This window comes from Anguilla rostrata, chromosome 11, assembly GCF_018555375.3.
Source record: "Anguilla rostrata isolate EN2019 chromosome 11, ASM1855537v3, whole genome shotgun sequence".
In the NCBI taxonomy this organism is placed as follows: Eukaryota; Metazoa; Chordata; class Actinopteri; order Anguilliformes; family Anguillidae; genus Anguilla; species Anguilla rostrata.
This window is the reverse complement of record NC_057943.1, coordinates 24,854,274-25,098,163: the sequence shown is the minus strand read 5'-3', so window position 1 is coordinate 25,098,163 and position 243,890 is coordinate 24,854,274. Positions and strand designations below refer to the sequence as shown.

The 243,890-nt window shown below is 44.7% G+C and overlaps 11 protein-coding genes and 2 long non-coding RNA genes across 29 annotated transcripts in view; 9 read left to right on the top strand and 4 right to left on the bottom strand.

Moving 5' to 3' along the window:
* Positions 1-1,972: 1,972 nt before the first annotated feature.
* Positions 1,973-10,877, bottom strand: zgc:158263 (ceramide kinase family protein). Its single transcript, XM_064298953.1, has 14 exons — positions 10,767-10,877; positions 10,187-10,374; positions 8,936-9,031; positions 8,518-8,655; positions 7,870-7,998; positions 6,929-6,992; positions 6,017-6,162; positions 5,629-5,703; positions 5,328-5,480; positions 4,942-5,047; positions 4,129-4,241; positions 3,408-3,604; positions 2,721-3,055; positions 1,973-2,252 (listed from the first exon to the last, which is right to left on the bottom strand). Exons 1-14 carry the CDS (start codon positions 10,781-10,783, stop codon positions 2,138-2,140), a joined length of 1,872 nt encoding a protein of 623 aa, XP_064155023.1. The 5' UTR covers positions 10,784-10,877; the 3' UTR covers positions 1,973-2,137.
* A 5,871-nt stretch (positions 10,878-16,748) lies between these two features.
* Positions 16,749-20,602, top strand: naa10 (N-alpha-acetyltransferase 10, NatA catalytic subuni). Its single transcript, XM_064298938.1, has 8 exons — positions 16,749-16,916; positions 17,751-17,849; positions 17,968-18,026; positions 18,139-18,184; positions 18,649-18,764; positions 19,516-19,560; positions 19,803-19,887; positions 20,013-20,602. The coding sequence occupies exons 1-8, from the start codon at positions 16,896-16,898 to the stop codon at positions 20,214-20,216; spliced, it is 675 nt and encodes a 224-aa protein (XP_064155008.1). The 5' UTR covers positions 16,749-16,895; the 3' UTR covers positions 20,217-20,602.
* A 2,067-nt stretch (positions 20,603-22,669) lies between these two features.
* ssr4 (signal sequence receptor, delta) lies at positions 22,670-25,569 on the top strand. Of its 3 annotated transcripts, none has more exons than XR_010324097.1 (7): positions 22,670-22,872; positions 23,449-23,567; positions 23,796-23,870; positions 24,178-24,267; positions 24,489-24,554; positions 24,696-24,867; positions 24,924-25,569. XR_010324097.1 is itself a non-coding variant. In XM_064298940.1 (7 exons), exons 1-6 carry the CDS (start codon positions 22,824-22,826, stop codon positions 24,798-24,800), a joined length of 504 nt encoding a protein of 167 aa, XP_064155010.1. In that variant the 5' UTR covers positions 22,670-22,823; the 3' UTR covers positions 24,801-24,847; positions 24,924-25,569. The 3 variants fall into 3 exon arrangements, 2 of the variants coding, with proteins under 2 accessions (XP_064155010.1, XP_064155009.1); XM_064298940.1 differs by having other exon boundaries at positions 24,696-24,847; XM_064298939.1 differs by having other exon boundaries at positions 22,671-22,872; positions 24,696-25,569.
* Positions 25,570-33,825: 8,256 nt separating this feature from the next.
* On the bottom strand, positions 33,826-56,970 carry LOC135234375 (vasopressin V2 receptor-like). 2 transcript variants are annotated; one of them, XM_064298930.1, is made up of 6 exons: positions 56,521-56,970; positions 44,018-44,394; positions 43,349-43,594; positions 42,522-42,668; positions 39,912-40,593; positions 33,826-35,125 (listed from the first exon to the last, which is right to left on the bottom strand). In XM_064298930.1, the coding sequence occupies exons 2-6, from the start codon at positions 44,390-44,392 to the stop codon at positions 34,914-34,916; spliced, it is 1,662 nt and encodes a 553-aa protein (XP_064155000.1). In that variant the 5' UTR covers positions 44,393-44,394; positions 56,521-56,970; the 3' UTR covers positions 33,826-34,913. The 2 variants fall into 2 exon arrangements, with proteins under 2 accessions (XP_064155000.1, XP_064154999.1); XM_064298929.1 differs by lacking the exon at positions 56,521-56,970 and adding an exon at positions 53,039-53,262.
* Positions 52,152-86,984, top strand: LOC135234380 (uncharacterized). Its single transcript, XR_010324098.1, has 3 exons — positions 52,152-52,398; positions 62,763-62,938; positions 85,583-86,984. It is a non-coding gene; the product is annotated as an uncharacterized LOC135234380 (long non-coding RNA).
* On the bottom strand, positions 80,709-90,059 carry idh3g (isocitrate dehydrogenase (NAD(+)) 3 non-catalytic subunit gamma). 3 transcript variants are annotated; one of them, XM_064298932.1, is made up of 14 exons: positions 89,902-90,059; positions 89,377-89,418; positions 88,889-88,900; positions 88,323-88,420; positions 87,667-87,782; positions 87,199-87,259; positions 86,639-86,771; positions 86,352-86,485; positions 85,760-85,862; positions 84,733-84,879; positions 83,633-83,727; positions 82,540-82,600; positions 82,018-82,135; positions 80,709-81,607 (listed from the first exon to the last, which is right to left on the bottom strand). In XM_064298932.1, exons 1-13 carry the CDS (start codon positions 89,971-89,973, stop codon positions 82,031-82,033), a joined length of 1,179 nt encoding a protein of 392 aa, XP_064155002.1. In that variant the 5' UTR covers positions 89,974-90,059; the 3' UTR covers positions 80,709-81,607; positions 82,018-82,030. The 3 variants fall into 3 exon arrangements, with proteins under 3 accessions (XP_064155002.1, XP_064155003.1, XP_064155001.1); XM_064298933.1 differs by lacking the exon at positions 88,889-88,900; XM_064298931.1 differs by lacking the exons at positions 89,377-89,418; positions 89,902-90,059 and having other exon boundaries at positions 88,889-89,074.
* A 2,740-nt stretch (positions 90,060-92,799) lies between these two features.
* On the top strand, positions 92,800-101,871 carry LOC135234377 (protein FAM3A-like). 3 transcript variants are annotated; one of them, XM_064298936.1, is made up of 10 exons: positions 92,800-93,014; positions 94,164-94,231; positions 94,811-94,921; positions 95,275-95,298; positions 95,668-95,791; positions 96,152-96,210; positions 97,127-97,177; positions 97,402-97,486; positions 98,106-98,232; positions 98,569-98,916. In XM_064298936.1, the coding sequence occupies exons 2-10, from the start codon at positions 94,219-94,221 to the stop codon at positions 98,593-98,595; spliced, it is 621 nt and encodes a 206-aa protein (XP_064155006.1). In that variant the 5' UTR covers positions 92,800-93,014; positions 94,164-94,218; the 3' UTR covers positions 98,596-98,916. The 3 variants fall into 3 exon arrangements, with proteins under 3 accessions (XP_064155006.1, XP_064155004.1, XP_064155005.1); XM_064298934.1 differs by lacking the exon at positions 98,569-98,916 and adding an exon at positions 98,925-101,871 and having other exon boundaries at positions 92,805-93,014; XM_064298935.1 differs by lacking the exons at positions 92,800-93,014; positions 98,569-98,916 and adding exons at positions 93,192-93,214; positions 98,925-101,871.
* Positions 101,872-105,818: 3,947 nt separating this feature from the next.
* Positions 105,819-161,536, top strand: wnk3 (WNK lysine deficient protein kinase 3). Of its 8 annotated transcripts, none has more exons than XM_064298918.1 (21): positions 105,819-106,426; positions 122,476-123,686; positions 138,966-139,138; positions 140,062-140,282; positions 141,245-141,402; positions 141,564-141,652; positions 141,928-142,147; positions 143,301-143,598; positions 144,498-144,634; positions 144,857-145,066; positions 146,202-149,681; positions 150,292-150,335; positions 151,231-151,393; positions 151,835-151,951; positions 152,069-152,170; positions 152,587-152,635; positions 153,007-153,165; positions 153,294-156,460; positions 156,799-157,048; positions 159,844-159,929; positions 160,304-161,536. In XM_064298918.1, the coding sequence occupies exons 2-21, from the start codon at positions 122,868-122,870 to the stop codon at positions 160,646-160,648; spliced, it is 10,287 nt and encodes a 3,428-aa protein (XP_064154988.1). In that variant the 5' UTR covers positions 105,819-106,426; positions 122,476-122,867; the 3' UTR covers positions 160,649-161,536. The 8 variants fall into 8 exon arrangements, with proteins under 8 accessions (XP_064154988.1, XP_064154991.1, XP_064154990.1 ...); XM_064298921.1 differs by having other exon boundaries at positions 144,495-144,634; positions 146,202-149,345; XM_064298920.1 differs by having other exon boundaries at positions 144,495-144,634; positions 156,799-156,907; positions 159,847-159,929.
* LOC135234374 (uncharacterized) lies at positions 123,448-134,865 on the bottom strand. Of its 2 annotated transcripts, none has more exons than XR_010324096.1 (3): positions 134,423-134,842; positions 125,789-125,857; positions 123,448-123,655 (listed from the first exon to the last, which is right to left on the bottom strand). It is a non-coding gene; the product is annotated as an uncharacterized LOC135234374 (long non-coding RNA). The 2 variants fall into 2 exon arrangements; XR_010324095.1 differs by lacking the exons at positions 123,448-123,655; positions 125,789-125,857 and adding exons at positions 126,855-127,090; positions 127,271-127,381 and having other exon boundaries at positions 134,423-134,865.
* LOC135235069 (serine/threonine-protein kinase WNK3-like) lies at positions 160,860-165,826 on the top strand. Its single transcript, XM_064300267.1, has 5 exons — positions 160,860-160,865; positions 161,720-161,942; positions 162,290-162,385; positions 162,474-162,655; positions 162,855-165,826. Exons 1-5 carry the CDS (start codon positions 160,860-160,862, stop codon positions 163,383-163,385), a joined length of 1,038 nt encoding a protein of 345 aa, XP_064156337.1. The 3' UTR covers positions 163,386-165,826.
* A 2,273-nt stretch (positions 165,827-168,099) lies between these two features.
* On the top strand, positions 168,100-190,980 carry fam120c (family with sequence similarity 120 member C). Its single transcript, XM_064298927.1, is given in 16 exon segments — positions 168,100-169,711; positions 170,095-170,341; positions 170,434-170,516; positions 176,915-177,043; positions 178,117-178,222; positions 178,504-178,577; positions 178,872-179,137; positions 179,396-179,636; positions 180,343-180,514; positions 180,819-181,068; positions 181,151-181,265; positions 181,690-181,919; positions 182,575-182,807; positions 183,095-183,227; positions 183,735-183,798; positions 184,790-190,980. Coding segments are annotated over 16 exon segments (3,156 nt in total). The 5' UTR covers positions 168,100-169,189; the 3' UTR covers positions 185,081-190,980.
* Positions 190,981-192,659: 1,679 nt separating this feature from the next.
* Positions 192,660-208,770, top strand: phf8 (PHD finger protein 8). Of its 2 annotated transcripts, XM_064298925.1 has the most exons (23): positions 192,660-192,978; positions 194,332-194,449; positions 194,590-194,946; positions 195,150-195,235; positions 195,367-195,490; positions 195,848-196,008; positions 196,100-196,241; positions 196,577-196,763; positions 197,098-197,260; positions 197,501-197,588; positions 198,076-198,182; positions 198,477-198,568; positions 198,921-199,010; positions 199,155-199,445; positions 199,627-199,718; positions 199,955-200,145; positions 201,881-201,966; positions 202,354-202,472; positions 203,057-203,373; positions 203,508-203,603; positions 203,693-203,802; positions 204,449-204,806; positions 205,050-208,770. In XM_064298925.1, the coding sequence occupies exons 3-23, from the start codon at positions 194,849-194,851 to the stop codon at positions 205,136-205,138; spliced, it is 3,087 nt and encodes a 1,028-aa protein (XP_064154995.1). In that variant the 5' UTR covers positions 192,660-192,978; positions 194,332-194,449; positions 194,590-194,848; the 3' UTR covers positions 205,139-208,770. The 2 variants fall into 2 exon arrangements, with proteins under 2 accessions (XP_064154995.1, XP_064154994.1); XM_064298924.1 differs by lacking the exon at positions 194,332-194,449.
* A 22,954-nt stretch (positions 208,771-231,724) lies between these two features.
* huwe1 (HECT, UBA and WWE domain containing E3 ubiquitin protein ligase 1) overlaps positions 231,725-243,890 on the top strand; it is a 44,495-nt gene continuing 32,329 nt past the window's right edge. Inside the window, 25 exon segments of the mRNA XM_064298926.1 lie at positions 231,725-231,800; positions 232,685-232,783; positions 233,176-233,400; positions 233,816-233,968; positions 234,453-234,515; positions 234,663-234,740; positions 234,897-234,944; positions 235,334-235,502; positions 236,512-236,612; positions 237,079-237,229; positions 238,436-238,563; positions 238,892-239,032; positions 239,121-239,226; positions 239,388-239,495; positions 239,842-239,943; positions 240,097-240,177; positions 240,442-240,548; positions 240,672-240,849; positions 241,273-241,364; positions 241,460-241,659; positions 241,771-241,828; positions 242,401-242,577; positions 242,855-243,100; positions 243,261-243,394; positions 243,705-243,817. Coding sequence (XP_064154996.1) covers positions 231,756-231,800; positions 232,685-232,783; positions 233,176-233,400; positions 233,816-233,968; positions 234,453-234,515; positions 234,663-234,740; positions 234,897-234,944; positions 235,334-235,502; positions 236,512-236,612; positions 237,079-237,229; positions 238,436-238,563; positions 238,892-239,032; positions 239,121-239,226; positions 239,388-239,495; positions 239,842-239,943; positions 240,097-240,177; positions 240,442-240,548; positions 240,672-240,849; positions 241,273-241,364; positions 241,460-241,659; positions 241,771-241,828; positions 242,401-242,577; positions 242,855-243,100; positions 243,261-243,394; positions 243,705-243,817 — 3,103 coding nt within the window. The 5' untranslated portion in view covers positions 231,725-231,755.

Here is a 243,890-nt window from a genome sequence, read left to right as displayed (position 1 = left end):
GAAACTTCTGGAAATATCGAAAATATCTTTCAGTGCACAGAAAAACTGTCTGGAGACCCATTGAATACATAGACAAAAAGTAAAATAATATATATTTTTTTAAATCCAGAAAGTGAACTATCCCTTTAACTGGTATTCAGGGTGACTTTGCTGCATAGTTTCTCTAGAACGCTGTGTTTACTGAGGTAGATCAGGTTCAGGACTGTGACCAAGGGTACAACAGTAATGCCCCACCTGGGTCTGAACCTGCAACCTCCTGGTTTTGTAAACCATTATATAGGTTTCATTCCATATATTTAGCGTTGGTTTTTCCTTGTGCTTCATTCCTATTTGTTTACAAAAGTGCATTCCTTTGTCAGAGTAGGTTCCCAGATTCTTGACCAATCAGATGGTCAGCTTCTGTGTCCTCTCTACGTCCTAGCAACTGGTGGTTCCTATTGGTAAAAAGCATTTCCAACACTATTTAAGAGTTTGAATATTCATGATGCTGTGTACTTAAACAACACCCACTGTAGCACTGTCTTTGGCCACACCCTTGATGAATATTCATAAGATGTTCCAAATTGGAATATTTCCACATCAGTGGTAGAGAGACTGTCATTTTAGATGAAGCAGAGTGTCTAATTGGTCTGTATCTGTGGTAGTGCTTTGGAGAGTCAGAGGGCCCCCAGGGTTGTTACCATGGTAACAAGTACAATGTAACGCTAGTCACAGTGATGTATAACATACTGGAGGCTGTAATGAGACAATGTACTATAGTATATTTGGTGTTTGTTTGTAAGTTAATATAGTGTATGATTTGTGTCCCACTATACACTTTAGGATATTAATATTAGCTACTATTCTACAATGTGCTCAGCTGCATTGGTGTGTGCTGTTGAAGTAGGAATATCACATTTCATGTGACTGTTACTGTATACTCTGGTATCGCTCCTCAAAAGGCTTGTTTGTGTTTACATGGAAATGCAGGGAACAACATGGAAAGAACAAATATTCATTTGTGTGAGTCCATTTTATAGGGCTGGATGTAGTTCGAAGGTAAGGTGGGTCGAGAAGGCAAAACTAAAGTGTTTTTAATCACTTCAAATTTTCAGTGCAAATTTAAAATAATTTTTTAAAAAGTGATTCACTTGAAAAGATGCCAGCCAATCGGAGAGCTGATCCAGCCCACCGCTTTTCTGAAAAGGGCACGTGCGTTAATCGCAGCCTGTCCTGCCCTGCGCCGCCCGCTTAACACAGTGTCTGGTGCTCTCGCTCACAGGTACCCTGTGTAGCTGCGGGAATGTCTCTGCGCTCCTGGGACACGCCCCCTCCCCACAGGCTCACCGGGTGGGGAGGAAGGGGGGGGGGAGGGGGGAGGGGTCAAACTCGTGCTCCATACACAGGTTAGAAAAGCCTTGACCAAAGTGACTACACTCAGTACCATGTCTGATTTTTATAATTCCACTTTTTGTTTTCCAGATTTTGGGGTTTTCGATTTCTATTGGGGTTTTAGATTTCTATTGGGGTTTTCTTTTTGGTTTTACTGGATTTCTTTGTAGCTTCTGTTGAACTGTGATCACAATGTTTTCAGGAGATGGAGCTACTGTTCTGCAGCAGCTCAAATCATCTTCTTTTTTCAATAAAGCACTGCTTTCTGCCTCTGCTCAATGTGTGGTCTCTGAGTGTGTGGTTGTGTGCATGCGTCTCTACTCCAGTAAAACTGTGAGGACTTTTTTCCCTGTAGGGACCACCCCTCCCCCCACAGTATGAGAGACTCCTAAGTAAGGCAGCACCTCTCATCACAAGATGCTGGCAAGAAACTAATAATAGTTGGGCTCTGACTATTTCCTGTTTATGCAGCGTCTTTGTAAACACCGTTTTCAGTGTAGAAGAGACGAGTGATAAACTTGAAGAGCTGAAATCGTCCTTTTGGAGTTGTAATAATTATAAATCTGAAATGTCTAAAACATGGCCTTAAACAACAGTGATCTGGAGTTAAGAATCTTTATTGAAAGAATGTAATGGACATAAGACATAATAAAATGTAACACCTGTTGTGCACTTTGACCTAACTCCGCCCACCTTCTGCTCTGCCTCTAGCCAGCGAGGTGTCGCCCAGGCCAGCCTTTTAAGAATGGGCGGCTTGACATGTCCGTCAGGTGTGCAGAACACATCTTCCCTTGCACTTCCTGCTTCCTGCTCGGCAGTTGCGGGTTCCCGCCCCGTCCTCGATTCCCCGGGCGAACAGACGCACCAGCTGGCCGTGCACCCTGGGAAGAGGCAGTGGGCGGGGGTTAGTTAAAATGACAGGGTAACGCTGATGTCTCTGACACGGGAACGGAAAAAGGCACAGTCGACCACAAGGTGAGGAGCTGAGCAGCTAAGCTGCTTTTCAATAATTGCATGTTTTAAGCGTACTGTGTGAGCTATGAATGAAGACGCATGCTCAGGGACTCAGGGAATGCTGGTTGGATCGTCTTCCTAAAGACACAGTTAATCTGAATTTAATGGTTCCCTTATCTCCCTTCTGTCGCCACTGTGAAAGTATAGCTGTATGTATCCGTATAGAGATGAAGAGAAAGGAAATGGAGATTAAAATGGATGACACTGCCTCCCTTGTGATAAGACTAGAACTGCTACTGGTGTGCATATTAAAGGAGACTCATACAGGCACAGAAACAGATGTGGATAGACAGGAAGTTAGAGATGGCAGAGAGGGAGAGAGAGAGGCTGCTCACCTGCACAGGATGTCTGTGTACGGAAGGATCTCTCCATCACAGTTCCACACAGAGACCGAGGGAGCCCTGCTGCAGCACGGCCCACAAAGGAAGTCCCTCTTCTTTTTCTTCCTGTAGTCTCCCATCCCTCGTTCCTCTCCCCTCTCCGCGAGGTGCTGCTGGGAGACGCTCCTCCGCGTCGGCCTGTCCCTCTCGCCCTCCAGCTCCACCTTGCCCTCCTCCGTCCCCTTCTCTCCTTCCTCCACCTTCTCCTCTTCGTCGCTCTCCACCTCTCCAGGGGGGAGAGAGAAGCGCACCGCCCGCACGCGGTGGACCTCCACAAAGGGCAGGTCGAACTTCGGAAAATGGAGAACATCGGGATGAATTTACATGGCCAGGTATTCACCTAAATAATTCTAATTTAGAAATACTAGTGCCACAATCTGGGATTTAAACCAGCAACCTCTTCTTATTAGTCCAGTTATCTAACATTAGTCCTCACTTCCTTAAGTTAAAATGATCTTCTGAAATGGGAACCTGCATTAATGGCAGGTCACAGAGAGCACTGCTGTCCTGCCCTGCCCCATGCCCCTCTAAGGTGCTGTACCAGAACATACCTTAGGATCCCTCTAAGGTACGTTCTGGTGCAGCACACCCGCTTCCTGCTTCCTGTTTGCAGAGAGAACGGTGACAGCAGCAGTGTCTCACCTGGTCCTCCGTGTTGGTGTGCCGGTGCAGGTACTTGAGGAACCCCATGGCATGGGTGTCCCGCACCAGGATGAGGTCGCCTGTCCCGTCGGCCAGGTGAGCAGCGGGGGAGAGGCCCAGCGGGCTGCGGGGGCAGGAGCTGGACATGCAGGTGAGGGAGACGCACCTGAACCTGCCCTCTAGGCTCACCCAGTCACCTGGGCAGGGAACATCAGGAATGGGAGGAGACAAGAGGGGAGGGACAGTGGGAGGGGCATTGAGAATAGAAGGGATGGGGAAGGGGTTACAGCACATTAATACCCAAAAGTCCAGGCCTGAGGAAGTGCTGCATTTTTATCTACTCTTATGTTCTTATATTCATGTGTTGTTTGGGCTTCATATTTAATTGATAGGCTTTACACTCACTTTCAAGGATAATTTTTGAAGCTGTCAAGATCTGTGAATGATCATTTACTGTTTTATTATTTTGATTTAAAACCCCAACCTCACTGACAAGTGAAGCAGTGAGAGGACATGCTTTGGAATACAGAATGCCGTTTGGGTTTTCATACGTGTTGGGTATGCCAAGATACAATAAATATTTTTGCGATGAGTACATCTAAGCACTCTGCCAAATCCTGACACTTCAACAACCGTGAATTTCATGCACTGAAATGCAAGCACTTTTGAGATCTCCAAAGACCCACGGCTGCCCTGTCTGAAGACGTGGACAGTGTCTCACCATCTGATAGGCTGCTGTCCTGGCTGTACTGAGAGGTGGAGTAGGAGCTGGCGTTGGAGCTGGCATCTGATTGGGGGAAGAGCCTCTCTGTGCTCTCGGAACACACCCGGCACCTGGAATCGACGAAGGTCAGCACATACATACTAATGTTGGCTGAATTATTTGCATTTCTGCAGCTGGATGTTCAGGTGAAGAGCTCTATTGTTCAAGGATACAACGGCACTGCCCCTCCTAGACTTAGAACCCATACCCTCTGTGTTACAAGCCTGGTAACTTAAGACACACTTAAGAGGCCTTAACCTCTAAGAAACACCGCCACCATGAAACACACACACACGTGAACACCCAAACACACGTCACATGCATCACCTGTTTACAGACACCTCCCTTTCATTTCTGTCCTAAAATGTGCATGTGCCCATGCATGAGTGCTGTGTGTGTGTTTGTGTCTCTAGTAGTGCCTTTGCATGACTGTGTGTGTGTGTGTGTGTGTGTGTATGCGTTTCAGTTTTGTGGCGAGGCACATATAGGCCGATTTTATCACCACAAGGGGGACCCTTGAACAGAAGCATCTCCACGCATGCTCCTTCAGAACAAAGGTAGGGTTTGTTCCATGTAGCTGACATTTCCCATACACAAAACAGGCCTACTGCTGATCTCCTGAGACCATCTGGCTTACATGCTCTGGTTATTTTTCTACAACTGTGGCGTAGAGGGGAGGAGGATATTACGTTATGGTGCATTATAATCATGTTAGAATAATGTTATCGCGTTAGCATAATGTTCCAGTAATGGTAATTTGTTGCTATTCACCCGGAGAGGCAGCGCGTGTTGTCCCGAGGGCTGGAGTATTGGGGGTCTGCAGGCAGGAACTGAACCACCCCAGAATAACTCCGGTTGCTCAGATACATCATACAGCCTGGGGAGAGAAGAGGGGTGGTATGGATTGTAAAAGAGCTTATTGTGTATTTACTGAAATAACAGATTTACACAGTTTTATTGTTGAGATTCATTTCCACCATTTCCCCCGCTCACTGATTGCTCTCTCCCCCCACCAGGATGGATCTCTGCCCTGGTGTTCACCCTCAGTGCGGTTCTGGTACCGTGTGGACTGAACCAGGTGTTCAGAACCTAACCCTGGCAGACGCGCCGTGCTTTGGGAACCACGTTCAGGTACAACCGCTAGCCAACTCACAGACCTGAGTAATCGTATCTGAGAGGCCCCATCCAGCGATGTCTCTCGCTCTCCGCCAGCACGTCACCGTAGAAACCGTAGCCCACCATGGAGACGGAGTAGCGAACTAGCGAGTTGAGGTGATGGACGGAACACACATCCAATGGCTGGGAGTCTCCTGAAAGAGGGGCGGGACAGCGGCAGTTTGAATTTTCAGTATAAATCTCCAGAAGAGTCTACTGTATGCGGACGTGTGTAAGAGTGTTGCGGTGTTGGGATAACTGCATTAATGCCACAGGGGATGGTTCTTCAGTGCGATTACTCACCGATAATGATATGGAGAGTAGAGGTAACGGGATCGTTCACACCCACAGTGGCAAAGCACACACAGTCTGTTGAGCCTGCAGCACGCACACATACACACAAGGCACTGGTATTACAAACTACCATTTTCTCTGAAATCACATGAAGAAAAGACAAAGCATTTTAAACAAAAGCAGATGATTAAAACACAATCACAACGATAATGCCACTGATAATTACCGTAACAATCATGCATATGACAATGTTCATAATTCACAGTTAGCAGACGGTCTAAACCAACTACTGGATCATTCAGATGGTAATGATAGTGCGGATGGTAATTCTTGTGATAATGAAACGGATCATCATTCCCATAATGATAATGTGACGGTGCTGCTGCTGGCCTCTCACCGGCTGGAATGATGCCGATGTGGAGGTTGCAGGGCTGCAGGGTCACGGTGGGGTCGTGTTCCGATAGGCCCGCCTCCTGCTGTGTCCGCCCAATCACACCGTGAAGAAGCTCACTGAACATTCCGTCCCCGCCCACACACACCACCCTGAGATGATGAAGATTGAGATGAAGGGGAGCGAGAGACAGAGAGAGAGAGGGGGGAGAGAGAGAGAGAGAGAGAGAGGAGGAATGATGGAGAGAGTGAAAGTAGAGTAGTAATTATTGTGTATTTAATTCATGATAACTAATGATTTACCTAATGATGATGTCATTAAACTGTGATATGAAGAGGCTATGGAGCTCTGTCCCTGCTAAACTGCACCAGCTGGACGGCTGAAGTGTGAACAGAAGGAGCAGCTGGCTGCAGACATTTAGGAGTATTAAGAGGACACGTGTGCGAGTCTGTTCTCTGTCAAACTGACAACTCAAGTTACAGTGATGGAACAGGCGCAAGACTACGACCAGCCATGCCAAATAAGGACAAAATCAACACCAGGATTAAAAAGACAAGTTACACTACAAAAGCCCTGAAGCCCCCGAGTGCGACAGCTGGGCTGTTTTAGTTTCAAATTGAAATGAAGAAAGACCTGGTGGAACAGAGCAGAGGTCAGAGGTCAGATTGGGAACCTGCCTGGCCAGTGTTGTGTAAAGCAGCCGATGTAAATGGCAGTGTGGTGTAGGGAAATCAGCTGTGGCTAAGACTTCCTACCTGCTGGCTGACATGCAGAGACGTGACGGCTTTAATAGAGCATTGCTGTGTGTGAGCCGGGCCACTCGGACACCCTCTCTGACCGAGGAGGGGCCTCGACTCGTTACCGACCTTTCCAGTGTGTGTGTGTGTGTGTGTCTGTCTGTGTCTCTCTCCTCCTTACCCATCGAACCCGGTTAGCTCCTTCTTCAGGATGTGGTCTCTGGCCTGGTTAGCTCGCTCCGTCACTGTGCAGAGGGGGGAAGGGAAGTTTCTCACAGAGCTTCTTACTGATTCCCAAGTCATTATTGACAGGAGCGACCGAACGGTCACTATGGCAGCATGACATATCTTGGTAAATGATTACAGGTTCAGTGACCCAGTCTTTAAGATAAATATATATGTAGAACAGCTAAGTGGCTCAGTCTGTAAAGGGACCGGTTACACACACCTTATAACATAAAAGGTGTTTGTGTATTTCTGGGTTATGTCTGTGGTGTGCAGTGGGCTTGGTTCTGGTGTGCAGGGTGGGATTAAGTGTGTCAGTGCTCCTCAGGTAACCACAGCATGAGAGCTCCCTAGCAACTCACCAGCTTACCACAGGCAACCACTTATGGTCAGTGAGGCATACACAGGACACACAGTATAAACAGTATGTGGATGTTAAATAGTCACTGACTCTCCTGTAGTACTGTGTGTCCAGTGCGATGTAAAATAGTCAAAGGCTTTCCTGTAGTACTGTGTGTCCTATAGGGTGTAAAATAGTCACTGGCTTTCCTGTAGTACTGTGTGTCCTATAGGGTGTAAAATAGTCACTGGCTTTCCTGTAGTACTGTGTGTCCTATAGGGTGTAAAATAGTCACTGGCTTTCCTGTAGTACTGTGTGGACAGTAGGGTATGAAATAGTCACTGGGTCAAAGGTGAGTCCATCAGAGGGGTGCACACACATCAAAGGCAGTGCTCTTGGTGTGCGGCTATTGGCGGCACAGCGGAGAGGTGGGAGATATGGCTTAACCCAAAATGTGAGGTGAATGGGGGTGCGGAACAAGCGGGTGCACAACAATTTGAGTCTGGTGATTCGATGATGTCAGGATTTTTCAAATCGCGTTTTTATATATTTCTCACCCACGACATGAGCACTGATCCCAGCCAGCTCCAGGAGGGGGGAGACCAGGGTGCGATAGATCTGCACACCCCTCTTCTTCCCTCCAAACGGGTTAATGAACACCAGAAGCCGCTGGGGCCGCGAGCCACCTGAGAGACAGAGAGACAAAAGAGAGCAGAGATGAAGAGAGAGAGAGCAGAGAGAGGGAGTGAGAGAGAGAGCGGAGAGAGGAAGGGAGAGAGGAGATCAAGATGGAGAGAACGTGGGCGATGATGAGAAATTGGTAGCACACAGCAGGAACGGGTGGGTTATGACACCCAGAAAACAAGAGATATCATGCAGGGTGAAGTCCCACACCCTACTCTGCTTCTACATACGTTTACCATTCAAATATTTTTGTATAATAAACATCTGTAGGTGTGACCTTGTGTGGGCTACCATGTGCCGCACACAGGGACAAATGACTGCACGCAGGGACCATGGGTGGGACCAGGGACCATGGGCAGGCCCAGGGACTGTGGGTGGGACCAGGGACCATGGGCAGGCCCAGGGACTGTGGGTGGGACCAGGGACCATGGGCTGGCCCAGGGACTGTGGGTGGGACCAGGGACCATGGGCAGGCCCAGGGACCATGGGCAGGCCCAGGGACTGTGGACAGGCGTACTCACTCTTCTCCCTGAGCGCGGCTCTCAGCTTTGTGACCCAGTGGTCCCTCAGGTCTCGGCTGCTGCAGGTGAACTGGGTCCGGCCCACTGTCCACAGCCTCGCAGAACCGCCCCCGTGGCGACCACGCTTCACAGAAAACACTGAGCGCAGAGGAGGAGAGATTAACCAGTAGGAGGGGGGAATGAGATGCTGGCTGTGACTCAGATTGAGATGCTGGCTGTGATTCAGATTGAGATGCTGGCTGTGACTCAGATTGAGATGCTGGCTGTGACTCAGATTGAGATGCTGGCTGTGACTCAGATTGAGATGCTGGCTGTGACTCAGATTGAGATGCTGGCTGTGACTCAGATTGAGATGCTGGCTGTGACTCAGATTGAGATGCTGGCTGTGACTCAGATGGAGATGCTGGCTGTAACTCACCAGTAAAATGTAGCTCTGACTCCTCCACTTTCTTTTGTGGCTGAATCTCAGCTTTCCCCTCCTCCACACCAATCAACTCTGATACAGGAACTGAAACTAAACAGTCAAAAGCACTTCTCAGTCTATTTCAGCACTGGCATCAACATTGCATAATAGGCACAAATGCGGGAATAACCATGACACTGCCTTTATCAGCCTTTAAAGAATGCTATCGATAACTGGTTAAAGCTCATGACAACCTGGCTCTATATATAGTCCTGTACTGAAATATAGTGCATGTATGTTCGGATGGAGGAGCATTGGGTTGGGCGCATGTGTTTGTGTGTGCTGTAACACGCTGGGTGTGCCTTTCCTGTCTTTTTTTAAATGTTTGTCAGTCATGTCTGGGCTGTATGACATGTCGGTGAAGTACAACAGGTTCTATCGCAGGTTCCCCTCCTGCAATGGTATGACAGAAATGTTGCTGGCTATGTGGAGCATCTAAGGCCCCAACCCCCATGAAAAAGGTATGTTTATTCAAGATTTTTCACCAAGTGCACAAACTTCACCAGGGCTGTCAGTACTGTGATCAAACATTTATTTTTTCTGTTGAGAAATGTTTCCATTGAACAATTTCTATAGAAAAACTGAGTTCACTACATTTACATTGTTTTCTCTCTGTCAGACAGGTTGGATCAGTTATTCAGCTGGCTCTATGGCACACATACATTAACACTAATATATACGCATGTCTTTTCGTTTCGTTGTGAAACAAACTGTAAAATAAGACATGCGGTAAAGTGATGCAGCCGTCCTTAATTTAGCAGTGACTGCATGTCACGATCTCTCAGTTTTTATCTACGTGAGGCATGAACTGTGAAAAGGTGAATGACCCTTCGTTCAAGTGATCCATAAGGCCATTGTCGCATAGGCACAATACATTTTGGTGTGGTAATTTTTCTCATGTACAGCCTGTTGAACTACGTGACCACAATAGAGACCGCACGTGAAATTTTAGGGAAAAAAAGAAATGAAGGAATATATTATTACATTGAAAGGGGTAACAGGAAGACTTGTAAAGTGAATCACGAAAAATATAGCTATGCATTTTGGAGAAAGGAAAAGTGTGAGACAAACACGTGCGTATAAACAAACGTGTGTATAAACGGATTGCAACGAAAACAAATCTTGGAAAGTGCAAACAATCATAAATATGGATTGAATGTATGAAGCTACACTGGGGAAAAATATATAGCCTGCGTCTTGTCTCACCAGTTTTTTTATCCCGGTTTTGCTTGTCAAGCTGGGTCCAACTGAAATGAAGTCCATTCAGAATCACTCGGTACCGTTTCTTTCCAACCCGCAGGACTGACTCCACCCACAGAGGGTCCATTTCCGAACCGTCCCACAAAGAGTCAAAAGGTCTTCGGATTTGACGTTCGCTTGCTCCCTCTCCCAATCTTTGAGGGATATAGTCTTACAAGCATTATGTTCTGTAACCTATACTGCTATAATCATAAAACAATTTCGCAACATTTTCAGGAAACAAAAACAATTTAAGTCTACGTACTACACGGCTCAAAAATTGTCGCGTTTCACTTGATACAACGCAAATAACTCATAAAACAACGCTGTAAAATAAAACATCAATTGTCAACTTGATTAGCTGAGTTTCTCTACTGTATGCTATTCTATTGATAAGATTGTATGAAGATAATAAACGCAGACCGAAAAGTCATGGACCTGATCTCGTGATCTAGTTTTTTGCCTACCTCACTGTACCTTTCGCTCACCTGTTTAAACACCTGTTTCGGCTGATCTAAAAATACAATTGTTTCCGACTTTCGCTCACCTGCCTGGTATTTGCATATCCTGGACGGTAATGTTGGGTTCTGATTGGGTAAGAAGGTTTCACATGGCCTACTTTGCGCTCTGATTGTTCTGTTTTTCTCCTAACCGGTGTCGTTTGCATGCGTGGGTGGTGCCCAGTCGAGTGCACGTGCTATGATTGGTTAATTCAGTTTGCTTTTGCGCTGTTGGAGATGGCACGAGGAAAATCACAAAGAAAAGGGCGTCATTGTGGAAAAACAAAGGGACGCACAGCCAGGGTCTGGTTGGAAAAAAATACAAGTGAAAAATCCAAGACGATTTTCCGGGACCACAGATGTCTGTGGGCTCGGGCACACTAGAATTACTACTTTACAGAGTTCTTTCTGGACGTTTTGATATCAGGCAAGTTTTAGTGTGGGTTTCATGAGTTATCAGGACATTCAGGGGTTAGTGGTCTAAAACAGGAAAATACATTTTAAGAGGTAACTCCAAAGCAGCTTTTACAGTAACATTATGTTTTCAGAGGATATATAAGCAATTAACATCCTATCATGCTCCGTGGCATATATAAAAAGGTTGGGTAAGATCTGTTGACCTCAATTTAGGATCAAGATGGCAAGAGGAGAAGATCTGAGAGACTTTGAAAGAGGGTTCGTTTTTGCGGCATGGATGGCAGAAGTTTCTGTTACAAAGACTGTTCAATAGGGACAGTGACTGAAGTAACATCTGCATTTAGATCTATTGTAAAGGCATCAGTAAACTGGGTCAGAAATTGTGGTCGAACACACATTCAACAATCATGGTGCTTGTGGATTATTGTGATATGTAAAGAAAAACAGAAGAGCAACTGTTCCTCAGGTGACTGTGAATATCAATGCAGGATGTGATCAGACTGTCAGCAAGAACAGTCTGTCAACAACTACATAGAAAAGGTTGAAGTGCATAAACACCTAATTTCAAATGCACATTTGAGAGTTCAGTGGTGCAAAAACCAGAGTGGTCTTTTCCAGGATGACAATGCCCCCATCCACAGGGCACAAGGGGTCACTGAATGGTTAGATGAGTATGAAAATGATGTGAATCATATACTGTGGCCTTTGCAGTCATCAGATCTCAACCCAATTGAACACCTATGTAAGATTTTGGACCAACGTATTAGACAGCACTCTCCATCATCAAAACACCAAATGAGGGAAAATATCTTTTGGAAGAATGGTGTTCCATCCCTCCAGTAGAGTTCCAGAGATTTGAAGAATCTATGCCAAGGTGCATTGAAGCTGTTCTGGCAGCTCGTGGTGCCCCAACACTCTTATGTTGGGTTTTCCTTTGATTTGTCGCCCGTCTGTATGATACACTTAATTTAACTCCACAATTCTACACAATTCACAATTATAAACATACAAATCACTTTATAGATAAGTATATATCATGTAGGTTGTCATGTAGCATGATGATGGAACCCACCCACATTTGGACCCGCCCCTTCAAACTAAAGTTATGCCCTTGCTGTAAATACCTAAAGTATTATTAAAACACGTAATTGTCTAAACCAATTGAAAATGTATACTAAAATTGTCTGGCAGATGTGTAGACTTAGATTTAGCTGAAATATGTATTTCACTCTGCCAACCAACTTCTGTTAATTTAGGGGGGGTTAGTCAGACAGGTTATCTTTCAAAATATATGTGGTATTGGGATGGCAGGTATGCCATCCCGCCAAGTTACGCCTTGGCGGGGGCATGCCCCCATACCTATACAGCACCGAGAGTTTGGCACTTTTCAGGGTTCCCCACAGAAATAACCACAACAGCCACAGACACTCAGCCCTTAAAAACATTAAATTCTGTACATTCTGACCCCATTTCAACAGACAGAATTCATAAACAACTTCACATGTCCACACAATAAAGCCCCAAACTAAGGGGATTTTGCGTTTTCTCCTTCTTCTTCTTCTTCTTCTTCTTCTTCTTCTTCTTCTTCTCATTCTTATTTTTCCTGCCGCCTATCCCACTAACAACATGTCTCCCCATTGGACATTTCACTAACACCAGCCAAATCTGCCCTACACGACCCAATCAAAAACGCGCATACACACGCAAAATACCCATACATTTGTATTCTGAAACATTTCCCGTTTAAACAGCTAGTCCACCTGTGGCCTAGTGGGTAAGGTTACAGTCTTGGGAACATGGGGTCGGAGGTTCAAGCCCAGCTTAGAACACATTTCTTTAACCTGCTTCAACCCTCACTAATAATTGTCTACTAGCCTACTTATCAATTATTGCTTTTGCACCATATTTACCCGCCGTTCACCGTTCAGTTATTAACCGGCTACAATATTGCTAAGCCACATGGATTCAACGGGAGCTCTTCTGTGCTTACTGGCCTGTGTTCTTTAAAACCACCGGCAGGTTTGCTAATGATATTTCACGCATTGCATAGCTATGGCATTAGCTAACGAAGTCACGGCAAATGTATTCCTTTCATTAAAAAGTTACACCAGTTCACCACTGTGCCATTTCTATTAACTATATTTCTTCACTTGGCTACCGTACAAAACTTTCATATAAGCAAACGCCACGCTTCTATTTCTACATTCATGTTACCTCGCTCTGTTCTCTATCTATAGCCACATACGCTACAAACAATTACTACTTGTGTACATTCTGCAACTCCGCAATTTGAACAGCTAATCCATCCGTGGCCTAGTGGGTAAGGTTACAGGCTTGATAACACTGGGTCGTATGTTCAAGCCCAGCTTGAAACACGTTTCTTTAACCTGCTTCGATCCTCACTAATAATTGTCTACTACTTCTTAATTATTGCTTTTGCACCATTTCTACCCGCCGTTCACCGTTCAGTTATTAACCGGCTACAATATTGCTAAGATATATGCATTATGACTTACCGTCTGTACGTTGGGTTATTGACCAGCTACAATATTGCTAAGCCACATGGATTCAACGGGAGCTCTTCTGTGCTTACTGGCCTGTGTTCTTTAAAACCACCGGCAGGTTTGCTAATGATATTTCACGCATTGCATAGCTATGGCGTTAGCTAACGAAGTCACACACTGGTAAACCTCACTCACTCACGGCCACCCATATGCATTTCATGACGCAAATGTATTACTTTTATTTAAAAGTTACACCAGTTCACCACTGTGCCATTTCTACTAACTATATTTCTTCACTTGGCTACCGTACAAAACCTTAATATCAGCAAACGCCACGTTTCTACATTCCTGTTACCTCGCCCTGTTCTCTATCTACCCACATACGCTACAAACAATTAGTACTTATGTATATTCCGCAACTCCGCAGGTTGAACAGCTAATCCGTCTGTGGCCTAGTGGGTAAGGTTACAGGCTTGGGAACACTGGGTCGTATGTTCAAGCCCAGCTTGGAACCCGTTTCTTTAACTTGCTTCGACCCTCACTAATAATTGTCTACTACTTCTTAATTATTGCTTTTGCACCATATCTACCCGCCGTTCACCGTTCAGTTATTAACCGGCTACAATATTGCTAAGATATATGCATTATGACTTACCGTCTGTACGTTCAGTTATTGACCGGCTACAATATTGCTAAGCCATATGGATTCAACTGAAGCTCTTCTGTGCTTACTGGCTTGTGTTCTTCTTTAAAACTACCGGCAGGTTCGCTAATGATATTTCACGCATTGCATAGCTATGGCATTAGCTAACGAAGTCACAGACTGGTAAACCTCACTCACTCACGGCCACCCATATGCATTTCATGACGCAAATGTATTCCTTTTATTTAAAAGTTACACCGGTTCACCACTGTGCCATTTCTACTAACTATATTTCTTCACTTGGCTACTGTACAAAACCTTAATATCAGCAAACGCCACGTTTCTACATCCATGTTATCTCGCCCTGTTCTCTATCTAGCCACATAGGCTACACATAATTACTACGTATGTACGTTCTGCAACTCGCATTAAAACATTACATTTAAAATCATGATTCACTCATAAGTATAACTACTAGCACTGAACATGAGAAAAACACATTCGTGCAATAGATTACATTACAGGTAAATAATGTGTGCAATGTTATTTGACCCTCCACTTCAACAACCAATGTTCAATACCGACTGTTATATATACCATTTGATAAGGAATATAAGCTCGCTCATGGTCACTCCATTTACTTCGCACTATACTCCGTGATCATGTCAACCTTCACCTACATGCCCATTCTGCTAAAAACATATTGTTTCAACTACGGAATTTCGTAATTTCATTTTAATTTCTCCCACACTGTTGTTATTCTCTCATATGCAAAGCCTGCTGGGACATATGCGTCTGCTCCTATTCTCCACTATCATGTTTTCCGGTTCTAGTTTAGCAAAACGGCGAAGAGGATTCCTACCTGCAGATTAGCCTATCAAAATGCCTTATAAACCTTACAAACACTAAAAGTGCATCTCCACGAAATAACAGACAATGGAGCAGGACAGAAGGATAAACCTTACAAACACTAATAGTGCATCTCCACGAAATAACAGACAACGGAGCAGGACAGAAGGCTACACAAGTTGCGACCTAGGGAGTTATAATTCTACGGGGGTGTTGATTATTTTGTCAGTCAAGGCTCGTTGGATGGACGTCAAATCCGTGAGTACATACCATATTCCATCTGCGTTTCTGATGCGTTTACGCTTACGCCATTGCATCCTTTCTCACAGACACTGTTTTACATATATAGCAAACCGAAACTGCTGAACGGTACACGCTCATCAGACTGTACAGATTCACACAACGATAGCCATAATCCACAACCGTTTCTTGCAGGGTCGCATTTCTCACTCTCATAATAAAACGCTTTGCAAAAAGAACTGATATCTCATAAAAACACGTTTTCAACGTACAAAAATGCCAAGTTACTAAAAGTATTGATATCAAAATGACGCCAAGTTACGATACTACAAACAATATAGGCTATCTTGCCTCACCGAAATGACATAAGATGTATCTCAAAGCAATGCTACCCAATATTTCCTCAGTTCTTTCAAGTCACTTGGCCCTGTGTTTTCTAATCTTACCATTTCACAATATCATGCAAACTTTCTGTCAGATCAAAGAGACAAATATTTCGAATTGCCTCATGGAACACATTGAACATTGTACATTGAAATTAATGTATAAATTCATTAATGTACAGAACTGCTGCTGAGCAACGACAGGAAGCACATTTCTCCAGAAAACATGTTTATACTTGCTTCTGAACTGAATTTGAGTACATGTGCAAGTTATTGTATATTTGCTACGTACAATAAATACTGCATGTAAAACACATATTGTACATACATACATAGAGAACTTCTTTATCCGCATGGGGACATTTCCCTGGCAGCATCTTACATTCACATTCACGAACACACTTGTACCAAGAAACATACTATCATTCACGCAACAGAAAGCCTGGGCAGCGAAATACATAGGCCTACATACCAATACAAATTGGACATACACACACCTATTCAATCAATCTTGACTGTGAGAGAGCCATCCACACATATATTTGGCCTGTTCATGTAGTGCATGCTTATACACAGGGCCAAGTGACTTGAAAGAACTGAGGAAATATTGGGTAGCATTGCTTTGAGATACATCTTATGTCATTTCGGTGAGGCAAGATAGCCTATATTGTTTGTAGTATCGTAACTTGGCGTCATTTTGATATCAATACTTTTTAGTAACTTGGCATTTTTGTACGTTGAAAACGTGTTTTTTATGAGATTTACTTTACTTCATCCAGTGCTGAAGATTTATTATTCCGACCTAGAAAATACCTCTGAAATACTTAGAATTACGTAGCACGGCTCCGCCTCTGCTAACATATAACTGGGTATCTTTCACATTCGTCAAAATATAATCTAGTATTTTATTGGATATTGAAGCGTGGACTTGTCTCTGAGTGGCCACTCGGTCTTAGTTTTCCCCTTTTGCATTGGTCAAAATTACTGAGGCAGGGTTCCTGTTTCTTACCATTTCCGGTTTAGCACGCGAGACAAGAGCGAGCAACGTTTTTGTAGTAATTTAGGTTGGCAAAGTATTTGGATAAATTTGTTGATTGTGTAACTCTTCTAAAACAGCGGAAACCTGTAGACGGAGGCAAAATGAATATTCGCAACGCCAGGGTGAGTATTCGCAACGCCTGACCCTAACCGTGTCGCAAAGGAAAGCCGGTCATCAGGCGTTCGCAAAAATGATCCCTGGCTAGCTAGCTAACGTTAGACATTACATTACAAGCATTTACCAGACGCTCTATCCAGAACGACGTACACAACTTTTACACACAGTATTTACATTGCATCCATTTATACACCTGGATATATCCTGAAGCAATGCATGTTAAGTACCTTGCTCAGAGGTACAAAAATGGACAATATTGACTTTGAATGAAGAACCAAGCCCCTGGCACCGCCAAACCGTGCTGTATTAAACGAAATGGGTGGTGATAGTAGTAGTCGGGTTCGTGCATGTTTTTCTATACTTTCACTTGCTATAGATATAGCTAATTATATTTTGCAAACTAGCTAGCCAACCCGCTATCTATTAGAAATCTCTGAGTTAAGTTACGCACCTTGCAGTTCACTTGATGTTATTTTTAGTTAACATGCTTGTAGTACTGTACCGCAGAAGAGCGCCTCCTACTGGCTGGTCTAGCTGCCTTACATTGGCTAAGCAATTTATCAAAGTGGTCTGTTAACTGGTGGATGCAATATTCTTGATAGATGTCTACATTGCGTTCTATTGCTGCCTGTAAAGTTGCTTGCTACCCAGGTAGTTTTGCCACCATATTCCCAATGGCGATGTACGTCTGGTTGGTTAGCTATGATACCGTGTACTGACTACTGTCAGGAAATTCTTGCAGACTTTCTCACACTTAGACAACGTCACCATAAGTATAATGTAGACCAGAATATGTAGCAGTCTTGAGCTGTCTGTGTGCAATATTCACTCTCTTTCAGCCTGAAGATCTGATGAACATGCAGCACTGCAACCTGCTGTGTCTTCCGGAGAATTACCAGATGAAGTATTACTTCTACCATGGCCTGTCCTGGCCCCAGGTCTGTGTCTAGCTGGTTGAGTTGTACTTTTTTGTTATTCATGATGCTGACGGTTTCTAGCTGTTTGAGAAGTGCCATTTCCTGTTAGTTTTCAAGTCTCCCTCTTTTTCCCTTTCAGCTCTCCTACATAGCTGAAGACGAGAACGGAAAAATAGTGGGATATGTTTTGGCCAAAATGTAAGTGTGCACACTCATTACTCTATCTCAGATTTTCTCCTTGCTTGTCTGTGAGACTGCTTGTCTTTTGGTTGTGTTGAATCTCCCTTCCCCTTTCTCAATCTCATTACAGGGAGGAAGACCCAGATGATGTCCCACATGGACACATCACATCTCTGGTGAGAGTCACTTCTCTCTCTCTCTCTCTCTCTCTCTGCTGGCATTTTGGAGAATTGAATTTATCTCGTCAAACATTGTAGAGATGACGGTGTCACTTATATACTGGGAATTATTTTCAGTTTTTGAGGATTTGGTGGGGTTTTTTCCCAGCAAAATATATTTTTCCTTTCTAGTGTATGGTGAGCAACATGTATTTTACTTTGTTTTATGCAATAATGTTTGTTAAAGCTCCAATCTACAATCAGTTCACGCACACTCCTCTCATAGTGTCTCCGCAGTCACTTCAGAGTGTCCCCCTCTGCAGAGTACATCACTCTGCCTCCACAGTAGAGTCCACCACTCAACAGACATGGCAGAGTATAACTGTAGTCCTTGCAGGCTGGACCACTGTAGTTCTATAAGAGTGAAAAACTTGTCAGTCAGAGCGGACTGCATAACTGGGTCATTGTCCTGTTGCCTGCAGGCGGTGAAACGGTCTCACAGGCGTCTGGGTTTGGCCCAGAAACTGATGGACCAGGCCAGTCGAGCAATGATTGAAAATTTCAACGCAAAATACGTGTCTCTGCACGTCCGCAAAAGGTACCGCGTGAAGCCTGTGGCGGGTCTGCCATTTTGAGTGTGTGTCTGTATTTGTGTTGCCGTCTGTTTTACATCTCAGGCAACTTGCACAACTGCATTTTCAGATATGAAAGTTTCTTTGCAAGTACCTAAAAACTTTAGATGGAAAATAAAATCAAAGACATGGAAATTCTAATGTGATGTCTGGTTATACCAATAAAATAGAATTTAGCTTTTTTAACCACCAAATTTTCCACAGGTTGTTGTGGGCCGTCAACAAATATTTGCAAAATTTGATGTAGGTTTCACCAAATTTCTTAACATTGTGATCTTACAATGACCTGTCATTTCTGAATATAGCAGTTTGTGCCTTAATTGTCTTGTAGAACATTCAAGGAATTCAGAACTTAATGTCAGTACAGTTTTCATTGTAGAATTCTGCATCAGACTAAAAAACAATGTATTTCACAGACTTTTTAAAATATACTGTAGTGTAGGGAGAACTAAACATGCCAAAATGAAATAATTATATCAGTAAATATGGAATTATAGAAATAAATCATATAAAAATAATATGTAATATATACACCATATATAATTTGTATTACTTATTCCATATTTATATTATTTCATTTTGGCACATTTAGTCCTCCATAGTAGCGTACTGTTAAACAGTACATTAAGTGTACTGAATTTTGTTCTTGGGTTTTGTTGTATGTTGTAATTTGTGTCATTTAGATCAGTTTTGTTTTTTTCTTTTTCCCTCACATAGTAACCGAGCAGCGCTGCATCTTTACTCGAACACGCTGAAGTTTCAGTGAGTATAACCGTTTCAGAGTTCCCATCAATAAGGCTGTTTTAGAGTATTAGAATTTAAGTTAGTGAATGTTTTCAAATTCCTGTGTGAGTTCAAAATCCTTTGGATTTATGAGTGCAAGTGTTTTATAATTCCAGTGATAATGAAAGAGTGAAAATTTGATAGTGTGTAATTACTGAACTGATTAATGAATGTTGATCTCTCTGCCTCAAAATGCCGCTCTCCGTGTATTGTCCCTGCAGGATAAGTGAAGTTGAGCCCAAGTACTATGCTGATGGGGAGGATGCCTACGCCATGAAGAGAGACCTAGCCCACATGGCTGATGAGGCAAGCCGCCCCCATTAGTTTCCATGGCAACCGTCACCCTTTGTGATTGATGGCAGCAAGCTCTGTGGCCATACCTTTACTTATGAGTTTTAATGGACTGTTTTGTTGCTTTGTTCCTCTCACAGTTAAGGAGGCCGGGCGCACGAGTTTGGGGTCCGGACACGCCCCCAGCTCAGGGACTCTCCGCCGCGGGGCATTCGGGGAAGCTTGAGGAGCAAGAGCAGGAAAGGGAGGGAGAGAGGGACAGCGGAGGGGAGAGCAAAGAGATGAGTGAAGTCAGCGAGGCCACAGAGAGCACAGACATCAAAGACTCCTCCTCTGATTCATAATACGTTCTCCCGTCATCCCTGACTCCGCCTCCTACTCAAACTACTGTCTCTATATCAGCCATTCATTTTCTCTTATTGCGCACTGACCAGTGCACTCCTCTCAGTCTGCTTCTTCCCATTCTGATCCTTTCTCATTCCCCCGCATCCCTACTGATCCCCCCCCTCCCCTACAGTTAGAGACATGTAATATATTTCTCCCCTGACAAGGCAGGGGATGGAGAGGTCACCTTCAAACATCTGACTCCCTTACAGTATATGAACCTGTCCCATATGAATAAAATCACTTTGGACTTTTATCTTCTTATTTCAAATTTGCCATACACACTTATCTGCAAATAACATTTGACATTTGACCGTTAAATAAATATTAAAGTTATTAAAATATTTTTTAAAGTATATTTTATTTTTGTTTGGCTGTATGCCCAGGCAAGCACTTTCATGGTTGAAAGTAGTAATGAAGGTTATGAATTGGTTGCAGAGTTGCTTTAAATTGCAGAACGACCAACATCAGGTCAGAATGTTCCACATGCAGAAATGCTTGGAGGAGTGTGTGTTTTAAGCGTACGCAAGGCAGTGGTTTTAACATGAGTACACTTTGTGTAAATCACAAATGAGACAATAAACCACAATGTACATATTCTTTAGCAATAACAAGTTCTGCACCTGAACTCGTAAGGAATCAGTAAGTGTCCAAATCTACGATCAGATTTCCCCTGTCCATATCCTAATCTTACCTGTCATGATCTAAAAGGCAAAACTGACAGTTTTTGAATCTGGTGCTGACACTGGTATGTCTTGGCTATAATCTTGAAAATACATATCATACCTCTGAGATCATTAATGCGTATTTGGCATTGATCAGTTTCTCCTGTTCTGAAACCCCAAATTATCAAATCTGACAAGCCAGCAAACCTATTGAAGCACATTATCAGAACAAAGTGGTTGTTCATAGCTGCTCCGAACGAACGTGTTTCAGTGATGAAGGTTACTCCAGGAAGGTAGACCTTGGAATAAAGAAGAAATTGCCTATTCTGTGGTCTTTTGTCTTTTTCACGTTTTAAAACAATCAGGAATTCTAAGGACCAGTTTTCTTCAGAAGAAAATTAAAATAAATTGCTGCATAAGAGCATGAAAATCCCAAGCAAACATTTCAAATCCATCATCCATCCCACTTATTCCTGGTCGGGGGGGGCTGGAGCCTATCCCAGCATGCACTGAGCAAGAGACAGGAATATATCCAGTCCATCACAGGGCACACACACCATTCAATCACATACTCTTACATAGGGGAACCTGCACATACACAGAAACTCCGCGCAATAAAGGCCCTGACCTGGATTTGAACCCGGGGCCTTCCTGCTGTGAAATGACAGTGCTGTCCACTCTGCCACACAAATGTTTTAAATATACAGTTAAATATTTTTCATGGGAATGTTAGCCATGGGGACGTTTGACAGCCGCTTTTTAAACCACAAGCGTTAGGGTGGGTGAGTGTAGGAAAAGCTCTTTCCTGGTTTATTATTATTTTTTATGATCATACCTTTCAGACCGACATAAATTTGATCACATTAAATATGAGTCCTGTAATCAATCCAGGGTTAGATATGGAGTACCACAAGGCTCTCTGCTCTTCTTTATACTGGGCGTGCTCGATTAGGGGCTCCTGGTCGGTAAGTAAAGTAGCGGATGGGTGGAGTGTTCACTTGATTTAATTCATGCCCTCCCAGCAGGAGGCTAGTAACCTGCCCGCTCTGATGCAGCAGTGATATCGAAACAAGACCACAAGGTGACGAATAACAACCTCATGGCTATGTACAATGAAATTGCAAACTATATCACAATATGAGTTTCAGCCTATATTATTTAACTGGCTACTTAAAGAATGAAGAACCCCCATCGGTCTGTAAAGACCATCTCTAGGACTGCTTTTTGCATTTGAGGAATATTACTAAAATTAGAAAAATCCTGTGACTACATGATGCAGAAAAACTAGTCCACACTTCTGATATTTCAAGATTAGATTATTGTAATGCTGTTTTGTCTGGATGTGCAAATTCCCATCTGAAAGGTCTTGAATTGATTCAAAATTCTGCTGATCTTATTCTTACCAGAGTAAGGCGATTTGACCACATCAATCCAGTTTTAGCTTCTCTCCACGGACTACCAGGTAAATAGCTTATAAGATACTTCCCCTTTCTTTTAAAGCTTAATGGGCTAGCCTCTGTGTGTCTGAATTATGTCATTTTGTTCCTCTAATCCCTTATGAACATTCCACTCACAGGGAGTAGAATTCTTTATTATTCCCAGAGTAGCTAAAAGAAGCATAGGTGATTTTCCTTTTCCTATCTTGCTCCTTATCTATGGAACCAGGAGTTTTGTCCCTATTGGTGTTCCGTACGTACTCGTGCTGCTCGCCGATGACGTGTCCTACTGCTCTCGCGGACGATACAATCCCAGAGTGCAGTTCGCGTGGAGAGCTGAGGTGGCCCTTTTCGAAGGAAGACGGAAGAGTGAAGTTGTGGTTCTCCGGCATCCAGCAAAGAAAAATCAAAGGCACTTGGTTGCTTTCATTGAAAAGTGTAAAAATATTTCGGACAAGAAAAGAAGATGAATCGCGTCGTTGCATTTCTGCTTCTTTGTGTTGGCCTTTGTGCAGGTAAATACTTGTGTGTTTCAACGTATCGTAGCATCAGACTAGCTTTCTTGTGAGCGTTACTACAGTGGCAGTAACATCTATTTGTTCTTTTTAATATTGTACTGTCTTGGCTGACATTAGACATGTTTATGAAAGATTGTTTTGTCTTTGAATATGTACTTAGTTTGTTTATCGCCAAATAAGCGTGTTGAAAGGTAAAGGTAAATGTGTGCCATTCACTTACCCATCGCACACTATATCATTAGCATTGGCTTGCAAAGTAGCATTTCTTAAACGAATGGTCTGTGAAGTACACACACCTTCTGGTCCTTCAGCTGTACTATAAAATGCATTCGTCAGTTAACCTGAGGAAATGATAATATTTGTGCAGACGTGTGTTCTAGGTTAAGATTAAGTAAAAATGAGGGAACCTCTTAGCTAGTGCTAACGCTATCAGCCTTATCACATGGGGGGCAAAGTTTCAACGCACTGTGAGGAATGCAGCGATATTCGAAAGGTAAAGGTATTGAGGTATAGGTTGAAAGGTGTGTAGTGTTTGGGTTCACAGTTTTCAATTGTATCCTATAATATTTGTAGCGGAGAGCTGCACAGATCCTGTCATCACCCCGTCCTCCTACACCACCACGGATGCTGTCATTTCCTCGGAGTCCGTCTTCATTGTGGAGCTCAGCCTAGCCTGTGCTAATGGGGCCCAGGTAATGTATGCAAACACGAGTGCTCACACTGCGTGCACAACTAATATTTATTTTTATTCAGACAGTATCTTAAGTGTGCCAGCATTTCTCCCTTTCAGTTTGATTCAGTTGAAGATTCACATTAGGATGTGTAAAGCAAACACCTTTTTCCAAACAGTTTTCAATTTATAATTTACCCATGACTTTTACGAAGCCTTAGCTAACCATGGCACCCTCTTTTGCAACCAGAGTGTGGCTTTGTATGCGGACGTCAATGGAAAACAGTTTCCTGTGACTAGAGGCCAGGATGTGGGGAAGTACCAGGTCAGTCTGTCTGTCTGTCCAGGCATCTTATGCCCCAGATTCAGGCCTGGGTTAAATACTTTTCTGTGCTCTATTAATCTTCCATCGTGTAACTGAGCCTGCCAGTATGACCAGAAGGTGAGGTTTGCACTTTTTGAGAGTATTCCATTGGTTCCAATACACCAGACAAGATCAGTAAAGCGGAGAAAAGTATTTGAATCCAAAACAAATACATATTTGACCCAGGTCTGACCAGTATCCATTTCATCATGTTGTGGTCAAAGCCTGCATTGCATCTTTACACATTCCATTTTAACCTTGCCCCCAGGTGTCCTGGAGTGTCCCCCACAAACAGGCCAGCTCTGGAACATACCAAGTCAAGTTCTTTGATGAGGAATCTTACAGTGCTCTTCGCAAGGTGGGTGAATGAAAGGGTGCATACGTGCGTGTCATGCATTTCTTGGTAATAAAAACCAGTGGCAGTAAATTTGTGTGTATGTGTGTGTGTGTGTGTGTCTCTGTGCTTATGTTGTAGTTTTTGGTAATATACAGTACACCTGTGGCAGTAAGTGTGTGTCGCGCGCGCACACAAGCGCTTTAGTGTCAGACAACTGTTATAATCATGTTTTTCCCCCTCAGGCCCAAAGGAACAATGAGGATGTGGACTCCATCAAACCTCTCTTCTCTGTCAATGTGGATCACAGGGTGAGAAATGAAATGCAATGAGTAATACTGACTCTAATTCACTCACTCACTCGTACACGCTCATTTTCTCTCACTCGCACACACACACACGTACACACACGTGCCTGATTGTGAGGCTCTGTGGTGATTGGCTCTTCTCAGGGTGCGTGGAACGGTCCCTGGGTCTCCACTGAGGTTCTGGCTGCAGTCATCGGCATCCTGGTCTACTACCTCGCCTTCAGCGCCAAGAGCACCATTCAGGCGTGACCGTGACGACCGCACCCTGACCAGCTCGCATAGACCCAGACGCCCACCTTACATGACCGCACCCTGTCTGCACGGACCGCACCCTGTCCGCAGTGACCAGCTCGCACAGACCCAGACGCCCACCTTACATGACCGCACCCTGTCCGCACGGACCGCACCCTGTCCGCAGTGACCAGCTCGCACAGACCCTGAAGCCCACCTTACATGACCGCACAGACCACACCCTGTCCGCAGTGACCGGATTTTGCAGACCCAGACTTATACACTTATACACCCTGACCGCAACTTGACCAGCTCACACAGATTCCGACATGTTTTCAGCGAGCGATTGAAAATCTGGTCATGTACGGCAGTGGCATTCACAGTAATGCCAACCCTACCTGTAGGTTTTTCTTGTACCCAAACGTCAGCCAGGGGTTTCAGCTGCGGCTTTAGACCACAAAAACCTAGTGCAGCTGGAGTAGATGTTTCATAGCCTTGTGGTTAGAAGTCCAGGTTTGAAGTGGCCCACTAACTGGGGAAAAAGAAATAACTGATTCATGAAAGACTTGTATGCATTAAGATGTCAGGACAGTGAGCATGTGCCAGCCTCCACAATGGGACTGATATTTAAAAGTATTTGGGATTTAAGCCCCCCCCCCAGCTACGCTGCGGTTTATTTATACTGAGTCACAGACCGAGATTGAGAGGAGAGTACTGGAAGAGGGGTGTGGAGGGGGTGGGTGGGGGGGATAAAATAAAATCAATAAAATAATTTTTTTAATGAAAATATTTGACTCTGTGTTTGAATTGGTCCGAGATTAACCTACCGACGCCAGAAGTCCTTGTGACCTGAGCTGTGTGGATTGCAGTATCCCTGACTGAACACATGGTGGTAGTAGTGCGCCGTATGCTGAACATGTTAAAATCGTCCAGTCCACTCTTTCTACCAAAGCAGTGTCCCTCCATTCTGCTCATATGGGAATCTCATAATGGAACAAAAAGGAACACACTTCAAAGGCATACAGAAAGTACAGGTTCATGGTAACAGTGAGCAGACGTGAAGCTAAGAGCAGTTGGAATGATCTGATTAAGGCATTGAGTTCACCGCTCTGGCAGAAGCCGGTCCCTTCTGTTCTGGCATGTTCTGTGTTTGTGACTTGGGCCAGAAGGGGCTGCTTAACAGATCATGTGAAACACTATTTTTTTTTGTTTGCCAAAGCTCAGGTTTTGTCCACGAAGGCTTGGGAAACAATTGTGCTTTTTATTTTTTTTTGAGCATTAAAATGTTCACAGCCTATCGAATGAGGACAATAAGCTAAAGTATGTTGCCCAAAGCACAGCTTACATTTGAGTTGTGAATATTCTGAGCTGTTTTGTAACTAGTGGTGGTTTTGTTTTAAAAAAAAAAAAAAAGATTATTATAATTTTTTTTAAAGAGCACACCATCCCCAGGGGGGTCCTGGACGTGAATGCCTGATATTTTTATCCGGGTGCTCTTCGTTCTGAGTCCCACAAAGGCATTTGGAAGATTCTGTACTGAATGTGGACAGGACACATCCTTTGAGTGCTGTTATGACAGCCTGCAGCTCAGACAAATTAATGCTCTTAATATTCATACACTTCCTCAAAAATGTCTTTCTGTATGGAGTTGACATTGGGGAAGGTTGGTTTCTTCTGTACTGAACAGAAACAACATTGGCTGTCCTAGGCCAGACTGTCTGTCGGTCTGTCTGTGTGTGGCCAGTGGTGCTCTTGTGAGACAAAGAGGGCAATCCCTGGAATATTAAATCCATCCCTGGAATTTTACACTCTGGAAAGTTTCCCTGGTGTCTGCTCCCGCAAGTCCTTTAAGACTAATGGACCCACTCACGTCCTCATTAATCATTTAAAGAGCAGCTTTCATTTTTCTCCATCTATATCATCTTTCTCCTTCTCTCAGTCTGCTTACCCCTTCCCTCTCTCTCAAAAATCTATTCATTTCTTTTCCCCTTTCTTGCATGTCCTGTTTTCTCTCCCTCTGTTTTTTTCCCTGTCATCTCACAGTTTTTTTTTTTCTGGCGTAAACACAACTGGCAAAGAACGACTAACCTAACCTCAGGGGGATTCAGTTTCAACAATTCCAGTTGATCTCCCTCCCTCTCCCTGTTCCTTGTTCTTCTTCCTCTCCCTGTCCCTTGTTCTTCCTCCCCTCCTCTTCTTCCTCTCCCTGTCCTTCATTCTCCCTCTCTCTGCTTGCTGTTTCACCCCCCCCCCCCCCACTGCCATTTATATTTTCTCATGTAAATTCAAAACACCTGGTTGGCATGGTAACAGCAGTGTATCTCTAGTAAGTAATTGTTTTTCAGTGTACAAATCTTGCATTGTCAAAAAATATACTGGGATGAAGAATAGTGCCCCCCAGTGGAGAACAATTGAGACTCGTGGGAGCACCGTCATCCCCAGTGCCTTTTATATAATGCAATGTGTGAGAATCTGTCCCCAGAAATACTTTGCGCAGCTGTTCGCCGTGATGGCTAATATGATTCTGCTGTTTGAGCACTGATACCTTTATATAACAAGGAATTTGTTGTGTTGACGGACTGAGCAGTTTGGCTGTACATCCTGCTCGAGCTGGTTTGTCAACATGGTGTCGCGTTGTTCTGCTATTAATAATAGCAAAAATGGCCACGAACTGTGGAAAAGAGGGGGGGGCGATTCAGTGTTTTTCGGTGCATTTCTTGTCAATCGCATAAGTAGGCGTGCATGAAATGCTCAGAGCCACACTGCATTGTACTGGGAGGGGGGCCTCTGTGTGGTTTACACAGCCACCAGTCTGATCGTCTTTATTGCTGAGCTGTCCCTGACCCAATTCTCTTTTTAAAGGTGGAAGTGCACCCTCCCCCTCAGGCCGTGCCCTGGAACACTACGAACAAAGGGAGTTCCGCTCATCTGAAACGCGCGTGAAGGTCAGGTGATGTGCAGCCCCCGCCCATTTGTCAGCTGCAGGTAAATGATTTGACCTCTGGAAGACGAGGAAGCACAGTGTGAAAGTCCTCCTTTTCGGTGGTTGTGTTACGCTGCGGCTGCCGTCTGCTGATTCAGTTAAAGGCATACTATGCAGGACTTTAAACTTGAAAATATTATAAAGTAACCATGCTAAGGGCGTATCTATGGTACTCTGCCAATCTCTGTCTTCATGAACCTTCACCAAATTTGTGCTCCTTTACATGCATTTGTTATTCTAAAAAGTGTTCTGGACGTTTCTGGGCATGGCGCTCTTTTCCGTGTGGGGAGGGGTGGGTGTGGCTACAGAGCGTGTGTTTTGAGATCAGATTCCAATGGAGTTTTTGTTGCTATAGCTAGCTAGCTAGCTGCTGTAACGGCCCAGATACAGTGAAGCCAATAGGGCTCGTTCAAGAACTAGAGTTACTGTAACCTTGGAATTGCTTTTCCTCTGTGGTGTCAGCTGAAGTTCACCAAGGGGATGAAAAACGATACAGAACTGGCTTGTTTTCTGTTGGACCTATAAGTAATGCTACCTCTAACTATGCAGCTAGGGTTGCCAGACGTCCGGTTTTTGACGAGATGTGCTGTTTTCAAATTATTTGTTCATGCCCAGTTTGTGGTCTCAACCAGACAATAGCCTAATATTTGGTCCTAGTAATCGATGGGAGAGTTTTACTGGTAGTGTCTAATGAATTTGTGTGTCTGTGACTTGGTCGGGTACTCTGGGGCGAGTGGGCGGGGCTGAAGACCGAGGAGGAGACTACTTTCATTTTAAACACAGGCTAAAAAGCATGCACAGTTTGCCTTTAAATAGTTGAGCCTGGAGCTTTTTTAAGCACCCAACCTGTTCAACCAGACTCTTCACCATAGTTTTCAGACAAAGGTTACACAAGCTCACAGACAAAAGCATGCACGCACATGCGCACAAATACACACACACACACCTCGCCCAGATCTTGTTTTGGGTTACTGATGTAGGATTTAGAATAGGATAAGAGCGATTACATGTGCAGTATATATACACAAGTATATTACATTTCCAAAAGTATGTGGACACCCCTTCTAATTAGTGGTTTTGTCTATTTCAGGCTTACCTTGAACCCATTGCTAACAGGTGCATAAAATCAAGCATACAGCCATGCAATCTCCATGGACTAACATTGGCGGTAGAATAGGATATGAGAGCTCCGTGAATTTCAATGTGGCACTGACATAGGATGCCACCTTTCAAAAAGTCAGTTTGTCAAATTTCTGCCCTGCTAGAGCTGCCCCAGTCAACTGTATATGCTGTTCGTGTGGAGTGGAAACGTATATGAGCAACAACAGCTCAGTCGCGAAGCAGTAGGCCACACAAGCTCACAGAACAGCACCACAGAGTGCGTGTAGCATGTGAACATCATCTGTCCTTGGCTGCTGCAACATTCACTACAGAGTTCCAAACCACCTCTGGAGGTACTACCTCTTGGTGGGGAAGAACTTGACTGGCCTGCACAGAGCCTTGACCTCTCAAACACCTTTGGGATGAATTGGAATGCAGACTGCAAGCCAGGCCTTACGCCTAACATCAGTGCCCTGCTTCACTAATGCTCTTGTGGCTGAATGTAAGCAAATCCCCACAGTCGTGTTACAAAATCTACTGGAAAGCCTTCCCGGAAGAGCTGGAGGCTGTTACAGCAGCAAAGGGGTTCAAACTCCACATTAATGCCCATGGTTTTGGAATGAGATGTTCAACAAGTACATATGGGTGTGATGTTCTGGTGTCCACACACTTTTGGAAATGTAGTGTATATGCAGCACTTCCTCCTTTGGGTCCCTGTAATATAATTACTGTTTAATTCATTTTCACTCCCCTGTCCTCCACCCTGCATTTAATCTGCAGTTCATTAACTCTCTGAAATCTCTCAGAGAAACAAAAACACTACAAACGCACTGATGGGCATTTCACAGTAAAGAGGAGTTTAAAAGGAAAAACCTACCTCTCCCAATCCACCTATACACACGCTCACTCACTCGCTCAGACTGACAAAAACACACAAACGGGCGTACAGAACGCACACGTGTGCACACAAGTAGTGTCAATAGACCTCCCCCTGGTTCTGGGCACAGGTTGGAGCCCGCTCTGTGGTTGGAGCGAGCGCTAACCTGTACAGAGACAGGCGAGGGAAAAGCAGAGAGGTCCCGGATTCAGAAAACACATTTTACAACCTGCCGGAATCGGCATATGGCCTGCAGTTTCGGCGCAGACAGACATATTGCTGAGAAAATGAAGAAAGACTATGCAAAGTTCACAATAACAAGTCACTGCTGTGGTTTCTAGACAAACATTTATTATTTTTAATGTTATATATATATATATATATATATTTATATGACTTTGGAATAAAATTGCACTTTATAATTTAATACCCATATACTGTACATAAGTACATGGCAAGCGATAGCTCATATAAAAATATTGAATGTGTTTTCTTTTCTTTTTTTTGTTTGGTTTTGTTTTCCCTGCCTCCCTGAGGGCAGATCAAATCAATCCTAAGCCATGTCAACACCTATAAATATCCTATAAGAAACACAAGGCAGCATTATTCACCCCGGATATTAGTTTTAGTCATTCTGAATTTACCTTTTAAGTTACCACAAAATGCGATGACATGGAGAGCAGCTTGTACTTGTATGCCCTGTAACCTGTTACTTATTTGTGTCACCAGATATCTAAAAGGTTTTGTAGTAGATTGAATCTGCTTTGTGTGTTCGCGAGAGTTTTGCAGCTTTGTGGTACTTTTAAAGTTTTTACCCTGTAATGTGTTGTTTTCTTTTTCAGAAATGTCTATGTCCTGGCTGAGACAGTGAAATATAACTTAGACTTTTGGAACTTCATTTAAACTTTCTAGAATAGTGCATCCCTGCATAACAGTGCTATTCATTACCACACCTCAAATACTATCATCACATTTTAAAAAAGTTATTTGACATGCTGTCAAATATAAGTTTTGAAAGGTTACCGTTACCTTGTTTTTATATTAAGCAGTAAAGAATACGACTGTTTATACAGTCAACATTTTACTGTGTATTTTTCACTTATATGCGTGGAATGTATTTGTATGTACACTGTACTTTTTTAGCTTTTTGACTGTCGTAATTAAATAGCGTAATTTATAGTTTTATATTAAGTTAATCTTTGTTTTTATGCGCTGTAAACGTGCATGTCTATTACAGCTGTTTTTTTTCTGGTCACTGGACATTATATACTTTCTTTAACATTATGCATAAATACAATGCCATTTATTTGATAATGTCTGCTTTTTCCAGAGCATAATTCCTTAATCTTATATTTAAGATCCTTGGTAAGTTTTGTACAAATTCCCATGGACATGAGTATTGTAAATTGTAACAAAAATCCTTTGCAAGCAGTCACACCAGATGGTGCTTCTCCTGACACCTGTCTGGCCTGCCAACATACCTGTCGGCTGTGTTTCACATCTGACATCTTTCAGTCACGCCAGAATATCTGTCCGTCAGGCTACCACACCTGTCCTTCACAGGCTACTACGTACAGTTAGTTAGCTCATGAACAGCGTTCCATCCCTGCAGTGATGATCCCCAAGGTCATTTTAAGAAAGAGCACATGGTCAGATGTATTCCATCTCCGATAATGGAGCGATTTCATTGTCACTGCGAAAGCGGGTAATTTCCATTCCGCTCTTACTGCTATCATTATGCTAATAGCATATGTTTGTATTGTCTTGTTTATAGTTACCCTTTCGGCAATAGGCCAATTCCGATCATTTCTGGGCAGTGCCCACCATTATCATTATGGTGCTCAGCGTGATGGGAATTTTGCCACATGGTTTGTTCATTCTGAATATCTGTTGTTTAAACTGCAGATTTATTCCACGTAGTAAAATTCTTTCTCACTGGTCCGCAGTGGAAATCCTACTCTGGAATCCCAGAAATTCTTGGACATTTTTTATAGGGGCTTACGCTTCTGGTTCAGTTCGTGTCCCCCCTGTCCAAGCTCTCTCTGTCCCGCCCGCCTGGGTCCGGAACTCACTTCAGACGTCAGTGTAATTCTTTTTTTACCCCTGCTGCGCCTGGACTTCACGGGGTCTGTGTGATCTGGTGAATGCGTCCCGACAGACGGCGGTTCTCAGCGTGCTCTCGCGCTAAACTCCCTCTGCGCTCACAGGCCACTGGCTCCTCGCAGCGCGGGCGCGGGCGGCCCAGTTTCACTGTCCTTCGCACGTTCGGAGCTTCGTGCCTCGGCTTGCCTCCCGTGTTCCGACTTAACGGTTTCTGGTGCTTGGCGCGTGTCTTCGCTTTGCTTACTTTGCTTTGCTTTCCATCTGGAACGCGTGTCAAAAACAGTCGCGAATGCTTTGCCGTTTCACAGAATACGCAATGATGAGAACAGGCGATTCAGCCCGTCTGGTTACTGTAGTAGGCCTATAAACTGGTCAAGACCAAAATTAGTCTCTGTTATAAAACAAATATGTAAAATCTTAAAAATAATTAAATACTTTATATTTTGTACATCCACAGCGCTTCTTTTTCACTTGTGGTAAAGATTTACACTTGCAGTGAAAGTCGTCTATGACTGAGGAGGCGGGGTATGGAAGTATATCCACGGCAGAATTCATATGAAAATGCAAATTGTCAATTACAGTTTGTTTTCACTCGATGTACGCAAAAACTATGGCGTAATTGAAATGAAATTGCAAAATCCCACTCCCCGTTTTCATTTTCAAGTTATTGTACACACTTTTTAGCTGCGACCGCAGCTCTATAGCTCTGTCTGTTGGTCAGTCGGTTGGTCAGTTGGTCCAAGTGTCCCACAAAGAGTGTCCCACCCCACTAAGCATGGCTCAACAGTTTTACTGCCATCCAGGAGGGCTGGCGATGTGGCATGACGATGGTCATAACCCCTGAAGGTCAGAGCCTTGGTAAGTTTCATGGCCAAGAAGAGGCAGGTGGTGGAGGGGTGGCGATGGGCGTGGCCTATCACAAAAAGGTGCATAACTCCCGAATGGATTCACAGATTTGCACAAGATTTTGTGGAAAGGTTGGTCATGAGCCAAAGAAGAGGTCACGTGTTTGTGTGAGGGTGTATGCGTGGATGCATGCACACATGGATGCATGCGCGTGTGCGGTCGCAGCTGTTGCGGATTCGTGCTTGTTAAAATTTAGATCGCCCTATATGACACAACCCTGTCACATTTTAAATGAAAATGAAAAACCACATTTGAAATATCAGTTTCTTATTGAAACCGCCTTATCTACGCTAAAAATTAAATAATTAAATTGGCCATTTATCATTTCAATTTCATGTTTTTGTGGCACAAGGGTGACATAAATCAAATACAATGGCATTGCTTCTGTTTACATTATCATTTTCGCAGGGTTTTTGCGTGACTATGCGAAAATGCAATCTCCTATGCGTTTTAATTTTCAAAGTCAAAAGACCTGTCAGTCAAACTTTGTAGGCGGGGTCTGAAGAAAGGGGCATTACAGTCCCGTCTGTTGTAATAACTGTCACTCTAGATACTGGCTGGCTACAACTGCTAAATTACACTAAATTACCAGCCAGAATTGCCATGAAGCCTGTTGAGAATACACCAGACAATGGTCACTCGATATACATTTAAAAGAAAATAAGCCAAACAGTCATTCTTTAGAAAAGAATATTTGACTAACCTTAACTTAATTGTAACCTTAACGCAACCATTTTGAACATTGTTTTGAAATAAATCAATTAATTTACATTTCTTTTAAATGAACTGTAAGACAATATTATCATTGGTTGGATGGCACCTGTGGTGGGAGCCAGTATTTATTGCCGTTTAAAATTTGTCGCTAGCTTTAGTGATCCACTGAATGTGGGTATAGAGCCTAGCTATTGTAGCCCTAAACTAGCTAGCTAGCCACCTCTACTGTATCATTAAAAGACATTTCTTTCTCGCTCATTGCTGCTCCACGCCAGCTCATCAACCTTGGTAATCTTGGCTGTATTAGTAATCTAGGCATTAAGCAACATCCAGGTTAAAACAAACTGACATCTACATGATTTTTTAAATGATGGTTTTATTTAATTATACATCAAACAAAACATTATACCAAACAATCCACCATCTTTGGTCGGCTAGGTCTCGTCCCGATTGCTCTGATTTCCTCTGATTCAAGATGACATTTACATCACCAAGCTTTCTGCAGAATTCCTTGTGTTGGCTAGCGAGAGCTCAATGACTTAAATGTCTGTTGTGTAGTTTTGTAACAATATCGTAATTCAGAAAGAGGTTTTGTATTTGTTTGCTTGTGAGAAGATATGATTTTGAAAGTTTTCCTGCATTGGAAATCCCATTGTTTCAAACCACTTCCTAGGTCCAGTCACTTTTTTTGCAGTGGGCGGGACCTTCTCTGTACCAGCTGTTAAGTTAGTTAACATTAGGCTACATGGCTCATTGTAAGGTCGTTGACCCCGTTTCCTTTCTAGTTCTTGTGTAGTTCTGTGATCCATTACCACACTCAGAGAGCTAGTAAATATCGCTAGCTGGCCCGCTACTGCTGTGTGGCCAAAATCTTTACCACTGTGTAAGAGGGACTTCTTTGTTGGGTTTGAACCGCCCCTGTAATACCCCCCCCCCCCCCCCGTCCTGACTGACAGGTCATTTGACTTTGAAAATTAAAATGAATGGATGGATTGCATTTTCACTTTGAATTTTGGCCGGGTTTTTGCGCACATTGAATGCAAACGAAATGTAATGAGCGATTTTCATTTTCTTTTGAAATTTGGCGCGAATATGCTTCCATAGGGGAGTGGGTGTGCTGTGTGGGCTCTGTACAGGGAGGATCATTTTTCCAGCCTGAGGAAGAGGAAGAGTGAGAAGAACACAGCTCCCGTAGTTGTGCTTTTATTCAGATACGACCGTAGTACTGAGGACTATGCACGCAAATGAACTGTAGGCGGTGTCCTCCTTGGGGCGCTTGCAGCAAGCAAACACAGTTCTCCTCTGGTCACCCTTCAGTTCAGCTTCTGATCCTGCGGTTTTTTACTGAGGGGACGCCGGAGTCTGTGGCTCCTTTCTGCAGCCTATTCGGTCTGAGCAGGGCGTCTGGGGGTATGGTGGAATCTTTCACAGGCACGTCCACCCGAGCTCAGTATATATTGTTCTTGGTGGCAGTGGTGGAGGTGTGTGTGCTGGTGGAGTCGTTGGCGATGGACCCCCTGCGCAGTTCGCGGGAGTTGGAGCAGCACGGCAACAGGGCTTTCAGGTCGCGGGACACACTGTTGGAGAAGGCTGTGTAGATCCAGGGATTGGTGCACGAGTTGAGGTTGGCCAGCAGCATCAGGATGGTGAAGGCCGCACCTGAGGAGCAGGGAGAAGGACAAAATCAGCTCCTTGCCAGCATGGAGTCACAGCACTACAGCACTGTGGTCACAGGGACAGGAAATTATGTCACTGATGTCAGTGACATAATTACACAGGAATTTCTGTTTTTATTTGCTATTTATTTCTCTTTTTTAAAATTAGTCTCAGTTTCAGTCCATTTGAGTTATTATGTTATTCAGTTTGGTGAGTTACTGTGAACCAGATCTGCACACCCCATACAGGCACACAGTCAGAAACATGCTCCGCAACTGTGGAAAAGAACAAGTATGCAGTGTCTCCAGAAAGTATGCAGTGTCTTTTCTCCACCTGTTGATTATTTCTCATTTTGCAGTTTTGCAAAGCCAAAATAAAATGTATGTTGATGTTTCTTTCCAATACAAGTAACTTGATAATGTTAAAATCAACAAATGTTACTGAAATGACAGATCAGATCAGTCACGCCATCATGAAGACCAAGGAACTGCACATGGAACTTCAAGATGAAGTTGCTTGGAGGCAAAAAGCTGGAGAAAAATATAAACAAATGACAAAGCTTTGAACCTTCGTAGGGGCACCATTAATTGTAACAAAATGGAAAAAGTATTGCACAACCCGAGACACTACAAAGATCAAGCCATCCCACAAAAACTGGACAAGGAGGGCAGCTGTAGGAGAGGGGATCAAGAGGCCAGAAACACTGACAGGGTTGCAGAGTTCACCGGCTGAAATGGGAGAAACTGTCTGGCTATCAGCTATCTCTTCAGCACGTGACAGATTTAGCCTCTTTGGGGGTGTAGCTAGTTTAGTCATGCCTGGGGTTTGCCAGAAGCCATGTGACAGACCCTGAGACCTCCTGGAAGAAGCACACAGCAAAGCTGCAAAGAAACGGCTTAAAAATAAGAAGGTCAGTATTCTGGAACAGCCCGCCCAAACTCCAGAGTTAATCCCATTGAGAATCTGTGGTGTGACCTGAAAATTGCCATCCACCGATGGTTTCCGTAAACCCTGCCAGTGCTGGAGCAAAACTGCATGGAGGAATGGGCACAGATTCCAAGATCTAATTGCGCAAAGCCAATACAGACATTCTCATGAAGACCCAGAGCTGTAACTGAGGCCCGAGGCCTGTCTACAAAGTATTACTCTGGGGGGTGAATGATTTATAAATTAGAAATAATTTCTTTTTTTAATGCTGAATAAATCAGGCTTTTTTGCATCATAAATCTGTTTCATGTGTTCTGTTGGTTAGGAGGATAATGCACAAAAATGTAAAGGTGTAACAGGACACCAAAATTTTAAAGGGGGGCAGGGGTGGGTGAATACTTTCTGAAGGCACTGTATCTGGTAAACCCACGAGAGCACCCTGCAAAGTCCACACAGTCAGGGCCTGTCCTGATTCCCACTCTGTGGATCTCTTACTATCATCTGACACTTTGTCCACTATTCACTGAATAAATTGACATAGGCAATAGGGCCTGAATCCCTTTAGTGCAAGAGGAAGTGCGTTGCTCACTACCCACGACTCTCGTAGTTGTCTGAGTCTCTCTGGCAGACATGGCCAAGAGTATGTTTGCTTTATTTTGCGATGATCTCATACCTCGCCCCCCTTTGCTCCCTCCCATGCTCTGCCCCCCTCCAGATTCCCACCCCTGTCAATCAGCGGTGAGCTGGTGGCTGGGGGTCCCTGCCCCCAGCTGCCACTGGGCAGATGGCCCTGGACAGTGTTTACCTCGCTGTTCCAGTCCTTTAAAAGGACAGGCACAACAAAACGTCATTACATAACCGAGCGCCAAACACCAGGAACATCTGTTTAAACAGCCGAGGCCAGCCCCTCATACAGTTAAATACTTATTAAAGATGTCGAGGAAAGCTCCAGAGAGAGGTGGAACTCCGGAGGTAAATTCCATGTCCTGATTGCTCTCTCACATGTCAGGGAATGTAGAGCAGCCCAGCTGGTCTCTCAGGGAGTTGGTGTGCTAAGCCTTTTCTTATACGCACTTCAAATGAAAGGTTTAATTAAAAACCAACTGGTGTAATGTGATCCAGCCTCTTTGTTATAAGGAAATTAAACTATGTGAAATGTGCAAAGGTATGCAGTGGTGAGACGGTTAAATTTGCAACTACTAATTTATGGACAAGCTTGGGTCCTTGTGTTACTGGGGGCGTCTAGCATAAACTTGTGTCATTGAATCACTTTGAAATAACTGATTCAATGACACATTTACTTACATGACCACTTATGAAAAACTTTTGAAGATGGCCGATATGATGCAAATTCTCTTGATCTCTTAATATCCAGACACACAATAACAAAGCCGAGAGGAGGGAGGGCTGGCTGAAGAGCTGGTGTGTGTGTGTGTGTGTGCGTGTGCGTGTGCGTGTGTGTGTTTGAGCTCCTGCCACTGGCAGCTGCGTGGATTAAATATCAGCCTTTGGCAGGAGGCTGAGCGGCAGGAGGACCAGCAGGCTCCTGGGCGTTAGCAGGGTCCAGGGGGAGGGGGCGAGGTCATTAAAACAGGCTCCGCCACCATTACCGCTGCACCGCGACGCGCGTCGCACTTTACGTACGGGCACGCCAGCCATCTCTGACACCCGCAGGGTGACCCTGTCCTGCCTGTGGGCACGAGAACTGGGCACAGGGAGGGCACAGGTATACGGAGCCCACCTGCTGTGGGACCGCGTGGTGCAGAGGCTAGAGAACGGGGCGTGTAGCCAGATGGCTGCCAGTTCAAATATTAAGTAGCTCTGTAGGAGCCTCTTCATCTGAGAGGATACTGTATCTGTGAACAATGTGTAAATACCCAGCTGTGTAAATGAAGGGCACAGCGAAATGAAATGAAGTGCGCTGGAGGACGAGGGTGTGGCACTTGCTAACAAAACAAATCATGTAATTCTTTCTCTGAGAACATCTCACTGAATATGCTGTGCCCTCCATAATGTTTGGGACAGAGAAATTTTTTCCTGATTTGGCTCTACAATCGTAGATTTTCAATCAAACAATTCACAGGTGGCAGGTTTTCAGCTTTATTAAAGTGTATTGTTATACATTTTGGTTTCACCATGTAGAAATTACAGCACTTTTATGCCTCGCCATTTCAGGGCACCATAATATTTGGGACATATTAATGTTATGTAAATGAAAGTAGTCATGCTGAGTACTTTGTTGCATATCCTTTGCAAGGACTGCTTGAAGTCTGCGACCCAGAGGCATCACCAGGTGCTGAGTATCTTCTCTCGCGATGCCCTGCCAGGCATGTACTGCAGCCATAAGCTCCTGCTGTTTTGAGGGCTAGTTGCCTTAAGTTTTCTCTTCATTGTGCAAGTGAAATGCATGTTTAATTGGTTTCAGACTGGGTGACTGACTTGGCCAGTCAAGAATTTAGCAGTTTTTGGCTTTGAAAAACTTAATTGTTGCTTTAGTACCATATTTGGGATCATTGTTTTGCTGTAGGATGAAGCATCCAGCAAAACAATCTAATGAGTTTAGAGACATTTACTTAAACTTAAGCAGATGTTTCTGGACACTTAAGAATTAATTCAGCTGCTGCTATCAGCAGTTACATCATCAATGAAGACAAGTGAGCCAGTACTTGTGGCAGCTATACATGCCCAAACCCTAACACCCCCACCACCATGTTCACAGATGAGGTGGTATGCTTTTGGTCTTGGGCAGTTCCTTTTGGACTCCACACTTTGCTCTTGCCATCATTTTTGATACAAATGAATCTTTCATTTGTCCACAAGATTGTTTTCCAGAACCCTGTAGGCTCTTTTAGGTATTTCTTAGCAAATTAACCTGCTCATCCTGTTTTTGCAGCTAACTACTCATTTGCATCTTGCATTGTAGCCTCTGTAGTTCTGTTTGTGAAGTCTTCTGTAGACGGAAGTAATGGCATATCCACACCTTTCTGTGTGGAGTTTGCATGTTCTCCTCCTACCCATGGGAATCTTCCCCGGGAACTCCTGTTTCCTCCCACAGTTCAAAGACATGCAGGTTAGGTTAATTGGAGAGTCTAAATTGCCTCTTGGTATGAATGTGTGAGTGAATGTTGGGTGGGCCCTGTGATGGACTGGCAAACTGTCAATGGTGTAGTCCTGCCTCACGCCCAATGCATGCTGAGATGGGCTCCAGCACCCCCCATGACCCTGATCAGGAATAAGTGGGTAAAGATATGGATGGATAGATGGACTGTAGAGGTCTTCCTTGGCCTACCGGACCCTTTGTGATTACCATGCTCTCTAGTGCTCTCTTTCTTTTTGACATTTGATTTTGGTAAGCCTAAGGTTTGGCCATGTCTCTGACTGTTTTTTTCTCAGCCTCATAACGGCTTTCTTGACTTCCATTGGCACAACTCTGGTCCTCATGTTGACAAACTCTAATAACAAACTCCAAAGGCAATCAAAAGCCTAGAATCAAAACTGCATACTAAAAGCTCTCTCATACCTGCAGTAAGGAATCTAATGAACACACCTGACTAATCAGAAACACCTGTGAAGCCATTTGTCCCAAACTTCATGGTGCTCTGAAATGGGGGTTAAAAAGTGCTGTAATTTCAATGTGGTGAAACCAAAATGTATAAAAATACCCTTTAATAAAAGCTGAGAATCTGCCCTTTAACCAAATTTTTGTGAATTTTTGAAATTGCAAATATAAAACTGTGAAGTATAGAGCAAAATCAAGAAAAAATATTTCTTTGTCCCAGACATCATGCAGGGCCCTGTAGGTATATGGTGGGTGTTACTGAATTGTCTGTGATATTTTGAGAAGATGAATAGGGAAACGGACCTTCCTTGGGTGCGTTGGTGTCCCAGGCGCCCCACAGCTGGACGATGAAGTAGGGCGACCAGCACACGGTGTAGACGAGCACGATCACCAGCGTCATCCGCGCCGTCTTGGATACAGCCCGGGACACGCTCGAGGGGGGCAGGGGCACTGGGAGTGGGGCGGCGGGGGGAGGGAACAGATCGGGGGGGGACCCATCGGAGATGACATCATCGGGGGCGAAGGGAGGGTGTTCGCCCGTGGGGGGAAGTGAGGTAGTCTGTCCCGGGGGGTGCAGAGAAGAGTCTGCGGCTGGGGGCACCCTCGGCACGGGGGCGGGCGCGCCCACAGAGGAGCCATTTTCAGAACTGGTGGGGTTCAGGGTTATCAGTTCGGAGGGGTCGCAGGAAGCGGGGCAGTACGAGGAGGCGTGGGGCCAGTAACTGGGCGAGTTCGAGGGGTGGGCGTGGAAGGACCCGTTGCCGCGGGAGCGGGAACCAGGGCTGCCGCCTTTCGAAGAGTGGCTGCCTCTCCCCTCTCTTCGTCCGCCTCCTCCTCCTCCCCCCCTCCCCCTCTCCCTTTCTTTATCTGCCTCCTTCCCCACACAGTGGAACCGGAAGAGTACGGAGTTCTTCCTGAGTTCCGCTGACACCCGCCTCTCTGACTTCAGGTAGATGTTGTTGTGGATTTCTCTGAATATTCGTACCTAAAGATACATGAAGGACAGAAGGACAGAGAGATAAAGCAGACTCAGTCCCCACCATGACCACCAAGTTTAGCCCGCGCAACAGCGGTGTAAAGTGACACAGAACAGAGTGCTTGCGCTTGTATCAGCATATTGGCCCTCCTGTGACGGAAAAAAATTTGCTGCCCCCTGTTCTCGTTTTACATGGCACCAAAATTAAAGTCTTGCTCTGTGACGATGACTTTTTCTGCACAGAGGAAAGACTATAGCAGGACCTGGCTGGATCAGTGCAGTTAGCCGTGGGTTCTGGCAGTCAAGTTGTGAAGTTGTGGAAAGTACAGACGCCCGAACAGACATAAGAGAACACTGAACCCGATTGCATTTGGAAAATAAAATTTATACTGAAACTGAACTAGAAAAGGACAGAAGCAGACCATTTTAAGCCAGAATATAGTTTTTTTTAAAAACAAGGTTTTAAGTTACAGCAGCAATTTACAATTAACTATGAGAATTATGGTCACGTAACAGAAATGTTTTTCCTAAAATAGAGCAGCTCTCTGGAATTTTCAAGTTGGCCCAATGCTGAAGCACCTCCTGTTTTACTGAAGATAGCAGTGTTACTCTAGCATCCCAATGAAATAAACTCGATCTACCACCGCCACCAGCATACCACCACTACTTAATCTCCCCAACAACCATTTGGGGAATAATCTCCCCAAACCAGTTATCATTCATGTGTTCTCTTGTTTTGTTTTGTCAAATTAGAAATGTGTGTTTCATAAGGGTTTGGATGAGGCAAACATTATGTCATGCCAATAAAATCAGTGTGAATTTGACTTGGACACTGGTGTGACAGTTGGAACGTCATGTGTCACCAGTGAGGTCACACAGCAGTTTCAAATTGCCAGACCCTTTCCCCCCCTCCCCCAGCTGGTCAGGATGAAACAGTGCCTGTCCAGGCCCTTAACAGTAGGGGTGCAAATCCTAGAGAGCTCAGTGAATCGTGCCCCCCTCGCCACATCATTATACAGGAATAAGCCTCTTTAGAGCGACAGGGATCACATGGCCAAAGACAGACACACAAATGAGCAGCATTTAAAGCACATGCTGTTCCCCTCTTTTGTGGACTACAGCTATGTTAAGGCTGTCTGAGAAGGGCATAAAATATGATCAAAGAGCTATCTGCTTTACATTTACAGCTCTCTCAGTTCTGGTGTTGGATGCTGTACTCTCTCAGTTCTGGTGTTGGATGCTGTACTCTCTCAGTTCTGGTGTTGTATGCTGTACTCTCTCAGTTCTGGTGTTGGATGCTGTACTCTCTCAGTTCTGGTGTTGGATGCTGTACTCTCTCAGTTCTGGTGTTGTATGCTGTACTCTCTCAGTTCTGGTGTTGTATGCTGTACTCTCTCAGTTCTGGTGTTGTATGCTGTATCTCTCATTGGTGTTGGATGCTGTACCTCTCAGTTCTGTGTTGGATGCTGTACTTCTCTTAGTTCTGGTGTTGTATGCTGTACTCTCTCAGTTCTGGTGTTGTATGCTGTACTCTCTCAGTTCTGGTGTTGGATGCTGTACTCTCTCAGTTCTGGTGTTGGATGCTGTACTCTCTCAGTTCTGGTGTTGGATGCTGTACTCTGTAAGTTTTGGTGCTGGATGCTGTACTCTCTCAGTTCTGGTGCTGGATGCTGTACTCTCTCAGTTCTGGTGTTGGATGCAGTACTCTGTAAGTTCTGGTGCTGGATGCTGTACTCTCTCAGTTCTGGTGCTGGATGCTGTACTCTCTCAGTTCTGGTGTTGGATGCTGTACTCTCTCAGTTCTGGTGCTGGATGCAGTACTCTCTCAGTTCTGGTGCTGGATGCAGTACTCTCTCAGTTCTGGTGCTGGATGCTGTACTCTCTCAGTTCTGGTGTTGGATGCAGTACTCTGTAAGTTCTGGTGCTGGATGCAGTACCTGACAGATGGTAATGACGAGAGCTGGCAGTATGAACACTGCCAGGGTCACCCATGTGACATAAGCCTTGAGCCCCCAGGGCTCGACGAATTTAGCCCAGCACTGAAACACCCCCGGATACACCTCTACCCTGGAAAAGATGAAGACCTGGGGGAGAGGGGGCAGTGGTCACGTAAGTAAATGAGCGACTGATTCATTTATTTCCAAGTGTAACATCTGTGTGACAAAATAAGTTTGTGCTCAACATAAACTGTCTGTAAATTTATAGCTGCTAATATAACCATCCAGTCACTACATATTACACTTTATGTCATTAACGTGGAAAGGTTAGAATGTTCAGAAAAGTTACCATGTGCAGATTCAGTGTAATGCAGCCAAATGTCTTTGTCATAATGTCATTATAAGAAACAGATGGGTTCCATTACACCAATTCCTTTTATTTTAAATAAAAACTTTTCATTTGAAGCGTATAAACTTTATGTATCTGACACTACAATGTTAAAATTGTTATATTAAAAGCAAATTGATTGTGGACAGATCATTAATCACACGAAAGACAGTTTGCACTTTAAATGATAGTTTTCCTAGTTCAGAAGCCTCCACTGTAAGGCTGTGCCTATGGGGATCTATTCAGATAGCTGCACAGTGTGCACATTTACACTCTATGATCTATATACAGCACTGGTTGCATCAGCGTAATCCCCTGCATCCACTATCACCTGATCCAGATCGGATGGAGATCTGAGCTGACGCCTCGTGCCCCAGTGAGGAGTGAAGTGGCAGCAGAAGCACACCCTGGTGGGGGTGTGCCTGGCAGGCGTGCTCACCTGTGGGACACTGAGCAGGAGGGACAGCCCCCAAGCCACCATGATGGGGACGTTCCAGCGTGACATGGCGCCGCCGCGGTACGCCTGCAGGGGGCAGCAGATGGCGTAATGGCGGTCCACCGTCATGGCCACGATCATGTAGGAGGAGGCGAACATGCCCACCACCTGCAGGTACTTGACCAAGCGGCACAGGGCATCTGGACCCTGGAACCACAACGTTATGTCCCAGACCAGCTGGGGCAGCACCTGTGGGGGGTGGGGGTGGAGTCATGAAACATCACCGATTAGGAGTGTTGATCTAGGATGCTAAGTTCTACCTTTTCGCTCATAATTAATTAAGTTAGGTTATTTACAGAGGTGGAAAGGGCAGGGCTCAGAAAGTAAAAGTCATGCCATGCGTTTCTCCACCCGTGAAGTCAGCCAGCTGATTTTATCTTTAATTAGTTCTACATCCTGACTGCAGAATTATGCTAATTAGCTAATTCAGGTGATTGGAACAAAATACTGGAGTGGACTTTTATATTCTTAACTTGTATTTTCCACCTCTGTTTATTTACAGACGAAACCTGATCAGAGATTAGCACTCTTACTGATGCTTTATGACTATGGGACGAAGTGTATGAAGAGAAAGGGGTAGCTAGGGTGGGGGGAGTTACACTTTCGGGTTACCTGGAAGAAGGCCACCACCAGGTCGGCCACGCACAGGTTGATCATGAACAGGTGCATGGGGGCGTGGTGCTTCCTCCGCCGCAGTAAGACCCACAGGACCAGCCCATTCCCCAGGGTCGTCAGTGCCAAGATCAGGCCAAGAATCGCAAACTCTGCCTGTGCCAGCACCTCGTCCCTCTGTGGCACAGTTGGTATGGGCACGGAGCCCCCTGAAATGGTCCCATTTTCAGGGACTGTCCAAGAACGGGCACCTTCCCCGCGGCCATGGCTGGAGTTGGTGTAGTCTTGGAAAAGGGAGGAACTGTTGCCTCCCCCTGCCGCTGGAGTGGAGTGGCTTAGACCGCCCCAGTCCGTTTCCCAGGAGACAGTTGCCATGCCTGTGTGAATGATAATATTTTCAAAAGCATAATTAAGTTTTTGTAAAGAGGAGCATATCTGTGTAAAACAACTGTTCAAATGTTGCTATCTCCTTGCCTGAGCCAGTGTGTCACAACCTCTCAACACAATGAAGCTAATGAACGCACAGTTATACCAGTATGGATATTGATCCTTTGTCACAAATTATAATTATTTTTAGACAATCCCCCATTGGTTTTTAATCAGTTTATCTCCCTCTCTCTCCCTCCTTCACTCCCCCTTCTCTCTGTCTTTCCCACAGTTTGACGTGGGAATGGCCCATTGGTCTGTGGGTTTCATGCTCTCAGCCTGTCAAGAGAAAGACGGAGAGATAGAGAAAAACAGAGCGAGACTTTTTTTTAAGTGAGGGGAGCAATGGGAAAGTAAACCGGATTAAAATCATGAATAGACTGATATTTAAGGCACCATTCTGTAGTGCATGGATAAGCCCCACAGTCTCGGATCAAATCTGGTCAGTGCTAGTGGCTACTGTGGCCGGTAGCTCCACAGAGGGACATGCAACTGGTGATTTAAATGCCTGGGGTACGGGAGCATTCAATCAGTTAGGGGTCCTAGTTTCACCGCTCTCTGGCAGCCTCCGATTGGTTAATTGGTTGCCTGATGGCTGTATGACGTAAGCTGCATATGAAAGGCCTTCCTCCAACTCATCTCTGTGCAAGCTTCACTGTAGGCTGCGGTGTGAACCCGTTTGCTCCTCACAAATGCAAATCCTTGTTTATTTACTTTTTCATACTTTGCCCAGGCAGATCAGAGCACCCTCTCTCTCACCCCTCCGCTCCTCGTGTCCACCCTGTGCTCCCTCTTTCCCCCTCCCCTCGTTCCCTTCCTTTCTTCCTGTCTGCCACTTCCTCTCTCACACCAATCGCTGCTTTTCCCGGTCTTAATAAAACCTGTGTTTATTTTCCCTCTTTTGCAAATAAACATAATGAAAGTAAATATAATTGAAAATGACAAAACTGACAGTCAGAGGAACGAGACCGTGGGACAGAGAAGCCGAGCTGGACAAATATACAGAGAAGGAGGGGTAGAGAGAGAGGAGGAGAGCAACGATGGAGAGATGGAGAGTGATGATGGAGGGATGGGGGGAGATGAGAGAGCTGGGACTGGATCCGCACTGCAGAGAGCAGATCGCACAGGGGCGGTGAAGAGAAGATGGTGGCACGGGCGTGTGTTTGGAGAGAAACAACTCCTCCTCATGCAAAACCTCATACGCTTAGCTCACCACAGTGGCCACTTAGTTGATCTGAATATTTCATACGTCAGATTACTGATTTAGACCGGGTTTCAGCCGAAGCATATACAGTAAAGCTTACAAAATCTAACTCTGCCATGTTAGATGCTGTAATTTAAGATGCTCATTAATCTTACAAAACAAGCAGAAGCAGGTTCATCCAAGTTCAGGGGCTATCACTGCAACATGAGCCTCTGCATACGTTGCATACTTGTGGCCATCGGTTGAGAAGAGATGCTATGATCTCCATATCACATTGTTACAGCAGTGTAGTCATCTGCACCCGCTGTCAGCTCATCCCGGTGATGTGGGGATCAGTTTTCTTGATGAATGTAATTGCTCAGATAATAGGCTTAGCTGCACCTGAGCATGGGCATGCCCACTAGAGCTCCATGAGTTTCTGGGCTTCATTGTCTGAGCGTTGTGACTGGAGTCACTGTTGGGATAGGACCTTATGTCAGCTGACTTAAACCATCCAATCAGCAGGTGATACAAATGCACACCTAAAGGAGCGCTAATTGTTTGACTGTCAGCCATTTTCTTTCTGATGTAAGAAGCTAGACAGGATAATTTACCTTTGCTTGGCATTGGTTAAATTAATTTCCTGCCCTAGAATTACATGATGTTGATTCATTTTGAAACATAAAATGCAATATAGTTGTATAATGATATATACAACACATTGCATACTATATGTGTAATGCAGTTTTGAATTAATCATTTGTAATATATGTGAAATAAATGTATGTATAACACATACACATGCACTTTTTGACCCTCATCTCGTTTATTATACATTATGTATGATATGTGTCTCTGTGTATACAGTGCCGTAAAAAAGTATTTGCCCCCTTCCCGATTTTCTCTATTATTGCATGTTTTAGATCTTTAGACAAAATGTAATATTAGACAACGGGAACCTGATTGAACACAAAACTAATTTTTAAATAATTATTTCATTTATTTAATGAAAAAAGTTATCGAACACCCAAATCACCCCCTTAAACTTAATAATTCCTTTAGCAGAAATAACAGCAACCAAACTCTTCCTATAATTTGATATCTGCCTTGCACATTGCTGAGGAGGGCGCCATGGTGGTGCAGTGGGTAGCACTGTCACGGCAAGAAGGTCCTGGTTTCAAATTCCAGCCTGGGCTTTTCTGTGTGGAGTTTGCATGTTGTCCCCGTGTCCGCGTCGGTTTCCTCCGGGTGCTCCGGTTTCCTCCCACAGTCTAAAGACATGCAGGTAGGCTAATTGAAGATTCTAAATTGCCCATAGGTATGAGTGTGTAAGTCAATGGTGTGTGTGCAGGATAGAATGCCGACATGTCCAGGGTGTATTCCTGCCTCTTGCCCCATGCACACTGGGATTGGGTCCAGCACCCCCCCCCCCCCCCCCCCGGGTATAGATAACGGATGGATGGACATTGCAGCGGAGGAATTTAGGCCCACTTTTTCGCAGAACTGCTTTAATTCAGACAAGTTGGTTGGTTTACGAGCATGAGCGGCTTGATTCAAGTCCTGCCACGACATCTATATTGGGTTCAGTTCAGGACTTTGAAACTCCAAAACATTCATTTTGGTTTTCAGCCATTCAGATGTGGACTTGCTTTTGTTTTTTCGATCATTGCATAACCCAATTACGCTTCAGCTCATGGACAGATGACCGGACATTCTCCTTAAGAATGTGCTTGCACTTAAGAATAGCCTTGTACAGAATTGTGAGTTCAGTTTATCAGGTTCGAAGCCCACTGACGATGGCAGCTCCTGGGGGGAAAGTTTAAATCTACATGTAGAAAATTTATGATCATTACATTACAGGCATTTAGCAGATGCTCTTATCCAGAGAGACTTACACGTTCCACATACAGTAGCATTTACATTGCATCCATTTATACAGCTGGATATATACTGAAGCAATGCAGGTTAAGTACCTTGCTCTAGCGTACAACGGCAGTGTGTCCTACTCAGGAATAAAACCTGTGACCTTTAGGTTACAAGACCAGTTCCTTGCCCATTGTACTACACTACCACCCATAACAAATAATAGACCTGATTTCAGGTTCCTCTGTGTATTTTTTTTGGAAATGTTCTATTATCACAAGTCAGGGAAGCAGCAGCTACTGTTACACATTGGCAAAGGGCACGAGAGGACGAGGCTGGGTGGGGAAAGCAATACTGGCAATCTGGGTATCAGGTGTCACTTCCGACTGAACCTCTGCTCAGACCCGCTTCCTGGCAAAAGCCTCTGATTCGCTTTGGTTTCAGGACGGCCCCTCTGATTCGCTCTGGTGTTCAGGACGGCCCCCTCTGATTCGCTCCAGTATTCAGGACGGCCCCTCTGATTCGCTGTGGTATTCAGGACGGCCCCCTCTGATTTGCTCTGGTTTCAGGACAGCCCCCTCTGATTTGCAGTTGTTTCAGATCAGCTCCCCATGCCAGATGGAGAAATGGGGGGTAAATTTGGATGCCATCTTGTTTTAAAGCGGCACTGGATTCCACCAGGACTGTGAATCCCATCAAGGATAAACAGAATTAAAAAACTGTTTTGTACTGCTTCTATATTCAGATGCTCCCTGTGACCACAATGGGATGGGGAACAGGGCAGGAGAGAGAGAGAAAGAGAGAGGGGGAGAGAGGGGGAGGGAGAGAGGGCATATGAGGACAGAGAACATGAAAGAGATATACACAGGAGGAGAGAGAGAAGCGGGGCACAGGAGGAGAAAACGGGTTCAGAGAGGGAGCGGGGTTTGCAGGGGGCATCAGAAGCTGTATCTTCTGAAGAGTCACGTTTACAGGCAGCCAGAAACTAAAATGGGGTGAACGGCCTGTTCTTCTGCATGAACTGCCCGAAGCTGTCCTGAGCTTTATCAGAGGTGATAATAAAGTTCTGCTTTTGTGGCCGCAGAGGAACACAGTGCTCCAGGCTATGCGATCTGCTGAGAGTGTTGTGCAACAGGAAGGGACACCAAAATGCTTGCAATGATATCTAAATCACTACTGATACCACTAAATGTGTGCAGCTCCCCCACATCTGACCTCTGACCTCTAACCTCCTACTGTCTTGTTGCAATCTAAGTGTATTTGTTGGAATTACGTCAGCTCTCACTCATTTTTTCCCTCCCTCTCTCACCTCTTAACAGTGACAGAGCCAAAACAAACTTGGTTTGTCTAAAAGAGAAAATAAACTTCTACAAGGTAACGATTTAATATAATGTTATCAATAACTTGAAAATCTCTGTGCCCGTTTCACCACTGATCTGCAACAATTTTTCACTTGTCAGATACAGCAACATGCTTCAACCCAGTACATTTCTGTATCAGTCAGTTTAGCCTTCTTAATTTTCTTCTGTTCTGTGTTTCTTTTGTGCATCTGTGTGCATCCAGGCATGTGGGTGCGTGTGTGCATGCGTGTGTGAGCACACGTGCGCAAATGCATGTTTCTGTATCTTAGTATGGCATATAAATGAGGTCTTTTTATGCCTGATCTCGCCTGTCTTTCCCAGAGTATTTTTGGCCGCTCTTGTGATAGTGCAGTGAAGATATGATCTGTGTTCCCTCCAAACTCTCTTTTGAATCATTACCCCTAACATGCTCTCCATGTGATGCTGGCCAACTCAAAAAAATAAGATAAACATTTTGTCTAATTTTAACATTTATATAGTTTCAGGGAGAGATGTGATAAGTAGGGAAGCTGTAAAATCTTGTCAAATACAGTCGATATATAATTGTTTATTTGTATATGCCAAAGCCACGTTTCCATGGTTTTCTGCGAATGTAGAACCGAAACTTGTGCTGGTCTGTTGTGCGGAGCGCGATTGTTTGGTGTCTAAAACTAGAGGCAGAATGCACAGGCATTACACTGCTGTGCAGAGCTGAGGCTGAAGGTCTCTGAACCGGCACCACGATACGTATGCCACATTACCTGCAGCCAGAGCTGCAGCGCCCGTCACTCACTGTGACATCACAATGCAGCCGGCACCTCACATTGGCTACCGCAATCCCGGGCTGAACTTTTCAAAAACACAAGCTCTTTCCAATGAGCTTAACTGTAAGAGGAAGATTGGAAACCTAATTTTCCACCAGGTTTTGCAATATAACCCTAACCTACTGCTGTTTAGGAACCAGAGAAAGAAAGAGGTATTGTTCTCATTTCTACTGAACCAGCCAAGATCTGGGCTTTCACAAGCCAGTTATTAATATTCATGACTGGAGATCATTGCTTTTGTCTGTAGACTTTGCATAAATGGCTTTCATTGTGGAAAAACAGTTTACACAGGATGTCACACTTTCATAATCTAGATTTCTGATATTCACTCATGAGATGCAGCTCTTAGGATAAAACAGATAAGAGTTTTCCACACAAATTAGATTTTTTCTTTTTGGATTACCAAGCGCAGCACACTTACAGATTCTTGACAAGTTACCATAAGCGCTGATTTAAAGAGGAGAATTTTTGTATGGGTAAGGGTGTGCATCATTGCGTGTGTATGAGCCAATGGTCAGCTTGTGTTTTGTCAGAGTCTACGCCATTGAAATTGAAAAAAATAGAGAGCTTAATTGAAATAAGCTCTCTATTTTTCTTAGAGACATTCTAATCATGTAATCACAATACCCTGGTCTTGGGTACCACATCAATGATGTGTTTTCTTTATTACTCAGCACTTAATAGATCAATGAGAGCAGTTGATCATGCAGTTACTGTAACTCACTTCATCTGGTTTCTTGAGTCTGAATTTGGGGTGAAAATGTAAACCAGGAGACATTGCAAATCTGCAGGACCATGGTAGCAAGTCCGTGATACAGGTCAATAAGACCAAGGTAGTAGCTCCCTGATACAGGTCAATAAGACCAGGCCAGCAGATCCCTGAGACAGGATCATAAGAATAATTTCCAAGTGTGAACTCCACTGAAGGGGTATGAAGGACCAAGCGAGGCTGGGCTGGGTTGGGTTGGGCCCATCAGGACCGGTAATGAAACACATCAGGAAGGACTACAGAGGTCACGGTCCTCTCCTCCCTCCTCCTCCTCTTCCTTCCTCTTCCCTTTTCTCTCATCTCTCTCCACAAATTAGTTTCAGAGGAACCTCTAGTTGTTTCTACAAATAAACTGAATCATGGACATTCATGTCAACAGCTCTATTCTGTTCTTTGTGGAGAATAAACCGTGTTTTTTTGCTTTGCTTTACCTCTCTCTCACCATGTTCTGTTCCCACTCTTAATTCTTGGTTAATAAGTCTCTCTCTCCTCCTCGGCCTCTCTTTTAATCACTGAATCTATCTGTGTGTCTATGATAAGCCTTCCCCATCACTATTCCTCTTCTTTTTATCTCTCTCACTCATGCTCAGTCTCCCCCCCCCCCAGATATCTTGTGATTATATTTTGATCGTCACTTGTACATGTGGCGGAACTCTGACAATAAAGGTGGTTTTAAATCTCTAAATTTATCTCCCTCCCCCCTATCTCTTGTCACCCTGTATGCTGTAATGAGACAGCTGTTTTTCATTTTATTTTACTACAAGGACCACTGCAATAAATTGCACACAGAGAGAACAAACAAAACAACAAAATCTCTTCAAAAAGCAAAACATTAAACATGACTAATTAAACACAAAGCTTTTATATCACTTCCAGTTTCACTGGACACCATTCTAAACATTCAGACAACATTTAAGGACCCATACTCCTCACTGGTGGTAATTATAGACACACACACACAAAAAAAGCAGCGACAGCTTACAACATTTTTTAATTAAACACATGCATAAAACAATTGCATTTCAGTAATCTGTGTTAGGAACCCAACATGTTTTCTTGGAATAACCCGGTTTGGTGAGGTACATTTAATCCCTGGGACACCACACCCAAAAATCACCTAAAATGATTCTAACAATGGCTGCCATTCATTTTTTCAAGTGTTTTCATTGTGACTTTACCAGCCCATTTCATTATAGTTGGAGAGTAGGGCGTTTTCACTGTGTAGGTTCAGAGTTATTTTCTGACTAGTGTGGTTTTCGGTCTATACCCATTTCCTATAGAGAAATAACCACATTTTGACTTCTCACCAGCGACCAGCTTTATTTGTTCTCTGTTCATGTACCACAGTTAAGACAACAAGCCAACTGACAAACAAGATACTCGTTTCCCACTCTGCCTGGGGACAGTCTAGTTTTTTAGCGCTTTGAGCTGAGCTGGGAAGGTAACTCGAATAAATCCATGAAAAAGGATGGAGCAACAGCAACAACAAAAAAAGACGAATAATAAAAGTCCAGAACCGGGGGGTGATAAGTCGACCGAAAATCAGACCTTTCATAACTCAAATTAATTTGTTTTCTTATTATATCGTTTCATCTGAACTAAATTAATGTTTACATCACAGCTGAAAATAACACATCGTCGCTGCAAGCAAAAACTACATAAAACAAATAAAAAACAATTTTCGCGCGCGCTTCCTAAAGTGATTAACTTCTTTCTCTCCCTGCAGTAAACTCTTAAAAGCATCCAAAAATATATAGGGTCTGCACAATACCAGAAAACCGTATTTATATCGGTTGCCGTTTTCCAAAGTAAGCCATTAGGCTAAATGTTAATTAGAATGAACACCGGTCTTTACACGCGCACACCTATATATCCATTATTCAGTCCGCAGCTGAGCTTTAGATCTCAGGGCGTGGGGGCGGTCTTTTCCACGGGTCTGATGGACCGGAACCACAGCTGATGCAGGTCCACGTTCGGTAAATATTTTTATATTTTACTTCACAAATGCGAGGGAAATTGCCCGGTGAAATCCAAACAAACAGAGCCGGGGAAATAAGGGTCCTGTCGTATTCCCAGCTTTTGTTCTGATCGGAATGAAAACCTTCTATCGCGCACCGGAAGCCCAATATGACTTTCTAAACTCTAAACATAATTTATATTTAATTATCTTAATTACATTTGTATTGAATTTATATGAATATGTGTTAAAGTGGAGTAGTTCGCAGTTACTGAATAATATATCGGCCACTCTCAAAGAGAACAGCTTGGACAGTTTAACCCATGAAGTTATGTTTCTCCGATCACTACGCTTGAACTTTTTCTGAATCTGACTTAAAAAACACGGTAAATGCAAATCGCACGTCTGCACACACTGCAAACCCGCATTTCACACGCATAAAACACTCAAACCCACATTTTCAAGGCATGCACACCATTTTCAAACCGTAGTTGTCTACTTTTGATCACCGTTTGAGTTACCTGAACACTTGGTACTTTACTGCGTACCAGTAGCCTACATACGCGAATTCTTTCAAACTTGCAAAGTTCATACAGGAAATGTATACGTTATCAAAGGCTTTTATCCACATGTGTAGGTGTATTCGGTGGCAAACTCACAGTGCTGGCTGTTCCCGGCTGTATCGACTGATTAATGACCTTCCTGTTGTCTTTTATTTTCTCTTTCTGGTTTACTCCTCCAATAGACACCCTTGTCCATGGTACATACCTCACATTTTTACACATTAGTCAGCTTGAAATTTTAGTGCAGGTATTCAGGTTAAATACCTTTGCTCAAGGCTACAACAGCAGTGCCCCGCCTCAAAATATCTGGGTTACAATAGCCAGCTCCTCCCACCTCCTTTGCTTTAATTTCCTTATTATTTTCCATTCCTTTAACATTTTTGTATCTTGGTGTATTTTTGTCTCTTTTCCAACAACCCAGTATTGAAATCACATCACTCTTGCTGTGCACCGATGCTGCATTGAAAAGGAATGGAGGACAATTCATTTTTGGAATTTGTTGCCATTGTGGAATTAAACAGACTCATTTTCTTTAAAATAATGCTTTTGTGTGGCTCATTCTGTTGAGGCACTGTTCCAATATGTGGGTGGGTCACACAGTCTGATATTGAATATGGTCTGTGCTGACACTGACTGTGGCCAGATACCCCGCAAGCAACGCATGTACGCTTGTAGCGTCACCCTGGGAGAGAGCCATTCAGTCCACATCAATGACCGTCTGCCAGTTCGCTAGTGACCCTGGCTGGTCATTCAGGCGGTCGCTGTTGCTCAAGCTGCACGTGAGCTCAAGTCTGTGCAAGCTCAACTAGTGGACTGCGGTGTGAAGGAGCTGCAGCTTGACATCGAGTGTTTGGCAGGAGAAACATGCTTTCTGTGCTCTCCTTAATTGGTAGCAGAGGTTGCAGCAATGGAAAAAAAGGAAAATAGTGTATTCCATTAATGTTTATCTTACTGAGCTAAAGACCAGGGTCCCCGGAAAGAGGAACAAATCATACTGTAGCACTGTCACTAGGGGGTGCTGTCACACTCTGTAGCCTCTTTCTTCAGCTACACGACACTTGTATTTGTGTAGTATCCGTTTGTTTTTACATGCACTGCAAAACAAGACAAATTAAGTCAACAAAGCCCAATCCAGTCCATTCAGAAGAATTTTGAAAAGAAATAAAGATCTGGACTCTGTTGACACGGAAAAGCTGGGAGAAGCAGCTCTAGTTTTGTCTGGGAATACAGTTCACAGGTCACAGCTGAATATGTATTTGACATGATGGGGCATTGAACTCAACTGGGTGTTTGGGAAACCCGGTTCATGGCTACCCTAGGTTCAGAGGGAGATGAACCACATTGTTCTTGGTCACAGTGACATTGTTGTGTTTTCATTATGTTAAAAGCGGATGTCCTGAATGTTAGTTAAAAAGGATGTTTCTTGTCTTGGTTTTCTGTGTTTGTGTTTTTGCTGTTTACTGTCGCGTTGGTTTATTCCCTTCAGTCTTTCTTCTGTTTCTATTCTGAGATTTAAATTTAGCCGCATTTCCACCATTGATCATTGTTACAGCCAGAAATATGATAGCCACGTTTATTATGTATTTATTTGGCTGAAGCTCCTACCAGGGAACCATGGCTAGATTCGCACAGCGCATGACATGATGCCGTAAGAACAGCGAGGACACAGGCGGGGTGCAGAACAGCCCGCCGCGCAACGGCAATAAAGCGTGAGGCTGCACACAGCGCTACAGCGTGAGCGTGTAACTCAAGCCGCGATGCATTTATACAGCGCGCTCACAGTGGCCATAAGAAACAAACAGGGAAAGGCGTGGAGCAGCGTATAGACCAGCGGAAAAGCGTGCTTTAATCCTGAACAGGAAACAGCTGCTCCGCCCGTGAGCGGTGAACTTTAGCATTTACCTTGATTTCTCTTGGCTACAGAAAGCGTGCCGAGTGACAGACGTGGAGAGCTTTCACAGGTCAGCGGGAGTGCGGATCAGAAAACCCGCATGCATGAGGGGGTCGTTATTTCTGGCAACAAAAAAGCATTTGCAAAGTGCTACTAATGCTGCTACTAATAATTATCATAATCATAGTCATTTTTATTATTAGTGATATTATTATTATTATTATTATTATTGTTATTTCCCCTGCTGACATATTGATATTGATAGGTTATTTTTAAAAATCCAAATTAAGTAGGAATTTGTGCCTGGACCAGGCTGAATTGGACCTGCTGGAATCATATACATGTGTGTACCTGTGTATGTTGGACTTGCATACATGTGTACATGTGACTGTCTCCAGACAAAAGGTCAAATGGCTCTTTTAGAGTTAATGTTTAGAAGCTGTGACCACAAAATCCAATACAGGCACTATGAGATGTCTCCTAGCAACTTTAACCAGGTACATGGTTGTACTGAACATGAAGTTAATGTGTAGTGATTAGCAAGTTTTTTTAGCAGGTGATTAGCAAAATAATCATTTAAGTGGAAAGATATAAACGTATGTTAAATGAAGCCAAGTGCCAAAGTGGTGCAACTAATGTGCTTGTACAGTACAATGCGTGTGTGTGTGTGTATATATGTATGTATTTTTATAAATAAAATGTACACATATACATACATATATATGAATGTTATACTCAAGTGTAATACAGGAAATGAATCAACCATACACTAATATAAATACGGTGAAATGTATCAGGGTTAACTTAATGCATGTTCAACCTACTACACAGTGAAAGAGCAGTGGAAACATGCAAGAGAAATTCCACAATGGAAGGTATTGAAAGGATCATTTCCATGTTCCCGGTGCATATATCCGTTCCCAAGTGTGTGCGAGTATGTGTGCAGTGGCCATAGTATAGAGGCTCTCTCCTTCCTCTCCTTTCTCTCCTTCTCTGTGTGAAGCGCGTTGCTGGTCATAACCTCTGTGGCAGTAATAGGTGCTGTCACCATGATTTTTCTGTGGAGTTTGGCCATCTCTCTTTCAAATATTTCTCAGTGCTTGCTTCTGTCCCATTTCTCTGAAACACTGTTTTTTATTTTTTGTAAAAATAACAGGGAGTTGGGGCCAATCACAATGACCTGTAGCTGTATCTTAAGCTTGGAATTTAGACCTTTTGACTGTAATCCACTGAAGTCTGATGAGAACTGAAATGTCCGCTCTGATTGGGATAATAGGCCATGGTCTAAGCCATACAAACCCCGTGTTTAAGCCTTTACCCGATTGCTGGAGTTGGCATTGGTGAGAATCATATTCTTAGCTTTATTTAAAATCTGAGAACTTCATGTTTGCTCATTATCAACTGAAAGTTTCATTACTACGTTAAATTCTGAAATGTCAAATTCCTGCTGTGAGTGTCATGCTTTAAAAGTCTTGTGCTATGACTAAAAGTTTCACACATTATTTCACAATATGATTTGCTTGGGGTTTTAACATTTTGTTTACAATACTATAGCAACTGCATATGACACCTGGACATGACACGCGTCAGCGATTCTGTGGTTCAGACAATGTGCACGTTCCCATTAATGTGAAAAAAATAGTAACCCAGACTTTATTTCAAATGTTTTTCCGGTGGCAGTACTTACTCTGATATTGACTTGTCCAATGCGGTGGCTGTTATGCTGAATTATCCAGACAGCTGGTATAATCCATAATGTCTTGCTTTTCTCCCAGCGCCATTCCCGTTGGCAGTGTTAGCCTGCGCCAGAGTGTGTTACATGGTGGCTGTCCCAGTGCCCAGCTGTTCTCCTTTGGCCGCTGTGTGACGGCGGGACGGTGACACAGCGGCCTGTGCCGTTTTTGGAGGTGAAATCTGGGACTGGGTGCTTTACGGCCTCCGCTGCGCTCGTCCTTCCACGGGGAGGGGGTTGTTTTGCGGTGCCGTCCTCTGTCCGCGCGCGTGTGCGTGGGGGAGTAATCCAGGGGAAGTGTCCGTGACTCTCTCAGCTCATCTCTCTGCACCTCGGCCAGGCTGGTATATCAGAGTTGTGTGGACTCTCACAGTCTCACCGCCTCTCTCCACCCCCCTAGCCCCTCCCCCAGGTTTGCTGTCCCATGTCCTTTAGGATCGGGGGCGGAGTCAGGCGCTCCAGGAGGGAGAGGGAGGGATGTGGATTGGGAAGGGGTAGAGGGGAGGAATGTTCAAGCAGACAGGGCTCAACTTTGTCACTGAAATTAAGAGAGGGAGGGAGAGAGAGAGAGAGAGAGAGAGAGGGAGAGCGAGAGCGAGACTGAAAGAGAGACAGAGACAGAGAACAGCCTGCAAGGTCATGCAATAGAGGCAGAGACCCTTGGGATGTTCAAATCTAGGTTTCCTGCAGTGCTGGATGGAGTATTGGTAAATGATGAGCCTACATGGGCGGAATGGCCTGTTCTGGTCATTATGTATTTTTATTTGAGTGTACTTGTGTTGTGAGAGAACATAAAAGAGAGTGAGAAAGGACATGGAAAAAATGCTAATATACACCTTGTTCATTAACATGAGAACTGCACTGAGGAGGAGAGGGAGAATAATTGGTGGGGGGAGGGGGTCATATTGCCTGTGTGTCTCTGCCTGTGTGTGTCTCTGTGTGTCTGTGCCTGTGTGTGTGTCTCTGTGTGTCTGCGCTTATGTTTCCACTGATGTGCTGGTGATAGGGGTAGGTCTGAACATTCAGTATCTTTCATCCCTCAGTTATTCTTTCACACCTTCTTTTCACCCCCTCCCTGAGCATGTTTTCATTTCATATTTGTTTGACTGTTTACACAGATGCACAGAAGTGTGCCGGGCAGATGGAACTCGTGAAGCGCTCATTAGTGACGTGTGATTGGTTGCTTCTTTCAAGACCCCGGTTTCATTGGCTCCGATTAACTGCCTGTCATATTTTTTTTTTTTAACCCGCTTAAGTACATGACCCTTTTGGCATGTCAAAAATGTGAAGTAGAGTTCCGGGTTGCCAGGTTTAGTGCTGTGGCTGACACATCTGTCCATTAGACGTCGGGAAAGGATCCCAGTGGTCAGAGCCCACAGTAAATGTGTTGTAAACGGTGTAAAAGAAAAAACAGGTGGGGGGAAAAAAGGCAAATCCGTTCACGTCATCAGTCTTCTTCTCCTGAAACACGTCCTTTCACTCTGTCTGTTTCTCCCTCTGAAATGAGCCCCAGGGCCTCTGTAACTGACACAGAGTGCTCTGTCTCCTCTTAATCACTTCTTCATGTTTATCCATCGAATTACCAATGGATGCATTTAGCCTGATTGAATTAGCTGATTCTCCTCAGACTGTAAACATTCCATAGACTGTAATTAAAACTGAACCTGACATGGAGGCACATGTGGACTCTGGTGTCATTCCTGTGATGAAGCAGTGAGACTGTGCTGGCCCTTCTGACCGAGGCGGTGTATCTGAGTGATGATGTCGCAGGCCGCCAGCGTCAAGGGACTGTCCTTACTTGATGATGTCACACTGGAATTCTGTGTGGTGGATGTGTTTAGTTATGCATACTTACATTCTGCGTACTTTGAATTACATTCTTCGGAGCATACTGGCTAGAATTTACACAGTATGTAAGAGTGCATGTTAGGTTAAGTTTTGACTTTGCAGTTGATGACAATTTTGACATAACTGGAGAAACAAAAGTACGATATGCGTACTTGTTCGGTCTCTGGCATAAATATGCATAAATACTTATTATCTGGATCCCTCCAGCAATTTGAAATAGTGAATTCAAACTAACTCGCTATCTAATTACAATAAGTGAGCAAGCCAATGCTGGTTGAATTCTTTCCTACCTTGATTCAGTAGCTAATGTTAGTTTGCTCATCTACTGTAACCAGATATAATGGATTCTATAGATATCATACATTGATAATATTCAGTAATTTTCAAGATATATATTAGAAATATATAATTAAAACAACAGATTTGTTCATTGACTGATTACTTGTTGTTGATTATTGTTCTTGAAGTTGCTGTTGCATTGGTTATGTTTGTGAATGCATTCCACCATTCTAATGAGAACGCAAATATGTACAATAGAATGCAGCCTCGCACTCTTTCTCTCCGCTCTACCAATACCAGAGTATGTTTTTCTATATCCCTATCTATCTCTGTATTCAATTAAATTCAAGATTGCGTTATTGGCATGACATATTGGCAAGAATGTACTGCCAAAGCTTTGCATACAGAAACAAACACATTAAACTATTTCTTTAAGCGATAAACATTTTCTCTCGTTCTCTGTTCTTACACCCAGGCTCACAGGCATTGTAAACAAAAACACTGGAACAGGAATAACAGGAGAGGCTGTAATTTAAGCACAAGATGCAAGGAAGGCATAGAAGGAGGAAATGATATGTATCTTCTGCCTGGAAACAAGTTGGACGGGACAGAGGACAGGAAAAGAGGAGGAGGAGGTAGAGGAGGAAGAGCAAGAAAGCATATAAAATTGTCTGTGAAAGCCAATGGCTACAATGCCTGTGACATACTGCCACCAAACCTATGCTGTGTGTCGAACTGACAACCCCTCTTAACCCTTTGAGAAATAGGTTTTTGGAGTGTTCTTTTATTCAAAAATTTAAGTCAGTCTTATAGAACTCCATTGCTTTCACTTACAGAGTGATAGTAGTGATTGTTACATCAGCATTAGAATATTCAGTTTTAATCGCATAATTGTGATTTTATACCCTGAAGGGTTAAATTTGCACCATAATGGGTTGTGTAATACAACCCCATGGCCATAGGTACTAATGTGTGAGCTTTGGTGAATAGAGATAATTATATGCGCACTTATCACACGTTAGCTACATACAATCAGATTAATATCACAGTGTGTGGACAGCTGAGAATGCAGGCGGGTGAAGTTTAGGTCCCTGTTTCCACAGAAGGGAATCTGATCCTCTGTCAGGGGAGAGTGGGGTGAGTGTCATTGAAGATGAAAGACAGTTCCCAGGGAAGCGCTCTGAAGAGTCCTCCTTGTGTCTCTTTATTCTCATCTCCAGTATGTGAGGGCGGTGCTGCTCATTTTAGCCCTGGACCCATAAACCCGAGAAATGTGAACTTTTCCAGAAGAGTTCTCCGTCTAATTAGAGAGGGTCTCCTAGCGTACACATCAGCCATGTTTCGAGATTATCAGTAATCTCTCATAATATTGTTTTAATTTAAAGCAAGACCATTATTGCCGCGGAGATAATGATTCTCATAATGTCTTTAATGAAGATAATAATGGCGATTTGCTCTCCCCGCTCTAATGTAATCCTGGTGTTTATGTCATGCTCTGCCCAGTCCTGTGTGTGTCCACGGTTATGTGAAAGCGGATTTATGCTTATGTGCGATTAAGTGGATTCCATGCAGTGTATAGTTTTTTTTTTTTGGAGAGCATGAGAGCACAACGTGTGTGTGTGCCTGGTACAATGTGTGTGTGTGTGTGTGTGTGTGTGTGTTAATAATCATAACGTGTGTGTGTGTGCCTGGTACAATGTGTGTGTGTGTGTTAATGATCACAATGTGTTGTGTGTGTGCGTCTGGTACAATGTGTATGTGGTTATTTTTGCAGTGTAAGTCAGACGTTTGCGTGTTTACCTCCCAGATGAGGCCACTGCTATTATACCCTTGAGCGAAAGGAGTTTAGCATGCATTTTCCAGAATATGTATACCTCAATGAAGGGATCGTGTTTAAAGCATATACTGCGTCTGAGTCGTGGGGGATGAAGCAAATGCATTAATGATGACAGCAACAATAAGCAGGGCTGGCGCACAGCCACCGGGCCCTTCAGCTTGAAAGAGCCGGTGAGGCTGAGCTGTAATCAAGGGTGCTTTTGGAGACGCTCCCTGACAGGATGAATGGGTTTGGCAACAGACATTATTGTGTGTGCCAGGGGGCCGAGAGCTAAGAGAACCAGTTTCTGCACATCCACAGTCACCCCCTGATGCGTGTGGCATATGGAGCGATTGGGTGATTGAGTGGGTGAGCGAGCGAGCGAGCTAGAAAGGTAGCTCTCACCCATGAACAGTCCTGACAAATGAGGCAGACAGATGAGTAAATAAATGGCGTCAAGTCTACGTGTGGAAAAATACGCCTTGGATGTGGCTTAATGTGACCTTTGATCTGAAGGTCAAAACAAGACCAGCGGGAAGCCTTTCGGCTGACTTTGAGATAATGACCGACATGACAGACACACACAAAAAAACAGAAAGACTGGGAAAAAGAAGGGGACCAAATCAATACTCTTTCATCCTTTCTGTCGATAGTCCTGGGGAATAAAGCAGGGCCTCACCGGAACCTTACTAGCACCACCTGTGAGGCAGGTGACGTGTGGCCAGATGTCTTTGAGTGGCTTTGCTCATACCTAACTGCTATACTGCCTTAATGGGACCGTGTGTGTGTTGTGTGTGTGTGCACACTGTGCAAGCCTAACTGGTCAGGCCTTTAATTAAGGTTATTAACTTCATAAGGGGAAAGTAGGGGGCAGATACTGTCAGACAGAGGGGTACCAAAGGGTAGGGGAGTGATAGATGGCTTTGTTATGAACCATGTCTGAACCTCATGACAGTCTGGAAGACATAGAGAGAGATAGATGGATGAATAGATAGAAGAGGAGAGGTAGCTGGAGGACTGAACATCAGAGAGAGGGGGAATCAGACTCACATTGTGGTTTCATACTTGAACTCACACACACACACACACACACATACACACCCCCACACACACACACACACACACACACACACATACACGTGCTCACACAGTTAGTCACACACATTTACAGCGATCTCATTAGACTCTTTTAATATTGAAACTGACAGTGGAATATTAAGTTATATACCAAGCCACCGTGAATCAGACAAATTGGACACTTACTTGGACTTGAAAGATGACCAGGAGATTTCAGCAGCTATTTAATTTCCTTAGCTGTCATGCATGTACCCTACACATTACTTGCCTGTTCACTGCTAAAGACCGCTCTTCCATAGATCACAATGCATTCTGTTTGGTTTCTATAAGGTATTTAGACACAAAGTTATTCTCTTCAAGGGACAGTTTATTATGGAGGAAATTACCAGGTCAGGGCTCATCCCCTCACTCACTCTAATCCGCACCCTGGGCCAGGAGGAGGGATGCCAGAGAAGAGAGAGGAAAGGGGGAGATTTGGGGGATTTTCTGTCCTGCTGGAAAATGGGACTGTTTGGAACTAAAGCAGGCATGTATGTCTTCATGCGTCTGTGATGTGTGTGTATATGCATGTGTGAGTCAGCGTGTTGACAGAGGCTCAGATAATTATGACGGCGAAAAATGCTATTTATTTATTCGGGTAGCTGGAAAACATGGAAACTTGCATGAATGGCAACAGTGTCAAAGTGGTGCAGAGGGAAAGAAAGAGAGAAACTGGGAGGGGAAGAAGCAGAGAGAAGGAGGGAGGGAAAGAGGGAGAGGCCTGAAAGGTGTTCTCTGTGGGAGAGGAATACTGAGATAAATAAGAGAGACAGTCGAGGTATGTGGATTTATGTCAGGGTGTCATAGGAGTGATTGAACACATCTGTGTGTGTGTGTGTGTGTGTGTGTGTGTGGAGATTCTTAGAGAACGGAACTGAGAAAATTTTGATATTCTTTGGTTATGCTGGATGAATACATTGCACCTTGTATCAACAAACCTTCATGATTAATACACTGCCTGATGCAGTGCATACCTATAACTCATATGCTGGGAATTACAGGAAATATATTTTAATCGCCAATAAAATACTTTCCTTTTAATTTAATTTGAAACCATTGCTGAGCAGTGAAATAGTTATATTTAGAGAGCTGAACCTGCAGCTGTTTTTTTGGTAACTTCCTGCATATTGTGTTCCAGCCCTCGGAGATCGGATGGCAGGACGGGGGTTCATGCGCAGGCAGACGGGGGTTCATGCGCAGGCAGACGGGGGTTCATGCGCAGGCAGACGGGGGTTCATGCGCAGGCAGACGGGTGGTCAGAAAGCAGGAAGAGCAGAGACGTGGAGAAGATGAGGCACATTCTCATCACTGTCGGTAAGGTTGAGGAGCTTGTTTTATTCTCGCCGATAACAACGTCGGACCCATTACGTTAATGTATATTTACATTGCATTCAATAAGCAGGCTGTCTCATCCAGAGATACTTGGAATGTAAAAGCCCATAGGAGGACCCATGGGAGTAGTAACCAGTTCCGGGTCTGGCCAACAACATTCCCAGACTGTTGAGTGCATGTACATCATCACTAGAGCACTAAACGCAAGATACAGATACACAAACGTACAGAATAACAGGCCATTAAAATGTGAAACAATCCCATAAAAACCTGAATGAATTACATAAAATGTGCTACATAAGAATTGAAAAATATAAAAATTGAAGTTGGCCTGTCATTCTGCTGTCCTGAACCCTGTGGGTGACAATCCTGACTGGGAGAAGCAACCATCCAGGGAGGCAGTTGCCCCAGGTTTGAGATCTGAAAGGAGAGATCTGCTTGGGGTGTAAGGTTTGAAGATGTGATGGACCTGCACCCTCTGATTTCTGTGATGTTAAGCAGCGTGATGCAAACCACAAGAAAATGTTATGCATCCACAGAGTCATTACCCATAATCCATCTCTTCAGTGCTGAGTGCAGAACAGGGACATTTTAAAACTGTAGTATTGAACCCACAATCTCCTGGTGTAAGGGCAGACCCTGTACCCACATGGCAGCTAAATCTAAAATGATATGTATGCTCTAAGCCATTTGCTTTTTAATACTACTACGGCATTTAACTTTATGTTGTACAGTTATGAATCGACTGCTACTATCAGCTGTGACCCCCGATGACTGGACATCGGTGCTGTCCGTGGCCGAAACCTGTATGTATGCGCTTGCTCTGATTAGGAGCATCTGCTAAACACCCGAGTGTGAAGCGTATACATGTAGGCGTCAGACACAAACTCCCAAGACCTCAGCGGCGTACAAAACCATCACAGCTTCTCTGACCTCGCATGTGGGCGAGAGGGGGGGGGGATTATTTTCACTCTGCCAGCTTTGCACAGGTGTGTTTTTCAAACTATTCAAACTCTATGGAGTGTGTTATGAAAGCAAACTGAATGCTCTAATTTGGTTGAATGAGCGTGGCTATGCTATACTTGCGCTGGTAATTCTTATTGCACGCTTGTTTGCGTTGAAGGAAGTTGGCTGCGGTGTTCACCTTTTCGAGAGGACTCCCCTGAGCCAAATTTGAAAGGAATAATGTTGAAGATGAGCCTTGGCTCTGCACGCGTGTACAAAGTGTCCAGTGCAATATTTGCACTGGCATCAGCATTATCTGCGCCCTTTCAAATAAGTGGTTAAATAAATAAATACGGGTGAGGTCGAGTGCTATGGGAGGGCGCAGTGGCACAAGGAAACTGTGTTTAATAAGAGTGAGGAGGTCACAGACGTCTGCCACTTCACACAGGCTGATTCCACTGAGCGGACGTGTGGGAAAGGGAGAGCGAGGGTCCCCCAGAACCGTTTCTCATTGTAACAAAGTGAGAATGAGGGGGAGGGCAGGGGCGGGAGAGGAGGAAGAGAGATACGGAGGGGGTTCGAGAGAGAACGGAGAGGTCGAGGGCGAGTGGAGTTTGGGTGGTAGAAAGGCAAGACTGACCGGGGGGTGGGGCCGGGGGGGGGGGGGTGTGTGATGAGGTGGTGATGTTCCAGAGCAAAGGCAGGGTGGACGTGGGTGTCTCGAGTTACGCTTCATGCAGCATTAAATATGTCACTCTGCACAATGTGCGTGTGCGGTGTCAGGTTAGACCTTCGCACACCCCTGTCAGTAGAGTAAGGAGAACAGGACCTGTGTGTGTATCTGTGTGCGAGTGAGGGAGTGCATGTGCACATGTGGACGTGCATTCACCTCTGTGTGTAATGATTGCGTAATGATTGCGTAATGAGTGTGTAAGAGTGTGTAATGAGCAATGGTCTTCATCTGCTTTCATCACTCATCACGTCGTCAGTATTTGTGTGTGTGCGTGCGTGTGTGTGCGTGTGCGTGTGTGCATGTGCATGTGTGTGTGTGAGAGACAGAGACAGAAAACAGCTTGCAAGGTCATGTAATAGAGGCAGAGACCCTTGGGATGTTCAAATCTAGGCTTCTTGTATTTTTGTGTTGTATTTATATTTTTAATGGTGTTTATCTGATTTCATCACTCTGCATAAATTATTAGGAAACTGCGATCCGCAGCTTAAGGAAGAGCACCACCCCCCCACCCGTCCCCACCCCCCCAACCACAGTACACATGCATGCTGACATTACAGAGGACAAACTGTCCTTAAGGTGGTCATTAGTCTTTTATTTTTCTGTTCAAAGATTTGTTCTTCTTTAGTTTTATAACATATTCCATCATAGCCGGCGGCATTGTCTGCTGCTCATGCACACCTCAAACCATACATCATAATGACCCTGCACAAACGAGGAAATGCACACACCCCAACCCTACTCACTTTGTAAGGATGCTACACAAATACAAGCATGTAAACATACACACCCCAACCCTACTTGCTTTGTAAGGATGCTACACAAATGAGGAGTAGACACACACCTCAAACTGTTCTGACCTTGCCGGGTTACTGCACAAGTGAGGGAGGTATATGACAGTCTCAAGTGAGCGAAACAAACATGCAGGTGCTGTATCTGATAGTCACGAGTGAGTGGAATAAAAACACAGGCGTCTGACAGTCGCAGTGAGTGGAATAAAAACACAGGCGTCTGACAGTCACAGTGAGTGCCCTTCTGGTTGGTTTACTCCACTGGGATAGTGGTTGGGTGGTCATGTGATTTGGCGATTACAGATCTGGGTTTGTTCCCCCAAGAGCTGCTGAGGGAACTTTGTCTAATGTCTGATTCTCAGGTGTGTTGCTGCGGTTGTGCCTTTGAGAGGGATACGGAACTTCCCTAGTGGGATATTAGGCTGTATAAATGAATAATGTGACAAGCTTAAGCTGTTTCAGTCTCCCTAAATAAAAGCATCTGTGAGGCATTTAAACCATGTAAATAATACCAGCACAGCTCGCCGCTTCTCACGCAGTCCGCAGCTTGTCCTTTGTACTGATCTGAGTACAGTGGGTTATGTGACAATTAAGGTATGACAGGAAAATAGTAATTGGCCTTTGGCAATGACAATTTCCAGCTTGCACCAGCTATACTGATCTGGATACAGTGGACTATATCACATTTCAGAGTTTTCCAGTGTCATCAGCACATTCAGAACGATGACCAAAAAAAAGAAACGCGCACTGTCTGACATGGAGGTCACACGATCTCTTCTCTCTGAGCAGGTATTTTCTTCGCTAAAATCTTGCCAGAATCCAGTGACCCATGCTGACGGAATAATTTATTAATGGTAAACGGCAGTTTAGAAGCCTTAAATGTGTTTTAATAATTGAGGGAAGGAAAGAGACGGGGTGTGAAATGAAGGAGGGTTTTCGAGTCATCGTTCTATTGTTTTTCTGTCTTTAGGAGACAGGGATGGGTGGTGTTGTCTTTATATTACACGACAGAATATGAGAAGGAAGGAAGGCAGACCGAGCGAAAGAGAGAAATCGAGAGAGTGGGAGGGGAAGTGAGAAAGAGAGAGGACAGGAGGGAACACAGTGACCCCCCCCCCCCACCATTCCTATCGTCACATACCCCCCCCTCCACCAGCTGAGGCAGAGGCATGTAGCCGTAACACCCACCAATGCCCAGAGGCCTGAAAAAGAACCATGCAAACAAACACAAACCACTGGAATCAATCAAATTGTAGCACAAGGAAAGGAGGCGTGAAGCCAGCACAGAGCTCTCACCCTGTGCAAACACTGCGCCGCGTCCTGGCGCGCCGCCCCGCCGTCTGCTGCCGAATCCCGGCTGTGCCACTCTCTCACCGGCGGCCCCGTGGCGTGACTGGCGACCGGCGCGACCTCGTGACCGGCGGAGCGACCGAACCCCCGCAATATCGGAGGGGCCCCCGCCGCCGCCTGCAGGGTCCCGGCGCGGGGCCGCTCAGCTGGCGCACTGTGGAGTGAGGGGACGCGGCAGCTGGGGGTCCCTGCTCCGGAGTCGGGCACGCTACTCTGCGCTCGCCCCAAAACGACGGAGAGCGCTGCGGTCAGGGGACGGGCTTATGAACATAACTGGGGGTTGCAAACGGGTAGGAAATTAAAATTTGGGATAGATGTTCTTTTAAAGCGGGTAATGGATGCTCATTCGCGCGTGCGATGCACAGTAAAGCCGTTTCTGGGTAGGGATGACGTAGGAAGCGGAGGCCGTCTCCAGCAAAGGTCTTCTTTCTGCTGTTATTTCATTCACACCTCAGCTGTAGGATTAATTTTCACATTCCGCTCATGCTGTGAAGGGTGCATTTGAGTAGGCCTTGTGCAGGAATTGGAATATATCACCGTATTAAACCGCAGTACAATGACACAACCCTTTGGTATCAAGGAATTACAGAACACACACACACGCAAACACACACTCACTCACGTGCTCAGAAAAATAAGGAGGGAGGGAGGGGAAAAACGGGACAGAGAAAACACAGATTAGAGATTTTGATGTGCTACAGGAGAGAGGGACAGAGGGAGGGCTGCAGGGAGAGAGAGGGAGATGGATGGAAGTGAGGAAAGTCATAGAAGAGGAATTTGAGAAATGAGCGGGAATGAAAGGACGGACTGGGCCGCCTCCTCGAGCCCCAGGGAGAATAACAGCCGCTCGCTTACCACGGGTTATGACACACACACACACACACACACACACATGCGTGCGCACAAAGACACACACACACTTGCATGCACACAAGTTAACAGCAAAGCATTCATACTGTATATATAGCACACACCAACCACAGAGACTGGCCCATTGCATGGAGGCACCTGTTGCTTTAAATGCTCATATTTATATGAACCTGCTGTTTTATAAGAGCACTGAGAGGCCGTGACATTTCCCCGCCATCAGCACACATGGACCCATCACTAATGACCACTCCAGGCTAATATAACACACCTGTCCACATCCCTGCACTCACCTCCAGCTCAGCCCGGAAAAAGATCTTGACATTTTACACACACCTCGATGCAGTCATCAGACCACAATATTCTGAGGTGGCGTGGCATGGTACTGTTAGTAGGCTACTATTACGATATGATTAATGACACAGCAGTTCCTGTGACTGTATACATAGGTTGACGTAACCATTTAAGGATTTATGTAGTGCTTGTGACTGTGTTATGTAACCCATAAAACTTTACTTCCTTTAAGCGATAAGGCACGAGAGGCAGTCTATATGTGTTCACGATACAGCAGGGCCTTGAGCGCTGTATTGCTTTTATAAAACGGTTACAACATATAGAAAAGAAACTATTAAAGATGGCACATAGTATACTGTTTGCAAACAGGCTGTTTGAACAACTGTTACTGCATCGGATTTACAATCGCTGTGGATCGTGGTCTCGAAACAACCCGTTTTTTAATTTTGAGTAAGACTTTTTAGGGAGAGCACTGCGTTGCTGTAAGCATGGGACGGACTAAAGTGGGGCGTAGACACATTGGATGAAACTCACATGTAATGGAGGGATAGCGGAGGATTTCCTTGATTTCGTATTTCTTGGCGGGGGACACATCTGTAGAGCGGTAAACGTGGCCTGCGGCATTATGCTTTCCAGAGCCCCCCCCCCCCCCAATCCCTACCTAGCTCTTTCCTGGACGGGGGACAAAGGTCATCACTGTCAAGTTAACAACAGCCTGTCAAACCAAAAAAAAATTTGTTTCTTGTTTGTTTCTTTCTAAACTCTCAGAACATACCATGTCAGTCTTCCAGAGGATTCTCTTCCATCTTAGACATGCATTCCCCCTCTCTCTCAGCTGTCTTCACTGTAACATCTGGTCTCCGGCCAGCAGGGTCTGTTTTACTCTAACATATCGTTTGCATATGGCACTGTGTCAATCTCAGGTCCGCCTCTCTCCTCCCTCCTCTTCCTCTCTGAAGTTTGTTTCTGTCACTCTCTCCACCCATTTCTCTCTCTCTCAAATTCTAATTCATAGAGCTTGACAAAAATTTGCATCTGTATTGCCAAAGCATGGCAAGGAACATGTGAGACATCAGGTCAAGAGTAATGACAAAATAATGTGATTGTATATATACATATACACACACACAGATATATATGCATGCACATAAACAGTAATAACAATAACATATTACACAATAACAGCCAAGATAACAACAGTGTGTTTATTCTAAGTATGTGTGAATGTCTGTGTGTGTGTGTGTGTGTGTGTGTGTGTGTGTGCATTTGTATGCACATCTGTGTGTTTGTGTATATGTCACTGACAAAAATTGTCATATTTTTGTCATTTTAGAAGAAAGTGTACCTCAGTTTCAACCTCGCCTGTCATACAGTGATCACATATTCTTATAATCTTTTTGTAGCCAGGAATTCTTATGCCTGCTTTTTCAATGGCTATGTTGTGGTCACTGAAGCTGTAGTTGGTAAGGACTCATCTCTGCTTCATATCCTGGACAGTAACAAGATATTCAAGCTAATTTGTGTTCTCGTTTTGGGGCCAGGTAGCAATTAAGCTTGTTTTGCGTTTTGGTTTGGCTGTTCTAATGCTCCAGATAAATCATTTTATTTTGTTTAACAGTTTGGTTTATTCTGATTTGTGTTTGTGAAGCAGTGCCGGTCTGAGATATGTTATTGTTAGTTGTGAGATGATTAGTTTGTCTCAGTACAATCTGACTTGTGGACTCTTTTCAGGATTCAGCTCTTGGGCTTGAAGTGCATGAAACTGCTGCTTTGTTTTGGGACTTGGTTTGAGATGCATCCAGAATTTGAGTGCCCTTTTTTGTATGTTTATAAGCCAATGGAAATTTGACTAATTCGGCCCCGAACACATTGTTTGGTGTTTTTCTTTGGATGTTTAGAATTATTCTGCAGAATTCTGTATGCAGGGCTTCATTTGGATCTTTCTAGTGTAGTTGTGCTGACTGAGTGGACCACATACTTCACTTCCGTATGGAGCAATTGGCAGGATTACACTGTTAAATATTTTTGACCAAATTCTAATTGGAATATTAATTTGGTAGAATTTTTTTCTGATTGGATAGAAGGCTCTTCAGGCCTGTTCTTTCCAAGAATTCACTGCCAAACCAAAGTTTCCAAACCAAAGCATTGATTTTCAGTTCTAGGTAATCATAAAACAGTGTGTTCTAGGGTGGTGTTTCCTAGAATGCACATGTGTCTTGTCCTTTTTTGGAAGATCATCATTTATATTTTTTAAGGTTTACAGCCAGGGCCCAGTTCTGGCACTACTGCTCTAGCAGATCCAGATGCTGTTGTAGCCCCTGTGGGTGGCAGCAGCACCAGGTTATCAGCATAGCAGAGGAATTTAACTTCCATCTTGTTTAGTGTTTGGCCAGGGGCTATAGACTGTTCCCTTAACACCGCTAACTGTTTTAATGGATATTAAATAGAGCGGGGGACAAGTTACATCCCTGCCTAATACCTTGCCCTTGAGTGAAGAGATGAGTTCTTTTATTTTTACTCCATATTTATTATTTGTTTTCATTAATTATGTCATAGGCTTTACCCCTACACTACTTTGGAGAATCTTATAATATTAACCTTCTTGCTAAATCTAATAAAATGCTTTTAAAAAATTTTTTTTTTTTAAAAAGCATGCTAAATGTTTTTTGTTGTTTTGTTGGTGTACATGATTAATTAGGTGTGTAGGGTGTAAATATATGATCACTAGAGCAGCCATTTTGTCTGTTACTCAAGACATTGTGTTTGGAAAGGAAGGCGGGCAGTAAAAGTCTGCAGATAACAGTTCCCAGATTACTGCTTACACAAATGCTTTGATAGTTATTAGGGCATCTCTCTCTCTCTCTCTCTCTCTAATGAGACAACTCTTGAATTTATCTGTTTCTCTCACCACTCCGTCCTCCCAAAAGGTGCATACTTCAGGCACGCAGGCAGTGTGTGAGGAGTTGATTAAAACGAGGCCCGTCTGTTGCAACGGTTACACATCTGTAACTCCTGAGAGAGGGAGAAAGCATAAAAAGCTCATTATTAAACAGACATACAGCCAGACTGGTCTGTTCTGCTGGATTTGTAGAAAAATCTGTTTTCATTAAATGCACTTTAGTAATGGTGCACCTGCACCTGGAAGGAGTGGGGGGGGGGGGTGATTGTATAGGAGAGCAGAGGAAAATGAGGAAGCGAGGGAGGTGACACACAGGAGAAAAAATATTTGGCAATATTTGGGAAAAGCAGTCACACAATGAGTGACCAAATGTGAATATGAAAAGCGTGACTTGATGCTGCCTGTGTGACAGGAATAGTGTCATTATGACACGTCAATAGAACCAGTGCTTAGAGCTACAGACTGCCGAGCAGGGGGTAGCCCTCTCCTACGCATCATATTAATTACACTCACTTAGCAGACACTCTTGTCCAGAACCAGTTAGAAATGTGGAGAACATCAGTGTTAGTTCCAAGAATACAAAACAAGTGATGTCACCAAAAAGGCACAGATGGCCCATTTATAATCAAGTGTATATTTAGCCGAATAAACCAACAATTACTATTGTAAACAAAAGTAAATTCCACTACACGGCTAAACTGTGTTTACACGGCGAATGCTATAACATTATTATTCCAAAGGAACAACCAGACAGAAAGAGGATAGTTAAAGAGGGTCAGGGGATCCACGAGGGTAGGTAATCTGAAGGGGGGGTTGGTGGAACGTCGGAGAACGGACAGGGATTCTAAGTGCAGGCATACCGAAGGGTGGGCGGGGGGGTACACAATAGAGAGGTCTGGCTGGTACACAGTGGTGTGTGCTGGGCAGCAGTGTAAAAATAATGGTTAGGGAACTGAGCTTGTAACTCAGAGGTTGTGGGTTTGATTCCCAGCCAGGACACTGGCGTTGTACCGTTGCGCAAAGTCCTAAACCTGAATTTCTAAATTTAAATATCCAGCTGTGCAAATGGACATAAAAAAGCCATCTGTGTTAGTCGCTCTCGATGAGAGTGTCTGCTGAATGCCTGACTATTTATAGGGTAGGGTCTGATAACATTGTTTAGGTACAACGGCACAGTCCCTTTAGCTGCCCAGTGGGCTACCACCAGGGTTTTGGATTTGATGCGAGTCGATGTCGTTAGCCTGTGGAGGGAGTGCTTTGGCTCCTCCCCTGGCACTCACCCACCCCCCCCCCCCACCCCTCTGAGCGTATTAATGAGCGGGCACTTCCAATCGCAGCAAACCCAACAGCTGCCTAAAAATATCAATCAGGCCCTGACAGCCTTTTGGCAACAAAAGAGATGGAGATGGAGAGAGTGTGTGTGTGAGAGAGAGAGAGAGAGAGAGAGAGAAAGATAGAGAGGGAGTTGAAGTGAGAAGGGGAGAATCTGATGGAGGGAGAAGGACAGTAATAATAGAAAGAAAGAAAGAAAAACAGAGAGAGGGGGGCAGATTTGGCAGGGCTGTGTGTTTTGGAGCAGAGAGAAGAAGGGGGCTCTGCACTGACATCACGGCTATGCTATGTGGGTTTTTGTGTACAGAACGCACATTTGCTTGATGCTTCACAGCCCCACTCGTACCCAGACCTGTAGAGGGGGAAAGGGCAGGAGAGGCAGAGGGAGAGAAATTCCTTTGGATTTCCAGCTGAAGCAGACCTTTCCGTTATTGGCCCCGTCCCCCGTCTCTGTTCATCGCATCATTTTTGCGGGCAGACACAGCCCCAAGCTTATGAGTCATTCCTTATGCACATGATCCCCTGGTATTTGAACCTGCAACCCTCTGGCTGCAAGGCCTCAAATGCCGGTCGGTCTACAGTCTGACATGAGCGTAACTCTGGCGGGACTCGCGGCTGCTTGGTGCTGGATGGCGCTGCGCAACGTGGGCCTCCAGAGTAACGATTTGTCGTAAAAAGTAGAGAGCAAAAGGCCGCTCTGTACGCCAGTGGTAAACACGGAGTGCGGGGGCCTCGTTCATGATGGGGGCGGAGCCTCAGTGGGGGAGGGGGAGGGGCCTCTGAGGGCAGGACCTCTGTATGAGCCTGTGATGTAAGAACGATCACGACTGTGCTCATTGGCTGACCCCGCACAGCGAATTAGCACCCAGCTCCAGCCCTAAGCAAGGCATCCGCTCCGTCTGTAAGAACAGTGCTCGGGGCTGGATTTACGCAGGTGGAATCAATTTGCCCATACGCCACATATGAGGAAATGGCGTACTAGGAACTGAACACACACACACACACAAGTGTGTGTACAACCGTACGCATGCACACACATCCACCTTTCACACTCGCATACATTACACACATTCTCACACACACATACACACACACGAGTGCATGCACACATTGAAATGCACACGTGCATGCATATGCATTCACACACGTGCATGTACACTCACAGAGTCTCCATTTACACACTCACACACATTACACACATTCTGGCACACACAGGCACGCGCGTACACGCACACATATTCAGATGCATATGCATGCACACACGTGTGCATGTACACACACGGATCCAACATTCACACTCACATTACACACATTCATAGACACGCAGTATAGACATACGCATGCACACACGCACACCACGCGCATGCCATGCACACACACATTTTCCCGGAGGGGGCCACAAATTCCTCCCGGGGATCATACAGGCTCATAATATGGACATATAAGGATATGATGTATGTCTCATAGAGCAGTGTTTTTCGACCGGTGTGCTGCGGCACCCTACTGTGCTGTGCGAGTTTACCAGGTGTGCCGTCAAAAACTTGCACATTCCACCACAATTGAACATGTGTGTGACATTTGGGAACACTTTAGTGCTTAATGGGAAAGTGGTGTGCCGTCGCAGGAAAAAAGTTGAGAATCGCTATTGTGGAGCATTGTTATTTAACGTATGCTTGTGACTGAAAACTTCATGCCATGTGTGAGCTTAGCCTGAATGCCAGCATGGTCTGTTTAGAACCCTTCCACTAACAACCTGCCTCAACATGCTGCCTCAACATGTGTGTGTGTATGTGTGTCTTTCTGTCCTTTATTAGCTTCATTCCTTTTCTGTGGTTCTTCCAGCAGCCTTCTCTACATCTTTTCTTTCGACCGCTCTGACCTTCTTTCCCCTCGCGCTTTCTTTTCATCCCTCCATTGACCAGCCGGGTCCTTCTCTCCTCTACTATAAACAGCTCTGTCCCTCTTGCTTTCCTTTTTTAAACCGATGCCTTCGTGGATCGTTCCTATGCAGATCTTTGCTCCCTCATTGAAACCATTTTTCATTGTTCCTTTTCGCAGGGCAGGAAGCCTGCTGTAAACGGTTTTTAAGTCAGGCCAAAGCTAGTTTGTATCGTTGTGTACATTTTATTAACTTTCTGCCTGATGACAGTTACTAAAGGCCAAATAATGATTAAACAAACAAAGGATCATATACATTGATGTAAGTAATTTTATAAAAAAAATTTTACAATGTTAATTAATTTCCTATTTAAATTCTAATCTAATATAATTCAGACCTTGTAAATATATGTTCAGTGGTTTAAATTTGTATTTGTTTTTTTAGCTTAGGATATATTTAGAAATGTATTTCAACCAATAAAGTGCACTGGATTTTAATTCAATTGAGAAAGGGAGGGAGGTAGTGAGAGAGCGAGGCAAGATTAGAGACCGTGAGAGAGGGAAAAGATAAAAGGGAAAGAGAGGGAACAGCGAAGACATTTATTTGTTTTAATGTTGCTCCTATTATTTACCAACTTTTCATTAGGTTTAAACAGACCCTGATATTCTTAATACAATATCTATGTGGATTATCCCCATTAACATGTTATTATCTTATCTGTTTTGCAGTCAGTTTGTTTTAACCACTCTCTTTGTGCAATACTTTACAATGGATAACCACACCAGTAAAGAATATTTGAAATGATGTGGAAAGGAGGGGAGAAAGACATTGTACGGGAAATTAAAACTTATAAAAAGAGGGGAAGGCTGGAGAGGGTTAACTGCGTTACAGGGAAAGATATGGAAATGGGAAGAAAGTGACGGAGAGGCAAAAAGGCAATGAGGGGGAGAGAAAGAGAGAGGGGGAAAGAGATTAATACAAAAGAGGATGGATAAATATAAAGACAGTCTGCATAGCAAGAGGTGGACTGAGGTTAAAATTCTGGCAGGACCAATCATACATCTGTTTCTCAAACCCCTATACTTTACTGCAGGGCACTGATTTATATGCGGAACCCCCACCCAGGGGAATAGCAGTGTTTTAACCTACCAACCACATTCACTGCCCAAACGGTACTGTTTCACTGGAGCAGTTCAATGTGGTGCCAATCCCAGCAAAGACTGGTATAAACTAAACCAGATTCCCATTACAGGCCCGAAACATCTGCCTCTGCTATCCCAATATTCTCTGCTTCTGTTGCCTCTACATTCCCATAATCTCTGCATCTGTTACCCCCCATACCCCCATATTCCCATATCCTCTGCTTCTGTCAGCCCCACAGTCTCTCATTATGATTCTGTCGCTCCCATATTTACATACTTCTGTTATGAATGCAATATATTGACAAATACATTCACTGAATGCAGTGCTGGAATGCACAGAGTGAGAAAAAAAGCATTGGTTTCTCTGACATAATTTTGTTTGAATATTTTGACGGATGGAAATCAGTTTTGAACCCTTGGTCTAGAAACAAGAATATATTTGGTGTAAACAATAAATGAAGTCTGTGATGTGCTGCCTTCAGAGCAAAATAATGCAGTCTGCTTTAAAAATGGAACTGTCCTTGCTCATGGCTCGGAATTTTATAGTTTTGTCCGGTACAGTGTTCCAAAGAACAAGAGAGAACATTAACATTACATCACCAGTACCTGAAGGAGAGGGAGAGAGACAGAGTGATTGATTAGTTTTATCTGGATTCGTTCAGCATGCATGAGCTGTGCAGCGCTACGGGGGAACACACATGCTAAACCGCAGCTTGAAATAGCAAAGGAGATGACCTCGTAGAACGCAGACTTAAGAGAATAAACAGCGAAAAGAGGGGATGGAGGGGGTGCACACACAAATACAGCCAGGAAAGATTGAGAGAGTTAGACTTGCATATAAACACTTCATATGCATGTGCACGTGTGTGTTTGAACATTTATGTTTCTTTTTTAAAAATGTATGTTACATAATTGCCGTGGCAGCTCTCAATTTGTCGTGGCTGATTAGGCCACGTGGAACCCCTGGTACTGAGGGACAGGAAGAGGCTGTTGAAGAAAGAGAGAAGGAATGGGGAAAATTGTAGAGAATGAGAGATGCATGGTATCATGGGAAAGAGTAAAGGATGGGAGAGAAGGGCATCGGGGAAGAAACTGAAAGGCAGTTAGAGACAGGACCGAAAAGAAGAACAGGAAGTTGGCCTTTCAAGAAGGAAGTGGTTTTTCAGAGAAGGGCATGGGTTTTTTTTTTCAACAGACTGGGGGATGTGATATTTTGACAGCAAGGACAAATGTAGTGAAAATGTTGTACTGCTTTGAGTCACCCCCGCGGCCGGCTGCATTTGGGCTCAAGTTCCAGCCAAATCGTACGTGATTTAAGCAACCTGCTTGGCTCGGCGAACTTGGCGAAGAGGTGGATTTTGGGTGATGGCCCAGACACAGGCCACTGTCCCGCCCAGTGGGGCTTAGCTGAACACTAATCTGCTTTGCACATGCAAACCGAGATGAAATCTTAGCCCTTGAGTCATCGGGCTTCAAAAACGGCCTGTAAGAAAAAAGTGTGAGGTACAGACTGACAGAGATTTGGAAGAACAGTTAAGGGTGGCACTCGGAGGGACAAAGGAAAATGAAAAAACCAGTGGGGAAGCGAGAGATAGGACACAGATAATGAAACTGCCAAGTGAATCTCCTGGGACCAACATCTGAAAGAAAATAAAAAAGCAGGAGCATAGCTGAGCCAGCTGATGGTGTGAGGAGAAAATTGTTGAGAGAAGCAGTGACAGAAAGCAGAATTTGCTCTGAGATCATTTCCAGCACGCTTTCCACCATCCATCTCTCGCCACCTCCCATTACCTCCCCGCAGTCCCCCCATCCCCTCGCCCCCCTCCCCCGTGTCTGCCGTAAGGCTCTCACACAGACTTCCCTGTTTCACTCCATGCCACTGTCTGCACTGACAGACAGAAATCAAGCAGCAAATTGCTTTTAGGCCCTAAACAAACCGCCACATTTCCCAGCTGAAATCAACAGCTTCCTGGCCTGGCAACGGATTCCAGCACCTCCCCATAGCACCCCCCCCCCCCCCCCCCATGAGAATGACTGTAGGCAGCTTCAGCGCATTTCACCATTCTCCCAGTTCAGCTTTCCCTGAAGGGATCTGCGCGTATTGTGTCTGCCAGCGAAGCGTAGCCAGAGTAATACCAGTGGAAGAGGAGGTCAGAAGCAGCTTTAGCACAGCTTTGTAGCATTTCTTTCGTCTGTATTTGTGGCACGGCGTGGTGTTTATACGAGTAAATATGCCCTAGAGTGTTATATACATATGATCTTATGCAAATTACATTGTTATACCACTGCTTGTTCCATTCTGTATCAAATGGAGAGCAGCAGATATGCTGTAAGACACTTCAAGCAACTCCAAAGTAGCTTTTACAGTGACCACATGCCTCCAGGGTTTCAAGGTGTGTCAACTATTCTTCTCTCAAAGGATTACATTGAATCATAGTTTTGATTTGATAAGATGATTCCTATAGGCCTAGCATATGCAGCCTGAGCCTGTCACACCCAGGGAAAGAATGAAATGTATTTTTGTTTATAATTATAAATAAATGCAATAAAATCAAAGAGTGTATATGTACAGCCTCTGGGAACATGGTACCACTGTACAAGCTGGTTTGGAGTTACATGGAGTGCATTTTCTTACTTTAGAACATAAACCCCCAATGCCCTTATACCACCCATAGTAAAGCCAGGAAGTCATCCGAAATTTCTGAAAATATCCAAAATAGCCTTCATCTCATACAAAAACTGTGTAGGCCAACTGAGAACATGCACAAAAGCTGAAATAATATCGTAAACCCCAGGAAGTGAACTATCCCTTTAACCTTTATTTCACAGGGATGTAGATTCTACTGAGGGCATATTAATACAGAGCTGGAACTTATTAAAAGACCACCTCATATTTTCTGAAGAAAGATCAGGGTTTGATTGTTAAATATTGATTGTTGATATCCTTCCTAAGCAAAGACACTGCTATTTTCATTATTTATTTGTGGGTATAAACGTGTCAGTTTTCATTATTCAATCTATAACAACACCATATTTGTAGTGTTTTTACTCGGTATCATTTTCTGCAAATAAATGTTCTGAATGACAGTATTTATGTTTGGAATTAGAATCAAATGTGGTCAATAGTTCATGAAAAAAAACACCAGAAGTTAGACTTTACTCAGACACGTAAACCGTGAGACTGATAATTTGACGTGGTCTCAATTTTTCCAAGGCTGTATACAAAAGGCTGAAAAATTTACTTAAGGCAGACATATCTTTTCCAAAGCAAGTTCAGACTTAGGGCGGTTCTTAAAATATCCCAACTACCGCCATGCAGGAGAATCATATATGAGAAAAAATAAGAGGGAAAACAAATACAAGGACATGGAACATCCACTAAAGCATTTGATAAGGACATTTTTGAATGGTAAGGGCTAGTCCTTGTATCTTGTAAGTAATTTTGTGATATATATATATATATATATATATATATATATATATATATATATATAGATAGGCCATAAAAGCCATAGTCCTATCAATAAAAAGATTTCTACTTCAGAATTTATGAACAGAAATGATCTTACTGAAGAATGAAACAAAGTACAGCTGCGTAAGAAATGTGGCCCATTCAGAAACCCAGTGGAGAGTGCAGGATACGCGAAGGGCACCGGTGTGGACGCATCACTGAGGGACGCGCTGTGCTGCTTCTACGTGCCGCTCCGCACCGCGGTGCAGATGAGTCTAAAAGCATCCCGCCAGCTGTTCGTCACTGCGAGAGTGCTCAATCTTCCTCCCGCTCCTCTGGCGTTCGGAGCACAACTATCGGCTGCTCGCTCGTCCCAAGAGAGCTCCCTGTGCAAACATTTTTTCCACTTTCACTTCCATTTATTTTTGTTTTTTTTAGACGTTTTGACCTTTCAGAACATTCCTGAGTGATCCCAAAAACGGCACGTTTTCCTTTTCCGTTGAGACCGTGCTCGCATAGGGTTTAGGGAAACGTTTTCCAATTTGCTGTTCATTCAGTTTGTTTAAGAAGTTATTGAAAGTAGCTCTTTACATTATCCTGGCTTTAACCTGTGCACTTACGCTGTAATTCGGTAAGTGGCAGGCCAACTACACCTGTAAACACAAGTTACCAGTTTATGTAATTGCATTTGGCATCAGTGTAACTCTACCCCATGCTAAAGAATTTAAAATCAGTGCGGTTTCAGTGCCCCCCAGTGGTAACCTAATTATTTCCAGCGCTCAAAATCGGGGAGTTCCCCTTCAGCTCTCATTAGCCCAGCTTAAGTCTTGATACAGCCATTTTTGTAAGGCTATTTAAATCAAAATACACAACTAAAATATGACATAAAAGTATGTACTCTTTCTACAGAAGGAAGTGCAGCAGTTAGTTGGTCTGATATATTCAACAGCCCAACCAAAGCTGAGCAGGTGAAATAGTTTTATTTACAGAGCCAAATTAGGTTCTTTCAAGATTATTTTACATTGTGTGACCCAAATTGGGAAACACTATAGAACTTCTTTTAATAGGGTAGTGTAGGACGTGTAGTGTGTGACACTGCCTCTTGTCCGGCATGTATGTGTTTGGCGTCTCCAGTCCCACCCAAATATGGAATGTCCCAATTTGTGAACTATGTGTAAGCGTGCTCATACACACCCCCTGTTGCCGGCTTGGGAGAATGAAGACAACTTGTAGTTCTCCAAAACATGTGGCGTCAGCCAGCTGTTTCTTTTCACACAACAGCCACAAGCAGCGTGTGTGCCGAGTGGGGGTGGAGGAGACCCAATCATGCGCAGGGAGCTAGCCACGCGTGCCCGGACAGGAGTTGCTTGAGCAATGAACACAGCTACCCCTGCTGACTGAATCCCTCCCATATCCCTTGAGCGACGGGAAAACATTTGTGCCCCGCCCCTACAGGGCTGCCAGCCACAGTCTGCACGGTCACGAGCCGGAACTGACCTGAGACCGTGGTTTTACCAAGTGAGCTGCCCATCAGCCCCCTGCATGTGTGTTTGTGTGTGTGCGTGTAAGCTATTGAGTGTGCGTATAAGCTCACATTAATGCCAGCCTCCAAAGTATGGTGAAATACACTTTAATGAACTGTTTATCCTGTGTACATTCATGAATAAATACAAGAAGAGAAGCAAAGACTGTGCAGATCCCAGTACTGCCTCGGCTTGTTTGCCATGGCAACCCCTTAGTCGCATTCGCAGCCTTGCTGTAGATTTCAGCTGCAGCCTCAGAAAAAGATGCGCAACGGCGCAGCTTAACACCTCAGGCTGGGGACGCTGCGCTGACCTGGAGCAGGTCACTGCTAGAGCGATACAGCTGCAGTCACAGAACCGCAACACAGGCCACACAGAGATGCTGTTTTTAGCCCAATCTGAACAGATGGGGTGACGCGTGGAGGAAAAACAAACATTCAACAATGTCAATGTTTAACAAATGCTTTATAAACACCAGGGCCTAAAGCGAAGCGCTGGTCCTTTTTCTTTAATATCGAAGTATTGACACAAAAGTAACGCGACAAACAATCATTAACCAGTAACTTTAATCGGATGTTTTATAACGGCCGAAGAACCCTCCGGAACAAAACCCCAGAACCAGAACGCACGGAAGCTGGGCTAGAAAAACATGACCCGCTTCTGCTGTCAGTACAGTATATTAAAGCCATTTCTGCAAAGCACATATAACACGCACACTGTAGAACAACGAACACACGCATATGCTGCATTTCTGGTAAATGTGAGACAAAGGCCAGAAAATACGGAAAGTTCACACGGCTGTAACTGTTCGATATGAATTTGACATTAAGAGTACAGTATTTATTTGTCTACTCCAATAAATAGACCATTTTGGTACATTTAAGACATACAAAGAAGTGCGATTGCACTGCAAGTTTTGTTCTCTTTTGTAGCAAAGGTGAGAGCAGCAGTTTCAATGACAGCACATTTTAAAAGTAGATCCGGGAATGCACTTGATTACTTTGAAACCCAAGCAGTTGTACAGTATAGTCGTTTTTTTAAATAAGGATGGTAGAGTGAGGACTCCTCTCCCCCTCAAATGGGTGGCGCCATCATGGTCTGACAGTGATTCACTGATTTGAACCAATCACAGAAATTGATTGCCAAGAATGGTCTTTTGATTGGTTCGCGAGTCAGTGAAGGACAGGTCAGGTAACCCCACCCATGGGGCTCAGGAGAACTCGCTCTAGCATCTCGAGGTTAGTGAAACAGGACAGTGACGTGTTGAGGAGCGAGGTGACGTGTGCAGGTCTGCGCAGACGTGTCGCCCCCTGCTGTTCAGGGACTGGTGGGCAGGCGAGGCGGTGTGAAGGAGAAGCTCTGCTTAGCACAGAGAGGCGTGTGCGCAGGCACAAGCGCGCGGAACTGTGGAGAGGTCCTCCAGAGAACACCACGGCCTGGCTTCCGTCCTAGAGAGAGGAGGAGCAGTGAGTGCATCATTCACACTGAGATCTGCTCTAAACGCCTTTTTAGCAACGTGACAGTTCTCCCCCCAACATCCGGTGCTGCTGCTGAACATGTACAGGACTGCCTCATCTCTGAGTATCACTACAGGGGCCAAGGTCCTTTCAGTGGTGCAGAGGATTACCAGTGTGCTGTGTTCAGTAGAGCGGAGGGTTACCAATGTGCTGTGTTCAGTGGTGCAGGGGATTACCAATGTGCTGTGTTCAGTAGTGTGGAGGATTACCAATGTGCTGTGTTCAGTAGTGTGGAGGATTACCAATGTGCTGTGTTCAGTAGTGTGGAGGATTACCAATGTGCTGTGTTCAGTAGTGTGGAGGATTACCAGTGTGCTGTGTTCAGTAGAGCGGAGGGTTACCTGTGCACCGTGTTCAGTGGTGTTCAGAGGTGAGGGGGCCACCACGTTCAATTATCTTCATGATGGTCTGGACCACCTCAGAGGTTGTGCCCTGACCCCCAATGTCTGCCGTGTGCAGCTAAATAGTGAGAGAGAGAGGCGGAGGAACCACAGTCAATTAAAAAAAAATTAACTATAAAGCAGATTTGACAGGTAAACTATCAAAGTGCATGCCACACAAAATGTGACAGCCAATTGATAGATTCATGCACTAAGCAGCAATAAGAAGGTGCAATTACAATATCTATGGTACTTGACAGACTGAGGGCAGAGAGACTTCACTATGACCAGCTCAAACTGGTGATTCAACCAAAATGCTTTGCCCAATTTGGGCTTTGTGAGCACCAAGAAATATGATTGGAAATTCCAAACCAGGAAGAAAAGGGGGTGAAATAATTTTAAAGAGAGGAACATCCAGAGGGAATGAAGCTAATAAAGGTTTTGTTGAGTTAAATATTTTTTAAAATGTATATTTTACTGTACCCGAGTCTCATTCATGGTGGTGAGGACAGCGCTTCTGATCATGGTCGCATAAGCATGCAGTCTGTGAAAGACAGAAACCATAGAAACAGCAGGTGAATCCAAACGTGCTGACAAAGCCAAAACACTGACCTGTTTCTTTACTGTGCTAGAAAGGGTAATGTGGGCTGTGCTCTCAGTGCAAAAGCATTCTGTGCTACCAAAGTCAACAGGCCCATCCAAATGTGCTTAATTAAGGCTAATGCTAGTTATATAAATGAGCTAATAACAAGGATAATGCAAGGAAGAAGGAAAACTTCATTTCAGTAGTGGCTACATCAATACAATCACAATTACAGTGCAATCCCTGTAAGACAAGGTTCAGGGTGCATGTGAACATGGTGTTATTATGAACTGAATATTATTCCATCAACTGTCCACTGTACATGAACATTAGATTATTGCTCAATCCACACAATAGCAATGGCAGAGTAATAAATTTGGCTGATACCCACTAAAGCTGGTCTGAGGTGGTCAAGTGTGAGACAATATTGTGCATGCATGTACATGCAAAACTCGTTTGAATGATTCGTGCTCAAGAGCCAAACAGCTTAGGAGATTGCAGAACTGACTTTGCTTGTATGGACTGTGTGTGTGTTCAGTGAGCTTGTATGGACTGTGTGAGAGTGTTCAGTGAGCTTGTATGGATTGTGTGTGAGTGTTCAGTGAGCTTGTGTGGATTGTGTGTGAGTGTTCAGTGAGCTTGTGTGGATTGTGTGTGAGTGTTCAGTGAGCTTGTGTGAAGATTCATTGATTCAGCACCGTTTTCAGTGAGTCGGTTCAGTGAGTCATTGGCTCAGCGGATCAGTGTGTGAATTCAGTGATTCCACGTGTTGATTCAGTAAGTCAGTGCATGCAGTCCATGACTGGGCACCATTTGGAATGGCCGTCTGACAATGTGCCGTGCCCTGCCCTGCTACTTTACAGCACAAATAAAGGAGAAAGCCACCATCTTTCCCTCTTTTTTCCCCGTCAGTCTTGTTTGCTTTGCTCGGTGCTTTGAGCTATATGACGCAGTGGAATCGGTGTTTAATTCCCAGACTAAACAGGAAGTTACTTTAGGTGGTCCAGCATCAGGCAGCCAGCCAGAATCATGGCCGTGGGGTTGGCAATGTTCCTCTCGGCGATGCTCTTCCCAGTGTTCCTTGTTGCCTGAAAGAGAGATATACTGCCAGGTTCTGTCATCGCCAACTTTCTCATTTTTCCATAAGACCTAAAGTTATCCAAGTTCACAAACAAAATGGTGCTTTGGGAGGAAATGCTTCCTCCAAAGGTATTAAAACATAGCCCACAATTTATGCCTCTATAACATGTCCAAAAACAAAGCGCATAAAGCATAAAGATTAATGTCCCTCTTTCCAGCCCCAAATCTAGCAACATCTGTCAACGGCAGGGATGCACAACTAGGGCCGGACCATTTCAGGATTTTGTGCCAACTTCTGCTCTAAATTATTTAACTCACTGAATCGCATTGTGATCTGACATTTGTATCAGTACCAGCTGCAGCCAGGATCTTAAAGATTTTGCTGTGCTAAAGTACAGGTGTGAACAAGTGTGCACAGATCTGTCAGTAAAGTAAAACTAAGGTAACTGGTTGAAACAAAAACCAGCATGCAGACCCACCCTACCTAGGATCAGAGTTGTGCACCCCTGGTCTATAGGAAATTGTTTCTGTCAACTTCCGTCTTCAGGAAGTGGTTTGTCATCTTATATCTCCAGGAAGTGGTTTCTGGAACGCGTTCTGGTGACTTTCCAAGCACGTAAGATCTAAAGATGGTGCCATACTATGGCGACTCGCTATGAGCTGCTCTCGCCTCTGTTGTATAATGTTATCCTGTGTATGTAATGTTATTGTGCATCCCTTGTGTTAAGGCAAAGAGAGCCAGAGCGCAGGTATTTCATTGTATTTTTAGTACACATGACAATAAAGTTCAACTTGAACTTGAGCTGGCAGGGGTGTCACGTTGAGGCTAAATCATATGGAACCTTCACTCCTCTGTGATCCTTCCATCCTCTTCTCCAGCTCTGCATTATCTCATCACAGACTGCACCCAGTGTGGGTGGGCGGAGCCTCGCGATTCATCACACACCCAATCCAGATCATCCCTGAGCCCCCCACGCCCCCTCCCCCCTCTCCTTGGCCGCCCGTCCACTCACCGTTTCAAAGACGGCATAGGCCCGGCCGTAGTTGGCCCCTGGAACAAGCCCGGGCCCGCCCACCAGCCCGGCGCACACGTTGCTCACCACGTTGCCATACAGGTTGGGCATCAACATCACATCGAACTGCTGGGGCTTGGACACCAGCTGGGAAACAGCCAATCAGAGAGAGGAAGAGCGACTTTCGGTCACATGCCATTCCTTCGCATACCATTCTGTCACGTCTCCACAAGCCTCTCTGCCCATCTGTGCCACTGAACAGACAGCCACATTGTTTTTGATGCAAGCGATACCCTTAACAAAAGTTACAGAACTTTACAGATTTCCATGTAAACAAGTCATGACAAGTTCACTGTACAAGAATACTCAACTTAACCCTATGAAGAGTAGGTTTTTTCAAAATTCTAACTCTGTTTTCTAGAACTCCATTGCTCTCACTGACCAGTAGTGACTGTTACATCAACATTAGAATGTTCTGTTAAGAATTTTCCTTCACATATTTGTAATGTTGCACCTTAAGGCTGCAATCGCACAGGATGCGCTTTGTGGGCTTGACGTGACGCATACTGCCTATCTTCATTTTATGAAGATGACCCTGAAAAAGGAACTAGAGATGTCCTTTCTGCCATTGCTAGGCAACCGCACATCGCTCCTGTTAATCACTGGCGTGGTGTCTTTAACGGCAGTAGATAACTAATTTCACCTGAAAATAACTTACCATCTACATCGATCATGGCACTAATTTGTCACCACTTACTTAGTCATGGCAGCCACCATTTGTGAAATCGTACACCTTTGGGGGGGCAGAAGCTGCAATGACTAACTTCTCTTCCATCTTCTTTGTTTCCAGTGGACGCTAACAGCAGAATAAAGGCCCGCCTCTATTTTCATGCGATTGGACAGCAGAGAAAAGAATGACTTTTTCCTTGGAATGCATCGAAACAGGGTTTTTTTTTATTTTTATTTTTTAAGCTCCGTGATCACCTATCTATTAGAGTCCCCCGGGTGTCCTGCAGCAGTCTGTTACCTGCATGGTGGTGTTGTCCACGATCATGCTGTCGAATGTGATGTCGGGGTACCCGGACGCTACCTCCTTACAGCACTGCAGGAACAAGCCATCACCCAACTTCCTGTGTGGGGGGGATTGCAGAGTTTGAGTTACGCCGCAGATGAACTATTCTGCAGTCACACTAAACTACAGATCTAAAACTAATGTTAGGGACACGGTGCCTGCTGGTTTTTCTGTGAGTTTCAGCACTTCAATCCTCAATCTAAGTCACTGGTATGCTAAAGGGTCCACACTCCTTGTTCCCAAGACTTGATTTGGCTGCGAATTGAAAGGAAATCACAAAAACTTGTACATACTGAAGCCCTCCAGAACAGAGTTTGATGTCATTGAAGAGACTGAGAAACACACATCCTGAACGACTAACACAACTGGGATTTGTGAACAGAAGGTTGCTAGTTCCAGCATCAGGCATGTTACTGCTTTTGTAGGGTTAGGCAGGTTGTCTTCAGCTGACATGCAGCTAGATACCAGTACAATAGTGTGTATTGGAAGTGGGTCCAGGCAAAGGCTTATGCAAAGCTGAGGAGTTGATGTGAAGATGTTGACTCACATGATGTTGGCCTTGTGAACAGCAGTGACTCTTTTTCGACCTTTCTCTCTGGCCAACTGGAATGCGTATTCAGCGATCCTCAGGGAGTTCACTCGAGTGATGATTTTCAGACACTCCACCACTCCTGACACACTCTGAATGTGGGCCACACACAGAACTGTACATTATAAACATACGTATACACACATGCTCTCACATACACACATATCATGTATGCACAGATCAAATGGCATTCAGCCTGAGAAACACATGCATGCACGTGCACACACATGCGCACACACACACACCTCATGCTCCAGGCTGCTGTACTCTCCCTCTGTGTTCTCTCGAATGATGATAATGTCAATGTTCTTGTGTCGGGTCTGGACTCCAGGGAGGGACTGACAGTGCATCACGTTGGCATACAGATCCAGACTTGTACTGAAAAACATTGAGGAGAGAAACACAGACAGAGATAAACTCACAATGACCGTTCCAACTGACCAAGCCCAACAGAGTGTTGCAAATGTCCGTCTGGATTCAATGAGTCGGTGTGTCAGTGTTTGGATTGACTATTTTGATATGATTCAAAATGTAAATACTTGTAAAGCGATACATTTCCGCATGCAAACAAGGGCTTCTAGAGGGAAATTACCACTATGGTGTCATTTATTCATTTAATTCATCTTCAGTCACAAAATGCCTAATTTCTTTAACTCTGACACAGTATTTCCATGTACTTCCAGGGAGAGCTGAAACTTGCTGTGACATGTGCTGTGCGAGTTAAAGGCTAAGGACAGTGTAACTGATTGACCATTCCTCCTGTACACAGGTTAGCAGGTATGGTAACACAAGCGCAGGTGCTGACCGTAGCAGGCTGTTCCTGGACTTGTGGGAGGGGGGCATGCTGTGGTTGGTCTCTATGTTGCCTGCAGAGAATCAACACTTAATTAGGGTGGGGTTATACATATACATGTATGTGTTATATTTATATACGTATGAATATAGTTAAATGCAACACTAGTGGGACAGTGACAATTTCTTTTTTTGGCTCTGCACTCCAGCACATTGGATTTGAAATAAAACTATGACTAGGTTAAAGTGCCGACTGTTTAATTTGAGGGTACTTACATCCATATCAGGTGTAACTTAACTGCATATATAAACACAATAAAGGCAAGAGATAATAACACTAAAGCACACATAGTAACACTGTAGATAATCCAATATACAGCACCACTGCTGAGAGAATGCATGACCAGCTACAAATCTGTCCATGGCCTGTACATGCAGTATTAAGTCACGCACACGCGCGCGCACACACACAAACACCGACCCTTGAGCGCGACTCCGTTGCGTCTGATGGCGGTGATGGCGTTGTTGATGTCATCCTCGCTGTCCAACCCCGAGTTCACGTTAACCACCTCAAAGTCCACAGGGACACAACTGAACCTGCGGCACAGAATCCCGACACGCTTTTACGGGGACTCGCGAGCGAAAACGCATGCGCGCCCCACCCTGCCCCACACAAACGCCAGACACAGCACAACCCAGAACTGCTTCATTACTGCAGAACTGCTTCAGAATCTGCAGTGTGACTCATACAGTAAGTCAGGGCTATTCAGCTGGCGGGCCAGGGGCCAAATACGGCCGGCTACAGATACACTCACAGCCCTCTGATCATGGAAAGGAAAAAATATATATTGGCTATATTACCCAGTCTGCATATCTTAGATCCAATCCCATTGGATCTAAGATAGTAAGTAATAGCTCAGCATATAAGAAGGCATCTACTTTGTTTTCACAAACGTACAGCACATCTTAGTCATGAATGTCGTTAAATAATATATGAAAACATCTGATCCACTTGCACCAATTTTAAAGAAAATCTGGCCTCTGGAAGAGGTGCCTGAAGAATGCAGTTGTAAATGGAGTCTAGCACTCTGAAATGTGTGTGCATGCATGTGATGAGTGGTCATAAACTGAACCGACCTGAACAACTCCCGAACGTGATTCACCAGCTCTGGTCCAATCCCATCTCCTGGTATGAGGGTCACCGTGTGGCGGCCCCCGTACTTGGCAGGGGGAGGCTGGAAAGACAGGTCTCCGATTAATGACGCGCTGTGTTTCTATTGAAACTAGGTTCTCCACCTCACTTTTACCTTCCATCCAACATTCATAATTGAACTCCATTTGCTGACAACTAAAATAACTGCACTGCTAAGTCCTGCTATCTGGCCAATACTTCCTTTGTGTTCAAGCTCACAGCTGCTAAGACCTGTGCAGATAATGCAGGCTAATCTTAACAACAGTCAAAAGATGGAAGATGAAAATAAAGTGGAGAGTATTCAGCATTGTTGTCTTGATTTTAACTCACACTAAATGCACAATCTATTACATCAGTTTATCATGTGTTTATTTGTATATGGATTTACGAGAAAGTGAGGAAGTGTGCCAATAAGTGACAGATTAATAATGTGGGTATCGCTGGGCAAAACCCTGTGAACACAATTTAACCGTTTGAATGTGCGCAGGCGTGCTACTGTTGCGGTACTTACGATAATCTGTCCCTGGACAAGGAAGAAAAGAAAGATCAGGCAAAGGAAAAGAACAACCATTAATAAGAGAGTGAAACACCCAAAGTACAAAATAAGTTTTATGGGGGAGGAAATAAACTTGTACATAATATATTCATTCCCAGAGAGAGACAGCAGACCCAACCCAACAAAAGGCCTGGCACACATCAGAAATAATGAGTGTACCTGTAGTATGGAGCCATTCCCTACCACCCCTCCACACCCATTTAATACAAAGACAGAGAAGTTCAGTTAAGAATGACAACAGGAGCCCAAGGCCAAATAAGAATATTTGTTTAAGAGGAAGGAAAAACTTAAATAACCAGGAGGATCTTTTAAACATTTTGGTCAGTACAAAAAATGTTAAACATACACTTTTGACTATTTGGTTAACCTTAGCAAAGGTTTACTTGAACCTAATAGTAGCAATTTGATGTTCAAGGATAACATATTTCTATGCTGTCACTCACAGTGTACGTAAACTTCTCTCGACTGTGGCCTGTCCCGAATGCCTGAGGTGAGAGAACAGGATGAAATGAGGAATGTACTGATGCATTGCTACAGAAAATTGCATATTCAAAGAAACGAGGGTAAACGTCCACGCCTTACCTAGAAAACTGACAATTCGTAATCAATAAAGGTATCACTATTGCAAACTGATAGCTAACTGATAAATGTCTACGCATTTTCGCCTGTAATCGCACTCAATTAATTTCGAGAGTTCAACATTAAGTTAATAACTGCAGGCTTCCGCTCAGGAGCTCATTCATTCGAACAGTTTCTAAACAGTAGATAGCTAACAACTTCATACAGCTCGCTTGTTACACATACATTTTAGCCTGCCTCGCTAGTCCGACAGCGAGCTAACGTTACGTTGACCTTGTGTGCTTATCGTGGACTATACTGCAGTATTTATTAACGTTCAATACAGCAAAAACTCTCCACCAAGCATTGGAAATGATGATCAAATGAAACTTAAACGTAGCACGTCTTACAATCGCTGGATTTAAAAAGCGTCCGTTCCATACTTTTCTGGAAAGTGACAGCGTTTTGCGAACAGCAGCCATGTTAGCTAGTGCAGTTTGCAGGGTTAAGATCGCTGAGATGGGCGTGCGTGATTTCAAGAAGGGGTCGGGGGAGTAAATCTCGCTTCAGGATAGGCATGATAACACAGCGCTCTCTATAGACGGGAGATAACCATGCTTGAACTCAGGTAATGAACCATGCTTTCTTTTGTAATGATCACTTTTTATGCTTCGCTTCCGGTATAATCAGTTAATTATAGTCTCGACGACGAATATGCAATATATTTATAGTTGTCAAGCACCTTTCCCAGGATTCTTCTTCTTCTTGCTAAATATTCACCCGTTTTCCTTGCTTAAAAAAATTGGCAGGCATGTCCAATATGACTGCCAATTTATTATTCATGACATGAACATAACTGACACCCACCTGCAAAATTTCAACATTATTAAGAATTATTTCATGTACATGCGCCAAATGTCTTCCACATGTCTACTTCCTCATGCTGAACAAATCATGCTGAACAAAATTTGTTATTATAAATTATTAAATTATTAAATAATTTCATAGAACCCATAGTGTTTGCCATATTGGATTTTCTGCCATTCTGAAGCTTTTGTAAGACAAAATTTTTTGTACTTCCCCTACAATCTTTGTCCAATTCTCAAAAAATTTGACATGCATGATTTACTGCCCATCCCTGTATTAAGTTGCGAAATTTCATTTTTAAATGTCCAAAGATTACTGCAGGACTGTACTTTCAATTTAGCAGTAATGGCTGACCATGCCCAAAATATGGTTATGGCCACAATTTACAGTGATGCAAAGATAATTCAGGGGTTGATAAATAGCCATAGTGTGGATGACCATGCCCAGGCTCACAGTGTAAGGAGCAAAATACTACTTTACATAGGCTCCAAAAGGCCAAATGATCCAAACTTAGACAGGAACCCACAGAAAGCTACCCTCAAACAGTCCCGAGAAGTACATCTCTCTCAGTCCAGGATTCTTAAAGATAATCAAATATGAATATGCAAAAATATGCTACCAAGTGTTTCCTAAATTGTTTCAAGTAACTTGGCCCTGTGTGTACAAGCATACAGTAAACTCCCCGCCCCCACACACACACTTTCTGTTGTGTGAATGCTTGTATGGTTCTTGGAAAATGTCTGTTTATGAATATGAATGTTACATGTTGCCAGGGAAATGTCCCCATGGGGATAATTAAGTATTGCACAGAATGTACAGTAAGTTGCAAATATACAAGAGCTTGTACATTTTGTAAAATGAACTTGACAACAAAGTATAAACATACCCTTTCTGGAGGAATATCCTTTCTTTAGGTATTGACTAGCAGTTTCATACATTCATTTAATTGTCTTGCATGATACAGTTTTTGTTATTTATCACTTTGATGTGACACAAAGTTTGAATGATGACATTGTCTTCAGATGGTAAGATTAAAAAACACAAAGCCAAGTTACTTGAAACAATTTAGGAAACATTGGGTAACATTGCTTTGGAATACAGCTTGTTTAATTTGTGTGAGCTAAGATAGCCAATATTGTTTCATGTAACTTGGCGCAATTTTGATATTGATACTTTTAATGGCAGGCCTAGATTTTAATTAATGACTTATAGACAGTTCTTTGTTGGCTATGTGTGAGTAACTCAGCATGTTTTTCATCAGATATCATTTCTTTTTGTACTGTGTTTGTTATGAGTAAATGATAATAGTAATTCATACATAAATGTAGGCTATGACAGACATGCATAAACATAAATGCATGCAAACACACAGCCTACATTCTGAAAGAAACACACAGGCATGGATTCAATAATTTTTTCTTTACCATGAATGACAAATAAATGAGTGTATGTCATATTTTTAAGTGGAAGTGTTTTTAATGGTCTATTGTACATGACAGACTAACTAATTGTTAGTATGTCAGTAGAGGATCTATAGGGTTAACTAACATTAATTTAGAAATGTGGTGTTGCAGGGTAGCTACAGTAGCCTATTTTAAAAAATAGTTATCAGTACAGGCACAGTGGTGAATGTGAATCGTTTTGACTTAAAGAAAATTGATATAGGCTACCTGGCGTGAAGCAGTCATTATCTTGCGGCAGTTTCTATAGCCTATGACTGGTAACGATACTGACCACACCAAATTGTAAGGCAGATGTTGCTGCTTAATTTTGGAGGCGTCTGTATTAACATTAAATACTTGGTCTGTCGTGTTGTTAGCGAGGTAACTAACGTTAAACTCGGTGAAAAAATGCTGAAGTGGAACTGTCTAAAGTGTGGGTGTATTTTATTTAGATTTCGGAAATATAAATGAGTTTCCCACAATGATTTTCAGATGCAAAACAAAAGTTTAAATGTTTTATTTTAAATGTTTTAAATGTTTTATTTAGCCAGCAAGCCAGTGTAATAAATTAGAGGTTTGCTTGAGTTCTTATAAGTCCATTTTGTGTGTATTCAATGTTTTTATTGGCTGATGCACCTGACTGTCCAATGGGGAGACATATTCTTTGTGGGCCTGGAGCATTTCTGATGATGTAATTGGGCAGGAAGAAGGAGGAAAAAATGCAAAATCTCCTAAGTTTCAGGCTTTATTGTGTGGACTTGTGAAGTTGTTTGCGAATTCTGTCTGTTGAAATGGGATCAGAAGGTACGGAAATAGATGTTTTTAAGGGCTGAGAGTCTGTGGTCATTGTGTTTTTTTTCCGCAGGGAACCCTGAGAAGTCCCAAACTCTCTGTGCTGTATAGGTATTGGGCATGCCGCCCATAGATACACAGCCCCACCAAGCAGAAACTGGGAGGGATGTCATGCATGCCATCCTAATAGTCACAGCCCAAACCGGAAGTTGAAATCAGTGACATAGCCTGTTCTCAACGGAGCTAACGTTAATACGTTTGCGTAACACGTAGCCACCTCGCTGAGGTGCTGAGCAATAGCTTCAAAAAGCAAATTTGAAATTGTATCTCGAGATATGTCATGGGTAGCGTTGTAGCGCAGAAGAACAACCTGTCTTTCTAGAGCAAACAGATTTTGTTCGTGTTTGCGGAATAACTCTCAGGTGGGTGGCTAAATTTCAGGCAATGTTGACGTAAATTGTTTCCGTTTCTAGCGATCACTAGTTGGTTACCTAGCCCACTGCGCATCTGTCTAGGGAGATTCGCCGTTGGTTTATTTAGCTACCTAGCTAGCTAGCTGAGCTTCATTGCATCATTTTAAGTGCGTGCTTCATTCATGACAACGGTCATCAGCATGGCTAAGGTTAGCTAGTTAGTTATGTCTTTCTAGCATTAGCCCTAACGATTTGGACAGCTAGCTAGCTCTCTATTTTCTGTCTGACTCGTGACTTACGTTACCGGGCTAATTGCCTAACCAGTCCAGTTATAGTGATTACACGCCATCTAAACCCGTTTGCAGAGTTGATTGCATTCTGCGGAAGGTTTAATTAAGCTGACTAGCTGGCAAGCTCATTTACAAAAAATAAAGCAGACACTAATTGTCGAGCTATGTTGTTCTTTCTAGAAAGTTATGAAAGTCACACGAGCATGCAAACATCATCATCATGTAGGCTCTAACTGTTGTTCGTTCGTATTGTGTAGCGAAATGTCATTGCTCAGGCTAGTCTTACGTCGGCTATTGTTTTAGGCATTCGGCATTTAGGCGATGGTCAGGAAAGTCCGGGGATTTAGGCCTTAGGCTAAGCGCAAACTTCGATTTGGGGGACCGTCGCTCCCCTATTTAACGAGCGACGCTAGCGGATACTTTGCTGCTCATAAAAGTGACAGTTTTAAACAGTTTGTTTGAAAGTCAGTTCCTGACAGGCTAACATAAAAAGGAAAAGATGAAAACAAATCAAACTAGTGTTAATCATAGCACTCAAGTTTGTTGAGATGATGAAGGAAAAACAATGAAGATTATTTGAAGTGGAATCTTCCATCTTGAACATTTGTATGTGTGTGTGTGTGTGTTGGCTCTCAAGAGACCACTGGCAACTCCTGCACTGGGCCTCTCAGACCCCCCCGCAGGGGTATATTTTAGAATACAAGCACCAAATTCACATAATTCTTGGTCTAAATTTGTCCAATCATGGTAGGAGCTCTCCATTTGTGCCAAAATAATTGTGGGAAAGGTCAGGGAAAGACTGAGTGGTTTTGAGTTAATACACAGAATTGTGCATATGCGAGCAACCATTGTCTGTTTCTCTGTACAGGATTTAATCCACGGGTCTTTGTGGTGACACATCAGGGATTGAAACAGCATCGATAATGAGGCTGGCAGGTGAGTTCACAAAAATAAATACAATTGAATCACAGTTTGTCTATGATGTGAATGCCCCCTGCATTATATTGCCAGATAACCTTTCTTCTTTTGCCCTGAAGATCTGTCTGAACTATATCACTAACCTCCATAGCCTTCACGACAAATGGACATGGCTGAGTCACTGTGGGTCCTCAAGGAATATCCAGCAAAAATGTGCCCCACTGTCCTGATCAAATCCTGACCGTGCAAATGTTATTTAAATTAACACTAAAGGCCCATGGTTTAGCTGGAGTGATTTAGCCCGTTTGTGTGTGCCCCTGGCAGGCCACGGTTGGGATTACATTACATTACATTACATTCATTTGGCAGACGCTTTTATCCAAAGCGACGTACAAAAAAGTGCATTTCATGGTCGTAGACAACTGGGATTGCTGTACCTGTTTGTGTGTGCCCCTGGCAGGCCACAGTTGGGAGTTGCTGTACCTGTTTGTGTGTGCCCCTGGCAGGCCATGGTTGGGATTGCTGTACCTGTTTGTGTGTGCCCCTGGCAGGCCACAGTTGGGAGTTGCTGTACCTGTTTGTGTGTGCCCCTGGCAGGTCCTCTGCGTGCTGCTGTGGTCCTGCTGCTGCTGGGACTCACCTGGTTGTTAGCCAGCACTATCCTGAAAGGAGACGGCACCTCTTTACTGGCCCGCTTCTTCTTCCGAGGTAGAGAAGATGGCGGCCGTGTACCTGCTCTGCCGCTCTTTACTACAGTCAAGCTGTGCTCAGTGTTGTGAGATTGAACTTAACTGAATTGAGTGTAAACAAGGTAGTGCTGTTCAGCTGAATTGAACTGACTGTCACAGAGGCCCTGTGTTTAAACAGAGCTGAATTGGATGTAAATGAGGTCTTGCGGTTGAATTGAGTGTTAATTAAGTCCTACAGTTAAACTGAACTGAATTGGATGTAAAAGAGGTCCTACAGTTAAACTGAACTGAATTGGATGTAAAAATTGGTGTAAACTAGGTGCTGTGGTTTTCAGCGCTCTAACAGCCTGCTGATGTTTCTTCTCTCTTCAGGAGGAAGCGAGGAGCCAACAGCAGGTAGGCCTCGGCTCTCACAGTTAGGCTTTTCTCAAAATGTCAAGATGGTATATCATAACTTAGGCCTACTCCTTTACAATCCACATACCGGTGAAACTGGATAATGCTTTTAAAAAATCATTACACTGTGTTACGCTCAAATATTCAAATGCAAAGACTAAGCATTCGTAACTTTACTTTGTTTATAGTATATTTTCTGGGAGCACATTGAACATCAAATGCTTTTATTTTTTATGTTCTTGGCTGGCATTGTTTGATTTCTCAAGTTACTTTTGACAATAAACAGTGGTTGTACTCCACTGTGATACCTGTTTTGGCATCCTAGCATCCTCACATGCCCGTCGGCGCTGTCTCTGTCCCCTCCCCCAGAGCCCAAACCTCACAAGTACAAATGTGGCCTCTCGGCGCCCTGTCCGCAGAAGCACCTGGCCTTCCGCCTCGTCTCCGGAGCCGCCAACGTCATCGGCCCCAAGATCTGTCTGGAGGACAAAATGTGAGGGCCCTCTCCTCTCCTTCCTCCAACTCCCATCTCTCCACCCATCCTTTTCCCCTCTTCCTTTACCCCTCCTCGTTTCATTCTCCAGTTTTAATGCTTTCTGTTCATTACAGTTTCTGCTGATGTAGCAGGCCCAAACAAGTCTTGTCTGAATGAAGAGGAATCAAGCGCCTGTTTGTCCATTATTATCTTTTAGCTGTTTTATCCTTGCTTCCGTTTCTCCTCTCTGAGGTGAGCTCTTTAGGAATCAGCGTTCATCACTTTTTAACCTTGTCTTTCTCTTCCTTTGTCTCTCTCTTTCTTTCTCTCCCCCCGTCTGTCTCCCTCTGTCCTTCCCTTTTTTTCCCACTCTCACAGCCTCGTGAGCAGTGTGAAGAACAACGTTGGCAGAGGGCTGAACATCGCGTTAGTAAACGGTAATTCCCCAGTTTCACAGCAGAGCAGCAGGATCTCTGCTTTTGAGATTTGCATGCTGGGAATTTGCATGCTGATTAATTTCATATCCTTAACTTCAGATTGTAGGCAAGTGTGATTTCAGTGCTAGTTTGTACTTGGCAGGATTGTTTGTTTGTTTGCTGAACAGGTTACCCTACAGGGTTGGAGTCCTGATCTATGTGGTCGCTTCTGGCACTACGATCTTTACTTCACTCTAGTGTGTTTCTTTTGCACCTCTGCACCTTGAACTAATGCACTTGTTGTACGTTGCTCTGGATAAGAGCGTCTGCTAAATGCCTGTAATGTAATGTAATGTTTTCTGCGATTGATTGACAACCTGTCCAAGGTGTAGTCCTGCCTGTCACCCAGTGCATACTGGGAGAGGCTCCGGCACCCCCCTGCGACCCTGACCAGGATAAGCGGGTGTAGCTAATGGATGAATAAAAAATCTAATGATTGTACTTGAATAGCAAACGTGGCTTGTAAAGAAGAAAACATTTTTAGTATTTTATGTCAGGTTCATTTGTGGAAATACACATTTGGTTTCAACTCAGTCGGAAAAAAACAGTGCTTTGTCCTTATGTTTTTGTTCAGCGGTGACTGAAATTTAGAGGGAAAAAAAACTAGAAATATTGCACGAGAATTGACACAATGTTAGCTGACTTAAGGACAAAGCAGGGTGCTGTGATTGGACGCCCTCATTCTCTTATGCAGTGAGCTGCAGTGTTTCAGATTATTGCTCTCTGTAGCTTGTACAGTGTGTGCTGCTCTATAGTGCTTCGCGTATGCTGTTTGTAGTCTAGCACTCTCTGGAGTATTGAGTGTCGCTAGCAGATCGTATTTCTTGGTAGCGTATTTCTCGGTACTGAGGTGCTGTTGTGTGTTTCTGTTTTTCAGGCGTATCAGGAGAGTTGCTGGAAATTAAATCGTTTGACATGTGGGCTGGAGGTAGGTGGGGCTTGCGTTGAAGCTGCAGCGAGTATGCAAGTGATTTCAAGTGGCAGCAATAACAGCGAGCTCATTGCAATTGTTTGTATTTGGGGTGTTGCTCATAGTACACGGTGCATGACTAAAGCGCTATGCAAACACGACATTGCTTTGCGCTGATGCTTGTTCGTATGTCCTGTCTGGGTGCAGTGTGTGTGCGTGTGTTAACACTTTCCTGCTCTCAGATGTTGCAGACCTGCTGAAGTTCCTCCGGCCGCTCCACGAGGGAACGCTGGTCTTTGTGGCCTCTTTCGATGATCCTGCCACTAAGTAAGACCCCGCACTGTTCCTCTCTTCCTCTCTCTCTCTCTGCCACTAAATAAGACCCCGTACAGTGTCTCTCTCTCTCTCTCTGCCACTAAGTAACTCTCCACTCTGTCCCACTCTCTCTCTTTCTGCCCTTTGGTGTGTAGGTGTAGAAAGAATACTCCTAATGCTCAGCACTTTTTATAAGATTCTCTTTCCTGCCACCTTTGAGGTGTGGAATGTTGTCCTGGAGGGACTTCGCAGCTATTGAACTGCCTAATTAATTTAGACTTTGGTTGAAGCAGCCTAGCTTCCCCCCTCAGGCCTGAGTAAGGGAATTTGTGAATTGGATTAGCATGACTAGTCTTGGGCGTGGCAGCATGGCTATACAACTCTTCTCTTTATGACTTTTGTACCCCTCTGTTCCTTCCCCGATTTTTCTGAAATCCTGCAGCATCGTACTACTGATGTAATTCTGGCTCTCTCTCCCTCTTCTCCTCAATACGTGTTCATGTTTATCATTCTCACGTGCTCCCTCCTCTTTTACTCTCCCTGCTCTCCCTTTCTCTCTGCCCACATGCCACCCTTCTCTCTCCCCCTCCCTCCCTCCCTGCATCTGTCTCTCCCTCTCTCTCCATCGCAGGTTGAATGACGAAGCGCGTGCTCTCTTCGGGGAGCTGGGCAGCACTGCAGTGAAGGAGCTGGGGTTCAGGGACAGCTGGGTGTTTGTGGGAGCCAAAGGCATTGAGAACAAAAGCCCGTTCGAGCAGGTAGACCCCCAACCGTGATGTAATGATCACTTATTATTAATCACAGTAATTGCTTTCACGTTTATTAATACACAATTGGATAATTACTACTGTTCATAATGTGGAGTTTAATGGAGTTTAATACTTGCTGTTGTAGTTGATGGTATGCAGCTTTATTGTTGCTGGCATGGGTTATAATCAAGGGAACAAATAGTTCTTTTACAGATTAGGATGTGATTTCAAGCATTAAACGGCAGAACTCTGAAAAGTATGTTCTTGTTATCAATAAGTGGTTGGCTTCCTTCTTTTAATGTGACGGCACTATTGTTATTTTTGCCTTTTCCTTCTTGCTGCCAGGGCCCTTTTCTTACAGCTGTTCTCTAGAAGAGGCAAATGGTGCTGAAACCCCTGTTCAGGAGTCTCTGGCATAACCAGGCCATCTGTTATTTCTTTATTCTCACTTGCACTGCACTTAGATGTGGTTATGAGTTTCCATTTCCCCCCTGATCATTAGCTGACCTTAATAATACATTATACCATTCTAAATGGTAGCATAATTTTCCTTGAAGCAAGGAGTAAGAAGCGGTCTTGAGTAATGCTTAGTTTGCATCAATGTGGACAACTGCACAAGCGAAACGATTAAAGAGGATTGAACTCCCTCTCTCTATGCTTTCCTCTCTCTCTCTTTCTCTCTCTCTCTCTCAATTCCTCAGAGGATGAAGAACAGTAAGAGCACCAATAAGTACGAGGGCTGGCCCGAGTCTCTGGAGATGGACGGCTGCATTCCCCTCCGAGCAGCTCAGGACAGCTAGCCTCCTCCGGGGATGGGCAGACGCACGGATAGACCGATTAGGAACTGCCTTGACGACCAACAGTTTTGGCAAGGTCCATCTTTGAAGATCACTTCTCCCTGGGGGGGACCTGCTTTTGCCGAAATGCACAAGCAACGGTGGGGAACCTTTTTAAAAACGAGGAGAAAAAAAAAAGACTTTTTGGTTAAACACTTCCATTCAAGTTATATATATATATATATAAATGGGTTGGGGGGGGGTTCATAGGCTCTGGCTGTACTGTACAGAATATAGGTTACTGTGTGCATATACTGGTGTGAGGGAGAGCATCACTCACATTCTGGGCTGGGCTGAACATTTGAGGAAATACTGCCGCAGCGGTGGGGGTGGGGTGGGGGGGGGGGTAATTGCGGTAATGGCGGTAATGGCAATCGCAGGGATCGGTAACGCTCGTTAGCTGAAGACCCTAATGAAGCCGTAATGAAGGACGCACAGGTGGAGAGGCTTTGGCATGTACATCAAAGGTGTTTCGCCCTCAAATGTACTGATGCCCCTGTGCCCGGCTCCCCCTGATCTGAACTGTGCTGAATGGCACAGGGGAGGGTTTCCCCTGCACACAGGCTGTTCTGCTCAGGGCAGCGGGAGTGCAGTGTGGTAGCGGGTCAGTTTAACTCATGGCCTGTGAACAGGTGGCTGGTCGGAATACCTCATGGATCAGTGCTGTTAGCTAAGCTACTTAACCCCAATTGCTTCAGTCAAAAAATCTGCTTGGTAAATGGATAGATGATATTTAAAGTGTAAGTTTAGCAAACTAAGCTCCACAAAAAGGGCGCCTAGCACACGCATAAATGGCAATAAGAGATCTGAAGGACTGGATTGAAGCAAGCAAACTTGAATAATTTCCAATGAAGAGATTTTGAAGGAAGATCGAGTCAAAGTGCATTAAAAGGGGCCCGACTGCTCCTATCCCAACTTGCCTTATCCGTTGTTATCCATTTTAATTGTTACGGAACACATCGGTTTGCAGATATGGAGGGCTCTATTTTTGCAATTTTTTACACAGTTTAGCAGTTTTTGTTTTAAGGTTTCTTTGCAAAAACCACCACCATCAAACGACAAACCCCACACAGACTTCCCCCTCCTGACAGTCACTGACATGCATAATAATAAAAATCATAATAGACGCACACTTGTTCTGGTACATTCCGTATCATCGCTGCGTATTTATCACAATGAAACCCAGGGTTTTATTTCTGTTTCTGTTAAAAAGTTTGCTGTTTTGTCTTGTTGAATGTTTTTTTAAATTTGTTATTGGTGTGGTAAATGTGCGATTGCGCTTTTAAAAAAATCTTTTACATTGTCTGCGCATCTTTGAAGTTTGTCTGGATTTCAGCATGGCAATAATGAAGGAAATGAGAAGGGTATAGGATGTTATTTTTGAAGCGTTTCTACAGAACAGCAGGTGTATTCTCTGAGACCACGGGGACTGGGGGACTCATGAATAGAACCCCCCCCAGTCTGAATTCACCCGGTTGCAATTCTTGAGGGGGGATTTACACATTGTTTTAAGGAGCAGCACCGTGAAATAGCAAACCACACGTGTGCTGCTCCTCGTGGCCATTGACAGGCATAACAGAATCTCACCCGTACGCGGCAAGGGGCAGCTGGACCAGTGTGGAGGTGGTGGTGGTGTTCCTGAGGGGGCGGAGCTGCGGGCTCTGGGAGGGGTCTGTTGATCCTGTGCATACAATGGAAGGATGGGAGCCCTTCCTGCCTTTGGGAGGAGCCCAAGAGCACAGAGGAAAGCCACATGTTGAGCTGGACTTGTGATCCGCCTTTTCCTCCTCCCGCATAAGATTGCGTTTTGAAGTTTGCATGTGCAGCTGAAGGCAGTTGCCTCTGTGCTCTGGCAAGTGTGTACCTGAGTGCACCTTCATAGTGCTGAGAGGAAGTGACATCACAGGCTCTTCCTCACTGTCTCTTGCGGTGATCCAAGACCACAGCTGCCTCCAGGTCAGTTTTACAGGGGATAGCGGTGTTGTGAGGTCAGAACCAACTCTGGTCTCACCACCACCCCCTCCCTTACAGCAGTCTTCATCTGCCTGTGGGGGGCGACACTGCGTCTCTATGCACCTCCGATACCTTGTCATGTGTGACCAGCGTGTTAGCCTGTTTGATACAGTGTTGTTGTTGTTTGACAATCAGAAATAGATCCTACTGCTAAAGCTGTTGTATGGTCCAGTTGAAAGGTTGCGTTGTCACAAGGATTCACTCTAATAATAACTCTGAAAGATGTCAGACAGCCAGTCTTCCTTTGCAGTTGTGCTCATGTTCCTGGTTCCTTTGTCTCATGCAAAGTCATGCACTTATTTTGCTGAAATCATCATGATGGTAGACTGGTGTTGGTGTTGTTTTATTGTTAATGTGCTCCAAATAGTTATTCCCCAAATTCAGGAACTAGGACATCAGCTGATTGGTGGAATTCCAGAGAAACGTTTACCTGCCCTTTTTACTGTGAAATTATTTAAAATTGTATGATAACCAATAAGAACTATATTAACACATGCTTTGTATTTGTTTTTTGAATGAACCGTACCAAGAACATTTGTCTGCTGCTACAAATAAAGCAACTAAATTGGTTGTTAGACCCTCAGACAGACTTGTAAATATGTTCACAATTAACTTATAAACTTGCTTTTTTAAAGAAAGGTACAGTTACAAATTTCAACACAGGAGAAAGGATTAGGTACATCGCAAATGCGCATTTCAGTTTCCGGTGGCCTCAATCACTTCCATGCTTTGATAACAAATTAAATTTTACATGTGGGTACAAGATATTTCCTAATAAATTTTCACTTTCTGTACAATATCCTTAAAGCTGTTCTGGTGTTTTGTACTGTGACTGTCGCCACGAGCCCTCTTTCGCCTTCTGTCGCGTAGCCCTGGGCAGTAGAGAGAGATGTCTTCAGTGTGCGAATCTGCTGCTGGTGTGATGTGTGTGTGCAGTTTAGCCTTCTGTCTAGTTGTGCCTGCACCCCTTTTATGCATGTGCAACTTTGTGTGTGTGTGTGTGTGTGTGTGTGTTAATCTGTATACAAGCTTCTTTCCATGTGTACTATCTGTGTGGGTCTGTGAAAGGGGAAAAACTAGTTGGCTACATCCTGGTCATTCCACAAAATTGAGGTAGTAGCAATAAGGCATAAGCTCATTTGAAATCATATATATATAGAGTTTTCAACAAAGGATTTAAGATTTTATGGTCAGGTGAAGTAAAACGGGAATGGTTATGCATGGTGTTATGGCTGGTGCAAATCAAATACTGCCTTGGCTCTTGTTCACTCATTGTTCATACCTCAACCATTGACCTCTGGCTCCCGTATCTTCTGCCTCACAATGGTATCACATGTAAACCACTATTATTTCTGACTGGCTATTACAAATAGCATTACTTTTCTATTAATGTGTTTGCCATAGCAAATGTGTTGAATACCTTGCCAGGCCAGGTATTGAAATGTTAATGTATATTTAATAGTGTCATGATTTCAAGCTCTGAGGCAATACAATGAAAAGCATTTCCATCTGAACTTGCAATTGTGTATTTAACTTGTGTGTCTATTTTCTTTGTCATTATCACCCAGTTCCCGTAAGGTCTTTACTCACAGCAGTTCACATGTTATTTGCTCAGCAGACATGCTTATCTTTGTCAAACCAATAAAATAGCCTTGTGCACTACTGTGTTTCTTCAATGCAGAGGTGCTGGTTGCTGCAAGAATTGAACTGTAAGAAAAATACACTGGGCTTGAGTGAAAACAAACTCATTAATGTCTCAGTGTGAGCAAACTGGACTCACCTTATAATTATAGCCTTTAATTATAGTTAATATGTAACAGAAAGTATAAACAACTTAAACAGGGGAATGACACATTTTGGCAGTCCTTTGATGTTGAAGGGAGGTTCACAGTATGAATCTGTCAGGTTGTTCTGGAGGCAAAAGGGGGTTCTACATAAGTGCCAACTGAGTGTGTGTGCTTGTGTATATGTATATTAACAGTTGTCTTAATTCTTTATTATTTTTAATGATTTTTTAAATGGAATTTCGGTTTAATTGGTCAGCAAACTAGAAAACGCAAAGTGACCCTGTGCACAAGCACCATGGACAGCGGCATATGGCAAAATGAGCAGCAGGTGGCGCCAAAAACACTCAAATGATAAATGTAACCAGTGCCAGGAGTACACAGTTATTAACAAGCAAGTTAGAATACTATTCATTTAATTTTTAAATGCCAGGTTTTAAGGTTTTTTAAATTACTATTTTTAAACTTTGTAATTCGTAAGTTAAAGTGGAAAGAAATGGAAAAATGACTCATGCCCATTTATTAACTTTAATGTGCACATGTTTTTATCTTGCCATTCAAAAAGTGTATTCTGTCATTCTTAGAAAAGAAAGTGTACTGCTTTAAAGAGAAATGTCAAATACCATATCAGAACTTAAAAAAAAAAATTAATTATGTACTTCAAAACTACTTTGAGGAATATATATGACAAAAGGACTTCTGCTTACACCTGGTGAATAAATGTTAAATAGAACCCCACCCTGTAAGCTTCTGATGTACAATTATTGCTAGCAGCACATGTGTTTTTATTCTAGCTTACCCAACTGAATTTTTAATCAAAGCCCCAACAGGGCCAGTTTCACAGAACTAACATTCTCCATTGACCCAGACTGAATCTTGAAGTTTTGAATGGAAATACCCTATATGTACACAGACGGGTGATAAATTGAAGGGAAAACCTGAATAAATGAGTGGAGAAACATTACGAATGCAGTTGCTTCCATACAGGTGTACTGCATGATACAATTTAGCAATTAACATCCTTGACCTTGATTTTGGATTGAGATGGCAAGAGGAAAAGATGATTTTGAAAGAGGGTTCATTATTGGGGCACAGATGGCAGGAGCTTCAGTCACAAAGACTGCTCAACTGGCTTGTTTTTCAATAGGAACAGTGACTAAAGTGACATCTGCATTTAGATCTATGGGAAAGACATCAGTAAATAAGGTTGTAAATTGTGATCAAAAGCACATATTCGATGACTGATGCCCGTGCATTAGTGTGATATGTAAGGAAAAACAGAAGAGCAACTCAGGTGACTGAGAATGTCAATGCAGGATGTGATCAGACTGTCAGCAAGATCATTCCATCTTGAAAGGGATATTATATAGGGTTGCAGTGTATAAACCCCTCATTACAAAGACAAATGCACATTTGAGAGTTCAGGGATGCAAAACCATAGGCACTAGTCTATAGACATGTGGAAAAAGTGATATGGTCAGATGAGTCATCCTTCACCATATTCTTGAGAAAGTGGGCAAGTGCATGTATGGTGTACACCAAGAGAACGGTACAGACCTGAATGCTTGACCCTCTGTTATGCTGTGGGGGGCATTTTCCTGGCATGGTTTGGGTCCACTTGTTCCCTTAGGGAAGGGTCACTGCAAATCAATACAAAGCTATTCTGAGTGATCACCTTTATCCTCTGATGAAATATTTCTTTCCTGATGGGAGTGGTCTTTTCCAGGATGACAATGCCCCCATCCACAGGGCACGAGGGGTTACTGAATTGTTTTATGAGTATGGAAATGATGTAAGTCACATGCTATGGCCTTTGCAGTCACCAGATCTCAACCCAGTTGAACACCTGTGGGAGATTTTGGACCAACGTATTAGACAGCATTCTCCACCACCATCTTCCAAACACCAAATGAGGTAACGTCTTTTGGAGAAATGGTGTTTCATCCCTCCAGGGGAGTTCCAGAGACTTATAGAATCTATGCCAAGGTGCATTGAAGCTGGTCTGGTGGCTTGTGGTGGCCCAACACTTTACTAAGATACTTCATGTTGGTTTTTCCTTTAATTTGTCACCTGTCTGTATATAAAATAATAATTATAATAAGGTGTAAATGGGGAATTTGTATGCCTGGGTTTTTATTTCTTTATTACAAGTAAAAATTATTTCATTTCACTACATTATTTTTAGATCATTATGAAACGTTTACCTTATTAAAATCCTGTTTACATAGTGTATATAAGACTAGGTAACTAATGAAGTTGTTAAAGGTAAGGACCATGCTAAAATGAACCTATAACACCACATCAGCTTCCTACTCCTTATCAGGCACTTAGTGTGCTGCACATTCCTCAGCAAGACGAATCTTCAATGTTTCAAGACCATGGGCACAGCAGTTATTGATCTGAAGTTACTTGACCGTTTTCTGGGGCTGTACTTGTGTTTGTGTTAAGGGTTGGAGCAAAAGTGCTCAGTACTCAGATTACTTGTATTATGTCTTTCAGGACCATTTGCATACCCTGTAAGTCATTAAATTACAATTCGTTTATTTCTTCACATCTATAACAGCTAAATGGTTCTCAGATGGTAAGGGGAAACTTTAACACCCACCAAGAAATATACATGTAATGTGATATAGTTTCATCCGTTTAATTGGCGAATAGGTTGGGTTATACTCTGATGTGCTCAGATTAAGAACTGATCATAATAAATGATAACTGCTGTAATTTGGCATTGGAGCTGAGTTCTAATCACGAATTAGCCATACATAATAATTCAAACGCTTTGATTTTATTTAGATATTGATGTTTTAACCTTTATCTAGATCCCAAAGCATTTTTGCGGTAAATTCGTATAGCTAACGTGTGTAACATTAAGCCTACATTAAAACAGGGTAAAGTGCAACCAATGTGCACGGGCGTGCGCGCCCGCCCAGAGAAAAAACTGTCACGGTCAACGGTGACGAGCACGAGCGCGAGCATAGGCGCGAGAGGATACTGTATGTTTCAACGGCTGTCACACAGAAATAGAGAGACCATCGGCGCATCCACAACACACAAGATATATTGACCCCACTAACGCACGGTTAGCCGTGTTATTAATAGTAAATTATACACAAATTGATATTCAAAAAATATATTTGCGAATGGGAATTAAACAACGGCAAAAACAACCGGCAATTATGTTTCATCACAACAGGGTTATGGAGACCCACGTTCGCTGTATTGACTGAGAATCGACGCTGGAGTGGGGATTTAGCTAACTAGCTGGCTAGCTGCTAGTAACGTCGTTAGCTAGCTACCGTTAGCTCAAAACGCCGAAATGATTCGAAAGACATGGACATAAGCTATTCATAAAACGTATATTTTTATATAGAAGATATTTTTCAACAACATTATCAGAGCATGGGATAATATGCGATAAATGGAGCAAGGGTAAAACTGAATTAAAAAAATATTTATTGCTAGCCTACTTGTCGAGTTTAACGTTAGCTATTACAGACGAACCCCGGTAAACGAGATCAGAGTAACGTTCGTTAAATCACAAAAAGGATGACACGAAGATGCTGCACCTTGGTGAGTTTCCCTGTTGTTTAAAATTTAATCACCAATAACTCACCTGACATGTTTGCATATACCGCTTTTCTGTTATGATATGAAATATAACGAATAACTTGCAAGACATCAAGTTACTTGATTTGTGGGAAGTTATTTCAGTAACGACGTTAGCGAGCTAACCGTTCGCTGGTTTTAATGGTGACACTGACAGCTATGTTGTTAGCCGAGCTAGGTACATAGATAATTCTCACTTTGCAGTCTGGTGTTGTTTTTATTTTGTGCTCTAGTTCACTGATTAACTAAATGTCTTTTGTTGTTGTGGTGTAATTGAAATGTATGTTTTATTAATCAACTAAGGTTATCGCTAGCCACCTTCACTGCGCGCGGGCGTGTTTGTGTTTGTGTTTGTATGTGACAGATCATGCTTGTTCGTGATTTCTAATTTGGCATAGCATGGCTAGCGAGACAACTGACAGGGCTACGAAACCCGGTTGTGAGCCGCCTGCTAACGTTACATTAGCATCATACACTTGAGCTTGATACTGGAGTACTGCATTGCCGTCATACAGACAGTAGACAGTAGCCGGATATCACAATGAAATGAGAGACGAAAAGATAAATGTTGAATTAACTGCATTTTCTGCGGTCAATGATCTAGCTATCATGTATATACCCCTAACACTTCCGTTTATAACATACCTTTTTTAACTAGAGACATCGATGGAGGGGGTGTGTATGTGTGTTGGGGTGCGTCGAATACGATGTTAGTGCGAGCGACAGTAATGTGCTACAATCGGCGTATTGCTGGTATGTCTGAATTATAATGAGAAAGGGAGCGTGTGGTGTTGTACATCGCCAATATTGAGTAGTCAGCAGCTTACACTCACATGGAGAAACAGGAGAGAAGCAGGGTTGGTACGACACAGAAAACATTGGTGTCAGACGACGGCGTGCCTATCTGGCGGCTGGGGTAGTTGTCGAGAAACAGAAAGGAAATGGGCGAAACCTGTCACAATAACAATTACTTTATGTCAGTGTTTTTTAATGGTAGAATATCGGGACGGAGGGGGTCGAATATTTAAAAGAACATAGACGGTTATAAACCCTTGGTTGTAGAGAGACTGCATATATGTAAAACTTAAATGAGTGTCATTGTATTGGCACTGTCCGTCTATCATTGCATGCAAGAACTGAAAGTGTAATGTCTGCTACCTCTGTTGAAATTCAGATTATAATGTGTGGCATGATTCGTAACCCGCCTCTCAGGTGCTAAAACAATATCCTCATGTAGAACTGGGGAAATAGGTACATTTGCATAAACAGAAATGCACACCATTTTTGGTCACGTGTTTAATTTGGCTTCTGTTCCATGTAATCAAAATATGCTTTGTCCTTTAGGTATTGAATTTCAGTATGTATCGTTTTGCATGTGTCATTTAAGTAATACTTTTAAACGATTTTACTTTGGTTTTAGTAATTGCAATATTAATGTGTGGAAATGTCATGCCATAATGTTTGCATGAGTTAATGTTTAAAATGGACAAGTAGCATTTTGATTGAATCGGTACTGAATAATGTTTGTCTTTCTGTATTCAGGTATCAGTGTACATGTTGTTCACATCTGCTTTCTGCCTCAGAGCTGTAAATGTTGTGGTTCCCGTGCTCAGCTCAGCCTTTTGATTTGCAGATCGTTTGTTCTAATGATTGATCTAACATTGTTATCCATCATTCTCAGTTTGTGTACAAGTGTTTTACCTCTCTGTTTTCTGACTGTGTGAGTTTATGGATATCATTTTACAGACCTTTTATTTGAGCAGTCCACATGCTTTCTCTGTGTTTTTCTCATTGCACCTATCCCTGCTTTTCCGTTGCCCAGTACTTGTGAATACCTGTATTTGTGTGTATCCAAATTTGTCCATTCATGTAGTTAGTTGAGGAATTCAGTGAAATTCAGCTAATATTTGTAAGTCCAGATGGGTAAAATGTAGTTCTGTATGTTTCTACTTCTGTTTTTTTTTTGCCCATTCAGCATTCGTGGCTCCTTACTTGGTCAGTAATGTTCCAGCTTTGTCTGCCGCATTCTTTCTCTTTTTCCTGCACAAAGATTATGATGAAGTAGTCTTAGCTTTAGATTGCAATGTAACTGGTAGGTCTTATAGTTAAACACAGTTTACCAAATTTGTTTTATAAACAGCCAATGGGAACTCTTATATTGGTCTGTAGCATCAGTTTGTGTTACTGTGGACAGAAGTCCAATAGGACTGGAATACAAGATCACCTCTCTGTTCTGCAAATGTTTAAATCTTAAAAATGTTTGCATTCAGATGTTTAAATGTGAAAAACTATTATTTTCAGATTTCAGATACTGCTCTTTATAGACACAATCGTTTCTTGTATTTTATGATCCCATGTAAGCACCATTTTATCATCTTGAATGAATATTAAATTCATTGAATATGTGTATTCTTCAGTAGTCCTGCAAGTTTGCCCACAAGTACATGCTGTGGGAAAGCTCTGTTTTTTCCCATGGGCATTTATGGGCTGGAGTCAGAAAAGCACAATCTAAGGATCCGTTGAAAGCGCAGTTCTGTCTCTCTACAAAACAGAGAGGGCCTGTCCTGGCCTATATCGTGTGTTACATCTGCAAGTGGCTCAGAACAGAATACTGGTGTAACATGATAGCCATTGTTGAAATAAATGCTGTAGAATCTGTCATTCTAAACCACGTACAGCCTTGGGGAGAGGAAGAAGGAGTGAGAAAGAAATTGAGAGAAAGAGAGAAAGATTCGAAGAAGCAGAGATGGAAGGAATGAGAGACCGATAGAGGACATCACAACAGCATACATTGTACACATGGATGTAGATATATTTTAACCGTATTGTCACATGCACTTCACCGAGGCACAAATGAGTATGAGCACATTACTTTAACATAGAAAGGGGGTGGAGACGTATACAGATCAATAGGAAGGGAGACAGTTTTAAAAGCAAACACTCATGGGTCACAGCATTCTGACACAAGTGAGAATCAGTCACGTTGCTGATTATCCCAGGAGAGAGTTTGATCAGTTCGGTTTACATACAATGCATTCACGTCATTAGAGGGAAGCCGTTTGTTTAAAAAGCTGACATCATACATAAAATATGGCTACTAAGCTATGGCTGAAACCAAATATCGAGGGAAAGTGGTTGATGATAAATCAATAATGGAATAGCACAGGTCAACAATACTCAATGTGCTGAAGTTCAGATAACTCCTGCTCAATGTATTTAATAATTGGGATGGCAGGTATGCCATTTGCCAAGTTACGCACCAAGAGTTTGGCACGTTTCAAGTTTCCCTACAGAAATAACCATAATGACCACAGACTCTCAGCCCTTGAGAATATTACCTTCTGACCTCATATAAACATGCAGAATTCAGAACTTCACCCGTCCACACAATAAAGCCCCAGACTTTTATTTTTATTTTACATTTTTTTTTCATTTTTACTGCTGATTTTGTCAATACAAATGCTTCAGTTCCACAGTCAATAATTAGCCCCATTGGACATTTAGCTACATCTGCCAGTAGCAACATCTGATGAAAGTCGTCTGATGAAAGCAGCCAGCTGACTGTTTGAAAATTAAGATTGACACTGCAGTCCCCCAATTTAGAAATGGTTACTAGATGAATCTGCAACATCATTGTAGCTGATTAGCTCCATGTTATAAGGCTTCTTCTGGATGTGTTGTTGGGGAACTTGCAAAACAGACACGTTATCTGAATGTCTGCGGGAGGGGGGTGTAATGTTTATTCCATTCTCAAAGCCGAAGACAAACTTGGGAAAGTGTCTATTGTGGATAAAACTTTGTTGGCAACCACACGCGCAATTTAATGTCAATACCGTAATAACAGACACGTATGCATTTGCTGGAAGATAAGCAATAATTCTGCCTATTAATAACAACAGGTAATATAGTCTAGTCTATTTCCTAGTTAGAGTGATCCAAGTTATCAAGTCAAATCAAAGTTATTTGTGAAATGCACAGTTAACAATACAGCAAATAGGCAGTTGTTAGCTGGCAATGAAGTGCACAATGGCATACTATGCAGGATTTTTTTAGCCTTGCTGTTTTGTGTTGAAAGAAGTCCTGGTTATTTTATAATATTTTCAAGGTAAAACTGTTGCATAGTATGCCTTTAATGTCCCAGTGAACAAATTTGGTCGAAATGTTGGTGAAGTTCCGTCTAAGCATTCAGGTGAAAACCTGGCTACACGTGGTTGAAAAATGAACATTTTCTAGCTGACTAGGACATAGCCAGACTATGTTTGAGTAAAACCTGAGCTATATTGGAGTTAACCTAGTCCATTTATTTTAAAACATCTTTCAACCTAGATTTCCTCCCCTCTAGATGTTTAGATTTTGTTCACTAGTTAGCGTCATAGTAAAAAATATAAGGAATAATAAACTAAAATAAGAGAAAAATAAGACAAGATGGATAAGAAAATAGAGATTCAGAATAGGTTGGTAGATATTGCACATAATTAGGTTATGTAGGTTAATTAGGTTGTTGTTTGTTGTAACTTAAGCCTCATTTGGATATCAATACTTTTAACCTAAATACTTTTACATACTTTTATGCGTGAATAACTTGGCATCTTTTTACATTGAAAACGTTTTTGTTGAGATAAATAATAACTCTCTAGAGGAAATACGTTAGCCCTTGTTCATCCTGATTGGAAAGTTGTGCTCCTTGGACAGATGCAGCCTGCACTAAGACAGAGGCCAGGAGATGGTTGCATGTGAGCTATATGAGCTTGATTCTCTCCAAACTGTGTGACTCATTCACACATGCTCCTCCACCATTGACCAGTAAATGTTGGCATTATGTTTTTGCTGTCATATAAACAGTTTCATGGCATTTTTGTCCTCCCTTCCCTCAGGGCCTACTTCTCGCTTTCACACCTAGTTTCTGGCCCTTATGGTGCCATTCTGCGCTCCGGATCTGTTACAATTGCAACGCTTTATTTGCGGTGCCACTCCCAGTATTGCCAGTGCACTACAATATGTCAAGCGCAGATGTCATGAAAAAGCGAAAAAGGACCAAAACATCACTTGCAGTAGGACAGAGTGTCTCTGGTGTCTGTTTGTCATTCAAGGTCAGAATCCAAGCCCGCTGGCGCGATCGCACCGAAGCAACATAACAGTAAAGACGAACATTAGAAGTCATAGAGTGCATCAGTTCAAGCTTACGTAACGTAGCAGTGCTGTCATCATGGCTCATTTCATAGCGGACAGTGACGAGATGCATGTGTCCAGTGTTCCTGCTGCCCTGTGGAGGTAGACTATACAGCGCCCCGGGCTTTCCCTGTAAATAACCAGGTCAGATTCACAGTTGGACATTAACAGTGAGCTTTTTTAAGGGCTATACGTGTGATATTGGTTTAGTGAGTCCTTGTACATTTAATATTTTTCTGTGCACAGTGGTTTCCATTGGCAACTGCAAGAGCAGTTAGTTGTACCTGTTGACTGTTAGTGAGAAAAAGTGCTGAGGTTTCAAAGTGATTGCCTTGGGGCTCTGTTCCATAAGCAATGTCACTGCTGTGCAGGTGCACATTGTTACGTAACTGAATACTAGACTGCTGGTTGGTCTGAGTGTGAGTTTACCCCTGGTGCAGGATCAGGGTAGGGCATAATTTCTGTAATTTTGTAAGAAGTGAACCCTGGTGAAGTATTTTGTTTGGTTCATGCACGTCCACTCTTTCCGCTGTTTGAGACTTAGCTTAGTGACTTCAGCCTTTTTCTCTCAGCAAGCAGGAATCGCAGGGTAGCAGCATTTGATATCTGCCTCAAATGGCAGCAGTATCCCTTTAATGCCCTGCATTAGGTCTACAGTGGGAGCACGCTAATCTCTCTGTCCAACTTCCCTTCAGTATGGCTGGAATCTGTGCTCACATGATTAATCAGGAGGGGCTAACAAGCCGGGCTTTAACGAGCTTACCGGAGCGCTTCTCTCCCCATTTCCCTCCGGCTCTGTGGGTGTGTGCCAGAGGACAGTTTCTCACTGTCCCAGACCGCCCCCCGCCCAGCCCCCCCCCCATCATTATCAGCAGCTTATTTAGCACTCATCTCTTCACACACCCATTCATACTTTACAAGAGCGTACATTTCGCTGAGCAGTTTGAGTAGCTTAATAGATCCGGGCAATGAAATGGCACCAGAAACTGTGGACTCGACAGTTGTTCCCGGCATTAAAAACAACAGTGTCTTCTGCGCTGCGTCGCCGTGCAGAAAAACCAGTGCTGCTGCAGCGGCGACGGAACTGAGAGGCGTATCTCATTCAGCCTTCTCATCCCCTTCCCCTCCATAGCTGTCTCATCTCTGTCTCTCTCATTACTCTCCCACTGTCCCCTGGCCTAACTAGACCCTTTCAGTTCAGGCAGAAATTTAGCTGTAGTCATTACTTTTCACACAAACACTGGCACATATTTTATCAGGGAACCCCCCTCCTGTGCACACACGCATGGACACACACACACACGAACACACTCCCTTTCTGCACACACCCCCCCCTCCTGCCTCGCTCTCTTTATCTCTCGCTCTCTTGCTTTCTCTTTCTCTATTTGTCTCTCACACATTTTTCCCACCCTCCCTGTCAGCACCCCCCCTCCATATTTCTTTCTCTTCTCCTGCCCACCCCTGAGTCTCAGACCTTGACCCCCCCACACCCCCCGCCCTTTCCTCTCCCCCATTATGAACGCGTTTTATACCCGCACCCCCATCTCTCCCCCAAACAGTCTGTCTGTGGTTTCCCGTCCCTCCGCCCCTTGGCTCTCCCTTTGTCTGCCCCAATAAATGTGCAGAGCCCGTTCAGTACCAGGGGATTAATGTGTGTATGGCTGTGAAGAGGGGGATAAAAGAGTGAGGGAGAGCGGCAGACAGAGAGAGAGGGCCACTGGGTGCTGCAGCGTGTTTGTTGTGTTTGGGGTTTAATGAGTGTGTGAGAGAGAGACAGAAATTGTCTGTGAGTGTGTGAGTGACAGAGTGAGCGAGAAAAGTTTTACATTTTTTGAGAAAGTGAAATTTTCTGTGTGTTTGAAAGGGTGAAAATGGGATATTTTGCGCACGTGAGGGTGTGTGTGAAATCCTGATGTATGAACTGCGTGTTGATGTGTGTTCAAATGTGTAGCCTATTAGTTTGAAAGTGAAGCCATAATTGACTCTGTGCATCATTTTATCAGGGTTTCCACTGATAAAATGAAGTAGCCTATTAGCTAATTGAGCACCACAATGATTTGGATTAACATTTTTACGGTATTCTCAAATCTGCTCATTTTTTCACAATGGGAAATTCTCATGACTAACTAATAACCCTGGTAGATGTAGCTAACACTTGTTTTGGCCCCTTGCTGTATTCTAACGTTTATGGATTTCTTGACATTAGTTTTGACATTTTGGTTTTCTCATTCAACCTGTCTTTTAAGCCCTCTTAATTAAGACCCATCATTATAAATAATGTTTAAAATATTATACAAACAAAGAAAATGGAACAGTAAGACAGTACCATTGGCTAAACTGAATACCTGTTCATAATGTGTTTCACTGAAACTCATGAGGAAGTTAGAACCTAACTGCTGCACTTTTTTTTCTCTGCCTGCTCCTGTGCTGCTGTGCTGTATGAATATTTTATAGCTGTCAATCAATGCAACATTTTCCCCAAATTTAATTTTTTTGAAGTGATCATACAGTGCTGTGAAAAAAGTATTTGCCCCCTTCCTGATTTCCTGTATTACTGCATATAGCTATGACAAGCTGAATGGTTTCAGATCATTAGCCCCTTCTCCCAGATCCAGATCTGGTCAAGCCTTGCCCAAGTATGTTGACCAAAAGTATGTAGACACCCCTTCTAATTAGTGGGTTCGGCTACTTTAGCCACACCCATTGCTAACAGGTTCATAAATGTAGCCATGCAGTCTCCATAGACAGGCATTGGCGGTTGAATGGGTTGCACTTAAGAGCTCAGTGACTTTCAACGTGGCACTGTGTCATAGGAAGTCAGTTTGTCACATTTCGGACCTGCTAGGACTGCTCCGGTCAACTGTTATGAGGTGGAAACATCTAGAAGCAACAACAGCTCAGCCGCGAAGCGGTAGGCTACACAAGCTTGAAGAACGCGACAGCCGAGTGCTGAAGCCTGTAAAGCATTAAAATTGTCTGTCATCAGTTGCAACACTCACTACCAAGTTCCAGACTGCCTCTGGAGCAACGTCAGAACAATAACTGTTTGTCGGGAGCTTCATGAAATGAGTTTCCATGACAGAGCAGCTGCATACAAGGCTAAGATCACCATGCGCAATGCCTAGCTTGGCTGGAGTGGTGCAAAGTATACCACCATTGGACTCTAGAGCAGTGTAAATGCGTTGTCTGGAGTGATGAATCGTGCTTCACTGTCTGGCAGTCTGACGGACGAATCTGGGTTTGGTGAAAGCCAGAAGAACACTACCTACCCGCATGCATAGTGCCAACTGTAAAGTTTGGTGGAGGAGGAATAATGGTCTGGGCCTGGTGAACCATGTTTAGAACTATATGCAGTGAGCTACATAATGCTTGGGATATTTCTTTTTGATTTGGCTCTGTATTCCACAATTTTTGATTTTTATTTTATCAATTCACACGTTGTTAATGTTCAAATTTTCAATTCACACGTTGTTAAAGTGCAGATTTTCATCTTTTAATAAAGAGTGTTTGTATACATTTTGGTTTCACCATGTAGAAATTACAGCACTTTTAATACATGGTCCCCCCATTTCATGGCACCATAATGTTTGGAACAAGTGGATTCACAGCTGTTTCTGATTTGTCAGGTGTGTTGAATTGCTTCCTTGGTGCAGGTTTAAGAGAGCTTTTCAGTATCTAGTCTTTATTCTAGGTTTTTGATTGCCCTTGGGGCCTGTTATTGGCATTTGTCAACATGAGTACCAGAGTCCTAATTAAAGTCAAGGAAGCCATTATGAGGCTGAAAAATAGGACAAAAATAGTCAGGGACATAGGCCAAACCTTGGGCTTACCAAAATCAACAGTTTGGAACATCATTGAGAGCAAAGAGACCACTGGTGAGTTCTGTAATCAGAAAGGACCTCGTAGGCTAAGGAAGACCTCTACATTTGATGACAGAACATTCTCACCAAAATGAAGAAAAACCCCCAAACACTTGTCTGACAGATAAGAAACACTCTTCAGGGGGCAGGCTTGGATGTTTCAGTAACCACAGTCCGCAGAAGTCTTCAGAAACCTGAGAATAGAGGCTACACCGCAAGATGCAGACCACTAGTTTGCTGCAAAAACAAGACGGCCAGGCTACAGTGTGCTAAAAAGTACCTAAAAGAGCCTGCAGAGTTCTAGAAAAAGGTCAGTTGCATCAACTGTATCAGAGTGATGACAAAAGCAAAGTGTGGAGGCCGAAAGTAACTGCCCAGGATCAAAGGCCCCCCCCCCCCATCTGTAAAACATGGGGGTGTTTGGCTTGCACAGATACTAGATCACTTGTCTTCATTGATGATGTAACTGCTGATGACAGCAGCAGAATGAATTCTGAAGTGTACAGAAGCATCTTATCTGCTCAAGTTCAAACATTTGCTTTTGGATGGAGCTTTTTCCTACAGCAAGACAATGATTCCAAACATACTGCTAAAGCAACAAAGTTTTTCAAAGCTAAAAACTGTAAAATTCTTGACTGGCCAAGTCATTCACCTGATATGAATCTAATTGAATATGCGTTTCATATGCTGAAGAGAAAACCTAAGGCAACTAGCCCCTGAAACAAGCAGGAACTGAAGATGGTTGCAGTACAGGCCTGGGTTTCAGACTTCAAGCAATCATTACATGCAAAGGATATGCAACAAAGTATTAAACATGACTAATTTACATAACATTAATATGTCCCAAATATTATGGTGTCCTGAAATGGGGGGCTGTATATAAAAAGTGTTGTAATTTCTACATGGTGGAACTCACATGTATAAAATACCCTTATTAAATACAAGCTGAGAATATGCACTTCTGAATTGTCGATTACAAATCGACAATAGTGGAGTACAGAGCCAAATCAAGAAAATGTATGTCTTTGTCTCAAACATTATGAAGCACACTGAATGTACATAGCAGGGATTTAAAATTAAAGTCTGGATTGTTTGATATATTAGCCTAACCGATAAAGAATAAGCTGTACAGTATGTAATGTTCGGTCATTTTCACTGAACTGTGTTCTAGAACTCTGCTACTTGGCCTGTGTGAAGAGAACTGTGTAGATGTTCTGTAGATACCTTACCCAATGTCTGAAGTGTGTGTATGCCTGTGTGTATGCCAGTGTGTGTATGTTGTTTATGTAAGGCTGCGTGTGTGTGTATGACTGAGCAAGTGTGTGTAAGCCTATGGATTTATGTAAGGTTGTGTGTGTGTGAGAAACTGTGTGTACATATGGGATAATGAGATTGTGTATATGAGAGAGAGAGAGGGAAAGATAGAAAGGCAGAATGAAGGAAGGAGTTTGATGTTCTGTAATTGCTCTGTCCGGTATGTACTGTAGTTCTGTGAATCCTCCTTGCCCTAAAGGCACAGGCAGATAAGAGCATGTTTTTCAGGAATGTTTACCTTCTTTCTCACGACTTTTCTCTGTTTCTTACACTTTTCTGCACATTTTAGTGTGCAGCTCAAATTTAATATTTCTGTGATCGACAAACATTAATGGAAACTTTGTGATTGCCAAACATTAATTGAAACTTTCACTTTTTTTTCACTTTTTGCCTGCTTTTTATGTGCTGTTGCACCTGTGCCTTAGTCTCATGGCTCTCATCCAATGCAATTATCCTTGGGAGATATTTTGCATTCACAATACAAACTCATTGTGACCAAAACAGTGTGCATGTGCACATGTTGCACATGAGGGCACGCGCACAAGTGTGTGAGCGTGCATGTGTGTCTCTTTAAGTACAGACATGGAGCTCTGTCTAGCAGGAATGTCACTCAACTGGATTCCCAAATTCCTCTCCCCTTTCCACTCCTCTCCTTTAATGATTATCCATCTTGCTTTTCTACCTTCCTTCCTTTCTGTTTCTCTCTCCTTCCCTCCCTCTGTGTTTGTTCTTCTCTGTGTGCTCTGTTTCTCTTTCCCACTGCTTCCCACTTTCTGTCTGCCTCTCAGTCTTGGTCTCTCTCAGTTCTCCCCACATACATAGTATGTTATGGGTACATAGACGTAGTAGATGAAAAATGATAAAACTTAATGAATGATGAATGAAATCCGAAATAAAGCTTGTGCTGTGCTTACAGTATGTGTTGCACAAACTGGCCGTTCACTGACAGACGATTGTAATTTCTGAAAATACAGCATATATCTACTGCTTGTCGTCCCCGAATGGCAATTTTGAATATATCAGTGGTTCGCACACATAGTCTTCACCTGGGCAGACTGTCCAGGTGTACAGTATTTGGAGACCCATTTTAGCAATAAAACAAAGCCTGATGTCTTAAAGCCCATCTCTGGTTCAGATTACTGAATATAAGAGAACTGGCAACTATACAGTTCCAATTCTGAAATATATTATAGAGAGAGATATTATAGAAGATAACATTTCTTCTTCAAGCAGATGTGCATTCAACAAGGCAAACTTTCTCAAACATATTCAGACTTTCTTCTGTTGGCTTATGCTCCCTGTGAATGTTTGCTAACAGACTGGAAAGCCCTGGCTCAGAATAGGGCTTAGCTGATGACTTTGCGTGACAGCGCCTGCGGACAGTCTGGCTTTACTGCCACCATCTTCTCCCTATATTTAGCTACATTTAGAATGTAAAGTTATGGTCTTCAAGGAGACCACCACAATGCATTCAGATGTAGCCTATAAAAATATGAGACATGACAAAAAGAAAAAACAGTAGAAATATTTATTAAAGGGTTACATTTTGTAAGTGCTGGGATTTGGGGGAAATATTGCTTATAGCTACTGGATTAACACATCGTAAGTGGGTCATTCTACAGCAACAGTGCTATTTGGAATTGAAATTTCTTGAAATGCATTTCATTATTGTCACCCATAACGTAGTACAATATTAATTTACCTTTTAACTTAATGAATCGACACAAATGCCATCTTAATGTATTTAAATTGTTTTTGTACATTCACTCAAAGAATGCACCATACTTTTTGTCCGTGGTGTTACTTGTACCTTCAACAACATTAAAATTCTTTTCAGAATTTTATTTCTTCGAGCAATCCTCACATATAGGCAAAACAGTGTAGTTCAATGATAATACAGTAGAATCCACTTCATTGCATAACATATTTTTGCATAATTTGGGTATTTACATTGAATTGCAAATTCTGAGCCATTTCCCGTTCATTCCATTGTAAAGAAATCACATAATCATTATCACACGTTTAGGATATTTTAATAGGATTAAGTCCTATTACATCACATAACGATCTACAAATATACATTAAAAGTCAGCAGATGTAGCATAAATAAACCAACAATTGCCCTATAAAGTCACAAAACAGCTAAAATGTTTGGGGCCTGTATCACAAGGCTGGATTGCTTAGGTAGCTGAATAAGTGCACTGAGTAAAACCTGGAACCCTCCCAAATATGGAACATTGATGAAGTAAAAAGTTGTTCTGGGTTTTACTCCGTTCTGTTATCCAGCTAACTCAGTAATCCTGCTTTGTGATACAGGCCCCCGATTACCAGGAAACAAAACTTCCCAGAGTCACTCGTTGAAGTGACTTTTAGCTAAGATTTCTGAATTGTTGCAATTGCACAATTTAATTTAATTTTTGCTTATATATAAGAAATGAGTACATTAAGTCCCTTAAGCACTTTATAATGTCAGGCACTGTTATGGAAGCACTTCTGTTGAAATGGTGTTTGAATGGTTTTTTTTATTACTCATCATGTTTACACACAAGGACGCACACTGAATGATGGTAACAATAAATAAAAATATGTAATTTGATAACATTTAAAAAACCTGAATCCACAAATATTTGTAAAATCTGAAAATGAAAAAAAAAAAAAAAAGGCATTTGAGAGAAGTAAAGGCGATTTTATGAGGCCCTATACATTGCACATTGTACCAGCATTTTTAAACATTGAAGTTTACGGTATGTTCCTAAGGTAATAATTATTACTCTAAGAACTGGGTTTTTATCTTTTCAAAGGTGATTCATTTTGATGCTTTTCACAATGGCTGTTGGCTTAAGTCTGACAGTATGGCTCCAGCAGTGTAAGGTTGAGGCCCTGTTGAGTAGGTGAAAGCAGGAAGATAACATTAGTGTTGAGAGGGAGTTTTATTTTTTTGTCCGGCAGTTTTTGGCTCTGTTCTCTCTGTCTCTGTCTCTCACTTCCTCACTCTCTTTGTCTTGCTGTGTCACGTCCCTTTCTCATCCACTTCATGCTGTATTGCACTGCCTGTTAGGCACAGGCGCTTAGGCACAGGGTCAGTAAAAGGAACTGACACAATGGATATGATTTAGTGTGTGTGTGCGTATGTGTATGTGTATCTTTTACTGCGTAACTATGTTTAGATTGTGGGTGTTGTAAGGTATGCATGTGTGTGTTTCACGTATGTGTAGTGCATCGGTGTTGTAAGGCATGTGCGTGTGTTATGCAAGGTGTATTTGTGTTTGTTCATGGCACTGTGCAGTAATCAGTCTGCAGTCAGCCATGAATGAGTTACTCCGCTGTATAATTAGTGATTTCCAATCCCTGCCAGTGTCTGCGCTGACTGGGTTCCCCTGCCTGCGTGTGAGAGAGAGTAGGGGTACGGGGGAGGGGGTGGGGGAGGCGAGAACACAGGGGGACAGAGACACAGGGAAAGGGAGAAACAGAAGAGCCGTGTGCAGTGGAGGCCCCACTCACACCCCTGTCCCATCAACAGAGGCAGTGCGGAGCGGTGAAAACTCACATACAGCCGATGAGTAAATCACCGGTGATAAATAAATCACCAATAATCATCAAGCGCTGAATCCTTTGTGACTGTGTGGGCAATGAGTGGGAGCGCTGCTGACCACGATTAATATGAGAATTCAACTCCTTTATTTCCCCCAGTGCATAGCTGTGGCATTCAACCCCGCCCGGCCCCTGGCTTATGAATTAAACATGATGAAATGGCCCGTATTGCCTCATGAATTATTAATCATAATGACCCTGTATTGGCTAATGGGCCCTGCGAATGCACACCAATCTTGCATATTTTTTGTGTGATCACAAAAACACGCATCTTATCAGATGCAATTCAGCACCTTTGGCTGTGTGTAATCCTGCCAGTCGGGTCATTCTGAGAAGTGCTTCCTGGAGTCTCTCGATGGTTGCCAGTACTGCACATTTGTAGATCTGTGGACGTGATCCCTCGGCAGAACTGGGATAATCTCCCCACAGCATTTACGCACTTACTGAGGATCACTGAACATGCCCAAATTCCTTGAGTGATTTGCGTTTGGGACTAGAGAGTTTCTGCCCCTGTTCGTTTCGCCACAACCTCTTATCATCACTGTTGATCAGTGCCTTGATCTTTAAAAAAAAAAAAATTCCATCATAAGAACAGAAATGGCTTGTTACAGCACTGTTGTTTCCAGCCGAAGCTGTTTTTGTGTGCTGTGGCCAGACCCGCAGAGTGAAGCTGTGGAACGGAAACAACGCTTTTGGTGCAATGTGGAACGCGCCTACACATTTTCACCTCAGACCACTGCATTGTCTCAAAGGCCCTGGTGTGGAAATGACAGCAGAATCGATGCACGCATGCGACTTACTAAACAGGTCATGTCTGTTTGCAGAAATGTTTATTGTGTGATGCAGAAAAAAAATTATGGAAATGTCTTGCATTATTTAGATAAAATTTGGGCAAATAGGAAATGAGTGAATTCATATGATGATAAATGTAGATGCATGCATACTAACATTAAGGTAATTATCCAAAAAATCTTTTGACTGTGAGATGGACATTATCGATCTAATTGGGCTAAATATTACATTGAGGGTACAGGGTAGTAGCACACGGAAAAGGCTTCTTGGCAGTGGAGTTGTTTTGTGATCAGTCTTGTGTAACATCCCAGTGAGCAAAAGCCCAAATCTAGATGTCTAGATAGGTGGAAATCTAGGTTGAGAGACGTTTTGACCTAAAACGGACTAGGTTATATCCGGTTAGCTTTAATTTAGCTCAGGTTTTACCTTGATGTAGCCTGGCTAGAAAGATTTCACTTTTCAACCAAATATAGCCGGGTGTTCAATCAGAACATATAGATGTTTTAGCTGCATAGCTGCATTTTCAATTGCCAAGCATTTGATTATCTATTAGCTGCACTCCTTTTCGTACACCACGTTGGTTATTATTTGTTCAAAAAGCATATTTTGTATGCTTTTGGCAGCATACATCACAAAGGATTGTAATTAAATGATACGCGCACCTTAGGCAGCCGCCTATTAGAATTGCGAAGGAGTAACAAGGGCGTTCCCCAAGCACCAACTGCCAGCTAAACAGGCGGCGTACAGACTTCTCCACATAGACATTTTCAATTGAAATTCTTTGGGTAGCAACAAAGATATAACAATTTTCTGATGGAATTTAAATTAGTCTGTTTATTACTCAAACTGCCATTCACTCTGTTTTAATTTCCTAGATGCTCATAGTTGCCTTTTAAAGAGTCAGCGTTTTAACTGCTTTATTTAGGTGATGTTTTAGCTTGTGAATTGTCATGTGGTACCTTCTGAACCCAGCGTTAGAGGCATGCTACCTCGAGCTGTCTCCCGCTGAGAGGCTGCTGAACTTCTCTTCCCCTTTCACCATGTAGGTCATGTTGCGTGGCACATGGTGTGCGTTGCGTGTCGCGTGTTTGCAGATGTGTCTCTGATGTTAGGATCGAATCTCTCCTCAGTGTCATGAGGGTCAGCCCTCTGTGCAAGTCTGTCAACCTAACCATCACAGTTTATGTACTGAAAAGACCGCATTTTCTGGAACATGCTTTATTTTCCATGTGCTTTTTTGGTACAGAATATTGATGTGCTGCTGTTGTTTTTCTCTGTTTTTTTTAGGGTTTGCCCGAAAATATTCCCCTCATTCTGTGAAGAAGTGAAGACGAGGAAGGGCAGCTTTGCACACATAGATTTGGGAACATCCCTCCTCTGAATACATGTACATATTTATTTTTAAATTATTTGTAGGTATTTATTGAGTTTTCTGCCCTAAGAGGGTGAGAAAGGGCACAAGCGAGCTGGAGATGGAGAGAAGGAAAGACAGGACACAATAGCACTAGAGTAAAACAGAGGCTCCTCCAGCTGGAAGAAAGGCAGCAGGAAGGAGGGACAAAAGAAGAAGGGGAAAGGTGACCACCGGAAGAGAAAGAGACGGGGACCGACGGAGAACGAGTGCGAAGGAGGGCGAGAAGGAGGGAAGGGTGGGGGAGGAGTGGGACAGAACCGTCCCCATGGCTACTGACCCCGGAGAGCCCACGGCCACAGAGGACTCCTCTGAGAAACCTGATGGAGAGACGGAGAGGGAGGCGGGATCAGCGAGAGAGGGCGGGGCTGGCAGACAGGCTGGGAGGGAGGCAGGGACTGCGCGAGAGAGCGGGGGAGGCAGACAGAGAGAGGAGGGGGCGGAGCCAAAGGGCGATGCAGACGGAGAGGGGAAAGAAGGGGCGGAGCAAGATGGGGGAGCAGGCCGAGAACGGGAGAGGACCCGCAGCACCCCGTACGACTTCCCTTCCTCCCGGACGGAGAAGAGGAAAGGGGGAGGGGAGACGGGCGAGGAGCAGGGAGGGGTGACACCCGTGGGGCCGCTGTCCGCCTCCACGCCGTCCTCCCCCGCCGCCCAGGGCCACCGGCCCAGGAGGGAGAACAAGCGCTTCTTCCGCAAGAGCGTGGAGCTGTGCGAGGAAGAGGACGAGGTGGAGGACACGCAGGGGGCGCCGATGAGCGCCCCTGCCGCGGGTCTCAGAAGCTCCGACTCGGTGTTTGCCGTAGGCGGCGCCGGGCAGCAGGCGGCCGACGCCCCCACCGCGGCCTCCGAGGGTATCGCCGCCCAGGACGCGGGCAAGAGCGCCCCCGCCTCCTCCAGCCCCGCACACAGAGGCAGGGAGCGGGACCGCGAGCAGGAGGAGGAGGCGGAGATGAAGGCGGTGGCCACATCCCCTGGCGGCCGCTTCCTCAAGTTCGACATCGAGCTGGGAAGGGGAGCCTTCAAGACCGTCTACAAGGGACTGGACACGGACACCTGGGTGGAGGTGGCATGGTGTGAGCTGCAGGTGAGCGCGCCCTTTCCCTCCAGATCTGTGCTCAGACAACAAAGCTCAGGAGAAATTAGGCAACTGCATTTATAACCTGAAGATTGCAGGTTCAAGTCCTGAGTGGCAAGATGCTAAACCTTAGCTCATCCATTAATTATCTGGTTGTATTAATGTATAATGCGTAAAGTCTGAGGTGCAGCACATGTGGTTTGAAATAGCTGCAGTCCCACAGTCCAAGAGTGCATGCATTAGGTATACAGTCAACACTCATCTGTATCTGCATCTCTGTTCAACCAACAAAGCTGCTTGTATCAGTATTCGGATAAAAAACCAGAAGTTGCAAAGCTTAAACTGGAAGTTGTGGGAAAGAGAGAACATTCCGGTTTTCTTGTCTTTATGCACAAGTGTTTTAAAAGGACATTACATGATTTAAACATTGACTTATCATTAACCATGAAGTGTAATAACATATCATTTTTTTTAAGGCTGTACACAAAAATAATAACCTGTTCTACATGATTTGGCATTGTATACAAGTACATTTTAGTACATTTAAAGGTCTGTCTGAGCAACACTAGTCCTAACTCAAGCTTCACCAAATAAATCTCTGCCAACCACAACTATTTCATCTTCCATTGAGTCCATTGATAACAATCTGAAAAAACCCATTATGCCAAGCAAGCTACCACTGGTGTCCCTCACATATGTTTCCTCCCACACATTATGTTGTTCGGGATGTAGATGATTCAAAACGAGTAATAGATGACTAAAAAAAATACTGACTTTAGAGTAGCTAACCCCTGCTGATTTTATTTTTGGTGATAATCGAATAGTGAAATATGTGAGTGTAACTAAAGTAACTAAACAGACTTGTGCAGTATCTCTGTCCCTCTACAGCTGACCCACCCTTTAGCCCCTGCTAGAGTAGAACCTTGGAGACATCTGGCAGTCGGAGGGTTGCCGGTTCAAACCCCGCCCTGGGCATGTCGAAGTGTCCTTGAGCAAGACACCTAACCCCTAACTCCTAACTGCTCTGGCGAATGAGAGGCATCAATTGTAAAGCGCTTTGGATAAAAGCGCTATATAAATGCAGTCCATTTACCATTTACCATTTACCATTTACCATTTACCATCAAGGTTGAGACTGGAAAATGAAGTCAAATTACACATTGATTTTAGACCTGTTTGTAGTTGACAGGTGCTAGAAAAAGTTGCTACTTTTATTGGTAGCAGTGCAGTACAAACTGTAGACTGTTAAATAATATGTCATATGGAGTAATTTCACATAGATTGTAGCCTATCACTTAAAAAAGGAAAGCACTATAAGGATATTACACACTGGGGAAACAGGGCCATATTCACTCAGAGTAGGAGTGCTGATCTAGGATCAGTTTTCCCCTGGTCCACAACCTAACCTTATGCAGACAGAACTGATTCCAGATCAGCACTGTCATTTTAATATTCTTTAAGAATATGGGCCTGAGAGTTCAAAGCAAGTTAATGATGGCATGGCCTCTGAAGGCAAGGCCTCAGCAGCAGTCTGCAGACAAAGGTAGCTTCTGACAACCCAGCCCAACTTACACTGCTTCACGCACTCTTAATAAATGCATCTGTCAATGTGTCGAGAAGTGCATTAAAATTTGTGTTTTACTGAGTGCAAAAAAATTACTGTTATTTTCTTTCCATTATGCTTCTCCTTCAGAGCTGATCTTAGATGCACTCAACATGCAATTATAGAGGGAGGTATTCCCAGTTTTTTATCATTGAACTGTGTCTGGTTTCTGAGCCACTTTCTGAACATTATACTCGCTTATTTGTGGAAATCACAAGTTATTTTCTGTAGTAACATGGTTTTCACCAACAAATGAAAAAAGAGAACATTTTCCAAATATAATTGGTCAGCTTCAGGAAGAAAAAAATATCGCAATACAATTATCTGTACACATCCAAATAGTGTATTTGTAAGAGTAATGTTAGCAGCTGGTTGGGTTGTCCTGTCAGTTGTAATGCAGATTTGCCCATCTCACTTGCTTTCTGTGGGTAGCTTTAAGACCAGCTTGTGCATAGGCATGCGTTCGCGTGGACTGTGTAAATATGAAATTGAGTTGGAATGGCGTTACCTGGGAGACTACGGCAGTAAATGGCGAAATGTCTCTGTGTTATTCATTGTGAGGCGGAAGAACTGTGTCCTAGGCAGGGATGAAAAGAGAAGAGAAATCACTCTGTCGCCACTCTCAAAGGAAGAATTGCATCTCGCTGACCTGCGGGTCAGAGAGGGAGAGTGAGAGGAGGGCGGGTGGGGGCAAGATCTAAAGAGGTTGAGGAAAGAGCTCAGTTTAAACAGTCATGGATAAACAATCCTTTTTTGTGCAAGATCTGGCTGTTTTCAATGCTATCTGGATTCATATTTGGCGACCCCTGAACAGGTTGTCGATCACTCCCTTGTTACTTAGAAAAGAACATTTTCATGGGCATAGCGGCACCCAGTTAATTAACTAACAATGTGAGCTGGTTAACTGTGAGGTTTAGGGTAAAAGCTGAAACACTGGAGCCAAATGGGGAGGTAAATGTTTAATGTGCGTTTAGCCTACAGCACGAAGCAGCGCGGTATCGAGTGGCTCACAGTGGTGGAGAACGTGTCCTGTTGGAAAGGTGTTGTGTTTCACCTCAGAGCGGCGGTTAGCTCTGTTCCGGTTGTTATTGAATCAGGCTTCCTGAGTTAGGGGTACCAGCAGAATCAAGAAGGGGCAACAGGTGGAGAGAAAGAAGGAGGTAGAAAGAGAAAGGAGGAGGGAAAAGGAAGAGTGAAGTGTGCAGGGAGCCGATCAAAGCAAAGTCACCGAAGACCGCAGAGATCAGGACAGACCGGTCCAATGATTAGTCTGTGATTTTGTGGTATCAGTGAGTCATTGTCTGCATATGATCAGAAATCATGAAGACTCCCTCACCATCCCTGCACTGCTGAATGCATTCTGGTCAGTAAAATGGCAGTTTGATGGATACATATATATATATATACACAGTGAGCTCTGTAATGTTAGGGACAAAGACATATTTTTTTCTTGATTTGGCTCTGTACTCTACAATTTCAGATTTGTACTCAAACAATTCACATGTGGTTAACAGTTTCTCGGCTGTTATTTAATGATATTTTTTATACATTTTGGTTTTTCCATGTAGTAATTACATCACATTTTATACATCATTCCCCCATTTCAAGAAGCCATAATGTTTGAGACAAATGGTTTCACAGGTGTTCCTGAATAGTCAGGCGTGTTCAGTTGCTTCCTTAGTGCTGGTATAAGAGAGCTTTCAGTATCTAGTCTTGATCCTAGGCTTTTGATTGCCTTTGGAATCTGCTATTGGCGTTTGTCAACAAGAGGACCAGAATTGTGCCAATGAATTAGGAAGCCATTATGAAGCTGTGAAATAATAAGAAAAAAAACTGACAGACACATAGGCCATACCCTATGCTTACCAAAATCAACTAGTTGGTTGGTAAACATCATTAAGAAGAAAGAGAGCACTGATGACCTCAATAATAACAAAGGGCCTGGTTGGCCAAGGATGACCTCTACAGTTGATGATAAAAGAATTCTTACCAAAATGATGAAAACCCCCCAATCATCTGTCCAACAGATAAGAAACACTCTTCAGGAGGTGGGCGTGGATGTGCCAGGGACTCCTGTCCTCAAAAGACGTCACACACAGAACTACACTGCAAGATCAAATCACTAGTTAGCCAGAAAAACAGGACGGCCCGGTTACAGTTTGCTAAGAAATACATTAAAGAGCCTGCAGTGTTGTTGTGGAAAAGGTCTTGTGGACATACTGTATGAAACCAAGATTCAGTTGTATCAGAGTGATAGCAAGAGCAAAGTGTGGAGGCCAAAAGGAACTGCCCTAGATCCAAAGCACCCCCCCCAGTTTTGAAACTTTGTGAGGGGGTGTTATGGTTTGGGCATGTATGGATGCCTCGGGTACTGGCTCACTTCAGTCTTCAGTGATGATGTAGCAGCAGCTCAGTGAATTCTGAAGTGCACATAAGCATCTTATCTGCGCAATTCAACCAAATGCCTCCAAACTCATTGGACGGCACTTCATCCAGCAGCAACACAATGGGCCTTGTTCACAAAATGAACATTTCTATGAGCATTTTGGAATTCATAATTTATTTCTTATCTGAATTTTGATCTTTGGTAAAATTAAAATCTATAACAAGTGTTAAGGCATACATACAGTATACTGTAAGATTTTTCTATTTTGAATGCTTTATTATGCATGCCAGTCATTTTAAATATTACAAACCTCACAGTAATAACAACATTTTTATCAATACAATTATTATATTCATATTATATGAATAATAGTTTCGTTTTTCAAGAACTCTCATTTTTATTTTTAGTTCAGTTTACCATATTTTTTCTCTCACATAGTTTTTGTCTTTGCTTTAGTTTACGATAATAACATTGTTGGACACGCATGTAATTGATTTTGTTTATTGATAAAAGTGATTGATGATGATTGATATTGATATATAGCCAAACCCATCATTTAGCAATGGCGTATCTGTTACTTTTTGATTACTTTACTAATCGTGCCTTGGAGAGAGAGTGCATCTTTCGGGACCATGCATATGGGGTGCATATACATTGTGGAGAGCAAGGAACGGCTGATGTTTGCACACGACCCTGGAGGCAGCATGCCTTACATGGGATTGCTACGGTGTTTCCTTATGTAAATGAACATGAACTGGCAACCGCACACAGACTTCAAGCAGTCATTGCATGCAAAGGATATACCACAAAGTACTAAATATGACTACTTCCATTAACATGGCAGTAGTATGTCCCAAATATTATGCCCTGAAATGGGGGACTAGGTATAAGAAGTTGTCATTTCTACATGGTGAAACCAAATTGTAAAATACCCACATGTGAATTGTCGATTACAAATCTACAATAGTGGAGTACAGTGCTAAATCAAGAAATAAATGTCTTGTTCCGCACATTACAGACGTCACTATATATTTGAAGTCCACTCATTTACAGTTTTGCAGGATATTGTGTTCCAATTCCATTAGTGGAGGCACAGAGTAGAGAGAAAGAAGAGGGAGAGGGTATGCCTTCCTCGCGTTACATCACTCAGGAAGATTTATCAGCTTGTTTGCGTGGCGGTGTTCCGCCTAGATGCCTCCCCGGTCATGTGTCTGGTTTGGCGTTAATCCCTCACAACAGCCTGGGCTAATCCCTGTGTGACAGGGCAAGAGGCGGGCGAGTCGGCCCCGCCCACCCCCACGTCCACCATTAAACCTGCACCGGCCCTCCAGGCTTCGGCCCCGCTCTGGAGACAGGACAGCACCTACGCTCGGCGCGCTCAGGGGAAATACGGCGATAACCGCGAGCCGGGACAGCCGTTAGCTCTCCTGCAGGGGCCTTTCTCTGCAGAGTGTGCCCCTGGCTGCGGAGTGCCTTCACGCGCTGCAGCTCGGGCCTCTCTCAGGCAGAGGAAAGCAATGGATCCGCAGAGAGCCGTCTGTGCCAATTCCCAAAGCTGCAAGCACGAACGCGTCTGACTCTTTCCGAGTCGCTGCGCCCACAGAAAGAAAGTGTAGCGCCCGCGCATGATGTCATCCAGATCTTTCTCAAAGTGCTGACATTCACCTCATTCAAAATCGAAACGTTGGTAATAGAATTGTGGTGCCTAAGTGTGCGGTTTTCTTTTTGACTTTTACAGACATTCACCTCATTGCCATTTTGTCTAGTAGATCAGAGGTATTTTTATTGCATTTTTGGGGGGTGGTCAGGTGACGTTTATGCAATTTTTTTTGTTTTCCAAGCGAGTTTTAAGTGCCCGCTTTTTTAAATTACAGTGGATATAATCCTCCTTGTCAGTTCATTCCATAAACATATGACATTAATTTATGGCTCTTTGTTAGCCCTAGTTCTGTACTGATGCATGCAGGAGACTGTGAGAGCCTGCACTCCACAACATCAACCCTTTTATGGAGAGAGAGAGACAGGGAGAGGGAGAGAAAGAGTGAGCGCAGGAGAGAAAGAGAGGAAGAGGTAGAGAGAGGGGGGAGGGAGAGAGAGGGAGAAAGAGCAGCAGTATCTTTAAACATTCGAGGCCGGCCATGACATGGGGAACAACTCCCAAAAAGAAGCGAGCTAAACAATAACAGCATTTAAAAGACGGGAAGCACTGCGACCACCAGAACACACAGTGTCAGAGGGACAGCACCCCTCCCAGTAGGTGATGGCAGATACTGTCATCACACATACACATGCACTCTCACACGCACAATGGAGATTAGCTGCATTAGTGCAGGGTGAGAGAGTGGGAAACTGAAGCCAAAAGTGAGTGCTGTTGTCTCGTCCCTCTCTCCTCCTCTCATCCTGTTCCCTCTGTTCCCCTCCGCCGTGCTTTAGCTCTGAAGGAACCATTAGCCTTTTTAATCAGTCGCTTGTACAGCGTCTGCTGAGATCCTACTTTCCTCTGCAGTAGAGGCAGGTGGGGCTATTGTGTACCCCCATAACCTAGCAGGCCCTGTGTGTGATTATGGGAATGTGTGCAAGTGTGTGCGAGCATGAGTGTGCATGTGCGTATGTCAGTGTGCATGTCAGCAAGGGTGTGTGTCTGTGTGTGTATGAGAGAGTGTGAGTGTGCATGTTTGTGCCAGCGTACGCATCTGGGGGTCTGTGTGTGAAGGAACTGGGTGTGTATATGTGTCAGAGAGAATGTCAGTGTATGTGTCGGTGTGTGCACGTGTTTGTGTGTGTGTGTTGGTGCGTGCGCTCGTGTTTTGCGTGTCTGTGTGTGTGTGTGTGTTGTATATGTGTGTGTGTGCGCGTGTGTGTGAGTGTCACTGTCTGTGTGTCTGAGTGAGCGTTCAAGCAGAGATGGGAAGTTAATTACAGTGGGTGTCTGCCACAATCCCCAGAACTCACAGCACAACTGGAGCAGAAACACAGCTGACTGATTACAGAGAACTCACAGACAGAGGGGAACATACCCAACACAGACACTATGACACAGAGAGAACATGCCCAACACAGATACCGTGGCACAGAGAGAACATACCCAACACAGGCACTATGACACAGAGAGAACATGCCCAACACAGATACCATGGCACAGAGAGAACATACCCAACACAGGCACTATGACACAGAGAGAACATGCCCAACACAGATACCATGGCACAGAGAGAACATACCCAACACAGACACTATGGCTCAGAGAGAATGTACCCAACACAGACACTATGGCACAGAGAGAACATGCCCATGACAAACACTATGGCACAGAGAGAATATACCCAACACAGACACTATGGCACAGAGAGAACATGCCCATGACAAACACTATGGCACAGAGAGAACATGCCCAACACAGACACTATGACTCAGAGAGAATATACCCAACACAGGCACTATGGACAGAGAGAACATGCCCAACACAGGCACTATGAAACAGAGAGAATATGCACAACACAGGCCATCTACTGGACTAGGACGAGAACATACCCAACACAGCACTATGGACAGAGAGAACATGCCCAACACAGGCACTATGAAACAGAGAGAACATGCCCAACACAGACACTATGACACAGAGAGGGGAACATACCCAGCACAGACACTATGGCACAGAGAGAACATGCCCAGCACAGACACTATGGCACAGAGAGAACATGCCCAACACAGGCACTATGACACAGAGAGGGGAACATACCCAATACATGCACTATGGCACAGAGCACACAGGTAAGTCATATTGCTTGCAGTGGCTGCACTACCATTGTTACCAGTACACACAGAGGAGAAAACCTGAATCCTGAATAAGCCCCTTGTACTATTGTTTTCACTGAGAAGGTTACAAAGCAGAATTTAAGAAGTCTCAAGGGGCAATAATGCATTCCTCATGACAAAGGGGGCTGGATTCAAATTCAAACTGAGGCCTCAAGCCAGAATGGTATTAGGTTTAGGCCAAGTGCGTAACATCTCAAATCCGGGTTTGCTTCAACAGAATGTTGCTGGACTAACAAGTATACATTTGATTTAATCTCATCAAAGGTCAGAATCATAATATTTAGCTAGAAATATGAAAAACATGGCATGCGCTTCAAAGCCTTAGTCAGAGTTGAAGAGAAGTGGCTTTGCAGTTAGATTGAGGTGAGGCCTATAGTTTCTGTGCCTTGAGAAAAGAACGTGCACACAATATAGACTGGACGGAGTGATAGAGTGGAAAAACTGATAGAGTGGACTGTCACAGAGTGGAAAGACTGATAGAGTGGGCAGTCACGGAGTGGAAATACGGATAGAGTGGGCAATCACAGAGTGGAAAGACTGATAGAGTGGACAGAGTCACAGAGTGGACTTTATCTTGCTCAAGAGAAGCCTGGCAGTGGACAGTGCAGGGAAGGACTCCAGTCTCACACAAGCCCTGAGCTAAGCAGTCTGTACAACAGTCACGCTGAGGCGTATGTCAGGCTCATGCTTAAGCCATTTCCGGGTATGGCTAAGCTGTCTTGCAAAAGTTTGCAACTTAACATGTAATGGTAGTCTACACGCCTACATGACCTGTAGTTCCTTAGTTTTAGTGTGCAGAGATTATTATGGAATGTGAGCATTTGTATTGAGATTATCATTGTTATTACAAATATGTAGGCCTAAGGAGATTTCGTGTTTGGTGCTAAAATGCTAATCAAGCCCTTTAGGGTTGTCTCCAGCCACCTGTGTGCGTAATTTTCCTGTTTGTTTGTCTTGGTCTGGATCCTCGCACACATAATAAAGCTAAACCCAATAGTATTCATAGGAACTCCCATGGGGCTATTTACAATGCCTTGTTACCTTTAATAATCCGCTCACATCCTGTCCCCACGCAGGTCTCCCAGAGACCATTTCCCCCCAAAACGCCGCAGCTATTGGTTTTACAGTTTTTCCCTTGGTGCATAAAGGGAGAAAAAGAAAATGTCAACAACCCATCTGAGTGAATTACGGGGTTCACTTGATACGCGCGGCGCGCCGCTACAGGTTTCATGACACATCAGTGGGAAAACAGGACCCGACGCTGCTGTGCGCAAGCAGCTGAGCGGCAGCGTGCAGCCGGCTGCAGGAACGCCCTCACGCTCGCCCGTCTGCAGCGCTGCAGCCCTGCAGCCCGCGTGCACAGGGGCGCATGCAGCGCAAGACTACGGAAGCTGCTGCATTTGATCCATTCACCAGACATTTTTTTTTGTTGACAAATTTGAGGCTTGTAGGTTGTTTTGTCTTATTGTCAGCATGAAATCAGGAGCTCATCACGGTGGTGAGCCTGTCAGTGAGCTGTTTCCATTCAAATTTTACGCAAATGTTATGCAGATTATTGAGAATTTGACTATCTAAAAATGCGATTCAGGTGCGTTTCCATGAAGTCATTTTCAGTGAATAAACAATCTGTGACCACACGGCGAGACACGATGATGTGATCAAACATATCCAAAATGGAGAGGGGTTTTCAGGAACTCCTTGCCATCGGGGATGTAATAACTCATTTATGCAAGCTGTCCCTGGCTATATTTTTTTATTCCGGATGGCGGCGAATTTGATAACGCAAATGGCAGTATTTTAATGTCAGAGGCGATGGCCATTCAACCACGACGAGGTGCCATACAAATGGGAATGTAAAACTGTTCTGGGAAGTCATGGAGCTCTGGAATTTTACGAACAGTCTTTGCGTGAATTATGTTCAACCTCCTGTGCAGCTTGATCGGGTCATTTGTTGGAAAACACAAGCTCATGCCCTGCGGCATCATTTATTCCTAAATTCTGTTCCCATCGCTCTTTTGATTAATCACTTCATTGAAAACTTTTTTATGATATTTGGGATTTTTTTTTAAGGATTTGCCATTTACATTCAGCTTTTCTTATTTGAAACTTCAAATGTGCAAATGGCTCGATAGAAACGTGGCTGTAAACGTGTATGGGCATGTCTGATATGCAAACTATCAGCAGGATCTAGAACATTTAGGAGACTTTCAGCATAGTGTAGTTTTTTTAACACTGGAATGTCAGTGGCCTCTGCAGACATATTTGCTGGGTGTGTGGATATATTTCAGTGAATATTTCAGTTACATGTTGACATATGGAGACTGCCAAACAACAATATAACAATATATTACTAATTTTTTTTAGGGTGATGGAAAATATTGAAAAAATAATTTAATTAAATATATTAAACATATTGAAGACAGTATATGGGCCAGCATACGTATTGTTGTCTACAAATATTGCAGTATTTTCTCAGGAAAGGCACTGGGGTGAAATATAGGTTATTTATATTTTTTGTCAGTCCACATAATTATATAATATTGCAGTAAATTTTATTTCTGTAAGGATTAAAAGCAATGTGTAATGATTATTGCAGTTGTTGTAGGAACGTTAATGGCAGTAAATTAGTAACAGGAGAGGCAGTAGTTGTGGTTTCAGCACAGTTATGTTGTTTGTAGAGGCAGTGATCACATCTATACTGCTACACAGCAACTCTACAGACACATTATCTTTCTCTCACACACACATTATCGCACTCTCTCGCACTCACGTGTACCCAAGTCCAAGTCAAAAAACAACTTCAAACTTATAATACAATATCAAAATTGGATCATGTCAAGAAATTTACTTTTAAATCTGCCTATAGCACACATCTATCTGTCTTTCTCTTTCAATTTGATTATTGAAACAACAAACCAAAACACTTTCCAAAGCACATACCGTTGCCAGCCAGATCCCTCCGTTCTGCTACCTCAGGACGCCTAGCACCTCCCCCTCTTCGCACCTGCACTTCCAGAACACGTCTCCTGTCTGTTCTGGCCCCACGGTGGTGGAATGACTTCCCTGTGGAGGTCAGAACAGCTGAGACACTGACCCATTTCAAACGACGACTGAAGACTCACCTCTTCAGGCTGCACCTCTCCCCACCCCTCCCTACCCCCCTGTAAATGACTGTAAGCTTAGGGTTGTAACTAGGCAGCTGTTTCGTAGGTGACTTAGGTGCATAAACTGTCTTAACTACTGCTTGTATTTTTTCCATAGACTGCGTTGTTGCCGTTCTCGTTGTTAGTGTTAATCAGTTTAACCTTCAGGGTCCAAGTTGAACTATGCGGTTGTTCCCTGCACTTGGACCGGTACTTCTCTCTAGGGGTTTCGTCATACTTGTTCCTGGTTATGGTTATACACTTTGTTGTGTGTCGCTCTGGATAAGAGCGTCTGCCAAATGCCTGTAATGTAATATAATGTAATGTAATACGTGGAATCATTAATATAATATTACACAGAAATAATGTGATCTCTCTGCTCTCTCTCTCTCTTTCTCTGTCTCTCTCTCTCTCTCTCTCTCTCTCTCTCTGGTGTGTGGAGCATTATTGTTTGTATGTACAGTAAAAGGTTGGCTCTGGGGATGCAGAATCAAATGAAATGAAATGCTGTAACAGAAGACGGTGTTTGGTATTGAGCGGTGGAGAGGGCTGGGCTGAGAGGGCTAGGCTAAGCTAGGCTAAGGCCGAAGCCCATTCGCACTCAGACCCGCTCTCCCACTCAGCCGCACGGCAGGCGGTAAGCCGAGACGCGGTTCCCCCACGCCGCGCCCCTCGTCCCCGTGCGGCCCACGCGACCCCGCAGCTCAACCCCAACAGGTTGGAGGTCCAAAAGCGTCCCAGAGTCCACGGGGTCAGGCTGGGTCAGGCCCTGAGTTATGGGCCTACGCAAGCCCGCCGCTGTACGGCTCTCCTGCCGTCACACACCTCTGGGATCACCAGTCCTGATTGGCTCCCCCTTCTGAACCACTCGCCAAGTGCCAGAACACCGACCGCCATCAGTGATGTAATACAAATATTTCCTTTATATGTTACAATAGCCTCTCTTCAAATCTAAGTCATGCTTTGAAAACACAAGGCATCATTTTGCACTTTGTGTGACATTAACAAGCAGATGATATATGTGTGTGCATGAGCTGGAATGACACACACACACACACACACTCAGCAGCAGTAGTAAGTGTGCAGCAGATATATTGCGGTGTTGAGTGACTAGTTTATTCACTCTCTCGCTGGACGGAGAAAGACTCCCACTGCCATTCTCTCCGGACACTGGCTCACACAATGATATTCTTTCATGGCCACCCCCTCCCTTTATCGCTCTCCCTCTCTTTCTCTCTTTGTGACCCCCTCTCTCTTTCTTTCTCTTTTTGTTTCTATCCGTGTCTGCCCCCCTCCTCGCCGCTCTCTCTCTCCTTTCTCTATCTGTCTCTGTGCTTTCTCCCTCTTCTGCTCCTCTCATAGCACTCTGCTGAGTGAATTAAAACTGCACTATACGTATCAGTCTGAATTACATGCTGTTGATGATCAGGCTGATATTGTGTACAAATACGTATACTAGCAGCAGTATCTGCAAATCATCTTTACCAGGATAAAGATATAACACTTGATGACCTGTCTGTATACAGCATTAATATGTTTAAAGGTCAGATACGAATGTCCTGCTGTAATGAGACTATCCTCAGATCGCAGACGATGATGGTTTAATTTGAGGGGGTAACAGTGATAATTTGTAGCTGAGCATCTGTTTTTCGGCCTCAGCGGGGGTGTGTGGGGGTGGACGGGTGTGTGTGGTTGGGGGCGGGGATGTGTGTGTGTGTGTGTGTGTGGTTGGGGGTGGGGATGTATGTGTGTGTTTGTGTCTGGGCGAATGTGACATGACAGATAATTATCGTAACGAACGCTGCTGACCTGGAGTGACCCAGGGGGTGAGCGAGACGGTGAGGGACAGAGCCGATTGGAGGGAGGAGCCAGACTGACTGGGGGGGGTGTCTCCTGTCCCTGACCAGTCATAGTGCTTTTCATGCTTCAACTTGAATTTCCTAAAGCAAAAGGGGGAGGGGATGGGGGAAGACACGCAGAGATGGGAGGGGGGAGGGGAGGAGTGGTGGCCCCCACAGCAACTTCCAAAAAAGGACAGGGGAGAAGAGAGCTGAACTTGAATAGAGGGAGGAACTGGGAACAGATGAATGGGGAATAGGGAAAGGGGAAGTGTAGTCATATAGATAAAAATCACCATGGAGATTTAAAAAATTACGTAACCTACTGAACATAAATAGAAAAAAAACTGCGCAGCACAATATAGTGGATATGAATGACTGAGAGGATGGTAAATAGACAGGAATTGCCTCACTATTATTCTTATAGGCCTGTACAGGAGTTTTAGCCTAAATGACAAAGACAGGGGTGACTATGTGTTACTATACTGCAGTATGACCAATCTCTGAGTGCAGTATGGACTCATTACTGACCTGAGTGTAGTATGGGCTTGTTACCAAAAAACATGGAACAGATACAGCTCCTCTGATTTTGGTGTTAGCTATACTATGACACATATAGAATCAGCGTACATGACAAAGAAAGGTTTATAACGTCATAAATGTGAATCCTCCACTGATTTGTCAGCTTATATGCTTTATCCCATGAAATGGCTGAAAGGGGCAAAAAAGTGAAAACAGTGGAAAAGGCAGCATTATCTGCGTGCGTTTGTCTTTGAAATGTAAGACAGCAGATCAAATTAACCTCATAAGATAGCTGTCATAAATTAATAATGATATTGTATGAGCATAATATGGAAATGAACCCATATTCCTCCTGAGTTGGACTGATCTTATTGGCCAGGCCACCTGCTCTCTGCCAGTGAGCTAATTCTGCAGAGTGTGCTGTAATAGGGGAATCTTCCTGGGCTGAACAGGAGTAGATGTTTCTCACTCAGTCAGAAGGGGGGCGTTGTCTAGACCAGCGGCACTGTCTGTATCCCCTTAGTGCCATCTGGTGGTTGCCTGTATGTACTGTTATTGAAGGTGCTGTCATGGTTGCACTTTACTGCAGCGTTGATGTTGCAGTTGACATGTCCTACACAGATGACTCAGGTATAACACAGTATTTATAGACAAGTTATGCAAATGGTTGCCTGTAAAAGCCATTTACATTTCCCCGCACTTTAAATGTCAGTTATTTTTTTTGAACGAGCCCATTACATTTAATCAAGTAATTTGTCTTTCAGTTAAGTTGTCGTGCTTGGTATAGCTGCTGCCTCTCCTAATGTGATGACATACACCCACAGAACTGTGCTTACAGCCGTGTTCTGAGCCCTTCGCTGTGTTCCTCTGCCTCCTCCGGCCTCGCCCCACAGTCAGAGCTGTGCAGGGACGCTCCATAGTTTATTTATAGAGGTGGGCCACTCCAGTGCTCCAGCATTTTAACAATAGGAGTGTGGCATGCCCTGCTGTTAAAGCGCTTCCTATTGTTTAAAGCGCAGAACGAATGCATGCACTTGTCTTATCTTTATTACTGCAGTAAAAATGATACTCAACTTATTATTCAAGCATTTGTGCCTCATAAACAATTATTAAACAAGTATTTCCATGATTATTCATCTAAAGTTCACTTGACCATGATTCCTTCTTTACCTTGTATATATGTGTAACTATTTTGGGGGGTCATGAGTATGGTTCTGTTCTGAGGGATGTTTCTGTGCTGTATCACGCAACAGGGGATATCTCCTGTTCCTGTGATTGTACTGCTATCATCTGGGAGCTAGCCGTGTTTGATAGTCCTACTGATTCCAAGTACTGCTTGGTTGCTGGCCTATGTAAAAAGTACTTTTTAATCAAGTCCTTGTAGCTGCCAAGTGAAATAACAAATGAGTTAGAATGAACTACTTACCGTAGATAAGCATGCCAGTGTTTGCTGGATTTTTGAATTGATAGTCTTAGCTAATGTTAACTAGCTAGCTATGATGGCTTGCAAGTGAAGGATAATCTGTGGTTATTTTAATGCAGTTATTGCCATTGTCACTTGAAGTACAGTTCCATATTTATTAAATGCATCCTGTAAAACAGTGCAATTATGCTTACTAACCAGATATTGGTTACTTTTCTAAGGATTACATCTGTAAACAAATTTCTCTGGTTTTGCAATTGGTAACTAATGGAAATATTGGGTGTTATGCTTAGTGCAGCCATCTCTGGGAACAAAGCACATACAAGTGTGCACCAGTGCATACTTGGCATTCTGGGTCCTTTCAAGAATGGAAGTACACATCTGGGGATTATAGTGTGTACTTGCTTTTAGCGTACTTGCAGTTCAGGAACGCAGTTGTGACAGAGCTATATTTCTCTTCCCTCCTCAGGCCCCGGGCCCATGCTCAGAGTTGTGTTTCTCTCTCCTCCTCAGGCCCCGGGCCCATGCTCAGAGTTGTGTTTCTCTCTCCTCCTCAGGACCGCAAGCTGACCAAGGCGGAGCAGCAGCGCTTTAAGGAGGAGGCGGAGATGCTGAAGGGCCTGCAGCACCCCAACATCGTGCGCTTCTACGACTCCTGGGAGTCCGTCCTGAGGGGCAAGAAGTGCATCGTCCTGGTGACCGAGCTCATGACCTCCGGCACCCTCAAAACGTTAGTGAGGCCCGCTGCTCTAACCCTGCTGCTCTAGCCGTCCCGATAACCTGTCCTAGGGGATCCTAACCATGCTGACATTATTACTCATTTTCATATTCATTTTGACTTTCAGTGGTCTCAGCTTTCAGGCAGACCTGGTTAATCCAAAAGTAGTTATTTAGTCAAATAGTTCAGTAACAGGACAGCGCCGTGAAAAAACAGGTCATTGTCTTGCTGCATATTCCAATCACGCTTAAGCTGTAGCTCACGGACAGATGACCGGACGTTCTCCTTAAGAATTTTCTGTTGCAGAGCAGTATTCATGGTTCCATCAATAATGGCAAGTCGTCCAGGTCCTGAGGCAGCAAAGCATCCCCACACCGTCACACTACCATCACCGTGTTTGACTGTTGGTATGATGTTCTTACTGTGAAATGCTGCATTTGCTTTACGCCAGGCATAATGGGACCAGTGTCATCCAAAAAGTTCCACTTTGACTCATCTGCCCACAGAACGTTATCCCACAAGGCTTTATCGCGTCCGGCTGCTTTTTTGCAAATGTGAGACTAGCATTGATGTTTTTCTTGGTTAGCAATGGTTTCCACCTTGCTACTCCCACATGAATCCCATTTTTGCCCACTTTCTTTCTTATTGTGGAGTCCTGTGTTTACCCTTTGTCTAATATTACATTTTGTCTGAAGATCTGAGGCCATTCAGTGTGACAAATATGTAATAATAGAGGAAATCAGGAAGAGGGCAAATATTTTTTCATGGTGCTGTAGTTACTAAACAATGGAAGAATAGTTTCCAGTTGTTTTCCCAGTTTTAATTGAATTGGTAGCTCTTTTGCAGTGAATTGGCAGTTTTTTATTGCGAGTGAATACTTCAGCATTGGGCGTTAGGGGTGCCCCTGTGACTCCTGCTCTGTGCCTGTGGTGCAGGTACCTGAAGCGCTTTAAAGTGATGAAGCCCAAAGTGCTGCGCAGCTGGTGCAGGCAGATCCTGAAGGGGCTGCAGTTCCTGCACACGCGCACCCCGCCCATCGTGCACCGCGACCTCAAGTGCGACAACATCTTCATCACCGGCCCCACCGGCTCCGTCAAGATCGGGGACCTGGGGCTGGCCACGCTCATGCGCACGTCCTTCGCCAAGAGCGTCATCGGTACTGCCGCCGCCGCTGCCGCTCCCCACCGGATCTTCTGCTGCTGCTTCCCCCTCCCTCCCTCTCCCAAACTTACTCCCTTTACTCTCCCCATCCCCTCCACTCCCTCCCAACCTTACTCCTCTTACTCACCCTGTCTCCTCCCACCTCCCAACCTTACTCCTGTCCCATATTTACTCTGTGCTTTTATTATAGTGGATAGAACATGTGTGAAGCCTTTAACAATGATATTCTGAAATGGTCTATTATGAAATTGGCGAAAATAATAATTGGTATCTATCGGTGGCTTAACAGTCCTTTTAGCAATCATTTCACCATCCAGATCCAACCAGAACATTTTTCAGTTACCTGGTAAAGGAACAGATACAGCCAAGATGATCCCTGCTCCCCCTGCTGGTGGTGAATATGATTACACCCTGCAAAAGAGGGGGAGCAGCTGAGTCAGCTTACAGAACGGAATACTTGTGATTCTGTGATGCTATAATTAATATTATACTAGATAATACACCATTTAATTAACTATTTAATGAACTATTGTTCATTAAATATGGGTCATGCCAATTTTCCTTCAGCTCAATGCTTAGCACAGGGAACATACAGGGATGAAAATAGTATTCTGATTAGGGGCTACAAGATTAAAACAAAACCTCAGACAACCATAAAGTCCTTCACTAAACACCTTCTGGACACTATCAGCTACATCCTAATGTCCAAATCTCTGATCCGTCCATCACTCAGGTTTGCAGCTGCAGAGGGGACAAATAATTGTTATAGGAGTCTTCCCTTGTCTGTGGAAGCCTTAGTTCTTCTGCCCGAGGACACATTCTGAAATGATGAGGGAAGTGAGTGTGAGGGGTCGTCCGCAGTTAGGAGGGCTGTCCTTTCATAGCGCAGCCGTACAGATGCAGTGGCGCTTGGCTAGTGGAGGTCTCAGACCGGGCTCTGCTGCCTCCGCCTCGCAGGCACCCCGGAGTTCATGGCGCCCGAGATGTACGAGGAGCACTACGACGAGTCCGTGGACGTGTACGCCTTCGGGATGTGCATGCTGGAGATGGCCACCTCCGAGTACCCGTACTCCGAGTGCCAGAACGCCGCGCAGATCTACCGCAAAGTCACCAGCGTGAGTCTCTACGGTGTATGTGCGGCCTCCGAGCTGCAGCTGCCCCTCTGCATGCTTCTGCGGGGTGTCCCTCTCTCTCACTGCCCCCCCGCCCCCCCCTTTAGGGTGTGCCCCTTCCTTTGAGTGCTTTGCGGATAACCGCCCCCCTCTTATCTCTGCAGGGCATCAAACCGGCCAGCTTTGATAAAGTCGCGGATCCCGAGATTAAAGAGATCATCGAGGGCTGCATTCGACAGAACAAGAGCCAGAGGTGAGCTATTGTTGTTAAGTCGTATTTATTACGTATTATTTATTTACGCAGGGGACTCCTTTATCCAGAGAGCTTAATGTTAGATGTTATCCACGCGCACTGCTGCAAATGCACTGAATCAGTCTGCCGTGCTGAAGGGAGCAGCTGCAGTTCTGAACCAGCGTCCCCCTGCCTATAAGCCTGGTTCCCGCGGTCGCCGTAGAGCTCCGCCCTGCAGGGCGGGGCTACGCTGCAGGGGGCGTTACGGCTGGTTAACGCTGCGCCTCGCCCCGCAGGCTGTCCATACGGGACCTGCTGACCCACGCCTTCTTCGGCGAGGACACGGGCGTGCGGGTGGAGCTGGCGGAGGAGGACACGGGCCTCCAGGACTGCCTGGCGCTGCGCATCTGGGTGGAGGACCCCAAGAAGCTGAAGGGCAAGCACAAGGACAACGAAGCCATAGAGTTCAGCTACGACCTGGAGAACGACAGCGCAGAGGAAGTGGCCCTGGAGATGGTGAGAGAGAGAGACAGACAGAGAGAGGGAGAGACAGAGACAGACAGAGAGAGAGAGAGAGAAAGAGAGGGAGACATAAATGGGGTAGAGAGACAGACAGAGACGGGGGGAGAGAGGGGGGCAGAGGGAAAGAGACAGTAAGAGAGAAGAAGAGAAGTAGAGAAATAATGAGTGCGGGGAGGAGGGGGGTTGGGGATCAAAAAGGGAATGAGGAATGATGGAGAGTGATAGAGAGAGCTTGGTCTGAGGGAGAGAGAAGGGGAGGAGGGAAAAGTACAGACAGGAGATATTAAAACAATTAAGAACAAACCAAAACAGCACATAAAAATCTACATTCCTCACGAGGACAGTCGAAAGCACAAAGACAGCATGAAAAGAGGACATAACCAAACTAACTACAGAGAGCTGCCATCACATGCTTGGGCTTCCCCCTAGACTCACACTGTAGCCAACTGAGACAGCACTGCCTTTCAAACAAACTGCCAGGAATGCAGAGAGCTTTCAAAGACTTGACTTTAAACATATCTTTCCAGTGCTGGCAGTATTCTGAAAAAGGAGAATCTTCCTTGTAGAGGAAAGAAGCCGTACATTACCGGCAGAATAAAACTGTCAAAGCCTTCATGAGAACTGAAACCAGACTAAATAAACCATGCATTATTAATGTTACTGTTATTGTTGGTCTGATTATAATGGCAGTAATTGCTGTTCCTTTTATTATGACTAGTTACAGACACCAATAAAACATTTTTATTTGAATTGAGAGCTGGACGGCGGGAGCAGAGGGCGGAGAGAGGGAGGAGGGGCAGAGAGAGAGAGAGATGGAGAGGGAGGAGAGGGCAGACTGATACGGGGGAGGGAGGAGGGGCAGAGAGCGAGATGGAGGGTGAGGAGCGGCAGAGAGAGAGAGATGAGAGGGAGGAGGGGCAGAGAGAGAGATGGGGAGGGAGGAGAGGGCAGAGAGAGGGGGAGGGAGGAGGGGCAGAGAGAGAGAGATGGGGAGAGATAGAGGGCAGGACAGCAGCTGTGAACTGGAGACATGAGTGAGGAATTTAGGGTGAAATGGCATGAAATGAAGCGTTACTTGTTTTGTCTCATGCTCATTGTCTCTGTCTCTCTCACTCCATCTCTCTCTCGCTCTCTCTCTCTCTCTCAGGTGAAGTCAGGCTTCTTCCACGAGAGCGACGCCAAAGTGGTGGGCAAGTCAATCCGCGACAGGGTCACGCTCATCAAGAGGTCCCGGGAGAGGCGGCAGCAGCAGCTGCTCCAGTTTGGGCCCGAGGAAAGGCGGGACTCGTCAGCCCTGCCCTCGTACACCTGCCCCCACCCCTCCTGCCCCTCCTCCCAGGGCCCCGGGGCTGCCGTGGGGCAGGGCGACGGCGAGGAGCTGCCGGAGGTGGACCAGCACGTCAGGCTGCAGCACGTCTACAGCGGCACGGCCGCCGGCCCCACGGGTAACCCCCCCCCACCCGGCAGCACGGTCCCCATAGCAACTTGCATTTACAAATGACCAATCTTACATTACATTATTACAATGCATTTACAACCTTGGAGTTTTAAGCCCGGTTCCCTGACCACTACGCCACACTGCTGCCTTATAGTAGCACTCCCTGCCCATTTCCTTTCCCTGGGCCGTCCTTGCACATTAAGCCAGCTGTTCACCTTTCTGGAATAGCTAGTGGTACAATGCAATTAATAGTTCTCATGGTAGTGCATGTGTTTTTAGTGTAGTTAGTAATATTACATAGCATTTTATTTGGCAGGTGCTTTTATCCAAAGGAACTTACAAAATGTTCGTACCGAAGGTCATTGGAACAACTACAGAACACAGGTCCGATGAGATACAATTCTCATTAAGTATCAGTTATCCATAGCCATGAACATCAAGTCTAGTTCATGCAGTAAGCATAGGCTAAGTCAGTAAAGTTATGGGAAGTCAAACTAGAAGTGAGGTGTGATTGCAAGAGATATAATAAAGAACTATCAAGATGATAGTACATGTGCAACACAAAAGTGTTAGATGAAGATAGAAGCGCTAGAAAATCAAGACACAAGGATACAAGTGATCTAAGACATGGATCCGAGAGTTAGTCACAGTACAGTCTGAAGAGATGTGTCTTCAGACCACGGCAGAAAATGGGCAGCGACTGAGTGGTTCGTGGCGGAATGGGGATAGTAATACCTGAGAGCTGTGCAGCTATGCACTTATTATGCCAAATTAATGTGCGGTAATGTAATTTATTGTAATGCAGCTGGGGCAGGTTTACCAGGTATGTGAATATGGGGTACGCACTGCAGGGCTGCTCGCATGCAGTCACGCAGTACATGCATCTCTGCACCTCCTTTTCAGAAGGCGAGAGCGTCCCTTCAGTCAGCTGCGAGTCTGCGGCCAGTGGGCCCAACCAAGTCTTCCCTCCGCGGGGGGAGTCTGGGCTGCACCAGGGGCTACCCTACGCACACGTTCAGTCCGGCTACCATGCTGCCACTTCTGTGAGTGACTGTGCTGATTTTATTCCTTCTTTTTCACCAGGAGAGTGTGTGAGGTGCAGGTTGTCGGTGAGATTTTGGCCTGAGGTTCTTTTTCAAATTTCACGTGCATTGCCTGAATTACCATACCTGTGTATGTAGTATGTGATTTGGTCTGTGTGTATGTACAGTATAGTTCTCCCGTTTCCTGGTTTGAAAATAGTTTTTTGTGTGTGTGTTTGTCAGGCCGTGCAGAGCACAGGGGGCGTGGCCCACCCACAGATGCTCCCCCTCGGGCAGAGCGGAGGGATTCCCGCTGGACAGAGTGGTGGAGCTCCAGTCATGCCTATTGGCCAGAGTGGCGGGGCTACAGTCATGCCTATTGGACAGAGCTTAACTCAGCCAGTCATTCTAGCCGCACCGGTGTCCCCAGGGATACCTCAGCAGTATCCACAGGTAACTAATATTCACATGGATGTCCGGCCATGTTCTCTGTGCCTCTGTGGCTGAATGTGCCAGTGCCAGTCCAGGATTCTCACGGGATTGATGCTGCTCGTACATCATAAAGGGGTATAAAGCACATAACAGCTCCATCTCCATCTTGCCACTTCTGTGCGACAAACAGTTGATACCCTAAATACCCTGACAGACAAGATGTGCAGCCATTTTCTCTATTGTACACACACACATGCAGACACTGACCTGAAAAAGCATTTCTCATTGCGATGTTGAATTGTAAACCATGAAAAGATCCATTCCAGTAATCCTTGGATCCACAGTAATAGTTATAAAAAACGGAATAATGGAAATTGCCCAGTATAAACTGCAAGGACCAAGGGGATATTTGGTGCTGACACATACCCAGTCATATGCCCATACAAGTCTCATGAATGTCACTGTTATTTTTGAAATACATATAGCGATAAATATCATCAGTTTGTCACATTTGGAGAATTTCTTGTACGTGTTTGTATTTCCAATGCTGTGATGCTTAATTTCTTAACCCACAGTACATAGTTTCCCCAAGAAGCTCAGTGTTTGTGAGCTCTGTGTTATACATTTCAGATAGGTGAAAAACAGTAAGGCAGTGGTGTTGGGCTACGTCGCACAGACAGATTTGTCTCAGCTGTTCTGTGCAGCTCCATACTGAATGCCTGTTTTTATAGCACACATGAATCTACCCCAGCTAGCCAGATTGTGTTACCCATTTTTTTGCTTTTCAGAAGCACAATGTAGGTTCAAATGGAACAGTTTAATTTGAAGTGCATTGAAACCCTGTAGCGTAGCTCCAGCGCTCCTGGGTGTATTTGTAACACAAAGACAGACAGGGTACATATGTCAGGGAATGTGTTTGTTCGGTGTGCTCTGAATGCGTAAACACTGTGCTGCCTGAAATTCTAGTCTGCTCTCCTTTGTTAATCGGTACCCTACACTAATGCCTGCTCCTACTCTCTCTCTTTTCTTCCCTCCCTCAAATTTCATCCTCAATCTTATGGCTATACCATGCCTCCATTTTTTCACCACCACCAATCTTTCTATTTATTTCCTGTCTTTTTTTGACTCAATTCCTCCTCTCTAATCATCTCCTCAGCCCTGCCATTCAGAGGGAGAAACTGCCCCCTCCTTCCCTGCAGTTGCCTCTTCTCAGCCTTTCCTGCCCCCGGTGTCACCCCAGGCCCCTTTCAGTGTCCACCCCACTGCCCCAATGTCTGTCGGAGACCCTGCGGAGGTGGCCTACCTGCCCCAGGGAGGGGTAGTGGGTGTTGCCCCTCTCCCTCAGCAGGCTCAGCCCAGCTCCGCCCCCGCGCAGCTACCCGAAACGGTGCGCAATCCCGCATTACCCCAACAAGCACAGCCCATTCTAATCCATCAGCAGGTGCTGGCGCAGCAGCAGCAGCAGCAGCAGCAGGGGGCCTTACCTCCTCAGATGGAGACGCAGCAAGCCGCCGCCCTCCTGCAGCAGCAGGCAGAGCTGACTGCACAGCCACAGGTGGAGCAGCAGCCTCAGCCGCCGCGCGTGGACCTGCAGCCCACAGCTTCGGCTCAGCAGCAGCAGCTCGAGCCGCAGGCGAGTTCGGTGCCGCAGGCGTATGGAGGTTTGCAGCAGCAGCAGCAACAGCAACAGCCACCTCTCATGCATTCGCAGCCAGTGGAGCAAGTGTACGCACAGCAGGTGGAGCAACAGCAGGCTTTGTTGCAGCAGCAGCAGGTGGAGCAACAGCAGGCTTTGTTGCAGCAGCAGCAGGTGGAGCAACAGCAGGCTTTGTTGCAGCAGCAGCAGGTGGAGCAACAGCAGGCTTTGTTGCAGCAGCAGCAGGTAGAGCAACAGAAACAAGCTTTGCTGCAGCAACAGCAGGTAGAACAACAGGCTTTGCTGCAGCAACATCAGATGGAGCAGCAGCAACAAGCTTTGTTGCAGCAACAGCAGCAGATAGAACAACGACAGGCTTTGTTGCAACTACAACAGTTTCAGAAACAGCAACAAGCTTTGTTGCAGCAAAAACAGGTGGAGCAACAGCAACAAGCGTTGTTGCAACAGCAACAGATGGAACAGCATCAAGCTTTATTGCAGCAGCAGATGGAACAACAGCAACAGGTTTTGTTACAGCAACAACAGATGGAGCAACAACAGGCCCTATTACAACAGAAACAGTTACAGGTGGAGCAACAGATTTTATTTCAGCAGCAACAAACTGACCAACAGCTGCAGCACCAGCCCCCAGTGCAGAAGCAAGAGGCAACATCACTGCAACAGTGTGAGCAGCAGGCTTTTGTTCAGGAGCAACAGATGGATCAACAGCAGTCCTGTTTCTCACAGAAACAGCAGCAGGCACCTTTGTTACAGCAGCCTCAGACCATCATTGCACAGCAACAGCAAATGGAGCAGCTGCAACAGCAGGCGCTACTGCAGCAACAGGAAGCTTACCTCCCCCAGCCTCATCAGAGGGGCTCTTTGGCTCCAGGCCCCAGCGAAGTTCTGCAGATCACAGCTGCAGCTCAAGCCCAAGCTCAGGGCCCACTCCAAGGTCAGGTCCAACCTCAAGTTCAGTCCCAAGTCCACAGCCAGGGTCAGGTGCAGGTCCCAGCACAGCTCCAGGCTCAGGTCTCAAATCAAGCCCTAACCATGAACCAGTCCCAGGTCCAGCAGGCTCTGATCCAGAATCAAATGCAATCGCTGACTCAGAATTCGACACTGCCGCAAGTCCCACAACAAATGCAGGCCCAGGCTTCACCCCAGCAGAGCATGTCTCAAATCCATTCTCAAATGCAGACCCAAGCTCAGCTCCAACAGGAAATGGCTCAAATCCAACCTCAAATGCAGACCCAAGCTCAGCTCCAACAGGAAATGTCTCAAATCCAACCTCAAATGCAGGCCCAAGCTCAGCTCCAGCAGGGAATGTCTCAAATTCAGGCCCAAGCTCCAGCCCGGCAGAGTATGTCTCTCAATCAAGCTCAAATGCAGGCCCAAGCTCCACCCCTACAGAGTATGTCTCTCAATCAAGCTCAAATGCAGGCCCAAGCTCCACCCCCGCAGAGCATGTCTCTCAATCAAGCTCAAATGCAGGCCCAGGCTGTGCCCCAGCAAAGCATATCTCAAATGCAAACTCAAATGCAGGCCCAGGCTGCACCTCAACAGGTTGTGTCCCAAATGCAAACTCAAATGCAGGCCCAGGCTGCTCCTCAACAGGTTGTGTCTCAAATACAAACTCAAATGCAGACCATGCCTCAGCAGAGCATGTCACAAATTCAAACTCAAATGCAGGCTCAGGCACTCCCACAGCAGAACGTTCCCCAACTACAAACTCAAGTACAGACCCAGGTCCCACCCCAGCAGAGCATGTCTCAAATCCAACCTCAAATGCAGGGTCATGCTCCCCTCCAGCAGGGCACACCACAAATACAAACTCAAATGCAGACCCAGGCTCCCCTCCAGCAAGGCACACCTCAAATACAAACTCAAATGCAAATCCAGGCAAGTATCCCATCTCAGATTCAGTCTCAAAGTTTGCCCTCAACTCAGACACTTGCTCAGATTCAGGCAATGAACCAAATGCCACTGCAAAGTCAAATTCAAACTCAGACCCAGCCCCAATGCCAGCTGTCCCTGCAAGGCCAAATCCAAATACAGCCCCAATGTCAAGTGCCCCAGGGCCAAGTGTTTCCTCAGCAGAGCCAGTCTCAACCCGCATCCTCCATCTGTGGTCAAACCCACTCTCAGCCCGATGTACAAATACCAGTGCAAGCCCAGGCTTCAGCCGGTCCACTACCAGCGCAGTACACCTCCACCTCCCTGCCCACCCAGCAGCTGCTACAGTCGGTCCAGCTGCCGCCAGACTTCAGCCAGACCGCGCAGCAGCAGACGCTGTTGCACTATCAGCAGGGGCTGGCGTCTCAGCAAACTCCCGTCAGCGCCGCTGCGGCCAGCATGGGCCCCGCCTCCCTGCCCTCCACCCCTCAGCACGTCCCGCAGACGGGACCGGCGCAGGTGCTCGCCGCCACACCGGCGCAGCCCCCGCCGCAGCAGTACGAGCAGCAGCTGCACCAGGCCGCATCTCTGCAACAGCAGCTGCTTCAGGCTCCGCCGCCGCAGCTCCAAGCTCCAGCTCCCTCTGATCATGGCCAACTGCCGTGCCAGCCCCCAGCCGGCCCGCAACAGCTGCCCCTCCAGACCTCCCAGATGGCCGGTCAGACAGTCCAGGCCCAGCCCAAAATCCCAGCTCCCCTCTACAGCCAGGTAGTGGCAGGCCCCCCTCAGTCCTCGCAGCACCAACAGCAGCGGACCCTACCCGCGCACACGCACGCGGAGGTAGCGGGAATATCGGATCGGCTGCAGTCCCCACCTGCTGCCTTCCACCCCCCCAGCCCCTCTCATGCCTCATCTCACCCCTCCTCCTCCTCTTCGCTGCCCCTCCCTCTGGAGACGCAGCTGCCCCACCCCGGAGCAGCCGACGCCTTTGCCCCTGCCTCCCCTCCTCCTGTCACCACCTTGCAGTCCCTTGGCTCTAACTGCCCCTCGCTGCCCGCGACCTCGCTGCCAGATTGTGACCCCGCCTTGCCAGGCGCCGCTAAGGTACAGAAGCACAGCAGCACGCCTGTGTGCTTTCCCGCTGTCGTGCTCCCACACTGTGTCCCCAAAGAACCCCTGTACCTGCTCTCTTCTTGCACCACGCCGTACCGCTTGCAGACACCTTGAACAGCAGACAGTGCGTAATTACACATCCTGTCACTTCCACAAATACAGGACCACGCTCACACACTGCCCTGCTTTTTTAACCGGGCAGATGCTCCCTTTTCTTTTTTCCAAATGCAAATGAGCAGCTTTCCGGTTCTATTATGTTTGTATGCCTTACATTGTTTAAATTCCCGGTAACCAATTAAACGCTGACCAGACAAAATCATTAAACTCTATTCTCAAATAACTGAAATCATTTTCAGTGATTTGTTGTTTTGCTGGTTATTTACAATGTCTCGTCAGTATAAGTTTTACAGTGTTGATTCTTCCCTTCCGGTCTCCCCCTTTTTTTGGCAGTCCTGTTTTTGTTATGCGACTAATTTCTCGGTTTGTGTGTGTCTGTGTGTTTGGGTGCGTTTGTGGCCTCGTCCGCGAACATGTGCATTGGTCCTTGTCTGGTGTTTCCGTGTCTGTGTGTATGCCTGTCTCTTCCCGTGTGATGCTGCAGGAGACGCAGGGTCCCTCCAGCACTGACAAACAGTCTTCATCCAGGTATGTGCTGTGCGCTGCTGAGCTGTGCTCTGAGAACTCTTGAGGGAGGTTGCTGGTTCCATTCCCAGCTCATGGGACAGCACCCTGCAGGAAGGGCTTTTTCCTGGGGCTCCTTACACGAATGGTGCTACTTGAGATAATGTCTGCAAACGTGATTGTTTTGTCTTGTTTTTGAAGTGTTTCAATAGAAATAGCAATTCTGTTTCACAAGTCTATATTCCTACAAAGGAAATGTCACCATATATATATAAAAATAATTGGGTATACACCGATTTTGACAATGATTTGCGATCAAAGAACAATGCAAAATGCATAAATACCAAGCTGTATAAATATTGTGTAATGCTGCTACTGTTGCTAATAATAAGAGTAAAAGCCATGCTATTTGCTCACTGACATCGGTTTATTTCATTCAGGAGTTAATGCATCATGAGTACCTCTTTAGTCTGGTCTGAAATATTAAACCCCAAGAGAGGTCATATGACTCAAGCTATGCTTCTTTGTCCAGTTCTATAAATATCAGGAGCCACAGCACCACTTGTTGTTCTGATGGGTTTAATTGCTTTGTTGAGTAGTTTGATTTGTTTTATTAATGAACCACTGCGATAAATATTCATAGCTAGCTTAGCAAATAATTGTTTTCCCAGTGTAACAAACTGATGGAAGTTTAGATGTGGTGAGCATCTGGTCCTTGTGGCGTCCTCCCCATTTTCTGTTTGGGTGGGACGGTCGGTCTGAGTTAGGCTCAGTCAGCTCTCACCCCTGGCTGTCACATCTGCTGATGCCAGGAGATGTCCTCTCTGACCGGCTGAGCTAAATGAATGCCAGATTGCACTGGAAAGTTACCAAGATCCAAAATACTTTTACCCATGGCCTTCTCCCATCGGGTCCGCAGTTCTGTTCCAGCCAATGGAGAGGAATTACAGCTCCTCTTAGCCAATGGAGAGGAATCTCAACTGCTCTTAGCCAATGGGAAGCTGGAGAAGATGAAATCACAGAGGAGACCCTCCTATCAGAGGACTGAGAAAAACGCCCACTTTCAATTGAGCATGCTCCAGGTAAACACGAATGCTCTCTCGTGCACAGGTGCACAGACTCGCACACGAGTCCAGAAGAATACGTAATGACGAGAACAGACCGTTCAGCCCCTTTGTGCCTGTGGTTTAACTACAAACGACTTGAGCACCACTGCTGTGATGCAGTACTGGATGCTCTCCAGTAACATAGACGCATGTACACACACACATTCTCATTCATGCGTACGCACTGTTCAGTTGTGCAGCAGACTGGACTAAAGAGTGAAATGAAGTAGCAGCCACTCAACACACGATTTGGGGGCCACAGTGCTAGTCTACACACTCCTGAAATGGCAGAGGATGTCACTGAATTCAGACGGGTAAAAGACCGGGCAGTCCACGTTGCAAGAAAAACTAAATAAAAAAGGGTTAGGTTTGTGAAAGGAGGAGGTGCTATTCTGGCTGCTCCTGCTGCCCACACAGGTGTCCGGCAGCGGGGACAACATGGTGGAATGCCAGCTGGAGACCCACAGTAACAAGATGGTCACCTTCAAGTTTGACCCCGAGGGCGACACTCCCGAAGACATCGCTGATTACATGGTGAGCAGCTGAGGCATGGGCGCGTGTGATGTGAAATATCACTAACAGCGCTTGTGACACTGCATGAGATGGAGATGGAGATGTTGTGGTGGTGTGACGCGGTACACTGTGTTACAGGTGGAGGAGGACTTTGTCCTGGAGTCGGAAAAAGAGAAGTTTGTGGAGGACCTGCGGGCAATTGTGAAGAGAGCTCTGGAAATACTTCACACCCAGCCACAGGTGTGCATACGCGCAACACGCACTCCTCACACTCCTCACACAGAATGCCCTTCCTCTATTCAACATGCACTCTGCAAAAACCATACACTACGATGTGCAGCACTGCACACTGCCTCTATGTGTGCACCATTGCATAAGCCATGCTCCAGGTTTCCCTTCTGTTATTTCACTGATCTCCATTACAATCTGACATTGCACCTTGCAGATGGTCTCTCTTGTTTTCAGGCCCTGCTTGAATGACTGGCTGCTTGTCACCACAGAAGGCAGCACACGGCTGTTATTAGGGGCCTTCTGGGGCTGAATAATACCCTGTTATGATTTGCATTCTTCCTGTGGTTTGTGCCTCTTCCTGTCTCTGAATGTTTGCCTGTGCTAAGGTGAGTTTTAATGCTGCTCTGTCTCTGTGTGTCTGTCAGACCGGATCCGTGGAGCAGCTGCACGTGAGCACTCCTGCAGCCCCTGGCAGTGAGTACATGTTCCCTGGCTATTCTCACCTCTGACCTCTGTTCACCCGTACTGTAGCGCTGACCCACACTGTAGCTCACCCATACCATAGAGCTTGTTATTAATTTGATACGATAATTTGAAAATCCTTTTTGAGAACTTGGGGAATTGTGTCCCATTACAGTATTCACAAAGTTATGGCATACATAATGGCGTAATTTTACATTGTGGCCCTATTGCAGCTTTAATGCAGCATTGGTTCATTCTGAAAGCTGGAATAATGTTGTATTAAGGACATATTGGGTTACAGAAGTCAGGTATGGCGTGGTTTAAATGTGATCTGCCCCTTGTGTTCCTCGCACCCGCCCCGGCCCCCCCTCTCTCTGTCTCAGTGGAGTCGGTGCCCCAGTCCTCTCCTGTGGGACGCTGGCGTTTCTTCATCAACCAGACGATTCGGCACCGAGACTCCCTCTCCACCCAGGGGGCGTCCACACCCCCCAGTGCTGGAGAAAACGTTACGCTGCAGCCCACAGACAGAGATGCTCAGCGAGGTGGGAAACTGCTCTCCTACACAGCCGCTGCCACTCACACAGTCTGGGCTTTAGTAAAAATGTCAGCGTTGTGATGTTGCGGGTCAGCGATAAGAGTGACCTTGTGTCTGTCTCTCCTGTCCCCGTAGACATTGATGGATCACAGCGTTCAGGGTCCTTCAGCGGAATCAGTGCCTCCGCTGCTGCATCTCTCCCCGGCTCTGCTGCCCCTGCCTCCACTGTTTCTGCCCCCTGCTCCATGTCTGCCCCAGCAACTGCCGCCCCAGCGGCGGTGTCTGAATCTGTGTCTGCCCCAGCCTCTTCTCTGTCCAGTGCTGTTAGCTCTGTCCCGCCTGCTTCCCCAGCCCACGCCTCTCATCCCGCTCGCGACCTCAGCACCGGGCTCATCTGCCCCCCGGTCCCTGTTCCCACAGCTACCAGTTCCTCACTCCCTGCCCCCAGCCTCTGCTCCACCACGGCCCCGGGCCCCACAGACACACCCCTCTCGGGGGGTTCCCTGTCTGAGAGAGACCGGCAGCAGCCTCCTTCCTCCTCTCCCATTCACGCTTCCCCTGCTGCCCCTCAGCCTGTGAGCCTGAGCGATCAGGACCGGCTGCGCGCGACCGGGTCGCTGGAGCAGTCCATGCAGCTGTCAGAGAAGCAAGATTACCCACAACACTTTGGCCTTCAGCAGCAAGCAGAGGTACAGCAGAGACAGCAGCAGTCAGTGCAGCCTCAACAAATACCAGCACAGTCCTTACCGCAGCAACAGGTACAGCCACAACCGCTATCCTTACCGCAGCCAGTACAGCCTGTCCCCATACAGCAGCCATACCTACAACAGTCAGCACTGCCTCAGCAAGTACAACAGGCCTTACAACAGCAGTCACTACAGTCTCAGCAAGTACATCTACAACAAACATCCTTACAGCAACAACCAGGACAGTCTCAACAAGTACAACCACAACAACCTTCCTTACAACAACAGCCAGTACAGCCTCAACAAATGCACCTACAGCAAACATCCTTACAACAACAGTCAGTACAGCCTCAACAACTACAAGTACAACAAATGTCCTTACAGCAACAATTGGGACAGTCTCAACAAGTACAACCACAGCAAACATCCTTACAACAACAGTCAGTACAGCCTCAACAACTACAAGTACAACAAACGTCCTTACAGCTACAACTGGGACAGTCTCAACAAGTACAACCACAGCAAACATCCTTACAACAACAGTCAGTACAGCCTCAACAAGTACAACTACAACAGTCATCCTTACAGCAACAACTGGGACAGTCTCAACAATTACAACTACAACAAGCATTGTTACAACAGCCTTCAGTGCAGTCTCAACATATACAACAACAGTCCATAGAACAACAGTCATTACAATCTCAACAAATACAACAACCACCCCTACAGCAACAGTCTGTACAGCATCAACAAATACAACAACCATCCCAACAGCAACAGTCTGTACAGCATCAACAAATACAACAACCATCCCAACAGCAACAGCTTGTACAGCATCAACAAATACAACAGCCATCCCTACAGCAAGAGTCAGTACAGCATCAACAAATACAACAACCATCCCAACAGCAACAGCCTGTACAGCATCAACAAATACAACAACCATCCCAACAGCAACAGCCTGTACAGCATCAACAAATACAACAACCATCCCAACAGCAACAGCCTGTACAGCATCAACAAATACAACAACCATCCCAACAGCAACAGCCTGTACAGCATCAACAAATACAACAGCCATCCCTACAGCAAGAGTCAGTACAGGCTCAACCAATGGTTCAACAGCCATTCTTACAACAACAGTCAATGCAGCCTCAACATATACAGCAACCATCCCTACAGCAGCAGCCAGTACAACAATCTCAGCCCGTACAACAACAATCATTTGTGCAACAACAGTCAATACAGGCCCAACAAATACAACAGCCGTCATCCTTAAAATCGCAGTTGCCTACGGAGCAACACCAACAGGAAATACAAATGTCACTACATAAGCTCTACCAAGAACAGTTACAGCAACAGCATCTTCAGCAACAGCAGATTTTACACCAGTCACTGCAACCACTGCAGATGGAGCAGTTACAACAGCAGCAGGCAGAAGCACAGGTGCAGTTACCTAGAGACAGTCAGAGTCAGCTGTTACAACAGCAACAGCAGGTACTGCAGCAGCAGCTACAGGCGGTTCAGCAACAAACAGTTCACATGCAACAACAGCAGTCGATGCAACAGGACCTACTTCAACAGGCGCACCAACAACCGCTGCTGCAGCAACATGCGCAAGAATCTGCACAGCCACCGCACGCAGTGTACCAACAGCAAGCAGTGCAGCAACAGGACCTACAACAGCAGTCAGTACAACCTCTTCAAATACAACAGTCAATACAACAACCTCTTCATATACAACAACCACCATCTTTACCACAACAGCCTGTACAATTGCAACAGTCGGTTCAGCAGCACCCCCCTCAGCAGCTTCCCCTAGATCACCCACAGCAACAGGTCTTCCAACAGCTTTCCTCACAGCAGCAGGTGCCGCAGTCTGAGTTGCCACGGCAACAGGTGCCGCAGCAACACGCTCTGCACCAGCAGCTATTACAGCACACACCGCAGTACTATTCGGAGTCGGAGCTCTCCGCAGGGGAGGCCAGCGCCACCGGAGAAGACACCTCCAGTCTTTCTGCCCCCACCCTCCCCTCGTCTGACACCCCACTGCCCCCCCTCCCGCTCTGTGCCCCTGACACTTCCCTGCCCCCCGTGTCCCATACCCTCAGCCCCTCCCCAGTCCAGCCTTCCTCTGTGGCAGAGTCTGACAGCGAGGGGCCCCCCAAAATCGAATACGTCGACAATCGCATCAAAACGCTGGACGAGAAGCTGAGGAACCTGCTGTATCAGGAATACAGCGGCGGGGGGGCGCCTGCAGGGGGCGCCGCCGCGGCCTCCGCCACGGCGTCCACCGCTTCCACGGCCCCAGACGCACACTCGCCGCGGCCCTCCTTCCCTCCCCCCGCCTTCACCTCCGACACCTCTCCGCACTCCTCTTCCTCCACCACCTCCTCCTCCACCTCCCGCTCCTCCTCCACCTCCCCTGACGTGGACAGGGAAGCGGTGGTGGAAGCCGGCGAGTTGGGCGCGGGTCCCCTGTCCCCCGGGGCTGTGTCTGGGGTGCCGGAGCCTGCCCCGCCCCCCTCCTCTGCCCTCCCCTCGGAGTCGCTCCCTCAGCCCCCACACAGAGACGCGGCCGCACACCAAACTTCTCCCGCCGAACCCCCAGTTTGTGTAAGTGGGCTTTGTGGATGTGGGTGGGTTACAGGAGCGCTTGATCTTTTCTCTCTTTTTCTCTTACTCTCCTAGCACATATTCCATATTGAGTTATAAGTATAATGGCAAACTAACTTTGCAGTTCCATCTTTGTGAATGATGTCTTTTTTCAGTGTGTGTGTGTGTGTGTGTGTATGTGTGTGTGACTCGCAGGATGTAAAATCTCTCAAAGTGAGAGTATATGTTTTTGTTATTCTGTGCTCTTTATCTCTCAGTTTGAATGTGTCCCCCCTCCTCACAAGTCTTTCCTGCCCTGTCTGCCTTCCACCCCTGCTCCCCTCCGCTCCCCTCCCCAGGCTGCCCCCCCTCTTTCCGAAGCCTGCTCCCCAGGAGACGCCGCGTGGCCCCTCTCCGGTCAGCCTCCGCTCCCCCTTGGGCCCGGACAGCAGCAGCTCAATGCAGGAGGTGGATATTTTGGCCTAAACCTGACATGTCCTAGTATCAGAAATCCTGTTAGCAAGAAATCCTGGACTCGCAAATTCAAAAGCTGGGCGTGCAAACTACGTCACTCTGCCAGCTTGTTCAAGAAACCCAGAGTCCAGCAAGGTACTCTCTTCTGACAGAGAGAGCGAGAGAGTGTGGGGGAGGGAGAGCGAGAGAGAGCGAGCGAGCGAGAGAGAGAGAGAGTGAGAGAGAATGGAGTGTGAGGGAATATGATTCTGAAACCAATCTGTAGATTTCTGTGTAATTAGTGTTATTGTGGTAGGTCTGTTTCTATAGGTCTGTATTTGGTTTTGTTGATTGGATTTGTCGTAACTATCCAATTGTTTCAGAGATTATAACAATAATCTTATTTATCGTTGTATTTTCAGTCATGTGATTGTCTGGTTCTGTGTTTGGTTTCATTTGGATTCATGTAATATCTTGCCTGTCTAGGATAGGGTGATTATTTTAATATCTTTTTTTGCCATAGTCTTATACATTGTTTAATATTTATCTTTTTTTTTTAATTTTGAGATAGAGACCGTGGAGAATTTAGCTAAGAGGAGAATGTGGAGTGTACGGCATACATTGAATGATCAGTTAGCGAACTTACGCAGTTTTCCTTTGCACAGTGGTCCCTGCATTACAGTGCAGAGCATCAGAGCTGTCTTGCCTGTTTTACAGCACGCCGCAGTGCCTGATCTCCACTGGTCAGGTTGCAGTCTGACTCGGGGCTAGCTCCAGTGCCACTCACACCTGTCTACAGCACTGCAGACTCACAGCTTTTACATCCTCAAACATACCTTACTGAGGGCGTGTCAGTCACAACAGAGAAACTGGTGTACAGTGTGTTCTTTCAAACACATATAATGAGGGTTAGCGTTAGCGCTAGTGTTAGGGCTGTTGCACATGGGAGAGCGACCTTGGCCTAATCAGTAACTTTACACACTCAGACACAATATAATGCCTCCTTCATAAGGAAAAGACTGTATAAACAGCAATATTTAATAATAAAGAAATCTAGCTATCTTGCAACATATTTTAGCAGATGTTTAACGTTAGGTGCCGTGAAATTGAAAGCACTTACCAGTCCCCGATTGCTTTGGATCACATGGCTGCGATTTTGCCCATTTCTCACTTTTTTACTCAGTCTCCTTGAACTCATCCAGTGCGTATATAAAAATACAACTTATTGGATGAAGAATGTAACAAGTGGGAGAAAATGCAGATGTTTGAAGAAGCGCCTCTGTGTTGCTATGCATTGGAAACCCCGTCCCTTTCAGATGAAGTTGGATTTACAGTGGATGTGTTTGGCTAACCTGTCTGACTGAACACTGACTGTCCAGTTTGGTTGAGGCAGGCCACACAGAGCCCAGTGGGGAAGCGGCATTCATCTGAACTTGTCTCAGGTTAATCAGTGTTTAGCAGGAAACAGTTCTGGGTCCTGTCACATCCTCTTTTGGGAAATTTTCAGTTCTTCACAACTGATGGTGGTTCCACTGATTTATCGTACACTATCATGGTTAAATGTAGCGTGCTTTCTGAGTACTCTTACTTAATTCATAATGTACAGAGGACTTTCACAGTGACTATGTGTTCTCTCATACTTACTGTAGGAAGGCTGTAAGGAAAGTCACATTTTATGATTTTCTAGCATTCTCTTGCATGTGCAATATGACATTGGCAAGATTGATGTGGAGTATATGTACGGTAGATGTTATACGTGTGCAAGTACAGGCTTTGTTCCTATTCGAAGTGAACACGTGCCTGAATGCACCTGCTTGTTGTGTATGTTGTGTTGTTGTGTTTAGAATGTATGTGTGTGTATATGATGATAATCAATATTGTGTAATACTGTCAGCAATTATTTAAGTTATCGTATCTTGTTGCAGTGTGTTATCTTTTTCAGCATTATAACTGGTACATCTGACATAGGAAGTATGCATCTGTATACACACATACATGCAGTGTAGAGCTTTAGAGTATTTCTGAACATGCAGTTCCATGAAGGCTGTTCTGAATGCATGTTCTGTGAACAGTGTCTGCTGTCTCATGGTCGGGACATGCTGTTTTGCGAGTGAGTGAGAGTGTATGGGTGTTTTTGCGAGCGTAAGTGTACAGTATTTGTGTGAGAGGACGAAAGTGTGTATGTGTGTGTGTATTGTATGTTTAATGTGTCAGCACACATGTGGGTGTAGACGAGCATGCACGTGTGAGGGGGTGTGGGTGGACGTGTGTGCCTGTATGTGAGCGCGTGTGTGAGGTTGAGTGCGCGTGTGTGTGAGCGGCGATTTGTTTGTGCATGTGGGTGTGTGTAGGTGTGTGCGCGTGTGTGTGTGTGTGTGTGCAGTGTGTGTGATTGCATGCGGGAGTGTGGCTGAACATGTGGGGGGTTGTTGATTATTGTGAAAATGTGGCTCACTCCCCAAAACTGTTCCCATGCCAACCTCCTCATTCCTCTTTTTCCCTTTTTAGTTCACCGTGTGTCCTCTCACTCATACCCCACACCCTGTTCCTCGGACCTCTCCTGCTCTTTCAGCATGTCATCACTTTATTATTATATATTTTTAATATATTTTGTTGTATAACTTCTCTTTAGATATATGTAAAATGTTCACATTCACAAAAATGCCTGTGCATGTTTGTAAATCATAATGAACTAATGATGATGTATAGCATTAAGTAGTGTTATTCTGTTATGAAGAAGTTAAGTTTGAGCTATGTCTTCTGTTAATGCTCTTCTTTTGCGTGTGTGTCTGCGTGTTCCTTCCCGTGTCCTTCCTGTCTGTCTGTCTGTCTGTCCGACGACCCGCACATGTTTCGTGCGTTACCGTCCGTCTGTGTCCGTGTGCCTATGTGCTCGTCTTTACCTGCTCGTTTGTCCGTCCATCCGTCTGTCCCCCGTCCGGTTTCTCCAGCAGAGGCGAACAGCAGCCAGAGCCTGAAGGAGGAGAGCGAGCACCCTGCGCCCCTGCAGGGTCACTCTCGCATGGGCCGATTTCAGGTGAGTGACATCACCCCCATGTGCATCGGACATACCTTTACACAGATAAACTGCAATAAGCATATTATCCATATATTGCGACACTTCACAATATATTGAATGTTTACAAATTGTTGACTCTTTTATGTTTCAGAATATTACAGTGTGGTAAAATATTTATCATTGTATTTTCCAAAAAGGCGTGGCCTATATTTTTAAAATTATCTTCAGTATATTGCGATATATTTCATTGTTTTATATTTAAATATACTTCTGTGAGCTACTCACACAAGATAATCAACATACATACATGCGTGTATATGTATACCCATAAAGAATCAGCTTACTTGATATCTATGTCTTTCTCTTCTCTCTCTCCTCCCCCCCTCTCCCAGGTGACCCCGGTGGCCCTTCCTGCTGAAGCGAGCCCGCAGCAGGCTGCTGCTGCGCAGGCCGCTGTGCACAGGAAGGTGGGGCGCTTCTCCGTGAGCCACGCGGAGGCCCGTGCCGATGACAGGCAGACGGACAGCTCGCCCGTGTCCCCGGACCTGGAGGGAGGGAGGAGGAGGAGCAGGGGGAAGGACGGGGAGAAGGAGGAGAGGAAGAGGGCGCTAGCAGTCCCCCTCCTGCCCCGGGTGTCCTCCCCCTCCCCCCATGGCAGCAGCGACGATGACGATGATGAAAGCGAAATGGAGGACGAAGAGCTCAGGAGAGAACTGCATCGATTGAGAGAGAAGTGAGTAACACACAGCATGCACACACAAACACATTGGCTCATTATAGTTAATTGGCAGGACAAAGCAAAGCAGTATTGCAACCTCAATGCAAATAATTCTTACAAAACCCAAGGAAAAATACAACTACCGCAGTATAGAACGTGAATCTACAAATAAAAGATTACTCAGATAAAACAGGAAAGGCATGTAGCAGGAATAGGAATAGTCCAAAGACATGCAGGTAGGCTAATTGGAGACTCTGAATTGCCCGTAAGAATGAGTGTGTGAGTGAATGGTGTGTGTGCCCTGCGGTAGATTGGCGGCCTGTCCAGACTTGAACATTATAACCATGTTAAAGACATGCTGCTATATGCACTTTATAAAAACCTTTATTGAATATACATTTTTTTATATTCCCAGAAACAAAAGTAAACATTCTGTAAACCAGCTAAATGAAAAAATAATCACCAGATTAACCGATTATGAATACTGTTGTTAGTTGCAGCCCTAATTTGAAGCATGATTCTTTTGGGTAGAGGTTTGCGCAAATACACAAAGAATAATGTAGTGGTATATTTATGATTTGATGTCTCACATTCTCACTTCCATCTCTTCTTGTGCCCCTCTCCCTGCACCGCTCTGCCTGTACCCCTCTCCCTGTACCGCTCTGCCTGTACCCCTCTCCCTGTACCGCTCTGCCTGTACCCCTCTCCCTGTACCGCTCTGCCTGTACCCCTCTCCCTGTACCGCTCTGCCTGTACCGCTCTGCCTGTACCCCTCTCCCTGTACCGCTCTGCCTGTACCCCTCTCCCTGTACCGCTCTGCCTGTACCGCTCTGCCTGTACCCCTCTCCCTGTACCCCTCTCCCTGTACCGCTCTGCCTGTACCGCTCTGCCTGTACCCCTCTCCCTGTACCCCCTTACTCCCTGTACCGCTCTGCCGTACCTCGCTCCTGTACCCCTCTCCCTGTACCGCTCTGCCCTGTACCGCTCTCCTGTACCTCCCTCTCCTGTATGCCGCCTCCTGTACCGCTCTGCCTGACCCTCCCTGTACGCCTCCCTGTACGCTCGCCTGTGAGGCTCTGTTCCTCGCCAGAGTGCCCTGCAGGCCCAACAGAACAGAGAGCTCCAGGAGCTCTACAGGCAGCTGCGCTCCCTCAAAGACCAGCACCCTCCCCTGCCCCTCCCCCTGCCTCGCACCCCACCCATCTTGCCCCCAGCAGGCCCTGCCCTCTCCCCCCGGAGGCCCAGACCAGGCAAAAGCAAGTCTCGGACTCGACCTCACTCACACCTGGACAACAACGGAGTCGCACACCCAGGTAGCAGCCTCTGTTTCCCTCCTGCTGAGCAGCTCGAAAATGTTTGCTGTGAGCTCAGATGGCCTTACAGCACTGTTTGATTTGTATAGCTTACATTTATTTTCATATTAGGTGCTTATGTGGGTTATAACCAGGTTATGACAGGTTAAGTGCCTTGGATCTAATGTTCAGCACCTGTGCATTCCAATGTCATTCATCTGTAGTTTTTGCTACTATTTTTGACTTTATCACACACTCTCTCTGCCCCTGTCTGTCTGTAAATGCTATTCATAACTGTGAGATAAACATTAATAATAAAAACAACACAATTGTCACAAAAAATAAATAAATCTCTGTCTCTGTAGCAGGGATCCAGCAGTCCAGCAGCTTCTCGGGTGGAGAGGAGAGCAGACTGCCTCATTACTGCCCCCTGGGGACCCCTGCGGCACTGGCGACTGAGAGCGGTGAGAGCACAAACAGCCGCACCGCGCCGCCCCTGTGCAGGAAAACCAGGAGCGCTGGGGTAACCGTCCCTCTCTGCTTCTCCTCCAGGCCCCAGTCCCCTGTCCCAAGGTTCAGCCAATAGGAAGAGCACATTTACAGACGAGCTGCACAAACTGGTGGACGATTGGACAAAAGAGACTGTGGGTCCTACCCCCCCGAAGCCCTCACTCAACCAGATTAAGCAAATTCAGCAGGTGCAGGAGCTGGGAGGGTGGGGCCAGGCTGCAGAGGTAGAGTATGAGCCCATTTTAAATACAGTAGCCCCTGTAGCTCTTCCTTGCATGAAATGTGAGTTACATATACAGCAGTGCTGTGTTTCTGTGTTTGTGATTGAATTATCAGTTAAGTATATGTATAGCAGGGCTGGTGATTGATATAGACGTTGTGTATTGCATACATGTGTAATTGTGTTATGTCTCTTCCATACAGAACACTCCTGCTTGGTTCTCACCTGTCCCCCTGAATCTCCCAGCAGCCCCTGCTTCCGCAGCCCTCTCTGCCGTCTCCCCCCCTCAGTTCATGAGCGGGGGGGGGACGGCGCAGTGGGGTGCGGTGGGGGCCGCGGACGCTCAGCACCAGCAGCCGCTGCCGCAGCAGCAAAAGAGCCACACACCCCCGGCCCCCCCGCCGACGCAGAGCGCGCACCTGCCCCAGACGCAGCAGCACGCGCAGCGCTTCCACCTGCAGCCGCTGCAGCAGGGCCAGATACAGCCCCAGCAGCTGCACCCGCACCCCCAGGGCCAGCCCCACGCACCCCCGGCCCCGGCCCCGACCTCCGCCTCAGCCCCTGCCCCTGCCCCTGACGGCAGCGCGGGGACGGGGGCGTTCTGCTCCTGCTCCTGCTCCTGCTCTTCCTCTTCCTGCTCGTCCTCATCCTCCTGCTCCTCGTCTGTTCTGCCCCCCAGTGCCAAACTACACTCGGCGCCCCCGCCCTCCACCCTCCCCCTGGGACAGCAGTAAGAGGGGAGGAACACACGGGGTGGGGGGGGAGTGAGACGAGGGTGTGTGTAAGATGTGTGGCTGGGGGGAAGAGAGAGGGGAGGGGGAGAGCGAGGAGAGACGGGAGAGAGATGAACAGCGCATGTGCAGCACGTGCTGGGTGTGTGCGCGCGTGTGTGCGTGCGTGCGTGTGTGCGCGCGCGTGAGCGTGCGTGTTTATTAGATATTCTCTGTGTGCTTTGGAATTAAGTGTCAAGGTTTTTTTGTTTGTTTTTTTTTCCAAAACATACAACTTACTTGGGCCTGAACTCTTTTTAACTAGAGATATGAAGGAACAGACATTTCTACTAGTACTATTATTTTTAAAAAATATATGTCTATGATTATATTGACTAAGGACTACATAAATAAAAAGTGCAATTAGTAACTGTTCTTTAACATCCTGTGCTGTCTTGATTTAAGTCTGTACATTCTAATGTGGATGAAACAAAATTCTGTTGATAGACATAAGGAGACAGCAACCAGACATCGGTAATGAATATAGCACACAAGTCTCCATAGCAACAACAGGACATAAAGCATTTACAACAGCACATCACAGCACAGGCCACATTGCCTGGCAACCATCACTAGATGCAGAATCACAAAGATTACTGTCATACTTAAAGCACAGTGCTTGGACATAGCATGTTTATCATGGTGTTATTTTTTACATTGACACATAGACTGGTAATTTTTACACCGTTTGCTTTCTAACATGTCAGTTGAAATTGTGTTGTAACCACAAAGTTTTCCTTTATTTGAAGCAAATAGAACCCACATTAAATGTAACACACTTATCTGTAGTGTTTTCCTCTGCTCATTTGGCAGGATAGATTTGATTTGTTGACGTTTACTGAACAAACGCTCATCCAAGTACCAGAATATATTGTGGCCCAGGGGTCTGTTTCTTTCATTTGGAACACTCTCCTCCAGGTGGGTTCCAGGCATTAGCACCTATCACCTGAGAGATCAGTGCTTGAGTTCCACGCGTCAGCGTCTGCACCTAGCCAGTTCTGAGCATGTTTGAGACGCCAGTCATGTGGTCAAATCTGGAATAATTTGAATTCAATTGCACACTTATCCATATGAAGGAAATATAACTTGATCACATCCATATGCACGTTGATGCACATGTAAAAGCTCTTTGTCCATACCTCCATTCATTTCCATCATTCCGGCAAATCAAACGATGTGTAGTAAATATGTAAATAGAATGGGGGGGAAATGATTTGGCACATTTCTTTTTAAAAAATGAGTGTTGTCTCAGCTAAAGAAAAAGAAAAAAGCAACTTTTCTTGAGTGTCCCTATATTGCCTTTTTCAGTTAATACATTTGTGGCATATTCTTACTGTGACAAAAATTGTAGTACTACAACATTACATTACACAAAACTACATTACACATGATCGCTTGTTCTTTGACAGGAACCAGGCTCACCTTAACAGTGTTGTAGTATTCTGCACTGTAACATTATTGTTTACTGTCCTGCTGTGTGACTAGCTGCCTATTCAAACTAATATGAGAGATTTATTGTGGGAGCTACAATGTGTATGAAAGACAGAGTGAGCGAAATAGGGTGTGAGTGAAACACAGAGATGTGGGTTTTTTTTTTTTAGAAAATGGGAGTAATGCAGAGAAGACGTATTAAAGATATTCGATTTGTTTTAACACTTGAACTTAGCAGTGATTGCAAAGTAAACCTTTAGAAAAGGCACATCAGCAATTGAACTCTTAATAATATCCTTGAAGTGTCTCCTTCAGGCCTCTTTTCACACAATGGTGTTAGGTCACCAGCTGACTCCTCAGCCATATGTCACAGGTTTGGAGGGATTTTAGAGCAGAAATTCGCAGCCCAACCTATTCTGAAGTGTTACCAAAATGTAATCTAAAATATATATATAAATATTATTTTTGTATTTAGAAATGGGATTGTAAAAAATGTATAAAAGAAAAAAAAGTGCACTGATCAGTATTAACAAGCTGTGGTGATCTGAGATGCTGGTCTGAACCATCAGTTTTGCCCTCTTGGAGTTCCCCCGCTTCACCCCAGGGGTTATTTCCCATTTTTGCCCCCCCTCTGAACCCTTCAACTCTACCTTTGGCCTTGTTTATATTTTAGACCATTGACAGAGATGTCACATGTTTCAAGTTGCTTAGGTTAACTTGGAATATTGAGCAGTTTAAGCACTCAAAAAATCTACACTATAAAACTCTTGATCTAGGTGTTCCTGGGGCAGAAAATAAAGCCAAGGGGACTCCAAAATTTAAAACTGAGAGAAAACGTAGAAACTTACTGCTGATGATTATGCCACTGTAAATTTTTAATTCAATTGTTGATTTTATTTATGTTTTGTAACTAACCAAAATAAATGATGGTGTAAAACATCAAACTCAACAAAAAATAAAAATGTGAAATTTAATGGTTTCATATATTGTGTGTTTATTAAAGACTGTCCAAATGTACAAGAGTTAATTAGACCATACAATAAGCCATACTGGCCCAGTTTGCACCGAGCAAGGCTTCCAAGCAAGGCAACTGAAGATCTCCTTGGCTGCCTCTGATAATGAAACATCCAACACTGCATCACACTTTATAAATGACAACTTCATAGATCCTTCACACATATATTCATGACCATGGCAGCACTACTGTACTTTATGAATTATCTTTTTGTATTATTATTATTATTATTCTGAAATTTGGAAAACATTTCAGTGCATGGATGGACCCCACAGTCTGGTATTGAACCTATATTGTGCCAGTGCACCAGTGCCAACCCCCCCAATGGGGAGGGCTTCGGTAGGTCCGGGTAACTGGGTGATTGTACTTACCAAGGTCTTAATTGAAGACTGATTAATTACTTCAATTGGGTGCCAGGCTAAAACAAAAACCTGCACCTACACTGACCCTTTTTGGATAAGATTGCACACTGCTGTCTTTCTCCCTCGTATGTGTACATGTATTTTTTTTCAGTTTGCCATTTCTTAGTTGATTTTGAGGTATGCTTCGTACCATTTTCTTGTGTAGGCCATAATACAGCTCCTTAAGATTGAATGTTACACAATAAATGCATATTTAATTTGGTTGGATTTTATGTCAAGTAATCAGAAGTTTGAATAATTGTGGGTAAGAGATCTTTCCTCTGAGTTAAAAGTATTATAACTTTCCCATAGTGAGCATGCAGTATAGTTTACCATTATTGTTTACTTTGTACAGCCTTCTTGTGCCTATCTTTGCCAAGGGTGTGAATAATTTTGAAAATAACTTTCATTTTGCACTTTTTAGAAAACAAGGTTACATTTGTAACCTTTAAAATGTAGCCCTATGCCATGTGTGCTTCTTTACAACGTGGATATACAACGTGTCCCTCTTTATAAACCACGCCTTGGTCATGTCCATAGGCTATTGGGTCCAGCTGCATTGCTGTTCTGGTGAACGGTGTTTCCTGTGGCAGATTGTAACCTTATCTAAATTTTCATATTAAAACGCTTTTATTAATGTTGAGTAACTCATTTCACGTATTTTATTAGCTTAGACCATTTTACTAAACGAACAAATAATTTGATTATTGAATTTCCGCGTCTGTATATGATCTCCATTGTTGGAGGATCGAACCGAAAACCACGCGGTGCAATTCATGAAACGCGCAGCCTCTGTGTTCAACATCTGAAAGTCATTACATCATCTATGTCAGAAGCAAAAGACAAAACCATTGGGCAATCTCAGTTACTGCTATCGACGCATAATCAAAACAAGCCATGCTTCTAACTAGCTAGCTGATACGCGATCCTCCATTTCTGTTGTTTTATAAAGTAGCCTAACCGGTATTATGGAAAACATGATTTAAGTGTTGGTAACTGTATAATGCAAAAAAATAAGTGTTTTTTTTCCCATTAAGTGATCCCATTTATAAAATGAACTGCCATTACGGTGCATTCTATTACGTTACACCATTAGCTTTTGGGGCAAACTTTTCACTTCCAAATTAATCTGTATACGATAAAAAGGATTTAGCGCCAAGGTTCTTGAAGCGACTCTGGTAGTTGAAGTTTTCCATAAAATGCCGTCCACTAGTCCCTAAATGGGACCGCGATGGATTGTGGACCTCATCTCCCAGACACACATCATATTCACCTTTCGTCTCCCGCCCCTATATCACGTCAGCCTGACTTGGGTTGCCAGTCCATGATTTTATCACCAAATTTACAACTTTTAGTTTCAGTACACATGCGTACATTTGTGCTATATTTTTATTTTTCTGTTAAAATAGGGGAAGATAGATTACGCAAGAGGGTAGGCATGCATTAAATTTACTAAAATGAACATATATCGCAGTGCAGGTTATTGTGCTATTGGGCCAAAGTAAATCAGATTCGAGAACCTAGCTTGTTTGAAATTTCAAAATTTTGTTTGAACCTTTGTTGCATGTTGAAGTGAAAACACCATCAAAATGAATACATATAAATTATTTAAGTGGAGTTCGTACATTACGCAAATACTGTTTCCTGTCCAAGATTTTATTTGTTAATTTGCTACGTTCCCAATACTAATTCCAACGCTTTGTGTCATACCAACTAGCCAGATGTTATGTGTGGCCTCATTAATTTATTCAATGATTTTTATTCTGGCGTTTATTTTTAAAAACACTTTTCGATACCTGCTTATTTTGCTCCGTTCACGCAGTATTTGACACAAAGATCTGGCAACCTTGTGTCCGAAAGGTTCACAAGATGGCGAACATCGCATGAAATTTACTCTCAACATGAATTCGTGAGTAACAGCAAGGGAGCCACAGTCGGTTTTTTTATTTTTAATTTTCATCCTAAAATTATCTAATTCCATACCGTGTTTCCTTCTTCCCTTTCTACATATTTAGCCAAGTATTTCAACCTTGCCTATAATGTTTCATTCGGTCCAGCTGACCGACTAGCCTGTTAGTTAGCGAGCCAGCTAGCTAGTTATTATCGATAGTTTCCTTTAGCTAGCTTGCTGGCTACTAGAGTATCTGTACTGTCCAGGTAACTATCTAATTGTTATATTAACAATACTCTGCAGCTAGGTAGCTTAATAAACTCAGCAAATATATTAACTAGCTAGCTATATGGGAATTTGAAGGGGTTATCGATTTCGGCTTCCCATTTAACTTACACCAGAGTAATTCCACATAATTTATTGGCTGGTTGGCTAGCAATCAAAGTTGTTCGCTAACTACCAACGCTACCTAGTCAGCTTAGCTCGCTGTGTATCGACAGAATGTGGCTAGCTGTCTTGCTAGTTAACTAGATAGCCACCGGTGGCGAACGGAATGGACACGCAACCAGCACACATACACTCGTGACAAAATTCATCATTCTTAACAGCAGCTAGTTCTGTTTGCTACATGTCAGTTTAGCTAGATAGTAAGGCAACTATCTTATCAAGCTCGGTACATTCATAGCAGTTAGCTAAGTGTAACTGTTAGCGAGCTAGCAATTTCTATATTGGCCAGTGTGGGATGTCTCCATCTTGTGAGCTCGTTGACTAGGTGTCCAAAAGTTAAGATTAATTTGATACATTTAGCCTTACTACTAGTCGGTATAGCCATCATTTGCTTGGCATTTAGCCAGCTAGTTGCCACACTCACCCTGTTAATAGTTGGATAGTCATTTTTGAGTTCCAAGTTTTTTGACCATTGAACACTTAAACACCTATCATTGCAATATTCTAGCTTGCTAGCTGATTATTTCAACACACACACAGGCACATGAGAATCACAGTAAATAATAAATCACAGTAAACAGTAATGGGTGTGCAGGGGTTTCAGGAATACTTAGAAAAGCGGTGCCCAGGTGCTGCTGTACCAGTGGACCTATTAAAACTTGCTCGGACCGTGGCTCGGCACCCGCCACACCCGCACCACTATCACCCCCATCACCATCCTGGTGCTCTGCCTCCTCCGCCGGCACCTCCAACACCAGTGCGAGTCTTGGTCGATGCGGACTCCGGGCTGCAGCGCTTGTACGGAGGCTACCAGACAGATTGGGTGTGTGGTGGCGAGTGGAATGCGATGTTGGGCTATCTGGGCGCGCTCTCGCAGGCATGCCTGTACCAAGGTGGCCTGGAGCTGGTCGTTGTTTTTAACGGTACTCTGGGGAAGGACCGGTGGCCGGAATGGGCGCGACGGGCCCAGGGGCAGAGGCAGACGGCTCAGCTCATTGTCAACCACGTCGGCACCAAAGCCACGCCGCCACCGAGAGCCTGGTTTCTTCCCCCGGCTTGCCTTAGCCATTGTGTGCGTCTTTCCATGCTCCGCTTCCGAGTTAGGGTAAGTGCACAGGTGCATGCTGTTGTCAGAGAAATATGTTTCTGTGTGTTTAATGGCTTGCTTTCTGGTAAATTATTTAAAAACAGAAGTACGTGTGCAACATTAATCTGTCTACCTTTTGCTTGCACTTAGCTAATTAAAATGTTATGATATTAAAGGTAGCCTAATGCAGAAAATGGTTTCTTCATTCTCTATTGTTTCAAGCTGTCATGATTGCCTCTGTTCCTTCAAAGCTTTTATAAGAAATATTGCATAGTGTATAGACATCAACCATAATGGTAAGCAATGGTTACAGTATGGTGTCTTCTGTCACATGGGTAAAATTTGTGTTGGTACTCAGTTTCATACCCTAGTGCTTACAGGGTTTCTGGTCTATCATTCAGGTTGTGCAGACACTGGAGGACCACCACCAGGAGGTGCTGTCCCTGTACAGGGATCATGGTTTCCAGGGTTTGATTGCCCAGGACTCAGAGTTTGCACTATGCAACGTCCCTGCCTACTTCAGCTCCCATGCGCTCAAGCTGTCCTGGAACGGCAAGAACCTGACCACTCACCAGTACCTGCTGTCTGAGGCTGCCCGCCAACTGGGCCTGAAGACACAGCACCTGCCCACCTTCGCTGCTCTGCTGGGTGAGAATGAGGGGGTTTAATCATCTTCTGGCTTCTTATTATTCTTAACCTTATTCTTTAGAATGAGGATTAATAATTGTTCTGTTCATCAGGGAATCACATTTTGCCAGATGAAGATTTGGCTGCCTTCCACTGGAGTCTGCTTGGCCCAGATCACCCTCTGGCCTCTCTGAAGGTACTACTCTTTGTCTTGCCACTGACCTGTGCTTTTCTCTGACCTCTGTCACACCAGCTCCAATACATTTACCTGTTTGTTCACGTTTTGGGAGGTGGCAACCCACCAGCATGCTCGGTATCGTCAAGGTTACGGGTTTCATTTGCTACCCAAAGTATCTGCCGGCGGTTTTGTTCATCTGCCCTTTTTTTTGCGGCAGTACCTCTGGTGCCTCGATGCCTATCGGAGATCAATTGTGCTGTGCTTGGCTGTTGGTTGTCGAATCAGAGCTGCCAGTCAGGCTGGTTGGGGCAGTGATGTCATCGATCTGATAGCAGCGGGTAGAAATTCTGCTGGCAGGAAGTCTTTGATGCATGTCTGAGTTCTGCACAAGCATTTATTTTTCTGAATCATAATTACCTTAGTTTTGCCTCCAGTTAATTTCTGTAGAGGAGTCTGGTGGACTGGCACAGACCGGCCAAGGGGGGCCAGCCCTCCCGTCTGAGTCCCGCCCCCTCACAACGCTTCGAGGGAACGGCTCACTGCTATGAACGTGGAAGACACTAGTACATAAAACTACAGATTATTTACAGGGATAACCACTCAACAGGTTATTTAAATCTAGGTCTTCCATTTTCATAGTCAAGCTGTTTGCTAAGTGGCCCTCTGCGAGTCTGTTATGAGGTAATCAGCTGCTAACTGTAGCACACTCGTGCTATAGTGTAGAGAAGCCTGTGTGGGTCGGCTGTCCCAGAGGACCTCACACTCAGTCACCTGTCCTTGATGACTGTGGCCCTGCTGTCTTATCCATGAAGTGAGGGTTTGGGCAGTGACTGCACAGTTTGGGTGGTGCTCTGCAGGGTAAAAGTAGCAGCCGGGTCTCTGAAGGTGCTCTGGAATTGCTGGTGATGGTGGAGAATTGATGGAGGATGTTGCTGTGATGGGACAGGCCACCAAATTCATTTGGGCATTTAAAATGGGGTGGGAACTGCAACAAGGCCCCATATTTAGGCCCCGCTAGCAGCTAGCCTGCTAAATGTACATTTCAGGATGTAAAGTTGGTGTAATACATTGTGGAATTTATCTAAAGCTCACGACAAGTTAAAATGCTAAAGCGAACGGTGCTTCAGTAGTACCAAAGTATGTATACAAAAAGTGTGAGCATGGTTAATACATTCAGTGTGTGTAAGTCTGGGTTTTTCTTAGTCAAACTGTAGTTGCATAATTTTGTAGCTTGTTTTTAACTCATTGTGGTGGTTCTCAATATTATTTTTACCTAGTTAGTTAACCATGCAGTTTTTTTAAAGGAGAGCCAGTAGTCTGCCTTTCATTAGTTTTTTCTTTCTGTTCTTTTTTATTTTAGTCAGATGAGTTAAACACTGGGGATTTGTACGCAAGTTTGAGAATCTGCAGCCCTACGGACCGCACCGCAAACTCACCCAAATTAATGAATCACTTTTTATATTTCGGTAGTGTTGCTGGTGTGCTAGTGTGAGTAAGTGTTGCACTGTTTATTTTTTGTATATAGAAGTGATATTTTGTAAACTAAATTCATTTGAAGTGGTGAGTGTTTACCATCTTTGCTGTTGTGCACTGAAGCAGACGTTGTGGTACATGGCTGTAAAGTGCTGAGGCACATGCCAGCTCACCACACCCTTGCTGGGGGCCACAGAGCTGGTCTTGTTTCACCTGTTGTTCCATGTGTCTCACAGCTGCTGTTTGAAAGTCTACTCTGTAACCCTCATGCCTGGTGTTCTCTAGAACCAGGAGTGGCTTGCACAATGTCTCTCTCTCCTCACCCCACACTACGCTGTTGTTCCTTGGCTGCCATTGATATGCATGATGCAGTGTCCCTGTCAAACTACATTTCCCAGAGTGCTAATGCTGCAAACTGGAATCAAAGGTTGGGTCATAAGTGTGGGATTACAATTTACAAGCAACTATGAAGCAAAATATATTTTAACAAATGCTCTAGCTATAATCTATTTATTTCTCCCTCAAAATATTAACGGTCAGCAAACACATAACTTAAACACAGGAACATGGTTCTAGCGTCTGCTTTTGGCCCTTTCTCTGATGGATATGTTGATGGCTGTCAAAAGCACCTTGACACCTACCGAGGAGTGTTGGCTTCAGTGTTCTGCTTAGAACTTCTAGTTGGCCCTGGTTTCACATTGGCCCAAATTATAGTGTTTTGAGTGCAAAACCCTGGTCGTGCAAATAATGTCAGTGTAAAAGTAATGTAAACTCAAATGGAAGTTAAGAATACATTTTGCATTAAATTGAAGTATCTTCAGTGAAACAGATGCAATATGGGTCTGTTTAAAGCATCACATACAAATGAATATCCAGTGGAATGCAAGAAGACCTAAACAATTCAATGAGGGGTACATTTAATTAAGCCAAATCAATTAAATTCACATGTAACAGTTCTGGCTTCATTCATATCAAAGTCTGGGATGTTTTATAGTAGTGATATCTTATCTCAGTCCCATCCTGTCTGTTTCAGAGTCCTCCCACCCTCCAAAAAAAAAATGGGGTTAAGCTAGCTTTAGCAATGTTAGCGTTAACCATTTTTGCTTACCTGCCATACATTTCCCAATTACCATTAATTATAGCTAGGATATAGTCATATAGCTATGATCACTTAGTTGAGTATTTCATATTGGCATATATGTACAGTGGCAGTAAAACCCACCATGCTACGTGTTTGTCATTGGAGTATATGTTGCCCATATCTACCCCGTTTTTCTTCATCGCAGTGAGCCATCCAGTGAAAAACATGAATGGAGTGTCCATTTTTTATGATATGGTAAACAAGACTGATGTGTTTCAAATATGCCTCAGACTTCTATCGATAGGCCCGTCTGGAAAGCAGTTTTTTGGAGCTTTTGCAAGCATCGTTGCTTTGACAGCGTTTGTTTAGTGAGTTCTTGCTATGAATGTGGATATTATGTTTTCTAAAGGAGTGGTTTCCAGTGAAGAATGAACTTGATGTGTCTGCCTGCCTGAAGAAATAGGTGACATTACTATCAGTAGAACACCTCATGACATTACAGCCATTATAGCAGACACTCTTACCCAGAGCGACTTGTACAGATATGGGTTTTTAAAATATTTTTCTACATCCATTATCCATTTGTACAGCTGGATATATACTGAAGCAGTTCAGGTTAAATAAATATTCCAGGCTAGATCATTAGTAAATGTCTAGCAGCGATGTGCAATTAATTCCAGGGTTTATTATCTGATATGTGTCATATACTTTACTTCATCACTGTTCACAGTTTTTCACTTACTGTCCTGTCAGGCATCGTCTGGATATGCTCCAGTGTGTTATTTTCCTACATTACTCAGAACTGCTGTCAACACCCCCCTTCGTGAGAAGTTGAGCAGTGTACAGAGCCAGCTAGATTGTCATTGACTTGGTAGTTAGTAGGCTAAAATTCAAAGTTAGAGATTGTGGCCACGCCACTAATGCCCTGCAAAACCGTTGGATTCTGGATTGTTGAGGTACTGATGATGTGGAATTCCATGCCCATGGACATCACCGCAGATGTCCAGCTGTATGTGCTCCCATGGGCGAGAAGCCCAAACGAGAGGCTGTAGGGGAGGTGGAGCAGCTGTTCTGATGCACCGATGTGGCACGGTGTGCAGTCCCTAACCGGTGCTTAAGTGTTGCAGTGAATGCCTGGCCACCACACACGGTCCTGACATCTCTGCTTGAGTTTCACTATGCCCAAGTGACCCTTGTGCGCCATTGTAAGGGCTCTTGGAACCACAGTACAAAGCCCCTGTGAGACGCAGGTTTCACCCCAGCATGAGAGTTCATCCCTCACCTTCAGAAAAGGCATAAGCTGCTCAGGCACACAAGGTGGCCACCCGGACATGATATAAGTGCGCTGGGTCAACAGGGCGGGATAGTTTTCAGATGCATGCTTCAGCTCCTCAAGTGTGACAGCAGACTGGAGGAGCGTGTAGAGCATTGGGTGAGCTCTGCCTCATTGTCCTCCACTGGGAAAGTTGTGTGGTGGAGCATCGATTGAGCGAGAGAAAGTGTTGCTTTTTCCTGGGGTGAACTACAGGTGGTAATCGTACTGTGCTAGATCATACGGTACTCATCCCAGTGATGAATCCTTAGTGGCCCTATGACCTGAACCTGAGGCTGATAGCAGCGTGGTTAGTGCTTGGTGATCTGTGCGGAGAGAAACGAAGGCCCTAGATGTGCATGTGCCGTCTGTCACATGCCCAGACACAAGCCAGGGCTTCCTGTTCACCCACAGAGTACCGCTGTTCTGTTGGGATTTGGGGCACTAGAGGCAAAAGCAACAGGGTGCTCAGGCTGGTGTCCAGGACCAGGGCTCGTCCTTTTTCAGGAGCTGGCGGATTGGTGCAGTGGTTTGAGAGTACTGGGGCAGGAACTGTAAATAGTAGGCTGTCGTGCCCAGGAATGAGGCCACTTGGGATGCTGAACCCAGCTCAGGGATGTGGTGGATTGACTCAGTGTTTGACGACAGTAGGGTATATGCCTCTCGCTGACAAACGCAACCCCACAAACTCAATTTCTGGGCTGCGAAGGTGCATTTGTCTCTAATGTCTGGTTATTTTCTGCTGTGAACACTGTCCAGCCACCCCTGGAATCCCCACGAGAACTGTTGTTCTTCTGGAAACAGCTGGGGGCGGTTATTTCCTGTGACGTTGGAAGGGGGTTCTTTGCAGGGGTTGAATTACCACAGCTTCTGCAGAATCAACAAGGGGCCTGTGAGTGAAGGTGTTCAGGCAGCCTTACCCCTCAAACAGTGCTGGCCTATTTTGCTGCCTGGTGGAGGTGACCTGAAGGATGGTAGAGCCCCTGTTATCAACGAGACTGAGGAAGTTGGTTCCCCGCTTGGTTATGTGAAACTGGAACGATGATAAGTGCTTGGTGCCATAACATACAGGGAGTTGGACAGTGCCACCAGTGTCAGTCCTGGAGCTGCCAAAGCCGCAGCGTTGTGGAGGGTTATGGAACGTGAGAGAAAAGCTTCTTATGTGTGCCCAGGTTGAGCAGAGAGACCATTGCTTCAGTGTCTTACAGCCTGACTGGAATGATACCTGGCTGGATGAGACATTATAGATCTCAGTGTGACCTGGGTGTGACAGGAAAGGCCTGTGATGCATGGACGAAGTAGTAGGGACAGAGCGGCACACTTGAGAAATGATTACATTTAGAAAAATTTCTGCACACCTGACCACAGGTCTGGTTTGGGGCCCTAGATCAGTGCGAAGTTGCCCCACAATTACCACAGCTACGTGTAGGACCATACTGATGTATCTGTGGAACTGGCAGTTTGCAGTCAGCATGCACGTGCTCATCAGGCTGTGGGCATGTGACTAGGACTAGTGCGTGATCAGCACGGTGAGCAGCAGGCTGAAGCTGATGCTAAAGCGGTCTCCACTTGCAGTGTATTTGCAGGGACTGAAACAAATATTTGGTACTTATAGTTGGTGCTATTGTGAGTTAAAGACGTGCTCATACTGCACTGCGACTGTTGTGGCAATATCCCTGCATGATGTTACGTATTCTACAGAACTTGAGTTCAGCTACAGAAAAGTGTAATGCAACGATAAAATAATATTAAAACAGGGAAACAGGACCTGGGATACATTTTACATCACCAGTATGCAAATTCTAACAATGTCAAAGTGTTTTACCCTGGAATTTTCCATTAAATATCTTGCTCAAGGGTACAACAGCAGTGTCCTGCCTGGGATTCAAACCTGCAATGTTCAGGGTACTAGCCCTGTTCCTCAACCATTGGTTCCAACCTCCTTCACAACATATTATTGTCTCCACTTAAATTGCTTTTGCCGCTCGGCTCTGAAGTTTCAAGCTCTCATGTTCTCATTGTCCCGTTTGGACGTCACTGGAGGTGACAGTTGATTAATGGCACCTGCTGCGAATCCATATTTTAGTAATCCTTTTTGCACATGAGCTTAGCCTTGGCTAAACAGCCAGCTTGGCTAACGGTTTGCACTGGTTTGGGTTGGGTGTGTGGCCAAGGGTCAAACGGTCAGATCGCAGAATATTGTGATAGCATGTTTATTTTTACTTTTTGCACTGTTGAGCATTTTTTGTGTTTTCGTTGGTTATAAAGGATGAATAATTTTGACTGGTGCTGCTGATTTTTGAGGTCATTGTTCGTTGTGTTGTTTAAGACAGACAAAATAAATTAAACAAATTGCATCGTTGTTGACAAAAACAGTGCCTGAGCACTGTGCAGTTGTATATATTGACTCCTGACTGCCTGGGAAAGAAGTTAGAGCCTTTCCCAGAAGTTTCATCTTCACCCCCCCACCCCTCTCTCACCCTTTCCACTCTCCTCATTCCCCATTCTATTGCCTCCCTGCCTCTATTCCCCTGCCTGTCCTCCTCTCAGATGAAGTCTCACCAGCTGGTTCTGCCTCCATGTGAGGTAGTGATTAAGGCCGTGTCCGAGTACGTGGCCTCCATCAAAGACCTGTCCAATCTGGATGCCGTGGCCAGGGATGTCTTCAAACAGTCTCAGGTAGGCTGGCACACTGCAGCGCGGGCGCACTCTCCACACTGTTATCATCTGTGTATGTGTGCTCTTGTGCTAAAGTACAGCACCAAGCCAGAGGAAGTGGGAATCATGAGAATAAAATGAATGAATGGTGGTGAAAAGGTCACGTTCTGATCTGTTTTGATGCATAGTGCTGGACATTTCAGGCTAGTGTAGTTGCGCAGTAAATGAAGCTTCCTGTCACCAGGTTTAATCCATTTGCCGCCTGCTTTGATCAGCTGGGGAAGGTCCAGTGTGGAGAAAGAATAAACAAAAAGATTAGTTTTAAACGAAATATAATACTTTTTTTTTTATTATACCTACTACTGCCAACATATGTATCTGGCGAACACTAGACCTAATTAAATAGCACAAGGCATAGGTAATTTAATTAATTGGGTGTCAAGAGGGGTGTGACTGCAAAAAGCCGGTTAGTAGGTTGTTGCTATGCCAACTTTAGCAAATAATGTCTCCCAGTTGTGACACACCCTAGCTAAGGTAGCTTGTTAGCAGTGGCTTAGAGCCTGGTGAACGCCAGGCTATTGTGACTTTACTTTGAGGCTGCACCATAGGCTGTAGAAAAATAGGGCTGCACAGATCAGAGGTGATAGCATGCGCTAGCATTGCATTACGCTTAGCAGACACTCTTATCCAGAGTGATTACACAGCTTATGTTATCCATGTAAGCATATAATCCATTCATACAGCCCGATATTTACTTAATTTAAGTACTTTGCTGAAGCGTGAAACTGCCAGAGCTTCACCTAGGAATCAAACTTGCAACCTCTGAGATACAAGTCCAGTGACCTTATTGTTATACTACTGTGTTGCCAGTAAGAGATTGTGAACCGATTGATCACTGAATACACTGCATTTTACGTCAACAAGATCCTCAGACACATTCATTTTTTTATTATTACATGAACAGCCCCAGGACTGTCCAATGGGATGTTTTGAACAGCATTTATCATCATAACTGGGCCATCGGGATGGGGGTTAGATTGGAGCACTGCTATAACTGCTATGTAACTGCCTTCCTGTCCTCTCTTTCCCCACAGTCACGCACGGAGGATAAGATGGTGAGATTTAAGAAAGCAGTGGAGTATTTCTCAGCAGCAAGTAAACCCCGCCCACTCACCATGGGACCCCGCCCACCACACCTCTGTGAGTCACTTTTTCAGATTGGTCCTCCCCCTTACCTGTGACTAACCGTTTCACAGACACCACCGCCCAACACAACTACAGTCTTATTTTTGTCTGTTTCCTGTCTCTCAGAAAAGCTCCAACTCTTTCTGGCTTTTTCTGGGTGTCTCACTGCCTTTGTCTCTCCTTCCCTCTCTCCCACCTTTCATCTGTCTCTTTCTCTTTGTCTGTCTGAATGTCTGCTGCTTTGGACAGCATTACATTGTATTGAATTTAATTTCTCTCCCCTCATCCTCCTTCAGTTCCAGGTTTTGGTTCTGGTCCATTTGGGGCTCCCCCATGCCCCATGGGTGCTCTGCCACCTGGAAAACCACAGGTGAGAAGCTGGGGGCCACATGCATCATTCTCCATCCTGCCTTCAAATAGATGCCCTAACTCCCCCCCCCCCCCCCAATAATAGTAATTGTACTGATGCCTCTGACCTTGTCCATTTACCTGATTGAAGTTGTCTTTGAAGGCAGAAGTGTGACGTTGGTTTATAATCTTGTGCACGATGAATGACTGACGCGTGTATTTTGAATTCTGAAAGCCTGGTTGTATAAGATGCAGGAATCTCTCTGGTGTGTAATACATATAGTAACAGAATTACCCTGGGGCCACTCTGTTTCAGGTGATGGGAGGCAAGGTGCCTTATCACGGACCGCCACACGGACCTGGTTCTGCTCCTGGCCCCGCCCTTCTGTTCCAGAACCCACCTCTTCAGGACTGCGGTGATTCGCTGGAGGGAAAATCTGGCTTGGCCGACTGGTCGGCTCCTTATGATGCCTCTCAGGGGGGAGGCAAGCTGCCCAATCACCACCCAGCTGCTGCCTCAGGCCCCTCCCCCTCCCCGCCATCTTCATCTGATGGAGATGAACAGAATGACAACAGCACCAAGTAAGACATCCCTCCTCCTTTTGTGTCCTTTTCTCCTCTACTTTTTCTCATGTTTTGTCTCTCTCCCTCCACCAGCTCTGCCATATGCCATTTCTGTCCTACTCTTTCTTTCCCTCTTTTTTCTTTTCCTTCTCTGTCCTTTTTCTTCTCCCTCAATTCTCTGTTTCTGTCCCCTTTACACCCCCAGTTTCTCTCTCTCTGAACAGTGGTGGGGTATTAAAACTCTGAATGACCCTGATTTCTCTTCCCCTCCCCCAGCCATGTGACTGACACGCCCTCTAAATGGGAGGATCCATCAGGCAGAGGGTTTGGGGCCTCAGGGGACGGTTCCCACGGCAATAGCTCTGGCATTCCATCGCTGCTCTCCATGGCAACGCGGAGTCACATGGACATCACCACACCTCCGCTTCCCAGAGTCAGCGCTGAGGTGCTGAGGGTGGCAGAACACCGGCACAGAAGAGGGCTCATGTACCCCAACATCTACCACATCCTCACCAAGGTACCCCAACATATGCCTTTGTACCCCAACATCTACTACAGCCTCACTAAGCTACCCCAGCATATGCCCTTTTACCCCTACACCTACTACAGCCTCACTAAGAGACCTGGCCATACACAAATGTACCCCAACATCTACCATAATCTCACTAAGGTACCCCAACTTACGCCCCTTTACCCCAACATCTACCACACCCTCACCAAGGTACCCAACATATGCCTGTGTACCCCAACATCTACCGCATTCTCACCAAGGTACCCCAACATATGCCCTTGTACCCCAACATCTACCACATCCTCACCAAGGTACCCCAACATATGCCCTTGTACCCCAACATCTACCACATCCTCACCAAGGTACCCCAGCATATGCCCGTGTACCCCAACATCTACCACATCCTCACCAAGGTACCCCAGCATATGCCCATGTACCCCCACATCTACCACATTGCTACCAATGTACCCCACCATATGCCCTTGTACCCCAACATCTACCTCATTCTCACCAAGGTACCCCAACGTATGCCCTTGTACCCCAACATCTGCCACGTCCTCACTAAGGTACCTGAACGTACGCAACTGTTCCCCTGCCTCTACCACATCCTCACTAATGTACCCAGACATACCCTGTCATCTGCCACGTCCTCCCATACCACACTGTCAGGTTTTTGCCGTGATCTCTGACCCTTGTTGCTGCCCTCTCTCAGGGGGAGGTGAAGATGCCCGTGTGCATAGAGGACGAGTGCAACCCTGACCTTCCCCCAGCTTCCCTGCTGTTCCGCTCGGCCCGGCAGTACGCCTACGGAGTCCTGTTCAGCCTGGCCGAGACCCAGAGGAGGCTGGAGAGGGTGGCGCTGCGCCGGAGAGGCCCTCTGGAAGGTGAGGGCGGGGCATGGGAGCGGGGGGCGGGGCTCAGATCGACTCACCGGTCCCTGTCTGGTTCCGCTGCATTGCCACAGCAGCATCTTAATGAGCTTTGTGGTCTCGATGGTTGAGGGAGCTACATAAACTGCTTATGCACAGAGAATATGAGCTGTGTGCATTTTAATAAACTGTGGCTCATACTGGCCCTGTTGACACAGATTACTAGTTATCTTGGTGTGTCTTGTAGTGAATAATTTTGATGGTCGTTTTGCAGTGCTTGGAGTCTGATCTGTTGTTCCTGCCTCTCTCTGCTCTGCAGTGCCCCCAGTGGTGGTGAAGGAGTGGTGTCCCAGCAAGGCCAAATCGGCGCTGACCCCGGACCTGGTGCCCGCCCTGTGCTTCCGCGAGTGGACCTGCCCGAACCTGCGGCGCCTGTGGCTGGGCCGCGCCTCCGAGGACCGGAGCCGCCGGACTCGGGCCTTCCTGGCCTGCATGCGCTCGGACTGCCCCGCCCTGCTCAACCCAGCCTGCGTGCCCTCCCACCTGCTGCTCATGTGCTGCGTGCTCAGGTACGGGCTCAGCGCCGCCCCGCCTCCTCCTCCCCAGCGCCCCGCCCAGGTGTGTTGTGACCCAGGTGTGCTCTGTGCGCAGGTATATGATGCAGTGGCCGGGAGGCCGAATTCTGCAGCGGCACGAGCTGGACGCCTTCCTGGCCCAAGCGGTGTCCAGCCAGCTCTATGAGACTGAGAAACTGCAAGAGCACAAGGTACTGACCCCTTACCTGTCTGTCATTCGGCACCCGTCTCCTTCTCCACTTCTGTTTCTCAGCTCCGCCCACCCACCTCAAGACCCCGCCCACCACACCACTTAAATTTCTGGTATGCCCCCTTGTCTGTGAAAAAACAGTATAAACACCCCCATTCTAAACACACCTTGGCTTATTGTCTGTTCCCTGTTTCTCCCAGAAAGGCAGGTGCACTTCTGTGTCTCCATTTCCCTCCTTCCTGCTGCTCTTTCCCTTATTTGTTCTGTCTTTCCCCTTTTTCCTACTTCATCATCATCACCCCTCTCCGCTATTGTTCTTTCTTTGCCTCCACTTCTCTTGCTTTCTTTCCCACCGTCTCTCCCCTCGCCCCCCCTCTCTGTGAGGTGCGGGCCGTAGCACTGATTGGCTGAATCTCCTCTCTCAGGTGGAGAAGGTGGACAGTCGCGGGGTGCAGCTCGCGGCTCTGTTCATGAGCGGCGTGGACACGGCCCTGTTCGTTAACGACGTGTGCGGCCAGCCCCTCCCCTGGGACCACTGCTGCCCCTGGGGCTTCTTCGACGGGAAACTGTTCCAGAGCAAACTGCTGACCCGAAGAGCACCTGCTGACCTGAAGGGCAGTCGTTACCTGTGAGTAGTCATGTACCTGTGTGAGGGTTGGTCGTGTTACTGTTGAGGTTAGTCAGTGTTACCTGTGTGAGTTGGCAGTGTTACCTGGGGGGGTTGGTACCAGTATGTACCTGGTAGGTTAGGCTGTGTGATTGGTCTGACCTGTGGAGGGTTGGGGTCATGTACCTGTGTGAGGGTTAGGTCAGTGTTACCTGTGGGGGTTAGGTTACCTGTGTGGTAGGGTTTGTTACTGTTGAGGTTAGTTTACCTGTGTGAGGGTTAGGGTTGTGTACTGTGGAGGTAGGTCAGTGTTACCTGTGTGGGTAGGTTCCTGTTTAGGGTAGGTCAGTGTTACCTGTGTGAGGGTTAGGGTCGTGTTCCTGGAGGTAGGTATGTACCTGTGTGAGGTTAGGTCAGTTTACCTGTGTGAGGGTTAGGGTTAGTGTTATTTGTGTGAAGGTGTGTTACTGTGTAGATTAGGTTAGATACCTGTGTGGATTAGGTCAGTTACCGGTGAGGGTTAGGGTTAGTGTTATTTGAAGTAGTGTTCTGTGTGGTTTATTACTTGTGAGGATTAGGGTCAGTGTTACCTGTGTGAGGGTTAGGGTCAGTGTTACCTGTGTGAGGGTTAGGGTCAGTGTTACCTGTGTGAGATTCTCTTTCTCACTACAGCCCTTTCTCTCTCTCTGTCGCTCTCCTATGTGCAGGAAGAGCAGGTGTCTCGGGTGGAGAACATGCGACAGGCTATCCTGGAGGGCATCAATCTATCCCGCCCACCTCCCCCTCCCCCTCCCTTGCCCCCCCCAGCGTTCCTGCCCCCCTCCATGGCACCCCCCTTCTACCCCCCACCTCACCTCTACCCGCCGCGGCCCCTGGGCTCCCTGCCCCCCCCGCACCACCAGCACGGCTCCCAGCACAGGCCTCGCGGCTTCCCAGGTGAGCTTCTCTGTCTCTCCCGTTTCTCTCTTTCCTTCTTTCCTGCTTTCTGTCTCTTCTTCTCTCCCTCTGTCTCTCCTGCTATTTCCCTAACCTTCTTTCTGATTCTTATCTTGTATTTCTTTCCTTCTCTCCACTTTTTTGGCTCTGCTACTCTCCCTCTGTCTGTTGATAATTTGTCTCCCTCACCCCCCACCCCTTCTCTCCCTATGTCTCTGTTGGTGTATTGATCATCTCTCTGTCTCTTCTACACGCAGTGCTCAGATACCCCCGTCTCTCTGTCTCAGGTATTCAGCCCATCCCCCCCCAGGGAGGAAAGTTGGAAATAGCCGGCATGGTTGTGGGCCAGTGGGCTGGAAACAAACCACTGCGAGGCAGGGGGGGGTTTGACATGCAGGTGGTGTCAGTCGGAGGGAAAGGGTAAGTGAGGCTATGAAGTACACGGGCAATAATGCGGTATAATAATCTGAAATTAAAATGTAAGCAGTGATTGCAGAATTTAGCAAGTGGTGCAGAAGATAGCAAAAGAAGAAAACTAAACAAAGAACAATGACTCAATATTAATAATGGTGACGCTGAATTAAAAACAAACAGGAGCAGGAGTACAGTGATCTGAACTAAAGGAAGTGAACTGTTCACTATGAAATCAGAACCCTTCAGCCTGCCATGCTCACATTCGAAGTCAGCCGCAGCCTTTCAGTTTGACTCACTTGTTTTGGCATGCTTCTGTTGTAATTATTATAATACTGTGTAAGCATTGTTAGGACAAGCAAAGGAGAAATCAGACTCAGGTTAACCAGTATGTGAATTAATTCTTATTCCCCACCTCTCCCTCTCCCACCCACCTCTCCTCCCTCCCTCACCATCTCTCTCTCTCTCTGTTTCTTTACCCATCATCCCTCCCTCTCTCACCCCCCTTTCTCACAGGAGGGGGAGAGAAGTGTCCATAAGGGGTAGGGGTGGAAAGAAGGTGCCAGTGAATCGAGCACAGGTATGCCCCCTGCAGGCTGATGAATAACAGGTGTAAAGACACAGGCACTGTGTAGTGTAGTGTAGTGTTTTCAGTGCTACTGTCGTAGTATTCTGGAGAATACTTTATTTTGCAGACCATGATTTAAAATTTCTTTTTATTTTTTCCCAATTTGGAATTCCCAGTCTTTACAAGCATTTCAGCCTTATATTTAGACATAAAATTTCTATTACTTTTTTGCTTAATAAAATTCAAAAAATTGCCGATGAGACTCGTTTAAAGATTTGCCAATGGAGTGAGACGATTTCACTTGTCAAGTAAAAATTAACTTAAAACAAGCTAATATTTTCTACTCGAGAGAGATAGATAAGATCAAGTCTCATTTCAGGACTAAAACACTTAAGACTTGTTTTTAGCAGTCCAGAACGTAGGGCCCATCCACGCACTGTAACGATGCCTTAACAGGATTAGCCCCCAGCAGTCCCAGAGAGGTTTAGCATTAGCCACACTCACATGTCTGTATGGGGCCCTGTGTGCTCAGCTGTGTCTACAGGAGGCATCCATCAGAGCGCCTATGTTCATGCCTCACTGATATATGACTGACGGCAGTCTGGCCTGGCATGGTTTCTTATTGGCCAGGAGGAGCAAATGCCACTTATCTACAATAAAGGGATCTGAAGAGAAGATGGGACTGTAGTTGAAAAAGTATTGATACAGATAGGCACGATGAGCCAAAAGCAACAGTCTTAACCAGTCAAGGGCTAGACTTAACTGAGAATGGCCAAGGGAAACACAACACTACTTTGTACATTAATGTAAAGAGATTATTTTGCTTTGCACATTACATACATTCAAAGATGAGTTTGAAGGTCATTGGAGGGTTTTTAGGCTCATGATCTCTTGTCTTGTGTGAATGTTGTCCCTGTCACTGTAGGCTTCAGTAGGCACAGTGTGTGGTAGGGGGCGATGTTGGACAGTTCAGCATTTGACGGTACCTTGTCCTTTTTCTCAGAGTCTCCCCTCTCCTGCTCCGACCAGCGCCAGCCCCCCCAAAACTCTGGAAGATTCCCTTGAGGAAGGAAAACCAGGGTCGGGGGAGGTGGCCGGGGCCACGTCCCAACATTTGAACGGCAGCCCGCCAGCGCCCACTATCGGTCCACCCCTGGACCCACCTCCATTGGCCCAGCCAATCCAATGTGCCTTAGCCAGCAGGGACAGCCAATCCGGGGCCAGGGCAGAGACAGAGGACCCCTGTTGCCTTGACGACTGCCAGTCAGATGGAGTGCTACAAAAAGAAGAGTAAAAAAAAATACATCCCATAATGTAGGACGGTGGGAGTAAATCCGCATTATACTGCCTTTGCCACGCTAAAGTCCGTTCATTAAAAATATATATTTGAACCTTATACATACACACACACTTGCATACACACACACACACACACACACAACCATCTACTTCTGTACAGTATAATACAGGAGAAGTGCATGGTGCGGTTGTCCCAAAGAACCGCACCTAAATGGTTCAACATCGGTGGTGAGCTGTAGTTCTGTACTGAATTGCACTATATACTGATTATAACTGTGTTGTACTGTACAAAAGCATTTAATTTTGGTTCTTGGAAAAATATGTAGGCGATCGAGTTTTAAGTTGATTTATATAAACATGCAAATCCAGAATAGTTGCAGAGATCCCTAGGTATGATTAGGCTTTGATCATGTGTTTTATGTATCATAGACATAGGCTAGGGTCTGCATGACTCTCAAGGAAGGCTATTGTTTTGCATTTTGAGAGACTACAGGATGTATTGAGAGGGGCAATCTGCAGGAAGTGTTGATTTTCTCAGAAACGGGGGTGGGGGTGAGGGTACAGACAGGAAGTGGGAACTAGAATGCTGAGTACAAGGAAGGGTTTGACCCTTAAATGTTATTGGTTACTAAAGTAATATGACTCTAATGCCACGATATGACTCTTAGACTGTAGTTCTGTGACAGTCCTTGTAACCCTGACATAATGCTGCACAATGAAACCGCTTCAGCTTAGCAACACCCAATGAGTGACTGCATAATGGGAAAAAACTAATCCAAATAAAGCCCAAAAGCTAAATTTTATAAATATAAATGCATTTTCGGCACCTTAAGCCCCAAAAATTATATGGCACATCTAACGCACCTTTTATTTAACAATCCAATGATTGAACCATTTAGATATTTTTAAAAACGCATGTGAAATTGACCCAAACTCCTTAAATGATACGATATTGATTGTCAGTAGTGAGACATGCGTTCACGTTTTCCACAGCGAGTGAAGGGGTGGGGCCTCACCAGCTCAAGCGTGAGTGGAGCTACCGTGTGATTGCACCATTTCTGACCACATGCGCCATTTTGCTGTTGTCAGCGAGATGGGTCAGAATGAGGCAGTGATTGACAGCATATTGTAGATTCACCAAAGATGGGGTTGGGGAAGCCTCACTCGCCCATCGCTGGATACGGGTGTGAGTTTATGAACCGAGTTCTGCGGCTGAGTCTTGACTTTCTGAATGTGCGTAGCGTCCGTTGGCGAAGCCGTGTGCGAATGTCGGTTGGCCTTCTCTGCGCGGACGTCTGTGTCAGTTTGTAGAGAACGTGTTGGTTAGCCGGACGCGTATAAACTCACAACATGCCACAGTGTTCTCGTGCAATCCATCCTAATCGGAGGATTATCTGTATTTAAGTAGAATGAAAACAAAATGATAGATATGCAGATTAATCTCAACGTGGTGAGAAACACGTTTTTTTCTTTTTATTTTAAATCTTAAGATCCCTGGATATTTCCTCAGCCAGGCTAAAATTGGAGGCTTTGACACATGCTCCTTGAAAACCAAAATATGATCTCATCGGGGGAGGGGGAGGGGGAGGGGGGGGGGCAGAGGATATCTTATTCTCTTCCTTGGTACAGAATGTATGGTGTAGAATGCAGATATTTACTGATGGATAGGAAGAAACGGATGATGGATGAGTGGTTGTGTGTACAGAAACGAGGGAATGAGAAAGTAAGGGAGGGAAGATTTTTGTGTCAGTGTGGAAAATATTCTTATCGAGAAGCAATCAAATATATTTGATAATTATTTGTTTTCAGGCCATTAGATAAAATGAACATTTAAAAAAATGTTTTTTTGAATAGAACTTTAAATTTAACAGACGCATCAAGCGAGCCTACATTGAAGCACCTTACTTGTTAAAATGTTAACATTTTAAAGTCGCCACAAAATATAGTTCTATAAAATGTCTTCTGATAGTAATTCTTTATATTTAAGTGCTTATATATCATTTATTAATTCTTGTTGTGTTACCCCAAATTTAATTGGAAAGTTACACTGAATCACTTTAATGGCCCATTTGATGAAATCACCTTATAACGTTACCAAAATGACCTGAAACAAGAACCACAGCAAAGCAACGGTTTGCATTTCTTCAAACTGCTCTGTCAGCCATAGCTTGGCTGTGGTGTACACAAGCGTTTCATTTTTTGCTCCACCTTCTTGTTCTTCTCCAGGCTAAAGAGTTCAGTTTCTCTGAGCTGTGGAGTATTGAACATATAGGCTTTGACAGGACTGTAGTGCAGCGAGTTGCTCATGGAGAACTGGCCAGTCAGGGCTAAAATGTGCTGTGCCAGTCCTTATCAAGTAGGCTGGAGTGACTGTGACTATTGGTCTAGACCATGACAATGATATAAATATTGTATTTCCATAAGTACAGTAGGCACAGTACAGGATTTAAAGGGTACGATAGTATGTATTAAAATCAAGCAACATTAGCTGCTTGCGCACCTACACACGCGCGCACTCGTTCACACGCTCACACCTTTTCCGCACACGCACACGCGAACACGTCCCTCCTCCGCTTATTCCTCCAAGTGTTTGTGTACAGTTTCAGTCAGTCGTCATGGTGATTGTAAATGAGAACCTTTCGGCCTTTTTCGATTCCGGGTCTTGCGGCAGAATGAAAAGGCAGGCCAAGCTTTGCGCGGCTTTTGCACAGCGACCGTACACCTGCGCGTGCTTTTTAAAGCCATTTTAAAATTCAGGGTCTGAATTTCATACTCGATCATTGAGCGCATGCAGAAATTTCATGGTTTATACTGACTGAAAGTTTGATCATTTTTTAAATATATTTTTTATGAGCTGCACAGTTCTTGTAAGGACAGTGGGCACCAACAGCAACAACAGCAAACCTCTGACACGCAGGTAACACTGATATAGTAAGGACAATGTCAAGGCGCATTGATAGGTAACGGGAACTACAGACTTTCCGATACGATGCATGCCTCAGCTGTAGTCTTGTCAGGAATAATTGCTTTGACAGTATTACTTTTTGCGACGTGCAGCTTGGGAGAAAGTATTAATATCAAATTCGGAACCTATATTTTAAATCTTTTCGCATTGAAAAAGGTTGTGGTGTCCTTGGAACTGACACACGGTTAAGTTGAGCTCCGCCTACGTTCTGTGCTTCTTACTAGCAACAGACTGTCTGACAGTTAGCATTTGGAATAATGGGTCCTTACGCATTGAGCATGAGACAGAATTTTGAATAATAAAGGGACTCCGTGCTGCTAGTGCTTGGCCTGCTTTTTCAATTGTGCGTCTGCAGTCGAAGGGCTTAATCCAACACTTCACTGATAGACACAGATACTGATACAAACTTGTAGCGACCTTGCGTGTGAGGTGAAATGTAAATATTGAGACACACACATGCAGTGACATACGTACACACAGCCACTGATTGGTATAGGAGTGAAGTCACACACATGCACATACAGTGACACATTGAGCTGTGTCCACAGCATGGTCACTCTGCATTTAGTTATTTGCATTTTTAGACATTTTTAAACTTGTGATTCTGTCTTGATTCTCCAAAAGAATCATTTCTCCCTCCCTTCAATCAATCACCGTTTTTCCTCTTTTTCTGTTGTTTGGTTTTTTATTTTTTATTTTTTGTGGTCTTTTGCCCCGTTGTTCCACTGCCCTACCCAAGTTAATAATTTGTATGTGATAACTCAGAATAATTAATGATGGTAATATTAATAGTTCATTTTTTAGTGGAAGTTATACAGTAACAGTAGTAGCTAAAATCTTTGTTTTGGAGTACATAAACACAGCCAGCAGGTGGCGTATGGTGAATGTGCCCCATCGCTTTCTCTCCCAGTTTGTGATTGCAATTTCTAGTTTATACTCAAAAGGCTTACTCTGTAGATGAGTAGTCCATTCTAGATCTAGAAGATTCACACTTGTACACATACAAACAGACACACGCAGACATATGCACAGACAAATACTCTCATACAGAATCGCACTACAGAAACGGATACAAAAATTCACTATTTTTCTCTTTGATTGACAGATACATTGATCATACACACACCTCTGACAAACAAATGCACTGATACTCACAAACTCCAGTCAAAATGAAAATTTTATGTGTTTTGTGATGGTTGCTTTATGGACTTAGAGCACAGTTATGAATTTACAATATTTCACGGAAGAGCCACAAACCACAAAACATACAAAATTTTGATTCTGACATGGGTTCTCCTTTAATACGCCTACGTTCATAGCGATAGTATACAAGCTCCCAGATAAATACCGATATGCTTTTTGTTAAGGTAAATGCTTGTAAATGTCACCGAGATTTAATCCCTTTACCACCTTTTTCACCTTTGCTCTCGCCATCTCTGCCCCCTGCTAAAGTTCTCTTACTGCGTCAGCCACGTGCACACTGTCTCTTCCGATTCTCTCATTCCCGCAACAGCGATGACCGTAACATGATGACAACAGTTTACTTGCTGATGATCGAGTCTGTTTCTGTAGCCAAGTAGCTTACAGCCAGGTTCTGATGAAGAAAGGAACATATTCAAAACACGAGTGAGAGTAATCCTAAACTTTGTAACAGTTTCATTTTTCTAAATGTGCAGATGTTTTTTCTTACTATTTTTAATGGTGTTGCTACTGCTAATCCTTTTACCGTTGCTACTTTTTGGTGTTGAAATATGCGTAGTGGAACTGAACATTTTTAAACTAACGATTGCAATGTTCCCTATATTTTGTATTAAATTGTGTTTAGTACCACTTCACCTAAATGACGTAACTCAGACTCACAATTTCATTAAGAACCAATTTCTGCATTTTGACATTTCATTATTTCCGGTTCCGTTTAAGTATTTATGTACAACCATACATAAATCTTCAACTGCCAGTCAGCCTTTGCTGAAGCCACGGTAATGTCCCAAAGAATATCCTTGCTAGAATGATCAATCTGAGTGTCCAGATTGATCATTCTGAGTTAGTGTGACAACTAAAAATATTTGCATCTTATTAAAAGCATGGTCAATTGACACAAACCAGTCACAGCTCTCCTAACACAGGCCACAAATCATGGTTTTGGAGATCTGGTCTTCTGGCTTCAACAACATAATGTTGAATATTTTTAATGGTCTCATTTGAGCTGTTGTTGATTACTATTTCTTTTAACAAGTTCCTCCAAGTATATTTGAACAAAAATGTCAACTTTCCATTTAAACACAAACATTAAGACCGTTTTGTAATTGCATTCCAGCTTAGATTCAGTTTTTTGTGTGCGTGTTGGTTCCAGTGTTTGAAATTCAAATAGGTGAAGTTGCTTTAGTTTTTCCCCTCTGTATCCCAGCTTAAAAACCCTTCACTTCACTCAGTATCTCATTATGTAATGGTTATGTGTTCTAGCCCTAAACTAAAAATCGATACTGCTTTTACTAATATACTGTTCATTTTTTAACAGACTTGACCCTTTTGTTTGTCAGTCATGATAGGCACCAGTTCATTTTTAGAAGACATCAGGTCCCTGATTTTAGTCATTGATAAAAATCCATCGAGACACACTGGACCACTCAAAAAGACTTGTGCAGTGAAGGGTACATCATCATTAGCGTTATTATAATTATGTCAGCTGTTATTGTTATGACCGTTATTAATCATTTGTCTCATTGTTAGCAACAAAAAAAAGCACCAGATTGTTTTGGAGAGATTTTTTCTTCTTTTAGTTGTTTTGCTGTTGTGGTCCTGATATCACAACGAGTGAGCTGAACCGAGAACGAGAAGATGGTGAAAGAACTGGGCCAGTTTGCAGTCGAGTCTGTGCGGTTGGAAATGACTTACAGTGCTGAAATAAAATCTATTCTTTTAGTAAAAAATGGACTCTTGTTTTGTTATTGTCTCATATAATTTCAGGTTAAATTGCGGGGAGATTTGGCTAAAGGTGAAACGAGCACATTAAATAAGCAGTGTAAATTGTGATTGAGTTCTGAATAGGTTTCTTTAATATCATTTGATATATGAAAAAAAAGTTGGCTTTAAATGTGCACCTATTTTATCTAGACTTAAATTAATATTTTTCTTGTGTTGTAGAGGATTCCAGACTGGAGTAAGTGAGACATTTTCCAGCAATTAGTTTTGTTCATATTTAGTTTCAGATATTAAACTACATATTTGAATTTCTGACAAAATAAGCCTTGGTTTGCACATCCTCTATATTATTTTGATCACTGTAATTACACAATATTGTACATTACATTACTGGAATTTAGCAGATGCTATCCAAAACGACTTGCACAGTTTTGCATTTTTACATGGTACTCAATACATATGCGCTATAGTATACGGAAGCAATTCGGGTTAAGTATCTTGCTTAAGGATACAGCGGCAATACCAAACATGGTTATCTAACCTGCAACCTTTGGATGACGACATCTGTAGTAGTGTATTAAAATGGTAAAACGCTTTGCAGTCTGTAGTTTGATAAATGCGTTAGTGGGTTATATAAATGTATATAACCCACTGTAAATATGAAATAATTTTGGAGGGTCGTGGGGTGGAGAAAGTCTGGGGAAGCCCTGATAAAACGAACCATACTGTTATAACGAATGTTATGCGTCTGATGAAGTCCTACCAACCATGCTAGTTGCTTTAGTTTGCGATAATGAATTTGACTTCAGGCAATATTTTTTTTAAACTGAGAAGAACATTTTTATTGGACTCTGTAATTAATGTTCTACGATGTTATAGTATAATAACGGAGTAATATAATCGTTGTCAAACTAAACTAACCAAATAAAGGCATAATATTTGGTTGAAGAGAAAATTGCTTCCCAAAGTTGGGTCGTGGGAAGCATGTGAAAAAAATGTGTGTAGGTACATAGATGATTTTTCCACTGTAGCCTACCGTCAAGTAAATTATACGCAGTGTGTATTCATGGGAATCGATAATGGCATTGTGTAAAATATGTCATGTAAATAAATTCCATGTTTGAACTTAAAATTTGTTGATTTTTAAAAATGGATTGGCCACGGAAAATGTGTTTTATTGCGAAGTGGGTCGTGGTAATAGATTTATAAGTTTAGAAGGCAGTGCATACGTTACCTCAATCTCTATATTTATATATAAGAAAACACGACACATTGTTCATAGCTAGCTATTGAGAAAGCCTTCGCCAGCTGGTTGCACAGAAACTTAGCCAGGGCCACAACAGACCCCTTGGACTGCTTCAGCTAAACTAAACTATGGCGTTTGCGAGCAAGCTAGCTGCTCATTTTCAGCATGTTGTAGCATACCCACTGTACGGCATCTTCCCTGCGAGCTAATGTGGCTCTCGTTTTTCTGCAAGGTTCGCAATCTTACAGCCAGCGAGCTAATAATATACACATAAGCCCTTATAATGAGAAGAATATATGTATAGAATAAATACGAATATTTGCATATTACACACAAGCATAGCATGAAACCTTTAATTTCCCTGGGAATAAGACTAAAATTTCGCTTAGAGCACAACAGCACGCCTTAGGCCCGAAATTGCATTCAACCCAACTTTATTGTTTTTCGAGCTGCTTGACAGTCGCTATCCGGACTGGCTGAAATGGCGTTGCAGCAGCACTAGGCTCGATGTTGTTCATAACTGTTATGATTTTTGGTGTTGGTCTTGCGGGTTTTTTTGCTCTTTGCACCTGAGACCCATAGTCTCGGGAGGCCTCGGACTCCTTAGAACAAAATACGTGGTTGGAAACGTGATACTGTCAACTTTTGGAGAATAATTTGCTTCCTTTACGTAGGCCTAAGCCAAACCTCGGCACTTGGCGAAGGAGGCACACCGCCTTCCCGTCCGTGGCTTTCGGGAGCTGATGATAATTTGGAAGCGGTAAGTTGGCCTGCGTATGATAGATTGCGCCTTCTGCTTTGAAAACAGATAGTTGCTGCCTTTGAGTAGTAATGGTTGGAACAAATTCTGTTTAATTAAATAATTCGATAACAAAAGTTTGTTTTGTTAGACAGTCCGTGCAATCGCTAGCTATATAGCTAACTATCGTAGCTAGCCAGACTAAGTAGCTGTTGTAACGTTACTCCGCCAATCCCCTCTATCTAGCACTAGTGGGCTAATTGAAATATTGTCTTTATTGTAGTCGTTTGTTAAATTGCATACAAATAAATAAAATGTATAGTACAACACATAGAAAGGCTTGTTAAATCAAACAACTGCACAGCCATCGCGGCACAAGAAGAGTAATTGCTATTGGTAGCTAGCTAGTAGTATTGCTAAACGAGACACTTGTTTGCTATAATGTTAGATAGCGATCAAGTTTTCAAAGAAGTGTCGGTCGATTGACAGGGGGTGGTTTCTCATGTGAGTTTGTAAATTTAATTGTATTTATACAGTCAGGTGTTATTCACTGTGGTGATTAACATAACATAGAAATTGAGATTATTAGCCATCTCGCTGGCTAGCTGAGAAGGTGGATATAGCTAGCTATCTAGCTTGTGACGTTTAGCTTTTTGTACACATTAACAAGCGTGCAAGTAGGACTGAGTATGTGCAGTTTTTTGACAGCGGTTGAAACGAGGACCATAACATTTAGTTTTTTGTTTTACTATCTCCTCGGGATTGTTGACCAAGTAACGGCTGTGAAGTCCCCCATTCACTTTCGAGGTTAAAAAATTAGCCAGCTAACGTTAGCTAGTTCCCTATTATGGTATCTAGCGCGACGGATGTTTTGACTGGACCAATAAGTACAAAAGGAAAACACTCAACAAAAATGCGGTCACCTGCCCAAATCTAATTGGCGTTAACAGACATTACAAAGTCACTCTAAATGATTGAATTCTGGCTCACTGTGTGGGAGAATTACTACATTCTGGTGCTACAGCAATTTTCCGTTACCTGGCCACCTGTATGCCTGTTTGCATGTCAGAGAGATGTAGGGGGCGTTATGAATAAGAGTTTATAGCTAGCTAAAAGAATAAAATGACCCAAAATAATATGAAGTGGTTAACGTTGCCTAATTTAGTTATTGTACAAAAAGGCTACTTTTCTTAATTTATTATTATTATTTTTTTATGTTTAATTTTTTGTGTGCAAAATATGCACCTAATTCAAATAATTTTATTTTATTTAAGACTGCTTTTTACATTTTCCTGAATCTTTAGACCGAGCTATTAATGGTATCCATTATTTAACATTCTGCTAATACTGATTAATGCATTTCTGACATTCTAGATCACCCTTAGTTTCTGATGCGGTCTACTTGAAGCAAAGGACATGATGTTCGTAGCATTTGTGACCTTTATTGACACGATGCTGGACCCATTTTGTAAACCTGGTTTGAAAAAAAAATGTTGGTGTACTGCATCATTCAAATTTTCATACTTCTGTCCACCTAAGGTTTTACTCACGTGTGATTCATTTTGTACACATTGTTTCCCCCTGACTTGGTATATTTTTATTTCTAATTATTTGTCTCTTCTGTTGGAATAGGTGCATACTGCTGAGCCATGGTGAATTTGGTGTCGCCTGTGTGACAGTGTTCGTCACTGAAACCCAGCTTCACCACACCTGATTCACACAGGTTAACCCTGGGAGCCAAGGGCCCCCTTATTATTGAGCTTGACCAGTCCAATTTTGCAGAGGACGGAGGGCAGCTTTAATTTGCTACACGGTCCAATCTAATCCAGCAGTCCAGCGCAAGAGCAGAACACCTGTGCTCTTTGGCTTCAACAGTCCTCCTGTTTCCAGAATGGCATCGGTTCCCGTCTACTGCCTCTGTAAGCTCCCCTATGACGTCACACGCTTCATGATCGAGTGTGACATCTGTCAAGACTGGTTCCATGGAAGGTAATGCAGTACTTGTGTGATCTTGCCTTAGAAATAAACATTGAGTAGTTGGGTGGATCACCCTGCTTAGACTGTGGGGTCCAGGTTTTGTTGATGGGCCCAGCAGCCCAAATCTTGGCCTGATAAAGGCAATTATGTGTTTATTGTGATGCGTGAAAATGTGTTTTAAAGCATCACTTAAACTTTGGCCTTTTGTTGTGTAGCTGTGTCGGAGTGGAGGAGGAGAAGGCCGCAGATATTGACCTGTATCACTGCCCCAACTGCCAGGTGACACATGGCCCTTCTGTCAGTAAGTACCAGGCTCAGGACCGCTCTTCCGTTGGCTGAATCTGAGAGGCTTCTTCCCTAGGTGTAGATGAACCCCCTCACTCTCTCTCTCTCTGGTTACTGCTTGTTTTCACGATGTTCCCTCTGTCTCAGTGCGAAAGCGGCGAGGGAGTCACAAACAGGCAGACAGTGGAAATGTAGGGCGAGAGGCGGGTCGCCCGGTGAAGACTGGCAGCTCTCAGTTTGTAAGAGAGCTTCGCAGCCGTACCTTCCCCAGGTAAGGCTGACTGACACGCCCTCCCCAGGTCCCACTGACACGCCCTCCCCAGGTCCCACTGACACGCCCTCCCCAGGTCCCACTGACACGCCCTCCCCAGGTCCCACTGACACGCCCTCCCCAGGTCCCACTGACACGCCCTCCCCAGGTACCACTGACATGCCCTCCCCAGGTCCCACTGACACGCCCTCCCCAGGTACCACTGACACACCCTCCCCAGGTACATGACACGCCTCCCAGGTCCACTGACACGCCTCCCAGGTACCACTGACACGCCTCCCAGGTACCTGACACGCCCTCCCCAGCTCCCACTGACATGCCTCCCAGTAGCGTGGCTAATGACTTCCCCTGTGGCAGTGCGGACGAGGTGCTGCTGAAGCCGACGGGGGCCCAGCTGACGGTGGAGTTCCTGGAGGAGCGCTCCTTCAGCGTGCCCGTGCTGGTGCAGCGCAAGGACGGCCTGGGAATGAGCCTGCCGCCCCCGTCCTTCTCCGTGTCCGACGTGGAGCACTACATCGGTCAGCCCCGCCTCTCGCTCCGCCCGCTCGCCTCTCTGAGTGCTGCCAGTTTCCCCGCTAACCGAACCCTCCCCGTTTGCCCCGTCTTCAGGCTCGGACAAGGAGATCGACGTGATCGACGTGTGCCGTCAGGCCGACATGAAGATGCGCCTGGGAGACTTCGCCCAGTACTACAACAGCCCCAACAGAGACCGCGTCCTCAACGTCATCAGCCTGGAGTTCTCCGAGACCAGGTAGCCTCGCAGCACAGCACGGCCAGGCTTCTTCCACCCAGAAATGGGCGGAGCTACTGTGCGTCGCTCAAAGCTCGCCAGATTGGAAATGGTGGTTTAACAGGGGCATCAGGCATGTTTCTGAAACCTCGAAAGTGTCTTTCTTCCTTCCCTCCCTCCATCCCTCCCCTGATCAATAGGCGGGTCAAAGCCAAATGGTAGAAACCCTAGACCGTTCAGATCAGTGAAGTGATGAGCTATATTTCACTGTGTTTTGATTGGCCCCAAGACTAGAGCTATAGGCTGATTTGTTGTAGAGGCTAAGAAATTGTGCTTGTTTTCCCTTCCGCCCCCAGGCTGTCTAACCTGGTGGAGACGCCAAAGATTGTGCGGAAGCTGTCCTGGGTGGAGAATCTGTGGCCGGAGGAGTCGGTGTTCGAGAGGCCCAACGTGCAGAAGTACTGCCTCATGGGGGTGAAGGACAGCTACACTGACTTCCACATCGACTTCGGGGGCACCTCCGTGTGGTATCATGTACTGCGGGTGAGGAGGGGATGGAACGATGGATGGGGGCATGAGGCAAGATGAAGAGTGTAATAGAGGGTGTGGTTCACAGAATTAACTGAACTGAAAGCAAGCGAGTGAGTGAGAGAGAGAGAGAGAGAGAGTGGCAAAGCCACATTGGGCAAATTATCAGAGTGCAATGCGTCTTGGCTGGTTTCTGTGGTACCTTTGGACAGATCTAGGCAGGTTTCTATGGTACATGGGTAGCTACTGTGGTCTGAATGTTTATGGAAAGGTGTGAACTTGTTCACTTGACATATAGGGGGCACCACACACAGAGCTTCTCCTGTTAAGCTATGTTTTTGCCCCGCAGGGAGAGAAGATCTTCTACCTCATCAGGCCCAGCGCGGCTAACCTGGCCCTGTTTGAGCACTGGAGCTCCTCGTCCAATCAGAACGAGCTCTTCTTTGGCGACCAGGTGGACATGTGCTACAAGTGCGCCGTTAAGCAGGGGAACACCCTCTTCATTCCCACAGGTGAGGTTTGTCCTTCGATGCACATGTCCTGGAGGTTGCAAGTTCAGCCAGTGGGAAGCCAGTTTTAGCGAATGTGGTTTAAAATTGATTAGAACACCTGCTGTGCAATACGGTGATAATTTTATTTATTTTTTTACTGTGTTTTTAAGCTACACTGTTAACCTGACTGAGTGCATGTAATGTCCGTGCGTGTACGTGCATTTGTATGCCTGCGGTTTACCCGTCTCTCCTCTCTCTCAGGGTGGATACATGCTGTTCTGACCCCAGTTGACTGCTTGGCATTTGGCGGAAACTTCCTGCACAGCCTCAACATCGACATGCAGCTCCGGTGAGAAGAGTGCACTCTCACACACGCGCGCACTCCTGTGGTGGCATGGTGGCGCAGTGGTTAGCTCTCTTGCCTCACATAAATGAGGTTTTGGGTTCTCGTCTCTGCATGGAGTTCTTCTCCCCATGTTAGCGTGGGTTTCCTTTGATGTATTCCAGTTTCCCACAATGAAAGGCATGCATGTCAGGTTAGGTATGCTTAGGCACGGGCCTCAGAGCTGCAATGTGCCTGCCCACTGCTCCTAAGTAATTAGGATGGGTCAAATGCAGATTGCAAATTGCCACTTCGGGTTCAATAAAGTTGAATCTTATGTTATCTTATGCTTACTTGCCACACATATGCACGCGTGCACGCCACACCAGGTGCACAGCGTAAGGATGCACTCACAGAAGTGCAGAGGCACACACTGTCTGGGCGCATCTGCATCTCGCCCTGGGCTGTGGTCTTTATTGTGAGGGGCCTGTGGACGCTCTGTCTCTCTCCCCAGGGCGTACGACATAGAGAAGCGCTTGAGCACCGCCGACCTGTTCAAGTTCCCCAACTTTGAGACTGTGTGCTGGTACGTGGGGAAACACCTGCTGGACACTTTCAGAGGTGAGACCCCCAATTCACAGATTGGCATTTATGTTGTACAGTGAATCTGTAGGTTTTAAATGGAGATAAGCATTTCAGTTATTCATGCTTCAGATATTAATACAGGTATGAAGTGTAGCTGTTAAAGCTAATTTTGTTCATCTGTGCCCGTTTTAATTTTCTCTTATTGTCGGCCCTAAAAGAGAAAATTAAAAGTGGTATTATTTGATGGCATTGAGTAAAATGCATAATTGTTTGAGTGGAATCCTCCCATACTGAGTGCAGTAACCCAATTGGTGTGGGCTCCCCCTACAGGGCTGAGGGAGAACCGCAGGCATCCTGCCACCTACCTGGTCCATGGAGCCAAGGCTCTGAACAATGCCTTCCGCGGCTGGACACGCAAAGAGGTGAAGTCTGTGAGGGTGCATGTGCAAGAAACTGCGCATGTGAGTGTGCATGCTTGTGTCTGTGTATGAGTGTGGATTGTGTTTATGTGGGGAGCTTTTGTGAGGATGTGTCTGAGCATGTTTGAGTGTACTTGTGCGAGTTTGCCTGTGTGAGTGCGGCCTGAGCGTGTTGGAGTGTGCATGTGTGAGTGTGTGCCTGAGCTTGTTTGAGTGTGCTTGTGTGAGTGTGCATCTGAACATGTTTGAGTGTGCTTGTTTGAGTGTGCTTGTGTGAGTGTGCATCTGAACATGTTTGAGTGTGCTTGTTTGAGTGTGTGAGTGTGTTCAGCAGGCTCACTGGTCTCTGTTGCAGGCCCTGGCTGAACACGAGGAGGAAATTCCTGAGACAATTAAAACCCAGCAGCTGATTAAGGATCTGGCCAAGGAGATTCGCCTGGTGGAGGTGAGAGAGAGCCGGGGTGGAGGGAGACTGGATGGAGTGGCAGAGAGCAGTAGAGAAATGTGGCCTTTATGTCGGGCCATGTTTCATATGTCTCAGTGTGTTGACCTTTGGTGGTTTCCCCTCTCGCTCTCTCTCCGTTTGCAGGACATCTTCCAGCAGAACCTGGGGAAGACGGGCGCTCCATTTGGGGGTTCCCGCGCCATCTCCTCCTCCTCCTCCTCCGTGTCCAGTGCTACGCTTACCGCCCCCCACACGCCAGGTCGCCCCCCAGGCAGGAAGAGAGGCCCTAAGCCCAGAGAGGAGGGCGCAGTGGCCCCCAACGTGAAGAAGAAGGGCAAAATGCTCAAGGGAGGGGCGGGAGACCTGGACCTGCTGGAGATTCACACCAAACACACGCTGAAGAAACACCAGCCAGGGAACAAAGGCAGGAGCAAGGTGACAACGCTGAATCTGCCGTCATACGGACGACACTTGTGTGTAGAAAATCAGGAAAATTATTGTTTTTGGTAGAAAAGCCATACAACTGGTATTCTGCTGTTGTTGGAGGTTTAGATGAGGTTAGCTATTAAACTGGAAGCATTTGTCATGAACAAAATCTGTTTCACTGTGTGTCCAGCTGGGGGCGCCAGCAGCCTGCCTTGACAACCTGGAGGGGGAACTGAACAAGAGCAAGCTGAGGCTGGTGCTGACTAATGGCAAAACGCTGGGGTAAGGTTTGGAGAGGGGCAAAACACTGAAGGAGGTGGGGCCAAATGATGTTATGATGGAGGGGGAGGGGCAAAACATTGAGATACTACTGGATAGGAGGGGCAAAATGATGTGGTAATGCAGAAGGTGGGCACAAAATGGTGACGTAGTACAGGAGGGCGTTGTAAACACTTGGATTAAAGATGGAGGAGGAGTGACAGGAACTTGCTTTTACACCTACAAACCGCCCCTGACAGGAAGAAAGGCAGCCGCTCAGCCAGTGGTGGAAGGGCAGGGGGCGTGGCCCAGTTCCAGCCTTTGATGGGCCAGATGGATGATATGGAAGGAGAAGCCTTTTCTGACTTTGAGTCCGAGGACGAGCTGCAGATCGACGAATCCCCGCCCACCAAGCGCAGAGCCAAAGCACAGACCAAGAAGAGGCTTTCCGGTAGGCCCCGCCCCCTCGTGCTTAAGCACACATCTCCCATTCCCAGTCCAAATTCAGAGGTCAAATTTCATTAACATACAGTGCTGTGAAAAAGTGTATGCCCCCTTCCTGATTTCCTCTATTATTTCATATTTGTCACACTGAATGGTTTCAGATCTTTAGACAAAATAGGTAGGTTTTGGAGCATTAACTGCTAATTTCAGGTCCTGCCACAGCATCTCTATTAGGCTCAAGTCAGGACTTTGACTAGGCCTCTCCAAAACTTTAACTTTGTTTCAAAAACGTTTTTAGAAACGCTGTGGTGACTATTTCACTCGGATGGTTAGGCTGAATATGATTGAGGTTTAGGTTAAACAAGATTGGTTGCAGTCAAGCCTTGGGTGTGTTCAATCAGCTGAATCTAATTGTCAATTAAATTTGGCTGATAACTTTTCTTCACTAAATAAATGAAAACATTTTAAAATGTATTTTGTGTTTAGTAAGTTTCCCTTAGTCTAATATTTCATTTTGTCTAAAGAACTATTCAGTGTGACAAATATGGAATAATTGAGGAAATCAGGAAGAGGGCAAAAATGTGCTGCAGCACTGTAGGTGTACTAAGATGGCGATTAACTTGCTGCAGTAATTTAGTTACAAAGCTACAGCTTGCTAATTGTGCTGTTGAACACGCGTGTTGCTCTGCAGGTGCGTGTGCTGTTGAACACGCGTGTTGCTCTCTGCAGGTGCGTGTGCTGTTGAACACGCGTGTTGCTCCCTGCAGGTGCGTGTGCTGTTGAACACGCGTGTTGCTCCCTGCTGGTGCGTGTGCTGTTGAACACGCGTGTTGCTCTCTCTGCTGGTGCGTGTGCTGTTGAACACGCGTGTTGCTCTTTGCAGGTGCGTGTGCTGTTGAACACGCGTGTTGCTCTGCAGGTGCGTGTGCTGTTGAACACGCGTGTTGCTCCCTGCAGGTGCGTGTGCTGTTGAACACGCGTGTTGCTCTGCAGGTGCGTGTGCTGTTGAACACGCGTGTTGCTCTGCAGGTGCGTGTGCTGTTGAACACGCGTGTTGCCTCTGCAGGTGCGTGTGCTGTTGAACACGCGTGTTGTCTGCAGGTGCGTGTGCTGTTGAACACGCGTGTTGCTCCTGCAGGTGCGTGTGCTGTTGAACACGCGTGTTGCTCCCTGCAGGTGCGTGTGCTGTTGAACACGCGTGTTGCTCTCTGCAGGTGCGTGTGCTGTTGAACACGCGTGTTGCTCTGCAGGTGCGTGTGCTGTTGAACACGCGTGTTGCTCTCTGCAGGTGCGTGTGCTGTTGAACACGCGTGTTGCTCTCTGCAGGTGCGTGTGCTGTTGAACACGCGTGTTGCTCTCTGCAGGTGCGTGTGCTGTTGAACACGCGTGTTGCTCCCTGCAGGTGCGTGTGCTGTTGAACACGCGTGTTGCTCTGCAGGTGCGTGTGCTGTTGAACACGCGTGTTGCTCCCTGCAGGTGCGTGTGCTGTTGAACACGCGTGTTGCTCTGCAGGTGCGTGTGCTGTTGAACACGCGTGTTGCTCCCTGCAGGTGCGTGTGCTGTTGAACACGCGTGTTGCTCCCTGCAGGTGCGTGTGCTGTTGAACACGCGTGTTGCTCTCTGCAGGTGCGTGTGCTGTTGAACACGCGTGTTGCTCCCTGCAGGTGCCTGTGCTGTTGAACACGCGTGTTGCTCCCTGCAGGTGCGTGTGCTGTTGAACACGCGTGTTGCTCCCTCTGCAGGTCTGCCGAGGAAACTGCCCCGTGCTAAGCCGTGCTCAGACCCTCACCGTGTGCGGGAGCCTGGAGAGGTGGACTTTGATATCGAGGTGAGCTGGACCCTTACACTTCATTTGCATCCCCTTCACGCTCAGTATACACCTACTGTACATTGTATATGTACCTGCTTGACACTGCATTTACTCCCATTTTACTTTTCATTTGTACCCGCTTTACTCTTCATCTACACTGCAGTATCTTTCACCCACTCCAGATTTACACAGCACTTAAACTTGCTTTACCCGTTGCGCGTCCTTCGGTACCTAGTAGGCGGTGGGTTCACAGCTCTCATACACTCTCACTGTTGGCAGCATGGCACGGGTGCGGCTCCCTCTACTGCCCACAGCTGAGAGAAGGAGATTGGGCTGTGTGTGAGATTGGGCTGTGTTCCACACAGCAGTCCGTGTGTAACACCTGCTTCCTGTGCTCCCCTGTAGGAGGACTACAGCACAGATGAGGACTCTCTGACTGTGCAGGGGGTGAAGGGTGGCGCTGGGGGGATTCTGGACCTGCTGAAGGCCAGCAAGCAGGTGGCTGGTCTGGATTCTGCTCTTAGGTACGCTCAAGCCATCTTTCTGCCAACCCCTCTGTACCTGGGTCAGTATTTACAGAGCTGGAACCAGGCTGTGCTCATTATACCCATTTTCTACTGTAGAGCTGGAACCAGGCTGGCTCATTATACCCCTTTCCCCTGTAGAGCTGGAACCAGGCTGGCTCATTATACCCCTTTCCCACTGTAGATCTGAACCAGGCTGGCTCATTATACCCCCTTTTCACTGTAGATCTGAACCAGACTGGCTCATTATACCCCCTTTTCACTGTAGATCTGAACCAGGCTGGCTCATTATACCCCCTTTTCACTGTAGATCTGAACCAGACTGGCTCATTATACCCCCTTTTCACTGTAGAGCTGAACCAGGCTGGCTCATTATACCCCTTTTCCACCGTAGAGCTAGAACCAAACAAGCTCATTATACCCCTTTCCCACTGTAGAGCTGGAACCAGGCTCAGTATAACCCAGTATGCCCTGTTCTTTAGTAAGTCTGCACTCTGCAGTCTTTTATAGTCAGGGAAGGGTGTGTAGACTGGTTGGGGCTAACACTGTAAAAAGTTAAATTCTCTCCTCTCTCTCTCCTATAGTGAGGACGCCCCAGCATCTCCCAGTACACGCGATGCCATACAGGGCATGCTGTCCATGGCCAACCCCCCCTCCTCCTCCTCTTCCTCTTCCTCCTCCCTCTCCGTGTCCGGGAGCACAGGAAAAGGAAAAGGGGGCGGGTCCTCGTGGTGGGCCAGCGGGGCCCAAAAAAGAGGAGGCGCTCCCGAAAAGAAAGGCGCCGCCCAGCGGCCTGGAAAACGTCCAGTCAAGCGACCCGCCCGTCACCTCAGTGACGACGGGGAGGAGAGTGTGGATGAGCAGGAAACGCTGGGAACCTGCTTCAAAGATTCAGATTACAGTGAGTGTGTGTGTCCGTGCGCATGTGTGTGTTCCTGCACGTGCGTGTACCTGCGCACGTCTACATGTTTGTTTCCCAATACTGCCATTCTTGTGCTGCACCTTTGAAAGAACCTTTTTCTAATCGCCTTTCAGTCTATCCCTCTCTGGAGTCGGATGAGGAAGACCACGCCATGAAGTCCAAGATGAAGAGAAAGAGGAACACGGACGACATACCGTGGAACCCCAAAGGTATCTTGAGTCTTCGAGTGCGCTTCAGATCAAGTCCTTTTTCTTTAAGCTCTGCTGCATACCTCACAACCCCTGGTCTTCCCCTGCAGCCCGCGTGACCCCCACCCTACCCAAGCAGGAGCGCCCCCTGCGGGAAGGGGCCAGGGTAGCGTCCGTGGAGACAGGGCTTGCTGCTGCCGCAGCCAAACTGGCACAGCAGGTGAGTTTGTGTGCTGTCCACACTGAACCAGGGAATGAAGTGTGCTATCCACACTGAACCAGGGAATGAAGTGTACTATCCTCACTGAACCCGGGAGTGAAGTGTACTATCCACACTGAACCAGGGAGTGAAGTGTGCTATCTACTCTGAACCAGGGAGTGAAGTGTACTATCCACACTGAACCAGGGAGTGAAGTGTACTATCCACACTGAACCAGGGAATGAAGTGTACTATCCACACTGAACCAGGGAATGAAGTGTACTATCCACACTGAACCAGGGAATGAAGTGTACTATCCACACTGAACCAGGGAATGAAGTGTGCTATCCACACTGAACCAGGGAATTAAGTGTACTATCCACACTGAAACAGTACAGCAGATATACTGTAAAACTTCCATTAGTTGCCGAGTCTCTAACAAGAGCTTGCCTTATTTATTAGGCAATTAAAACAAAAATGATCATGAACTCCAGTAAACAATAAATTGCCTTGGTAACGGAAGTTCCAGCTGGCTTACCGATGTGACCAGTACAGTACCACAAACGGTTTGATATTATTGTAAGCAGTTAAGTGTCTGGGCTGTTAAAGTGTTATGGTATGCATGTAAGCAGTGTTGAATATTAATGTTCAAGGTTTTTTTTTCTAGGAACAGCAGAAAACCACCAAGAGGAAATACACCAAAAAGCGCACCCCAGCGCCAAACCCTGCCCAGGTCCAGCTCCCCCGTGCGCCGTCCCCAAGCTCGCCCCCCCTGCCCCCCGACCCCCCCTCCGACTGCGGGGTGGAGGACAGGAGGGTGGAGTCTTTCTCGGCCAGCCTGCTGGACCACGAGTACACAGCGGGCCCCGGGCCGTTCGGGCAGGGGGGCCCTCGGGGGTCCGGCGCCATGGCGCCCGGGGTGTTTCTGTCCTCCAGACGCCCCTCGCTCTCCCCCCAAAACAGCAGCAGCCTCTCCCCCTCTGCCCACTCTCCAGCGGGGGGCGCCAGCGCCGGAATGGGACAAGGTAAACATGAGCATGTGCACACGCATATATGCACATGATTTTTGATTTTGACAATTTTGATAATCAGATAAAGGCGTTTACATGACAACTTTCATACTCAGAGTAGTGTCTTAATCAGGTTAAGGTCAAATTGTTAGTGTGCTTGTAAACGTAACGACGCAGACACACACTAACATGCATACTCTCCCAGACTGATCCCCCTCTTATTCTCTCCTTCTCTCACCCTCCCTCCCTCCCTCCCAGGGAAGCGCTTGAAGAAAGGCCTGGCCACAGCCAAACAGAGACTGGGGAAAATCCTCAAGATCCACCGCAACGGCAAGCTGCTGCTGTGAGGGCGGCCGCTGGGCGTTTACACCGGAGTGAAGGAGAGGAGAGTTTATATTAATAAGGGGGGAGTGGGAGGGGCCGGGGGTGGGGTTTATATAGAGGGCGGGGTTTATAGGGAATCGCTGAAACAGGAGGGCGGGTGAACGGCGGTACATGGAAGAACGCGTTAGGGAGGGTCGGGAGATCCTGTACTTTAATTTGGTCGCTTTTTATTCCGCCGAAGATCTCATTCCATCCCTTGCTCTCACTCCCTGGCGTTCTCCCTCACAGTACATCTCCCTCACTCTCACTCTATTGCCCCACCTCTCCCTGTCCAACACACAGAGCCCACTGCATCCATGTACCTCTGTCAGAATGGGCAGAATCGGGGGGGGGGGGGGTTACTCTCTGTGGTTGCCATTGGCTCCCATCGCCCGCTGTTTATGTAGCGGAGATGGCCAAGCACTCTAACACGCACCCTCCTCACAGAAACAAATAATGGAAATATGGTGATATAGCAAAATGAGGTTTTTAAAAAAAAAAAAAAAAAATTACATTCATATACTGTTATGAAATATGTATATAATTTGTTAGTGAACTGTGACCTTGCTAGTGTCCTCAAACTGTCATATTGTGTGAACAGCAGCATTTTATGGAGGAGGAACCGTAGTGTTTGTGCTGAGAGTATTAGTGCAGGGCTCCCCTCTCTCTGGGATCCCTCCAGCTGGATCCATGCATTTGATTTGTTCCACCTCAAGCACACGTGATGCGGCTAATGAAGGGTTTGATTTGTTGTATGAGGTGCACTTGAGGTGGAACACATCAAATACACGTCTGGATGCAGCTGGGGGCACCCAGAGAGAGGTCTGGGAACGACTTCAGCAGGGAGAGTTCTGGAAGGGTTCAGATTGGCGGCACCATGGTGTGAGCAGGTTAGCAGAGAATAGATTTGTACAGCCAGTTGGCTCTTTCGCTGTCTGGTGTTTGTGGGGAACAGCAGCTCCTGAGGAGGGTGTGGCTGCATAGAGGTGTGTGTTCCAGGGCTAATTTCAGCACTGCGCCCCCTCCCCCCTCCGCCCTCTCTTTCTGTCTTTTGCCCCCCCTCTCCCCTTCTTTTTTATGTTTTGGTATCATTAAAAGAGGATGTGTAATATTTTGACTGCAGTAGATGTCTTGGCGATGATTATGTTGTGTGTGCAAATGTGAGTAATGCATCAGGACTGTATGTGTGCGCGTGCGGTTGTGTGTGTGTGTGTGTGTTTGTGAGAGATGGAGAGAAAGCGATGCATCTTTTGAGTTTGAATGTATGAATTAGGAAAGGGAATGTTTGTGAGGGAGGAGGAGACCTTTTCCCTGTTGACTCAGGCCAGTGCAAATTGTAGAGTTTTTCAGATTTGTGTTAAATTTCAGACGAGGGGTGTTTATAGGACATGATTTAGCACTGAGGGTTTATTTTGCTTATGTTTTGTATACATTTTTGTTTGTATGTAAATCATTGTGTTTTATACAGTATGTACACAAGGACATTCACTGTCCATCATCTAACCCGCTCCAGCTCTTTTTATTCCTTTATTTCTGTTGTTTTTGTCCTTCCGTCCGTCTTTCTCTAGCCATTTTCTCCCTTTCACTGACCCCCCCCCCCCCCCCCCCACAGCCATTTAAACCCTGTTTTCTCCAAAGTCAGCATGTCTGTCCCGGGGGGGGGGGGGGGTTTGGTTCCTAAAGGTTTAAGTCTTTAAATGAGTAATACTCTCATATCTATATTAAGGCTGTCTCCTGCTCAGAATATACATGCATATTCAGATATAAATTGGATCCTGTTGAATATGGTAATGGTAACTAAAGTAATATGTCTGGAAGCAGAAGTCCCCACCCCTTATAGACCTGGAGTTCTTTGCAAATGATTTTTAAAAAGCTTATTTTGACTCAAGATCCATATTTGCTTGTTGAATTATGTTTTAACTGATTTTAATGGTGTTTTTAGATAAATGTGTCTTTATAAGTAACCCTGAGCAGACTATTGGGTGGCTTGACATTGAATTTAGGTTCCTATTGGCTACCATTATTGTAACTGAACTGTGGGACTTGGTGTAATATAGATGTGAACAGCAGGGGGAGGACTGCAATGCATTTTATGCTCGGTAAGCAACGCAGCAAGGTTTAACATAGCGTTAGGCTGAAGGTAGGGTTATGTTTGGTGTCCAGTCTGTAGTTTTCAGAAAAGAAGAGAAGTCCAGGTGGGATTGGGGAAGGGGTGGGGGGTGGCTTTGGTCTGTACATAATTGGTGTCATTTTGTTTTTATAGTTTGAGAAAAATAATAGTCTTTCTTAGAAATATTCTTTATAAAAATGTTTTGGGGAAATATCGAGTTCACATGAAAAAACATAGATAAAGAAAGTTATTCAGTTCAGATGTTTTGGTTCACTTTATAAGCAGTTAAGCTTTTATTATAATTAAGCCTTTAGTTGGTTTGATGTTTTTATGGTTTATTATTATTATTATTATTATTATTGTAATAATGAAGTTAATATTTACCAATGAAATATCTATTATGTTCTTTTACAGTTATGTTTTGTGTGTAATATTATTTTGATTGTTAATATGAATAATTCCCTCTTTGTTGTAAACAAATTTTGTTAACTTTTTTTTAATGTTTCCTTTGGGGATGAGAGGGGAAGAGTTCAACTGAAATATAGCTTTTGCTTTTTTAAATTAGGGATTAATTGTTTCATTGTCATGTGTCAGTTTGTACTTCACTGTGCATTGAATCCCACTGCATCTTAAGGGGTATTGAGAGTGCAAAGCCTCTTTAGGCACAGCTTGCCCTGTTCAATGACAACTTTCAGTCCATTCTTAATTATTGTACATATTTGGAAGCAAGTAGGTTTAATTAATATATTTTTGGTTGTGACCCTAGAGTGCAAATGCCTAGCATTCCCACAGTAGCATTTCACCAAAGCTGATTAGTCTTGTTGTGGGACGAAATCTCACCTTCAGACAAGTCGCAGGTGGGTGATTTGCATGAGTGCGATTTAGTCCTGAATCATGGCTAATCCGTGAGGTGGTAGCCCCCACCCCACCCCCCCATAACTTTTTTTTTTGTTGTTAAAATTGAGACTCTTCTCAACAGACAGATTTAAAATCACTTTCTTGAAAGTTAATATTGAAATGTGAACAGTTTTGTCAGCTTTCATAAATAATGCATATTTCTTTGTTGTGAGGCATGTTTGTGGAGTGTTCACGTGCAGCTTCTTCACACACAGTCTTTCATACTCTCTCTCTGTGAATATTGTCCTTTCCCTCCTTTTGTAATACCTCCTTGTCTTATCTGTCCAGTTTAGTGTGACGTCCTCAAAGTTTTGTTTTCAAAAATGGACTTTACTGTACATTTGCAGTTCCTCTCAGGGTTTATTTTGTATCTCAAGCAAAATTAGGTAAAAATTTCACTAAAGAAATGGTAGTCAAATATATTCATTACTGTCAAAACAATAAGCCCCAAACCAGGTTAAAGTCAAGTGTGCAGTTTTACATGTGGTATGCAAACTCCAACAACCTCTCAATTTCCTGGCTTACTTTCATAAAAAACAAACATATAAAAAACAGAACTTAAGTGGATTTTCAAATGAACTCAATAAAATTGTATTTTTTAGAAACCCAGTTTTGGTTTGAGTGTGGGTTGTCTTGTTATTGCCTTGCATTTCCCAGACATTGATAGAAAAACATGACTCCTCGTGCTGAACCAAGAATGTCTCAGCTCAGTCAGTAAATCCCATTTTGGCCAACAGCGCTCTTTTGAGGAGTATCAGCCACCCTGATCACAGTTGATCCCGTTCCCATGTAGCCATAGCAAACACTGTACAAAAATGTTAGCCAAAGTATTGCAGTGAACATTTGTTTGATACTACAGTGTGTTTACCTTCACCACCCTCCTGCTCACCAGAACCAGTTCTGCAAATGTGGGTAAAGCACTGTGTGAATATGTGCGTCGTAGATTGATGACTCGTAACCCGAAAAGCGAAGTAAAATGCGTGTGGAAGAAATTGATTTTCACAAATGTTTCCACAGAGATATTAATAGAACAATGTGGAGTAAGCATAAGCAGATGACCTTTCAGTTGGCTTGACAGCAGGCGTATGTCTTGGGCTTGTCCGTGGCTTCCTTCTTGTCTAGGTGAATAAATGATGCATCCATACAGTACATCGGGCCCAGGTTCCTCAGACAGACAGTGGGAAGACCTGTGCTGATATGTGATGCCTGACCTTGCTCAAGGAACTGCAATCTGTTTGCACAGTAAAAAAAAAAGAAAAAAAAAAGAAGACAACCATTGGAAGCACTCACCTCTGGCCTCCTGAGGAATGTGTACAGCAGGACTATTTAATTGGTGGCCTGGGGGTCAGATGTGGCTCACTGTGGATACAATCTTGGTCCTTTGGTCATTTTGAAGAAATAGAATTTATTTTTCACATTCATCCGCTATGTCCAGCCCCATTGGCATAGTTAGCATACCTCCCCGTAGTGATAGAATAATAATACACATGCATGTTTTAAGAAAGCATCCATTTTGTTTAAATGTATTAACACATTTTATTAATGAATTTCTAAACATAGTGTAAAGGAGATGTTTGGAAACAAATTGCTGGAAACAAATTTAGGCTTCAATAAATCCTAGGTCTTAGAAACACAAATGTATAATGGAACTTACGATTGAGGACGCAATAACTGATAGCGGCACACAAATCACAGATTAATTTTATGATTTTTGAATCAGTTGATCTTGCCAAATATTGAAAACCTATAAATCAAATGACACAACCTCAAGCTCTGATAGCTCTTTCCACATTGTTTACTAATAAGGATACTGTTTGCAAAATATTCTCCAACCTGTCTTCTCATGCTAAAGATGTTTTTAAGTTAAACTGATTTCCTGAAGAAACACCTGTCTACACTAGCAAAAACTTAACCCATCTCATTACTCTGTCCATCATGACAGGGAAAAGCCCTTATCACTCCCATTCACAAATCAGGTGAGACAAATCTTGCCTCAAATTATGGACCTGTATCCATTACCCCAATATTCTCCAAGGTTTAGGAAAACGGAGTGGCACAATAACTTATGACATACCTGGAAGTAAATTCTCTACATCACACTGATCAATTTGGCTTCAGACTGAATTATCTAATTGTTACCTACTAGAGCATTATTACAGTCTACCTCGATAGAGGTAATGTAGCAGGTGCAGTCTTCTTAGATCTCAAGAAAGCATTTGATAAAGTTAGTCATGCCATTTTATATTCTAAATTGTTCATGTTACATCATTGTGTAAGTCATGCCTAAGAAACCAAAACCAAAAGGTGACCATTAATAATGTCAGATCAGAATGCTGTGTTAGCACAATGGGAAACCCACAACGATCAGTGTTTGGGCCTTTACTGCTCAGTTTATGTATTAATGTAATAGCAGAGTGTTATATATGTGCACGATGACAATACAGTCCTGTATGTATTCACAAAAACACCCAGGACAGCTGCAGCAGAACGGGCAAGCTGTCTGACTAATGCACCTTTTCCACTATTGACCACCTTCTCAGTACTCCCCGTGCCCTCACAAATGATTTTTTATCCATATAAAAATGCTAAGCATTGGCTTCTTTTTTCAAAGGCAAAGTTGAAATTGTTTGTTCTGGTATAAAAATCCTTACCCATTAGTTTGATGTAATTTAACTATTCCTCCCCTATGCCTCCATGCAGTCATTTTAGATGGTTTTGAAATTATTTATCATGCCATGCTGCACAAAGTTGTTACTGAATCATCGCCATCCCCACCTCTATCTGACGATGTCTTAAGTATTGCAAATTACTCCAAAGTTCCCATTGGCTCTTAAGACTGCTCTAGTGAAACCACTTTTAAAGAAACGTACCATTTGTTCTCAACATTTTAGACCAATTTCTTTTCTACCCTTTCTTAATAAGATCCTTGAAAAATTGGTGCTAAAACAATTGAATACTTTTTAAAATCTCAAATGGAACTTGAAAAATTCCAGTCCAGTTTTAGATGCAGGCACAGTGCAGAGACTGCTCTTGTAAGGGTAGTGAATGACCTCAGGGGGAGTGCTGATGATAAAAGTCTGTCTAGTTTAGTACTATTGGACCTGAGTTCTGCCTTTGACACTGTTGACCACACCATTCTCTTAGACTAGAAAAATGGCTGGGTCTCACAGGCACTGCTCTTAACTGGTTTAAGGCCTACCTAATGGGCTGTTCCTTCTTTGTTCTCTTGGGTGAGCGCACTTCTGTCCCTCAGTGATTCATTCTCAGGCCTGTCCTTCTTAATGCTGCCTCTGGGAAGTGTTATCAAGAGGCACAGAGTACAGTTTCATAGTTATGCTGATGATACCCAGCTTTACTTCTTCATGATCCCCAATGATAAAAGGCCATTAGAAGTCCTCATAACCTGCATCTCAGACATTCAGATCTGGAAGTCTGACAAATTTTTCAACAGTTGATTCAGAACAAGAGAGGGGTGCTTGTGGGTTCAAAGACCCAGAGGGAAAAATGTGTTAATTCACTTGGTTCTCTAACTAACTATGCCAAACATCAGGTTAAAAAATCTGGGTGTAATCATGGACCCTGAGCTAACTTCAGCATTAAATATTAAGCACATAATGACATTGACTGTTTATCATCTAAAATCCATTGCCATGGTATATCCATTTGGTCATTTTTTATCAGGAGAGAGCTGAGAAACAAATACATCTTTTAATTATGAGCAGATTTTCATTTTCATTGTCCAATATCAATCACTTACACTTAGTTCAAAACTCTGCTGCTTTTTTATTGACTAAAACCAAAGAGAGCACACATTACCCCTGTTTTAAAAGCTCTTCATTGACTACCTGTTTGATTTTAAAATTCTTCTTCTAGTTTAGAAGTCTCTTCATGACCTAGCATCCCCCTGCCTATCTGACTTGCTTTCAATGTATGTGTCTGATAGGTAGTAGCCTATTGTTCACACCAAGATACAAGACTCATTTGGCAGGGCATCATTTAGTGTCTATGGTCCCAGCCTTTGGAATAGTCTGCCAGAGGGTCTGACGGCTGTTCAGTCCTTGGATGGTTTTAAAAAGGAACTTCAGACATATCTTTGTAGAATTTCTTTTACATTAATTCTTATTGGTCCAGTTTTAAATATTTTATTTTATTTTATTGTTTTTAATTATTTTATTGCCTCTCTTTTACATTTTGGTTTATTCCTTTTAATACCTTTTAATGCATTTTTATGTTCTTAATTTATCTGTTCTTTTAATTTATTGTGAAGCACTTTATGTTGCACAAAGGTGTATGAAATGTGCTTTTTAAATAAAGGTTGACTGATTGATTGATTGAATGAGTTGTTCAAGCTTGAAAGTTCTTACCTTGCTCTAAATGCAAAGAAAACTGTCTAAGTGGTTTTCTATCAGAAAGCCCCCAGCTACAGAGACTTTGCAATTTTTAAAATGTGTTTTGGTTTACTCAGGTTCTTCTCCTCTAAAGATCTGAAACCGTTCAGTATGATAAATATGCAAATATGAAATCAGGAAGGCAGAAAATATTTTCTCACACCATTGTAACCTCAGCCCCAGTCATTAATCCCCTAGTATCTCTCTATAACCAATTTATCAAAGTCCTGAACACAAAACCTTTAAAACACCATCACTGTAATATTCTCAATATCATTGATTATTCCAATCGTAGACTCATTTTTAAATGTTTGCATAATTTGGTTCCAGTAATCTTTGATTCATTTAGACTCTACTACTCTCATGATTCTACCACTAGCAGCACCCGATGGTACTGCTGAACCAGGCATTGGAGAACATGCTTTGCTCAAACTGCATTTTCCATTAAAAGCATAAGGCTTTGGAACTCTCCACCTGACAATATAAAACAATCATTTGACCACGATGCCTTCTCCACAGCTGTAAAAACATGGCTAAATCTTGGTGGTTTCTGGATTGTGCCGTATTTTATCAATTTTGTTACAATGGAGTTAATGGTGCTCTGATGATGGTCCAAAGTTTTTCCAATCTTTTCATAACCTTCTCCAGCTTTTTGCCTCCTAACAATTTCACCTTGAAGTTCCATGGGCAGTTCCTGTGTCTTCATGACTGCATGACTGATCTGATATGTTGTTTCAGTTAATCAATGCAGGACAAAAGCTCCCTTTTATATTCTTAATGTATGTGTTTTCCACAAGGTTATAAAAAAGGCACAAGGCTTTATATCAAAGCAAGATTATAGGTTAGAGGCAACAAAATAACATATGGATACTTTGCATAGATGAATAGACTTGTCATACTCTTGTTATGGACTGAATGGATTAATTTATTATCTTAATAGCGCTGCATGCGTCATGGCTCTGATTCTAGAGTGAACAGTGTTTCACTGTGAAGCTGAGGTGGCTGACGCCTCTCGTTCCAGGAGCGGGAGCTGAAGGGAAAGGACAGCCCATCTGAAGGGAAGCCAGGGCTCTCCCATCTCAGTGCTGTTAGCTCACTCATAATAAATACCTGGAGAGGTAGAACCTGTTTGGGAGTGTCTGTGCTTCGTGTGATCGGGTAAAAGCAATGTAAATGGAAAGAGAATGTAGGAGATAAAATGAGTTGAATAAGTGCCCTATGGTGACAGGTGTGGTGTAGCACCTCGGGTCAGCAATGGCCCTTCCTGCCTCGGAACCCCACTCATGTTACAGGACAGGCTTGGAGAGTCTGTGCTGGTCAGGCTGGCAGAAATAGCAGCTACAGAGCCCCTCCAATCTGTGAGTAGTCAGCATAATAGTAATACATTCATTATACTGTACATATCATGTACGGCTATAGTTTACCTATGCCCTCTAATGCAGCTGTAGTATAAGCTGTGTTCTTTATTACCGCATTCTTTGTTATTGGCTGTAGTACACGCCTCATTCTTTATTATTGGTTGGCGTATGTAGGTTGTCCATTATTAGAGGTATACGCCCATGCTGTTGCAGTGCTTCACAAAAGGCTGCCTTCAGGACAGGCAGTTGGCACCTCTGTTCCCAAGAGAGTACCATGTGGATGGTCCACTTCTGGTGCACTGGGACAGACCAGAGCATCTGTGTGGCTCCTATGAGAGTTCCTTATGACAGAAATGTGAAATTTTTTCTGTGGAAAGCATCAGGTGTCTCATATCAAGGTAGACGATGTCCTGAACATTTTCACTCATTTTGATTTCAGCAGGAAATATGATATCTTTTATTTAGTAATCTACATGAACAAGCTGAGAAATGTGCATGTCACCATTAGAAAAATAATGTGTGAGCTGTCTTTCATTCAGTGCCAGTGCCAAGTGTTGTACTTGCCCTAGAGGGCAGGTTATTGTTTTTTCCTTGGGTTGTTTATTTTATGTGAAAACAAAGAAAGTGATGGAAGCATTTACATAATAAAAACATAACATTGTTACTGTGTTGTGAGGTGGCATACTGTTTTTAGGAGGAGATATGCATTATAGATAATCTGTGTTTTGAAAAACAGCTAGGTGTGCTGAAGTACACTTAAATTGTATAGATACATTTTTCCCCAACTGATACACACACACACATATATATACACATATATATTTGGCACCCAGCGTGGGGCTGTAAATATCCAGTTCCCACCCTAATTTGCAATGTCCAATTTTCTGCAACCGCAGCAGCCATTTCCATGTGCAAAGCCCACTGTCGATTCAGGAGAGTGCACACATCGGCAGCACTCCTTTGAAACATGTGGTGTCACCAAATGCTTCTTTTCACACTACATCCAAGCTTGCACAGACCAGAGGTGGAGGAAGGCCTTTCATACCCAGCTTTAGCGTGCAGCCCATAGGCACCCAATCCACTAGTAGCTAGATGGCAATGAAACTTGGACACCCAACTGACTGGGCTCTCCCATACCTTGGGCGACACAATCTCCAATTGCCCTGTGTAGCTACCAGTCATCGTCTCTGACATGGTCCAGATTTGATCCAAGACCATGGGGCTCTGGTGCATTGAATATGCCTAAATGTTTGGTCATTTGTAAGCCCACGCAGTATCTCTCATGTTTAAAATTGCTCTTAATTGATTGATTATAGTTTTATTTAATGTAATTCATATAATTATTTCAAGGTTATATTTATATATAAATAGACTAACATTCTAGGACTAATTCAAATGCACCCTTGACTTTTTTTGTTGTCAAAATATTGTATATTTCTCAATAATTTTAACTGTGGTGGCAAACTCCATGTTATTTTCAAAGAAGGATGTTTATAGAGCCTCTGTGGTCCTTGTGACTACAACTTAAGCCTTGAAAGACATTGTTCTTGGAGTCATGACACTGAATGCTAATGCTGAATTAGGCTGTATATTTTTTAAAGAATGGGTTACAGGTAATAGGTTCCACTTCATAGCAGGTACTACATTTTCAAAACATCATGCAATGTTTTACTTTACATAAAGATCAATAAAATAGTTCAGCATTGAAGCCACAATGAATCAGTGGCTGACTTTGGCTAAACGCCACGAAAGTGTACACTCCAAGGGGATAGGGGACGAGACATATCGGACAGATCCCGTGATTTCGATGATATGGGAGGACCCGCATACTCTCGCGAGGTTTGTGTCTCATGTTCGCTAGTGTAAGATGGCGGAGGCAAATTAAGCCGCAGCCCCAGGTAAGTAATAAAGATGTATTCTTCTGTCACTAACCCGCCATATGAAATAAAGGGTAAATGGTTCGAGGATATGAGAAATTCGGGTAGGCAGTGGGCTGAAAGCCGACTAGCAGAAGTTTAAGGGAAAGGCGAAAATTCCGTTTTTGTGCGGGTTACGTCCGGGCGAAATACTGTGGGAACCGCCATTTTTAATTTGCGGTCCGACTGTAAACTAGCTAGTGCTAACATTAGCAAGCTAGCTGACGGTAGCACGTTTAGAAATAGAATGCAATAGCTAGCAAATAGACTGCAGGAGGGGTGTGCTATGTGTGTGAGAGTTTTGTTTAGATACATACTTGCTGCTAGGTAGCTTGCTAAGCTAATGTCTGGTCATTATAGTAAAATAACAGAAGACTGAGGGAGATGTTGCCGTAAAGAGAGACTGAACATGAAAGCGAGATTGCAGATGGAAAAAAAACTGGTAGATGACTAGGCGAGTGATGGATGACAGGTTCCGTTTTGACAGAAATGTGTGCGTAGAAGTGGTGAAACGAAAGAAGCTAGCCTATAGCTAACAGGATAGCGAGGTAGCAATAGCTAACTATCTAGCTAGCATTGGAAGAGAAAAAATGTACGAGAGAACAAGCTAGAGACGAACGCAAGAAGCTCGCTGAGGTAGCTATTCTAGCTAGCTGGCTAACCATCAAACATTTTGACTAGCCCGTTGGCTGGCTATAAAAGTGGCTTTAAATCAATAACCTTAGCTAGCTAAGCTAAATACTTTTCGGAATAAACTGAAACATTTCCATGCCATAAAGTTGGAGTTGAATAAATCATTTTATGAATCTTATATTGGAATTGTAGACGATTTTGTATTTCATCTTTGGCTTCGTAGTTACTGCTTCGTTTGTCTATAAACACTCAGCTAGTTAGACTATGTAGCTAGCAGACAACATTTCTCTATTTATGGCTACCTTGTTAGCTAAATTGTTCGTCTTAAACCTGAATTGTTTGACTCTCACAGTTGTAGCAAATGTTTAAATGAAAAATTCTCAGTTGGGGTTAATCTGACGTTCCAGAACATTTAGAAAATGAGTTTGTCCGCTCTTTTTTATTATTTTATTTTTTTTTTAGCTTTGCAGCTATAGCCTAACATGTATTCACTAGCTAGCATTTTGTTAGCTGTACTAAATCGCTGAATGAAATGCAGTTTGATTTGCATTTTTGCGACATATCAAATTTGGGATTGCGGAGGAAGGAAGTTACGATTCATGTTCAGCAGTCTCTTGGCAGTGCTGGGAGTAGGAGGTGTAGCGATGGGGACTAGTTTGTCATATTGTATTTTAAAACGTGTGTGTTTTGAGCAACGTATTGAGACATTTGATTGAATAGATACTGTCCTCATTGTATATTTCGAACACTAGCTATTATGCAGAACACTGTCATTAGCTACATTGACCCAAGTCATTTTCTGCCTACCATGGGCAGGTAGTCTTACTCTATCCAGTTAAAAACACGTTGTCCCGACCATTTGGCCTCTGCAGAAAAATAATCTCAAGTGTACCAATGCATCCGTTGCATCCCACTGCATTTTGCTGTGGAAAAAAAATCATAAATCGCAGTGTTTTAATTTTTATTGCTCAACTGTCTGTGTGTGGATAGAAGGGCAGCAAATTCTCCCCTCTTCTCTGATCTAAATCCTTTTACACCAGAAAATGTAGCCTATTTGATTTCAAAGGAGGAATTAAATATTGTTTATGTATGCATCTCCGCGTCTGCTGACCAATGCTCTTAATTTAATTTCTGTTCCAGGGTAACAAGTTTTTGCGTGTTTTTCCACTTACTCATTGATCAACTCAACCACCTTCACTGCTCACCCGCTCGTCCTCAGACAGTTTGAGGTTCCTTGGCGATGCCCTGAGATGCTGAGTTGCAGCAAGGAGTCAGAGCAATGCTGGCTTGGTGCCTGTAGATGTCAGCTGACGGGCTGCTGACAATCAGTGGTCCTTTGTGTACAGTCCAGGGCTATGCTGGCCAGCAGTGTGAAATCTGGCCTTTGAGTAGTCATCTCTGGAAGGAGGGGACTGCTGTACAGGTCAGATGTTTTATTTAGCATCGGGGAGAGGGCTTCAGCAAATGTTGGCTCTGTGGGTGAGGCCGGAATAGCAAAAGAAGAGAAGTGGGCAGAACTTAACACTCTTCCCCGGCAGCGGCCCATTACAGAAGGGCAAAGGAGGTCTTTAGACTTAAAGGTAGATACAGACAGTCATTTCACTTGAAATTAGGAGCTGTGGAAAAATGTCCACTGCCTGGCAAATATTAAAAATGAAGATCTTTAGCATTTTTGAGCTTCCGTTCTGTCCATCTTACCTGTTCTTCCATCAAGATTGATCCAGACTACAGCACTAACCTCCCCTTTTGGTCACATGTTCTTATGCATGTTGTGGTTCAGAGGGTTCACTGTAGGGCCATTCACAAAAGGGAAGTCTTGCCTAGTTGCAGTGAAAACTGAAGTGAATGAATGGGAAAACACTATTGTGCTGTGGGTGAAGGGAATGGAACAGCATGTTGTCAGCATATTCTCTGAATACGGTCTGTGAGAGACATGCCTGGTGTTTTTAGAATGCAGGTCACGACTTAAAGATGCAACGAGGAATCGGAGACTCTTGCAGCAGTGTCGTTTGGGGGGGTGGTGGTTGTACATTTTTAGTTTGTTCTCACACTTCTGAAAATACCAGTTGGTAACCTTGTCAGTGTTCATGATGTATCAAAGCCTGTTGTATTCTCATTCTCTAGATAATTTCAGAAATAAGGTGTATTATTTTTAGTTTTACAGGATGTAATTAGCGGTACTAAGAACAGTACCATCATAAATGATTAACTGTGGTGAAAGTTGAAAGCTGAGGTAATTTGGAACAATGCTGATTAAAAATGGCTAGAACAACCTGTATGGGACGTTGGCTTTATATGGCGTTACAGGCCTATGTGTTTTAACGATGAAGGCACGCCTGCTGTACACGGATCATGCATTTAGTGTTTACTTAAAAACTCAGGTGGAACTGTGAAGGAACACGAAAGCAGTAGCCCCACTGATCACTGCTACTTGGCCAATCCTGAAAAGGTCCTTATGACTCACTGTCAACTGGTGTTGATTTCAATCGCTGCATAAGCTGATTGCTGTTGAATGTGTTGTGACTTTTTGTGCCTGTAACCTGTAACATGTATCATAACATCTGAGTGTTATTCTGTAAGTAGTATTATTCAGATATTTACCTCTGAATGTAGTCGATTCAGTGGAGATTTTCATAGAGGGGCTGTAACGGTGATTAATTGATTCTTAGGTGGCTTCTGAACCCTGGTGCATTTCACCCCTTAGTGGGGTGCATATGGCCAGGGGACAGCACTTCATACACTTCTCTTATATCTTTGGACAGACATGAGTTGGAGGAAGGCACCTTTTCTGCTTTAGCAAGCAGACCTTGGAAACTCGATTGACCTACAGGGGTCACTAGAGAGCAGTGAGATGTGAATTTTGGCTGAACCTTCCCTAACTGAGTGACAGGACTAATGGCCACAGTAGGCTCTGGCGTGGTCAGAATTTGATCCTGGACTGTGAGGCCTAACCATGCACTAGAGCAGTGCCTCAACAGGATGAGTCACTCGGCAGCCCCTACCCAGTCACATTTCTGTCCATTAAATGAACAACCTGCATGAGGGAAAGTTTTGCTAGTCTTAGCATGTAAAAAAAAGAATATTGCGGTAGATATTGCCATCTCAGTTTGACCCTGCATAAACATTCCGTGGATTTAAAGAAGTCTCGAAGTAGAATTTGATATGATATTTATGCTATTTTTGTGGCTTTTCTGCAAACATTATACCAAAATTACAGCAATAAAAGATTTGGACACACTCAAAGAGGTTGATCATAGTTGAGTATTCCTTTACGTAGTCTGGGCCTGGACTTCACAGTTCCTATAACAGTAGTCCTAGTAGATTTCTACTACCTGCGTCTTGTGTGACTTTAAGTGGTATTTTATGGCATTTGACTCCATAGTTTGAACTGTCAGAATCCAGTCTGACGGGCAGGTTGATCTCTTTGGAATGTATTTATAACCATAAAATGCATTTTTACATATAATCCATTTATGCAAGTGTCTATTTTTACTGAAGCAGTTCTGATTAAGTACCTTGCTCAAGGGTGTGGTGTTAGCAACCCAGCTGAGAGTCAATTCCACAACCTTTGAGTTACAAACCCAGTTCCCTAACTTCTATATAGCCTATGCCTTAAGCCCTAAATAAAGTAAGAAATGACTCAGCATTTCTCATGGTTTAGGCCGTGAAAAAACCTCAGGCATAATTTACATAGCTACCGAGAGGACTGGTCCCATGATGGACAGCAGCCTTGCAACATTAATGTTGGTTCAGGAAATATGTAACTTGAAGAGATGCAACTCCACTCTACCCTCAGACTTTTGCCATTTGTCAGGAGCACAACATCATTTTTTGGTGTCTCTGGCCATAACCACATGCTCTCAAATTGAATGATTGGCTGAAGGAGTAATGCCAGAGTTTTATTTTTTTACTGGTCTGTTAGATTGTCATAGGTTTATTCCCAGCTCACAGAGCTGCTGTCACAAAAGGCCAATTCATTACTGGTATTTTACCACCACTAAAACAAAAAAAAAACTGTTAAATCATCAAACTTTGTTTTCTGAGATAAGTGAACTGTCTTGCTCATGTGCACACACTGTTGTCAACATTGTAAAGCTCTATTTTGCTGCCCCTAATTGTAAATCACTGCCCTCCTGCTGAGAACCCTGAGGCATCTAGTCATCTGTCAGCATCGCACTCCATCCAGCTTTAAAAAAGTGATCAAGTGCTTCCTTTTTCCATTTTACTGCAAAAGTTTGAAATAAATTTCAGCATCTGGTTGACATTAGTTAAAAGGTAGTAAGCAGGGCTGTCAAAAATACTTTCAGTTTGGATATTGTTCGAACATATAGCCTATAGTGTGTTTGTTTCAAGTGCCGAATTGCGTTCATGAATAAAGATATTTTCAATGCCTATGTGCTGTGGGTAGCTATCTAGTGTAAGTTCCCCTCTCACATCTCATAAAGAAGATGCACGGGGAAGAGTCTGTTTTTAAAAATCCACTGGCTACAGTATCATAAGTGTCCACTTGATGTCTATGAATGACTGCAAAGAGCAGCTAGTCTAGTTAAAGCTTGTCTACATTTATAGTTTAGCCTCTGTTTCGAGTATAATTCAGTAGTAGCTAGCTAGCTATCTGTGATGACAAACATGCTGAGACCATTTTGGCTTAAAACCAAACCAAATTTTAATATTAGGTAACCCGGTTGAGGTGCTAGAAAGATGCGTTATTGTCGTATAGGGTGTGGGATGATTACTGGAGTAATAAAGTAACGTTTCCATTGCAATGGAATCACATATTTTGAAAACGCAATATTTTTCACTACAATTGATGGAGGTATTGTGTGCATAAACACCTCCCATTCATAGAATATTATAGGCCTGTATAATTCTGAGAAACTGTACCGCTAACCAGCAGTTCTGGCAGCAAAGCTATTAGCTTACTGGCAAGCAATAAAAGCAGCACAAGTGTTGACGGCGAACGGATGTTCAGTACAGCAGCGCATACTGAGTGTCTTCAGAAATGCAGAGATGCTTATTTTATGTTCATTTCTTGCTATGCATGTACCATAATTGAAGCATGTAGGCGATAGACACTTTAAGGACAAAGTATTTTGGGATACCATTTAATAGAAACCTGTGCACTGTGCCTTCCCCTCTTGAGGCGGCTTTCCCAAATGTGTAATGTAGGCTAGTACTGCATTTCTATGGTGTGATTTCTCTTTTTAAAGCTGTATGAGTTTAGGAATGATTGTGTGCATGTTGCGTGTATGCAGTGTTTTAAGTTTCTTTATTGGCATGCACTTTTGATTTGAGTGTTGCAAAACAGCCTCGGACTGCTTTAAATGTCACTTGCACAACACCACTGCTGTAAACATTTGTTCATTTAGAGTATAGGCTACATTCCATGTTGATCTGTGGCTCCTTATGGCTTCACCATACTAAGGCCCTTAGATCACCCTTCACCAGCCTGAGTGTGCTTTACAAGCCTTCTCTTCATCACCCTAAGGGTTTTTACAAAGGGTTAGGCTGACCCTTGTCAGTGGCTATTGAACAATGCACCTTTTACACACACACACATGCTTCATTCACTCAAATTTTATTGTAAGGGTACCAGTAAGAAAAGGGGTGGTAATGTTGTTTTCCCTTAAAATGGGTATTTCTGATGTTTTTATTCTTGTTTTTTGATAAAAGTAAAAACTTTAATCTGATCTCGATTCTGAATTTGCTCTCTTTGCTGCTGACTTCCTGAGAATCTCTGTCAGTGATTATAGTGGTGTACCGCTGTCCTAATTCAATTGCACATTCTGCTGAAGTGTAATGTAGGAGGTAGTATCAGACGGACAGTGTTGTGTGTGTATCTGAAAACCATGAAATGGGTGAAATGCTATATTTGTTTATTACTATATTTGAGATGGGCCCGGAGACAGTAGCGTACATTAGTCGCACGCACACATGCATACATATACATTAGAGTTGGTGAGACTGACCTGGGGTGAGTGGCCATATACTACGTGGACAACCTGTTTGCGTTTATGTCCGTGTTTGTTTCTGAGGGTGTGAGTGGCGCATATGAGGGCCTCCCTCTACAATCTGTTTTTGCCCTACAGACCTCATTTCCCTGTTCTTCACCCACTTCTCAAAGGTTCTGTGTCCTTTGATTTACAAGTGCTCCCTGCTTTTCTCATCACAAAGGTGATTTGTATTTTTGTATGTCTCTATTCTTTCCATCATAAAGGTACCGTGCTCTTGGTGTCACGTAGGTTCAGATGCACTTTTCATTGAAGGTTCCGTGTTTTTTGCATCACAAAGCTGCATGTTATGTTTGTTCATTCCATATCTGCAGTGTCTAATGGGTTTACACTCTTGAGTATGTCACAGTGCTCTCTTGTTTTCAGAAAATTAACTGATGTGTTAAGTACACAGCTTTTCCCTGTCTTTAGTGCCATGAGTTGTATGGACTTAGGATATATCATGTGAGAAGCCATTTTGGAACGAACCAAAACAAAAACGAACCCGGGAAATTTAGGGAAATGCTTGAGCACAGCAAAACAGAAGTACTAGCTCACTTACAGCCTTAACTTAAACTTAAATACTTACACTTGTTGTGTGTTGTGGCACGGAATGTCAAGTTGGCTAACTTTTGCTAGCTAGCTAGCTAGCCTGAATTGGTACACAAACTTAGCAGGTAAACTTGCACAGCCAGACTGTTTTCAGCTAATTTGATTGAAATGTCTAACTTGATCATAATCTTATATGAATTAAAGCTAGCTACCTGCTGTCATTTTTGAATACACTAGATCACGGGCAGCACCAGAGTCTGTTCTAAACATTTCATGAAGGACTTATCCAGCGGGGAAAGGTTTAGCAAGGTGAAATACTGCATTGCAAACTGGGCTGACTGAACTTGAGCACATATCTCTACTAACTGGTTGCCTGAATCATGTAAGGGGTTTTATTTTGTTACATTGAGTGAAATGATCTCAATACTGGCTGCCTTGCTCCACGGGACTGTAAAACCGTGGCATTGGATGGTCTAACGTTAAACACACAAAGCAAACAAGCAATAAGAACACAGCACAGTCGCATAGATACGACAATATACATAAAACAAGTTGTATTTCAAAAAAATAAAACACAGCTAGTTTTATACTGTTTCAGGATTTGAAACTTTGTTGAACCAGCCACTGAGTCTGGTGGATAAAAAGATTTACCCAGACACTAGCCTATTTTTTTTCCCGCACAATATGAAAATGAAAATGGCAGAAATGCATGCTTTGTAAAATGTTTTAAATCATTAAGATAAAATTGCTTTTACAGTGAGATTAATTGAACAAACAATATTAATTACAATATTTTGTCTTTTTTTCTTTAACGAAGGCTGGCTATCAGCCAATTTGCAATGGTTGCCGTAATCGTCAAGCCTCCACTTCTCATTAAAACACTGTTTCTGTTTTTAACCTTGCTTTGTTCTCCTTCAACATCATTTGACTACCTCTTTTCAAAAAGGTTTTTTTACCCCAGTGATTTCGCAACATCTTTTTCGACAGCTGACTAACATTAGATCATTTTGGCTATGATTTTCACAGAAACGTATTGGCTAACATTAGGTGACTGCTCGATACCGCTCTTGCAGGTGTTGAAAAGCAGGTTTTGAAAACACTGCTGAAAAGTCCAGTCACAGTTGCCTAACGAATGCAAGGATTTGTGGGAGTTGAAGTCTTGTATTCTAAAGCTATGCTTGTAATTACTGTAACCATGTGAACTTCCAAGTATATTTCAGGGATTTCTTCAGCAGCTTGATTTCTACACGACAATGTGTCTGGTAAATTGGTTTTGTTTACCTGACATTGCCACAATCTGGTGGGTGGTTGGTTGCTTGTTTCAGGCCGAGTTGTTGTATCTTGTGGAAGATAATACAGACATTATTCAGAGGTGATATCGGTACAATGTCATCAACTGTAGAGGGTCGAGTAAAAGTTTTATGTCAGCATTATTTTAGCATTTTAGAAAAAATATCTTTCACATCTAGCTAGCATGCTAGCTATAATAAACATTAATTTATTTTCAATTTTAAACTTGCTAGCTAGCAAGCTGAACGTTTATTTACTCAATTTACAATGATAACAACTAGCTACTGATTGAATTAAATGTATTGCCCCAGAGGGCATTGGTATTGCTCTCAGTGAGCACAATATAAAACATTAGAAAGATGCTGCACACTACGCAGATCTGTTGTAAAAACCTACTGTGTTCACAGCCAGGTTTCCTGCCAGTACTTTTTGCCTTGTGCAGAATGCTGTTGGAAGTTTTTGATCAGACTGTAACTAACAACGTTAGCTGTTCATCCTCATTGATAATGTAACGGTACACTGTTAACTTCTACGGGCCACTGCATAGGTCTACATGTACATATTAATTAAACAATTCCATACATGGTTCAGAAGTGATATGGTAAACATGCTCAGTCCTATATAAATCAGACTGTAATCTGCTTTAAGGTTGACAGTTACCATACAGAACTGCCGAAAAATCACGGACTGCACTAAAAAAAGGGGGAGATAGCGGAAATGCCAAAAAACTGGGGCCGTCTCAGCATAAGTGCGTACTAATGAGTACACAGTTTGTTGTATACTTAATGGTAGGAAATTGCTGTAGCCCATCAGCAACATAGCACTTGGCACCTGGGACCCTGCATCAGCACAGGTTTCAGTCGTTCTAATGGTAAATTTCGGGAAAAATTCCAAGTTCATAGTCCAAGCCATGATTGTTGACATTCACTTCTGGGATTTTTCCACCTCATTCTCACGTTTTCAAGATGGCAGCCACGTGAATAAAGTATATGTTGGCTCAAGCATACACATGTCCGATGTTGTAAGTACCTCTTGATAAATTAATGTAATATGGAAGGTTGTAATGTTCTAAAGTTGCATGGCAACACGGATGTTCAGTTTATTTGTTTATATTCTGTACATCATTTTACATTTTGGTTTTTATTAAAAGATATGTTTAAATATCCAGTAAAAGGGCAATTCTGTTTTGAAGGTGGAACCCCGGGGTCCTGAGACTCCTGTTCCAGCCATAGCTTGTGCTTTGCGGATGCGCTGTTGTCCAGAGGGAGAGTACATTGTGAATGTTGGCAGGATATCCATGCTGTCCAAACAAAATGTTGTCTTGCTTTCGTCTTATTATTGTAGTTTAAATGTCATGACTAGGTTCTTCAAGTTTGCCGTTTTGTCATTTAAGTTGTTGGCTGTGTAAAATCCATCATGTCTCTTTAATTGCTCTAAATTGTTAATAATTGGTCTAGTGGTGAAACATGCCGTATCTGTCATGATTGTTTATGGTTATATAGCAACTGTAAAAAGCTGCTGTGCTTTTCATAGCTAGTGTGACATTTTGCATGATATTAAGGATAACATGTCTTTAGATTGCAGGAATCACAGCGTTTGTGTGTTAATGTTTTGAGTTGTCTAGCTAAGCCACAATTTCCTTCCTTCATTTATGCTCTCGGAGTCTATCTTGCTACTTCAACACCCCCAAGGCTGTACATGTTTTTGTATTGGGGACCTAATCAGGTAGTAGCCATAGGGGCAAGTTCAAATTAAAACAATTATGACAAGCGCAAAATGGCACAGTCCATTGCAAGCTCAGCCCTATTTTTAAAAAAAAAAAGATATAAAGACAACTGACATTGTGGACGCTATACGTATTAAAAAGTACCCAGATGTTCATTAGAAATGAATAGGACCAGAATAAAACTAATAGCATCAAAACAAATTTAGTGCAGTAGTTACCTATCCACTCTTGCCTTAGAAGCTTGTGCCATGCTCATTATGACTACTCAAGCTTGCTCGCTTAAACTGTTATTTGGTTTATTTTGGACCAATTAAAAATTAAAATGCCTACTTGGAAATCAGTCCTCTAAAACATGACTATCTACATTGCTAGCTAGTCATTTTGCTAGCTATCATTAGTGAAGATCTGTTTAATCAAGATGATCTGAGAGTATGCACTCACTATTGAGTTTGTTGTGGGCATAAGTGAATGTTGATGTAAACTGTTCCAACTTCCACTGCTTAAAAATAACATGGCTGCTTGCAAATGTGTCCTTTTTAGAATGCATCGCTTGTGTGTTGTTTATTTGTCTAGATTGAGGTCAAATAGGGTAAGTAATATATTTAAAACGGTGCGTATAACTTATTTAATGGTTTGCTTTGTTCAGATGTGTTTGTCAAGCGAAAGGTCCAATTAAGTACATTAAACACAAAATTTGAAACCTTTTCGTATCACTAACTTGTAGTTATAACGCTGATGAATGCAATTTCAGAGTGACTTGATGAACAAAGCTACAAATCAAGTGTTAAAAAGTATTGATGTGAAAAAATAAAGTTTCATAAATGCTTAACTTCAGTAACTGAGGTAGTAATAAGGTACAGTTGTTGTCAAAATTTTGTGGTAGAAATGCTCATGAATACCAATTATTGGAATACTGGTTGCTTTGGTATAGTTAGGAATTTTTGCATTTAAATTAACTCTACTTTTACACTTGGCTTTTCATAGAAATTCACAAAAAAACAACGAGGAACCTCAAAATAGCTTTTTTTCCTGTTTTATTTTAATTACTGAATGAGATTATTTATGAATTCAGTGTATATTGACATATTGGGTACTCCATAAGTGTTTTTCTTTCCCTTCAAATGTCCAAAATCAGATAGCTAAATGTTATCATTTTTGCATTTGAACTAATACAGCCTTGATATTTTAATATTTGGTTATTTGTATCTCCAGCTTCTCTTTGTTGAAGGTATGATTTATTAGCTCTTGTTTCTCTGTCAAAATGTTGCCTATGAAATTATAAATATTTTGGGGGGATTTTATGCAGTACTTTGTATTTATGAAGACTTTACCACTCCTGAATCAGTTTTTCTGAAATGATTAACAGCTCTTGTAACAAGGTTTATTTCCATCTGGCAACTTATTTCCTATCCTAACTCATGTACGTATATTAGACATTTAACAACAGGACTGCGGTCATTTAATGAAAATTGTACAGGAATGGAGCTTCTGCAGCATACATGTTAGAGCCATTTCAGTTATTTAGCCATATAGGACTCCCAGCACTGACCTGGTCAGGCATGTGCAACTACAGATTTGTGATTGGTTTGTTGTTTCTGTCTGTCATCAGAGCCATGACAAAGTTTTTTTTTTTGGTGGACTGTCATAAGTGGGGCCTGCAGCAGTGAAACTGGCATGTAGGGACACTGAAGTTTAAAGGCAGGGGGAACCGGTGTGGGGTACTGCAGAGTATGAACCAGAGCCTCATCTTCAGCCTGTAGTGCATCATGAGAGCAACGAGCATGGGACCAGTGAAGAGGTGCATTGTGTGAACAGGATGAGACAGACCAGTAGAGAGATGCATTGTGGGAATGGGGATAGGCTGACCATTGAAGAGGTGCATTGTGGGAACACTAAGAGACAGATCAGTGGAAAGGTGCATTGTGGGAACGGGGAACAGGGACCAGTGGAGAAGTGCACTGTGGGAACAGGGAGAGACAGACCAGTGGAGAAGTGCATTGTGGGAATAGGGAGAGACGGACCAGTGGAGAAGTGCATTGTGGGAATGAAGAGATGGACAATTAGATGTATCCTCAGTACAGTTAGGAGTACAACAGCCAGGTTGTGTTCTCTAGATCATGTTGGTGTGTGTAACAGTAGGCATTGTGGAATCTTAGTGGTACAACTGAGGAAATCAGATATGAGCAGGTAAACTGGTTGAACAGAACTGGCTTTGCAAAGACTACTGGGTGGAAAATTGAGGTCCTCTGAGGTCAAAACAGATGCTTTGTGATATGGGGTTCAGAGTGTTGAAGTTACATGTATTCAGTAATAAATTATTGTATTTGCTATAATACAAATTATTACTACTGCTAGTGATTGGGATGGCAGGTATGCCATCCCGCCAAGTTACGCTTTGGTTTCATTATACTACTACCACCACGTATTGTGGTACTACTAATATTCCTACTGCTGCTACTACTACTACTGATGATAATAATAATTATTGCCACCATCATAATTGCTTTGCTTTACTTGCAAATGCTAATCATTAGCTGCCATATTTGTATTGGGTGATAAAGAACTTTTGGGTTTATTATAGTCAGTTAATTGTTATTAATTGTTTATGAATGTCAATTAAAGGTTAATTGTAATAACAATAAATAGATCGGTCCTCAGGCTATGTTACGCATTGTATTGCCGAAAAAACAAGCGCAAATTTGAACTTCGGTTAGCAAGTAAAAGTGTGTGCTTCGCTTACAAACACGCGTATTACACACACGCACAGAAATATGCCGACACACTCTGTGACACGGTAGGCCCGTTAGGGGCATGATTCAGCGGGATGTTGCGAACATTCGCTGAAAACGGCACGGTCTCCACTCAGCGCCTCTCTACCGCCCGTAAAACGAGAGAGAATTTGGGAAAACGGCTCCGAACTCTGAGTGGAAATGAATAATAAATGCCGATAGGATCTGGCCGTTGCTTGCTAAGTAATAATTGTGTGCGTCTGTGCTTGGCGACGGAGGGGAGGAGTGTTGAAAGCTCGCGGCGAGGCCTGCTCTGAAGCCGGGCGCTAGATTTTCCCGCAGTACGGAGAGAAGAGTGGCTACAGCCACGGTGAGATGAATCTATAGAATTGGCTATACTTATCCGCGACTTGTGTCACTCACACTATTGCAACATCTCATATGTGTATCTCGTGAAACATATCACCGATAAACAACAAATAGCTATTTTTAGTCGCGAGCTGACTGGCTAGCCAACAGGCTACGAAGTCAAAATGACATCGATGTTTGTTTGGCTAGGTGGCTAGCTAGTTAGCCGGTTTTAGGTGTATCTTTAACGTTATCTTTATGAATTGCTTTTTTGTTTTTTGTTGACATTCGCCCAACCCGCGATAGCTCTAGGACGACTAATTTCGGTGGTTGGTTAGCTTGGTAACTAACGTTAGCGAGTTGTTCATTTAGTGAAACCAAGTATTTCACTCCCTTGGAAAGGGCCGTGTAACATTGTTTAGCTTTATAATTTAGCAACCTGGCTAGCATTAGGTGTCTAGTTAGGTAGCTGGTTGTGTAAAGCTTCTAGTCGGATTGTGCACTTCGTTAACGTTGACGTTATAGCTAGCTAGCAACTTACATTTTAGCTGCGTGTTTTGTCCCTGTTAGTCGTTTAGACTGTGTTCTGCGTGTTTATGTAGCCAGCTAGCTGGCAACCAGCTGCCCGTTTCTGAAATGGTATGGCGAGTAGTTATCGCTGTTCTGGTAATGTTCCATGATGATTTATTTTGTGGATTTCAGATGCCTTCTAGTTTCAATATTTGAATCTGTTTTTGTCGGTGACGAATATGTTTTGATGTACTGTCTTAAGTAATGCCGCACATGTAACAGATTTGCTGTAGTTTTGGGACGAAATTACGGGCAAGAGCTGTTCAGTGTGCGTCAGCGTGTTCGATATCTGTGCTAAAGGGATTCGTGAGAAACTGATTTTGTTTATCGTTCATTTATTTGTATAAGGATCTTGTGTTCTGTCGTATTTTAGTGTTATGTGTGGTACCGTGTATCGTCTGAATGCGGTTCACCCCGGTGGCACCATGTTGAATATTTCTTGAATAGGGGCCAGTGTAGTTTTCTGTTGGTGGACTTTCCAGTCATATCCATGGGTCCGTGCGCCAGACGGTAAGTAGGTTGACAGTGTGGACATAGCGATAGACAGGGAATTTGAATTAAATCGGAAACGCAAGTGGCGGGGGGGGGGGTTTCAGGTCAGTGATAGAAGGCTGAAGAGTAGTGATTTGAACCGCCCAGTGTTACAAATCTTATTGATTCGACTTGACAACCTCGGCCCCCAATATATTTTTTTTGTGCCCGCTTCTATTCTCAGTGCATACTGTGGTTTAATTTCATCAAGAAGCTCTTCAGTCACTGCAGAACTCTGGCCTAGTAAAGAAAAGAGAAGTGTGTGTATGTATGTGAGAAAGTGTTTGATCTGCTCTTGTGTGAGTTTGTGCATACTGACATATTTCCGATTCTTATATCATCACTTTTGTTTTTCATTTGGCCTCTGTACTGGTGTCAAGAGAATTTGCTTGTGTATAGTCTCTAAGGTGCTGCCACCTAGGGGTTGGAGGTTGGATCAGACCTGTATTGATGACAGTATGTATGTACAGGGGGGCTGGTATCAAGTGCATTGTATATTTTTTGTAGCAACTTGTAGGCTAAGTCAAGGTGGCTGTACATTAAGTTCCATACAAGCCAAAGCCAGTTTGATTCCCCCTCCTGTGAGGAGCTTTTAAGAGTGTAATGAGTGTAATGACCCTGCAAGCTCGGTGAATGTCGGTAAATGGCAGTGGACTGGGAGACTGCTGATGACATACGGTCTCAATTCTTACAGTGGCAGTTCTCAGGTCTGCCTCTCCTTATGCGGTGTCAGTGGGCCTCTCCCTGTGAAGGTGCTGTCCCCTTTTAAGTGCTTGTCCTTCTTATTCTTCTGTTCTTTGAGCCTGTGTGACGAAGTCTTGCTGCAGCAGCGCAGCGACAGCCTCTGCTCCTCGCTGCGCGCTGCCTGCGCGAATGCACCGCTACGGTCCCGCTGACGCGAGTTTGTTTCCAATGCTGGTCTTGCACCATCGTCATTGTTTTACTGTTGCTATAGTATAGGCTGGCCTAGGCAACTTGTTCATGAAAATTATTGGCAGTTTAGATGCAGGTGAATTTCTCGTCTGTACAGACACCTTTTGATCAGTACAGCCTTGCAGGACTTTGCAACTGAAGATGTGTATTTTATATTACTGTAGCCTATGTGCTGAGTTGTCAGTGCCATTTATGGTCTATAGACAGTTGCTTAGCTGTTTGCGCTACAGGCTGGTTTCCCCCTCTGCTCTTTGTGGATTGTCTGTTTAGATTACCTTATTGAAAAGAAAGAACTGTTTAGTCAAGGAAAACACAAATGTTTTGATTGTTGTGGTGATGGGGACGTACCTGTGTGACCTGACAGTACTGGTGCTGAATGCGGCTCTTTTTGGAGTGCTCCCACGTTTATAGTCCTTTCGCTGTCTGAAGGTTTTGTGAATGAAAGAGCACTGTGACACTATTGCTAAATCATTTACCATTGGAGTTTACAGCAGTGCAGTGATCATAATGAAAGCTATTTCACTTTGCCACTGTCAGTGTCCTCAATTAAACCTGTCTACTCTCTCTCTCACTTTCCCTTTCTCTCTCTCTTTCCCTCTACTCAGGAGCAGAATATAGAAACTAGTGACAATGAAAGTTGACAGAAGCAAGTTAAAGAAGACCCCCACAGAAGCGGTAAGTCGGTTTGCGTATTTCCGTCTCCACCCCTGTGCTCAGGTGCCCTTGTGCCGAGACTGGTCACTGGCCTAGTGGCAGAGAGCTGATCCTGGAACAGTTCTGCAAGTGTGCTCTCTCGTCATCAGTTTGCACGCTCCCTCGTGTTCACATGAGTTTCCTCCCACTCTGAAAGACATGCATGTCAGCTTAGGTGTACTACTGCCATTGCCGTTGACCGAGGCACAGGCATCAGACCTGGAGTTGGTCCCCAGGTGCTGCACTGTGACTGCTCCCTGCTCACTGCTCCTAAGTAGCTAGGATGGGTTAAATTCAGGGGGGATATTACCCCACGGGGTTACTGCTGCTTTCAAAACGCAGTCCAGTCCCAAACTGAAACTGTTAGGAGGTGTGATGGAAGTCCTGGAACGACTTAAATGGGATTTAGCAGTTTTTTACAGTCTAGCTCTTACTAGTTATTTCAGTACAATTGCAGGTGTCACACACGCAAGATACAGCAGCTGCACATTAGGAAAGTAAGAAGCACTGGAAGCCATTCACTTCTGGCCTCCAGTAGGGCTGTCGCTGTACCACATTGTGTGCGACTGTGAAAGTGGCCTTGAATTTATTATAGTGTGTGTTGTGTGCTGGTCTCCATCACTCTTCAGCCCACTGACTGCCAGATGCTGATTGTGTTTAGTGCTTATATAGTGTGTACTGCATTTAATTTACATCACTTTCTCCCCCTCCCATCCTGTCCTTCTCTCTTTCTTTTGTCTTTGTCCCTCCCTCTCTCTCCCTTTCTATGCCGGTCCTCTATCTTTTTCTCCGTCTTTTCCCCTCTCTCTCTCTCTCTCCCTCTCCCTTTCTGTCCGTCTTCTCTCTCTTTCTCTCCCTCCCTGTAGCCGACTGACTGCAGGACGCTGATAGAAAAGCTAAAAGGATGCAGTGATGACCAGCTGCTGCTGGAGCTCCAGCAAATCAAAACCTGGAACATCGGCAAGGTGAGGCACCGCCCACTTCGCCCGGGCGCGGAGCCACGTGACAGCCTCCCGCGTTCCCTCCTTCCGCAGGCATCTGTTTACAGCCCTCTGCATCTGGAGGAGCCTTGCGCCTCGAGCGAGCTGCAAATATCTTTCAAGATGTCTGTTCTTATGAACTCATGCCAAGATATTTTAAGAACCAAGGTTTGAGGAGGTGATGCTTTAAGGTGCATGCGGTTGCTGGGGTTTCGAAAGGCATCATGGGAGTGGCTCTCCCTTGGCGCCATGTGGGGTATAAGGCGCGACATCATCGGGAAGGTCACCCAAGGTGCCAGGCGGGGTTCTGAGTGAGGTGATGCTCGCTGGCGCGCTATTGGTCGTTTGCTAACTGTGGTTTCGCTCTCTCACGGCAGTGTGAGCTCTACCATTGGGTGGATCTGCTGGACCGGTTCGATGGGATCCTCTGTGACGCCGGGCAGACGGTTGAGGGCATGTCCTGGCTGCTGGTGTGCGACCAGCCGGATAGCACCCACCACCCGGAGAACACCCACCTCAAAGCCCTCCTGCTGGCTGTGCTCAACTTCACAGCCCTGCTCATAGAGTACAGCTTCTCCAGGCACCTATACAGTTCTATAGAGGTACGATCCCTGTGCCTTTGAAAACCACTGTAGACATACTGTACCTGTGCCCTGTAACATGACTATCTATGACTGATCTATCACACTACTTTATAGAGGTTCTGCACCTGTGATCTATCACGCAGTTCTGTAGAGGTGCTGTAGCTGTGATCTGTCACACAGCTCTGTAGCGGTGCTGTACCTGTGATCTATCACATAGCTCTGTAGAGGAGCTCTACTTGTGATCTATCACACTGCTTTATAGAGGTGCTGTACCTGTGATCTGTCACACAGCTCTGTAGAGGTGCTATACCTGTGATGTATCACAGCTCTGTAGAGGTACTGTACCTGTGTTCTGTCACACAGCTCTGTAGAGACTGTACCTTGCTGTGGTTATTAAGCTGACTAACTGTTGTTCCTCTATCCACATTTGCAGCACTTGACCACCCTGCTGGCATCATGTGACATGCAGGTGGTTCTGGCCGTGCTGAACCTGCTCTACGTTTTCAGCAAGAGGTCCAATTACATCACCAGGCTGGGCTCTGACAAGAGAGCCCCACTGCTGGCTCGCCTGCAGCACCTGGCAGAGGTGTGTGTGTGTGTGAGAGAGAGAGTGAGAGAGAGAGACAGAGACAGAGAAAGAAAGAAGTGTGTGAGAGTGGTGTGTGTGTGTGTGTGTGTGCGCGCGCGCGTGTGTTTGTGTGTGAGAGAGAGGTGTGTGTATGTGCGTGAGTGCATGCGTGTGAGAGAGAGAGATGCGTGTGTGTGTACGTGTGTTTGAAAGAGATAGAGCTGTGTGTGTGTGTGAGAGAGTGAGAGGGTGAGACAGAGACAAAGAAAGAAGTGTGTGAGAGTGGTGTGTGTGTGTGTGTGCGCGCGCGCGTGCGTGTGTTTGTGTGTGAGAGAGAGGTGTGTGTGTGTGTGCGTGATTGCATGCGTGTGTGAGAGAGAGAGAGAGATGCGTGTGTGTCTACGTGTGTTTGAAAGAGATAGAGCTGTGTGTGTGTGTGTGTGAGAGATGTGTATACCTCTATGTGTATCCGGTGGGGGTGACGTTGTGTCCTTTTGTGCAGAGTTGGGGAGGGAAGGAGAATGGCTTTGGTCTGGCTGAGTGCTGCAGAGACCTGCCGATGACGGTGAGTCATTTTTCCTTTATTATACTTCACGACACCCTGGTCCCTTTTTGCACCTACAGCTTCACTCTTACTGAGCTAATACGTCTGTCTGTAAAATTTCAGCCGTGAATATTCACTTTCTCCATCTTTTCTCTTAACGGTGCACAGAAGTATCCCCCCAGTGCCACTACACTACACTTTGAGTTCTACGCTGAGCCAGCGTCTGATGTCAAAGTGGAGAGAAAGGTACGCTGCTCCTCTTTTCTCACTGAGCTTCCCTGAAATGCATGGTGACCATGTGTGCTGTGTGATTTAGCTGTGTATCAGACCATCGGTCTGTGGATCTGTTTTCTCGTGATCACGCTTACTCTCTGTCTCTCTCTCGCTCCCTCTCTCTCACAGACGAGCAGCAACACATTACACTACATTCACATAGAACAGCTAGACAAGGTAAGTAGCTCTTTTTATTGCTATTATTAATGGGGATTTAAATGGGTTTTTATTGTTATTGACTTGCGTAGGAACTGGATTTAAGGAGTGGGCAGCCTTAGAAGATGATTCGTTTTTCTTGAAAGCAGTTCAGACAGCTGTGTGTGTGTGCGTGAGATGATTCATTTTTCTTGAAAGCAGTTCAGACCGCTGTGCGTGTGTCTGCGTGTGCGCGTGTGTGTGTGTGTGTGTGTTTGTGCGTGCAATACTGGATCAGAACAGAAGTGTCGCTTTATATTTTTAGGATGCAGATCGGTTGGTTAGGCAAGCTCATTTCAGATTTGTGTTTAAGGGCAGAGGGTGGCTGTGTCATGTGATGAATTAATGCGCTGATGTGCTTCTCTGTTCAGATATCAGAGAGCCCCTCCGAGATCATGGAGTCTCTGACCAACATCTACAGCATCCCCAAGGACAAGCAGACCCTGCTGTTCACACACATCCGCCTGGCGCATGGCTTCTCCACCCACAGGAAGCGGCTACAGGCCGTACAGGCCCGCCTGCACGCCATCTCTATACTGGGTGAGTTGGCCTGTTAGCCCGCCTGCATGCAATCTATACTGGGCGAGTTAGTCAGTTAGCCTGCCTGCATGCAATCTCTATACTGGGCGAGTTAGCCTGTTAGCCCGCCTGCATGCAATCTCTATACTGGGCGAGTTAGTCAGTTAGCCTGCCTGCATGCAATCTCTATACTGGGCGAGTTAGCCTGTTAGCCTGCCTGCATGCAATCTCTATACTGGGCGAGTTAGTCAGTTAGCCTGCCTGCACGCCATCTCTATACTGGGCGAGTTAGCCTGTTAGCCCGCCTGCACGCCATCTCTATACTGGGCAAGTTAACCTGTTAGCCTGCCTGCACGCCATCTCTATACTGGGCGAATTAGCCTGTTAGCCTGCCTGCACGCCATCTCTATACTGGGCGAGTTAGCCTGTTAGCCCGCCTGCACGCCATCTCTATACTGGGCGAGTTAGCCTGTTAGCCTGCCTGCACGCCATCTCTATACTGGGCGAGTTAGCCTGTTAGCCTGCCTGCACGCCATCTCTATACTGGGCGAGTTAGCCTGTTAGCCTGCCTGCACGCCATCTCTATACTGGGCGAGTTAGCCTGTTAGTCTGCCTGCACGCCATCTCTATACTGGGCAAGTTAACCTGTTAGCCTGCCTGCACGCCATCTCTATATTGGGCGAGTTAGCCTGTTAGCCTGCCTGCACGCCATCTCTATACTGGGCGAGTTAGCCTGTTAGCCTGCCTGCACGCCATCTCTATACTGGGCGAGTTAGCCTGTTAGCCTGCCTGCACGCCATCTCTATACTGGGCGAGTTAGCCTGTTAGCCTGCCTGCACGCCATCTCTATACTGGGCGAGTTAGCCTGTTAGTCCGTGTGAACGGCATCTCTATTCTGAGTGAGTTAGCCATTATTGCATTCAATAATTATCATTGTGGTATATTGCCCAGCCCTATTGTGTGTACTGTATAACTTTGTGTGGGTGTTGTATAGCTGTGTGCAATGTTTGTTTTTTTTTTTTGCACACAGTGTATTCCAATGCACTCCAGGAGACGGCCAACAGCATCCTATACAACGGATTGATAGAGGAGCTGGTGGATGTGCTGCAGATCACAGACAAACAGCTGGTGGTGAGAGGAGTTAGCATAGACTGCCCTCCATTCTTTTTTCCACTTTCTTGCGATTCCCTGTTGGGTATGAAAAATTGGGTGCTGGGAGGAGGTATGCCAAACTGAGAAGCTGAAACGCTGTCTGATTAAATGGTATGCATGTAAAGCAGCTTGGCTTCAATACTATTTACTGAATTAAACAGTAAAAATGTTGATAGGTGTTTTGTTTTCACCTGGCAAAGGATGTACATGAAATGAAAACATTGCCCATCAATGGTGGAAACGACAGTGTTGCGTGCAGGTTTATTCATGTCTGTCAGAAAGACCATAGAAATGTTTGGAAGTATCTGTTTCTAGCTTGATCTTTGGACAGAATAAGTAGACTCGGTTATAAGTTGTGGTTAGACGGGCACTTGTGTAGCTTGCCTGTGTTGGAGAGAAGAGTCGCCACACAGGCCCTGTGACTGAAAGGTCCTCTCTGTGTCAGGACATCAAGGCGGCCTCCCTGCGCACGCTGACCTCGATAGTCCACCTGGAGCGCACGCCCAAGCTGTCCAACATCATCGACTGCACCGGCACAGCCTCCTACCACGGCTTCCTGCCTGTGCTAGTGCGCAACTGCATACAGGCCATGATCGGTGAGTGTGTGTGTGTGTGTGTGCTAGTGTGCAAGTGCATACAGGCCATGATCGGTGAGTGTGTGTGTGTGTGTGTGCTAGTGCGCAACTACATACAGGCCATGATCGGTGAGTGTGTGTGTGCTAGTGTGCAAGTGCATACAGGCCATGATCGGTAAGAGTGTGTGTGTGGGTGTGCGCTAGTGCGCAACTGCATACAGGCCATGATCGGTGAGTGTGTGTGTGTGTGTGTGTGTGTGCTAGTGTGCAAGTGCATACAGGCCGTGATCGGTAAGAGTGCGTGTGTGTGCTAGTGCGCAACTGCATACAGGCCGTGATCGATAAGTGTGTGTATGTTTGTGTGTGCGCATGTGTTTGTGTGCATAGGAGAAGGGTGTGTGTTTGCTAAGGGAATGAGAGAGAGTGGTCTTAATATTTTTGTATATGTGAGTAGGGTTAGAAAAGTTCTGGTAAATTCCGGGAAACTTTCCATGGGAAGTTAAGCTTGGAAATTTCAGTATTAAATGTTAGCTTATAATAGTGAATCATTTTTGGGAAAAGTACACACAAAAAGGTACTTCTTGATGTTGTCATATTTTAGTTAAAATATACCCATTTAATGGTAATTCAGTTGCATTAACACCCTGCACTTTGCCTGCTTCTCAGTGCTGTCTTGTACCTTGTGGGCAGCCGTCCACATACACAGTGCATTCTCCCATCAGAGGGAACACCTTATTCTACATTCCTGATGTTTTTGTTGTTCAGTGAAAGAATCTCCAGCGAAAAGTAAACTCATTTAGTTAAAGTCTAACTCAAAACAAAATAGTTCTTTTTTTCTTCTTCTTGATTTCTGTTAGTAGGTTTTGTAATTGTCTGCTTATGATGAGGCAAAATGTTTGTGTATGCCTGTGCAAATAACCCCTACAATTTGCCTTATATTCCTGTAAATTCCTGCATATTCCTAGTTATTCCCATGGAAAGTTTCCACCCCTGAATTTTCCTGAAATTTTGCAACCTTTTCTATGTTTACATGCACACATGCTTTTCTGCTGATGTGTCCTGTTTGTGTGTTTCTGACGGTGTATGTGTGTTTTACTGATGGCCTATGCGTGTTTCTGTCTGTGTGTGTAGTGCTGATGGTCTGTGCGTGTTTCTGACTGCGTGTTTGTGATGGTGAGCCCTGTGTCTGTGTTTCTGATGGCTTGTGTCCTGTGTCGTCCCTCTCAGACCCCCTGATGGAGCCCTACCCCCATCAGTTTGCCACGGCCCTCTTCTCCTTCCTGTACCACCTGGCCAGCTACGACGCCGGGGGAGAGGCCCTGGTGTCCTGTGGCATGATGGAGGCCCTGCTCAAGGTGAACCTCTCTTCACCCACCTCTCTCCTCTCTCTCACCTCTCTCCATCTCCTATTTCATTCAGCTCTCTCCCCCCGCCCCCTCTTTTACTTGTTTCTCTACCCTCTCTTTCATCTATATTTCCCTTCTCCCTTCCCTATTGCCTCTCCTTTTTGTCTTTCTCTGACTCTTTCACCTTGTTCTCTCACTCTTTCACTTGTCTATTTTTCTTTCTCACTTTCACCTATCTCCCTCCCTTCTTTATTTTACCTGTCTCCCTGCCCTTTTAACTCATCTCTCCACTCTTTTTTGACTCCAGTCTCTCTCTTGCTGTTTTGTGGTGCCTCAGGTGATAAAGTTCCTGGGTGACGAGCAGGATCAGATCACCTTTGTGACGCGAGCGGTCAGAGTGGTTGACCTCATCACCAACCTGGACATGGCCGCTTTCCAGTCACACAGCGGCCTTACCATCTTCATCTGCAGGCTGGAGGTACGGGAGCCCCGACCACCGCACCCCCACAGGGACCCCTGCCTGGTAATGGCACCCTGTCACCTCTCTCTCTCTCTCTCTTTCTCAGCATGAGGTCGACCTCTCCAGGAAAGAGTGTCCTTTCGTCATCAAGCCAAAGACCCAGAGGCCGGGCACGGCTGCTGAAACCGAAGACATGGACACAGACATGGAGGGTGAGTCTGCCCCCCCTCGCACACGCTCACACGCGCGCACACGCTCACACGCGCGCACCCACTCACAGATGCGCACAGTAATTTCACCTTGGAGAGCTCTGCGAGAGGTAAGATGTCTGGTTCTGTGCCTCACTGATGACCGTTATCCTGCTGTTTTACAGTCTCCGACGTTGCCATGGAGAGCAGCCCAGGGCCCTCGACCTCTGCCGAGCCCAGACCAGACGTTGAAAGCCGAGCGCAGAGCAGCACTGCATACACGCCTAGAGCAGGTAAATGCACATCTGCTCATGTGCACGCACTATGCACTTACACACACAGAGACATGCAAACACACATGCACACAGACGCACACACAGACATGCGCACGCAGACGCCCACACAGACACGCACACATGCATGCACACACACACACACACACGCCATCAAGCCAAAACACATGGGCTCTGAACCGAGTGGCATCATGCCGTTAATTTGAATGTATGGTGTCCTGAGTAACTTTGAATGTGTTGCATCTGGGTGGTAATATCAGTGTACGCCACGCCAGTACGGAGGGATTCATATGGATTTGTGTTGGGGTGACATCATCAACGTATGTCAATGTGAATATGTTCCCAGGAGTGCAGTGCATCCCCCAGAGGGCCGCTCTGTTGAAGTCCATGCTGAACTTCTTGAAGAAAGCCATTCAGGACCCTGCCTTCTCTGATGCCATTCGCCATGGTGGGTCACCTGACTCTTTAACTTGCTCTCTTTGAAACATAGTCATGCTCATTAAGGCTGTTGATTGAAACAAATGATACTGTAGTAGTCTTTATAACAGCAATGTCTGAGAATGTGAATATGCATAATGTCTGTTTGCTGTTCCTCTTGCAGTAATGGACGGGTCCCTGCCTACCTCACTGAAACACATCATTAGTAACGCGGAGTACTATGGCCCTTCTCTATTCCTGCTGGGTGAGTACTGCACTCAGCACAGAGTTATGGCTCAGTCTAGTACTGAGTATGTGAGTTGGGAGTCAGTACTTTGAGTAGTTTGATTCAGTACTGTGGTGAGTACTCAGAGTTAGGATTCTGGACTGTGGTTCATACTCAGCACTGAGATTTAGATTCTGTCAGAGTTAGGAAATGTAGAAGTGTGACAGAGCTTGAAGCATGTTAGAATCGGCTGATTCGCTGTTGTCCCTAACGCCGTCTCCCTCTCTCTCTCTCTCTACGCAGCGACGGAGGTTGTGACGGTGTTCGTGTTCCAGGAGCCGTCCCTCCTGTCCTCCCTGCAGGACAACGGCCTGACGGACGTCATGCTGCACGCGCTGCTCATCAAAGACGTGAGTGGGCCAATCGGAGCGCTGCGCGGCGGTGTGCGTCTCTCTCTCTGCCTCTCACTCTCCCTCCCTCCCCCTTTTTGTCTCTCCCTCTCTCTTCTCCACTCACAGTTTCTCTCCCTGCAGGTTCCCGCCACCCGGGAGGTGCTGGGGTCGCTGCCCAACGTGTTCAGCGCGCTGTGCCTCAACGCTCGCGGCCTGCACTCCTTCGTCCAGTGCCAGCCGTTCGAGCGCCTCTTCAAGGTGCTGCTGTCGCCCGACTACCTGCCCGCCATGCGCCGCCGCCGCAGCTCCGACCCGCTCGGTGAGACAGAGAGAGAGTGTGTGTGTGTGAGAGAGAGAGAGAGAGAGTGTGTGTGTGTGTGTGTGTGAGAGAGAGAGAGAGAGAGAGAGAGTGTGTGTGTGTGTGAGTGAGAGAGAGAGAGAGAGTGCGTGTGAGTGTGTGTATGTGCGTGTGTGTGTCTGTATGTGTTGTGAGTTTGTGTGTGTGTGTCTGTGTTTGTGTGTGCGTTTCTGTCTGTGTGAGAGAATGACAGGAGGCACTGTGTGTGTGTGTGTGCAGGTGTTGCAGGACTCTGTGTTACAGGGCTAAATGTGCTGATATTGGACTGGATGTGTGTGTTACATGGCTGCTGGACTCTGTGTGTAAATGTGTATGTATTACCATCCTGTGTGTGTATTGTTTGTGTAAGTGTGCTTGTGTTACAGTACTGTGTGTGTGTTACAGGAGACACTGCATCTAATCTGGGGAGTGCTGTGGATGAGCTGATGAGGCACCAGCCCACCCTGAAGACTGACGCCACCACCGCCATCATCAAGGTGAGAGGGGCGTGGCTGGGAGAAACACTGCTCATTATAACAAGGGCACCACAACATACACAATCTCACTCACATCTCTCTGCTGCCCCCTACAGCTGCTGGAGGAGATCTGCACCCTGGGTCGGGCCGCCGAGTACATCTGCCAGAAACCGTCCATCCAGAAGGCGGACGGGTCTGTGTCAGCGCCCCCAGCCCGGTCCAGCCACGCCGCGGAAGAGGCCTCCAGCGAAGATGAAGAGGAGGAGGAGGCGCTGCACTCCTTCACCCAGCAGGGGGAGCCAGAGAGCAACAGGCAGTCAGTTTAACCATTTATTTGCTGGGTTTTTGCTCTTCGTTTGTATAGTGAGAGCTGTGTGTCTGTGTCTGTGTCTGTGTGTGGATTATGAGCAATGCGTTTGTGTTTCAGGATCGTTGGCACTGAGGAGCGCATTCCCATTCCTCTGATGGACTACATCCTGAACGTAGTGAGTATCGTCATGAGTACACGAGTGTGGATCATTCTCTAGCCTCGCAAACCATTCAAATGAATTTAAACCCATGAAACAAAAGTCCCCTTAATGTAATCAGCCTGGTTTAATGGTTTATTTGAGGTTCATTTACAGACCGCATCAGTGAGCTGTGCTTTAGTGTAGTAATTGAATTGGCAAGTGATATAAGTGGACATATTCTCAACAACTGAAACCAAATAATATTTATTTATAGAGTATTTATGGTGCTGTGAATACAATGGAATACAGTGCCGATCTAACAATTTGACTACTAACTTATAGAAATTATGGACACACAGTATGCATGCAGTGTCCATCATTATAGGGAGAATCCCCTGTTGTATCTTGAGGGCATTATGGTCACAATTTGATTCTTTGGACCTAAAAATTGCAGACTGGATGTGTTCACAAGCCATAAAATAATTTGTTTAAGGATCCATTTGCATTCATTCATTCATTCATTCACAGAGTGCTATAATCACACGGCAAGCCCTGCTGTTTGTTCCTTGTTTGAGTTCAAGCCCTTTTCCTTGTGCGTCCTCCTGCAGATGAAGTTTGTGGAGTCGATCCTCAGCAATAACACCACCGATGACCACTGCCAGGAGTTTGTGAGTCAGAAGGGGCTACAGCCGCTGGTGTCCATCCTGGGGCTGCCCAACCTGCCCATCGACTTCCCCACCTCTGCTGCCTGCCAGGCGGTCGCTGGAGTCTGCAAGTCCATACTGGTGAGAACGGAAGTGCAGTATGCACTCAGGGACAGAAAGCAGGACCACAGACCAGAATGTACCCCAAAAGACCAAGGATATTAAAATAGTGTTCAGACAGACTGCACTTGTAGTTTTTCACTTTGGGTATAGCAGTACTTTCTGTGGGGTGTGTTGGGTACAGAATTATGAGTGTAAAGTTCAGGGGGTGTGTTGGGTACAGCAGTGTGAGTGTAAAGATCTGGGGGTAGAATTGGGTTTAACAGTGCCAGTTATAAAGGTGTTTTCCTTGTTGCAGACCCTGTCCCACGAGCCCAAGGTCCTGCAGGAGGGCCTGTGTCAGCTGGACCTGATCCTGACGGCGCTGGAGCCCCTGCATCGGCCCATCGAGGCCCCCGGAGGCTCCGTGCTGCTGCGCGAGCTCGCCACCGCCAGCCATGTGACCGACGCCACGCTGTCGGCCCGCGCCACGCCCCTGCTGCACGCGCTCACCGCCGCGCACGCCTACATCATGATGTTCGTCCACACCTGCCGAGTCGGACAGGTGAGGCTCAGGGCTGTTGGGTTTGCGTGGTGTCCTTTTGTATGAGCGTGAGAGAGAGTATGCTTTCAGACGTGTGTGTGTGTGTGTCTGTGTCTGTCAGTGTGTGTGTGTGTGTGTGTGTGTGTATCTGTGTCTGACGGTGTCCTCTCTCTCCTTGCAGAGTGAGATCAGGGTGATCTCGGTGAACCAGTGGGGTTCCCAGCTGGGCCTGACGGTTCTGAACAAGCTGAGCCAGCTGTACTGCTCTCTGGTGTGGGAGAGCACGGTCCTGCTGTCCCTCTGCACGCCCAACAGGTCAGATTCACTCGCTTGATAGCGCTTTTCATTTATACAACACCACCTGTGGTGCTGAGCAGCCAGTCTTTAATTCCAATGTGTTTGTGCAGTTAAGCCGATTCTAACATCGGCTTAAGCGAGATCCAAATGATTTGTATTTTGCTCGGTAGAAAACTGGGGGAAGTGATTTATTTTATTTCTGTTGGTTAGCAGTTACATATTTCCGTTGGGAATGTTTTACATCTCTGTAACTGAGGGAGGTTGGGATGCCTTTGTATTTGTCTTGGCGAAAGGTTGTTTGTCTGATGAACTCTCTCTGCTGCTGCAGTCTGCCCCCGGGGTGCGAGTTTGGCCAGGCCGACATGCTGAAGCTGGTGCCCAAAGAGGAGAGGCCGGCCGGCAGCACAGCGCCCCCTGCTGCTCCGGGTGTCCGGAGGACAGGTCGTGAGTCTTGCACATGCTCAGTACTGCTCATTTCCCTGAGCCTAACCTTAAGAGTTAGACCAGCGGTTCC

Coding starts and splice junctions, on each gene's coding strand:
- LOC135234375 (XM_064298930.1), bottom strand. CDS start 44,392: ATGGCAACTGTCTCCTGGGAAACGGACTGGGGCGGTCTAAGCCACTCC. Junction 43,595..44,017: donor TGGTGGTGGCCTTCTTCCAG/GTAACCCGAAAG, acceptor CACCCCCCACAG/GTGCTGCCCCAGCTGGTCTG. Junction 40,594..42,521: donor TCGTCATTACCATCTGTCAG/GTACTGCATCCA, acceptor ATGTATCTTTAG/GTACGAATATTCAGAGAAAT.
- LOC135234377 (XM_064298934.1), top strand. Junction 95,792..96,151: donor ATCTGTCTGGAGGACAAAAT/GTGAGGGCCCTC, acceptor CCACTCTCACAG/CCTCGTGAGCAGTGTGAAGA. Junction 97,487..98,105: donor TTCGATGATCCTGCCACTAA/GTAAGACCCCGC, acceptor TCTCCATCGCAG/GTTGAATGACGAAGCGCGTG.
- ssr4 (XM_064298940.1), top strand. CDS start 22,824: ATGAATCGCGTCGTTGCATTTCTGCTTCTTTGTGTTGGCCTTTGTGCA. Junction 23,871..24,177: donor AGGATGTGGGGAAGTACCAG/GTCAGTCTGTCT, acceptor CCTTGCCCCCAG/GTGTCCTGGAGTGTCCCCCA. Junction 24,555..24,695: donor CTGTCAATGTGGATCACAGG/GTGAGAAATGAA, acceptor GGCTCTTCTCAG/GGTGCGTGGAACGGTCCCTG.
- LOC135235069 (XM_064300267.1), top strand. Junction 161,943..162,289: donor CAACGGAGTCGCACACCCAG/GTAGCAGCCTCT, acceptor TCTCTGTAGCAG/GGATCCAGCAGTCCAGCAGC. Junction 162,386..162,473: donor GGCACTGGCGACTGAGAGCG/GTGAGAGCACAA, acceptor CTTCTCCTCCAG/GCCCCAGTCCCCTGTCCCAA.
- naa10 (XM_064298938.1), top strand. CDS start 16,896: ATGAATATTCGCAACGCCAGG. Junction 18,185..18,648: donor ATGGACACATCACATCTCTG/GTGAGAGTCACT, acceptor TGTTGCCTGCAG/GCGGTGAAACGGTCTCACAG. Junction 19,888..20,012: donor TAGCCCACATGGCTGATGAG/GCAAGCCGCCCC, acceptor TTCCTCTCACAG/TTAAGGAGGCCGGGCGCACG.
- idh3g (XM_064298931.1), bottom strand. CDS start 89,074: ATGTGTGCCAGGCCTTTTGTTGGGTTGGGTCTGCTGTCTCTCTCTGGG. Junction 87,783..88,322: donor CACGTTCGGGAGTTGTTCAG/GTCGGTTCAGTT, acceptor TCTGTGCCGCAG/GTTCAGTTGTGTCCCTGTGG. Junction 84,880..85,759: donor TGGACAACACCACCATGCAG/GTAACAGACTGC, acceptor GCTGTTTCCCAG/CTGGTGTCCAAGCCCCAGCA.
- zgc:158263 (XM_064298953.1), bottom strand. Junction 6,163..6,928: donor GAGCTAACCGGGTTCGATGG/GTAAGGAGGAGA, acceptor TCATCATCTCAG/GGTGGTGTGTGTGGGCGGGG. Junction 2,253..2,720: donor TACACAGACATCCTGTGCAG/GTGAGCAGCCTC, acceptor GCCTCTTCCCAG/GGTGCACGGCCAGCTGGTGC.
- phf8 (XM_064298924.1), top strand. CDS start 194,849: ATGGCATCGGTTCCCGTCTACTGCCTCTGTAAGCTCCCCTATGACGTC. Junction 197,261..197,500: donor CACCCTCTTCATTCCCACAG/GTGAGGTTTGTC, acceptor CCTCTCTCTCAG/GGTGGATACATGCTGTTCTG. Junction 202,473..203,056: donor GGTCTGGATTCTGCTCTTAG/GTACGCTCAAGC, acceptor TCTCTCCTATAG/TGAGGACGCCCCAGCATCTC.
- wnk3 (XM_064298916.1), top strand. CDS start 122,868: ATGGCTACTGACCCCGGAGAGCCCACGGCCACAGAGGACTCCTCTGAG. Junction 143,599..144,494: donor CACGGCCGCCGGCCCCACGG/GTAACCCCCCCC, acceptor CCTCCTTTTCAG/AAGGCGAGAGCGTCCCTTCA. Junction 152,636..153,006: donor CACTCCTGCAGCCCCTGGCA/GTGAGTACATGT, acceptor TCTCTGTCTCAG/TGGAGTCGGTGCCCCAGTCC.